A 288,358-nucleotide genomic window follows, 5' to 3' on the forward strand; every position below is an offset into this window, starting at 1 on the left:
CATCGGCGTTTGAAAGAACTTTAGAAAATGTTTTAAATATGAAACTAGTTTTAGCTCGTCGCTCCGCCTGGGTTCAAAAAATGTATGGCCTAAGATGTGGTCTAAATTATTCTAAGATCAGACATTCTAAGGAAAATACTTTGAAGCTCCATTGAGGCGCTTATGAAATTAGCTACGTACAAAAATAATATAGACATAATAATTTTAAATGACTCGTTTTGGAAACTTGCGATTCACAAAAATCATGAACTTAGGAAAAGTTTTGTTTAGAAATCGCAGACATGTAAAATATTTTATTGATAGCCAAAATGATTCTAAGTGATATTACAAATAACGTGTCGACTAGTGAGTTGTAAGTGTTAATTTTTGTTACCTATGTGTCAGCGTGTTTCACAAAATATTCAGTTGAGGTTTAGTAATAATTACATTAGTTTAACAAAAGTCCCTTATTGTCAGACCCAGTTGGTATAGTTTATTTTTCGGGGAAGTTACTTTACGGCTGGCGAAGGATTCATATAACACGATTCCTACCGACTTACCTCTCGTGATTTATGTAAAATTTAATTGTCATTAGAACGAGTTACGGACCACATTTATGCATAGTAGCACCTATACTAAATTGTGCGGGTTACTTTCGGAAAATTTCACTCTTCGCCACTGGCTTACAGCGTACCTCCGCGATTTTTTCCGACTTGCAATGACTCTAGGAAATCCACCACACAATCATTTCTGCTCCAAAAATATAAAGGTAGCGTAGCCAGGGCTAGTGCTATGCGTGACTGTAATTATTTATTAGATATAGATCATCCGGCACTCACAATGCTAGGAAGTGCGAGGTTGTGCAAGGTGATGGAGTCTCAAGGGCGAGAGCGCGCGCTGTCGACACCGACAGTAATCTCCCATTGTTCCGTTGGCCAATGTGGTCTCCAAGGATCTTACTAATAAACATTTGTCCTCTATTTATGGGAGTAAGGAAAATCATTATTTACATTTTCATTGCAGGTAGTGTCACTGGGCAATGAGATAGATGTTGAAAGTATAAAAATGCCAACGTAGTTTTGTTATTTAAGAGTTTTTTTTATTGCTTTCCGTTCGTCTGATGGTAAGCGACACGACCGCCCATAAACAGTAGGAACACCATCCAATGTTTGGGTATGTATCTGCTGATATGGATTGTCTTATCATTCAGCTTTATAAAGAGAGTTATTTTGATTTGTAAAGACTTTTCGTGTTTTAATTTATTTTTATAAATAGCGAACTCCCTCACCTAAGTAAATTAAATAACAGCAATTACATGTTTAGCCGTTTCTGAAATTAGCATTGAGATAGCATTTAGCATCAATATATTATAAAAAAGATATAACATAATCTTTCTCAAGTCGTATAGGGGAAAAACAAATGAGAGATTTCACAGACATAACATAATACCTTATGATCATTATCTTAAAGCTTTTAAAATAAGGAAAATGAAGTGGCGGTGTGTAGGGAAAGTCCCGAGTAAAATTTTGTAACTGTGGAGGTTTGGACAAATACAACAAATTTAGTTATAGATGTAAAGGTTATTTATTGTTTAGAGAAAATTCAACTTATAATAAATAATATTAATGTATGTTATTCGTAGATTTTTTTTCTGGCTAGCCTTCCCTAAATAGGCGAAAGTATGGATAAATAAGAATTCAAGCAAAAGAAGAACTGCATAATGACGTTTAACAATTTCACTCTGTTTCGAATACAAGAATCCAGCAACCAAACAACTTCGGCTCATTACTAAGTTTTGCGGAGGGACTATTCGATCTTCGTTCTTGCCGCATTAGATAATTAGATGTTTCCAAACTTATAACAAGATAAATAAACAATATTCGATTTCTGAAGGCCTTGTCTATTAAAGAGAGGCGTGGGCGCCGCGGTATTCGCCTAAATGTTACAGTTCACATGTTTTGACATTGTTTACCTTAGAGACGCTACATAACGATGCATGACTAAAACGATACATATTAGTACGTTCCAAAATATTTCAAATGCGTTTCATTGTATTATTTTCATTTTTACTGAGACGGAATTAGTTTCAACTGGACCTGTTACGTCGTGACTTATCTTTGCCTAAACTTGTGTAAATATCAGGCTGTACAAGAGACTTTTTATGAACCCCAAGTACTTATTTCTGTATCTCAAACCCGTATCTTCTTGCGCTCGATCTCCACACCGAGTACACGCCCATTCACGGGGGACATTTGTCGCGGCCCTAGGCACACAGCTAAGTGTGTATACCTCATGGTTGTTAATTCACATAGAGGCCTATGAGGGCTCGCGAACATTTCCTGGCATTCTTCCTTCCTTCCATCCTAAGAGGGTTCCTTCTCATTCCTCTACACTACCTTTCACAGATTTCCCCTCACAACTCTTCTGCAGGGTCATGCAGCCGCTAAGCCGGGGGATTCCAGTATCCCATTCGCGGGCTTCCCCCGGTGTATGCGGGGTCCGATACACAAAAAACCTGTATCTTCTTGTTTCTCTGTGGTATGACGATCATTGAAATCATAACAATTTCAAGAAGCATATCACGCAACAAACAACATTCTGTTGTGAGCGCAGTATAATTACACAACAATTACAACAGTGGCCGGTGGCGACCGATTAGCCGGTCGACCGACCCGGCGGGCGCGGTGGGCGCCGGCAATTACAGGCTTTTACGGAGACGGCCAAGTGCAATTCCAACTTTGATTATAAACGTTGAGTTGGAAATAGAAGCATCAAGAAATTAGATGTATCTTTATGGATTTGTATTTAATAGCTGTGTTAAAGAGCAGTAGCTCGGCTGATAAGTCATCAATATAGCTTATGGTAAGTATAAGTAGTATAAGTCATCTTTCTGGTGAGGAGGTATTTACTTTTACCTGACGGAGTACCTCCGAAAGATGAAAACCACGCCTTAGAGAAATTGATTCGTCTAGTCGAGACCCACTGCTATAGATCTACTTCATGATTTTGGCAACTTTCCATGTATTGAACTTCTTATCAGTCGACATCATAAATTAGATTATGTAGTAAGTTTATCAGATGCAGTATGGTAATTTTCTGAACCACGTTAAAAATACCACCGAAAATAACTCTCGTAAAATCACGTTTTCTGACACAATTTCACAGTCACGCAGGTTGTTTGCCATTGAAAAGTGAATCTTGAATTAATATTTATAGACGGTAAAATATCGCATTACACGCTTTCTATTAGTTTCTGAGACCTACATTGTGACAACTGGCGATCAATAGGCATAGTGACATCAGACATTTTTAAAACTAATAATATCTAAAATATTGCTAGAAATAATATCGTCAATGCTTGAGAAAAGTGGAAGCATTACTATTTAAGATTCTATTATTTCTATTAATAAACACAAAAACCAATTCAGACGATTATTTTTCAAACCTTAGACAGTTGATCTAGCTATACGAAATATTAATTAGCGGCAACTCGTTTTATACATAGTTTAAGCACAAGCTAATGAATCAGCACGTCAAGACTACGAATGTCTTTAAAACAATGGGATAACCTATAAAAACTAAAGAAAACACGACACACCATCAAATAAACCATTCGTAATTGACTAAAAAACCAAGGAAAAGTCTTACAACAGCTATCTGAGAAGATATCGATGAGTGTAAAATTTAGCGGCCTTTGCTACGGCCATTGACCCGCCTCTGAGGTCAACGCAAACCCGATTACGTTGGATTTGGCAACGCAGATGACCAGCGACGGTCACTTGTCACCCGTAATGCAACCCTGCATATTGAAATTGAATATTGTCAGATTTTTTTTATTTTTTAAATTTATTTAAGACACAAACAGTCATTTACTAATTAAATTATGATCTACGTGTACAAAAAGACCGATAGGCCTATTTATAGTTTTAAAAACTAGATACGAGCTAACAATAACGAGACAGAAAAATGAGCTAATATCGCTGATTTAACGTTAGCAATAATGTTTAAATTTGAAAATCGTTGGAGGTTTCTCTTTTCATTGATGCCACAATAACAATTTATTTTGTAGAAGGCTTTATTATTTACTAAGTTGTGCTGTTGGTAGGATATATTTTATAACCGCTCGGATAGCGACCACCGTGCACAAGGTGTTAAAACCCGTCATAGTGGCCCACGTAAGTGTGTCGCGTTCCGGGATCAGCCTATGTATATCTTGTTCCAACAGGCCGGCATAATTGTATCGGTTGTCACGGGGTAATCATCTCTTATCATACGACATTCTATTTGACTCCTTTCCACTTGCCATCAGGTGCAAGGGGGCACTTTGGCATGCCCGTACAAAAAAAGGAGATGTATAGTAGGTTCCAACTTTTATATTGTAAACTAAAATGTAATATAATGTTCATTTTCTTCAAACTCCATTACTGTAAATATAATTGTATTTTAAACTGGTTCCTTCTTGTAATAGACTTCCAGAATGTCGAATTCGCATTTCCTATTCAAATATGTTGCACAATAGTTCTATATTATTCAATCCTAAATTATCAATACCTAGATTAATGGAATTGTCTAGGCTAGTCATTGTCGGAGCTGTCGTGGGCCGAGCAGCTTTGCATTTAGGTCAGTACTTCCTTACAATAATCCTATTTGTGCAGCGGGCCGACATCCTACCGGCTGTCGACCTGTCCAGCGTCCTATATCTACCTGGAATGTGCAGTCGGAATAATTATACGAGTGCTAAAGGAACGTATCGGGTTTCCAACTTCCTTATTGTTTTAGAATGTATCAAGGACTTATTCTGAAAATGCTTTATTTGCTATAAATATTATAAATAAAAATGTATTTTAACAATAATAAATCTTTAACAACAAGATTTTTAACAAGAATATGCAATTTAAAGAAATAAGTAAATTGTCATAATGTACTTAACTCTGACAATTATTATAAAAAGTGCCGGTAGAACTAAAATGAACGACAATAACAATTAGTTCACTTAAACCACTATAACTGCGAATTGATAGACTTAGATATGTATAACATGTTTTATGATACAGTACTGATAGTGTATGTTATTACTATATTATATCTAGTATCCAAACTAGGCCTAAAATGTATGTTAGATTAATTTAGGTAAGACACATTAGACGAGGCTAAATCTGTTTTTTAGATTTTACCGCTGCGTTTTTTTGTAACGGATATTAAAGAAGGCATAACAGCAAGCAGAAGTATGAGCAGAAATATTTAAAGATTGTTTTGTAAATATATTCGCGTTTTCATTTGAGAAGAAAGCTCTTATCGACTATTATAAAATAAAATTTGTAGGTTCGCTTTAATTCCTGTAATTTTATCCCGATAAAAGATTTCAACGCAGACGGACCTGCGAAAAAAGACTACCCAAGATTACGATCCGCAAAAGATCCACAAAAATGAAAATATTAGAGTCGATGATTTAAAGAAAGAGAAAATTACAATCAAAAAAATATGTAACATTGGTTCAATACTCATCTTCAGCCTTTGGAAGTTCACAGCGGAACGTAGGCCTCTCCTAACGATTTCTTCACTTACCTGTTAGAGTTGGCCTGCATCCAACGAATTCCAGCGATCCATCACCATCATCATCATCATCAGCCCTGTATTATATATATTACTGTTAAGCACGGGCCTCCTCTACTACTGAGAGGGATTAGGCTTTAGTCCACCACGCTGGCCTAGTGCGGAATGGTAGACTTCACACGATTCATTTAGTTCCAGCGATCCATTTAGTTTAAGTCATCCGAAAACCGACTGTCACCCTTTCATGCGTATTGTTTCCCACAAGCTCGCGTTACGTGCGCGCTGACCGCACACGTTTTTTGCTTTTCGTAACTTACAAACCTTCAACTGGCTTCAAGTGCACTGTTACGAGTATTATGAACGTGTACAGGAATGTATTCGGGCTAATATAAATGTTAGGTTGGAATTGTATTGAATTGTTTTTTTTATTGACATTACATGTAACAGTTATAACGTCACTAGCTAAGTCTGTGGCTCCGTCCGCGTGAACAAAAAATACTGGGATAAATATTTTTCCGGGATAAATAGTAGCCTTTAGGACTCAGGGGTAATGTAATTTCCTCTTTGTAAAAAAACAAAATCGATTTAGCAGTCCATGAAATTAGCGCATAAAAACAAACAAACCCTTTAGCTGTACATTAGTATAAATTAGTGAACCAGGCTTTTGTGTTACACGTTCTATAAAAATAGTTTGACACTACAATAAAAACACTCAAATAAAAAAAAGAAATTAGGAGAAGATAAACGTAAATTTTTTATTCATTTGTGACTAATGAACTCACCACAGATACAAAACAGACTTTTAAAGGGGTACATTTATTACATTTAATTTACAAACTATCCCCATGCATTTCCTAAAACACTCTTTCATAGTTCTTTTTTCGCTCTCTAGAGTTGTGATATCATCAAACTATAATAGAAAGGTATGGTTGTTTTAGATTTACTAGTGGTAGGATTTCGTATGCAAGGGATCGTCTGGGTAGGTACCGCCGCAATGTCTCTTCCTATCCCCAAGCAGTAGTGTATATGCAGTGTTGTGTTCAGAATACAAGGATATTGCAGCAAAGATAATTCGATAAGTATTATGAAAGTTGACATCTTATTTTTCAGGATGATGAGCGCAGTGGATACCATGCAGTACTTTGTTATTTACATTCTGTATGGTGTTGTTGTTTATGAACGGTCGTATCGTTTACTGCGGCATGGCATGCTCGTCAACTCATTGTAAAGCAATAATACAAAAAAAGTGTACGTACCGTACCACACATGCGTACAGTATAATAATGTCGGCCTGTTGGAACCCTATATATACCGTTTAAATAGGCATAATTGTGTCGAATATCGAGAGGTAATCATCTCTTATCCGTCGACATTCTGTTGGACTCCTCTCCACGTGTCATCAGGTGCGGTGGGGTGAATTTTCTGTGTCCGTATAAAAAAACCTACATTGTTCCCTGGATGCGTGTCTGTCCGTGTGTAATATTTTCTAGTGAAGGTGAGCGGTGCGCGTGACGAGCCGGTGCGGCACGGTGCCATGCTGTATGTGCTAAGAATCGTAATATTACCCTTAATTACTACGCCTTACTCGCCTCGCCGAGATAACACCGCCCCACAACAATTATAACGCTCTTCCACTTAAACGATTACTATGTGTACACTGTAACACGCCATCTTGATCATGGCAGACATTTTGTAGTGTGGTCATTAAAATATAGTGGTTCTTATAAATATAACCTATATAAGCGTATAAAATGGAAAGATATATAGTGATTACAATACTTATATTAGCGGTCATCTGTAACTATGGCAGACTTTTCATTTCATCACGACCAAACCAGAAGAAATATTTGCTAATAATACAAATATTTGTTTCGGTATAGGGCTCGATACCTCAGTCTATCGTAGAGGGTTATCGTATCAACGTCCGCTTCTTCACCAAATTAACAAAAAAGTATTATTAAAATAAATTTAGTGTTTAGATAAGTGTTGATACCTTTTCATGTTAAAAGTTGTCAGCAAATAAAAAAAATGTACACATTACAAAATACCGCCAAATTGAAGTTCGGTAGTTTATAATGCCTTGAGCGGCATCGGATGCAGGAAGCTCCTTGGGCGAATTATCTGCTGCACATACAAGCTTTAAAATTCTTCCGGGCAGATTTAATGAACGTAAGTTTTTTGAAGTCAGATGATTTTGCTTAACAAAAGTTGTTCCCTACTTTATAGATAATTTTTTAAAATAATTCTATCACCAACCTTTTCCATACTTAATATCATAAATACGAAAGTAACTCTGTCTGTCTCTTACGCGTTCACGGCGGAACCACTGAATCAATTTCGATGTCATTTGATATGGAGATAGTTTGGGACCCTTGAAAACACATAGACTGCTTTTTATTCCTTGAAAATATATAACAAGACTTTTATCCCGGAAAAACTTTTTCACTCGCGTTGAGACGCGAGGTAGAGATTTATATGTCACATGTAAACTATTACTGAAACAACTCAATGTTATCTAAATAACTCAAGTATTAACTAGAAGTGTTAGAGAAAAACGAAAGGTACCTACAAATGCACGTCACACATGTGCACGATCTCATTCGGAATCTGTCAGTAATTTTGACAGTGAAAGTAGTGAATGAATCAGAGGATTTCTACCAAACAAGTGTTTCCGGCGCCGACTCATTCACACCGTGAGACAAAAAATATTACACACTTATTTACTTACAGTGAGTAGAAAATTGTAGACGTTATACTGTGAGTGGATACATGATAATGTTTTAGACGCAAGTAAAATGATAAACTAATATTATTATTATCTAACTTTACTAAGATTACAAATTATATAAATTTTTGTATTCATTAATAGTAAACGCAGAAACCGCTGAACTAATCTGAATATAATTTAGGTATAATCAGGTTTTTTTCTCAGAAACGAGCATAGCAGGCTTTTATTTTAAAATATCTTCACAGGGGCTGAACCGCCAGCAACTTAGTAAATAATAAACACTTTATTAACATTCAGACAAGTCCTAAGCAAATTGGAAATTACCCACGACTTGCCGATAATCTATGAGCTATAAATCCCGAATGCCCGCACGGATTCCCGCCGCGATTCCGTGAGAATACATCCATAATAATCGAGCCATCTCGGACCACAGGTCGGTATAAACAGTTCTGGTAACGCGCGCTCGTTGTGTATGCAGCAGGCGCCGTGCTTGCATCATACGCTGGTGTCATACATTACACATAATTAGGTGTCCTGTGTGATGCATTACAATTAACATTCGACTAATTATAATGTTTGTTATGTGTTGAGCTATAGCTTCTGTACATTGCGTACGTATTATACCAAATAGTAAAAATAAGCTAATCATATCTTAGTTCGAGTTAAGTATATTGGCAACGAAGATCGGCTGTGAACAGGGGTCCCAGGATCGATTTCCCAACTAGGCACAGTAGAGTGAAGTTAAAGTTCTGTCGCTGTTATCACCTAAGGGTTAGGTTAGGTTAGAAAGATAAGACACACTTTGAGGCTGTATGGGTCTCATAAAATGGCAATATTGCTATTCTATAGAAATATAAGAAACAAACCACAATCTGGATTAATGCTTTATATAATATGAAATCTTTTAAATTTGTTGCCCAACTTGATAATCGAACTCAACTCTTCCATAGCCCATGTACCTTGCCGCTAGACCAATATAGCGACAATAAACTAGAATCTGTTAATTCGTTCGCGCAACTCGTAAAAGCAATTACAAGAACTACAGAACGTTCTCGCAAACCGGAACTTTTGGTTATATTGCCACCTTTATTGTGAAGTCTGTGTACATTACACTTTAGAGCTAAAGCAAATGGCGATTACATACAACCCGACAATGCGCTTGAAACGAAACCTAAAGCATTGTAAACGCGATACAGTCAAGATCTATGTATATTTATATTTAACATGCGCATTGCACACAAAGATAACCTCATAAAACTCGCAGGAGGTCGTTGGATGCGGGCCGCTTACAATGTGGCGATCTGGAAATCTTCGGGGAAGGCCAATGTCCAGCAGTGGACATCCTGCGGCTAATGATGATTGCACATAAACAGAGAGTGCGTAAATCAAAAACGCGCGTCGTCGCATCATTATCAACCACAAGAGGTCAACTGGTGAACATAGGCCTCTCCTAAAGTTAGAAGCTGCCTACACCTAACAAATTCCTGGGACCCCTATCAGATCGTCTATCGGCGCATGCAAAAAACGCTGTCCGTATAAACACATAAAAATAAACTATGAGATGATGTGAGAACTTATTCCACTAATAGTCTTTTCAAACGAAAAGAAATTCGTGTTAGCATCATAACACTTTATGCGTTATTCGAACCTTAAAGGCTATTACATTTAATTATCAATTATTATTTACCTCGTGCCGCTTCAAATACTCTACGGCTTCATATGAATAATTCATTGGAGAATACATTAATATAATTAGGGTAAAATATGAACGTGATATTTAAAACCCATACAAATTATAAACCAAACCCAAATATCCATAACTAGCTGTGCCAGCGGCTACGCAGAGAATTTGATTTGTATTTATTTCTTCTGCTTCATAATTCTTGAATTCTGTACTATATACATCAAGAGGGCTTTCGTTTAATTAAAATATAAAAACGCCTATATTTCTACTAGTCAAATTAAACATTTTATTTTAATTAATTTGTAGCAATCGCCTCAGCGGCGTAGGCCTCCCCTAGTTTTCTCCACACCTCTCTTACGCGTGTCAGTTGCATTCAGTTAGTTACCTCCACATCTTTGTTCAAAGATATCGTTTCACGCTATCTTTGGTCTTTTTTTTCTTCTTCTCGTGGTATCCACTCTGTTTCGTTTGATATTACAGTAAAATTTGCATCAAGATTCGGTCAGCTGTGTTTATTTGACACACGGATAAATTAAGAGAATAATCTGTTAGTATTGTGTTTAAATTATGATCAGTGAAATTATTCACATTTATTTATTAGCACTTCATATACAAATGTATACACTCGGACTTGATGCCATAGGCATTCTCTACCAGACAACCTTAGGGAGGTAGAGAATTTAATTTAATTAATTTAGTAACTTATAAAATTTTATGGTAAAAATATCGATTAATTATTCAGAAATAACAGAAAGACTGGTTTGTCTCAAAGTAGTCACTTTTATTTGGACATCTGGACAAAGGGAAAATGTTGATACTCAAAATGGATATGTTTGAACTAAGGTCGGAACTGTAAGGTTGTCCTGTATGCTGAACAAAGGTACTCTAGAGAACACCGCGCCCAAGGCAAGCGGGACTGTTATTTTTAAAACTCATTGACTTATCTCACTATCGACAAAAGATCGATTCTATATTGAAGTGTCGCAAAACGAGTAAACTTGCATCACCTAAAATAAAGCCATTTGGAACATAGTGTAGTTATATTTTATTTACTAATGACATTGCCGATAATAAATGATACAGAGGCATATACAATTTTCACATTTAAATATACTTTTTAGGAAAACTGTGACCAGTTTTTTTATTCCTAATAAACTAGCAGTTATTTGAGTTTACGAGTCTTTTGCATCCCTCCATAAATTTAAAATAAAACCTCCATACGGTATTTGTATGGGAATTATCGCAGGGAAATGTCGACGTGTCCATAATACAGTGCTGCAGCGCTCTTGACATTCAGTGGGCCGCTCGTTAGCGAGAGCATTTCACGCCGCCTCCATTTTATATCTATCGTAAATATTTCGACCACACACCTCAAACTCGGCGGAACCGGCCCGACTCGTCTATACAATAATAGAATGCGACCTGTTTGCACAGCAAAACAAATATGGTGCTTGGGCGATGTATGGGGCCTTTGGATTGTAGAGCGAACAATTCCGAAAGTTTTCGCTGTACCGAGACTCTGTGGCGTATAAGACTCTAATAGTGGTAATTGCTGTGTTAGGATACAACAAAATATCACTGAGATTTTTACATAGATAGGTAATTATCTATAGCTAGCTATAGATGGATAGCTTGAATTTTCTGAAGCTGTGAAAAGAAAAGCGTGCAAAAATTGGTATAAAATAATATACTAAAATCTAACATACACCAGAATTACGAGCATTTTTTTCTTACTTACGATATCTGATATAATACTGTGTAATGTGTAGAGGTTAATTCACGTTTGTATATGAAACCATTCCCCAGGAACCCAAATTAACACAGAGCACAACTCACGCATCACAAACCACATGTTTAAAGACGTTCAAAACCCCTATCATTCGAGCATGTTTAATTTCTTCAATGTTTACTAATTCTACGAAGTTCCCAAACTATTTTTATGTTAATTTCTTTACAAGTTTGCAGCGAGAGCACTGACCTTGCCGAGGATTTGTTCCGTTCAGGTGAGACACGCTAACGATACTGTAAGTTATTTTGTTTTCTAATTTTTCTTAATAATTTAGCGATTTGTAACTTTGGATCTCGAATAAGTGGATTAAGATTAGGGATGTCGCACATTGCATATTTTTTATAGGCTGTATGTTTTTTTGGTAAAGTAAAATATCCATTTTCCACGTCCTGTGGATAGTAAGGAGGAAGGAAATCCAGAAACAAACCCGGAATAGACCACAATCGACCTCTGTTCGCAATCATTGTTCTATTGCCAACCGGGCACCTCACACACTAACATAAGGTTTTTATAGATCTAGGAGTTCTTTACACAGTCAGTTTTCCTGAAAAATATCATATCGCGCTACTAATCAGTTCTTGTAATGTAGATTACACATATCAGAACTAGATTTTGTACTATTTTTCTAAGTAAAAGTATGTTTTAATCTTAAATAAGTTTTTCAAAAAGGAAGAATATACCTAATTATAATTTTATAGACAATGAACACCAACATTCAAATAATAAATTATTCTGATAATTGAGGACGTGGCATGCCAGTAATCATTGTAATCGTCTGTAATTAAAAACATGACTTTTATTTGTAATTACTGAGAAAATAGTAATTGTCATGCAACTGTGTCGCGTATTGGTTAAAAATCAAATAAAAAAGATTATCAACGTATTAGTTTATAGTCCACTAAACGTGTAAAAAGGCGGACGAAACCGCGTGCAAAAGCTACTATATTTATAAGATTTATTGATTATTTTTTTTCTTTTGATACAATAAAAGTATAATGGATAATGAATGTACTCACGGCTAAGCACGTCTAAACACATAGCTATAAATAACAGCAATAAAACTATCGATTTAGCCAATGATATGACATCACCGCTTATTGTCCATTATCATTCTGTGAGCTCAACTTGATTGTTTATTCTTATTGTTCCCTAGACCTTTGTCGAAACGTTAATGTTTTAAGAATTTCATGTTTATAGGTACAGTATACGTATAATTGTGGCATTCACGATTAATGCAAGATCCACATTGCTCGCTGTATGGTGTCCAGACGGCAGGAGCGAGTCGTTTCGATATTTATAACACTCAAGCGAGTTATAAAAATGCGGTACATCAACACAATCGCTGATGAATGTGAACCTCAACTACCATTTATACTTCTGTTCGAGTTGTAGTTTATTTTTCGATCTTTTATTAAGCTACCTTCTTCTCTCGTCTATCTTTATGTAGGTATGTTTAAAATAACAATATTCTTTTTTTGAATTGTCAGAAATAAATGTACAATTGACATTCCATTTTACAAGTAATTCTTTATCAAACCACAAAGAATATTTTGTAATAAAATACGCAACACAACCTCACAACACGGTGTTGCCAATAATTACACAACGATTAACTAATTACGGTTTTTACTGTCATAATATTGGTGATAAAAAAAATTACAATTTGTGTTATTTTTCCTAAGATTTCTAATTAATTACCCCCAACTATATAGCCCCGACACTATCACAGATCTACCGATCTTTAATCGCAAAACTTATCGTATGTCTCAGACCCACGATATAAAGGGTTCATGTTCAACGAGCGAACACAACTTTTTGGTTCGTAGTATTATGCCTATTTATTAACACTGACGGTTGGTTCAGCAAACTCAACAGACAGTTTCATAACAGTATAGTGTTTTAGCAGCATGATATGCTAGTTTTTTGTCATTGTGCGCAACGTCTTACGTGTCGATATACAGTCATTTTGACATTGCGTTAGTAAATGAAACCACATACTCGTCTTTACCTCTACTGACAGTGCGCTTAAAATCATCCATGAATAAAGAATATTTTCACCGAAACCTCAGTAATACTTTTTCATATTGTGATCTTTTTGTAGTTTACTGTGAATATGACGCGCGTATGAGTGTATTTCTGACTGATAGTATAATAATTTCGCAAAGACGAATTTTCTTAGAATCGTAGTAGTGGCGCGTCTAAAGTTGAAATAACTTTTAATTTATTTATTTTGTTCGTCACTTTATTTTTTACTTTAACGGTTCGAGTAACTAAATGTAAAGTGATATTTTCAACTTGCACAAGGTTTCATTAAGTGACGCAATGTCAAAATGACCCTGTATAAAACAAGAATTTAATATTTTTGGCTATAGTTCTGCCGCGAAATAAATGACACTTACGATCAAGACATGCCCATAATATCCCACTAAAGGTCTTGCCAAAGTACTCATTTTATAAAACCAGTATTTAAATTAACAAAACTAAAACAAGGACGTGCAGATTTATGATTACGTAACGCATAAATCAAGTTTCCTCCGACGAAAATATACGTAATAAATAAGTTTACGCTTTATTCGCAAAGGCATAGACAGCGTAACGAAACACGATTCTCAGAGCTTCTTTCCATCTATGTTATAGGAAGCGAATGCCCATAAAGAGATTTCAATCATGGACAACTTACGTGTATTTTTTTAATGAAAATTTACACCCACTCCGTGACCTAGAGTAGAACTTGGGACAACAACGTATGTATCTAACCACTAAACTAATGAGGCTCAGTATTTTTTTCAGTATGTCTGTAATACTTTGTTTTTTTGTTGGTAACACTTATTGTGAAGTAACGTCTGGTTTTCATATAAAACAGTAGCGATGTATTTTGTAATACACGGACTGATTGGCTACATATCCAATGACATTGTGATGTTCATGTTCAGTTATTTCCGAGACTTTTTAACTGCTTATAATTTTTGCATACGTCACAATGCAATCTCTTTTCTTCTTCCTTCGTGGTATTCGGTTTAGAATATAATTTGGTCAGCTAGATTAAATTATTTTGTGATAAGATTAGTCAATTCTTGTGTAATACTTTTAGTGCATGTACAGTCATCTCTAAAAGTAACCGAACATGTTCAAAATCTCAAACCGTCTCTAAACTTTTGTATCCGTATCAACAATCGTTTTTTCTTCACCAAAATAATTTTTACATGGTTTTAGGCACTTTAGGCAGGGAATAAAGAATATTTTGATAAACGTTACGGTACAGAAACGTTTTGAAGTTTTTAATTTGTTCAGCTAATTTGTGGTTGAATAGACTCAGCGACTAGAAATATTTGGTCGTATCTGCATAGTACGCGAAAGTAACTAATATAATCACCGTTTTTTGTTAATTTAGTACATCTAGGCAGCTAGGACATTCACGTATAGAGTTGGGGATGAATACAAAGATTTGAAACAACTAAAATTTACGGATACAAAATTATGTTTTCTCCAACAATCACGTCGATGTGTTTATGTGCATGACGACGAGTCACAAAAACTGCGACCTTTAGAGAATGTCGCAGCTACGAAGGTGAAAACCGCCGAAATGTCAACACCAACGGATAACAATTGGGTTAACTGCTCCTGTGGTATTCCTGCTATAACATTATATCATTTTAGGCCTATAAGTATGAGTGCCGAAGTAGAATTATATAAAATAAAAATGAACGTTAATATATTACGTCTAGTGCGGGACAGTTTCAAATTAAACCTTTGTCTAACGGGATCCAATACTGAGTAAAGTGTTTATTGGAAGCTGGTGCCAATTTATTTATTTGTAAAATCTTTTACTTCTATTATTTCCTTATCTTTTGTCTTCTTTCCCTTCCACTGAACCCACCCAATGCGTAGATCAACACAAATTGAAAATAAATCGTTAAGTAAATATTATTCAATGTTCTTATGATCTTTTACACACACACACACACACACACACACGCACGCATACATGCCTTTTATCCCCGATCTTTTATCCAGATACAATCGTATAATCTCCTCATATCTCAATACTGTGTTGATTTTTTGTTACACTTGTGTTATCAATGTAGTAACTTATCAGAAACTACAAGAGTCTGAACATACAACACCCAGACCTATGCAAATATTTGCAAGTCCGCAAGCTTTGTTTGCGGTGGAACCACCCTTTCGTTTGTTATCTTCTTGAGTCATATACAGAGAACACAGAAAGACATTCTTGTAGGATTACTTAATCCATTATGACGTACTCCTTTTAAAATAAACTCCATTTACAGTGTATGTAGGTATTGTGTCATAAACTTGATGTATTATAAATGCATTTATATACAATTTATATTTACAACACAACTGGAGAAGTAAGAAACGCGGTATAAAGTAGAGTAGTTTAACAAAATGTAGAGCTAGCCTTTGCGTCATTGCCAATTTCTTAAGTATTAACGTTTAAAAATAAAACATATGTGTCGGCAAAAATGTATTTATTGCGAAAACCTTAATCAAACATAAATTAACATATCTAATATGCACGTTGTATGTATATGTAACGAGTAGACAGTATGCTGAACAAACAGTACAATACACCTTCACCTTCATCAGCCCTCAGCCTCAAAGGTCAAGGTTTCATAAATTTTAATGCTTATATCTTAAAAGGCAATTTCATATCACAATGTTGTAGTATAGAAGAAATCTCTTTAGAACTGGTTTCGTATATATCACCTCTAGGACATCAAAAGATGTTTTAGAATTTGAACTCCTGGCACTGCGTAACAGATAAAAACTTAAAAAAAGACTTAAAATATATTGCAACAATTAAATCTCATTTCTATATCTATTCACTATAAAATCAAATTGACTAATTTATTATTATGCTAGGGAACAGTTCGTACGTATAGATAATAAATAGTTGTCCATGTTACAGAGCTCTGGCGGCCGTGCGGGCGCGGTCGCGGGACATCTGTCGCGGTGAAAAATGCTGCTCCACTTTACATACTCCTTTTATAGAAACGACACAATTAACAACATGCTGCCCATAGATATATACCATAAAATATATTCTGTATAAAGTCTATATTTGTTCATACCCTGTTACTTATGTTAAATTTTCATTTGTAAATAATTTTATTATTAAATTCATAAATTCTCTATTATCAATTTGTACTTTTGATTCAAAGTATTATTGGAATAATATATATAACAATTAGTTGCAGTATTTTTCAACAGTGACAGGACAGTCCACGGAGCTGAATACCAGCCTCGAAAATACCTGTGGACCTGATGACGTCACGTTGTCTACAGTAATGATAAGCATGTGTGACGGACAACGTTCGGATTCCGGCATGGTCCACAATTATTTTTGAGGGTGGTAAAGTCAGGCACTCTGTGGCCACATTGCGTCCTCCGTTTTCTAACAGCTCCACACAATAGTGAATAATATTAGTTTCAGCTACAGTTCAATAAAGATGGCATCAATCCTCATGGCCTGGAAACACTGAGTTCATCCGCACCCTTCCATCTATTTCCTCTATGTTCTATTTGAAAACAATACGCGTATGACTAACTTCAGGCCGGCCATAAAGCTTGGTGTCAGCTGCAACTTGTACTAACTCTACTTATATAAGGCACAGACTATTTGACACATCTATTATGCTGTCGTCTTACAATATGGTTCAAATCACATTTGAACCCGCGAAGTACACGTTTAAGGCACTTCACTTTCCATAGTCTAAGATTGAGGCCGTTAAGTACAATAAATAGAAGCAAATATTTCGAAGTCCCGCTTCGACTATCAGACGAGTGCGCGGCTCGCCAGCTAACGCTACATCTAATAAAGGGATCATAGCAAACATCGTGTACAAATTAATAAAGTGACATTTCTAATACGCAAATAAATGTATTATTCCCTCGTGTAATGTTGTTTTGTTACCCGTCTGTTTTCCTACTTTTAACAAAAGTAATAAGAAAAGGACGAGGAGATTGATATGTGATTTGATCGAACTGACGTAACAGAAACAATGAACCAGAGTGTGCGCTAGGCAACCCTCGGCCAGTATAGAAACAGATGTGGGCGTCAGAACTAACCGGAGCGGCGGCCGCCGGTGAAGGCGCGGAACAATACTGGGACCTGATTCCAAGGTGTTATTAACTGGTTTCTTACAATCAATTTTCTCACAATTAAACAGGCTGAAGTGTATTGCGCGACAATACGACAATACGGCGCGGTGCGGTGGTGCGGTGGTGCACCGGGAAAGCGGCGCCGCAAAAACCCTGCGCTGTTTTTCAACAAGGTTGAACAATAGGAAGAAACTATTTACTCACAGTAGGGAGAGGCGCGCCGCGGTGCCACCCGCTTTCCAACGCGCGCACGCTCGTTTAATTGCCATTACGGATAAACATCATTTGCATTGTTCGCACTCTGGAGAAAATTAATTGCCTCACAACCGATCGGCCGACGAAAGAAATCGACGGACACACGCCTCACGCCTCGCATCCAACACTTGATTTATTTGCCTTGCTCCCGGTTTTAACTTACGGTAAATCGCGTCAGGGAAATTCCGCGGCACCGCGCAACGGGCACCGGGCGGGCACTCCACCAGTCCATTATCGCGCGGAACTCGTCCCGGACTGTGACACTGCGTGCCTCGTTTGCACTGTGCTGATGTTTGCGACGCGACCCTCGCGGCGTCACCCGCCTTACACTTTGAACCATAGCATTATTCACGTAACTAACTAAATTAAGCGGCGCCCGCCTCTTGCTTCTGTTGTATGATGGACTCCCACTGCGCGATCAGTCTGGTAGAGCTGGGCGCGAGGAATTGTTCACCGGGCGCGAGCTCGCACAGTTCGGCGAGGGACTTGGCCGGCTTTAGGCTACCGATGGACTCGTGTCCGGAGCTATTCCGGGGTGATGGCGACCTTAGTTCCTCGTTAAGCGCCTCGTATAACTCGCCTATCGATTTGGTCGGCTTTAATTTGCCGGGCGGGGGGATCTCCTCATCTTCAGACTCAGAGTTAGTCTCCTCATCGGTGAGCTCCAAATCGAAAGGTTTCTGTTTCTTCCTCATCCTCTTTAGCTCCTGTTCTCTATCTTTCATCTCCTGCAGTTCTTTCTGAATCTTTTCTTCGACGGGCACGTAACCTTTGCGCATCGGTTTGCCTTCCGGGGTGCGTTCAATCACCGGTGGACTGAGCACGGGCGCGATGATGGGTGGCGTGGGGAACACGAGCGGAGGAGCCACGGCAGTGGGTGTGATGGCGCCCCCGGGAGAAGCCGGCAACTTTCCTTTGTTGGCAATGAACCGCTGCATGATGCCTTTGGTTCCGGTCTGGGGGGCGAAACGTCGCGTGTACCCATTTGTATTTAGAAGTGTTGGCGGTGTGGGCGGCGAGGGCGCGATAGGGCCCAGCAGCTGGGAGGTGGACACCGCTCTGTTCAGCGTCTTCTGTGGTTTGGGCTCTGCGTCGCCGTTCACGTGACCATTTTGGTGGTTAACGTCAATCGTGGACTCTGACATGAGTCTGCTCATCCTGAAGTGTCCTTCCTTGAACTCTCTCTCCCTCTCCGTCACTTCTATGATTTCCCTCTGGATCCTGGAGAGGGGATCCTCCTTTAACAGTGACTGTAACAGAAGAGAAAAGTAGCATTAAGAACAGAATAATAATCGAGATGTGCTGGTAATTCTTTACCAGTATGATCTTAGGGAGGCAAAAAAAATAATTTTGTATTTAGTATCACGTAGTTAATTTAAACTAAGTTTATATGAATTTATTCCGGTGTTTGTTTAACAGATCTCAATTGCACACTAAATCGATAAAGCGACTATGTTATAATTGCGTCGTAATAAACCATAATTGGAGTGAAATAGTTTCATTGGCACATTCCGCACACGGAACTAAATTGATTCATATCTTTAAGTGTTGAATTTTAACACGTTGTTATGTCTATCTAGTTTTCATGTGTAGAAATTGGTTAATTGTTTTAGACACCATTTGGACCACGGGCGTTTATAAACGTCTAATCTTCTTTTATATAATTTAATAATATATTATTATGTTAATAAATTTGTTACTATTTTCTCTTCGTGGTCAATATAACTTTATTAGGATGAACATTTTTCATGTTACTAATTAATTAAGTTAATCTTTAAACGGAATGAAACGCATATTTTCATAAATCCTTTCGAATTAAATAGTGCGTGCACCACGGCTTGTAGGCAAAAATAGACAGGCTGTATAGTACCTTTATGATAAATACCATATTATTTCAACCATAAATAACAACTCACTACGAACCCATCAAAATGTTCTCAGAGCGTTACGCCTTAAGTTCCCCATTTCCTTTGAACATAATTACATCCGTAGCTACTGGTATATTGGAGCTTGTCTTTCGGACCTTCGCATGTGGCACGGAAGTACGCGGCAGTTGGTCATACGGTTTCGGCTCGCAATGTTAATGTAGTGACATATGCTTTAATATTAAAGGCCATAACATATTGAAAAGAGGAATAAGTTTGACCTTACATTGCATAAATTGTCCCTTTTAATGTGTTCTAATAATTACAAAACTAAACGATTTTGTTTAATTTTTAAGGTTTTAAAATTGTGAAGCATTAGCGGATAAAATTTCATAAATCTACAGAAGGTACTCGTAAATAGTTACCCCAAACTGTTCACAGTAGAGCTTCTTTCTAGAGATGCTCCACAGTCAGCATTGGCGATATTTTTTTTATTAAAATCATACTATTTATTAGATTAAAATCTGTATAAATAGTATGATTTACAAATTTTAATAAAATAAATATCTCCAAAGCGATTGAATGCCAAACAGTGCACAGTTTGACCTGGAGGCTCTCTAAATATATTTCCTTACATTTATATAACGTAGGCGAGAAGTAAAACAATTTTAAAAGATCCTTAAGGAGGTTAAGTATCATTCAGCAGCTTAAATAATGATAAATATTTACATATTGGAAAAAGGCATTTTTTCTATTAAAAGTAAAATCAGAACTTTGTTAATGACGCATAAACGTGAGAAAATTTCTAATGACTAACAAGGATGTTGATAAACATGACCTAACGAACTAGCAACTAAGATGACGCGTCAGTTTGTACTTTACAGATAAATGTACAAAACCTAATTACTTTATTTTCGGACTTTTAAATTGACGCTTTTAAAACAATTATATCTAAGCGACAAATATATTGAAAATAAGCTATAAGCATATTTGGAATTAGATTTTTCTGCGTCGTTTGCTTTCTACGTCAATTTTTGTTATTATAATTTTATTCCGAAAATAGATAGTTTCTTTGGTATGATCGGCGATGATGATGAAGATGATGATGAGCGGCGATAGCCTAGTTGGGTGTGGAACGGACTGCCGAGACGAATGTCCGCAAATCATGTGTGTATTCTTTGTGAATTTATCGTTCGCTTTAAAGGTGATCGAAAACATCGTGAGGAAACCTGCACATCTGAGAAGTTCTCTATAGGAATTTCGAAAGTGTGTGAAGTCTACCAACCCGCACTAGGCCAGCGTGGTGGACTAAGGCCTAATCCCTCTCAGTAGTAGAGGAGGCCCGTGCTCAGCAGTGGGCAAGTATATAATACAGGGCTGATATTATTATTATTATTATTAATATTATTGGTATGATCATTAAATTAAAATCAAAACTTTAAATCACTCTACTGAAAAGTTGACTCAATGTCACTTAGATATGATTCCCTTTCAAGCGTCGACATATTACCCCCATAAAGTTATAGTTACCATTGGTCTGGAAGCTTACTTGGCCGAGTACCGTGGGGTAACGACTTTTGGGTTCGATTTCTACCGCGATATAGATTTATGTGTAAACCATAATACCTGTGTTCCCCAGGATAGGATATTGTACCAAATAAGGCGGTAAGGTCAGCATATCACATCATTGATCGGATATTAATTCAAAATCGGTGCACTAGAACGCCTCTGCTTACCCTTTTAGGGATAAAGACATGACATGTCAGGTTTGTTTGCGTCTATTGGAAGTAAACATAATGTTTTTATTAGCGTATCTGCGGGTCGGTCGTTACCGACTATCTGTACGTGCTCAGTTGACCTTACTTACGTGATAGATTAGCAAACCCTACATAATATATAGTTACTAATATGCATATATGCGGTCTGCAAATAGTTCTAATGATAATTAGATTCTACATAAACTTTACATCAAAGGAAGCCGGCAGGAAAAGGGTTATATGGACGCTTCGCCACTGCTTCATTTAAATGTTTTTTAAATAAATTGTGAAACAGTCTTTTAAAGCATATGTTTGTATTCATTGAGCTAATTTCATCTTTATGTCTTAGGATTAGAAACAAAACATTTCATATTAACGACGAAAGTGATTAAGGCAAGGGCCTTCATAAACATTATTTAGTAAAGAATCGTTATTAGTTAGATAATTCTCAGCTGACTAAGACTGTGTAGATTGAGACTTTCTGGGTTCCATCCCAGAGGCGAGTAGTTTAAGTTTGTCGGTTTGTTTAAGACGCAAATGGAAGGAAGGGAAATTCTGTTACTAATTAGTGCGTTTACTTGTAGTCCTGCATACCCCTCTAAGTTACAGGCGTGCATATAATCATGCATATATTTTTTTACTCGAATATACCTCGCGCAGGTACCTGCCGCCGCTCGATTCCGGTGATACTTGACCTTAAGCTGCGACCTAAGGTGAGGTCACGATATATTTCCGATTTTATCAAGCCGTAGGTTCGTATGTTTCAACAATTAAGTATTTGTATGCTGTTCGACAACTTTATTGAAATTATTATTTTTATCACATTACTGAATGTCTAGATGAGTTCATAGGACATAGGTATTTAACCCAATGGCATATAAACAACAACACCACCGAATAAGGACTTATTACTTGATTTCTTATGTTTAGCTACGCGGATATTAGACATTGGAAAAAAATATTTTCCAGATCTTATCGCGGTTTTTTATATTATTAAGTATTATTTTCTCCCGACGTTTCGAAGACTGCAACCTTCATGGTCACAGGAGGGGTTGGTCGTCCAAAAACTCAAAGTTACAATCCCTAAATTTTACAATTATATAAAATTTCACAACGTAGGGAGTAAATATAAAAAACCTAATAAAATCTGGAAAATAGTTATATTTCAATACTTATTATTTACTTACATTGAATTGCCTACTTACAATTTATTAAGTACAAAATGGCATATAAGGCACACTCACGCCTCAAAGTAATAAGTAATATCCAGTTATTACACTGATTACAATGTTCTTCCACAAGGAACGCAACAGTGCCTGCACACCGAAAACAGGAGGTACTTACATAAAAAATCTTTGTTTAATATCATTATTAAATAATTACAAGTTATTGTTTTATATTAATAGTGGAGCTTCTTTTAAATGCATGTTGCGACTCTTTAGAATGTAGTGCATTTGAGTTTATTATTATTAGAGCTATTTATAATGTAACAATTAGGTACTGGTGCCCCAATAAATAAATTAAAAAAAAACGTGAATAAATAGGAAACTTATTATGGACGCTTGCATTGAGAAATTTATAAAGGCAACCCAAATATTAGAACTGCCCACAACTTAAAAAACCAAGAAACTTGTCTTTGTATTTATCTGTCTACATTTGGGTTCAAAGACCCGTAAAGTCAATATCAATCAGCTTAATATCATAAACGCCAGACAAGGCTTAGTTTTATTATAGTATAGATATGCTTATATATTTTCCTTATATTGAGCAGACATGGCATTATGGACAAGCGAAAATGTAATTTTGGCGCCGATAAAATATTTACCAAAGGACATTGGACGAAGAACGAATGGCGACGATAGTATATAATATTTAAGTTGTATTATTCGTATTATCTACACAAGAAACCTTAATGCAATCAAAAGAATTTTGAATGCACGAGTAGTGACAATTTGTTATATAATAGAAAAGTCAGAGGTGTTTGCCCTTGGGAATTGAACCTGCGGACATTCGTCTCGGCAGTCCGTTCCACACCCAACTAGGCTATCGCCGCTTTTTCTTATACTTATCTATATTTATATATATCCGTATTAAGCAATAAATTTTAATATAATGCTGATATACAAATCATTTACAATAATTAATTAATTATATCGCCCATAATGTAAAACGATCTTCACTCTCGTTGAGGTTTCTGATAGAACTTTTGTTTCATAAGATTTTAGAATATTTATTATTGCGTTAAAAAACAAATGTTTAATTATGCAGGAAAAGTTGTACGACCATCAAGGTGAGCGGCTCATCTGTATGTATTAAAAATTATAAAAATCTAGATAAATACATGCTGTAGTCAAAACAAACCAGCCAAAGAGCCTCGTGCACCAGTTTCAGCAGTAATGAAGAATTAGGTAGATACTCAAAATCTACTGTTCCTAAGGTTTGTACATAATATAATAATAACAGAAGGCCAGAATGGTAGTTTCCGATATAGCAGAGTGTAGTAATTATTATAGACTCAAACTATAACCATGTGTCGAAAGATCGATGAGTCCGGCAAAAGCATTTGGTGCGTCTCTTTCAAAGCTGGTAAGGTATTCATAAACCGGATTTATATAATCGCGGAAACAAACACGTGGATTGCAATTTTAGGAATAGTTTGTACATTTTATTGTGTAAACTGCTGTAGGTAGGTAAAGCTCTATTCTTGTCTTATAATAAAATTATTTATCTTCTTTTTTATTAACGTGTTTTCCCGTATAATGTGTCAATAAGTACATACTTATTACCTACGATGTAAGTATCTATATCAGCTGAAATTTTCCGAATATAAGTATTATTTTTTAAATTATTATGTTAATATTCTGTAGGTGTACTCTTAATGTTATAAAAACAAAATAAAATAATGTGTCGTAGGTATCTACGTTCGGGTAGTGCTCGAGAATTCAATGTCACCAGAACAATCTACGTTTTTATAAATTATAATGCAATTTAATATTATTTATTCAACGAAGAAATATCGCGAAAGCAAAAACTTTATCACTCCGTTGTCACGATTACAGATAATGAATTCTCAGGAAAACTCGATAATTATCATTTTAATTCCATTAAATGATTGATAATTGTGCGGATCGTAAAGTCGATAGCGCTTTATTTTCAAACCGACGAGTTTCGAATGTTGTTTGTCGAATTAATTAGACTCTACCTGCCACACACAAAAAAATCCTTTATTATAAGTGTTTATTTCAATATATTCAAGAACGAAAGTAATGAAGCGAGCGATTACTCACTGCGTATGTGATTTTAGGAAACAAATCCGGAATGAGTGTCAAACTCCAATCAGAAAGAAATTCAAATCACAAAGTTTCAACACCCGGCGAGCAACTGGCGCGAGTAAATGTCATCGCCTTATTTTTAATATAGAACCAAATTAATTATACGAAGATTAGCACACAAATATATGCAATACGCTTGTAGATTATTGGAAAATGTCAGCAGAAATGTAAATGTTTCATCATAGCGATATGCATACGCGGTGTAAGGAGGTCAGCGCGGCCGGCCATGTTTGTGCAAAATGCACGCAGACGGCTGCCGGCTGCCGGCTGACCTACGCACCGCCATATACAGTTTCACTGGTCTACTTTCGGAGATTTATCGCACGGCCCACCGGCTCGACCCGCCGCCACGGTACTTACATCAGCGCGCCACATATCGGCACACGCCAAGGACGCCGCCGCGCCTCCCTCGACAACACGCACACGATATGGACTACAAAGGGTAGTCTGGGAATTTCTCCAACTCAACACGCGCTACGTGTTCACCGCGAGCCACTACACTGGACACTATCAATACAAATCATTAGCGGACGTCGTTAATTCCCCAAGATAAGACAATAGCCACTCGTTTGTTATTGCACGAACGTTCGATAGTAATAAAAATATCGAAGATAATATATTGGCAGGTCGCGTTATCAGATGTGTAACAGTACATCGGAGATGTCGAACACTTTTACCGATGGGCGGCCGCGGTCGCCGCTCGTGACATGTATCACCTCCCAAAGAGCTTTCTATAGCGAAGTCGGCACACATTCCCGTACTTGCACGACGTCAACGCAATGCTGACCACTCCACATCGCTAATTAATCGGGAGGAGGTCACGTCCCTGGGGCGAGAAGCGCGGAGTTATCCGTGCCGGTGCCGCGACCGCTGCCGGCCGACGGCCGACCACGGGATGCCGTCGACCTACGAACCTACGACCGCGAGCAGGACTAGCTCGAACGATCTAAACTGGAGCGCGTTCGCATTCCGCAACAAAACAACACCATAAACAACAACGGTACTCACTTCTCCCATGCTGGAGCCGGTCGCCGATGCAATCCGATATCCGAACGGGAAGGAAGTAACAGTTCGCACTAGTGTTTCACTGTTTCGACATCACGGCACCGATGTCCGACACCTGCCACGGTTGGCCCGTCCGAGTGATCCGTGTGATCCGAGAGCTGCGCACGGCGGCCGCGGGCTAACGTCCTCTGCCGACAGTCGACACTGAGCCGCGAGTACGCGCCGGCCGCGAGCGGCGTGTATCACCTGGCTCGCGTAATTGGCGCGAGAGCGGGACGACCCGATAAGCGCCTTACCTACACACGTGGAAAAGAGAAAGGGCCACGGAGCGCAACACCTGGTGCTGCTTTAGCGACGCGGTGCTGCTTTGTCGACGCGAGGCCGCGAGCGGCAACCAGCGCCAGTTTGAAACTTGAGCGCGGATTTCCGCACTATTGGCTTCGGAGGGAGCACACACCGACGCACCGACGCGCAGCCCTCACTCCCCTCGTTACCAACAGGAAGACGGGCTTAATTAAATGCACCATTGTCAGGTTCTGTAACGATAAAATTTGAGCATTCATCTTCTCACGGACAGTTCCCGTGAGATCAATGCTCAAATTTTATCGTATGCAGTCATCATTATACCAAAATTTATAGCAAGCCCCATAAATATAATGGTACCTTACTTCTCACATTCATCCACTCATCTCAAAATCTTAGGATTCAGCCATTAGATTTAAAGGCTTAGAAACTTATTAGGTGGATAAATAACACTTGACTCCATTCAATCTTATTTTCATACAATAATTACTAAATATAAAATTTAGTTTCATCAATTTGAATCACTTAATATTTATAGTTTTTCTAATATTCAATTAATTAGGAATGTTACACTTAACAAACAAATAATTTATTTAATTACCTACGCTAATTAGATATCTACAACATCTATTAGAAGCGTATATACGGTGGACGCAAGGGAAGTCCGTGAAGAGAGGATTTTACGAATCCCACCTCGAAATATTTATACATGTACAAGGCTATAGCGTTTGAGTTTATTAGAAGATCATCAAAAATGCTTTTATGGAGCATACTACAATTATTTTTCTGATTATGGAGTTACCAGAAGTAGGTACTTACAAATAAATCATCAAGCAAATTTTAACGTAACTTGTAGGCTTGGCGCCAAGTGTATTTTTACATCAGAAAATAATTCTTAACATTTGCAGCATGCAAGTGTATTATTAAATTCTCACACTTGATTTACCCGACTTAGGCATCAAACCCGGTTTGGTCTCACAATAAGCAGTTACTACACCAATGAGGTGATTGCTTTACCAAGCTCTGCTCTTATTTCAAAACATTAGAGATAATTAATGTGGGTCATAGTAATGTAAGAATCGTTATTTTTCTCTTGGTCACGTACGGGAGGAGTATTTTGTAACGCTACAGATAGGACGCATTTTTAACCAACTTCAAAGAGGAAGGTTTATGTATTAGTCGAAAATATTGTTTTAATGTTTGTTCAGCAACAATTTTTACCCCATTTTTTACAGTCCAGAATTGTCCTATTTTAATAATTGATATAGGAACTTGAACTTCGAAGATGCGGGGGAAACTTCTCAAAATTCAAAAGGGGTTTGATGAATCTTTTTCTAAGTTCTGATAAAGCGTCAACATACATACATATTAGAGATACTGATCTTTGACCTTGAATCTCGAGGATTCAGCAGACAATTCCACAAAAGTAAATAGGATAAGAATGATTATTTTTGTATTGGTTTGTGTGTATACCTCTCGGTTGCACATTCACATTGAGATCTATAAGGACGCGAACATTTTCCCTTCTTTCTCCCCTCCGCCCATCCTAAAGAAGGCTTATGTCCTTCCCGCACCCTCTCCTTTCCAAATTCCCTCTCAACTCTCCTGCCTACGTCCCCAGTAGTGTCCCAGAACTTATGCGGGGGGGGGGGGGATAGCTGACTACTCGTCCCCCCCCCTTCCCCCCGTCACCCTCAATTAGTCACTTAAATCAGTCCTTTATCGCGTGACACAAAAATCGTTCAGTATTATTATTCAAAGTTTATGAAACTCAATAGTAAAGTTCTCGCCACTAACGCGATAATTTAGCAGTGCTAGTCACGTGGTATTCCAGATGACATCGGAAAAACGAATTTGTATTTTTGGTGTTGCATAGGGTAAGTGGGTAAGCAGGTAGGTAATAATAGGGTAAAACACACCCACAGAAATAATACGTGTACTGTCGAGTGTCCACCTTCAATGTGGAATAAGGAAGAGTCGATTTATTGACGTTCCGGCAGTGTATTGCCCTTTTTCGTCAGTATAGTTTAATAGTCAAAATCACCTTAAATTATTTCTTGTGCGATTGAAGGTGAACATGAACAGTGATCATTACATACCATCAGTGCTAGAAAAAATATTTGACGGCCTTCTGCAATAAAAAATACTCTCAAACTCATTCTTATCAAAACAAAACTATACTAAAAATACACAAAATTATACTATAAATAAATATATTACTATGTAACATTAACACATCCGAAGAACATAAATTAATAATTATGATAGAAACATAAAAAATGCTGTTAACTCGAATGTAGATACCAACCAAATACCAAAAAAAACTATGTCAGTGACCAAGAAACTAAGTTGTTTTCGAAAGTGAATGCATTCCACGCGTACGTATTTGCACAATAAATAACTGGAAATTCCAAAGTCCTTTTTTTGGTAATACACCACTCCACAGGTGACATGTGTTGTGCTAGCATATCTTTAGATTTACATAGTAAAAAGTTTACTTACTCTGTGGTAGTATGGTAAAAAAAAAGAATAGTCATTAAAAAATGTGCTAAAAATAACACGTCTTTTTCTTAATGCAGCGGTGGCGTAGTAACATTGCGTGCGAGTATAAACCGCTCTAAGAACCGAGGTTCAAATTCCGGGACGTCAGTGCGGTGAGCGGGTAAAGTGAAATTGGGTTTTATGGTTAGTACCCAAAGTCTGGAATTTGTGTTTGACATGGCAATACGCTCGCCGATTATGGGATACACCATGACAGACGTGATGGTGAAAAGTGGGTAACACTTTTGCCTAATGCCCACCCTGCCGAGGATAGGTGTGATGCACACATGAGAAAGACGTTTGCAGAATGAACGGTTTTTTTAAAGTTAGTAAATAAAACAAATGTTACTTGCACACAAAAGTATTTTAATAAACGTTACTTAAAAGCTAACAAACTTAAATAAAGACTAGTAAATGTAACATCAAACTACATTTTTCGGAAAATATGGTTCGAAGTCTAGTAGGTTTTTGTTTTGTTACATCAATTATTATCTTTCATACGCTATCCCAATTATTTAAACTTAATAATTCCACGAAAGGTTGACGATCACTGCTTATACAATTTTTGCATACTTTTTATCGTATCTTCTTGACCCTCGTAAACTACTATGCACAGAAAATATTCAAACTGATTAATTATATCTTTACACTTTGATGGGTATAAACGCGCCAATATGTTTATAATCTACCTTATGGCACGCTTGTTTAGCCACAATCGAAGCCGTGGGAACCAGTCTCGCTTGCGTGCTTGAAACCAAACCATAGCGCGATCTAACTTGACACTAGCGCCATCTAGTACACAAATAGAAAGAATATTTTACATAACATTAACCATGCCTGGATAAACAACATATTACAGGACTTGGTCTTCTATTTATAATATAAGTAGAATTATAACATACAAAGGATTCTTAAGTAGTCAGCCTTAAAATTTATAAACAGAAAAATATAAACCACTTTTAGGTATTATAAACTGCATAGATCACAGAATAATAAAGATAAGTAACAAAATAAAATAATAAACTATGTAAAGTAAATAAGTACACAATGAACTCAAATCAATAATTAAATTAAGTCTTGATACCTATTTGGAAGTGTCATGTAAATTTTCCAAAAGCAAAATTAAAAATATTTATCTCCAAAACATGAAGTATGAACAAGACATAAAGATTGTATAATCCTAGAAGAGACTCTTAATTTATGTACATATAAAAATACCAACTTCATTATAATAACAGATCAATTTATTTACAGTCAGCAAGTTCTATTGAAAGTATTATTTAATTCCTTCTATTATCACTTGGTCTTGTGTTTTGAACCTAATTTTGGTTGGATCCATGTGACTGCCCTTCAAGTGTCTGGTGAGGTCACTGGTACGGAAGAAGCCCCTGGAGCAATGAGGACAGACATATGGAGTGTGGTTAGTGTGGTGCTTCAACAGATGCATCTCTAACAACTTGCCAGTTGGAAATGTCTTTGTACACTCCCCTATTGAACATTTATACTTATCTGCATTTTCATGCTTAAACATTATGTGGTATGAGAGACTGCGTTTAGTTGCATATGCTTGGTCACAATTCTTGCATGCATATGGCCTTTCTCCTGTATGTTTACGCATATGCTCCTCCAAATCTGGGTAAGTTTTCATACAAACACTGCACTGTCCGGACTTCTCAGAGTGCTTCCTTCTCATATGTGTCTGTAAGTTGCCTTTTAAGGAGAATGTCATGCCACAAATGTTGCAAATCACTTGCTTTTCATTGGAATGTATCTTCAAATGTGTGTAGAGGGAGCTTTTACTTTTGACGGACTTGTTACAGAGATGGCAAGTGTATTTTTTCTCATTACTGTGTACAGACATGTGTTTCTGAATGGCTGATTTATCATAGAACGACTTTTGGCATATTGGACAAGAATGGCGTCGCTCCCCAGTGTGTGAATACTTGTGTCGTATTAATGATGATATTTGACGGAATCTCTTTGGACACAACTTGCAGGCGTACGGTCTCTCATCAGTGTGTCTCCGCACATGAGCTATTATTTCACATTTGCGGAAGAACCGGCTCCCACATGTCTCACAAATAAACTTCCTCTCTCTGTTGGTGTGATGCGTTTCTATGTGCTTTTTGAGTGATCCTTTAACATTAAACTTCATATTACATATGTCACAGGCAAATGGTTTCTCTCCAGTGTGAGTCCTTATATGGGCTTCCATGGCTGATCTACTCTGGACCATGAGGCCACAGACCACACATTGTATAGGCCCTGATCGAACTCTATGCTTTTTGTTTTTAACTTTGATTTTCCTGCTGCGCTCATGATGAGTTTCTTGATGTCTTTTCAAAACCTCTTTAAGGGCAAACATGGAACCACAAATATTACAAGTGTATTTTGTTTGTTGCTTCTCTTCGATCTCTAAATTATGTTCTTCAAATTCAGCTATTAAGTCAGTAGATAATTCTAACTTGCTTTCCCCTTTCTCTTCGGGATATTCGGTATTCCAGTCAAAAGGCTCATCTAAACTATTATCTCCTTCTAACTTCACATCTTCATTCTTGATCGCGAGGTCAGATTTTGATTGCGCACTGATTAGAGACTTTAGCACCTTATCTGATGATTCACATTTGATGACGAAGTTATATGATATTGCGAGCTCCTGGGCACAGCCCTCGCACATAGTGTCCGGCAAACCATCACCTTCGCAAATCAGTATATTCGTACATTTAAATATTTTATCAGAGTTTTGTACATTGTTTTGTTTATCAGATAATAGTATTGTACCGGCGTTATTGAGGCATATTCGGCATATTTTTGCATTCATTTTGAAAATTGAAGGATATAACAAACATTTATATCACAAAAGAGATTAGAGAAAATTATGTTGGAATATTTTATTGTTTACAAGTTTACAGCGACCATCATTGAAGGTAGGTATTTTGACAATTAATGACATTTGTTGTTTTTTAAATTTTCCCTTTATATTGAGAATTCAAAAGATTCTAGTCTATACAGCCTTGTCATTATTATAGTGCTGTTACGGTTTAAAAGTAGAATTGCAGGCTGAAACATACAGCAAAAAAAAGTAAGATAATATTATCTTATTATACCCATTGTATATAAACGGTTAGACGATAATCGGCTAGTTGGTACTTAATCGATAAAAACTGCAGCCCTGTGGACCAATTATGTTTTTTTTTTTTTTGGTTTGATAACCAAGGACCAATTATGTATTGACCATTGAATTGACAATTGACGGAAATTGTATTGATATGTGACAGCTTTTTTAAAAACAATGTTTACATTTATTTGTAATTTTAAATAGTAAATAATATTAAATAAATCTATTCATTTAAAGCTATAATATGGACTACAAAGTGTGTCGACTATGTTGTGAAAATGACGCTACATCTTACATCTACCAAATGGACACCGATAATGTAGATATTAGAGCCAAAATTATGTATTGTTGTTCGAAGCTTGTAATCAAGGAAGATGACGGGCTGCCGTCTTATATATGCATTCGTTGTGAGCAAGAGCTCCAAAATTATTACCGGTTTGTGTTAAAATGTGAGGCAGCTGAAAAGAAACTGCGCGACCAATGTTACGATGTCGCGCTAAATTCCGGCGCCCGGTACGGCGACTACGAACCAAAAGTGGAAATTAAAAGTGAATTAAATGACGATGACCATCAATACGATGAAGAACCGCCAGACAATAGTGAGGTGAACAATTTTATTGAGTCTAAAAGTCAAGTTAGGAAAAAAAGGGCTTACAAAAAAAGGACATCATACAAATCCTTAGAGTCGCTAAAATGCACTGTGTGCGGGCGCATATGCGCACACCCGTCCGCGCTAGCAGCACATATGCGAGTGCACACAAATGAAAAACCATACCTTTGTACATTATGTGATAAGAGGTACAAAGACAGCAGCAATTTAAAAAGGCATATAAACAGAAACCATCATTTGCAAAGGGAAAGGAATTTTGTGTGTGAACATTGCGGCAAAGGGTTTTATTCCAGAAGGGATATTAGGGTTCACATGAGGACACACACTGGTGAAACTCCATATGTCTGTAATATTTGCTCAAAGAGCTTTGCACAAACAAGTACTTTGCTACGACATAAACTGCGACATGCCGGCACAAAATCCCATTCATGCCCCACTTGTTCTAAAGCATTTTGTACCAAAGAAGAATTACGTAACCATGCAATGGTCCACACAACAGAGAAGAAATTTTCATGTCCAATATGCAAGATAGCTTTCAAATACTCAAACAATGTAAGGAAACATTTACGAATGCATATGGAGCCAAATAGATTTGTCTGTAATCACTGTGGACGGGCTTTCAATTTGAAAGGGAATTTGAAAATGCACATTGACAGACTTCATTCGGAAAAATCTGGCTTTTGTAATATTTGTTCTAAGAGTATGTCAAATATAGAGGTGCATATGTGGCGCCATACCGGACAACGTCCTTTAAAATGTGAACTGTGCTCAAGCAGTTTCTTTGAACAGAAAGCATTGGGACGTCACATGAACTACAAACACAAGCAAACTGAGAAATACAAATGTCATGTAGATGGTTGCTTGATGGGGTTCCCGTCAAAGCCTATGCTAGATGTGCACACAGCCAAGCTGCACACCACTAACATTCCTTTTCCATGTGACCGATGTTCCCGTGGATTTTACCGGAAGAATGATCTGGCCAGGCACAAGATTGGCACTCATAAAGAAAGACTGTTGTAGTTTTTCAGAAGCTATAAAAAATATGAGACTGTATTTTTGTTTATATATTTAAGATACTTTTATTTCATGATCTAGTCTTTTAACTCAATAAATAACATTGCCATACCATATTGTCAAAATCATTTTTTTTCGTCACCACTCAATCCCGCATCACAAACACCGCCACAAAATCCAAGCATAGGTTATAAAGTATAAATAAAATATCCAGATATGCTATACAATATTTATTCTTAGTGCTGATGAATATCATGATCAAAACAAACCGTATCACAGACCACTACAGACAACTGAAGCTTACGCAAAACTCGGAACGCGACCTTATTACAGCACATTGCGGTTTTGTGTAAAAATCTGTAGGCTGCGTATAAACTCTGTCAAGGGAAACATTTTAGAGTCTAGATACCCGATTATATCACATGTACATGGTGCGACCGGCCTAACTGGCTATAAAAACAACTATTATTGCACGTTTGAACTGGTATACATCTTGTGACCTTAAAACAATTTATAAAATATACCAAGGTCTGGACGCACCCGGTGATATAATGGACATCCAACAACTCAATAAATCAAAAATTATGGAGCTCATAACAGTATACATCATCAACACTCGTTTGTACAAAACAATAACCCTTACATTATAAATACATTAATAATTCATTATTTACATCAACATTTACGTCTATAACTTTGCGTTTGTAAATAAAAACAAATTGCACATGTTACAATCAGATTTTTGATCCAGTCAAAAGATTGTTGAATAAAATTATTCAAATATATATCATATAAAAAGAAAAATTAAAACCGCTCGCGTACTGCATAAATAACGCGTACATCAGTCAACAATTTACAACTAGATTTAAAGCTAGAGGCGTTTGTATGCGGTGTCGGGTCTGCCCGCACACACTACAGTGTTACCTGCAGTTACACTAAACAGCTCAACATAAGAATACGCCATGCATTAGTTTAGAAACCAGAGCGTATCATTGTTCGGTGTACGGAACTCGTTATGTAGGGTGAAATGCTACAGTATTTTTAATGGAATTTGCAAACAACGTAAACAAGAGTTATGTGTGAATTTAATAGCAATATGTTGGAACTTGAACAAAAGCAACTGCAATTCAAGATTAATATTGATGTAATATGAAAATTTATTCGAAAATGTCTAGTCAAATGTTTGTTTACAGTGTTTACAATATCTATTGAAACATGCAGGGGTGGAACCGACTATGTCCGACAATATCTATCGACACAATAACCGGTAATATAACAACACTCAATTAATCCTGATATTAAAAAATTGCAATGTAACTCTTAGCAAGAAAGATAGAACAAGCTACAAATTATAAAATAAGTAAAATTGTGAATAAACTATTTAAAGCGCAAGAAAGTCACGAGGATGATTAGATTTGTATATCGATAGACGTGAGTCATTATCTATTAGGCCGATTTCGGTACCGCTTCTAACTACCCAACGAGTAAAGCTAGGATGAACATGTCAGTAAAAGCTCTCCCTAGCCGGACAACTAATAAACTCCGAATGTTAGCACCAGAGAAACTTCATACATTACGCAATATCGAGTCGATGTCACCGATCTTACACTATCACATACACTCCATTATAATTGTGACTAATAAAATGCACATGCTTCAAATATAAAAAGCCTTTCAACTATAAAACCGTGCCCACGTCGAGTCGAGACAATATTTAAAACAATTTTCTAGTCCATTTATACATATAAATTGTATAACATAAAAATATATAAATAACAGGGCACTGCCCGACGCAAACCCAGTCAAATAAACACTAAATAAATTTCATTAAGAAATTATCTAACAGTCCTTAAATATACATATATCGATATTGTGGAACGACCCTCGTTCCATAGTAGAAAACAATTACTCAAGCGCGGGAAATCGATAAATTTATCGATACTCATTGACGCGTCAACTCCATTTCATGTCAGGGTTTGTCACAATGAATTAATGTAAAATCGGGAATTATACATTCCATTTATAAAGTCCAGATTCTTTTAACCTAAGAGCGTGTTCAATTTTCCGAACGCGTCTCAATTACGTATTGTACGTGTGCAAAGGCTATACTGTCACACATATACCTATATTCGTCAATCCTAACGCACCCAACCGAAGTCGATAAGCAGAAACAGGAGCCACTTCACTCAACACATAACGGAACAAGTGTTCGACGCGGCAGTCGGCGCCAGTGCGTGGGGTCAGGTGTTAGTTGATGGCCTGCTCAGTCATCTGCAGGCACAGCGCGTCGAGGCTGGAGTAGTCATCGGCGGGGGTAGCGGGGGCGGCGGGCGCGGGCGGCGCGGGGCGCGCCGCGGGCGGGAACGGCGGGTAGGAGTGCGACTTGCCGCGCGGCGGCGGCGCGCTCCACCCCGCGCTCCACACGCGCTTGTGCAGCGGCTTCGAGTAGCCGTTGTGGGGGGTCATGCGCCATCTGATAACACACGTCTCTTTCAAACAATTGGTTTCATGTATACAACAAAAACACATTGCTAAGAGTTTCATCCATAGGAAAAAATATCAAACTTAACTTAGTCCTAGACATGGATTAGGAGAATATTTTTTTACCATCAAAAAACTGGTCATAACTAACGAAATTTATCGAGTACCAGTCTTGTACCATTCAGCTGATGTAAGCTATGATGAGTCAAGCTAGTACCTAGGCTTGGGTCCGCGGCGGCTGAGCGGCATGTCGCTGACGTGGTGGAAGAACTGTCGCGGCGGCAGGCGGTGTCGCAGCCGCTTCAGCGCCTCCTGCATCTCCGGCGACGAGAACGCCTCGTGGTGCAGCGCCTGAAACACACATACACATTGAACCTGACACACAACAACACAACCTGACATACTCATTATGATGTGGAACGTACAAACGTAAATTGTCTCAAAGATGTTTCCTAAGATTTTTTAGAAATAATATGTAAGAGAATATTATAATGGAAAAATTTTAACCAACTCTAAAGGAGATATAGTTGTGCATTTGTTGCAATATTTTTAAGGTTGATGCAGTAGAAAGTTCTCAAAATATAATCAGATGGAATGTTTTTTTTTTGTATTGGGTTCAATTAGAGGGTTTTTATAATTAACAAAAAATAGAAACATTTTAACACAAAAATATATCTAAAAAGCACTACAATTTTAATAAGTTTTTAAAAAACTAATCTAAGTAAGAAATAAATATATAATGTGCATATAAGCATAATATTAGGAAGTGGAAAGAAGAGTACATTGTTTGTGTTTTAAAATTACTTATTATTTTGTTAAATTATAATATTTAAATGTAAAGAAGCCAGCGCTGATCACTACACACACCACAAGGAAATTATAAAATAAACAAATAAGGATATGGTTAAACAGGGACGTTGTTGTATTTAAAGTCCTCGTGTGAACCCTTTACCTTTTCCACAAGCCAGCAGTGCAGCGACATGGGGTCGACGGGCGAGTCGTGCTCGCACTCGTCGCTGCTCACGAGCGCCGCGCCCGCACCGCTCGCACGGCAACTGTTCAGGCTCTTCGACGCTGTCCAAGCAAAATGAACTATACATACAATAAACTAAATAGCACATTAACACTAACGTAGGTCGAGCTTTGTTTGGCAACTTATCGCACATATATTATAGTGTTTATTGTTTTTAAACAATTTTAGAAACTTACACACTACCTCAAGCCTTTTATCCCCGAAGGGGTATGCAGAGGCACAACTACTGCAGCACCCACCTACTACCACTTTCCCTTGTGTGTATTCCGTTCCATGATGTGATAGGAGGTAAACCTAACGCCTGTCACAAATTCCATATTCTATGCTGATACTGAGTAGAAAAATCCTCTATCAATGCCTGAGACCTCAATATTGCAATCATACAGTTATACAGCTGCCGCTTAGGCAGTCTATCAGACTGATATGCAATATTTTATATAATTAATTTAATAAGGCGAATCATCTTAATGTTATGTCAACCACCCTCCATATAGTCTGAGAAGTTACGGGTGAATTGTTGATTTTCAATCAGGGGAAATAGATATAGGGTAGATTAATTTTGCTTGATAATCTTTCTGATCATAACTTAATAAAGCTATCATTTCAAGTCATTTTCATTGCGACAGTGAATTTAACCATGTCCGGACGACATACTCTTCCAGTCTCGAGTATACTTGATTTTTAAATATGTTATAGTCACTAGTCAGCTTATGTGTGACAATAAATACCAGTTTGCCGGTGATAGGATATTAATTTTCTCCCGAATAATAACTACTATATATAAGGTGTAAGACTTACCATAGCTTAGGAAATGTGCGTCACATTCCCATATCAGCTATAATAATTGTGTAGTCACTCTATCTGGGCCCTACTCCATTACCACCCAGTGCCATGGGGTCTCATTTCCGTACCCATAAAAAATGTTATTGTGTAGTAGTTACCGAGCTGCAGCACGCGGACGATAGCGGCTGGAAGCTCGGAGGCGGGCGCCAGCGGGCTCAGCAGCACGCTGCGCAGGCGCTCCAGCGCGCGCCCCACCACCGCCGGCGCCGCACCGGCGCCCGCGCGCAGCTCCGCCTCCACGCCCGCCAACACCACGCCGCGCTCTGACAGCTTTTTGATCGACAGCAGCAGCTTGTGCCGCGCGCCTTTCGTCACTCCTGCAGCAAATTTAAATGCAGCACAAATCAAATTGACATTGATTCTTTATCAAACAAATTTAAATAAAAGTACTTATAGAAAAAAACAGTGTTACAACATATTTCTGATTTAAAATGTACCTTATTAACTTACCTAATTTCTCAAGATATTTCTCATCCATGGACATCATCTGTTCATAGGAGATATTGGTGAACAACCACACGTACTTATGCAGACGTAAGCTCTTCAGCCACTGAGCCACTGTGGACATTCCCGGGTGTTCTGTGAAGTTATTGGAGCGCAGATCATCCAGCCTGGTCTCACTGCCCGTCGTCCCATACATTATACTTAGCGGCCTGATTTGACTCAGACTGTGCTCACTAGACAGAGAGAAGCTTCTGGGTTTCTGTACAAACGGCTCGTCGCTTAAATTCTCAGCTGATGAGGACATTTGCATAAAGTTTGTTGATGGAGGTGTCAAGCTATTCGATCTTTGCGATTTAGGCTGCGCTATTGCTGCGTCAAAGTTTAATTTCTCTCCATCCAGGCTGATGTCCACATCTCTGCCATTCTTTGAAAATGATTCTTGCAGTAGATCTGTGCCAAAATGCTCCATGGGGTCTAGCATTGCCCTGAATTCGACGTTCTTACCGATTGTCCTTCGGAAAGCGTTGTTTGTACCCCAAATATTTGTTTCGGGCAGAAGGCATGGGTCTATCCTTTGCTGCCAAACACTCTCTGTATTTCTGTTTCCTGAGATATGATTCTCTAGGTAGCGCAGCCACTGTGTCAGCGTTCTGTTGAGAAAACAAGTGAGTGAAACAATGTAACATAATATATTAAACAAGTGCAACATTGTTATGTTTGTTTCAGTGACTGAATGTGCAAAGGTCAAACATATCTTTATAAATAATTGTTATCTGAACATATTAAGGAAATCTTATTCTACATTGATTAATTGCATAGTACTTTGCCAGGAATAAATATACTGTCTTAACAATTTACATAGTATTTCATAAAAGCATAATTAATAAACAGAATGTGGTGAAATGAAATATATTGACATTTTGCATTGTGAAGGTTTATTTTCAGTAAACACATAAATTAAATTTTTAAGCCTAAAGTATAATAATAAGTCTTGTTTTTCAAAACCACAAATATATCATAGATTGCTAATAGATATTAGATATTCTAACAAAAATACAAGCCATTAAATTATCCAAAAACATTTGTAACAACTATCTGAAAAGTTATGTTTTATTCTTTTGGAATAAAACTAAACATAAATAAAAATTCAAACATATACTTACCTCTGATCATGATGCGTCAAAGCTGGGTGTACCAGGAGGTATGACAGCAGTTGTCTACACAGCTCCGGGGCCACTGAAGCTCTCCTCGGAGCATCCACACACTGTTGCACCATGGTCGGCATTAAGGACACATATACATTTTTAGCTCTCTCATTGTCAGTGTCCAGTAGGGGAAGAAGGGTCAGGAGTTGGCGGAGACGTTCACCTCCTGTTAACAAACAATTTGCCATATTTAATATTTGTTTAAATCATAATATATTGGCTTACAATTGTTGATAGTTGTGGTTATATTTATTACTGATGATATTGTAAGGTAAAAATATATGTAAATTTACTCTTGTAATGGTATTAGCAGGTAAGTAATTAGTATTTACTTGAGTGTGTGTGTGTGTGATTAACATGTGGGAAAACAGATCAGGTATTAAATTTCAGAATAATTTTATAACATTGAGGAAAATCTAAGCTATTAATGTAACCATAAGTACATATGTGTTACATTTCAATTATTAATCTACTTCATTGTTATTACCTGTCCAATAGCTTTTAACCTCCTTAGGGAATGTATTTCCAGAAAGCCTTTTTTAGCTCTATGCTACATACCGAATTCACATTAAATATTTCATAATATAAGTTGTGTCTTCTGGCATTCAGTGTTTATAATTATATTAAGTAGATAGATTGAATCTCATTGCATGCATTCCTTGTGTAAATTTTATAAAGGGACTGTCTAAATAGCATAACTATATCATCCTGTTTGATGCATGTTTCAGAGCCTTAACAATTTGTTAATGATGACACCTTTATACTCAGCTTTGAGCCTTGTCACACAAAGAAATAAACTAAGTTATATGTGTGTCATGCAATATATTTTGAAAATTACTACACATAATAATATGTGATGTTTTTATGTTTTATGTCTAAATTACAGTGCACAGTATAAATCTTGTGTTTAATAACTGTTCTGTTATAATTTAACATTTAGCAGAGTCTGTATTACTATGTTAAAAAGTGTGTAAATTACAAAGTACAACAAACATTGTTCTATGAGCACATATTATACATTTATGTATGTATTGTTGTGTGCATTTGTTCTGATTGCATTCCTATAAGATTATCTTCAAGTATGTGACATTATCTATTAAGCGAGGTCTGTAAGAATAATTTGCTATGTTGGACGCTACACTTTAATATTTTACTATATAAAATTTCCAAGGCAATATTTTATGTTCAACATGATATACTATACGTTTTTAATGATTGAATCAATTCAGATTGATACACTTTAGTCTTTTGTACTTCGGAATAGATATTTTTACAAATTATGAATGTAAGTATTGCTTGTACCCACATTCGAGAAGTGAGTCTATGCATGTGAATGACCATTATGTTGGATATAAAAGACTTGGCGATGATACAAACTTAGATAGCGAAAAATAAATAGGATATATTTTTTTCACTTACCCTCGTCATCGTCATCGTCGCCTTTAGGGGCCAGCAGGCTCGCCAGCAGCGCCTCGTCATTGGCGTCCCTTTGTAGTCGCTCGTCCTCGACGTGGTGCCGGAGTGCGGCCTCCACGGCGCGTTGTACCAACCGAAGCCCTGGCCACGGCACCCGCCGCGCCAACACGCATGCAGACACCGTTCGCTCGCAAGCTCCCCATTGCTCGAAGACCCCGGCCACGCCACCCAGCTGCTCATAAAACGTGCCGTTCATTGCGACAACACCATAGCACACCGAGTCTCCACCGACAGATTTGTTTGTGTTCCACACGTCAATGACAGCTGATGTCCAAGACCACTTCAGCTAATTCTCCTCGCACTACGGCATCGGCGGTTGGTGTTCAAGGTTGAACGGTTGCGGAACCACGCTTCGTGGGCGTCAGTTTTATTGAAAAATACAGGTAGATTGAAAAACATGAAATTTGTTTCGATGGTCAAGCTGATTATCAAAATCCAAAATGGCCGACCACAGATAACAAATGTCACTATCTTATAAATATTTATATAATTTAAACGGATTACAGAATAACTATTTTTGAGTGACTTATCATAAAAACAATATTTAAAGTACAATCTGTTTTATAACTATAGGAAAACAACAATACTTCCTACATTAAACTCATGCCATCTAGTGCACAATATAGTCGAGAAATTTAAACAACGCAAGCTCTGCCGTTGCCAACTTCTTACCACTAGGTTGCGCCATCATCCGCAAGTGCTTTATTTTGAGCAAAAGAATTTATTTATATTAGGCTATGTTGTGATATTCCATGTAGAAGATCATATTTTTGTTGTTTCTGTCTCTTAATAAATATAAATCAAAATACAGTCATAATAATATGATAATAGAATAAATAATGTCACGTGTAATCTATTTAGCTCTTCGATATTCAGCTAATTATAATAATACAAATTATTATTGTCGAGGCTAGTTTTAATTTTTGTATTGCATTTATTCAAACAAACACTTTTTTTTATTAAATTAAGACGCAAAACAGATTACAATCAAACACTAAAATATACAAACTTGATGTATATTTGACTTTTTTAAATATTACTTATATTATATACTTACCCTCACATTGGGAAAATATAAAACAAATGTATACATAGGTGTGTACCTACAGTGAGTAAACGAATATTTTATGTGTTTTGGATTATAAGTAATTAGATGTTGAAGAAGTACTTAGTTCAATTTAAATTAAATTATTGCAAGGCTCACAATTGTGCAGGTATTTGTCGACTTCTTTATCGTCATACCATAAATCATTTGATTCAGCTTCTCGTTGCAGGAGGCTATTCATAGCGGATTAAAAATCCCAAAAATCAAAACAAAGCGCGCTTAAAGTAACGGAATTTTTAAAACATTCTTTCGTACTACTTAAATCTTGTCGGCAGAGTAAAAATAACTGTTCAAAGTAAAGAGTAGTAAGTAGTAAGAACCTAGAGTAATGTAATGAGGATGACAGCCTGTTCAATTTACAATATGTATGAGAAAGAGATATCGGAAAGCCTACATACACTATTCCTTTCTCTAATCCCAATTTACCTTGCTGACCCGCAACGCTTCTAGAATTGTAGGTATTTATTATACACCCACCCGCGCCTTTAATGCTCGAAGGGGTGGGCAGAGGCATAATTGGTGCACCCATTTTCCAACGTGCATATTCCGTCCCACGTGATGCGGAGCAAACCTGTCGTAATGTCGTGTACATATCCCAGACTGCGGATTGGTACTAAGTAAAAAAACTCAATATCACTGTCCGGCTCGGTGATCGAACCCTAAAACCGTAATTGTTATATCTTAGTAACGACCAAAGTTGCAAGTTGCTTCACAAACAATCTTCCTTCATTGTTTATAACCTCCAGAAAACGTTTCCTCGCTATAAGTCGATGCTGCGTCTATGAAAACCCTCGACTCATCGTGTCAGCACACGTAGCAGTGGCGGCGCGTTTAGTCGAGACTGGCCGAGGACGAAATCATCACTACGCTGATCCAGTGTGAGTTGGTGAACTTCACAAACCTTCGAACATCTTCAAATTCCTAGGTAAGTAAGTTAACTTACTATGTTATCGTTTGTTATAAAACGAGAAATTATTAGACAAAGCATATGGATACCCACATGTTTATAGTTTTCAAAAGGCCAAAATCCAATGTCTGTGGCTTTAATGCTGGGTTCGAACCCGCCGTCTTCATTTCGGCAGGCTGGTCCGCTTCCCACTAGGATATTACCGCTGTATCTAGTTATTAGGTAATACCAAGTGAATATTTTTGCCTGCCTTGGTAAAACTATTGGTACGCTAATCCGATGTGATAGTAACTATTTACTGACAAAGAAGTAACTACAGTGTGGTCAAATGTAGACCAAAAGAGACATATTATTAACAATAAACAACCAATTTCTTTTTCCTCTCTTTATTTATGTACTGTAGTCTACTTTGAACTGATTTTGATAAGAGTAACACCAGAGTTTCTTGCTCGTTCTTCTCTGGTGAGAACTGCTTTCCGAACTGGTGGTAGAGTTAATATTGACGGAATCTTAATAATGTATAACATTTTACGGATTTAAATAAATCATTTCATTTCAATTGATTAAAGTATCGTGTGTCCTAGTTTCCAGCTTCATACAGTTTTTCACGCTTATCTATATTCCCTGGAAATTACATATTATAAATTTCACCGATCCAACAAAATATAAAAGCATAAACTATTGTTTGCAAAAATAGATATCAAATAGTCCAGATTCAAAAACCGATACATCTACGTAACAAAACATCAATAGCACAATGGGATTGTGACCGCCATGATAAAGGGTTTGGCGGGAAATGACAGGCGCGTGACAACTACACCTTGCGGGGACATTCATCAATTTGCTGCCTTACAGGTATTTGTATAAAGTTTATTTCCGCATGGAGATTTGCCTTGTATGTTGCCAGATGTGACTTAATTTAGTTCCGCCTATCGATTTATATTGAACACAATATGTCCGTTATATGGACCGCTATTCAACTTGCATCGTCAGGAAATATCTTTATTCAGCATATTATTTGTAACGGTATTCTATATTTCATAAGAATGTAAGTTTTTCGGAAAAGTAATTGAGGATTTTGGCAATTTGCGTTTACTAAAAGTAAAATACACACACATATAAGTAAGTAAATATACATAATGTTTTTTGTTGTATATAAGTTTCCTCTTTATATTCATGAAAGAGTGACAAAAAGAGCAGTCATTGGACTGAATGTTTGTAAAGTATTCGTAATAAATATCACATAACAATATTTGCCTTGCATAATATACTGTCGCACTGTTCGGCACGGGCCCCCTCTAGTACTCAGAAGGATAAGGTCTTAGTCCATCACGCTGGCTTAGTGCGAACTGAGGGTGTGTGAAGTCTATCAAGTTACCAAAGTATCCATGTTAAATAAAAATAAATTAGACGAGTCTCTCAACACTTATGATAATTGTTAGATAGGGAAATTCTAATATCCGACAATTCAATTGACAAACCGAAATGTTCCAACTTCTGCCATATTTCTGTTGAATACGGCTTTACCCTTTACTAAAAACAAGTCCCAAAATCGACACGAGACAATACCCCAAAGTATTGTAATAAGGAAATGATTTTCAAAAATATTCAAAAACGTCTTCTAATCCTATTAGTCGGTGCGCAGGAGTTGTGTAACTCATTCTGCATGCAAAAAGTTTGTCATTTGAAATACAAAAGGATTGCGTTGGGACAATGCAAATATTTCCAGAGATCCGTGAACTGGCACTTTCTTTGCAACAATGATCTTATTCTCTTATAACGGGAAGAAAGCTGGTTGTGTGGCCTGTCTGGCAAAATTTGCAAATCATAACTTAACTGTTATTTGTCTCCTGCTTGAGATAAAAATATGACAACCACAAATTAAACAAAATATAGGCTGTCCGATTCATTTCATTGCCTATGAGCTCTTTTTGTTACGAAGTAGGTATATTTTAAAGTTTGAAAGGCAATTATATCTAAGCGACAAATATGCCGAAAATGAATTATATAAATATTTTGAATCGCCATTTTTTTCTGTGTCATTTGATCTAGGCTTTGCAGGTCTAGGACAGTTTTAATAACATTAGACTATATCTTTATAAAATAAAAAGTTGAATTGTTAAGAATTTTTATATTAAAATCAAAACTCTAAAGCATTCTACTCAAAAAATTTACTGATTGTCGCTTAGATATGATTGCTCTTAAAGCGTCGATTTAATTAACTACTTAGTAACTAGATTTTATAATAACTAGGTAAAAATGTATCTTAACGGTAATCGTCAGTGTGATAGCGTCAAAAGCTTTTTTTTTCTGTCTGCTAATCACAAACTTGTAAGTTTAATTTGAAAAACTTTTTTTGTCCGAGTCACCAGATGAGTTAGCGCCCCACAAGATGATACAGGTAGGCCGTAGTAAGCAGTTACCGCCATCATAGATTAAAGCGATAAGTACCTAAGGGTACACAGCCAAGCTATCGAGAGGAATATAAAAATAATTGGGAAAGTGTTTTTCCTTTTTTTTATTTACTCGGTCGCAGCTCCAGTGATAAACCCGTGCCACGGAAAGCACGCAAAGCCGTTGGTCCTGCGCCTGATCTCTCTCCGATCATGTCAGATCGCCGTCTCACCGGACTATGATAGTGAAGGAACAGAGGATGTAATACATAGGGTATTGCGCACACACTTGTGCACTATAATATCTCCTACGTATCTGGCTGAACTCTGTTGAAAATTTCAGTTGAAAATTTCCGAAATTCGAGTAGATGAGATTCATTCACTAATTAACTAGAATCTCTTCTGTTATTTTAAGTGACCCCATTGTGGATCTGTCACTTTGTCCACTTAACACGACGCGTGCGCCGTGTTTTTGTTTCTAGTTTCGCGTGGGAAATGTGGAACGTGTCGATTACCGTAACGGAATGAATAGAAAGATGAATTCATTTCACCAAACTAGATTATTTTGAAATGTGTACAATATAGAGTCAGTCAGGACTTTTCTTTTCGTTTATTGGCCTTCTCTGGTAACATACTTTCTAAATAATAAATAAGAAATGATATTCCAGGACTTCAGAAGGACTAATCCAATGTAAACATACAATACCTATTTTTCAGATAACGACTTAGTTCGGGTTCCTAAAATACCAAATACATCGTGTATAGTTAATAAATAATAGTTTATATGGATTGTTTTTCTCCCCTGATATAACTATTATAATCATGTAGGTACAAAAGTTCGCTGAAAAAAAATCACACAAACCATTGGTCCACCGACAGAGGTAGTTCAATACAAAAATATGTTATTATAATGTATGGGACCGCGACAATTCATTCCTGCGAAATAATTATGCCAATTATTTTTTGTTGTATTTCCTTCCTGGATCCGCTGTCGCTATTCATCCTAATGATCATCCATAAGGGTCAGCGCAGACCTGGCGCCATGCTACAAACACAAATACGTTAGCTTTCATGGTTTAAGAAGAGTTAGAAATTCCGGGATTGAAAGAGAGTTAAACACTATATTTTATTTTAAGATAGAGTTTAGAGACAAAAATATCGCAGGCTTATCCTGTAGATAATTTTCCCGCCAGAATACTGCATGATTAATCTCTTAAAAAAATGTAATCTTTAATTCTAATTTCAACTGCATCAACTTCATAAATCATTTATTATGTATACTGTTTTTAATGTATGGCATACGCCAGTAATTTTAAGATTAATTGAATCTCAGTAATTTGTAATATTATAGCGAGGCATCGCGTGTATAGCTTCCCGTCAGATCCGCGCCCACCTTAAAGCATGTCCAGTCATTAGCTATTCAAACAGTGCGATGATGCGGTAAAGCCAACTGTCGTGTATTCGCCGTATTGTGCGCAGTTTCCGTCCACGCAACTCTTTCTTTGACAAATGGTCATCTGTCAATACAGAATGACCATTTGTGTCTCGGCCGGATATGATATTTAGGATATAATTAAGAGATTCTATTCCATGACTTCATAAGTGAATAAAAGGTTGTCAAATGCTTTGGATATTTTATAATACTGTATTTTTTATGGTAATTATTTCTAATTGTGCCTTGTTGGCGTAGTATTATTGGGTGTACTGTACGACAACATACTGGGGTCCTGGGTTCAAATCCCGGGACGTGCAAAGTGATATTAGGTTTTTCTGTTCAGTATCAACGCGGAGTCTGGAATCCGTGCCCGATCTGGCGATGCGCTCGACAATTATTACATTATGGAAAGAAAGACACAGGGCTAAAGTGGGTACCTCCTCTGATTCCACACTTGCCTATCCGTATGAGGATAAAGTCGTGATGTGAGTGTATGTAGTTAAACTAAAGAACAAATATATATCTCTAAAACACATACTTACCTACGTATTACTTTCCGGAGTGTCTTCTGTCCTAGGCGAGTTAGTGTTTGTGGGAATATTTCCTGACACCGAGAATCATATTCTTGATGAATAAGCCTGTATGATTTCTCATGGTAACGTGAATGTTAGACGTTGAAATAAAAGTATTTTTGTATAATTGTAAATTGTAGGTATATATAGTAACTTTGACTTTGTGGACGACTAACACCTCAGTACACTCATGACCATGAAGGCTGCAAAGTTTTCAAAACGTCGGAAGAAAATTATTATATAGTTTATCGCAATAAAATCTGAAAAATATTTTATTTCAATATTACGAAATCTATTAGGTAGCTAATATTTTATATTAAACAAAATTAAATTATTAAATGAAATGGCTGCATTGTAGCTCCATAATGCAATGCGGAAGGGTTTCACCGAAACACCCACGTGTCACCCCATGCCTTTGATATCATCTCACGAATGGCACACGCTAAAACATACTTTATTACACTGCAATAGATTCTTTATTTTATTTTTTGTGTAATGCAGCTGCGGCTAATGTTTATCCGTAATTCGATATGCGGACAAAATCCGTTATGTGAGAATTTGGCACATTATGTGATGAGAGGTCCAGATACTTGAGTATGTTTGTACAAGCTGTTGTTAAGAAGATAATGTAAACACTGCTTTAAGTAAAATAATAATAATATCAGCTATGTATTATATTATACTGTATTACTGCTAGGCACAGGCCTTCTCTACTACTGACAGGAATTAGACCTTAGTCCACCACGCTGGCTTAGTGCTGAAAGGCAGACTTCGTATACCATGACAATTCTTATACAGAACTGCTCAGTTATACGGTGTCCTCACGATGTTTTCCTTCACCGTTAAAGCTAGCGATACTGAATTTAGGCAAAAATGCATAGCAAGACATTATGTGGAATTGTTCGCATTGTATTATTTATTAAGAATTTTGGCGGTAACCGCACTAAAGACATATTTGCTCATACATGCGTGCTTACCCTAATTTTATTCCGTAGGTAAATGTGATGATTATTTGTCACCTTATAAAAATCTTTATACAATAACTAAAAGAGTTATACCTCAGATAATAATATTATCATTTACTAGATCGCAAATCACAATAACTTTAAGAAGGATATCTTATTTTGTAAATTATCTCGTTAATCAAAACAAACATAATATTACACATTTAATTTTTGATTATAATTCCATGTTTCACATTAATTAAGATATTTGTTTTTCTCAACATTATTGCCTCAATTAGCTAATAGAGAGGGATTAGTAAAAATGCAAGGATCATTTGCAACGCTCGAAACGAAAAATAAACTCATTAGGAACCAACTTACAATCCATTTTTTACTATAAATTGATGTGAATCAACCCTATGATCATCAGTCGATGTACAGTTGAACGCGTTCCAGGAAGAAAATTTGCAAAACTGTAAATCAATGCAATGTCCACACTGCGTCCCGTTAGGGTTAACCGCAGGTAGTCCAACCCTTCCCTAAAGGGTACAACAGGCCCCGCCCCTTTTGCCACTAGCCATTAGAGAAGGGACGGCCGTCATTTGCAATTTTCTTTTCGTGTGAACAAGTTGTGACCAAGATGTCTCTCTGGACACCGTACGCGCAGGAAGCCGCTCTGGATTTGAGCAAGCCAGTGGTCAAGATCGAGAGAAGGTCTCCGGATTTGCCGGTGACTAATTCATCGCCTCCGGTCAGTGGATATGTGTACCCAACTACGCACGACAATCAGTATTATTCAGGCTACCCGTACCCTCAACATGTGGGATACACTGTTCCATCAGCGCAGATATCCCCGGAGCCAGTGTGGCCTCAATACCAGCAACAGAAGACGTTCGTATCACCCTCACCACCAAATTCGCCGGATTTCTTCGACACAGAATCGTTGTCAGATGATGTGGAGTACCAGGCCTTCGAGAGAGATGCTCTCCGGGCTATGGCTGAGAAGAATGGCGGCACTTTACTTGGCAATAACCCTAGGATGAGAAGAGCTGTTCAAACAAGCCAGGCGGCTGATGATTCGTATAGAAAACAAAGAGAGAGGAACAACTATGCGGCAAAACAGAGCAGAGATCGAAGGAAACTCAGGGAGGTCCGACTGGCATTCCAAGTGACGTATTTGAAAAAGAAAATGGCGGAACTAAGAGGAAGGTTGGCTGCAGGAGTATGTAACAGATGTCGACAGATCAGCGAGTGTTGAAAAGAAATTGGAAAGATCTGGAATAAGCTTTCACATCTGTGCTAGATGTTATGTTCGGCAATGAGTGAAGTGGCGCATAATCTAGAGAATTTAGAGCTAGGTTTAAGCTACGGGAGATAATAAGACTGTATAGATTGTAAATATAAATTATTGTAATGTAAATACATATTTGGAATTGTCTATGTCATCAGAGTTTATAGAATATATCGCAATAAATTTTGCTACGAATTTTTTGTTTACTTTATTACTTATTTGCACTAAAGTCGTATAATAGTTGGGTTAAAACCAAATGAATAATGATAATTTTATATAACAATAAAATTAAAAGTATTACCATTAAATATATTGGTGAGGTACAATACATAAAGAGCGTAGATATTTTCATGATATCGATGGACATTCGGCAGGAATCATGTGCACCAGTAATAGGCACTTGTGACGAACTGCCGCATAAATTTGGTACCTGAACAGCATCGATGTGAATCATAGTAATTTAGCAACAATAATAAATTAAAATATAAAATTAAATATCATTGTAAAGTGTAAATAATACCTCAATAATACTTACAGTTTGCTACGAGGATTTTAGGATCAGTACGAACTTCTATAATCCAGGATTACAGAACGATTTACCGTAAAACGTAATCCTTTTGGATCCATTCCGACTTCTAATTACCGACGAAATATTCCACAAATAAATCCCAATCATAAACAAATTTTAATCTGGTAATTGTTTTCGTAATTATTTATGGCGGCCGGGGTTAATCCAATGCAGATGCAAAAAAATAAAAATAATCCGCCCGTTAGTCGATTGTAAAAAGGTTGCAAAAATCCGGCATCAAAGAAAAATAGAGATGTTATTGCACTGCCGAATAATCCGATTAAGATGGCTTGTTTGTGTCAAGTCTGAATTTTGATGGAAGTTACTTTAGAGTTGCTTTAAAAAAATATCTAATACTGTCATATCTTTTTGGAAATATAAACATTTTTTTTAATTGACTTCAAAATGCCGGAAGGGTTTTTAATTCGGCGCGTATGTATTTTATTTTTATTTAATCGAATATACAAATTAAAACTCAGGTATATTATAAGTACTAATTAGTATCAACCACAATCCAAATGAATCGCAATCATAATACTTCGTATTTTGTGTAGGTACTTTAAAGTTAATCCAAATTAATAATATGTACATATTTCTCAATTACCAATATGTAAGTATTGCTTAGAGTTCGTTAATCAAAAATTTTGATCTCTATCAATTATCATCCTGAAAAATACCTAGCAGATCTATACATATTACGTAACATAATATACCAAGTGATTCGCTCTCATTGGTCGGTGAATTCGACGCGTGCGCAATGCCCGCCCATGTCTTTTATGTTTTTTACTTGCCTTGTGTCAGAAGCGACGCCTTTTGTACAGGAACATAAAAATAATAGTTATTTTTAGTTGCAGTAGCTTATAGTCGTCATAAACTGTTGAGCCATAGTAAAAACCATTTTTTTTTATGAGGAGCTAAAAGTGATTTATTAGTTAATAGTAGATTATCTTTAATGTAGAGGTTCTCTAGGTAATTTTAATTGAGTTTCTCTTAATAAACTCATGTGTTATTATTATGATTTAGGTACTTACGTTTTGTCTAAATTTGTAGATCGAGATGCAATTCATATTAAAGGAATTCAAATGCAGAGGATTGAAGCTGTTAATGTAGGCAGCGTGATATACCAAGTAATGATGTGTATATTTCAGACTAAAATAAAATAAAAGCCACAGCACAGTCTACACTTCTGCCTCAAAGTTGTCAAATTAAGAGCGGACGGACAATTTTTTTAAAGCTATTGAATGGTTTCGTTATATGGTAACGTGGAAAGGAATGCTATCCGTTATTTATTTTACGTCGAAGTTTATGGCTTCATATCTCACTCAAGTTGTGTAAACATGGGCGCGTGGCTAAGTCCTGTGGGTCGCTATTTTTTTTAAACGTGTACGGGTAAGTGACCTTTTTGCACCTGATGGTAAGTGGAGTGGGGTCCAATAGAATGTCGACTGACGAGAGAAGATTATCACTGGGTAGTCGATACAATTATGCCGGTCTGTTGGAAGCGGATATACAGGCTGATCCCGGAAAGGGACACATTTACGTGGGCCAATATGGCGGGTGTTAACAAGGGTATGGTGGTTGCTATATGGGCGGATATAAAATATATCCTACCACCAGCAAAGTTATACATTGTCAAGTAATTTTACTTACCTAAATGACGAGATTTAAGTCACATACCTGAAGCCGGGAAGTCGGCAGGAATCGGGTTATATGGACCTTTCCCCACTGTTGTGATCGGTTTATTAGTCTATTTTTTAAGGTATATTATTTACGACTCATAAAATGTTAGATAAATAGAAATACAAGCTTATATGGGGACTAGTCTAACACTCGGCGAATTTTATCGTCAAGTACGACTATGAAACCATAATTTTGTTCCAGTTTGCTGGACATACTTAGTAGCCAATATAGTTCTTGGATATTATTAAAACAACTTATGTCTCCATAAAACTTATTTACCATTGGTTTACCCATTAGACAATTTCTCAACCGAGGTTTGATAACCTCATCTCCAATAATATAAATAAGAAACCGACTGTGCCATTCTCTCCTACATTTAAATGGTATGGTTAAACGTATTAGTTCCCTTATATACTCGTCATTGAGTTAGGTTAGTTATTGCGCATAGGGGTGCGACCCTCGCTCAATTAGTAGACGCAACCCCTGCACGACACCATTGGAACTATTTCTATATACGTAGTTATATGTCTATGCTTTAATTATATTACTCAGGACATTCGCTGTTTTTTCTAATACTTAGTTGAACTAATTTTGTGTAAATGAGACAATAAATCAGATGTTTTTTTTTAGGAATTAACGTTCCACGGTGCGTTTTTTACAGGAACAAGTCTACACTTTATTCATAAAACACAGTGTGTACCAGAAAGGTGTAATTTTCCGAAAGGGACTCCGACACAACATAAAGATACTAATAAGCATGAATGCAGTTTGCAAATCATTCTAATGATAATTAGATTCTGCATAAAGGGAAGCTTTAGCACTTAATAGTTCAGGTCTACTACCAGGTGACAGGTGACTTAGACTAGACCCGTAGTAATACTACCGCAGTCGGCAGGTAAATAACATTTGATTCGTTTGTCGTTGCCATTTCGGTAGCTATTACGGTGTGTTTTTTGTATAAATTGTATAATACATATCCCATGATTTTGTTTTTCAATAAAAAAAAAACAATAATCACAAAACATAAAGAATAAATAAATGTCATAACTTTTGGTAACATGAATTTTTATATACAAAGTATTAGAAATTTATATTTATGAACGGGTTACGGGATCGTGTTCCTTAGTAGTATAGGTAATAGATAACTTTCCTATTCAGAATAAAAATACTAGGAAACGTATTTTAGAATCCTGGTATTCTTCGGGCGGACGCTAGGTGCAAAATCCAATTTTGGGCCTGTGAAAACAACTTCCCCTATTTAGTATTTTCATGGAATGATACGGTTGGTTCAGAGCCGTTAAGCCGACCAACTCCTCAAAAATACGCGGAAGAACCGCGAGCAAAACCTAGTATTAAAAGTTTGATTTGTTTGGATGTTTGTAAAGATGGTTACAACACCCCTAACACTATGTACTCGGCCGCTCAACCAAACCATAGCGCGATCTACTTTTCAACTACCGCCATCTAGTGCCCCTAATAGAACTAAAATCCAAATATGCAGTGTAACTATACATATATACTAACTTCATGGTATATAATTTTATGTAATTCAATTTATTTATTATCGACGGTTGACGCAACATTTATTTATTTATTCTAACATATGGTGTACCGCGCTGGTAGTACCATGTTTAACGTAACTGATGCTAAATTATAAAGTATATCACGTTGTCAGTAAATCGAAAAACCGTCTACGACTTCGGCGCTGCCCAATGCCGAGTTCTCATTGTTAAAGGTATCAGTTGCGCAACGTAGGGAGATACTCATCTTGCGAGCGCAAAGTACTGCGTAGCTGGTTGTTGCATCCCGGTGAAACAACGCATACTGAACGCGGGATCGTCTATTTCTTAGCGAGGATTTACGAATAATTATTCTTTCAATTTACAAATACCTATTGTAAGGATATGAAATTATTTTTCATACAATTGTAAATGGGTACTTATTAAGTATTCATTAAAAAATCAAAGTATTGCAAAGATGTTCGCATGTTACCAGCGGTCGCCGAAATCGCTCGATGGATATGTAAGAATAATTGAGTTCAGAGAAAAAACTCCGTCTTGGGCTAACATAATATAGATTACAAGTTACTTTTATCCCGGACAAATATGTAAAGCAATATTTATAACGCGAAAAATCGTTTACGATGTCTTTTATACGTAGAAAACTATCATGACAGCCAATAAACAATCAATGGAAATGTTATCTAACATTTTCTATGCGGTCAAACTTCGTACCTACCATTCAACACAATAGTGGTATTTTCGGTGCAACAAAATCTGTGGGGATTTTCTAGCCCTTTGATAGATTTGCTAAAAAATCGATAACGGAACTAATCCGTCGCAGATTTGTATTGTGAGCCATACAAATAAATATTCACTGTTTTACTTTGTGTTTCGGTTTGTTTTTGAATGCCGAGTGCCAGTTGCATACCCCACGTAATGCTTGCGACGTCCACCTCTAGGGTCGGTCATGTATCAAGTATATAACGGTTGGATATATAGGGTAACGTGGATTAAAATATTGCATTGCAAAAAACAGGCTTTAAGTGGCCATTATAAAGTCTAATTTTGAGTCAATAAAAATATCTGTTGTTTATTAGTGAAAAAACTACAGTCGTTGCTTAATTCCGTGTTTTATTAATCGGATTAAATATTAGTTAAGAAGCCGCTAAACATGCCACGAGATTAGTGAATTAATAAAACTCGAGGATTAATTTTATCCACGGCTTTAATTTAATATTGTGTTTTTACAGAAGTTTCTATTTAAATAACATTGAAAAATTGCTTAATGCCTGCATTTAATCCACAGCAGAAGCTTTAAAGTCTTGGTAACAAACTTTTCATGTTAGATATATCTTGTACGAAAAAACAATAATTTTTGGAGATATTAGGTACCAAGAGGGGCTTTCATACGAGAGACTAACATGTGTGTATCCCACGATGACCACGACGCGGTACCTTCGATGTGTGTCGGTGACATATTTAACGCGAATACTTATTGATGATCAAGGTGTGGGGTTTAATAAAATAACTACTGATATCTCCTTTTAATTATTCATTTACTTTTATTCACAAATGCTTATTGCTAGCCTTTTATGGAATTAAAGAAGTAGATTAGAAGTTTCAGAGCCTACATTTTACATAGTTTATAACACATCGGTCAATAAGTCCCGAGCCTAATATATAAATTGCGCTGTTACGGATAAATACTACCGATTTTCAAAAATTACTGACCTCAATGTAACGCATGTCAAAATTTTATAAACTTTTAACAATTTGTAAAAAAGTTACAGTGATTTTAGTGATGCTACTTTGAGTGTCTCTAAAACAATGGAAGAAAAAGAATTTCGAATGTTGTTTAAACATCGTTTTTCAATGAATAAAAATACCGTCGAAACAAAAGTTTGGCTCGATAAATGTTATGAGAACTTTGCTCCATCAAAAGCAACAGTTAAACGTTGGTTTGCTGAATTTAAACGTGGGCATACAGACACCAATGATGTTGAACGCTAAGGACGTCCAAATGAGGTTGTGATTCCAAATAACATAAAAAAGTACACAAAATCGTTTTGGAAGATCGTAAAGTGATGTTATAGGAGATAGCCGACATTCTAAAGATATCAACAGGCAATGCATTTGTCATTTTGCAAGAACATTTGTCCATGAGAAAGCTCTGTTCAAAGTGAGTACCGCGTTTGCTCACCGTTGACCAAAAGCATCAACGTGTTGAAGCCTCAGAGTGCTGTTTGGGGCTTTTAAGGCGAAATAAAACGGATTTTTTCTTGCAATATGTGATAACGGACGAAACCTGGATCCACCACTACATTCCAGAGTCAAAACGGCAGTAAATTGAATGGACGGCAATCGATGAAAGGCGTCCAAAGCGACCAGAATCACAAATGTCAGCTGGCAAGGTTATGGCTTCCGTGTTTTGGCATGCGCAAGTTATAATATTCATTGATTATCTTCAGAAGGGAGAAAGGATCAATAGCGAATATTATATGGCATAACTGGTGCGTCTGAAGCATAAAATCGCGAAAAAACGGCCTCAAATGCTTCTATTACCTGTTTGCTAAAGTGAAAAAAATGCTTTCCGGAAAAAAAATTGACCCAAATGGAGAAGTGATCGCTGAAACTGAAGCGTATTTCGAAGGGTTAGACAAATCGTTTTATAAGAAGGGTATAAAAATTTTAAAGATGGGCTGGATTGATTGTATCACTTTTGAAGGAGACTATCTTGATGAATAAAAACGAATTATGTCAAAAAAAATGTTTTTTCTTACCTAGGCTCGGGACTTATTGACCGATGTAATAAAGTTTTTCTTTTTATAATATTAGTAAGTATAAAATCTTAATAGAAATGTGAATGGTGATGTATCAGTTAATGATAATCAGACACAATGTACGATTTTGTTCTTATTAATATAAGTACATATATGCTGTTGGTTAGTACCGTAAGAAAATAAAACTATCTCACACATATAAAATAAATACATTAAACTAAATTCTAAAATAAACAGTGTAAAGTTCCATTTCCACGATTGTTACGCTACTTGCAGTCGCAACCGAAACAATTGTTTTACAACCGCGCCGCCATAAACAATCGGTTGCCAGTTGCTACAATGCGTCCAGATTGTCAATCGGCTTCTAGTCTACTTATTTTCGCTTTTACTAATCGGATTGAATTGATGATTAAATTACCGCGCAGTTTCTGGAAGTATTTGTGAGATTATAATGAAACTGAAAAAGATCCTTGTTTATACAATTATAATTTACCTGAATATGTTTTAGATGCTATTGAACGATAAACCGTGGTTTAAAATTGCTCGAATTGGCGAATTTTCTATAGCCAGCTAGTGGCAGTGGCATCAGCTACACTAGAACTGGTTGTGGCATTTGAGAAGTGAGTAAACGCCGAAATCGCTGAATGGATTTGGATAAATTTATTTAGCACACAGACTATATTTTGGACTAACTTAGGCTAATTTTTACACCGGAAAATATATAATGCTACATGAATTAAAAAGGAACAAATAGTTCACGTGGAACGATCCACAAACGACAACTAGTATTCAATCAAAATAAAACATCATTTAACTACTGCGTTATATAAAATTACGTTGAATAGAAGATATTTTCTCATTTCTAGTTATGATATGGTTGATTTCGGCAGCGACGTTGGTCCACCCTCAAAAATTCGCGGAAAGTGCCCGCGAAGAATACCTAGTACTAAGTTACGTCTGGATGTCTGAATGATTTTTTTTATAACTACTGCTGGTAGCCTGACGCGAGTCGGCTTATTCAGCTGCACCGGTCTTCCGAGTGAACGCTTTAGGCGCTCCAGCCTGTTCAATTTAAACGACCATGCTGAGGGCACCCCCGAGTGGGATACGGACCTCGGCTCAGGGCGGTCGTTTTGAGAGGATAAAGACATCATCGATTAGGGGTCTGTATGGATAAACACACAGGATACTTATACTTGGGCTTGTTACTATATTATAGCGCGATCTACTTTTCAACTAGCGTCATCTAGCGTCGATAATGGAACTTAACACGTAGTAGAGAGGATGTTTTATGCGTAATAGTGTTTTTAATGTTTATGCCTTCACAAAAAGTTCGATTGGAGGCGGGCTTGAAATGGAAGCTAATAGTGTAAGTAATATACTACGTAAGAGTTCTGATATAACTGGTCAGTATCAGGCCAGCAAAATGCTCGTCATTTAGTTAAAAATATGTCATAAACAATACACATTCGTAATCATAGATAACATTGTCTATGAGACAAACTTGGCACCGTTCCACACAATGCGCTAAACCCACCGATTTTCAAACCCTTTCGAAGATTTGATCAACAATCGATAACGGAACTAATCCGTCGCAGACTTGCATTTTGAGCCGTACAAATAAATACTTACTGTTCTCCTTTGTGTTTCGGCTTGTTTTTGAATGCCAAGGGGTAACTTGCATTCCCTATGTAATATTCGCGACGCCCTCCCGTAGGGTCGGTTATGTATCATGTATTTAGGGTAACGTGGATTGGAACATTGCATTATTAAATACAGACTATAAGTGGCCATTATTTTATTACAGAAGTGTAAGAGACTAAATTAGAGTAAATAAAAAGAACTCTTGGTTATTAGTGGAAAAACATAGTCATTGCTTAATTCCGTGTTTTATTAATCGGATTAAATATTAGTTAAGAAGCCGCTGAAAATACATCGGGATTAGTGAAGTAATAAAATTCAAGGATTCATTTTATCCACGGCTTTAATTTATTGTGTTTTTAAAGAAGTTTTTATTTAAATAACATTGAAAAATTGCTTAATGCCTGCATTTAATCCACAACAGAAGCTTTAAAGTTTTGCTAACCGATTTTTTTATACAACGCCGTTGAAGTTTTAGATACAATATATTTTGTATTTTATATTAAACTGATGGTGAAAGTCAAGGCTATGTATCGTATCGTATCAGCATATAATGACCCAATATTGGGCAAAGCCTCCCCAAAATCCTTCCATGAATCACAATCCTGCGCTATAGTCAACAAGACTGTCTATAAAGTACATTAATTATACTTCATACGCCCAAGAATAAAGGGCTGTACAGCACGCTTGGTGTCCTGAGAAATTTCAAGTTAGATATATCTTGTGCGAACAAACAAATTTTTGGAGATATACGGTGCCAAGTCGGGCTTTCATACGAGAGACTAGCATCTGTGTGGTCACACGGTAGTCCATCATGCACCTACACACGGACACACACACAGACAAGCACACAATGTCCACGAGGCGGTATATTGAATGTGTCGGTGACATATTTAACGCGAACATTTATTGATGACCAACGTGTGGGGTTTGAAAAAAATAACAGCTTAAATATTCCCCATAAAGAGTGATTAATTTTTTTTTGTCTAATGCCTATTTCTTTAATGAAATTAAAGGATCAGATCGGAAGTTCGGAAGCCGCCTCCTTACATACAAATTTATAAGGGTTTCTTGTTATAATAATTAATAGGTAATATTAGTATGAATTTTATAAAAATGCTAATGATTATATCTTTGACAGAACTATCTTCACGCTAAAATATCTACCACCGTAGTTATAATAAATAGCCATTGCAAGTAAACACATTAAACTAAAGTCCAAAATAAACAGTTTAAATTCCCATTTCTATGATTATGTCACGTGCGCTACCTGCAGGTGCCGTCGCAACCGAAACAATTGTTTTACAACCGCGCCGCCATAAACAAACAATCGGTTGCTAGTTGCTACAATGAGCCCGGATTGTCAATCGGCTCCTAAAGGCTACTTATTTTCGCTTTTATTAATTATGAATTGAAGATTATTACCGCGAAGTTTCTGGAAGTATTAGCGAGTTTAAATTAATCTGCAGTTAAGAAGTTCTATAATTTTTTGTTTAGGAGATTTTACAAATCCGATTGCAAACGCTGGGTCTGGTGACCGGCTGTTAGTTCTACAGGGATGGTATGAGTAAGCTAGTTTCTTGATAGCAAGAAACGTATAAACAGTAAAAAAAAAACACCCAGATATAATTATACAAACTAATATTGTTTATATGGCACACTATACAGAGCTCTTCTGAGACATTATTTTTTTCTAACATGACCCTACGTTTGTTAGCGTGGCAAGGGCCGGCTTATACAAACACACCGGACTTTTGAAAGAGCTTGCAATCCTTGAAAATTAAGCGACTTGAGGCCATCCACTAACGGGTTACGAACCTCGGCTCAGGATGGTCACTAGGAGAGGATGAGATTCTATTGATTATATATAATGTTCCATAATTACATTGGATATAATATATTACTTGTGCATTGGATGGCGTCAGGAACAAAGAGGGACAGAATTCTGAATTATAATAATGCCTTAACTTTGGCGGTCGTCTCCTTAAACCACTAAATGTCATCTAGGGACCTAGAGCGGTAACAATAAATCAATGTCAAATTTGAGTAGAATCTCTAGTAGGCTTTTATTATATTAAACTATTTAATCAAGCTCAAGCTGTCATTTAAGAGCTTGTTCTCAGCTGCGTGTGCGCTGTACATAAACAAAAGTCAGCTGTCAAAATCCGTCACACAGTATGACTTAAATACCTTTTGAGGTGATGTTAATATGGGTTTACTAGATAGCGACTATTTTTAAAATGTAGATCTTAGTTGACACCGTCTCATCTGATATCGCGCTTGAGAGCGAACTTGAGATTTACCTATTTCTTAATATGGCACTTAGTAATTAAATAATACGTTCATCTTAATATTAGTCTCAATGTCTAGTAAATTAATCTAAAGTATCACATATACAGTTAATCCAAATCTATTATTCAGTGGTTTTTGTAGGTATCCATTCGTTGCATTGTCGACGGACCACCGTGACATCAGAGCGGAAGTGTCCCACGATAATGCATCGATAGCTCTCAATGTGCTGGACATACGGACGGCTTCATCTGAGCCTTCATTGTCATGCGAATTATCGGGTAAAGTAGCGAGTAAAAGGCAAATGAAGCAAAATGTCCTGGTTGATTCAATTTGGGGTAATTCGCGAAATTTTTAGGTTTACTAATATTGGCAAAGGATCCATATAACCAGATTCCTGCCGGCTTCCCTTTCGTCACTTGTGTAAAATATAATTGAATATGCAATTTCGAAAAGGGCACATCTCGTAAATATATCTAGATCTACATCGAGAAACATAATAACACTTCAATTTCCTGAACTTTTTACATTTTCGGTCATGTGCCCTTTTCGAAATTGCATATTCAATTATCTGAGCGGTTTCCAAACCGCATTTATGCATATTAGTACCTACTTATATGTTGTGTTGAGTTCCTTTTGGGAAAACTTCACCCTTTGTCTGGTGGGGAATAAAGTTTAGTGTTTTGTCAATCAGTTTTGTGTGGGGGTTATAAAATGTATAATATATTTCTTCCAATGGTTGTCTGTAAGATATTACCTCGAGCGATAAGACCGCCAATTTTTTTAATCTTAAGCATAGTCATTCGTTTTTGGCGTACAATAAAGCTATGAAATAAATAAATTGCTTCAATCAATAAGTTTGTTTTTTACAAAATACGAAAAGTTTCTCAGAATTCTTCATATTAATCGCCTGTTTAATGAATGTATTTGTTGACAAAGTTACATAATTAGTGTGTTCACGAATTAATCCGTCATTTGCGTTCAACAACATGTTGTGCCAAAACAAAACTATTAACAAATTGACATTGAGTCATTGTTATCTCGCTTAGAATTTCAAAAATATTGTGATGTACACAAACACGCTGATTTCTAATGTATCTATGTTAAAATTGTGAATATATTTTGCGATATTCTTTGTAGAGACGTGGGTTTTGGGTTTTATAAAATATATGAAAGAAACTCTAAACTTATGTTCTTGTATAATGTATTTATATACTAAATAGTAACCGTTGTAATTATCTTTGAAGCGTTCTATAAAGGTTTGACTTATGAAAAATTATTTTCATTAATTAAATTTGGCACTAAAACAATTGTTTAAATTTTTGGAACTACCGGACCTAAAGATAATATTTATTCAATTTGCATCCAAAAATACTGTCAAACATATTTTCCCAAAAAATATACGTTGAATTATTGCAATCCTTTTACTCATCTTAATTACGCCAATTGCAAAATGCACTTTCAATTTCCAGAAAGAGACCCAATTGCATTATAATTTACAGTTGTAATAAACGCCATTGTCTCTGCATATCCCGTTATTGTGGCAGGTAGCAACCCCTTCCTTACCGGCGACATCCCCACCCTAAGCCCCGCCCTTCGCAACAAAAGGGGCGCGCGGGCAACCCTTGCCGTATTAGCCTTGCACCCTTCGTGCTAGCCACATATCGGTGAGATCGGAACTATTTAGTGAAAAATGTCGCTGTGGACACCGTACGCTGAGGACGTCGCTCTGGACTTGACGAAGAATGTCAAAGAGAAACAGCAGACTAGATTGGAATATGTGAATTATGAATACCCAGGGTATGCGTATCCCCCGATGTACGCGTCGGTGGGGCAGATATCCCCCTTATCTGGAGGCAGCTTATCTTCCTACGAATCGTATCCGCGCTACGAGCAAGTGTATCAGACTAGTGTGACGCGCCATGATTTGTCTCCGCCGGCGTCTCCGGTGCAAGACCAGCCGATGAAGCGAACCTTTGACATGGTGGACGTGGATTGCCTGTCAGATGACCCTGAGTTCCAAGCGTTTGAACGCGACGCGTTGAGGGCTATGGCGGAGAAGAATGGCGGCACTTTACTGGGTAAGCGTCACTAATTAAATTATTCTATTTAAAGTTGTATATTTATTAGTGTTTATTCTTATGATAAGTAAACTATATTACACTCGAATAAAGTTACAAATTAAATAACAAGATTTAATATTCTTTTTTAAAAAAAATAGGTAAAAACATATTTAATACACTTAAATAATTGCAACAATTAATAACCTCTCTCTCTTTACAGGTAACAATCCGAGAATGAGAAGGACGGTGCAATCCAAGAACGAGACAGCAGACGAGTCGTACAAGCGACAGAGGGAGAGGAACAACTTCGCGGCGAAACAGAGCCGAGACCGGAGGAAACTGAGGGAAGTACACCTCGCTTTGAAGGTCACCTATCTTCGACGGGAAGTTGCCGCACTGAAGGCAATGCTTGCGAACCAAGTCTGCGGTAGATGTAGGAATTAACCAAAACCTGGGACATCTATGTGTCCTTCATAATCAATATTATTCTGATAATTAAAAATCAGAATCTATCGTTGGTGATATGTAACTAACTGTTCTTATCGCTAGGTGATAATCTGTAGTTATTTGCCGGTAGTCAACGGGCCTTTGGTTATCAAATTCTGGTGATTATTGGTCGTACTTAATCTCGTTCTATAGAGAACGTAGATTTCTAAGTTGCTAATTATCGAGCTGATGTCATAAGTGAGGAATTGTATATTTTGAACTTATGTAAAGTAACTGTAGTTGCTGTGTTAAGACTGATAGGTTTAATGTGCAATGTGATGAAGTAGATAAGGGTATTATAATAAGGTATTTATTTAAATAGTTGTAAAATACATAAAATAATACTTTAATTATCTTTGTAATATCTCTTTGTATAGAAAATTTAGGCAGTTTCTCGCATGGCAGAAATTCTATAATAGAAAACTGATTTGAATGTTGAAATTAACAGCTAGTTTAAAGACAAGATAATGCTGTATTATTCTCGTCTCTGTTGTGCGAGAAACTATTCCCGAGTGAGATAATACTAGGATATTATATAATGTGCAATTTTTAGCCATTAAGTCAATTCACATGTCCAAATGTATATAGAATATATTATGTAATTTATAAAAATGATGGTATTAATAAATTTAATATAATAATATTTTTTGTTTATTATTTTTCCTGCATATTCTGAGAAGGCCCTGTTAATTACTATAATAATCGGTGATGAAACAATTGCAGAAAATTTTGTCCTGTAATAAAATCCATAACCCAATTTTTTTATTCTATTTGTCAAAGGATATTTATTTGTTCCTAAAGTTAAAGGGCAAAGCAAGGCCAGCAAATTATTGCAACCATCGAGAATCCTCCCCTGCTAGTCGACATAATACTTGTACTACAAAATATTATCTCAGGCAGAGTTAACTTTGCCGTACTTTAAAAAATACGACAACCGAACAGAAACCATAAAAATCTCGAATTAAGTTCCAATTTATTTATAAAGAGCAAAGCAATTTGTACTATGTAGTCCATACAAAAGGTTGGTATATAATGGCTCGTGCCATGAGGTGTGGCTTGCACAATACAACACCGCCCCAAATAGGAACAATTCGCGTCGGGGTTCATGCCATAAATACACGCAATAAAAGTAAAGGTTACTTTTGTACTTGTTTTTTTTTTCTATATTCAACATTTATATACTTATAATATAACTGATTATAACTTCTAACCATTTGAAACTTTTGACCTCAATTAATCATTTGTGTTTTTAGTAATAAATGATGGCAATTCTAAAAAAACGGGTAGAAGAGTGTTTTGTTTTTTTTATAAGTGACATACAACACTCAAGTCCTAAGACAACAAAAAGCCAAAGAATGTGAAGTGTAAACAGATGACGCAATCATAGTTTCAAGTGGGCTCGAGTAAACATTCGGTCACAGGTACCCGCGATGTGATGCTTTTGTGGAACACTCTTAACATATACATTTTTATTACTCGACATTTAGTATTGAAAATAGGTATCTAACATGTCATAATTATTCTAATACTGAAGTCATAATACCAACATTATATTAGGTACCCGTATTCACAATCTTATTATGAGAATAACACCGTTTACAGAATGTAAATCTATGATTAATTACATTGTTTATGGCGCATATCGTCTATGATGGTGTGAAGCGCGCGTTTTTATGCGCCGACGCATTCGTTCCGGTGGCTGTTACGTCACAGATGTCAAACTGACATTTATCACAAGAGTCAAATTATTATATTTAATATAATACATTAATCAATGCGCAGATGACTTCCGGCAGGTTTCGTTTACCTCCTCAGGTTAAATAAAACACGTAGATACTTAAACTAATATATTCACTAACCGTAGTTTAACAATGACGCTAGACTTTCTGCTTGATGACATGCGGCAGGTCGAACTTGCCGCGCACACACTTCAGCTTCACTCCGGGACAATCCTTCAACCTGGAACGGGAACACACCACGTGAGGTCACGTATTTACGCTTCTAAGGGTAGGCAGGAATTAACATTCCTGCCTTGGTTGGTGGAGCCTTTTTCACCCGTGTACATTTTATTATTAGACTAGCTTTTGCTCGCGGCTTCGCCCGCGTGAAGGTGTTTTCCAGGATAAAATTCCACTGTTTGATAAAAGTCTTGCTACATATTTTCCCGGTACTTATAGGTTCAAACTAATTTTATCCCCAATCTATAATTTCTGTTCAATCAGTCGAAAATCTAAGAACATTTATACAAACTTTCATCCCCTATTTTATCCCCTTAAGGGTAGAATTTATCAAAATCCTTTCTTACGGGATGCCTACGTCATAGTAGCTTTATGCATGTAAAGTCTTAGCCCGATCCGTCCAATGGTTTGGGCTGTTCCTTGATATATCACTGTCAGTCACCTTTGAGTTATATATTATATTAACAACTGAAGTTAGCTAAAATTGAGTTTCTCGAAGCCGACCACTATTTATGTACTATGTATTTTGAGACTATGCAATTTTGTCGCGTTCGCGATTCACTTTCACTTTTGTTGAGTTTCAGAACGCGATATTAGATCCTCCAACGCGCACGCGAATTTGAACTTTATGCAGCGGTAATAAATTACAAATTGACTCTACGTATTAGTTAGAAAACGTTTGTATGGGAAATAGAAAAATGCTGTTTTGAGGATTTTCCCGGCAATTATTCGAATTTTTCTCACCTTTTAAACCTTCCCTAGACCTCCACGAATAATTCAAGACCAAGATAAGATAAATCCGTTCAGCCGTTCTCGAGTTTTAGCGAGACTAACGAACAGCAATTCATTTTTATATATATAGAAGAAGAAGATATAAATTACGATTCTTGGCAATCGATCAGTGAAAAGCGGAGAAAACCTAGTTGGGTGTGGAACGGACTGCCGAGACGAATGTCCGCAGGTTCAAAACCCAAGGGCACACATCTCTGACTTTTCTAAAATTATATGTGTATTCTTTATGAATTATCGCTTGCTTTAATAGTGAAGGAAAACATCGCTGAGAAATTCTCTTTAGGAATTTTGGAGGTGTGTGAAGTCTACCAATCCGTGCTGGGCCAGCGTGGTGGACTAACCTAATCCCTCTCAGTAGTAGAGGAGGCCCGTGCTCAGCAGTGGGCAAGTATATAATACAGGGCTGATATTATTATATTATATATTAACCAGTGAAAAGGCAATGTCTATGAAATGTATTTACTACCTTAAGGATAAATGTCAATAGTCATGTTGGAAAATCGGCAACAGCTCGCTCTGACGAGTCGCGCTTCGGGTTTTGCTAGTATACGTACAGGAACACCAATTTACATTAGTCTAGCCACGCCTTCCGTCGATCGGAAGGATCATTGGGGCTGGGATTGCATTGCACTTCCCATCGTGTGGTGGTAGGATATACTTTATATCTGCCCGGATGGCGACCGCCAAGGGGTAATCATCTAAAAAAACTCGAAAATCCTCTGCAGTCATTGTCGTCAGAGACTAAAAATACTCTGAATCCAGTGAAGTCACTGTCGTCCGAGACTAAAAATACTTGGAAGTCCAGTGAAGTCTCTGTCGTCCGAGACTAAAAAAACTTGGAAATCTATTGAAGTCACTGTCGTCCGACACTAAAAATACTCGGAAATCCAGTGAAGTCTCTGTCGTCCGAGACTAAAAATACTTGGAAGTCCAGTGAAGTCTCTGTCGTCCGAGACTAAAAAAACTTGGAAATCTATTGAAGTCACTGTCGTCCGACACTAAAAATACTCGGAAATCCAGTGAAGTCTCTGTCGTCCGAGACTAAAAATACTTGGAAGTCCAGTGAAGTCTCTGTCGTCCGAGACTAAAAAACTTGAAATCTATTGAAGTCACTGTCGTCCGACACTAAAAATACTCGGAAATCCAGTGAAGTCTCTGTCGTCCGAGACTAAAAAAACTCGGAAAACCAGTGAAGTCACTGTCGTCAGAGACTAAAAAAACTCGGAAATTCATTGAAGTCACTGTCGTCCGACACTAAAAATACTCGGAAATCCAGTGAAGTCTCTGTCGTCCGAGACTAAAAAAACTCGGAAATCCAGTGAAGTCACTGTCGTCAGAGACTAAAAATACTCGGAAATCCAGTGAAGTCTCTGTCGTCCGAGACTAAAAAAACTCGGAAATCCAGTGAAGTCACTGTCGTCAGAGATTAAAAAAACTCGGAAATTCATTGAAGTCACTGTCGTCCGACACTAAAAATACTCGGAAATCCATTGAAGTCACTGTCGTCCGACACTAAAAATACTCGGACATCCAGTGAAGTCACTGTCGTCAGAGACTAAAAATACTCGGAAATCCAGTGAAGTCTCTGTCGTCCGAGACTAAAAAAACTCGGAAATTCAAAGAAGCTACCATGAAAAGCGCAAGCTCACCTCCCAACCCTGACGAGTACTATGTTGTGTTCCTGCAGGTTGTGTCCGATGCCCGGCACGTACGCCACCATCTCCTTACCGTTGGAGAGCCGCACCAGCACACACTTACGGTTCGCCGAGTTAGGCTTCTTTGGTTTTTTTATTAATGTTTTTAATACTACACCCTGGAATTGTATAACCAATTATTTTATTTAAGGTTGTAGAACAGAATACTTAAAATCAAAGGGTTGTTAATTTAATATTTAAACGTTTCAAGATATATTAAAGAAGTAACGAAAGTTTAAACAGAATACAAAAGTCATAGTTTTAAATCGTAAGTTTTTTGTATCAGAATTACACTGAGAATATAGTCCGGTGACACTAAACCCATTTATATTCTAGTTTATTTAAATATGTTATTGGTTTTATCATGCTATTTATGTTTTTTTTCTTACGTTGACTTTACTTTTATTTAACCTCGCACACTCTATTGCACCCACTCACAACTAGAGCACGTGTCATTTACTCTAAAATACCTTAGCGAAAGGGTTGCCGTTGAGCGGATTTCTAGACTTCCTCTTCTTGATGTGAGGTCCGCTGCGGTGCATCTGAGCTAGCGACGCCATCGCCCTCGCGACCAACCCCGTGGGAGAAGCTGGGAGGGATGGAAGTGGTGCGACTGGCGTACGAGCTGGCAACTGTGGTATCGCTGGAAATTAGTACAGTTTTGAATTATTGGAAGGCTAATATTATTTATGAAAGACACCCATGATGTAGCTGATAAAGTTTATAGCAGGGGTGGCCAACTTGGTAAGACCCAAGATCTACTTTTCACTGATGATACTCTGTGCGATCTACCAAGCTACATACATCTTGAAATCTTAAATGAAACAACATAGTTCAGTACACAATTTATTATTATTTTGATTAAAAAATGATATAAGACGATGCGTGCAGCAGTTAGTGATTAGGTATATTGCGCGGTCTGTTCTACGTGTTTATATTTTTGCCTTGCCACGATCGACTGGACTTGTTGTCGCGATCGACCGGTTGGCCACCCCTGGTTTATAGCATGTGTGAAATTCGACCAGGACTATAGTAGTTGATAAAAAAGTGGTGCAAAATTGTAGTAGTAATGTGCTATGGTCAGAGATTGTATTTATGAGCAGATTCTTTTTTATTGCTTTTAATGACGAGACAAGCTTGCCATCCGCCTGACGGCCGCCCATAAACAGTAGAAACACCATCCAACACCTTGAATTACAAAGTATTGTTTGGTATTCCACTGCGCTCGCCATCCTGAGACATGAGATGTTAAGTCTTATTATGTTCAGTAGTTACTGGCAAACCGGAACATATCAGTGACTTTCCACTGGTGCTTGGCGGCAGAAGTAGACGTTGTGGTGGTACCTACCCAGGCCATACATATAAGAGATCTACCACCAGTATACTGTTCAATATTCAGGCTAAAGCACCATTTTTTGCACCATTTAAAACCTCGATATGAAAGTCCAATCAAAATTCTCACATTACTGTTTGCAAAACCCTTCTATCTAACTGTCTCGTGCCCGTACCGTTAGTGGTCCTAAGCTCCCGGCAGGTGACAACCGACATTGTCAAGCGTGGATTATGGACAGATCTAAAAGAACAACTTTTTGTATGACACATTATGATACATATCTATTGGAAGGCGTGACGGGTCGAGAGGTATGGTACACAGTTACACTGTTATCTGATTGTGTGGTGGCGTCGCTATATGTTACAATATTTTAGTATGCTTGCTATACTATGCATATATTTGCTTATGACTGAGTTGTCGATGGTAGTGCGTGAAACCTATATCTGTGGCATATGGCGATAAGTGGTCATTAGTGTTTGTTTTTAAATAAAAAATATAAAAAATTTAAATGGTGAATTAAAACTATTTTGCGGATTTTATATTATAATTTCCTTAGGTCTTTTTCACGAGCCGCACCGTGACCGCGAAGGCTGCAGTCTTTGAAACTTCGGTAGAAGATTATAACTTTAAAATCACCATAAAATCCGCAAAATTATTTATTTCGTTGTCTAACATTTGCGTAAACATAAGAAATTATTAATTTAAATGTTTACGTATAATACAATATTCGCAAAATGAGGTCGTCTGTTTTTATTGAGAACGAAGTTATAAATGCTTATAAAATTGACGCGCAAATTGATAATACACATCTATTAAGTATTTAGTTGACTCAGTAATATAATAAATAATTTAAAAATATCAAGAATTTTGTCAAACATAACAGTGAATATACATTACATTATTTAAAACATATTACAGATGCATCAGAAGATAGATCACAAATATGATAGGAAAATATAATAAAGATGTACAAAAGCCCGGTACACAAAGGCGTGTCCCACACAATTGCCGCGATTGTGTCACTTGTATCGGCCGAAAGGGTGGCAAAATTTGTTTCACATACTACCATCTAACAAGAGCGCAGTATTGACACGTTACTTGATTTTTTGCAATAACTGTCAGGTATTAAGACGGGTTTGCAATTTTATTTAATGCATTATGTGGTAAGTATTGGGCCGTAACTGTGGCTCACTCGATTTTGATTTTTTTTAACAATAACGAGGTTGGATGTGAATACCGTGTGACCATTCTTATGAAAGGTTGCTTCTTAATTCTCAGGATTCTTGAACTAAGTTCGATTAAAAATAACTGTAATTATAATTTGTAGAATATATTTCGACAGTTATGTATCGAAATCAATGCATTTTTATACTTGTAGTCTTTTGAATACATACCAGGCGGAAGGTGGAAAGGTAAATATTAACTGAGCAATTCTTTTCTAGAAATAGCGTTTATTTGAAATGAACGGACGTATGTGAATAATTTTTGGGTCTAACATGGTATGTAAGACTGCTGGAAGTCCAGCTAATTTCTCAATCTTCACTGATCTCCTTTTGAATCGTAATTTAGAACACAGTTTTGCTAGCATTTTTTATGTTTATATTCGATAAAAATAACATTACCTTCTATAAAACATTTCATAACGGATAAGTAATGAATCAAAATCAAAAGTACTAGTTCAAATTGCACTTTATCTGTTATTTCATAAACACTATTATTAAATGTGGTAGTTAGAAATAGAAGCTAAGCAAACATTCCTTCCATCCCAATACAATTAATTTCTCCAAATATAACTTCCAAGAAGTGAAGTTATGAATATCTGCTGTGGAATAACAAGTACGCTGCACAGTGGACGTGGTCACGTAGAGTGGTGCGACCACTGCTCGGGATAATCGCCGGGTATGACGATTGTGACAGCCTTGCATCTGCTAATGCAACCGGTTGTGTGGTGTCCCGAGTAAGAGATAGCGTAGGAGATCATTATTTAAATTTCGTATTTCCTTTGGGTTCATTGACCAACCGTCAAATCATCAGGTATAATGGAGCTCAGTCTAACTTTTTCCCACATATGTTTAATTATATTATGTATTTCATTTCCGTACTATAATTTCTTTTCTAATTTTAATATATTGTTTGGAGCTTTACATAATACATCTTTGTTAGTTATCTTGCATGTGGCGCATCTAGCTGGACACAAGGCGAATTACTCTAAAATATAATTAACCCGCATAGGACCAGTAACTAAAGTAACTAAAGATGAAAATCTCTTTTAAAGTTAGTAGATAGAAAGATTTTTTACAAAAGTAGTACGTAATACCCTAGCAGAATAAATTACGAAGGATATAAATAATCCGGAAAATTAGTACTCTTATTTACACTACGTAATATAGACACACCGATACCAATTCTCATAATTACATACCCATGGATGCATTTTGCCGACGCTTAGACACTTTGGCTAGACAGCATTACCATAATCTTTGCAATATTTATGATAACACTACTTATAATATGATATCTCTTATGCGACTCGCCGTCGCTTATCCCTTGGCCGTCTAGCAAGACAGTGTTCACAGTACCTGCTCTTTTGCGGATTATAATCCGCTAATAGTGGGCATTGTCCGCAGATGACGGACACACGGACACAAAATATATTCTTTTGTGACAGTGACTTTTGCAAAAAACGCGAGGGCCCGCGGGACCAGCTCGCATTTGCACAGCGTTCTGCGAAACATAAATCATATTTGTGTAATACTTTTCAATGGTTTAACTCTATCAGTGGTGATAGGGATGTCCTGTTTCGGTATAGTTTCGATGATATGCAAAGAAAACCAGAGAGTCATAACAACGGTTAAATGTTGATCGCATAGTATTAAAAAGATACGCAGTAATAGTGCTATCTAGTGAATGTATCCAGAGCATGCGTGTGTTCCTATATATTAATACTTTTTTACTTAAACAATATTTTCTAATAAACTCTAGGATAAGGGTATCTAAATGGCTTCTAATAAAAATTTTATATAAGTGCAAGAGTTCGAGCAGTAATTTTAATTCAGTTTGACGAAAAGCCGAGCGCGTATTCGACGGCTTCGATCTCATTCACACCTTACACACCCATCACTACTGCATTGTATGACATAATAGTTATTCGCAATTGTCACAGCACTGTTCGTATCCTAGTCCAGTTACTGCAAATAGATTACACACGCTAATCCCAATGTTACGCAGTGAAAGACTTCATTGTTAATTGTGATGCGAAAATTCATAACTTTCTGGGAAGGATTATGATTTGTTCACATATTTCTGTATTGTAATTCCAATTCCAATATTTATTAAAGAATTTTAGTTTTTGATGCTTGTTGCTCAGTATATAAACCAATTGTAATATTAAAAATAAGAGTATGTACCAGGAATTGTTTCTGAAAATAAATCACTTCTAATAAAGAATTAAACATTGTTTATAGTTATAGTTACGGCTACAGTACACTAATTAAAGCTAAGATAGTTGACATATTGTTTTGTGCTCAAATTTCGTTTTATATGTATAGATGATTCTCCTCAACGAGATTAAACATTGCTCGGCACTGAACAGTAAAACTATATTCGAATTGCCAAACTGAATAGAATACTATACTACATAAATTATGACATGTTGAACAAACCTAACTGCATCTATCATCAATTGATCGACTCCATGAGAAAGTACAATTTCTTCACGTCCCACGTTTATCCCACTGACCATTTATTTGCACTGACAAGTGTGTGGTGACACAGTTTGTTGATCGGAAAAAAAGCCCCAAACTGTGTCTAAAGTGTTTAATCCTTATTCATAACGGGATTTCTTTGCTATTCTCTTAAGCTTAAAGACAAATATTCTTTGAATGATAGCGAAATGCGGACAATGTGCGTACAAATGTTGCGGTTAAGGGGCTGCCTAAATATTACACTATACAATGACGTGGGACTAAGTTTTCCTGAGTTAGGTCGGATTTTAAATGACTACTCAGTAGTGCCGGCTTTATATTTTTTTACTAGTTGACCCGACAGACGTTATCCCGTCTTAACTATGACTCTGAGCGCGCTTTCTGTCAATCGCTGACAGTCATTTCGAACAATTGACAGTTATATAAAGTTAATAGTTTTCTAAAATTTTCTAATTTTCCGCGCAATTTTTTTGATTTTTTCTTTCATAAGAACCTTCTCCTGATTATAACAAACACAACAAAAAAATATGAAATCAGTCCAGCCGTTCACGCGTGATGACGTGACCAAGGGAAATAGGGATTCATATTTATATATTTTAAAGAATGTAGGCCACTTTATATCCACCGTCCCATGTAGATAGGTTTATGTATGTATGTAGGTTTCTAAAATACTTAATAATTTTCCCTTTGTTTGTTTTATGGAAGGCATTAAAGTTGAATAAACGAATGATTAATTAAATCGCGTGAGCGTCCTCTGAAATCTGCCGCCCCTAAGAGGTTGCCGCCCATAGGCCGCGGCCTATATAGCCTATTTACAAATCCAGGTCTGCTACTTAGGTTACCAAAAATTGTGGTAAATATGTTCTTTACATTTCTGTCGTGAATCGAAATTTCAATTCCACGCAATCCACGTGCATACCATTTCTTTTTAATTCAATACAAATCCCAATTCTATTGCCTTTTCCAAACGAACCCAGAACCACTGTTCTCAATGAGTCCATTATTTTGCCTATTATATCTCGATATTAACCCATCAAAAGCACAATTTGTAAGAGCTAACATACCAAGAAATATACAAAAGCAGATATAGAATGCAATCTGCGATGGAAATCTCAAGTCATGGGCGACAATGCGAACGTGTGAATGAATGGTGGCATGTTGCGGATTACGATTGACCATTTCGCTGCGGTCAGTTTGGGGACGTGCTGACTCATTATAACCCCTTTATATCCATATATTTAGTACGGTTTGCAGAAAAATGTGTTGAAATTGGTATAGTTGCTATTAAGATAATTATTAGATAAGTAGAGCGTTTATATAGTATCAGTACTTAAAAATCCCGATTAAAAATAGAGATATTTTCAGCGGAAGCCGGGATAAAAAAGTAGCCTATATGCAAATCTAGGAAATAGTCTATCCGTGTGACAAATTTCATCCAAGTCCGTCGAACGGTTGTTGCATTTACTTTTAACAAATATTCAATTTATTTTTACAAACATTCGCATTTATAATATTTTGTACTTGAGTTATTGTTAGGATTCTATTTAAATAACTTAAAACTGAGTATATAAACAGAAAAAAACATTGAGTAGGTATAACACAAGTAAACCTCGGACCAAAACATATCCATCGTTTAACACAGTCACTGTCGCTATAGAGGCAAATTATATGAACCTATGTATTATTTTAGCACGCCACAAAAATAATAACCCAAAAATGTATGTAGGTAATTTTTTTTGCTAACTGTACCAAATCCCAGAGGATATAATCCCCGTCCACGCGGAAGGGTTCGTGCAAAATGACAGGCGCGCGACACAATAATCTCGCAAACAAATATTATTGTTGACCACTGTCGCCCACTGCCTCGATACACTAACATCACCTCTAAACTTACTCCAGTAAAGACTAGTATACTGTGAAATAATCTTCGCAGCTGTCTACTGCAGATGTCGATTTGTTTTTATACATTTGCAGTTATTGCATTTCCTATATAAATAATAAAGTTTCGCAAATTTTGTAATATCGATATTTGATTCTAATAATAATATTCGAATGAGATTATCATGAATTTATATGTTCAACTATATGACAGCTACAATATCTAGAGAAAATAAATTATAATCTAGATACCTTGTATTTGAAAATAAAGTTCTGAATTAGTTTACTTAAATGCAAATATCTATCTATATTTTAGAGAAAATGACGCAGACTGACAAAGTAAAGGTTGCAAGTTTAGTCTCAAAATTATCACACTAAAATTATCTTTAATAAATAGGATTCTTTAAAAAAGAGGAAATATGTTTAAAGAAATTAATAAAAAGAATGTTGGTGTGGCTTAAACAAAGTGATTGTAATTGTAATAGTTGATTTTAATTTTTAATGCTTAAGCAAATTATTTTTACATTTCTGCTTGGATTTTATATAGAAGAGTTTGAAATATCTATATTATACACCAAACACCATCCAATACCATGAATTACAAAGTATTGTTTGATATTTCACAGCGCTCACCATGCTGAGACATGAGATGTAAGTCTTATTATGTCCAGTAGTTACACTTGTTACATTTTCATTCAAACCAGAACACAACTGTGTCTTCACACTGTTGCTTGGTGGCAGAAATAGACATTGCAGTGGTACCTACCGACTTGGACTTTCACATATGAGAAACCTACCACCAGTAGTAGTAGGTACACAGAAGCGTCCAAAATACCAATTAACTATGCTGTCTTTCTAATTACTGAATCAATGTAAGGTTTAAAAGTTAGTTAGCTATCAATTAAGACTCCTAAGTCACATTTTTCTCACCTGAGTTAGAGCTACACCATTTCATGTATATAACAAGTCTTAAATTACATACCGCTCTTTAATTTGTATGAATTATGGTGGTAATGCCATTATTAGTTGAGTAAGTGATAACTACAACGATAAATTCTGTGATTTTGACATATTCATTATATCATGTAATAAATTTAACAAATTACTTATAGCTGCTATTGAAATCTGCCTCGATAGGTTAAATATTCTCTGGCATAAGGTAAATTTGTCTTAATTATATTAAGTAATAATACGGATGTTATTGTTAATTATTATATTTTAATATTGTTTTATAACTTTAATTGTTTTGTACCAGTGCTTGTTCACTTTCTAGCTTAACATGTGCTATCTTCTTGTGGAAGCTTTGCTGGAATGTGTGATATTTAGTCTTTGTTTATATTTAGTTAATATTGTTCTGTTTGTTTCCCGAATATATATAAATACTATAAAAGCAGATTTGAGCACATAGTGTGTTGATTTTTCAATTGCTGGGTGTTTCTATATTTTATGAAGATAAGTGGATTCTGAATACAAAATTTATTAGTGAAAAATTGCGAGTAGCAGTTTCTAAAAAATGTACCTACCGAGAAAGTTATTTTTACAATTTATGACTTTAAATGTACACAAACCTTAATATAATGGTCCCATAGTCTTTTGACAAGCAACAGCAGGAGCGATTGATAAACATTTCTACTTTGGGTAAAGGCCCTTTTTCTTGCTATTTTTTTTTCAAATTTGTTAACACAGATTTTATCATCTTCATAATGATGGAAAGTCTCCTAAGAAAATTTTCTTGTACATAAAGTGATAAAAGTAACTGTCTTTACTATATTTTTCCTTGATAAGATGAATTAGAAGGCTCAAATTCAAATGCAATTTCCTATTTATAAAACAAAATCGCTGCCTCTTATATCATGGCAATGAATCAATATAAATATATATGTTACCTGTAAACTGTGTACATTGCGCTCTAATTCCGATGGAAAGCAGAGAAAACCCTCTCCTTATAAGATTCATCTACAAATAAAACAAACATTTATTTCTATAAAAATGTTCATGAAATCATGAAGTTAATTTTAATATTAAAATCGTAACTCGTATTCTCACCTTAATAATTGTGTTTCCTAATTTAGGGACCTTCAAATGATCCTATTTATTATCTATTCTTTACTGAAATTTCATAACCAAAAAACTAAATAAAGATCAACATAACCTCACTTTTCTATCCGACATTTCAATAAACATGTTGCCACCGCAAATAAATACCCTTTTTATGAGATGCAGACATTTCTTACTATAGAATTACTATCGGTTCTTTTTATAAATATTATGATTTGTAAAAATAATTAAAGATCATACAATATATATTAAAATAATATATTTCAAACTATAATTAGTAGCAATCTTAAATAATATTTTAATGATAGTGCCATCTTTCGTTACATAAATGCAATGAATATAAAAAAGTTCACCTACAATTTTGAAAGTTTTACTATTCGTCGGTAGATATAGGTGTAACAAAATAAAATACTGTCACACCATACCTCGAAATGCGTGGACATAGAGAAAATCTGGGACGATATTGTCCTGGTGATTGTCGACTATAATCTTTTAATTTTACCTTAGGAGAGAAGTGAAGATTGTCATTATGAGCAAGCTTCCGTTAGCAAAACACGAATCTAAGCTTGTTTTAAATTCAAAGCCTCATTTTTATTAAATTTAAAATAAAGTAGGGCGTGGAGCATTAAATCCGGGAGCTTTCTCAAGATGCCGTTATAAGCGTTAATGCTTATAGGAAGCAAAATAATAATAATGGGGGAAACGAATAATATCATAGCGAAAGGTTAAGGCGTTAAGGATATATTATTTCTAGACTTAATTTATTCATGTTATTATTTATTTTATTTATTTAATTATTAAACCATTGTAGAACTGCATGTTATCTTAGGCCCAGGACGATTAAATAAAATTAACAGTTGCTTCTATTTCGCTGTCGTCTAAGGCTGATACTGACCTATGTTTAGTAGTGGGCGTAGCTTACCTAATGCCAGGCTCTATGGAGTAGATCTTTGCGAGGCCTTTTTACCCGATTGCCGCAGAAATTGGCAAATAACTAAAACATAAATGATTCCCCGTGCAGTGTGCGTTGTTACATCGGGTTTCAACAACCAGCTACATAGTACTTTGCATTCGCTAGATCAGTAACTCCCTATGTTGCGCAATTAATATCTCTAACAAGCGTATTCGGCATTGGGCAGCGCGGCAGTCGTAGACGGTTTTTCGATTTACAGCCGACGCGAGATACATTATAATTTTTCATCAGTTACCTCAGTTGTGTTTCTATCAACTCGGTACACCAGAATATTATGTTAAAAGAAATGAATAAATATTGTGTCAATCATCGATGATAAAGTAATTGAATTACAATATGATTATGCAATGCGTGCATACTGCATAGACGGCGCTAGATGGCGCTAGTTGAAAAGTAGATCGCGCTATGGTTTGGTTGAGCAGCCAAGTATATAGTGTTCGGAGTTCGGTCGAAATGCCAACGGGGAAACAAACAAATCAAACTTTAATACTATGCTTTTGCTCGCGGTTTTACCGCGTATTTTTGTGGAGTCGATCGGCTTAACCGCTCTGATCGGCCGTATTTAGTAATAAAAATTACGTTTAATGTGGGCGCCCGGCACACTTGACTCTTAGTATAATTCAGTGCCTGTAGACTTTAGTTACTTGTCTACTCGATATTACTCATTAATATTGGGAAAGGAGACGGGCGAAATTGGGCTTGACAGTACACTTATGAAACATATATCAATAATCTTCTTCTATTTTTATATCTGTTATTAAAAAATATTTGATTGTATTACAAGGGGAAAATAAAATATTTTTATTATGAATAAGTAACTGACTTCCTGTATCGGGAATATCTATAATTAATGTATATGTCTATTATTAATAATTAATGTATATTATTGTTATTCGCTTTCTGTATTTCTGCGCAAGTGAATGTTTTTGGTTTGATATTTTTTTTAACGACTACGGCTTTTCGAGAATATTTAGACGATTACAGTTTTAATAAACTACCCACGCTTATTCAACAACGGACTTTGACTTCTTGCTTGCTCGACTGATTTTGCTTGTTCTACCGGATTTCGGAAACTAACGATAAACCTTCAACACCATTGTGTTAATTGCAACCTATACGTAATTTCATCTTGCGATAAGTACCTTTATATCGGTCCTCGTCCATTCCATGCGATAATTTCAATTCTCTTTATTATTTAAGCCAGCTGCTCATTAGTCAATACGGCAATCCAATGGACAATGATTAGGTGCTGTGGACATCTTGTGCTATCGGGTAAATAGGAAGTTATTCACAGAAAAGTGTATTTTTTACGCTGTATTCTATAGCGATTATTTCTTTACTCCCATTGTAGAGACAGTTTTTTTTTCTAATTTAGAAATGGTTCTATTATTCCTATAAAATAATGCATAAATCATCTCTGTAACACCAAGCCCAAGGTTCTATGAAGTCTCGCCCGTCTCCTTTCCGAAGATATTCGGACTAAGTTCCACTGTTGTAATACTTATATTTTTTTACCTAAAATTAAAGGTGCGCCATCTATCATGTTATCATGGAACTGAATACATATTATCGCAAAAAGAGGGTCCCATAGTTGCACCGTTGGTTACCCTTTCGGGGATAAAACATTTTCAACTCAAGCCTGGGTAGCTAAGGACAGCCACAGTCTTTAACTACATAAATATCGTATATCCAGATATAGAAAAAAAAGTTACCCGCGAAATCTATCTATATATCTATCATCAATCTATGGACTCTAAGGATATTCTCCGGTTTTCTTGCTTTCGGAGAAAAACTCTACCAACGTAAAAATCAATATAATATTATCTAAAATAAAATTTCACGTAACTATTAATTATTTTTTAATCAACATACTTAATTAATATTATTTAAAATTATTAAATATTTAGGACAACTTTAGTATAGGTTTGGTGTTTGCAAACATTTAAAACTCTATCTGTTATATCCAGAATATATTCAACAAGTTCGTTTGCTATTTATTTCCACATTGATGTAATGTTGTACACATCTTAACATTACCATAGTAAACATGAATTTACAGCTTTCTTCCCAACCATTACACACTGTTAATATAGTCTTTTTCGTGTTTCAATTACAATAAGACAGAAAAACTTACTGCTAACTCTTCGTAAGTCGGTTAAACGTTATCAGCCTTTACAAATATCTATTTATATAATTACTTATGAACGTTTAAGCTGTACTAGGTATATGCAATTGAACAATGACGCTTTATATACACATTATGTTATAACACTTGCTGTGCAAAACCCGCCCTAGAGGCTTGTTACATAAAGTCGCATCCTATAAGCAATTAATGCACATTTAAAAAGGCCAAATTATGGCGTTCATGAAGTGATGCAACTTCCTTCCAGCATGCCTATAGAGTCTCAAGCTGAGGCAAAAACGAATGAACATTAAAATTTTTGCCTGGATCAGTTTGATAAGTAAATTCGTGGAAATCCTGAATCCATCAGAGGTAATTTAAGCTGCATCAAGCGACATAGGTGGCTTCCACACATCCTTAGCTTACTAGAGAATTGGAATGGTACCCTTTGGGTAGTGGCGAGGTAATACAGATATATAATAGATTCCTATTTTATTAAGTTGACGAAGTCTGAATCTCGCAGATGTATGGTTGTCTCCTGTGGCACCACCAGTCTCTGTAGCCAGGGTTGATGGCGTCCACGCCGGCGCAGTGGGGCTCCTGTGGGTTTTTGCTGTAACAAAACAGAAGATCAAAATAAGGTTTGTGGAGGGAATATCAAAATATAGATACATCCAAGTCATACATTATTCTTGCAAGTTTGGATCACCCCTGTATTATATACTGTCCCACTGTTGGGCACGGGCCTCCTCTACTACTGAGAAGTATTAGGCCTTAGTCCACCACGCCTCGCTCGTACCTTATATCACTCTCTATAGTTTTATAAAAATCTTTTTGCATTGCTTTGAGGCTTAGATACGTTATTGCAATATTTACCTGATGTATTTTTCCCTCGCCCATCTGTTGAATCCTGTGTCGTCTATATTCTCACCTGAAATGAAGCGAAAAACTTTTAACCGACTTATTGGACTAGTGATTGTATACTTGGTCTGATTCGGAATACGTCTCATCATAATCCGATCTAATAGATCGGATTATCAGTAGGATTACAGAAAAGTTCTATACGTCTTTGGAATTTGTGCTTGACGTTATATCTCATTTCGAGATAAATGAATGTCAGTTTAAAAGATGCAATCCTGTCTTCTGTAGTGAGGCTGAGCTAATTTCTCTTTTTTAAGTTTCTTGTCAACGGTAACATGGAGAGTATCTATAGCAGATAGTGACCATTTTTGACCAGAAACCTTTCTACGCTTTGTGATAGAATGCGAATGAATTCTTACCATCAACGTTCTCCCAGACGGTGTAGTCGTTGAGGCTGTGCACTCCCACCCAGGCGATGAGCTTGAACTCGGCGCCGATGATGGACGGGTAGTGCATCGCGCGCACTATCTTCTGAATGTACGCGAACTCTTGCTGCAAGAAAAACCCATTAGCATAATTTATTATAGCAAGTAATCGCATTTTTGTCACCGTCTTGGTTTAGTAGCCTCGTTTATGGGTGTGAACGACGAGGTAATGGATTCAAAGCGAGGTAGAGCGATGCAATATAGGTTTTTAAAATCATTTGCATCCTTAGAGTGGATGTAAAGTAGGTGGTCGTACAAGTAGTTCATTCTGTATTAAAAAAATGGCGTTCGTGTCAAATTGAAAACAATAAATAGAAGAAATATAGTCATTTTCTGGAATGAATTATTTCCCCGATTAGAAATCGAACCTCAGATCATTCTGAGCCTTAAGAACATACGTGTTGTAAGGAAAACCATTTGTAAAACATTTACCGTAATTAGGGCGTTTGGTTGTTTGTTTTCCTTGAGTTCTGGTTTTTTGTTTTAATTTGTAGGTAATAGTCTGTTTCAATGGTGATTGTTTTGTTTTCATATAATGAGTAAATAAATTGTTTATGGTTTATGTGAAATTGATAAAATAATGTCATAGAAATGTTATTTATTTTCCTTATTCAAAATCGACCCGTAATTTAAATTAAGTCTAAGATTTGCGTTTCAACTCTTTTTCAGGATAATATAGTCAATTTCCAGCGTTAAAAGTAGATAGATATATCTATCTAGAGATATCTCACTTTACATCACTTTTGTAGAAGAAACAACAATCAAACGCACAAACGCATTAACTAGATAAAGTGACTTTAACGATGTCTTCCACACAACCATAGCATGGATTTTTTTTCCGCAGAGAACTTAGAATGTGGGTGAACTTAAATGTACAAATAGAATATATAACAATAAATAAGTTTATATGGTAATCGAGGACTTGGGTGTGTTAGTGTTTCTTCTAACACCCTAACATGTCCACCAACTTTCATCTATATTATAGTAGCATTCCTCACCTCAGACTTGGGCACTGCTAACTTGGCACCCTCTTCGGCGCAGAGTTTCATCGCTCGCTGCCACGTCTGTGCCACGTAGACCAGCTTGTATCCATGGCCGTCTTCTTCGTTTATTAAATATCCTGGAATTATATTAAAATGAGGATACAATTGCTACGGCTGATATTGCAACTAGTATATGCAATCTATATATAAAAAAATATGCAATATGTTCCCTATGAACCGCAAAATGGTTGGAGTGATTGTAATGAAATTTTCAGGCAATAATCAGATTAGCCCGACGAATGATTCTGTGAAGGGGTCTGTGTAGTATTCGGACCACCAGAAGTTAGTTCTCTAGAGATAATTAGTGCAATCCATGTGAAACAGGGGCGGGTTGCCAGTAGGCATAAAATATCTCCAAATCTTTCATTTATTAAGTACATCAAATTACATAAGTTTAAATTCTGAAGAGTTGGGAAGAATAATTTCCATGACGTGATTACGATAAAGTCTCTCAAAATGTAACCTTTGCATATGTAAGTAATCTGTTTGTGAAATCTAACATGCAATTATATTATCTATTTGATTTATGAAATTATATTTTTACTCAGTCAGTGACGTTTATTATTTTCAGGTAAGGTAAATAATAAATTCTTGGTAAATTTGTTTGTGATATTTAAAATTAGGATCTCGTATTCTCAAACATTACTTAGGTAAGTACGGAGTAATGATTTCATAATAAGTCTGTTTCTCAGTGCTGCGGGCATGACAACCTTCGCAGTGCATAGGCATAGGGGCGCTGTGATTTGCTAATATTGAGATACAACTACGTCAGTTAAACAAAGCTGAAGGAAGTCAATAAACTATGAAATTACGGACACTATGCCTTCAGGCGTACTGTGTGTCTATGCACATAATAAAACATCTCATGTCTCAGGTTGGCGAGCGCAGCAGAATACCAAACAGTATTTATTTAAGGTGTTGGATTTCTACTGTTTATGGGCGGTCGTATCGCTTTCCATTAGGCGAACGGCAAGCTAGTCTCGTCATTTAAAGCAATAAAAATAAAATGCGGGCCTTAATTTAATCAGTGCTAATAATGGATTGAGTTCATACAACATATACTTTTATGTACATGGAAACCTTTATCTCTGAAGTGGTAGGTAAAGGTCAACGCAATATCAAACAATTCCAATCAAGGGCAATTCAATTGTTTTGAAGTCGAACTCATCCTTTTTAAATGATTTTTCAATTGCCAGTACCTCAATGATTTCACTGATTATGCTGAAGAAATAAATTATACTATTAATTCTTAGCATCACTGTGTTGCCTTTCGGGATATATCTGTATGTTCGGTTTCAAACAAGCCGGCATAATTGTGACCGTCGAGGGTTAATCATTTATTGTTAGTCGACACTATCTTGTGCCCTCTCTGCTTAACATCAGATGTGGGGGTAACTTTGCATTGTTCCTATCAAAACGTTGCCTAGACCAATAAAAAAAACATTAATTCTATAGACAAAGAGTACATACCTTGAGGAGCGTCTCCCTGGACCAATGCGGCGAGGAACAATGTGCAAACGACGGCCGCTCTGCAAATTTAATTAAATTATAACTTCAGTTTACTCTTTATTAAATGGAGATGAGATCCATATTTTATAAGGAGTTTTGATTATGATACCTTGCTAGTGGTAGGCTTGACTAGATACTTTATTGTTTATGTGCAAAATAGATAGCAGGTCAAAAGGATTAAAAAAATAACTACACATTTATTCCCCAAAGGGTAGCCAAAGAGGCAACCAGGTCATCTGCCTTTTGTCATGTGTGTTCTGTTCGATGGTGTGACGAGATCAATTAGCTCTGACCTTATGATTAAGCAATAGAATTGTTCTTACTGATAGGGCTCCCGGGCCTTCTTAATATAAACATGGTTTAGACAGAAAATTTGAAATATGGCAAGTTTTTAAACATTTTAATTCTTTGGCGGGTAGCTGATCTTCATTTTTTTTAAACGAAACGATATCAATTGCACTCATTACAAAACACTTTGCATTTTTAAATATAAGCAGTTATTAAATAAAAATCTAGTTGCCATTATTAACTTTTTTTTGAATTAAGTTTTAACTAATGGCATTTTTTTTAAATTACTTACTTAACCTACAAAATTAGTAAAGAGACATGAAAAAATGTTTTGTAACAATTTTTTTAAAGGCACGATTTCACTTTGCCGAATGTTCATTTGATATAATAATAATTAGAGCACTCACCTCATATTTGGTTTGTTGATACACTATCACTGAGTACTGTGAGAATTTGTCTCGTACTGCGCTTGTTACGTCCGTCCAATGATTTATATACGGGTAGAGAAAAAGCGCTGTCAACAAGATGATTCATTTAGTTTGAGGAAATGTGGATATTGGAATAGTAATAGGGATTGGTCTGATTTACTAGTTTTAGCTAGCGGCTTCACCTGCGTGTAAATTATGACAAAAAAAATCCTTTTTTTTCTTGTAGTTTAACATTTCTTAGTGTAAAATAATTGGTCATCAATAAATATTTAACAAAAAATAGTGTTTATAAAAACGGGCTCCTGTAAATTCATATTTTTTGATTTAGCTACGACCTATACCGTAGATTTGTTGGACCCATCGATTTGGTTTTTGACGAATGGAAAAATTCATATGATTTATCTTGCGCGCCAAAAAAATCGATTCCAAAAACCTCAGCTAAATTAGTATACCCCAAGCAAATACGTATTAGACCTATTACTCCTTCCGTTACCAACTAATGCATTAAGGATAAGAAAGCGAGTGACGCCACCGGCGAAAGTGAGTCTTAACCTCTAAACCACACTTTTAACGATCACACGTTTGTTTTTGTACTCTGAACTGTTTCGTGGGAGAAAAGACTTTGGGAATGAATACTCACGCAAATTAATGTTATGAGGAAATTTGTATGACGATCCTAATACGTATAATATGGTCCGATGCGCTTCATAGTCCAAAGAGCAGTCATAATTGTAAACATGGACTTTTCAAATTCATGACTGCCGCGGTGGCGTTACTGTATGCGTGAGTGATGTGATACCATGAGGTCTTGGTTTTTATCCAAAAATTAGCAAAGTTACATTGGATTTTCTGCTCCAAGCTGTTATTATGCACCCCCGCCATATTTGAAGAGTCCATTGTAATGGGAACACATAATCATCTAATAATACAATGTAAGTCCTACCTCAAACTGAAATCCGAATATTTGATTAAAATATTTTACGATGATTTAGAATGTACATGTCAGAATAAGAGCCCATGGCAGCGCCAATAGCTCACTCACATACACTGTATTTATCATAAACTGAGATGAATTTGCAATTTGTACGGTGAGTCAGCTTTCCAAAGCCTCAAAGTGTCTTGTTCTTCCTTCCTTTTCCTTTTCCATGCGAGTCGAACCCAAAACTTTACGGCTTATAGCCCAATTATGTTGCCACTCGACAATAAAGCATCACATTTTTTCGCAAAAGACGTGATATCGAAATTTCGACCTTGAATCAACGCATCCTAGACACGCGTGTGCAGACATTCGTCTGATACATGATCATCACGGTAGATAAAAATATATGTTAATGTTTATCTCCAGACATAGATATACCTACGCAGCCCTGAACTTGTCGAAAATAGCAGACGGTAACTGATGTAGATTTGACAAAGTGGATAGTAACTATTAAGTTAGGATATCTTCGATTGTACAATAAAGTGTGTATTTAAAGTTTATCATACGACGCGACGTCCCATGCTACAAAATTAATCTCTATTTCCCTTTGACACTCCATAACTTGAGTACGACTTTACAATTTCATTCATATTTTTTTTTAAGTTTTCTAATAATTTGTATTCTTGCTGAAAAATATTAAGAGAATTGGAAAACAAAAACTGAACAATATTTTAACTTCGTGCGTTTGATTTATGTGAATTTAACAGCTTATAAACAATATATATACAAATTCTTTTGGACGTATGTATCACCGAACTCCTAAACCTTTGGACTGATTTCATGGTAATGTCGCTGTGCTCTGTCGAGGCCGCTAGTGCTATATAAAATATCCAAATGTTTTCATAAGTTTGTGTAATTTTATATTACTTACACGTGAAATATTTGCATACTGCCGGCCTAGCATGCGCACGACGACAAAATTTTGTCGACACTTTTTCTCGTGATTTTGTCGTTTATCTCTATATGTCTACCGACACTAACATGCGCGCTCATTTTCTCGACTTGTCACGAGAAAAGTAGAGAAAAATTAATGTTTTATTAATCCGTGGTATTTTTGTCTACGAACGAACCTTTTATTCTTTTTAGGTAAGACTCGTGAATTTTACGTGCAAGGTATGTTAGGGCTCTTAGATTGTACCCATATAAAAATATTACCTCCTAATGAGCCACAAAGTGCACAATATCAAAAAATGAGGAAGGATGCCTGCGACACCAAGGTTCAACTGGTAATGTACTATTAATTAATTATTAGAGTTAATAGAAATAAAAAATGAATGTACTTTGAGAAATATCTTCACAATTAATACATAGTGTGTTACCTTTCATAAAAATGAAATTAGTGTGCCAACTAATGAGGTAATAAGAACTATTTAATGAGATTAATTGCAGTTTTAATTTTGTTTATTTTAATACTACAAATACAAATGAGTAACTTGTTTTACCATTATGTTTTGCAAAACTAGTACCTATATGTTACCAAAAAAATGTCACATTATGGATTCAAACAGCAAAACTCTTAATGTGAATGCCAGGTATCGGAGAAGGTACCATTATTATGCAACTTAACAATATAAACAAACAATATCTTGCTTTATTTCTTTATTAATAACTTCATATACACTGATTGTATACTGATGGACTTAACTATTGATATATGGTTATTCTCAGTTTCAAATTGTTGTATAACTATATTATTTTACCACTGGTACAACTTCACATATTACTATTGTTAAGTAACTGTAGGTAATGCAGTATTTTATGTTACAGTGTTTCAATGGAGAAAACTATTATAAATGACCATCATATGTGAGAAGAACCTGTGCACTTATCAATACCTGCAAGCGTCTCTCAAGCAGGATGACCTCAATTATAATAAACAGATATTTTCCTATGTAAAAATAATCTATATTTTATTATATTCACATTTTAAATATCAAGATAGTTTTCATTATCACAACAAAATCTTCTACACAAATTTAGGCAATAGAATATTTCATAATAACTTGTTATACAACAAATTTCCTACAATTACTGTAATTAAATACTATGAATAATTTCAAGAAACAGAAATTGCACTCTCAAGTAATTGCTGCAGTTTACTTATATTATTAATTTCCTAAACCTGTATGTTTAATCTAGGGTATAAATAAAGATACCTAACAAAATATATATATACTTACATGATATTAAGTATTAAAAAAGGTAGTCTTTTTAAAAAAACTGGTTATAAAAATACATATTTTCATTAAATTATTAAGTTCAAACCGAGCAATTAAAAAACTTTTTAGGATTAGTATTTGATAAGCTCTTCAACATGATGTTGACTGCTGGGCTAGGGACATTCCAATGAATGTAGAGGGACTTGATTCACGGAGCTAAAACAAAAAGAAAATATATACTTACTTCATATTTTAATAAACACTATTACTAAAAAACATCAATTACCATCGAATAAGAACAAACTTGAGCTTTGTAGCTGCAAAGTTCAACTTACAACATTGGTGTTTTGCTATTAGTTATTGTTTCAATATACTTACATCAATTGGGTATTTTATGAGGCCCAAAGCCACAGCCATCTCCTTCCCGATTGGACTACTGACTCCATTAGGCATTACATCGTTCATCATACGATATTACATCGTTCTCACGGCGGGGCGTAGGCACCCGAGTCCGGCTTGGGCACCATATACTCGTACAAATAATTGTCTTGTTAGATTTTATTTGATTTGTGTCTTGTTACTTCGTACTCCAAAATAGCGCGGAGCTGTTATTTTGTGTGAGAATCCTTATTAAGTATGTTGTACAATATATTATTAATTTTGAATTTGTTTCTTTATTTACGTTTTTTATTTATATTATGCTCTTTGTTATGACATAAACTGTCACATAAAACGTCACAAAAACCATAATTGGATCATAGATCTATAAAAATTGAATGAACTAAAAACATTGTAGCTATATTAGAAAATAAAATGTTTAGAATATATATTTCAACGGGCAACATCGGTTTGTCTTCACGAGTAAACTTATGTCTTCAACGAGGAACTTGTCGATCGTGGTGCGCATGTTAGAGAAAACGAGATATTAATCGACATCGACAATTTGTCTACTCTCGTTCTCGAGATATCTCGTGATGCGCATGCTAGGCCGGAGGTCTATCCGTGTACTAAATTTCATCCAAATCCAATTAGCGGTTGCTACGTTCACTTCTAATACACATAAAATTTCCAATCATTTTTATAAACGTTAGAATTTATAATTATAATAGTACTAGCGACCCGCTCTGGCTTGGCACGGGTATAACATAACAAAATAACAGTATTTCTCCACTATTTAATGGACCGCATCAAAATCCGTTGCCTAGTTTTAAAGATTTAAGAATACAAAGGGACATAGGGACAAAGAAAGCGACTTTGTTTTATATTATGTAGTGAAGTTCCCACACTATAAATTAGTGTCTCAGTGCGGAGTTTGAATGTACAGCCTTGATTCAGTTCATCACACGTTGCGCCATGTATGCTGTTAACTTCTCTAACGCAGTATAGATAAAGTCCACGAAGACGCGCCCCACTACTGTCCCTAAACTTCAACACAATATTATCAGCTATTCTTACAATAAGAGAGGTTAGAAATAATAATAATAATAGCAGGCAGATGTTCTTTTGTTCCCTAATTGTCCCTTGGGTATTTGGGTATTAATGAGTACAAAAAAGAGTATTATGAACCTTATAAACACACGTTCTGATGACGTTGCAATGGACATTGCTTAACATTGAATTTCTTAACATTTTCGCTTATAACTTTTTTATTTATAGTTCTACGACAAAAGTTACTAAACCAAAGTTGTAGAGAATTTAATTTGCAACAAAAAGTGCTTATACATTTTTTTTGTCAGATAAATAGTTTAAGAGATACATCGTAAAACCCATTTCAACCCCTATTTTCAAGATGGCGGCCGTGGGACAAGGGTGGCGACCCCACAAACTTGGTTTTAGCTTTAGACTGACCCCCCCTACACTTCAAAAAAATAAAATTGCGTCCTCTAAAAAACGCAAGGTAAGGCCTAAAAAATGTAACATTTCAATGGACTATCGCTCAAAAGGTAGCGGGGCGCGTCTTCGTGGATGAAACGATCTATAGAGTGGTATCATAGTCTGTAATCAGTCTGTAAGACGCTCGGCGACGTTAGAGTGTAGTAATAAGTACTATTAACCAAACACGCTTATCTTTGTTTATATTTTACTTATGTATTTAATAACTGTTTATGTTGTTGATATTTTCTTATCATATTTTTTTTCAATACGTTGAAGGACGGTCATTGTGGAATGTGAAAAAAGAACTCCAACGCAAACATTTTGCCAAGTTTAATAACAATGTATTATAGTATTACTTAGGTACTGCTGAATCGGATTACAATGACGTCAACAATCCTTTTATACATCGTACAAATTAATATCATGGTTTCTAATAACATCATAAGATATTGAATAAAATAAAACCCGCTACAGTGACCCATGTAAGTATGTTACGTTTCGGGATCAGCCTGTGTACCTATATGTGACTTCAAAAAATCTATCCATGTTAAGTGGTGAACGATGATCATCTCTCGTTTATTTTTTTTTTTATTTTTTTTTATGGCTACAAGCACTGTGTTGCTGTGCTACGCCAATGTCAATAAAGCTAGGGAAACATATTACAGGAAGGAAATTGGTTTCGGAATTAGGATTAAGTTCATCTCTCGTTATTGGACATCATATTTGAATTCCACAGTCCCTTTGCCTTACCCGTATTAAAAAATATAAACTGTTAATAATGAGATTATGTTATCGCCTGGTTTGTCTGGTGACAACGAATACAAGCTGTTGACTAGGAATTATGTAGTTTAATATGCAAATTGAGAACACTTTTGTGTCTTTTTTTAATTCACCTGTGTGTCCATCCACCGATAGACATTGGGCACGCAGTCACTTGAAAAAACGAAGCGAAATAGTGTCTTTAACAATATCTTTGAAGTTGTAAGTTATAACAAGCCTATGTTGCAGTGGCACAAGGTCGGATAGAGACACCTATAGGCTATAATATAGTATTACGTTAATTTCTAGTGACAAGCTGTGGTCTTTCCGCTTTGGGATTTGTTGAATGGCGCCAGTGTATGGCGGATGGGTGTATTTTCTCTTTGATGCCCCATGATACTATAATATAAAAATATGCAAATGTTTTCATAGGTTTGCATGACTGCACTTCAAAAAATATTTGCAGATTTAGCAATCCTGCAATACAAAGAAACGCATACCAAAACATTGCATTAAAAAAAACAAAGATAACATTCTAGGTATAAACATATCTTGCTTATAGTCTAAAAATAACTATATATTTTTAGTAAATCGTAATCTAATTACTCAATGTAGTCTTTTAGTGCCGACATTAACAAATAGGTGCGTAATGACAGAAAGAAATGAATCACCGCAAAATTTAATTAATCGAGTATTGGTGCTCGGAGAACGCCTAATTCGTCTTCGGTCTAGAATTCGATTAAGGCTGTCTTTACGCCTACAGTCACTTTGTCAGTTTTTACTGCCCCTTCAGCTGTTAATTGGATTTTTTCATGGTGATTTACGTAGGTAATGGAGTTGGATAGTTAAATATGGCTGGATATAACTCACAGTGGCTAACAGTTATAACAGAAAAAACAATATGTGGATATATAAATAAATATTTTAAAAAAATTGTCAAATTTGAATGAGCTAGATATCGATATAGATAGTAAATGTGCGGTTAGCGAGATTTCGGAATCTTTACCTTATAATTATGAGTCAGTGTATAGTACTTATCCAAAATTCCTCTGACGTTGTCATTATTCTCATGAGAACTTGCAAACAAGTGACTTGCCTGCTCATTTACGTAATTTACAAAAACATATTATCAAAATTAAATAATTAAAGGCATGAAATCGTTTCATACTTTCTGTACTGTCCATTAACATACCCGGCAAATATTGTATACAAATATTGATTTTACGTATATAAATTTACTTCTTAGATCATTTATTTTCACATTGATTCGGTTCAAAATTATATTGTTAATAATTCTTTCAATATTCGTAAACATAGTTATCGCCATCTCAATAAACATTTCACGCGACGAACCGATAATAGACACACAATATGGCGCTTACGACAATTTCTACATTCGTAAGTACTTATCGCTCCTTGTAGTAATTGTCGTTGAACTTGAGTATTTATTTTTATTTATCTAATTTTATTTTTATGTTTTTGCAGGAAACATATGTATAACTAACACGTTAGCAACTTATGAAATTAGAACATAGTCTAATAATGTTTCTACTGATACCTTGCACATAAAAGTAGGTGGACCAAAAAAAAATGATTAAAAGTATAAGAGAAAAAATATATATTTAGTGGTATTTATGAAACCCAATGACAAGACAAATCGAACACTGACACACGCCTTTCATCTCTGAAGAGGTAGACAGAGAGGCAACTAGTGTAGTATCATAGATCACTACAGTTTATTTGTGCTGAAGGCATAAAGTTAGGTTATTTGTTTAAAGATTCATGTTTTACCCATAAATTTACTACCATAGCTCAATAATTATAGCTCATGATTAATCAGAAAGAAATGCAAAATATATTAAAATAAACAGTTTTACTTACAAAATAAATATGCTTCACTGGCACTAAACAAGGAGTCTAAAATATAAAAATAACATCAAGCACTAACAAGCGAATCATTGACAAACTAAAAACTTGTGCGTTATTTGTTAGGCCGGGCTATTGACTTTATTGCGTGTTGGAGAAAGTTCATTCAATGAACTGTGTGAAAGTCAAGGAAAAAGGTTATGTTTTTGAGCGGGAAATTCCATTTTGAAACTGATAAAGGAGGGTTAAAATTGTTGCTGTTGTAAATAATCTTTTTGGTATTTATAAAGATGTATGCGTACAATTTCGTATGGTATATTTGTATGTAGTTTGATTTAAACATCAGTAGGTAAATAGTAAATAAATGGTACTTATTTGTATTAATAAATAGTTGTACCTTTGTGAAAAACCTCTTCGATTTCGTATGATTGAATTTGCTGGTTAAAAATATAATTGTGTTGTGTAGTTTCATAGACAATTATGCTAAAAATGACAATTATTATGGGTAAAGTAAACGTTTAGTAATAAAATTCGTCTTTGGATTTATAGCTAACAGCGCCATCTAGTTAGTAAAGCCTTAAGCTTGTGCATTTTACTTAATAATAGCATAGATGGCGCTATGTATAAATTCATAGAGGTTTATTTTTAATAAATAGTTGGCTGTTTTTTTTGCTGTAATCAAATAGTTTTTTATGCCTAGGCCATTATTTGTGTTTTAAATTAAGGTATATAGTTTCTTTTACTTGATCCTATACGACTTTCATGATCGAAGCGACACCTACACATAGTTGTGCTTGTTGTGGAAAGGACTTGGCTTAGGTTTTATGACCGGTCGTTTGCATGACGTCAATAACCTCAAGACCGTCTTATTGTGGCTAAATAATGCTATAAAAACCTAAACAAAGCTTTGCGTGACCTAAGAATCAAACCCAAAACCTCCCCATTTACAGTTCAAACGTCACTATACGAAGAAGACGCATGAAGGTATCTACCTACATTACTCACATATTACATATTATCAGATTTATTTATATAATAATATCTCTTATATCACATGGCATATTACTGCCACCCTGGACACTCCCTGGATCCGCGCTATTTGATACAAACATACATAGTTACATACGTAGCATCACCTTTTTATCTATAGGTAGTGGTGTTACAAATTCCTTTTTCGCCCACTATAACGTCTTGTAAATGTGTCGCGTTATGGGATCAGCCTGTGTATCCGATTGAATCAGGCCGGCATAATTGTGTCGCCTGTAGAGGATAATCATCACTCGTTAGGTGACACTCTATGTGGATCTCACTCCACTTACCATCAGTTCCAGTGGTGACAATTTGTCGTGCTGTATAAAAATATTATGATACGATATTCCATTTCCTATTTCTTGCCCAAGAACAAATCATATCTAGTTACCTTCTTTCATTGAATATTCTAATTTTAGTTTATTTAGGTCGTAATACTTGACCCACTTGTTGCTGCTCATTACCAGTTTGTTACAGTCGCCTGTTGGCATTGTGGTGACATTCTCTTTTTGTGTGGGTTCGAATTTCGGCAGATCATTTTTCTTTATTATTCGTTTAGATCATTATCTACACTTATATGTAAAGGTTGAGAGATTGTTTATGTGTTTAACTGAACTTAAGCCTGAGGGTAGTTGTTTCTGAAATTCTTTGGTTAGAGGAAGTTGCATTATCTCAAAGCGCGATTATGTGATTATAAACTCACTTTGAGATAATTTATATTATGTGATTAACTTTCTGCCGTATGTATTTTGTCTCATTTTATGATAGGGGGCGAGTCTAACGCTATATAGGGCACAAATTACAAACGCCAGGTTGATACTGAACAGAAAAACCCAATATCATTTCGCCCGACCCGGGGATCGAACTCAATAACCCGGCACTGCATTTTATTGTAATACAGGCTATGCCACCGAGGCAGTTAACCTCAAGTATTTCAATAAATTATCGGTTTTTATTTGATTAAATAATGACATTAGTGTTAAAATGCTTTTTGTGTATCCATTAATATCCTAGGTTGATTCCAAATGCCTTTCTAGTGGTCATAATATTTTACCAAACTTGTTTATTTCACAAATAAATGATTCCTGTCAGACTTTTTGTTATATAAAATATTTTATTTCATTTCGAAATCACAAAATCTTAATTCCTACGCATGAAATAATAAATATTTTTAGATATGGGAAGTCTTAAATTATTTATTAAATACGTTATAAATCAACTAGGTATGTAAAAACAAAACAAAATTAATTATGAAAATATTATCAGAAATTGTTTCTGCCTAACATGATCATCATGATTTATAAAAATTTTGCTGCGAACTGGATTAATTGAAGCCGGTTTAATAATAATTATAAATATTTTGCATACCAATATAAAAAAAAAATTGTCAAGAAAAAATATAAATATAATGTACACAATGTAATCATCCCTATCACACCATGGGATGGAACATACGGCGAAAGTGAGTGCCCTAGTACCTCTGCCTACCTCTCCGATGGTAAAGGTGTGATATGTATTTAAATAATGTCTGGGATAACAAAATAATTTGAAAAGTGTGGATGCATTATTTTTAGTTGGGTTCTGACACAACAGGTCGTGTTGTTCCATCGCACAGCCCCGGTGTGATTATAACTGCTTTGTGATTAACCTGCAATAACAGATAGCTTACTGTTTATATTGTTTTTCTATTTTAGAATATATGTGACTCTGTAGTGGACGTTACATATGTATAGCCCGCGTTTCACCTGAAAGGTGATTTGTGGACTGTCCAAAATGATAAAATCAAAATCTATTTGAGATATAAAATGGGTTAGGATTTATAATATTTATAATATCAGCCCTGTATTATATACTTTCCCACTGTTGAGCACGGGCCTCCTCTACTACTGAGAGGGATTAGGCCTTAGTCCACCACGCTGGCCTAGTGCGGATTGGTAGACTTCACACACCTTCGAAATTCCTATAGAGAACTTCTCAGATGTGCAGGTTTCCTCACGATGTTTTCCTTCACCGTTAAAGCGAACGATAAATTCACAAAGATCACACACATGATTTTTTAGAAAAGTCAGAGGTGTGTTGGGATTGGGATTTGAACCTGCGGACATTCGTCTTGGCAGTCCGTTCCACACCCAACTAGGCTATCGCCGCTTATATAATTATCGACTTGTAATTAAAGTTACGAAAGTTTTCATATACAGTGACAATTAAATACTTTTGAATTCATCATTATTGGAATCTTTAATAGACTTTTTTATAAGCCTATTTTTGTAAATCTGGTGCAACTAAGTAATCAGACTCTGTTTTTAGGCTCTTTTATTCGAAGTTCAAATGCTTTTTAAAGCTCTGGGTTAAGCTGGCGTATGTAAGCTCAGAATACAATCCAACTTATATAACCAGTGGAATAAACAGTAACTGACTGCCTCGGTGGCGTAGTTGTATTGCATGTCCGGTACAATAGCGCTCTGAGGTCCTGGGTTCGAATCCCGGGTCGGGCAAAGTGATATTTGGGTTTTTCTACTCAGTATCAGCCCGGAGTCTGGAATTTGTGCCCGATGTGGCGATAGGCTCGCCCCCTATCACATCATGGGACGGAACATACTTGGCGAAAAGTGGGTGCCCTAGTTGCGCCTCTGCATACCCCTTCGGGGATAAATGCGTGATGTTATGTATGTATGTATAAACAGTAATGCATTTAAATGTTGTCTGCTGGTCACCGATCTATATCCTAATTATTGCTTACTGGATTCAAGGTTTTGCGATATATTTTTAAAATAGCGACATAACATTGTTTTACAGTAGAAATGGACGCAGCGAGAAGCCCAATTCAACTAAGACACGAACAACTTATCAACCTGTAGAGCATCAAATGCATGAATGATGACTTGTTGAATTTTCACATTTTACAATAATTCCAAATTAATAATGCTTTTTACTGGGAAAATATTATTTTTTAAAAAAAATATATACCTATAGGCAAAAATAACTAAGTAAACTGGCTACACGATGACAGCCCATAGCGGCCAATGGACGGGTGTTCATTAAAAAGAAAGGAGTCTTTGCCATAAGTTGACGCAGACATCTTTGTATCTAGTTATTAAGAGTAAAGTTTTTGATTCAGAATAACTTTTTTCAATTATTGGCACATTAATCTAATTGTCTTTAAAACAAATACTTTATGTATTATAACTGCATTTTGTACCAATAATAAAACTCTTTCCTTTCTTTCTATGTTTATTTTAAGAGTGGTCAAGATCCGTTTAACAAACGAAAGTACACAAAGAAGCTTAATCCGTTAATGTAACAGGAAACAAAAACGTATAAATATATAAAACCTCGCTGACCCTATAATACATTATGATATTATTTCGGATGATTTCTGTATTTATTTTCGTCTTTATCCGCGTAAGCCGTATCAATCTTTTCCGGGTAATTAGTTATAGCCATTTGATCTCTGATCGGAGGGTATCTTTATTATCTTTCTTGGTCTTAGTGGATTATCTATTAGTTATATTTTCAAATAATAAATGTCATGTATAGATTTTGTTTTCAATAAGCTTTTGTCAGTAAACTATTCGTCACTGTTCATAAATGTTTTCATATTATTGGTGGTAGGATATTTGCATTCGCCCGGATAGCGACCACTATACACAAGGTATAAAATCCCTCATAGCGGCCCACGTAAGTGTGTCGCGTTCCGGGAACAGCCTTTGTAATCCGGTTTCAAACAGGGCCCTTATTCTCTATCTCACACGTTATTTTGACAGTGCGTAACAAGCACGCAACACAACGCGTCATGTTTAGGACTATAGAGATTTGGCTTACAGAATACCATTCCACGCACATTTCTCGAAGATAACATGACACGGCCGCGTTACGCGCTTACACTATCATACAGAATAAGGGCCCAGGACGACATAATTGTGTCGCCTGGCGAGGGGTAATCTCTTCTCAGTCGACACTATCTGACCCTACTCCATTTACCATGAGGTGCACTGGGTTATTTTATCATGAACGTATAAAGAAATCCAGGTCCAGGCCACGCCTTGTAATTTAAAGTTTCTACGTCGATTGTTTTGTATACGGGCTATCGTGTCGCTTACCATCAGGCGAGCGGTGTGCTTGTCTATTTAGTTCACTTGACATTACCGACTAGTCCCTAGTGTGTCACAGCTTGCCTCATTAAGATGGAGCAATTCTCTTAACTCGCACAATCTTGTAAGAACATTAAAAAGTTGCCCCGTTTGAACATGCGTAATGACGAAGCAATTTACTCTTGCGTTGACGAGAACACTCGCTTGGCCTAAACAGTAAATCTATACCTACAAGTCTGTCATATTAAAAAGCTTTTTATTTCTCGCCTCCGTTTGAATAGTATGATGCAATACTCGCCTGACGATTATTGTTAGCAAGAATTGCCCAGTGTAACAAAGCTTTATGGTATAAAATCTGGTCTTTATAATTTTAGGTAGTAAAATATTATTCAAAATCCCGATGTGATCACGGATGACATGTCAAATGCCCCTTAATTCCGGTAATAGTTCATACATCATTCCGGACCCACCGCCGGAACATTCTAGCTTATACAAGCTTTTTTTTGTGAGTACAACAGATTACTATTTTTTTTAAATAGATTTTTATATATTTGAGTCAGAGTTGTATTTCTGATGGGTTAGGAAATCAAAATAAAAAGCCAAGTATCATAAATTATATTTATTCAATAAATAAATCTTATATAACATTATCCTAACTAACACATTAGTTTTAAGGTTTATCACGATTTATTACATCTCGTCAATGCTTGCCTTTCAACACACACATCATTTCCCGCACGCTCGTACACTTAATTCTTCTAATATAAGTATCAACTACGACTGGTTTCCGTGACACATCAGAATGTACACACAATTATTCCGACACGGGAACTTGAATTTCCTCACGCGACCTGATCGCCTCCTGAAGCAATGGGTCAAACAAAAGCCTAAACATCGAGACTATAACTATAACTAGATGATAATTATTCAATTAATCTATACATTATCTAAATCACTTTCCGTAAGCATGATAGAATCCGTGACCCGCTCCATGTCCTCCGAAAAATAGTCCTGTCCCAAACCCGCCATAGTACGTCCTGTACCGATTCTGTTCCTCCAGTTCTTCTTCCTTCTTTTCCGTTCTGTACTGTCCCAGCTTCTCTTTATTCTGAAGCGGTATCACAGTCAGATCATGAACTTGTACTAGGTTATGATGGATTGGTATCAGAATGGGTATGAGACCAGGGTGGGTGACGTTGGTAGCACTGTGGGACACTGTTTGTGTTACCACTGGTATCTTAATGTTATCGTTGGTGATTAGATGGTTCACGTTGGTGTGTACTGAGCTGTGGCGGACATTCGACTGGGCCGGGATCACGTGTAGCTTTGAGGGTATCAGGAGGTGATGTGGGATTGGAATAACGGGAATGTTGTGGCTTTTCTTCTGTCGTATCGGCTTCAGGATGTGCTGGATGTGTGTGGGGTGGGTGATGAGGATTGGAATGTCGTTTGGTGTCTTGGTGTCGGAGGCTCGCTTGTACAGAGGGATGTTAAGGACTTCGTGGAGCTGCGAGATGACCAGCAGAAGAGTCAGTGGAATCAGCATCTGAAAAGGATTTAATCATTAGAATTAACGTAAAAGTTGGAAACAGGACTTACATGTATTGGTTGATTTGGTTTAATTATTCAAACATTATAAACCGTCCATATTGTCACTCCACTTTAAATAGGGCTAACGTAAAGCACAATTCGAGACATTTAGTCCCAAAAAGGCAGTGATTAACAACGGCGCCTTACTATGTGCTAATGTCAGAATGCTTAAATGTTTCGTGGGGTTCAGTGGGGTTGGTGGGGTTAGTGGGGTTGAAGCACAGTGAGTTATCGGACAGGTGTCGGTGATAATGTGGGGCGCACGTCAGTCACCGTAACGATTTAGGCACCTGTTCTGACGGAGACCACGCGATTGGGAAAATTCAGGATATTCGCAAAGATATTTAGATGTTAGAATTTGTTTCGAATCTTTTCGTTGGTTCCTGGATATGGTGTAAGCTTATTGTGAATTATATTTAAGATAATTTTATAATTGTATCTAAGATTCCAGTATGGAGTTAAATGTAAATTTCCAAACGATGTGTTTTGTATTGAAGTATAATAATGTGAGACGATGCTCTTTCTTGAAGTTGGGATTTGTAAGGTAGAGATTTACCTCCTCTTCATGTCTTGGATGGAAGTATAAATATAATTGAATATTATAATACATTAAAGTGTACATATTGATTTAAGATAAAGAATTAATCAATGAAATTTTTAAATTGAAAACGTTGACAATTCAACTTTTAAAACGGAAAGTATTTCTGCGCACATAATGCTTGGCTACCTTAGCACTTAATTCACCTCCGACGGGCAGAGCGTGTCTAGATGATCTACACAGATTTGTAACTGTATTATATACGAATTAATGTTATCCTTAATCGTGTTTAAAAAATTAAGGGTCTTAATCATCCTAAACAAGGTTTTATTGTATCAGGTTCAATTGTCTTTAGGTAATTTTATAAGCAAGTACGAAAATACTATGAGTAGTATCGTCGTCCAACAGAACGTATTAGGGGACCAGATGCTGGTTGTAGGATATTTATTTAGGCACGGCTATTGATCACTATATACGAGGTTTAAAACTTGCTTGAATGGCCCACGTAAGGCTGCCGCGTTTTTAGATCAGCAAATTTAACTCCACTGCACCTAATGGTAAGTGGAGTAGGGTCCAATAGAATGTCGACTGACCAGAGATGATTATCCCCCGACATTCGACACTACTATTCCGGCCTGTTGGAACCGGATATACACAGGCTGATCCCAAAATGCGACGTACACGTATGTCGCTTGTCAGGACCTCACTTCGCATACCATTAGTCGCAGTGGGTCACTTTGTCGTGTAAAAATAATAATTGCTGAGAATTCGTGCCATTAGACGCGAGAACCATTCAATATCTTATTTAGTATATTTTTAAATAAATTAATACATTACTCGTTAAAAGACTCAATACTTGAATGGATTACATACATTAACGATTGTAATTTGTCTCGATCAAAATCAACTTACGAGAATTATGTGGTCTCAACAATATTACTTATTTTCATTGGTTTATATTTAACATTGATCTAGAGATAGCAATCGGTTGTTTATATCGACCGTTTAAACAATGGGAACTCTATTGCTATGGGCACTACGTGTGATGCATACAAATACATCGTATTGTGGGTACCGTAAATACGCCATATACTTTGTGAATGCAAGGAAGTCATATAAGTATAAGTGTATAAATCTAGATACAGGAAAAGGTATATAGAACAATCGCTGGATAATGTAGTTAATAATTTAAAAATAATTGACTGCCTCGGTGGCGTAGTTGTACTGCATGCGCGGTATGACAGCGCTCTGAGGTCCTGGGTCGGAATCCCGTGTCGGGCAAAGTGATGTTTGGGTTTTTCTGCTCTGTATCAGTTCGGAGTCGACTTTGTGCCCGATATGGCGATAGGTTCACCCCCTATTACATAATGGGACGGAACACATTTGGCGAAAAGTGGGTGCCCTGGTTGCGCCTCTGTATACCCCTCGGGGATAAATGCGTGATGATGTGTGTAATTTAAAAATATGTAAATAAAGTCATTTAACTCTTATCATCAAATTGTATTTAAATTTTTAAATGTGCGTTAGTCGTTTGAAACTGTGACGTATTAAATACGAAAATAGTTTCCCATGAATTAAGATCAAGAGTTTCAAGAATATAAAAATAACTATAAACTAGTTTGGAATGCGCACAATTAATTCTATTTGAACACGTATCACACACTTTTATGCACGCTGCAGAGTAATTAAGTTATAACCACTAAACATCTGACGTCAGTCACGGTTAAACCATCTATACAGATTTACCGCTTCTGGAACCGAATCCAAGACTTCTTAGTTTATATTATGTTGACCAAGACAGTTGATAAACCTAACTATAATATAAAACAAAACAACATAATACGTCCTTATCCTCGAAGGACTATGTAGAAATACAACTAGGACATCAAATTTTCACCATGTATTCCGTCCCATGATGTGATAGGTGAGTATAACGCCGGACACGAATTCTAGACTCCAGGCTCATACTGAATACACCTAATATCATTTTGACCCGGGGATCAAACCTGAGAACTCAGCAATACCTTACCGTAATACAACTACGCTATTTACTATGTGGCAGTTGGTAAATATAATAATATAGATTAGTAACAATATCGCAGTAAACACAGTGCCGCTGTAACTGTTCTCATTAGTTGTGAAGTTTTTCAATATATAAGCAATAATCCAGCTTAGAACGAGCTGATCGCCCTGTGGACTGACCATAGGAAACTACTTTCAATATCGTATATGCGGATATGAGAAATGCTTTCATATCACTATAACACGATGCTGTTTTAAAAAAGGTTTTTTAACTTAATATCATACAGTACATATGGTACTGTAAAGGGATCCTACTTGGTAGTAATTGAAGTAGGTTCTTTATAGTTTGACTGACAAGAGATGATTACTCTTCGCCAGTCGACATAATTGTGCCGGCCTGTGTGAACTTGACGAGTATAATATTTATATATGTCTTTCTCAAAAATGTATCTTAAATTAAGGTATGGATGTAAGCTCCGCGGAATTTAATTGCACTGCTTGTGCCTGTATGTTTGGGATGAAGGTGTGAGCTATTGTATGTAACATTACCAGAACTTTGAATTACATTTTCTTGGGAATAGATATATTAATAATAGGTAATTTGCCTAACTACGTTCTCTAATTATAAGTTCGTATATAATTTTTTTGCATACCGTTGAAACGGTGAAACATGTTGCACATGTAAGATATTTAACATCATAATTTATACCATGTTTTATGTAAAATAAATTGATTTGATTTGAAATAAATTGATTTGATTTGGATGTTGCTCTCCGATCATCACACTAATATACATCGGCTGATGATAGGATATATTTTATATCCGCTCGGATAGCGACCAGCGTACACAAGGTGTTAAAACCCGCCATAGCGGCCCACGTAAGTGTGTCGCATTCTGGGATCAGCCTATGTATACCGGTTCCAACAGGCCCGAATATTTGTGTCGACTTCCAAGGGGTAATCATCTCTCATCAGTCGACATTCTGTTGGACCGCACTCCACTCACCATGAGGTGCGGCGCGGTCAATAAGCCGTGTACGTATAAAAAATAGTCAAGTTTTTGAATGCCCAATATCTATATCGACTAGGATGTTCTTTAATTCGTGCAGACTGCTGCTTGTTAAAGATGAACAACATAATATCTACGGACTCTATAATAGCCGGCAAACAACTTAAGCACAAAAACCCACCACGCGGTACTGCGTTCAAGTTGTTTGCGGCTGTTACATTAACTTTGATGGCGCTACGCCAAATTCTTTATAACACTTCACACCGAATAGCCTTACAATTTAAACACCGCGTCTAGGTCGCAGCCTAGATAATATTAATAACGGAGAGAATTAACAACTTTCATGATAATGTTTTGGGCCGTGTATTCATTAGCAACAACATGTGTTATATCTTAAACATTAGAGCAACAAATCGCGTGTCTGTTCTATATTGTTTTATCCATTGCTATATACATTGGCACATAGCAATGCATAAAAAATAAGCACTTGTTACCGTAGAGATAGTTTTAAAGTGGTTACTCCTGATTAGCAAAATAAGATTTTGGTGTTGAATCATATCTCGTGCAATAAATATTACAAGGCTCACTATTACAAGGTTCTATATTATATTGGATGTAAAAATTTATATTTTATATGATTCTATGTATTTTTAGTGAACATTTTCAATAAGCCCGAAAGATACATAAAGAGAAAATCATGAATAATTAATTAATCTTTCCTAATTTTTACCAACATGAAAATTTGAAATCTAATTTTTCCAACATAAATAAAAATTTACGTAGGACCTTGTTATAGTGAGCAAGCGGTATCACTTTCTACACAGCGTGGTAATGTTGCCAGCGTTAAAGGCACCTTTCTTTGTATTGTCAGGGGTCATCTCTTCGATGAATTTTATGGTCAACGTTTATTCAGAATTATATTCGATATTTTTCAAAATTCTAATGACTTAGTCTGACATCAATTGATTTTTTAAATAAATAAATAAGTGATGTCTAGAATATCTATATCTTCAAACTTATATTTTATCTTTATTGTATGATATTTTACGTAATTTGAAAACTACAAATACAATAAATATGTTACCTAGACAATGTGTTTGTCAATTGTTACTCGTGAATACCCAGCTTTACGATGAACCACGAGGTATCTAGGCTTACCAGAGCACATAAACCAGTCACTACCAATTGTTGGCAAATGGCTGCAATTAAATACTCTCTTTATGGCTTTGAAATTATATTTCAGGCAAACCTAGTACTAATGTTCGACATGATGGCTTTGTTTACAATGGGATAGAGAGATCATTGACTATAGACTATCCCAAGTATTTAAGTTCAAACGATCAATATGACCAAGAATTGTTTTACTACGCCTTACGTATTTTCAATAAACGTTTCCAATCGCTTTTTTCGATCTATTTCAAAAATGGACCAATCAGAGTTAAGCGTTTTGACATATTTACAAAAGAGCTCTTTTGATTGGTTCGTTCTCAGAATCGGATTAAATATTGAGATTGCGTTGAAAAAATTCTTGCTAGCCGAAATTAAATGTTATTATTTTAATAAAAAAGTACTGCTTTCCGAATACCCAGTTTCGAAGACATGCGCTCCGATTATTCGGTACATTAAAAATAGGTACAATTCTGTGGACACTGACAATAAAATCTCTACTCAATATTTTTAACTGCATAATTAACATGAAATGTACAGAAAAAAGTATTTAATTATAATATAACTCTAGGATAAATCGCTGTGCTCACTGGTCGAAGTGCTCGATTAAGGGATAAAAAGCCGTTTTCCCGGCAAAATACCTTTAACCGGGATCAGTTGTTCAATCAGTCCAGCTCAGCGACTGTCACGGACAGACAAATGCTCCTGATTTATCCAACAGTTCAAAACAAAATACCTGTTACAAGAATTTCGAAAGTGTCTTCTACTTACACGCGTAAGGGCGAATTTCCGCAAAACGTGTTTTTGTAGTACTGTATCTTGGGTATATAAAATTATTGGATATTTGAACGGTGAATGCAAATGACCTCATGCATATCTTTTTTTTATTGCCTTAGTAGACAAACGAGCGAGCGGTCCGCCTAATTGTAAGCTGCATCCGCCGTCCATGAACTAAAGCAATACCAAAGGCATTACCAAGCCGTGGCCTATTGGAACTAATTAAGCAAAAGCAGTTCTTACGCCAAAATAAAATACGAAATAATTTGATGTGTTTAGTCTTAAGACAATTAACATCGAAAAAATACCAATATTTCTTCTGATTAAAAATCTACATAAAATTGCTTAAATATTCTTCTGCCCCAACAACACATTAGCCCACATGAGTATTTAACACAGTCGATATACAAGCTTGATGCAAAGTAAACAGGTTCAATTAATTGTATTGGCATTACTCTACGTTGATAAATGTTTCCGACACTTTCCATATATTTAGATAATATAAATTGATATTGGAAAGTTGCCTAAGCAGGCCGCGCCCGCGGAGGTCGCCTAACTAATTGGACCCGTTTGTATGATTAACGACAATATTGTCTATTTGCAATGCATTATGTCCCCTGTGGTTCAAAGTTTACGTCTCTGGTTTACACTGAGTCTATTTTAGTGTAAATAATAAACAAGCTTTGTAACACATTGAAGCTACTAGTTACTGGGTATTAAGGTCCAAACAGCAAATATTTCAATAGAAATATCGTTTTAACCGACTTGAAAAAAAGGAGGAGGTTCTCGACTGACTGTTTTATACGTTAAACTATAAGTGTAAATATCGTGAGAAAAATTTAATATAAATTTTAGGTACATTATTAAAAACAATTTATAGGTACTTATTTGTGAGTTATTGTAATATGTCTTTTGATAAAAAAAAGAAATAACGGTACTTGGAAAATTTCGTTTCGGGAATATATTTTCAAAAACATTAACGGTTATTATTTAGGTCTCTGCTTTTTTGTACATAAGTGCAAGGTCGAAGAAAATCAATTACAATTTAAGTATTCATTTTGTATTACACTATTTTAAACCGACTTCAAAAAAAGGTGGAGGTTATCAATTCGACGTGTTCTTATTACTTATTATTTAAAATTAATAGCTTAGGCTAGAGAAATACATTAACAAATATACGAATAATGTTTAATTTTAATATAGGCACCGACTCCAAAATTCGTAATCAATATGTAGGTAATGCATTTTTTTTTTATATTTTTGTTACTTATATATTTATATACATGTAATTATGTAGACGTATAAAAACACTTATGTCAGGTGTAAAAAGTCACGTGCAGTATAATGCAGTGAGGCGTTTGCCCGTCGCATCAGTACGCAAAATGTAGTCATAAAATCAAAATTCTAACACCACAATATAATTAAATATAATAATTGGCTACCCGACCTCATTGTATAATGGACTAATAATCTAATTATAAAGTTTAATTAATAATAATATAGCGCGCTGTCCACCGCAGCATCGAAATATTGCGTTAAATACAAATCACAATGTTTAGTACAATAAGTGTTTAAAATTTTAGGATATGCTGCGACAAAAATGAATTCATATGTGCTTACGTACACACTTTATACTATACAGGGTAGGTAGAGCTGCAATTTGCACTCACGTTTCACTGAGCATATCGACAGTTTGCAGGCTAATTGATTTAAGCGACATTGAGTTTTATTCATATTTGGAATGAGCACATTTTTCTCAGTATCTCGAACCTAGCCTCAATTTAAAATAAATATCCTTTAAGTCAAGTAGCCTGCCAACCATCGATATGTATATCCCTTCTCCGGAATAACTGGTTCCATTTTGATTTGTTTTATTAATAAAAAGCTTTATTATCCCAGGTGCTAGTGCAACAATTTGAAACTTACACATCTATCATTACCCAAAGGGGATCGAATCTTGGACATCAATTGCACATAATAAAAAACTCAACGGTGATGTATAGTATTAGTATCGAAATTAATTGTCGCCGTGCGCCGCCAAAGCCTGTCTTATCTATCATAATAATTCACGTTACACGCTCATTGGCCGGCGTCGACCATCGGCGTCAACGTTACCATCGCGATAAGTCACATACCGTTAAATTATTAACATAATATTGCTGTGGAACTGGTTCTTTATACTTTGTTCCATTTTGGCAAGGTCGCGCATAGAACAAAGTGCAGACTGGACATTTTAAAAATGTGTTCCTGCTTATTTTCGCGTGTGAATTATGTGTTTTAGGGTTGGTGTAGCTAAAATCTTGACGTCATAGAGGTGCTATGGTACATACACTCTGATACATTTAAAATCCCTTGCACCATTCCAGAATGCTGGTATAATAATTTTAAGAATAACTTAAATAATTGACCACAGGAATAAATTACTCCTAATTTAGATATATACTAGGAAAAAAAATCTACATAAGAATTTAGTGGTAAGTGATTGACTGACATTAGTCCAGCGTAGTTAAGTATTATTACATAAATAGAAAGAATAGTTTCGTTCTACCTTTTTTTCAAATTGCAAATAAGTTCAAAGTTTTGTAATTTCGTGGATGGGATAGCAGTCAAATAACAGTAATAGCAAACTGTGACGTCAGCAAGTTTCACCGGCCGTAACACTGCATGCGTGAGAAAGAGATAGCGCAATAACTCCCGCCCGCGCTTTTGCTCACAACAATGTTTCGAATATGAATAACTTTTTTTTATTATGCCGGCCCATTTGGAAATCAAGAGTCGCTTCTACGGCATACATTATGCATGCACGTGCTCAGTACATTCACTATCGTTTACTACTAGCGGTGCAGGTGAATATTGGTCATTTGCGCTGCCATTGCCTCACACTCTCACTCAGCACGTGGCTCTTATGCAATGAAGTCAGCTTTTAATAATCTATATTAGTGTCTCACCTTATTGTAGTTTCAAAAAAATCCCACCAAGTTTTTTAAGGACTTAAGTCTCTTTGTTGTGGGATACGATGTTTTCCTTCCCCGTTTAAGCGAACGCTAATTCACAAAGAATACACACATAATTTTAGTAAAATTAGAGGTGAGTGCTCTTTGGGTTATGAACCTGCGGAAATTCGTCTCGACAGTCCGTTCCACACCCAAATAGGCTATTGCCACCGCTTATTTAGCTAAATTAGTGTTTAATACACAAGCATAAAACAGTGTTCTTTTAAATAACATCCATTTGAATACGAAACAGTATAATATTCTCAACACGAGGCATGGGACGAGCGTGCATACTAGTAAAATAGATTTTCCAAACGCGCAGTCAGTTTATGTGGATCCCAATCAAGCCCCACCGTAGCCTAAAGGAAGTGGGGTGACAAAGAGTCGTCTGTTAGGATTAACACGGGCTGTGATAAGCGAATTCAAAGGCTCATACGGCGACTGCGTCCGCACTACCCACATTTGTCAGGCTTTGCGTATGCACTGAGAATGTACTTGGAGTTAAGTAGATTTAACAGCTTGATATGGAAGTGTTGACATGTTGAGATGATGATTTCTTATGTTTACGAATGTCAGACATTGAAATTATTTAATTTACGGATTTTATGGCGGTTATGCGGCGGTACAGTCCGTCCCGTGACTCATGGCTGTAGTCTTTGAAACGTTGGAAGAAAATAATAATATAAATAACGGTGAAAAAATATGTAAATAGTTTTATTTTAATATTAAGATGTCTTTTTTAAATATTTATGTTAAATTTATTTTTCTATCGCCAAATATATTGTGGGTTAAACTTGTGAAGTTTTTTGACTGATGGCTAAACGAATCGTGTGAGATTCACCTATCCAGATAACTTGAAGGACACAACCGGATGTTCGAAATATCTTAGAAAAATATTTGGTAAACAATAAATATTGTTAACAGTTTTTCGCTATGATATCATTAGCTTCTTAAGTATTAGTAAATATATACAGTTGTAGCTCAATTAGTTTAAAAATATACGAAACAAAACACAAATAAATGTTTATCGTTAATCCGATTGATCAGTGTAACCCAGATTAAAAATTACTTTTCTTAACTAACGAACTTGCTGAATGGTTGAAAAACTCATTTAAACTCTACCTCGGTTTGAACTGGCAGTCGACAAACTACAGGAACAGGTAACTTCCGCTGGATTAGTTTACAAAAATATATTTGTGGTCTTATTGTTTCATTGGGCTTTGTTTCGCTGAGGAAGTAATCGTTAGCTTTGTTCATTAATAAATAAAACTGCTAACTTCAGCAAATATACAGGTACTTACAAACATGTTTAATGAATGAAATACATAAGAACGTTGTTATTTATGAATGGATATAACAGAGATTAGTTAACAAAACTTAATAATGAATTAATAAATTACGAGAGAAGTAAATTTATAAAAATAAAAAATTACAAACTCAAAAATACTTCTAAACGTAGGCAGTAGTTCTACGCCGGTCGAATCTTCTCATTTAGTTGACCATTCGCCGGTTTTGAGATGTAAATAAATATTGAGGAAGTACACAAGATAGCATCTGACCGGCTCTACAAACAATAAACCTCCAAACAAATTGGGGACGTCAAAGTTGTAACATAATTTGATAGATCACAGAACTTTTCCTTATGAGCAACTAGGAAATACGCCTGGGCTCGTTCACACGGATTTTAGATTTATAAATGATAGCACTAATGAAACTATTGCAGTTTATTGCATTCCACAATTATTGTTAACAAAAAAAAAGTAACAATATAGTTTGATAATAGTCGTCGACCTTATTTTTTATATAAATGAATGACAAGAAGATGCTAGTAATCGCCATGCCTTATCATAAAATATTACCATTCACTCAATCACGTCTATAATCTCCGAAGGCTTAGGCAGATGGGCAACCACGGAACGGAAGAACGGAACACTTGGTGAAAATTGGGTGCCCTGGTTAGGCGTCTGAATATAACCTTTCGGGAATAAATACGTGATGTGTTTGTGTGTGTGTGTGTGTTTATTACAAAGACAAAGTTAGATTCGTATAATCTGTGATACAAAATTATAATGACGAATTTGTTACAAAACTAGCTATTTAAAAAAAAAACTATTTTATTTCTATTACAACTTTAATTTACTACGAATTCCAAAACATGTTTCAAAGAATTATCACGAGTTACAAATAAATCTTAACTGTTTTTTAACAGTGTGTCAAAGTTAGCTTTACAGATATGACCCCCAATTTGGTGTCAGAACTGTTTGTGACTTTGGGTGACATCTTTTTACTGTAACTGCTCTAAAATACGAGTGTAACGCACAAACAAAACACATTTAATTTTTTGCACAATAGATATATTGCAGATCTATAAATAATTGTGCAAACTTTTGGTCGAGTTCATAAATTTTATAGCGGCGTATAATCACGCTATAACTCAAGGGGTGGGTGAAATTAAAATGAAGAAAACAACTCGGCTAACGAGAAACTCGCTCCAACTTGTATTTTTTGTGGAAAACTATTTTCATAAACACTAAAACGTGTTTAATGAAATTTGTTCGGATAAAATAGTGTTGTTTTTATTCTGGTGGAGTTATTAAATGTTTTTATTGTTATCTGCGAAGCGAGGATTCCACGCGGATTACGACGAAAGTTGTTGAAAGATTCTCCTTGCATTTGGTGAACCAATAAAGAATAAAAAAAGAACTAAATGTTGTGGGGTGAAAAAACTTATTCTTACGGTGTCCACATAATGACAGGACTTATCTATTACTATAGATACCATCGATATATATGTACTCCGTACTAGATTTGGTATTCCGAACATTCGCTGTGTTCAACTAAATTGAACTGCAATCCATACAACTGATTTAGTATGGTGTCAATATTGACAGCTTCTGGTAGTGTACGGAGTGGCGCTCATAAGATCTCGAGTCTAAGTGTAAATAATGGATGTGAATAAAAAATATTAGTCAAATGAGTAAAATTTGTTGTTTAAGTGAATAAATAGGTTATAACAGTGACGTTTTGGTTGCCATTTTAGTTCAGATTTTGAACAAATAGTTTATATGGACGTTCGTGTCTATAGATTATACGTCAATGATAGATATATAAATTAATTGTTCGATATGAGTGGAATGCATGACAGCCAGTTTCAAATTCTGTACAAATAACACCAAAAGAACGAGCCATTGGCGTTCGAAATTAAATTCTAATATTTTTTAATGTCGACGGTAAAACTACCTTGCCATTAAAACACGTAGCTCCAAATTTTAGCCTCGGTTCGCGCAGTTATTATCTATATTAATATAATATTCCAAGGAGCTATAATCGTAAACGTGTAATATCAAGCTTAATTCCTTGGCTGAAACAATTTAGATAACGCTCTGCCAAGAAGTAGTTTCTGAGCGTGCAAATTTGAAATTTGGATATAGTTAATTATAATTACTGGGTAGCCGGCTGGGCGTGATGTGTTTAGGGAAATTACTTTTGTTTAAATGAGCTCATTATTGAAACCTAGAGAGGGTAAGCAGAAGTGTACCAAGTTATTTCCTGATGAAATACAAAGTCACTTTGTCTCTACATCGAATACAAATTGTAATTCTTGAAAAGGTAATTTTATTTGAATCAAGCAACCACTGTTTTGGTAATCCGATTCAGGATTGCGACAGTTTTCCGTGTCAACCAAATTTTGTTCGACCAATATATATTTCAGTGGTGAAGGGTGAATTTTCCGTAAGGGAACGCTACATAACATTTAGGTACTTATATGTATAAATGCGGTCTGCAAAACGTTCTGAATTATCGCTTGCTCTAACGGTGAATGAAAACATCGTGAGGAAACCTGCATGCCTGAGAAATTCTCTATTAGGAATTTTCGAAGGTGTGTGAAGTCTACCAATCCGCACTAGGCCAGCGTGGTGGACTAAGGCCTAATCCCTCTCAGTAGTAGAGGAGGCCCGTGCTCAACAGTGGGACAGTCTATAATACAGGGCTGATATTATTATATTATTATAAATCGTTCTAATGATAATTAAATTCTACGTAACGGGAAGCCGATAGGAATCAGGTTGTAAGGACCCTTTGCCATTGATATATTTTTCAATTAATATTCAAAGCAGATTTTTTTTTATTTTGAAAATCCTAATAAATGTTAATGTTATTGTACGTGTAAGCATATTGCCATAGGCAAATATTTGTCTCTGATACGGGCTTCTACTCAGGGTCGGAAGCGAGCGGAAGTTAACCGAAAATATTTTAATTTATTACCTCGTTCATTATATAATGAATATTTATATTTTTTATTGACTCATTAACCTAATCAGTGTTACGTTTTATATTATTCTACTTATATATAAATATAATAATGATCCATAATAATATAAAAAGCCCTATTGACAAGTGGAATATATTTGAATATAAAATTACATCTTTCAGTCTGAAATTTTGTACTAGATGTTATTTATTTAAAAATTCTCTATGAAACGTTAAATAATATACAAATATAAGAAAATGCTTCAGCAAACTTATCTAACTTGTTTGGTTAACTTTATACGGGCTATAAAGGCAGTATAAACACTTGAGCAAACATTTGCACAGGATTCAGGTGGTAGCGACATGCTATTTGTATGTTTATACAAGAGTGGGTAGGTTGCTTTGTCTGATTTTGCTGCTAAGCTATGCCCAAGTATTGTTAATTTGAACGGTAGTGGAATTATTGGCTAGTATGTATGTAGTATACAGCTTTAAACAATATGTGCACTTCACTGGCATGGAAAGTTTTGTAATAAGTTCTGGATGGCGTTGCTTCTTTTCTGAATTATTTGTTGCATTTAGGGTCATTTACTATTGAAGTCAAGTGACATACTGGCTAGGATTCAGTATAATATGCTTAGAGAAAGAAGGCCTTATGTAGGTTGTGGTGTTTCTTGTTGCTTTAATGGAAGCGCTCTTCGGTTAAACTGATGAAGTTTAAGGTTCGATTTCTGGTTGATGAAATATATAGTAAAATGTCTATGGTATCATGATAAAATTTAACGGTTAAAAATGTTGGGTTTTAATATTTGTTAATAATAAAACTTATAAAATTCAAATAAGTTTTTTTATAGAGTAAAGTCGAACCTTGATTAATTACACTATTTCATGATTTGTGATAATTTTATGAATAAATAGAAAATGTTTTCAATTATCAAATTACCATTCCATTTAATATCTTTCAATCTGGTGTTATTCATTTAGAAAATTATAACAATAAATAATTATTCATATATTTAAAAAAAAGTAATAAACTAAATGCAACAGCCTTTAAAAAACGTATTAAACTAATTATCTGACCTGCACAAAAATCGTTTAACACCTAAACCTTACCTTCGCAAGTCCTCGATGTGACCAGGCGGCGCCAGCTCCAAGGTCTGCCTGCACATGTCCAGCTCTGACGCGCGATGTGGCCGCACTGCGCGTGGACTAGCCCACACGCCCATACATGGACTTTGGGCACGGGGCCATTACTACTGCGATTATGATTATGTAACGGGTAGTGCACACTTATCGGTTGGACAGTAGCTTAGATATGAAGCACATTATAAAAGTCATTTTAAAAACTATGTTTATCGACATTCCATGTCAGAGGAAGCTGGACAAAACTTATTAGAACACTCTACGCTTAACAGCAAATTAGTGTTTGGGCTCGTCCGGGATTTGAACCCGGGACCTCTCGCACCCTAAGCGAAAATCATACCCCTAGACCAACGAGCCGGTTATGAATGTTGACAAAGTCAACATTCATAACCGGCTCGTTGGTCTAGGTTGGTGGTTAAAACAATACGGAATTACAATAGTCTAATTATTACTTACTTATCGCCTTATAGCTAATGTAACTTTTGCTCGGTGCTGCGCCTCGGCGGCAAGCTTTTCCGGGATAAAAGTCCCGCTATATTTTCTTGAGGTAAGAAATTGACTTTATTGGTATTAGTCTCAAACTATTTCTATACCAAATATCATCGATCGGTTCGGTGGTTGAGACATGAATGCGTAACAGACAGACAGGATTTTTCGTATTTATGAGTATGGATGGCATCGTGTTGGGGCTGTGAACCCATTGATAATTACCGGGCTCATTTATAGACTTTGAGCTGATAGTGAGGAGAAAATATAATTATACCCGAATGAGAGCTCAGCATGGGTATCTTACTGCACATCCAATGCAATTCGCTATTGAGATAGTCAACATATTTCGGTAATAATCTCTAAAAATAATATAACTCCTGAATAACAATACAGACTACAGTATATTTTGCTATATATACGGGTGCAGCAGAGTGGCACCACCGCTGCGGATGATGACTGGAGTGAAGTCCAAGAGTGTCAACTGACGTGTGATGGTTAGGCTTCGCCAGTCGACATAATTATGCCGGCCTGTATGAAATATCGTTTGTTTTAAACTTGGCAATGTAAGTAGTAATAATTTTAAAACCCCAATTAGATAAATGGCGTCTTAAACGTAGCGTGTTTAATGGCCTCATGCAGCGACGTGCAGCGACATTCACACTGTGTCGCGGCAAAGGCCACTCACCGATCCTTGAATCGTAATGCTTTTTACGATCAAACACTATTACTAAGGGCCTGTGTACACGACATTTTTATCGTACTCAACGCCTGCACACGCAACGAAAACGCGCAGTAAACACGATGCACTTTACTGGGTGGATCTCCAGTATGTTAATACCTGTCTGGGAAGGTTATCGCATCGTCTATATTTGCTAATCAACACTGTTGTCTTCCAGTTAGAAATTGAATTCCAATTACTTGGCATTATACTTACTTATAATGATAAGTCTTTATCTAATGTCTCAAGTTGACGAGCGTAGAGAATCGTCACTCTTTTAAATTCTAAGTTTCTATGATCTTGTTCTTGTTAATGTGTAGTCTTGTCGCTTGTCATCAGCCGAGCTGCTTGCTCGTCTCATCTATTATTTGTAAAAAAAATCAAAACTTTTTTTTAACATCCCATTGAGTTTTTTTTTATACTTCGACCTGAGTCTATATAGAATATGGGCGGCGCGGCGTGCTGTTGGAATTAGAAATGTTCAACGCCATCAGCATTTATAACAAATCGGTTTTAAATGAATAAAATTTATTACATTTGTCTACGTAACTTTTACATTCGAAAAAACTATTGGACAATGATCGAGCGTGGAATATTAAAAATGTTCGATTCAAATTAATTTTGACTCTTTCGGGTCGAGTTGAAGTCGAAAGTAAATGACATTAAGTTAGTGTTGGTTATCTATAAAATTTGTTTAGTTTTGACAACATTGATTAGTTTTTTTTTATACGGAGCAATGAACTCGATAGAAAATTTAATTTACTTCTCACAAGAAAAAGTATTTTTATAATGCGTATCAAGAATAACAAACAAAAATAAAAACTTAAAAAATAAAGATATTCATAGCACATACAGTCTCGGTGGAGAATCGTACCCTCATCTCTTGTATCACAGTCAGTCACCCATTGTGCCAATGAATATGTGCCTAACGAAAATTTAATTATAAATTTTTCACCATTAAATTAATCCAGGTTTATGCAGAAATTATGTTACGGTACAAGATATAATTTGCCTGAATTTCATTTTAGGAGGATATATTAGTCTAATATTCTAGAAAAAGTGATATACGATAGAGAAATTAGACAGTTCATTCTCCCGGCACGCTGTTGTAATGTATTGTGGAGGCTTATTTCATGAAGATATTTCATGTATATTAGGCCCCGTTATTTAAATTTAGTAAAGTGACTTTATAGATGCATTAATTTACTAAATACCTATAGGTATAATATAATTGTTATATGGTCTATATAATTGTTAAATATATGTTTAAAATTGTAGTCACTGTAGACTTGCTAGTCAGATTGTTGCGTATCGCTTGGTAAATGAGATTTTTATTGACTCAAATATAGCCTTTTGCCCCTAATGTAATATAAGATGTAAATGTATAAATGTAAAACGCTGGTAGGATATATTTTTATCCGCCCGAATATCGGCCACCGTACACAAGGTGTTAAACCCGCCATACTGGCCCAAGTATGTCCCGTTCTGGGATCAGCCAGTGTATATCCGGTTCTAACAGGCCGGCATACTTGTGTCGACTGCTGAGGGGTAATCTTTCGTTAGTCGACATTCTATTTGACCCCATTTCACTTATTATCAAGGCAGTGGGGTCTCTTTGTCGTGGTCCTATAAAAAATATGTGCAAGACGATTCCCCAGGGTGCTATAGAGTTAGAGATAATGGAGATATTTTCACATCTCATCAGCTCATTTATTGACTCTTATGGATGGTTATTAATTGACCAAAAAAAATTTGAGCTGCCCAAGTCGGAGGCCGTATTAGTCATTTGAATAAAATGATTTTATTTTCCTTTGTTTGCGCATCATGCTTTGTTAGTATGATTGATAAGTTACCAAATGTGAGGTCATGTGTTTGATTCTGGGTGCATACAAATGTTTTCGGTGGCCTTAGAAGGAAAGCGACGCGACACACGGAATTTTATTGAAAAGTGCATTGATACCTGTCAACTATTAGGAAGTTTGGGGCCAATAAAACAAACTGGTTACACAAACATCACGCCTTGATCCTCGAGGGGGTATGCGGAGGTGCAAGTTGTAACCTGGCACCCACTTTTCACCTTGTCGTCCCATGATGTGATAGTAGCGAGCCTATCATCAAATCGGGCACAATTTCTAGACTCCGGAAGGATCCACCCATCCAGTCGTTCCCTCAATGCTGAGGATTGTGACGACAATAGGCTGAGTCTATTAGCGCCCTCCATTTGGTTCTATCATCGGCGGCGTGAATTGCATCGTGCAGCTTGAGTTGCAAAGGTTTAGTGGTTTGTTCACTCCATTTAGCCAGTGGTCTCTCACGAGGGTGCTGACTTTCCACTGTTCCCGTCAATATTAAACGTTCGAGGCTGTCGTTTTTACGAGGTATATGTCCAAAGAAAGAAAATCCGTTTCTGGAATGATAATGAACAGAAAACCCCAATTACATTTATCCGACTCGGGATTCGAAAGACAAAGAGACTAAACATATATTTATAGATCATAAAAACACATACATGTTTTTTATGGCAAAAACATCAATCCGGTGGCCGATTGTGGATTAACATTCTGGGATCGATTTGTATATATTCAATATGAGAAGCTGGGATTATTTTACAGTCGAGGGATGTAACGTCTCTTGTTGACTTTATATTTGGACTACATTACATTGGTAATAGAGTCAGGTGCAATACGCCTAGCAGTGGCGAAAAGTTCAGATAATCCGATTCCTGTCGGCTTTCCTTTATTTAGAATTTCTGTAGAATTTAATTATCATTACAACGATTTGTAGACCGTATTTATGCATATAAGTGCCTTATGTTGTATCGGTTTTCCTTTCGTAAAATTTCATCCTTCGCCACTGAGGTCTAGAGTAGTAATTTTAGCAAAGCAAAACAAACAAAAACTGCCTCATTATGGACCTCGAATCCAGCTCTTATTACTTAGGCTCAACGAAGCAATAAATCAAAGAATAAAGACCTCCATTATTATAATCTCCTAGTACAAATCGTATACAAAACTGCGACTAAAAATAATTCAATACGTTAAGGTCAAATGACGTGGAAAGGTCGCTGAGATTTGCATGGTTAATAAATCGTATACGTTGAGCTGAAATCTTTTTCCCCTGGCCCGTAATAAAACAAAGGCAGGGTATTCGATATTTTCCCTTGTTTTTACTCTGGTGATGACGGAGTCTCGGTTTAGGTTTGATTTGGCTGAGCTCAGGCAGTATTTTTTCAGCTTTTGGATTAGAACAGAAATTGCTGTGTAAAAATATCCGTTCTAGTGGTGGGTGTAACCTTCCAGCTTCGCGTTAATATTAAATATTCACTGCAACCCTGCCTTCATATGACTTCATACCTAACTAAAGCACTATGCAGACGTTTAATAATCTATACTAATATATAAAGCTGAACAGTATGTTTGAACGTCTCAGGAACTACCAAACCGATTTTGAAATATTGGTTCACAAATAAAAACCACTAAAACGATTTGGTACACAGATTAAATACCGGATTAAATTTAATTTCGATACAATGCACATTTGAATTTCTATTCTTTGAAAATAAATTACGCGATAAAAGCCACGAGAGGTGGTCATAAAATTACCAAACATAGTACTATCACAAACTTGATTGGAAAATAAATTTCCTCATTGAAAACAAAAGTAGAAATGTAGCGTCCACATGTAGGCGACCCCCGGAGGGCGCGTCCCGCATTTGGTATTCAAAGATGCATCAAGAGAGCGTCCCCGAACACAGCAACCAGGGAAATGCATTTGGTTCGTACATTTCGTTTATTGTTGAGATGAGGTCGCAGATTCAGTTTCCAGATCTAGACAATTATTGTGGTCTTTGTATTTGCTATAGGTTTAGTAGTGCGCGTAGTCTAGATCTTCTAGATTACTGAAAGCTAATATCTTGCCCGACATTTTGTGCTGAACTGGTACCTTTTCGGCATTGGTATGGGATGCACGTTGCCCGCATTCTTTATGTATTACTTACTTTTGTACCTTTCTTTCTTATTCATTAATACTAAAACATGTCACTGACTCCGGTTTTATTCGGCAGCGCTATCACGACTGCCATATATTGTAAAACCTTTACTTGATAAATAGAAGCCACAATCATAGTACTTTACCATTACACCATTGTTTATGACAATACATCCTTTGATCGCAATCTGGAACGGGCGCGTTTTAATTAAGTGAGGTCGACTCGGTCCGCACGGGGTGTGACACTGGAAGCAAATGTTATTTCTGTTTCTTCACTGTAAAATTAAAAGTAACTGCTAAGGCAAAAGTCACAAGAATCGCCACAACACAAAGGTCAGGATTTTTTAAATAATAATAGTAACTTTGATTGTTGTTGTTAATATAAAATTGGCTGTTTGTCAAATATATACTTTCTTCATAGTTAAAGCGAGCGATAATTGAGAAGTTGAAGGAAAAATTTGTGATGAAATATGCTAAGTATTTTACATAATACAGACCAGCATGGTGGAATATCCTCTTGATCGAGGAAGCTCGTTCCCAGCAATGAGATGATATATACAAATACAGGGCTAATATTATATTAAAGATAGCCTCTAAAGCTACTTTGACTTAAAAGAAATATCTCGCGATATGTGTTGTGTTTCCATCAGTTTTATTTTCACATAGGGTTTCGGCGCAGTTAATACCTTTTCTATTAAAATATCTACTAAATCATATTTAAATTTAAAATATTTGCACTTTGTGAACTATTGTGTATTACATGGATGGGATCAACAGCTATACACATTACGTTAAGTGTGTCGCTTCATATCATATACACTTTAAATGTAGGTACCGGTTGGTACTTTGCAATAAGTGGCCGAAAGCCTGGTACGTTTATACAAACCAAAACAACACCAAAACCCATGCAAAATCAGGTCAAAACTAAAGGTTGAGGGTCGACAATCAGGTGCGTTCCGTATTTAAAACAGGAGTGTTTGCGTATTCCATTAGAGACGCCATTCCTCGCCAGCTGGCAGTAACGGAGGGAACTTTGCGGCCCTCTCCGCGTCACGTCCGCCGCAATCATTGCCCTACATCTTGGATGTACAGGAGAAGAAATGTATACGTCGTTGTTTTATTATTTTTATATTTTTCCGTCTGATGTGTCAGATGTTTACAAACTTACTTGTATTTCACAAAGTTCTTGGACGTATAGAAGATTAGTAACACTATTTTTCTGATCAAGTTAATGTATTTAATGTTTCTGAATATGTTAGCAGGGGACTTTTCTCTTGCAGGAGGATATACAGGATTTTTTGTTGTTATTTCCCTGCTAGCATTTACGAACTATTTCATTTAATCCTTTGGATTGTATTTTATTTATAAATAAAGTTTCAATAAGTTATTCAGTGCTTTTGTTATTTTTATAAGGTGCTTACAAAAAAATAACGGAAAGTTACTTATGGATTTTCACAACTCGGTACTTAACTTTTCCGGCTATACAAAGCGTTGTCATCGGATGGAATTCTTAGCATGCCCTTCGCAGAGGAAGTTCAAAAATTTGCGGTCCTTTATTGCTATGGTTATGGTTCAAAGTTGACGTAGCTTACTCTAATAGAATATCTTTTTTGGGCCATACCAGGGTTTATCGTCACGTGGACTTGAAATTTAGGTCAATAAATATTAAATATACAAATTGGGACATCTCCAAATTTAGAAAAAAAAATTACACAACAATTTAAAGGTAGTATTCCATATTCAAATATTTGTCTTTACGACAGGCCACTAGTTATAGCAAACTTTATGCTTTGACATTTTGCTATTTAAAACGGTAAGGAACTATTAGCTGGTTTGTATTGAGTGTGGGAGTTTGCGGATTTTATTATTGCGTATCTATTACCTTAGATAAGTATGGAAGTAATGGGTTTGAAGGACATTGTAGAAGGAATAACTGTCAGGGATAATTACTGGATATCATAAAATACAACATCTTTTATCGCAAAATAGTAAGCACATTACAGTATGACGTATTTAATAATTCGGAATTCTGGGTTTTGTTTGTATTTATGAGACCGGACGCTCACCATCGCGGCTTCTTTATTGATGTGTAAAAAATCGCCGTAATTACTTTGGTATCTACCCATGCCGACCGGAAGGGTATCTGTTGTATAAAGCCAAACATGCTTTTAAAGGGATCGCCGCTATTAATTCTGCGTTCAAAGGTTTCATTTGAAATTATAAAAACCGTCTGGCCACAGGGTAAAACGGTAGGAATTTACGAATTTCCGATGTTTCAGGGATCGAATAATATAGATGTGAACTTTAAACAGGGCCGCACTAGGAATTGTTTGGTGGGGGTACATAATGTAGAGTATGAAAATATTATGGTATTAGCTTTTGCCCGCGGCTCCGCCCGCGTTATAAAAGTTTTTCAGGCTACAGTTTTCCGTTATAAAAGTAGAAGTTTCCCGGGAGCCTAGGTTCTTCCCAGGGTCTCAAACTGTCTCCATACTAAATTTCATCTTAATGCGTTGGGTAGTTTTTGAGTTTAGCACGTTCAGACAGACAGATGCAGCGGGGGACTTTGTTTTATAATATATTTTTTAGAACTTTTTAAGTGGAACAATCCCGTCATACATCATTGTTGCATAACTTTAACCGTTTACGCAGCGCAGTCAACGGAAGCTCTCAAAACTAATAATTTTCCCCGTTTTTGCAACATGTTTCATTACTGCTTCGCTCCTATTGGTCGTAGCGTGATGATATATATCCTATAGCATTCCAGGAACAAAGGGCTATCCAACACAAAAAGATTTTTTCAGTTCAAACCGGTAGTTCCTGAGATTAGCCATTACTGTTCCGCTCCTATTGGTCATAGCGTGATAATATATGACTTTGAGCACTCCACAAACAAAGGACTATTCAACACAAAAACAATTTTTCAGTTCGAATCGGTAGTTCCTGAGATTAGCCATTACTGCTCCGCTCCTATTGGTCATAGCGTGATGATATATAGCCTATAGCACTCCACGAACAAAGGGCTATCCAACGCAAAAAGAATTTTTCAGTTTGGACCGGTAGTTCCTGAGATTAGCCATTACTGCTCCGCTCCTATTGGGTATAGCGTGATGATATATAGCCTATAGCACTCCACGAACAAAGGGCTATCCAACGCAAAAAGAATTTTTCGATTTGGACCGGTAGTTCCTGAGATTAGCGCGTTCAAACAAACAAACAAACAAACAAACTCTTCAGCTTTATATAATAGTATAGATTAATATTAAGTATATGTAATATTTTTCGATACTTATATATTTTAATGTACAATTAGCTACTGGTGTTATATTTTTCCGGGATAAGAACTCTACAAGTTATGCTATGACTTGTTATATCTGTTATCTGTATTAATATAGTCTCAATCCATTCAGAACTTTCTGGATAATATAGTGATCATCTAAATCTCTTCGAATTGTATTACTGTATACCTATATAGCTTTGTTTTGCGGCTATGCCCGCGTGAAAAAAAACCGCTATATTATAGTTTTTCGGAGTAAAAAGTAGTCTAAATATAACTACATATTACATATTGCTACTAAGTAAAACTAGCTTATACACTTCCCAGTGTTTAAACTGTCTCTATACATCGGATTTCGTTAGGTAGTTTTTGAGGTTATTGCGTTCGAACAAACAGACGCAGCGGGGGCTTTGTTTCATAATAGGAATGATAGTTGAATAAAATTGGACCTGGTTTCCATCTTCCTTCATTACACTCCTGTAAGCGGATGATTCTCTTTATGCATAGAATATTAAACAGGGCCGCTTCCGTGCTTTTATGGTTCTAGAGATCAAGGGAGTAGGATGTATGAAATAATAGCGATTTTTCCGTGTAGAGGTTTCCGCATGCCTGTTGATACGGCTTAACTTACTTCACTGTAGTATGGTGTTGTAAATATTTAAGAGAAATTGATTTTAATTATTTCAAAAATAAATTTATGTCAGTTAATAATACATTACAAAATAAGTAATGAAAGCAGCGATAGCCTAGTTGGGTGTGGAACGGATTGTCAAGACAAATGTCCGCAGGTTCAAATCCCAAGGGCACACACCTCTGACTTTTGTTACTTATGTGTGTATTCTTTGTACATTATTGCTGGCTTTAATGGTGAAGAAAAACATCGTGAGGAAATCTGAATATCTGAGAAGTTCTCTTTAGGAATTTCGAGGGTGTGTGAAGTTTACCAATCCGCACTAGGTCAGCGTGGTGGACTAAGGCCTTATCCTTCTCAGTAGTAGAGGAGGGCCGTGCCCAGCAGTGGGACACTTGACCAGCAGTGGTATAGTATACATACAATACAGGGATGACATTATTAATTAAAATAAAATATTTCAAGACATTCAATTTTACAAGACGACGTGTTCACGCTGGAACACTTTCAGTGTTCATATTAAACAATTCATTTTTAATACCAAGTAAATAATTGAAAGCCTCAAATTTTTACAAACAATTTATTTAAACATATCAAATATTACAATACAGGGCCCTTATTCTGTATGATAGTGTAAACGCGTAACGCGGCCGTGTCATGTTATCTTCGAGAAATGTGTGTGGAATGGTATTCTGTAAGCCAAATTTCTATAGTCCTAAACATGATGTGTTGCGTTACGTGCTTGTTACACACTGTCAAAATAACGTGCGGGCGGGATAGAGAATAAGGCCCCAGATTATGGCGTCACTATAGACTTACCGACTAATAAGCCGTCACCATACATTGCTTGGATTTTTTACTGTCATTTTAATAATGACTTATATTAAGCGTTGTTAGTATGACTAAAAGGAGACTTACAAGTAATTTTCTTGATGTTTTTTTTAGAAAAATATCTCCAAAACGTCCTTGAATTCGTTAAAATAAACATATTTTTGGCATCTCGAATTACTTCTATGCACTATTTAATATCAGCTGTTTTAATTAATTATCACAATGTCAATCTTCGAGCTGCTGGCAAAAATAAAACATTCAAAATTATCATTTGTAAACAAGGCAAAAAATCTGATTCGTCAATTGGAAATAGATCGATAAATCGGATTGAAGTAAATGATTTGACTTGTATTATGTTCTCTCGCTGTGACGACGCAGTGTATGGTCGAGAGCTTATATATAATAATAAAATACTCTTACAATAATATTACTAACAGATTCTAATACAGTGCAACAGTTCACGCACGCTATACATTTCATATTTTTTTTTTGCAATTCAGTTTTTGTTTAATCTGAACTAAAGAGATAAGCGTAAATGATACCTCCAGGTTAAAGAAATTCAGGAATAAAATCGAGAACAGGATATAATTAATAATCCGAGCACTGAACTAAAAGATAAAATATTTCGGATAAAGGAATATAAGAATGTGGGGAAAGATCATTAAAAATGATAGGAATTAAGAATTATTGGTATTTCAGATTTCGACAAGGAATTGAAGGGGAGTCGAATGAGGACCTTTATTAAAAAATCTTTCAATAGATTATTAGCCAAAAAGTATCAAATTATGTACTAAAAGAAGGGTCAACATTTGTTTTCTACAGTAATTGTGATGGTAATTTAATGACTAATGCTTGGTGTTTGACAAAAATAAATAGCAAGATAATTTCCTAAGAAGATGAGAGCATACTTCTCAAATAATTAAAGTAAATCAACGGGTCAACGTCAAGGATAATTTCTGAACAGAGACTCGGCGAAGTTTCCGAAATACTGCACTGAAGGGGGAGCTGGAGTCACGCCTCCATTAACTAGTCCAGGCTGTTGGTACTGTACTCCTTGAGGATACGCATGCGGGCCCTGTTGGAGGTACGTCGGACCGTTCTCCGCTTGTTGCGGTCTAAAATCTTGTAACAGCCGCTGGTATGTACTGGGTACTAAATTGGGCAGTGTTGTTAGTACTGGGGGAGCCTGAGTTGGTTCTGGATGCGCTATTTCTTGAGGAGCTGGTTGCGTTGTAGACTCTACATTACTGGACGCTGTCTTTAAACTTTCTGTTTGGGTTTTGTGGTCGTTTGCTACCTTTTTTGCTGGAAGTATTGTGACAACTCGTTCTTCATCGGGTTGTGATGTAGGATGGCTTTCAGATATTTGTTGTGGTTGCGGCTGGCTGTCAGGAACAGGATACTGTTGCTGCACAGGTTGTTGTAAGTCTGGTCTGGCGGGCAGGAGGAGGGTTTGGCTCTGTGTGTATATAGGTTGAGGGGCTTGGACCTGTTGGACGTGGGGTTGGGGTTGTGGTTGTGGTTGGAGTTGGAGTTGGGGTTGGGGTTGGGGGTGGGGTTGGGGTTGGGGTTGGGGTTGAGCGTACGGTGGAAGGCTTTGAGAAAAGCTCGCGTAGCTCACTGCTCCTTGGACTTGTTGCGGTTGGAGGTGCTGAAATAGAAAAAGTCTTTATGATAATTCAGTAATTGTCGAGGCAGTCTTCGATGGCATAATTGTATTACGTGCGCAGAATATCTATTGCTTTAAGGTCTCGGGTTCGATTCCTATTTTGAGCATTGATATTAGCTTTTTCTTCTCATTATCATTCCGGAGTCAGGAATTTATGTCCGATAGTTAGATGGGCTCGACCCTTATCACATTATGATTTGGAGTACACATGGCAAAAGCTGGGTGCTTTAATTACACCTCTGCTTATCCCTTTTGGCATAAAAGGCGTAAGTTAGTGGGTGGATGTAATACGTAAATCATTATTTTAAGTAAGTGGAATTTTTGCTTTGGTATTGATAATTATTTTTCGACATTTTTGTGCGTGAAATCCTACAGTACCATATGAAAGTATGGAAAGGAGCTAGATTGTAAATTTGATTCTTTGAGATCCAGCAATAGTTATTGTTGAAGAGGCACTAAATTTCAATACAATAATTTTTATTCTCAAAGATACTGAGTCTTGTAATTGTGAACCATTATGATTATTGATTAATGTTAAAACTTTGAACTTTTACCTCTTGAGGAACTGGCTGTTGTTGCGCTACACTGATAGGTTGTTGTTGGACAATATTGGCTTCAGGCTGTTGAGCATAAATCACTCCGGGTTGTTGGGGCCCTTGGGTATATGCTAGGCTAGGTATTGCTTGCTGCGCTCCTTGAGCATATGGGACACCTGGTATAAATTGAGGGGGATTTTGATTATATGCTGGTATGGATTGTTGAGCTTCCTGCGTGTAAATCAATCCTGGAGCTTGCTGGGTGGGTTGGGCAAATGCTGGACTAGATACAACTTGTTGGGCCTGAGGGTAAGTAAATCCAGGTACCGTTTGCGGCGCTCCCTGAGAATACTGCAGTCCGGGAATCACTTGCTGGGCTCTTTGGGAGTATGCCACGTTAGGCAAAACCTGTTGTGCTGGCTGCTGGATATATTGAACTGGTTGGTATTCACGTTGGGATGGAATTCCTTGCTGAGAGAATAGTTGAGGCTGTTGGTATACTTGAGGATAGTACTGAGGGGCTACTGGTCGATTGGGACGGAAAATGGATGGTTCAGCAAATATCCTGGGAGAAAACAGTTCTCTGTCAAACGTAGGGCCTTGGTAGGGATTTTTGAACTGTGACAACCCTGGCTGGTAATTGGCGAAGCTCGATAGAGTGTCGAATTGCAAAGCTCTTGGTTCGTAGGAGGGGTAAGTGCGTTTGGGAGGGCTCTTCGGTTTCTTGTGCTTCTTGCTTGGCTTGTGTTTCGGTTCTAGGTCAGAAAGTCCGAGTTCGGAATTTAGGTCAAATGCTGGTGACGACAACTGAAATAATAATAGCATTTATTATTTTCCAAAAGTAAGAATTTTTAGAATATGATTTAATTATGCAAATTTAATCGTTTTTAATAATTGCATCTTTATTAATTAATAACATTGTAGAAATATGACTGGTGGTATATCTCTCAGTAATTTGACTGGTGTTAGGTCTCTTATATACGAGGGCTCGTCTGAGTGTGTACCACCGCAATGTTTATTACTATAGTCAAGTAGCAATGTGTATACATTTTTATGTATTGGGCATTATGAGACTAAACACCTAATGTCTCAGGGAGATGATCGCAGTGAAGCCACGCAGTACTTTACAATTCAAAGTCCTGGGGCCTTATTCTCCAAAACAGTGTAAATTCGTAACGTGGCCGTGTTTTCTTCGTGGAATTAGTATGAAACAGTATTCTGGAGGCCAACTTTTATTGTCTTAAACGTGACACGGCGCGTTATGTGTTTGTAACGCACTGTTAAAATAACATGTGTGATAAAGAATATGGCTGTGCTACTGTTTATAAGTTTTCGAATCGTTGACTATCAGGCAAGGGCATGCTCGTTTCGTTATTCAGTAGCAATAAAAAAAAATTGCTATGGTCATAGTAGGGCATCTACTCTGTTTTAATTCTAACCGTTATATTAAGTTATAAAGTAAAGTAGTTAGAGTACGTACCCTGGATTGGTAAGCAGACACTGGTGAGAACAGATGATCAGAGATGGCGGAGTAGTGCGGTCCCTCGCCGCTCAACAAGTCAGATATCTTCGCGATGCGAGGTTCTGACGAGACTACCTGTGATGATAGAAAGGAATTTATAAATTACTAGCTTTAGTATAAGTTTTGCTATATATTTTCCCGGGATAATGAAGCTGTATACCCTTTCCAGGGTCTCAAACTATATCCATAACAAATTTAATCGAAATTAGTTCAGTCCTTCGACGGTAAAAGATTTACTATAAATAATTATATGAATTTTGTCCATTATACTTGAAAGTTATAATAGGTAATAAAATCATTAGTGGATTAATACTTCATCAGGTTTGAGCAGAAAGAACCCTCGTATATGGTAATCTTCCGCTTAGCCATTGCATTATTTCTGCTGATATGCAACTGTATACTGTTATGTTCCATTTTAAGGGCACATTAAATGGCACACATTTTACTATGTTGTGTAAAAAACTCAAAATTCATATTCTAATGTAATAAGCACCTAAATTAAAATCATAACTTCGTGTGTAAACGGATTTGTCTTGTTACAAGGGACGTGATATTATTCATGATTCTTGCGGGTCATTACACCAAAAAGGAAAATAAACGGCAAGCTAGGTCCCCTCCAATTACGATCATGTCATTGTTATCCCGATTTATGTTCAAAACGGGAGACCTATCACAGTTGTGGGAAAAAAGGAACGTTCTGTTAAGCCTGTAAATAGCATATAGAAGTTTTTTTACTCGGCCCTAGCAAAGTGATCCTATTGCATGTTATAAATGGAGTAGGGCCCAGATAGCGTGTCGATGAAAGTTGATTATCCCTCGCTGGTTGACACAATTATGCCGGCCTGTTGGAACCAGAGCTACACAGGCTGATCCCGGATCGCGATACACTTCGTAGTTTACAATGGTTTTACATATTGGGAATGATGGTTGCCATCGGGGCGGATACAAATATCTTACTACAAGTCATAGCTAAACGTATATTTGTGGATTGTGGTAGGACGAATAATTGTCTTAAGAAATTTACTACTGTTTTAAAAAAAAACCGATGAGGTTTTTGTATGTGAGAGTATCAATTGAATAGCGGTGTGTAAGAACTGCGTACCATATATATTGTTTTTAAAAGATTTCGTGTTACTGGGAATCGTCTGTGCTCGTAACTCAGTTGTGAAATAAAAACATTTGAGTAAGTTTGAGGAAATTCAGTATATCCGGCTATAAAACATGTGCCGTGCCAAACTCAGCAACGATGTCTCATACAATATGTACTGCAAAGCTACTGCCAGTAACTTTGGCAGACTATTTGAAAATATTTTAGTCTCCCATCCGATAGTTCTCAATTGTCTCAATGGTATACTTGTATTGCAACAGTGAGGTATTAGGTTCGGTGTCCATCTTTCAGAGCTATAAATAGCTGTGTTTTTGTATTTGAAAGAGATACATGGATTTGTTTGATATTTGATTTTGGGCCCTATACTATGACGAAAGAGATCGATACTAAGTCATATTATTTTTAGATGAATTAGTTAGGTATTTAACTTATTTAATGCGGACCGTGCTGTATGAATGACTTGAGTTCAGGCAACCTTTATTTTAGAAACTGAACACGATGTTTTCTGTTCTCTAAAAACGGCGTAGGCATTTTCAAAACAAAACTAAGATTTTTTCCAACATTGCAATAGCTTTGTATTATCGTCTAAATTATGTTAAATCCATTACATTTGCTTGCTGAACAATAAATATATACAATTCGTAACGTAGTCTCTCGCGAGTGCTTCTCGAAATAATTTGAGTGCGCCGATTATGTTTGCCTACATGTATACTGAGGGAAGGGAAAGAATTTCGATGGAAATAAATTTGGTTTCATGAGAATGTATTATTACTATGTTGGGACAGAAAAAACTATTAAAATGGACTTGTTTTTGTGAATATAGAATAAAATTACTAACGTACTCTTTAAATACGAATATGACTCATATTCGTATTTAAAGAGTCTACTTTTAAGAACTAGTTTTTGTAATTTCGTGGTCTGAATGTAATTATAACCACTATTTGTTTTCTGGTTTTAAAGACATAGTAACCATTGTTGTTACTGGGCATAAGAAATAACACTAATGCAGTATGATATAATAATTACAGGTGGTAGGTCTTTCATATGTGAGAGTCCACCTGGGTAGCTACCACCGTAATGTCAATTTCTGCCGCCAAGCAGCAGTGTATAGACATTGTTGTGTTCTGGTTTGACAAACATTGTAGCCTGTGTGACTAGTGGACATAACAAGACTTAACATTTTATGTCTCAGGATGACGAGCGCAGTGGAATACAAAACACTACTATGGTATTTCCACTGTTTATGAATGGTCGTATCGCTTACCATTAGGCGAACGGCAAGCTATCCCCTCATTAAAAAAAATGAAAAATCACTGTTTGATGTAGATTTGCAACTAATTCTAAATAATTGTGGCGCACCCATAGAACTACATACGTAAAATCATAACAAAAGCTATGAATATTAATGCTAAATCCTTCGCACTGAGCGCATTAAAGGCCACAATCAGAGATAACATTTTGATTTCAATTGTGATCAAAATAAAAGCAGTCCATACCGTTTCGGCGCAACAATAAGATTTTTTTTCCTCCTACGCTTCTTGCCTAAGTGGAAAGTCACTTCTACGCAATTGGCACACAAATCACGAGCTCACAAAGTACAGAGTCCTATGTATAGCTGGAACTTTGTGTTGATTTTGGAATTAAATTGTAATTATAAATTGGGTAGCCTTAATCAAAACCAAACACTTTTGATGATAGAGGAGGTGCATGCTCAGCAATGGCCAGTATGTAACATAGAGTTTTATGATTATGTTAAAAGTTATTTTTTACATTTTCATATTTATATCATAGTCCAATGACAGCGTTTATGGGCTTTGGAACGGAAAGCCGTGGGTTCAATTCTATCAGGGCAATTTTCATTAGATTTTGTTGGGATCTGAATTCTGAATGTAAAATGAAAGCAAATCATTTCTGCGCTCTGTGATAAAACTGTGTGTTGCACTGACCCGACGCTGGATTGAAAAAGGGGTAGGTACTAGATAGATTACTTATAATTTGGATTTGCCATTTTTAGTTTCATGTAAAGCGTGTATGCTGTAGACATGAAGAATAATTAAGATTTTCCTTTTTTAACTTAATACAAACACGTATGCTGTAGAAACTATCTACAAATCTTTAATATACTGCTATAAATCATATTTCCAAACAAGCTATACCCGCAGCGTGGCTCGAATAAGTCATTTAAAGTCACGACTATGAATATCGTTGTAGACAAGGCTTCGAGGAAAGATTTCCCGCTGGAGAATATAACCGGAGTACTATAATTCGCGGCGTCTGAGCCCGACCATTTGCCTCCCACCTGATAACTCGATAGCCGGCCTAGAGCCTTCTTTTTGTATTAATTTTTCATTGAGGACTATTATGACAACCACGTTAACTTTAACATTAATCTTTCATTAACATCAAATAATCTATTGCTTATTTGTTCGCCTATACCTAGTGAAATCCGGTTACAGTAAAGAGATCACCAAATTTAGACTTTAATAGGGGTAGGGTTCAAATAGAGTGTCAAAGAGATCATTCCTCGCTATTCGACATAATTATGCTGGCTTTTTTGAAAGCGGATGTACATAAGATAATCTCAGAATGCGATACACTTATAGCGGATTTTAAACCTTGATAGCGGTGGTCCCTATCCGGCCGAATACAAATATGCTATCACCAATACTAAGTACAATAGGGTATTTTAAGTTACGCGATTACAACCATCACGAGGTCATCTATCGCAAACGTAATTTTTATGCCGGCTTGCACAATAAACAATCATGTTTTTGCCGGCATCGCAGACGTTTACTTTGTGCGTATGAAGTAATTGGTTCCAATTCCCACGTGTGACTGTCACTTTGTGTACACACAGATGTAAGAAATCCTAAATATTCTCACATTTTTATACAATTAATCTCTTGAAATTTATGCGTGAGGAAAAACAAATTTTATTTTTTAATGATCTATACATAATAATAGTATAGTAGCATATAACACTAAACATTTTGATTTCTTATAAGCAAAAGAATTTTTACAATATAATCAATCCACAATTATATTATAAATGTAAAAGTCACTCTGCCTGTCTGGTACATTCTCACTATTAACCTGCTGAGTAAGTATAAAGCGGGAATATATCGCTGATAACTTTATCACGCGGGCGGGGATGCCAGCAAAAGCTAGTTATTAATATATCCAAATATTTCTGATCTATCCAAAACGTTTGCTCATACCATCAATAATTAAGTATTATATTTTGCCGTCGAAAAAGTACAAACAAACCTCTGACTCCCATCGCCACGCAAGTCGCTTATTAGTAAACCCAAAAAATAACGTCTTCACAAAAAAATGCTTATAATAACAGTTGAAATTCACCACACCGGTCCTACGCGAATTTGTACGCGTATCTTTTTTTTAATATAACGTAACTTCACAAGTTATTTCGGCGAAGAAAATTGGTGCCATGGAATTGGTGTATAATTCAGAGGCAACAAGTCAACATGAAAGGGTGAAGTTGGAAATCGTACGAACCTTTTAGTTCCGTACATTATAATAAATAGATAGTGACGAAGGGTGACATTTTTTCGAAAGGTGGTCCCTTTATAAGGCACATTAGGTATACTCAGGTACTAATATGCATAGATACATAACATATACTGCATTCATCATTAGAAAATATTAATTAGATTTCACATAAATTACAAAAGGGAAGCCGACAGGTATGGGGCTATATAGTCCCTTGGCCACTGATAAATTGGACTATATTATAGTTCGAAAAGGAAAATGAAAAACCTCGTCATGTTTTGGTAAAATATGGAATTAATTTCTTGTACTGACAACATTAAACAAAATCGCATAAGTGGTGTCCTAAAAGCAGGTCTTTTATTTTCTTGATCAGGCTGTATATAACATTTATGTAGTCAGTCCAATGTCCGTATGTTAAAATATACTGGACAATAAATATTACACATTGAGGTGAAATACTAACAATGAAAATCACACATCGGGTTTAACGAGATAAAAAGTTAGCATCAGCTTCTTAAAGTTAAAAAATACTTTATTTATCACGTAGGCAAATAAAGTTGCACCTATGATACGTGAAAACAATTTATTAGAATAAATATTATTGTAATATTATTATTGTTTTTGACTAATTAAATATTATTATTTCTAAATATTACTTAAGATCATTTATATAACTGCAAACATTTTAAATTAGGGATAAAATGAATAAGGAATACAAGGCATAAGGTATTGTCTCTGACACTGTTTTTTCCCACTAGCCAATTCCGTTTTTGTAGGATGATGTGTAAACAGTTAGGCTATGCTTTAAAACAAATATCCCTAAAAAATATTTTCAACCTTCTCCAATGGAATCCTAACGGAGCAAAATGATTAGGCGGAATGTTCGTAAGATATTCAGGAGACCTTGAACCCGGGCGCGGCGTTACATGTCTAATCTTATTAAGGCCAAATGTCTGCGGAAACCAACGCGTCCATTTTCACAGGACGCGGCACAGGGCTTCTGCTTATTACGGATTTTATGTGATTATCTCTTGTATTGCCATGTTTCTTTTTTAGATACACGTAACTAATCATCGGGTGAGAGAAAAAAAAGTATTCAAGAATTAGGTGTCATGCGACTTCCCCCCTTATCTTCAGTCAGTAGTACATGTGATATACTATCCCACTGCTGGGTACAGTATATCGCACCTACTAGTGTTTGGACGTGGGGATAAAAGTAAAAAAAAATTTTTTTTTACATGTTTTGTCGCCCCTTAAAACCGAAATAACTATAGAGATAATACGCATACATTAGAAATTAATGCTATAAAGTCTAATGAGGAAAAAAAAACATTTTTACTGTCAGAATTATTTGTGTTGAATGTATTTACGTTGTGGTTGTCATGTTGATGTTAAAAGGTATACGGTGCCATTAAACAAGAAAAAAGTGTCAGTCTCCTACTCAACGAGTGTATAGCGAATTAGACCCGAAATTAATATTAGCAGAATTAAATCCACCATTTAATCCCATCCCGTTTCGTGTTACATATAAAGTTGTGGTAAATATAACCAGAGTAATTTGATTAGGTTAGTGTTTAGAAGTTTGGTAATAAAACAAAGTAATTTGCTCCAACGATGAACGCAGACGACTGTTTCAAACGTGGGCTAATAATAAATCAATGGCAACAAAAATACTTCCCATTGGTGAATCTATGAAACTGGAGTTAACTGATCATTTCTGATGTACTTGATTCCTCATTCAAAATAATTAAAACATTAAATATTTTTACTTACTAATTGGTATTAAATAAATAAGAATAAAGAATATAAGAGAGACCAGGTCAGTCAGTTAGGTTATTGAGTCAAGTTGCCGTTGTAGTTAGATCTGTAGTGTGCGCTCCACGTAATGCGGCATACAAATTTTATTGTTGTAACTATTCTGTGTTATATGACACCGTATACAAGTTTCAAAGATATTATATGAGAAACTTATAATTAATCTAATATATGTTTCAGACTGGGGTAGTTGGTAAGGAGTAGAGTTGGCAGATAGTTACGTATGAAGAATAAATTAAACAGGATTGATCAGGGTTTTTGTACGGGCAAGGCAAAGTGGAGAAGTCTTGATAGAGTATCGACTGACGAGAGATGATTACCCATCGCCAGTTGTCACGATTATGCCGGTCTCTTAGAAGCCGAATACACAGACTGATACCAAAACACGACACAGTTGCGCAGGTCAATATGTCGGATTTTACACTTCATGTGCGGTGGTCTCCCTCGGTTGTGTAGCTGTACTGCATGCGCGGTACGGCAGCGCTCTAAGGTCCTGGGATCGAATCCCGGGTTGGGCAAAGTGATATTTTGGTTTTTCTACTTAGTATTAGCTCGGGGTCTGAAATTTGTGCCCGACATGGCGCTATAGGGTGCGAGCCTATGCTCGTACCCTATCACATCATGGGACGGAACACTCTTGGCGAAAAGTGGATGCCCTGGTTTCGCCTCTGCATGCCCCTTCGGGGATAAATGCATGATATTGTATGTGTGTATGTGCGGTGGTCGCTAATCGCTATCTGGGTAACAAATGTCATACCACCAGCAAATCTGTCGAGCCTAGCTTCTGCATGAATACGTACACATCAGTATACATTTAGAATTGATGTGATGTGCTAGAGGGCGAGGTCCCTAAACCCTTATTCCATGAATGTCAAGTGCGCAGCCCTCAGCCGACGCTAAGCCGATTAGCGTCATAATGCGCCGCCGATGTGTCACCAGCCTCCCGCTGAACTAATTTGTGCCAGATAAAATGCAATAATGGCCCTTATTTTATACCCTATCGATTATATTGGAAATGAGATTTGCTTGGAGTAAATTTAGTTCGTTCTCGTTAAGGATTTTCGTCAGGGTACTTGGTCGTTAAATGAAGCCAATGACTTTTTTGAAAGGTAGATTTTAAAGGTCGTATTTTATTTATTGTTTCTTTTTGACAAGTTATGCGGAATTAAATCCATTGTGCCAAACGCAATGCGGGCGTCCGTGAACTAAGTCAAATTGTTTTTGCGAAATGCGTGAAAAGTATGTTGCGTCAACCCCATATTCGAGTGGTATAAGAAATGATCAGTATTTGCAAAACAAAAGCCAACGAATTAGCAGGTGGGTCATGAGATGGTGCGATATTACTGCCCCTTTCAATACTTGAGAAATCATGAAACCTTTGCCAACAATTAAGGTTAGGAACGGAAAAATACATAGAGACTTTCCCACCCTCACACCCACCACTACAACTCCTGTAAGCCAGGATCAGCAGTGGCACGCATTTGATGACACCAAGCGGTGAAGCTCGGCGTGTGTCAAGGAATGCTAATTTGTCTTTTTCCCGAAATTGATCAAATAGAAAGATAGGGATGAATTGGAAATATTAATTGTCCAATTCCCTCCATATCAAAGCGGGAGAGAAAATAATGAACTAGGGAGGCATTTCAACTTCAAGTCTAGGGACGTTTACAACTAGATAAGCCAATTGTAAAGCACCACGGATAAAATTTAAAAGAAAGGGCCCTGTCACATGAACTGTTTAGATTTGATTGCAATAGGCAAAAACGCCAGAAAGCACGGATATTCCATCTAGTCTCTACATGAACTACGGAAGATTAGGCATGAACCAACGGTAACTTAAACGCGAATATATTCCCTTAGAGGTGCCTCTGTATTGAGTTATATAAATAATTATTTAAAGATCCGGTGGTACAGCAACTGCTAATTGCTGTAATTACACCAATAAACTTAAAAGAATTCCTTTAGTTTTTAATGCAAAAAAAAAACAAATCTAACAAAACAAACGGAGAAATCCAAGTTCCATTAACATGCAAAACGCCGATGAAGCCCATAATTTAGCTCGCGTCGCCAACAGAGGCGGCGCGGCGGGCGCGGCGGCGCGGGCCAAAGTCTTTCCCTTTACTTGTAAAGTTCAGAGTGAGTCAAATGAGAGTTCCGCAGACAGGCCACAGACAAGCAGTAGAACAAGTGTGATCAAAACATTACAGTTGATATCGCTCTTATATGGGAATACTATCAATATTAATTTTATCTTGATCCGCTTTTGATGAGTTTGCCTGGAAATCTGGGAGGGCTATGTTCATTTATGAATGATGATGTATTAACACGAGAATTGTGTAAATTGTTTAAATTACTAGAAACGAGCCCATTTTATTGAGATTGTAGCCTATGCTCGTCAATTTGTGACACACCTAATGGCATGCGGTCATCTGAGTTATGTCTTAGTATTTATTGCTGTGATATGATTGCAATCATTTTCCATACTTTAATGTGTTTTTTTTACAGTTGCGTTTTAGATAAATAAAGACTCAAAATAAACACAAATTGCAACACGTCCCGCTGAACTACACGGGAGTTGTTAAGTCGGCGATTTGACGCGAACGCGCTGCGAAATGGCGGATTTCTTTCAAGGCGGGCAATAAGGTGTTTTATCGCGGGCTGACGCGTCGGCTAATGCGGCGGATGTCGGCGGATTATGACGCGCCATACCCTCGCGGACCTCGGCTAGTAGGGAAGAGGCAGGCGTGGAATCGATGTTTTGGTTTCTAAAATTTGTCATAATGACGCATGATTGGCTGTAAAGACGATATACTCGGTAAGAGAATGTAATGCTTTGCTGAGTGTCAGATTTTGATGATTGTTGAATGCGTATAACTTGTTATGCATCAAAAAGTTTAAAATAATGAAAACATTGCATGCATTTCAATTAACAAATTTAAAAATTAACAGTGAATTTAAAAATATAAAACATCAAAATAATTTAAATCGATTAAAATCGAGTACACCAACAGCGCATCCCTAAATGCAAGTTTATTAGGGTACAACATCTCCACTATCAGTGTAAGAATAATACCCAAACTCCTTTGTTTTAACGATTGTTCTAGTATATTCTGTAATGGCTGGCCCAAGTGCTGGTAGAATCGCGTGAGATATGAGTTACGGCTGTGAGAAACCAAACTTTTCATATTTGTATCCACATGTTATTTGGAGTTTCACTGCCTTTCTTGTTTGTGGTAATTAATGTTTCAAGTTCTTTGGGTTATTTTCGAGGTTTTGTGCTAAAGCTCGTGCGCTGCGGTTTATTACGCCTTGATGTTTCCGATTATATTCAAAACGGAGTATACGTAGAAATATAATATATTTTTATTATAAAAGGGACAGCATTGCTAAAAGTATATTGCTATGGTCAAAAAGGTAAATAAATTATAGTGTTATTTATTATACGAACAAGGCAAAGTGCTCCCTACGCACCTGATGGTGAGTGGAGTGGGGTCCAGTGGAATGTCGACTGATGAGAGATGATTACCCCTCGACAGTCGATACAATTTTGCCGGCCCTTTGGAACTGGATATATTATATTAGATGTATTAATCAGAATATCACTTTGTATCCTGTTAATTACTACATAACAATAACCCAAATTACGGAATCACAATAATGAATAGGTGTAATTGATAATATTATATTTAGTTTACATTTCTGGAACCGGCTGATGAACTATGGAGTCAGTGTAAGTAAACTAATTAACTTAGCTAAAAACCAGGTACACGTGAAAATTCTTCGCCGAGAATAAAATATGCAAATACAAGTACCTGAGCATTATAATATGAAAAGGTTTGGTCACACCCATCCGCTCCTTGTATTCTCTCGATTATTGACCACTGTCCATATGTTAGAACTCGCCATAGTGGCCCGCGTGAGTGTGTCGCGTTCCGGGATCAGCCTGTGTATATCCGGTTCCAATAGGCCGGCATAGTTGTGTCGAATGCCGAGGAGTAATCATCCCTCGTCAGTCGACATTCTCCTGGACCCCACTCCACTCACTATCAGGGGCAGTGGAATCACATTGTAGACCCGAATAAAAGACCTTGACGAGGTCAGACGCTGTCAGAAAAAATGCTAATTAGCACTTCCCAGACTTTTCATATAACCTTACTAACTTACACGTATATTATACATATAGTAATATCATAAGAATGTAGTAATTTGTTTGTTCGAGCGCCATGACCTAGACTTACTGAGTCGATTTTGAAAATTCTTTCAGCGAACTGCATCTAAGTGCTTTAAACTATTCTTTATATCAGACATGGAAATTTATTTCGGAGTACCAAAAACAGTAGCCACAACAAAATGATAAGGAAACAGATCCCGGACCTATACGACCCGGCCACGTCTCGGATGTGAAGGTCATTCGGTTAGCATTACCTCTGTAATACATCATTGGTATCTGCCGAGCGCGGCCGGTTGATCTGCTAATTTCCACTACATATTAACGTTAAATGCACTTTGAATTTCCTACGTGATTCAGTTTCCTCATGCCTGCATTTTCAATGGGTAAGCAGTGTAACTTACATTACACTTCGCTTGTTATGATACAAGGCGAGTATTTGCATATGTACTAATGATACTTAGTACTTAGAAAATAAAATATATTTAATATCACAAAAAATTGTCAGCGCAATATAGTGCAGTGAGTACTAATTAAAGAAACACACGATAGAAACAATAAGAATAGTGTTATTGGACATATTCTTAGTCATATTCTCATTAGGAGTTTTATTAGTCTTACGGCTAGATTTTTGTCAAATAGATGTAGTGCATACATTAAAATTAAATTACTTTTCGGATTCTATCGCGGTTTTTTATATTGTAGTGCATACAGTCGGCACATCCTAGAATTTATTCATTTTATTTTTATTTATCGTCTTGTATTTTTACTGTCAAGTAGCAGTGAGCAAGCACTCTTGTCGGGTTTAAAGATGTTTATAGCTAGTGTTATTACTGGCCATTAGGAGCTTTAACATCACGTAGCTAGTTGACGAGCACCTGTGACGTGCGCAGTGCAATGTAGTTACCTTTTGGCGGTGTTACTAGCGTTTTGGGTTGGCAGAATATGTTTTGTTTTATGGTACACCAGCAGCATACACATTAAACATACATAAAATAGAAGATAATAATACAATGGTACAAACATGCAATCCAATTATACACAGCATTCACGATATAAAAAAGACACTGTAAAATAATCCTATATTATTTATATGACTACAGTCAAGTGAAATAGACGGAAGCCGAAAATGCAAATTGGCCACCGTGTGTAGACACATTACAATAACAACCCTTTATTTTTTATTTAAGATATGTCCCAAACTTTTTGAAAGGATTTAAACGAATTATTTACAATAATATAAAAAAAAAACTTAATGCATCAAAGGGCATTTGTGGCAGTCATTACATTGGTAAGATTATTTAGAGAACCAGCACCGGCCAGCAGGTTCAATACCAACAGCAGAACAGTAAACAATGCAGTATTAATGGATGTGTATACACAATCGCGACATGGTGTCGGCAAAAACTTCCTTATTTATAACACGGGCTCACTGCAGATTTACTCGTTAACCGGTGCTCGAGATAAGGGAGACACGGTAACGTACATACCTATGTTTAATGCTAACAGTCAATGCCAATGTTAAAAGAAAATAGTTTTTTAAGAAAAGGGTTATCAGAATGATAAAACATTGGATGTCTCGTGACTTGTAGTGCCAAGAATCACTGAATAAAATCGCTCAAACCTGAACATAAATATGTATTAGATACAGACGAAGCCGTGGTACCTACGTAGACTGACGGGACAATTGGTTCAATAACAATCCTTAGAATTATAATAAATTGTGCTGGATGTTTTCCGACTGAACCCAGAATGCTACTCATTGCGTCTATACAGCGAGATTTCAGGAAATAACAATTAAATATCAGTTAAGTCGAAGGCATCATGACGAAAATTTTAAAAACTATGTTTTATATAATCGTAGACTCTAAAATACAATTTAAAAAATAAGCAAACTCACACACACACATTTATCTTCGAAGGGTTATAGAGAGACGCAATCAGGGCACCCATTTTTCGCCAAGGGGCGAGCCTATCGCCATATCAGGCACAAATTCGAAACTCCGGGCTGATACTGAGTACAAAAATCCAAATATCACTTTGCCCGACCCGGCATTCAAACCCAGAAGCTGACCGTTGCCGTACCGCGCATGCAGTATAACGCCATCGGGGCAGTACTAAAAAAAAACACTACTATATTATAATTATATTTATACTATTTTTCATGATCATAAACATTATAAAAGATAATTACTGTCTTTACAACTGAAGCGAGCTCTGTAAACGCACATTATAAATGTTTACAGCAGATACAATAAAACAAATTGTTAAAATAACGAGTGTAGTTATTTTCATAGCCGTGGGGTTATTTGCAATAAAATAGAATTACATTATTACAGCGTATAAGAAAGTTTATATTTTGATACATATTAACATAGAAATGAGCTTCCTTTTAGGGTTCTCTATATTCAATTGTTCGTATTCTAGTTCAGTGCCCGGGAGGAAGAAAGGAGGAGATAGAGGGAAGGAAGAAAAAAGGAAGGAGAAGGAGCCCTCTCAGGATGGTTGGAAGGGAGAGGGAGGGGAAATGTTCGCGAACCCTTATAGGCCTTAATGTGTATTTAGCAACCTTGAGGTATACACACGAGCTGTGTGTCTATGGTCGCGGCAAATGTGCCTCCATGCATGGGCGTGCATTTGGTGTGGAGACCAAGCGCACAAGAATTGCCTCAGGGGAGACCTAGTTCAGTGTTAGACTTGATTCTTGTTGTTCTGAAGCAACAAAATTGTACACACTATTTGGTTTATTTTTAGGTCCAACCGCCTGTCTGAAATAAACTCTCCAGTGAGTCCACTTCTGGCTCTTCGCATTAAATAATCTACGAGGTATTGTGTAACTAGGGAAAGGAAGTAAAGATATTTCAGTCATCCCTAAATTGCGACTAGATCGTGACTTGTAGTGATATTTAGCGTCTCGTATCTAAAAAAATAAAATTAAAAGAACTAGCACGGCTTGGTAGCAGAACCATGCGCGTTTCAGCGTCTTAAAATTTACTTTTATTGCGAATGAGGTCTAAAATTGGCCCGGTTGTATAACTAAGCCCTGGAGATATTTAAATATAAAAAGAGACAGAATACATTATATCCCTTATTCGTTATTAAGCTATTACTAAAAATATTAGCATTATAATATCTAAATTATGTGTAATATAATAAAATACTCACTTTAAAATTGCCCAATATACATTCCAAATAAATAATATTTTCTCTCAAACCTGGATTGTTTAAGAACTTCTCACTGGTTCGTAACCATCTTATTAACCTAATGTAGATAGTATTATGATATTTATTCTTGCTTTCCTGCCAACCTGAGCTGGCTTCATTGTTTACTTCGTAATCTTTCATTTATTTTATGTCTAATATAAAATGTCTGTAGTTATATAAGCGACTTAATTACAGTAATAATAGGGGACCGGACTCATTTTTGTTCTTTACTATTATCAAATATTTACGTTATATAAATTATAACACAGAAAGAATTATTTAAATCCGGTAAAAAATCAACAAGTTATAAGACTTTCAATTTCGGTAGAAGGGGTAAGTAACAAGAAACAGAAAAGAGGCGCAATACCCACAGGTGACGTCATCGGGCATAAAGACGCGTGCGGAAGAAAGAGATGAAGCGATATCCCCACCTCACGCCCACTTGAGCACATAGTGATATTTGAAATATCAATTACCGGCTCATTTTATAACCAATTTTAATGCAGTTTTCGCAGGAGGGTTTCTTTTTCGTATTATTTACCATCACATATAGAATAACGTACAAAATCAAACACAAGACGGTCCCCTATTAAATATTCTCATGTACACTTGACTTATCATAAGCGCAACTATGTTTCTACGTGATATGCCTACGTGATGAATAAAGCATTTTATTTTATTTATTCAGAGTTTATTTACCTATAATACAAGTTCACTTTCTTATTCCTTATCTATTAAATAAATGCATTGTCACGTTATAAATTTCTGCGAGGTTTTCCTGTCTATCGTATACATTGCGTACTGCGTACTTAGTTCCTCGCGGTGACGAGCCGGGCCGCAGATAATTACCGCAACAGAGCCGTATTTTAATTTAATTTTCATTTTGTTGCCGAGCTGCCAAATTACTTACGCGTTAAAATTAAGACTACAACGATATTAACTTTATGCATTCTAATTATGAAGGCATATCAGTTAGATACGAAACTTAAATTAATTTCATCTAGTTAAGAGTAGCAACTGATAAAATATGATGCAATAGCGACTAGTGATTATAAGCAGGTAACGACATGATTTGTATCTGACTGGATACCCACAACACATTGTCATCGTCAATTGTTGTATTTGTATACATCTCGCCATAGTGTAGAATTGTGTTCAGGGATCAGTTGATGTGTTGCTAGTAAGCTGTGTTTAAATACAGATCGCAAAGATATGCTAAGTTTATACTTGTTTAAATAACTTTTTGCGTTCAGAGATTAGTAATCGATGTGTTCCTAGTAAGCCGTGTACAATTTTCGATAATAATAATAATAATAATATCAGCCCTGTATTATATACTTGCCCACTGCTGAGCACGGGCCTCCTCTACTACTGAGAGGGATTAGGCCTTAGTCCACCACGCTGGCCCAGTGCGGATTGGTAGTTTTCACACACCTTCGAAATTCCTATAGAGAACTTCTCAGATGTGCAGGTTTCCTCACGATGTTTTCCTTCACCGTTAAAGCGAACGATAAATTCACAAAGAATACACACATGATTTTTTAGAAAAGTCAGAGGTGTGTGCCCTTGGGATTTGAACCTGCGGACATTCGTCTCGGCAGTCCGTTCCACACCCAACTAGGCTATCGCCGCTATTTTCGAACAATTTTCGAACGCTACGCTAAACTTGTAGTTTTTAAAAAACCTTTATGGAACAAAGATGACTTCTACGCTGACGCTGTCACGAGCAGTAGTGAATTGTATATATTAATGACGACAGTAAATTTTCTAATGGCTTGATATGAGTAATTACAGCTGTAATAAACTGCACGCGGCGTCAACGATCAGAGCGGAATGATTTACTCCACTAACTAGCCAATAATATAGATATGTAATTAGACAGATGTTTGTATTAATGTCTTACGTATTGATATTGTGATTGTTTAATTTGTATTCATTTTTTAAAAATGTTATTAATTTTCTTTTTGTTTATAATAATGGCAAAATATTCACTTTGTCATCCCGTATAAAATAGTTTAACAATTGATTAAATTTAATTTGATATTGTGATTATTTAACTATGTTTTAACAAGTTTTTAAAAATGTTGTTAGTTTTTTGTTTATATGGAATAGCAAAATAGTCACTGTAGATGATGGAAAGCGAAGTGGCGATCTGATAGAATCTGAATTGACTAGAGATGACTGCCAGTCGACGCAATTATGCCATCCTATTTGAGCCGAATATACACAGGCTGATTCCAGAAAGTGAAGCACCCATGTTTACAATTAGTATTTTGAGTAATTCTAAATACGCATCCTTCCACCTATCTTCTCACTCCAATGTATGTACAGTGAACGTCAAACACATTTTCACGTATGTTGTAGTGACGATATGTTATGTTATATGTTTTTGTGTTTACGACCGACCGCCTGCCTGTCCCTCTGCCTGAAAGTTTGTTCCCGAGCAAATTATGCAAAATGCACGTCATAAAATATAAATAAATAAAAAATATTCAAATACAAAAAGCCCAATTAGCGGTGTTTACGTAATACCAGTAAAGTATTATTCATTATTCAGTTTAACGTAGCGTATTCAGTCAACTAGTGGTAAGTTTATACATTTTTTGCCAGGTAGACTAATTATTAATTTCCGCAACTTTTGACTCATAAAGAAACCTAGATAATATAGCTTGTTCGCTGTTCATCCTATCAATAAGACAAGTTGACTTGGGTACACTAATGGCATCTGCCAACCCCTTCAAGAGTAGCGTGAACCTTGTTAGAAACTACGTAGGACAAGTCATTATCAGGATCCACTAGAAACTGCCCTTAACTATAACAACGGACATGTCCTCGTCAACTACGACTAAGCGATTGTTCTATAACCGCATATCAAAATATATTTTATTTATGTCACTTAGCTTATAATAATTATGTATGTACAATTCCTCCAATCTAAGAATCACACTTACTCACCGTACGAATGAAACCAAACAACGATACTTCACAAAAAATCCTATATGATAGTAGTAATATTTTAAATTATAATTTTAAAATTGTTAACGTAAATGGAATTCATGTATTTTGTTGCTAAGCAGCAAAGAAAGTATTATCACTATTAGTAGTATTAGAAGCCGATGTCTCAGGATGATGAGCTCCTCTGAGCTCATCATTCAGCATGTAACTTTGAATTATGCTGCATCATATTACTCTTAATATGATGCAGCATAATTCAAAGTTACATGGAGGTATTGTAGCATACTATGGCTCACTACGTACAGTGGCATACTAACTTATCCAGTACAGTGGAATAAAATGAACTGACATATAAAATATGAATCTAATTCAAGTTTTCATCCGGTTGCACGGTTACTTTTAACTGTTAGCAGCTGGTACATGTTAGTTTAGGCAGAGGTCATACCCTCGGGCGATCAAACACCATGCCCCTTACATTTGAAAATTAAAGTTATTTAACAATCCCTTTGCAGTATAATTTATTTGCTTCGACGGTAAATATTATTTTTATCTTATCCTTAGAGGGGGTATGGGGAGCGTGGTTACTGAATCTAGTTAACCGCGTTGTTCTTTTGTTTTTATTTCTTGCAATGACGAGACTAGCTTGTAGTTCGCCTGGTGGTAAGCGATACGACCGCCCTTAAACAGTAGAAACACCATCCAACACCCTGAATTACAAAGTAGTGTTTTGTATTCCACTGCGCTCGCCATCGTGAGACATGAGATGTTAAGTCTTATTATGTTACACTGACTACTATGTTGTTCAAACCGGAACACAACAGTGACTACATACTGCTGCTTGAAATGTACATTGCAGTGGTAACTAACAGGCGGACTCTCACATATGAGAGACCTACCACCAGTAACCATATCCAGGGATATATCATACCTCAGTTATACAAAAACAAATAATCAGTTTCGCTTTATATACTTGTGTAGTACAGTCAGTCCTTTAATTACTTACAGGGGCATCAAAACATTTCCTTCAATTTCGTTATTAGCACTGCAAATTGCAGACACGGCCCTGTATACACAATCAAATTAGGGAGGTCATCTTAAATTCCGGACGCAAACAAAAATAATCATAATTAAACAGTCCGCACGCAACAAAGGGCTCGCAATTCCACTCGCACCTCCGGCCTTACCGGTGACAAATTCCGGAACGCTTCTGTTTACCCGACGAAAAGCCGGCTCATTAGGTCTCTAACGATTGCGTAATTAATTACCGGAATTCGTGTTTTATTTTTTTATGGTTTGCAAATTATGAAATTAAATTGTTATTTTTTGACGTGTATGGAGCTTTAGGTACATGAGTTTGAGAATAGTTTATGTTTGATATAATAGATGGCGCTATTATAAATTAGATATTCGGCGTCTAATTGGTAATATCCTACATGTTAATCCACTTGACTTCATCAATACATAATTGTCTCCAAGATAATCAAATCTAGAATCTTATTGATCTTATATATGGTCACAAATATTGTGAAAACAATGAAATTTATATCCCATACAGTCTAAACATGATCAAAAAAATGGATCACGGAACGGAACAGAATCAAACCCACGGCATTTCCCTCCACGTCCTGGTATCCACTGCACTACGACGGTTAAGTGTAATTACAGCACATTCTTAATTCATGGCCCACGAGAGGACGTTAAACTATTGTGGGAAGGAATGTGTTATCTTGCCCCAGTTCTAGGGAATTGGTAGTAATTCTAGCTAATGTTAACTAATGAGACAAAGTAATAAATGAGACGTTAAAGAGTTGGAGATATGTTGAGTACACGGATCACTGCAAGGGTTCTTACATGAAACCAAAATTGAGTGACAGTTTGGTACTACATTATATAACCAGTAAGATTTATCGATGCTTAAACAACCCCTAATTGTTTATTGGTAATGTGTATCGAATGCTAAGAGCCAAGTTTTATTCTCGGGTCGGACAATTATAACAAATCGCTCTATAAAAAGTTGCTCTCTGATCACGGCGTAGATCAACTCCACAATTTCAAAAATGGTTAAATAAAAAGTATTAGTAACTTTTAACAAGTAATCCGCAATAAGTAGACCAGAGGCACTGAATGAAAACCAAAAATACCCAAATGCGATTCACTTTTGATTCACATATATGTGCTTTTAAATTGGTTTAAGTATTCATTTATTCAGACGTATCCGAAAATCAGTCCTTCATCGGATGCAAATGCATTCAAAAGGTACGACATAAACAGACAGAAGTCGAAACGGTTGTGAAATATAAAATTATGAAAAGTGCCAAACTCGTATCCTCTGAAGAGTCTATTATTAGTTAGATGTATGTACTTACATATATTTTTAAGAATTACCGTTTCATGATGCAAAGATTGTTGATTGTAATTGTTTTGAACAATTACTTTTTAAGAAAATTATTTGAATGCATTGAATCCGAACGGGTAGGCATTAGGCAGAGATAGCCGGAGCGTCCATTTCGCCATGTGTTAGATGATTAGTTAATAATACAACTACAGAATCATTATAAGTGCAGTGCTTTTATAATACAGGGTCATTTTGAAATTGCGATATTATATGTGAGCACATATTCTTCTTTTTCTGCTAAAATTGTGCCAAAAAGTTTTAAGACTTTGCAGCTTTCGTAGCAGTGGCAGTAGTCCGCTCCGTGACACGAAGGTTGCAAAGTATTCGAAACGTCGCGTCGGGAGAAAATTATATTATAAAAACGCGATAAAATCCAAAAAATAGTTTAATTTTAATACTTTAATTAATATTTACTTGTTCGAAACTTAACCTTTTTGAATTTACGTATAAAATAACTTATAGTAAGTGTTCTTTTCAGGAAGAAAAAAAAGTTTTCATTTATTAACGTAATGTCAATGACTCTAATTCGTGTCGAAACTTAATATAGCATGGTGCTACTTATAAAATTATCTAAACTGGATCTTGCTAACATTTATGTCGTATTGCAATATGCAGGACAACTAGAATTAGTACTTTCACACGCCCATATGTAAGTACAGGAATAACGAAGAAATCTAGGGCACATGCTACTTAATTACCTAATCAGTGTTTAGACGTTTACTATTCAACTTTCGAGTTACTTGCTACGTTGTCCACCTTTTGATATTATCTGAAGGGGTTTGACATGGTCGTCTCCCAAGTCTTTTGAGGGAGTATATGGAATAGGACCTACGAAGTATTCAATTGAATTATCAGATAGCAAAACAAAAAAATTAATTATTGTAGCAAGATTTTGACATAAAATGAGGGGGGGGGGGTCCCGTAAATTCTTATTTAAAGACAATAAACTATTACGTGGATATTAAGTCTTAGATTTCAGAGTATTCTGTACAAATGTTACGACTTTCAACCGGCTCGTTGGTCTAGGGGTATGATTTTCGCTTAGGGTGCGAGAGGTCCCGGGTTCAAATCCCGGACGAGCCCAACACTTTTTTAATATTTTGTAAAAGTTTATATTTTTATCCATATGTATTGTCAAATCAATAATTTAATTATTTAATTTCCTATTCAATTTATCGTTCCAACTTTGTTGCCGGGTACTATGGACACAGCCTTGATCTGTCATAGCATTTCATAGTCAAAATTGAAACAGGCGAAATGAAAAATCGATCCGTCATAAGCACAGAACAGCCCGAGGGGTTAGTGTTGCTGACAAGTTCCCGCTGGATTTAGTAAATAAATCCGGAAGTTTGGTTGTTGCCTTCTTGACTACAGTCATTCACAGCTTCGACCAGCATTTGTTTTTAAATTCAATATTACGAGAGACAGTAATTTCGATATATGTAACGATCGTAAAGTCTTACTGACTGACAGCGAATTAACGATAAAAACGCATCGGAAGGACTTAGCTATTGTTAACTTTTATCGACTCTACTGCCGCGGGGCAAATAATATAATAGCCAGTTGACAGTATTTGTAACTACTTAAATAGCTCTACAATATGCTCGTTATCCTGGGACGCTAAATATTATGTTACTAAATACCTTTTTTGATATTAAGTACCTAAAGAGATGCACATAAAGATTGACTCTCCCATGAGAGCTTCTCTGGGTACATGTAAGCATTCTAGGCACAAATCTTCATAAACAGACCTCAAGAGTTCATGCCAAGAATCCTGAAATATGAACATATTTTCAGTGGAAAGATAATTAACAGTGTATTACGGTTAGACGCGGCGCAAAAGGTGATCCTCTGGGACAGAACAATGTTCTTATCATCAATCATATAGTACAGGGATGTAATTAGATTTTATTTTGGGGGACTAAATCAACAATTTTTTGGAGTGAATTTTTGTACGCGGATATTGCCTAGGTGACTACCAATCTTCCCGATTTGTTGTTTACAGCGCATCCCAATTTATGGTGAGTGTAGATATTGGATTTTGTTTTTGATATAAAAATATTTTACGAATTTTAACTCGGTTTTTATATTATAATGTTCTTCTGACGTTTCAAAGACTTTGCAGCCATCGAGGTCATGGGAGAGAGTGAGGTGTTAGTCATGCGAAAAGTCAAAGTTACAATATCTACCTACATTTTACAATTATACTATTTTTATAATTTTTAGCTGTTGACGGTCCGATCTACGGAGAATGAGCTCAGTGTATGAAAACCGCGATACAATCCGTAAAATAATTTTATTTCAATGTCTAACATTCGTGTAAACATAAGGATTTGTTCATGTCAAAATAACAAGTTTAGTTAAATTTCATGTCGAACTTGCATACTGGCGGTAAGGGATGCATTATCTGAGAGAAAGTTGAGTGGCACAAGAGATCTTCACGACAGTCGCCATAATCAAACACCTTAAAAGGTATGTGTATAAATTTAATTTAGTCATATTAGAATTTAAAAATGTCAACAAAAGTTGTATTTAAAACTTTTATGAAATTTTAAAACGATTTTCTTTAAATCGATTTTTAAAATGTCATTTATTCAACGTTCTATGCTGGTAACAAACTTTTTAAATGAATTGAGAAACAAAATCGATTTCAAGTTGTATTAAAATTGAATAATATATGCAGATTGCTTGTAGTCGTATTACTCTGCTTTATATGGATAACTCAAGTATTTACATTGGGTGGTAGGGTTATAGTTATGTCGATTTTCTACTGTATATAACATGAAAATACGGCTCGTTATACAAATTATTTTCATATATTTAAACAATAGGTTTCAACTAAAATAACAGCTGAGTCATTTGCATGTAATAATTGCTTAAACGGATTTTAAATGTTACACATAAAATATTATATATAAAAAGGTTTTTTATATACAAAAAACCGCTATAAAATTAGTAAAATAATTTTATTTTAATGTCTTAAATCTACGTTAATATATGAAATCAATTGCTTTAGCATTAAAACTATCAATGTAAGTGGGTCAGAGACCCCCTTTTGCTATAGTCCGTCTCTTACCCCTTCTAAGGCTTCACAATCCTACAAAGGGCAGACGGTTCTGGCGATAATTAGACAGCCGTCTTAAATTAGGGATGACTGCGACTTTTGGCGACCGCTTCGGGATACACAACGGGTTTCGGCCTATTGTTTATGGTTTCACGTAATTGTTGATTGAGCTCGTTACTTTAGGAATTAATGGTTCAAGTGGGACATTTGAATTTAGAACTTAATCAAATTCAATTTAAATAATTGTATAGTTATGGATATTTACTGATTTCTACTACCAAATTACATTACGATTACTGCCTTTGTCATATAATGCAGTTAGCTATAAAACATATAGCAGATTTGATGTGTCCGAGCAGTTAAAATATTGACTGACAGACTTTTAAACTTATGCAACAATGTGTGCGCATGCGCATTCACAGGGTGATTTTGGGGCTGTGTCTATATAATATGAGGATAGTTATTTCGTCGTCGATTACAATCTAACCGCGCGCCGAGTTCATGCGTCCTATCTTATACTTATCTTTACATATAATTAAACTGTAACGGGCCAATGTATGTATATTATGGATGTTGAAGAAGAAAAGAATGATTGCAAAAATTGATGAAGGTGGAGGAAGCGTGGGAAGTATACCATAATCGTGTAAACTGGCAGTCCATAGTCTCTGCCTACTTCAATGAGATAGAGGCGTGATGCTACTTATGTAAGAAAAACGAATATGGAGGTCTTTACTAGTAAATAGAGAATTCTCTAGAGCAACCAGATTTAGCCAAAATAACAGATTTAAATGTTTTTACGTTTGTCTGTTTGTATGTTTGTACTCGCATCACGCAAAAACTATTGCATGGCATTGAATGCAGTTTTCATCGATAAAATATAGCCTGCATTATATCCCGGGAATATCTAAAGCGGGACTTTTATCTCGGAAAAGCTTATACATGCGACGGGTATTCACAAGAATGTAGACCATTTTATATTAAATTTAAATACAAAGAGATTTGCAGAAACACATGCCGTAATAATATCAGGGATTCTTAGTTTTCTAAGCACAAGGAATCCTAAAAACTTGAATTTGTAAGAATATTTTACTTTCGCAGGAAAACTCAAAACGGTTCTTCGTCGAAGAAATAATTTAAGCCGGTACCCTCTCGCGAACAGCTCCTAAACTAAAGGGTCTTATTAATTCCGTCGCCCTGAGCTAGAAGTGTTTCCCCGTTTAATTTCTTAGATGTTTTCGATTTTTTTCTGCTCAATTCATTAACTCGGCTCGGCTTTGACAAATTTTATTAATTGTCGAACTGTAGAGTAATTAACATTAAAGTATAACAGTATTTTTTATATTGTGTGTAAAAGACTTTGACTTTGACTGCCTCGGTGGCGTAGTTGTATTGCATGCCCGGTACAATAGCGCTCTGAGATCCTGGGTTCGAATCCCGGGTCGGGCAAAGTGATATTTGGGTTTTTCTACTCAGTATCGGCCCGGAGTCTGAAATTTGTGCCCGATATGGCGATAGGCTCGCCTCCTATCACATCATGGGACAGAACATACTTGGCGAAAATTGGGCTAGTTGCGCCTCTGCATACCCCTTCGGGGATAAATGCGTGATGTTATGTATGTATGTGTGTAAAAGATATTTCTTTTATAGCAAATATTATTTATCGAGTTCAATGTTTATAAGTAATGATCAGAGCCTTATCCGAGTTTATGAGTGAAAGTGGTACCAGCTCGGTCGAACCGGCCCCTCCATATTGTAGACAAAACTGTCTGCACCGCGACTATACCATTTGAGATATATTTATAACTATACGTAATGTGAAACGAAAATAGCTTGGCAAATTTCGATCCGAGCTCTGTTTAATATATACATTCCATATTCAAAAAACTACTAAAAAGTACATTGGGCTCGTCCGGGATTTGAACCCGGGACCTCTCGCACCCTAAGCGAAAATCATACCCCTAGACCAACGAGCCGGTTGATGTGAGTACCAAAATTACGCACAAAACTATAAATTGATTACTTTCTCTTTCGACATAAATAAATTTAAAGCAGTTGAAGGATTTCCAATATTTTTTGACAGCGTTTAGCTTTTTATTTAACCAAAACATATAGAAAAATGCTGATTTAAAGCTCGGTTAAGAAGACTAATACGAAAAACACCGCGCTAAGAGTAAAGTAGATCAACAAATTTCCATAAATAAAATTCATGAGTTTTATATATTGTATTTTTTGTGCTGTCGCCCTGTGCCTCGATCGGCGAATTTTGGACCGGCCACGGGCAGCAAGAACCCACGCTACGACTCTGGCTTTGCTTAATATTACGAATAAGCAAATAGCTCTGCTCGTCATAAGAGATGAACGCCTTGAACCAGTTGTCCATCTAGTTCTTTGACGTGGGAATACATTATGTGCAATAGAGTTCATCTCGTGAATATGTGCCAAATGACATCTATTATTCATTATTGCCAATTTCATTGCAATTTATGGAATATGTTTGCATATTGTTTTATTTATTTGCATTATGATGGTAAAATTATTCTTATTTCGTAATAATACGAATTGGAATAGAAGAAAAATTATGTAATAAATAATTCGTGGTTTTTCGTAGTTAATATTACTTGCACATGCGAAGATAGAATCGGTCAAAGTGGTAGTTTATAGTCTCTGCCGTCTCAGGTAAACGAGAGTGGGGTCCAGATAGAGAGTCCACTGATGGAAAATGATTACCTCTCGCCAGTCGACACAATTATGCCGGCCTGTTGATAACTTAACACCAGGTAAGCTACTTTATTGTTTGCAGTGCTATCATTCTTTGAAAGAACATTACATTCGTATGGCATTTAACATTCCGATTTCATAATAGTGAACAAGAAGAGTAGTACCTACATGTGTAAGAGCAAGAAACATTTTAAATTAATAATTATGCAAATATTTATAACATTAACATAGGAATATTAATATATCTTATATCCCTTCTACTTGCATTAGTGTTTAGTAGGAGGAATAGACAGTATACATATATAATGTATTGACAAGCTAAAGTTAGTTTGAATTGATTGCAGTTCAATTCAGTTGAACACAGTGAATATTCTAAACGCCAAATCTAGTACGTAGTAAATATTTATCGATGGGTACCATAGTATGTCATTAACTAATTATGATATTATATCGTAATATTGGTTTTGTAATCCAATTCGACTAACATGCACTTTAAAGATTACTGTAGGTTTCACATAACCGGATTGAAGTTGATTTAGAATGTAGAGCACACAAAGATCACATTTAGAGTTTGGAAACTTGCTTATTTCAAAATTGGTCATTAATTATTTCTAAATTATTTGAATAAATTATTATATATTCATAAATACAACAAATATTAAAATAATCAATACATATATTTACATCGACGAATAAAGTTGGAAGTGAATTTTACCATCATATTATTTTCTAATGTTTTCACAGGGGATGGTCGGGAATGGTAGAATGTAAATGACGTCCGCCATCCAAAAATACTGACAATAACTGGATAAATTACTCTTTGGATTGTAACCTGAAGATTCCTTAATGAGCTTTTTGGTCGTAAGTTTCACTCACCAAACAAAAGGGAACAGCACTTTATCACTTCATGTTGGTTTTATGTGAGGTAATGATACTATCCTATTACCCTAATTACTACTTTCTACCTTAATTGAGTCATGAATTCATACTGTATAATGTATATCGTGATTTCACCAATTTAAAGTTTTGTTAGATTTGTTGACGCGAAAGTTCGATATTTAAATAACGTGAACGGATTTTTACGTGATAAATTTGTTAAGTTTATATTCCTAATGTTTTAAAGACGGCAAGCTTTATGATCTCGCGCGGAATAAAAGTTAAACATATTTATTGCGAAAAATTGGTTTCGTTTTAATTTCTACCACTATAAATTGCTAATCTCTACTTTATTGAATTTTGATAGAAAAAACTTCAACGCGTCCAACCATAAATTCCTATTTTAGTTTCAGAATGACCGAGCGTTGCAAGAAAGACGACGAAACTGGAACTAAGTTTTATATTAAATTTGTTGGGAGTTCCCGTGGGCGCGGCGTCACGGAATGATGCATTGTCCCGGATGTCGACCTTGACCTTGGGTCTAGCTACTGTTCGATATTTTTTTGTACTTTACTATGACTTTTCTTTAGTTATTTGAATGTTGGTAAAAGTTAGTCTTTTAGAGATTAACTACACCCAGAACTTTAAATCTAAAACATTGTATTGCATTGCACTACAGTCTTCACCTTGAGACAATACATAGTAATTTTCAAAGTTTTCAGTAATCCGACGTATTACGCCTTCATTCATGAAGGGGTAAGCAGAGGTGCAAGTGTATTCCATCTCAAGATTTAATTAAATAGGCTACATTACCTTTCTATCAAATGAGATAATAGGCCATGTGGTGCTAAATGAGCTACACGAGCGACAGAATGCAATAGAAATTGTGACCTTTAAGAGGGAGGTTTACGGACAGGGATATTTATTAGACCTCCGGTATTTCGTTGCAAATAACCGACCCAACTTAAACAGTTACAGTGTAATTAAGTTACATAAAACATCTTAAGTATCACTTAATTACTGCATTGTGTTATGATTTGTGCATTATGAATGTTGCTGCAATCACTGGTAACTTGATTACTGTGAAGTTAGTTAATCTTTGATGTTACAGCACTTCGACTTGTTATATGTTTGAAATTGATTTCATTATTATTAATCTTACACACACACACACACACACACATACACACACACATCACGCAGTTATCTCCGAAGGGGTATGCAGTGCATAAGATGCGAGGCCTTACCAGGGCACCCACTTTTCGCCAACTATGTTGCCGATTGCCGGCTGTAAGTTGTTAAATTTGAAGAATCTTTTACACAGTTATTAAGCGACTTTATTTTCTACACCTAAAGTTCAGAATGGTAATGCATTTAATATGCATTTTGCAGAAAACTAAGAAATAAACTTTAAAATGAAACCCATCTATATAATTCTTAGTTAAATCTATAGATTTAAATCCACGTGTAACATTTTGTAATTTTTAATAACCTTGAAAATCTAGTGAATTCTGTGTTACAATAGATCACACACTTGACACGTCTTAATTAGTTTTTATCAACATTTTGACTTCCCTGAGAGATTGTTGCAATTAACGAAAGGAATATCATGTTGTGTTTATAAATATTGTTATAAACAAAAAGGTTTCTTTCATACGGGATCATACCTTACTTATAAACTGCCTCGGTGGCATACTTGTATTGTAGGAGTACGACTTCCGTGCTAAAAGTTCTGGGTTCAAAATCCGGGTTAGGCGAATAATTGAGATTGGGTTTTTTATCTTCAAAATTACAAGGTCGCAGCTTGGATTCGTGGTGTGATACCCCCTCGGAACGCCTAATCTTTGTTTTGCAAGTGCCTTATTAAAAATTCATTCTCATTAGTGATTTTAGAGCAAATGCACATTGACCAATTAAAGACAGAATAAAATAATTTTAAAAAAACTGAAGAATTTGTTTGTTCGAACGCTCTAACCTCAAGAATTACTAAACCGTTTTTTTACTAATAGGAAGCTACATTACTCTTGAGTGCTATATTATACGGTAAAATGTTTATCGCAGAAAATCGTTTTTATGTTGCCGCAGGTAAAAGCCAGTATTATATGAAAGGAGTTAATCACAAACGTATAAAACTAAATCTAGAAGTAAAAGAAACTCAAAATGTATTGAAATGTACTCACATGCGGAGATCTTGCTGCCAGCGCGTCCTCTTGGTGGGAGTAGTCGATACCTTGGATTGTACGAAGAACTGCAAATAATTCATTGGGTAAAGTTATATTTAAAAAACCGAGCAATAAACTGCAGTAGCATAGATAATGATTTTATCCTACAATCTCGGTTACATTTGAAAGTTGATGATCTGCTTGTTTGTTTGATGGAATTATGTGAACTACTGCATGGATTACATTTATTCTACGAATTGACCAAGTCATGAATTACCGCGAGAATAAACTGGTAAGAAAATACAATCTCTTGAACTATTAATGACTGAGAATTCAAAAGAAAAGAAAGAAACAGAAAGTTTCGCCTAGTAATATGAATAAAAGAATTATAAATAAATAAAATTGTTAAGAAAAGAAACTGCACTGTTTAACAATTTGGAACAGATTCAGAAGGTACCCTCGGATATCAATAAAACAATATAAATCAGAGATGTCGAACCTTTTGCGATTCACTTCCAAATATTACTATAAACACACAAATCATGTCATCATAGCGTGCCAAAAATTTTAAAGAATGAACTTCGCGGATATGTTTCTCAAAAGTTGTAAATTTATAAATATCCTGGTATAAAATACGGGTATTGACAATAAACATGTTCTAAATTAAAATTCTGGCATTACCTTTCGTAGAATATTTTAATGTTCCACTTTGTGTTACGCGTGCCAAAGGTTTGCTATACCTGATTTACTTTTTTTTAGTTTGCTTGTAGGAAGAAATCCGTGAAACTACTCAACCGATTCTTTAACATCATATTTTAGAATAAGATCATTAATTCTATTTCGATAAAATAATGAATTTATTCAATAAATTTTGTAATTCTGGGCCGTACTATAATAACTTTATACCAATACTTGTTCAAATAAATACTCACCATTCTTTAAATAAGTTCTATCTCCGTAGTTTCCTTCTAGAAGATCTCTCTTGTCAGTCTTGGACGCTGCATTCTTCTCTTTGCTTTTGGCATCGGCTGCGTAGCTGAGCGCTACCAGCATCGGTACAAACACCTGAAGATAGCATGATATGAATGACTTTGATGCTAAAAGTCACTGAAGATCCAGAAACGATAAGTCAACTAATGATAATTGATCACCACAGTTAGATATTGTCATAGGAATTGAAACTGCATTCGTTATCAAGGTAGAAATCAAAAATATAAATAAGTTGCTTCTTCACTTTAAGCAACGTGGCAAATAATTACTCTCTCTTCCCGATATTTGCGGAGGGGAAAATAGTGTTGCTTCTCTCCAATAACCTTCTGTTTGAATTGTTAAATGTGCCTAAATGTACCTATGTATTATTGTTGTTAAATTATTGAATATTCAGGCTGGATACTGGATGGCTAGTATTTTTCATTTATTATACCATTTCATAGTTTTTAGATAGATATATGATGAAATTCACAAAGACAACATCAACTACCACTAATAAATCTTGGCGCAAAACGACTAAACTAAAGTAATTTGAGCCGTAACTAATAGTTAATACCAAAATGATTTCATTCTAGATGGTACAGGCATCAGTTATATTAATATAATAACAAGTAAATAATTTATTTCGGACAACAGATCCACTATAACTTGGCTATTAAAGTCTAACCTAAATATTATGAACAGTAAATGTTAATTAAGAGGCAAATTTATAATTATTTATTAATATTGATTTATTAATTGCACCAAGAATACAACCGCGACGTCTTTGGTGTGACATCCAAAATGATTCGAAAGAGATGTCTAAGTAACACGAATAGTCTGCGAATGGTTTATAATATTATTGAAATAGGAAATATGACTAAATAAATTGCTAATTCCAATATAGACCTTAAATTCAATGCATGGTGTGTGAATATATTCTATAATACATACTTCTGCCTATACCTTCGTGAGATGCGTGAGCTAACGTAATATAGAACTTTACTATTAAATGAGATATAAGTTTTTATATACATTCCCATGTGTATGTTAGATTTCTCGCAATAATTTCCGGCCTGGTATTGCGTGCGATTTCCTTTACGTATATACTAAAGCACTTTTCTGAATAAAACATAAACATACAGACGTATTTCGGAAATATTATTATTTTATCTTTTATCGGTTTAATGATAATTATTTTAATAATAATGTACTGTTTTCTTACGTAACAATTTAATATGAGCCAACAAAAAAGATCTTAATATTGCACACATAAATATCTCATATTTAAAAACAAAAAGTAATTTTCTATTCCTAAATCTAACCCCGAATATAAAACCTTGTACCAAATCCTTAACTCTGAAGGTTATTATAAAATTTGGTTAATCGAATCCAAAACACAATCACATCACAGCACTGACCGTAATCTGCATGTCCACAGGTACGCGGTTCGACTCCCGGCGCAAGTGTGCGCATGCGCAGCCGCCGGCGCGTCTTATAAACTCGCCTCGCGCAGAGGTCACGTTGTGGTAGATCAGTATTATGCACATATTTTGAAAATAGAAGATGTGAGGTAAGGTCAGTTATTCGAAATTATCATAATAGCCCCTTTGGTGTGGTGTGGTTGGATTGGAGAGTCTTGTTCAGTATTCGATTATCGGTTGGGCTCTGTTTGGTAAATTTAATGATATGGCATATTTTGGTTTGTATGTATAAACGTACGTAATATTATGTTCTCTTAAATCTTTAGCTACATCTAAAATTTACCACAGTTATATAGTGGCTTAGCAAATATAAGCACGCCTTTGTCACCTGACGGTTAAGCAGAAGAGCAACTAATCTAGACGTTCTTTTTAATTTCTTGGGAACTACATTTAACAAATTAAGAACATACTAGAACGTAAACCACTTTTCCGCATATTAAAATATTTCATACGCATGCTTTGTTAATTAGCATAGCTGGGAGTTGAACCGCACGCCTGCCGTGAGGTCACAACGATTGCTTCATCACAGCGCCATCGAGTGAACGTTGACCCCATAGCAAAAAGTATTTGGCTATAGACGACAGCATTTATAAAATGGTAAACAGAGATACAACTATGTCAATATGATTAAACCAAGAAAAAAAATCTGAAAAGCGAATAATATCAGCCCTGTATTATATAGTGTCCCACTGTAGGGCACGGGCCTCCTCTACCACTGAGAGGGATTAGACCTTAGTCCACTATGCTGGCCTAGTGCGGATTGGTAGACTTCACACACCCTCAAAATTCCTATAGAGAACTTCTCAGGTATGCAAATTTCCTCACGATGTTGCCTTGCCTTCACCGTTAAAGCAAGCGATAATTCACAAAGAACACACTTCTTTTTTTTTAGAAAAGTCAGAGGTGTTTGCCCTTGGGATTTGAACCTGCGGACATTTGTGTCGGCAGTCCGTTCCACAACCAACTAGGCTATCGCCGCTTTTAAACGGCGAATATGTAATTTAGAAAAAAAGCTTTTTTACTATTATACACTTAACTTTTGCGGTTCGTGTCTTTTGATCGAACGGCAAGTCAGTCATGTTTAAACTTACCTATTATATACTTAGATACCTACAAGTTTGTACAGAACCCCTTTTGCGATTTCAACGGCCACTTATCCATTTTTTATACCACTGTATACTGAGATGACCCATTCATACTGTAAAAGAATTAGAACGATTTAATACTTTAGGTATCAGTTTGAATAACACAGTACAATACCTAGCAGCTTTGTATACCAAAGACTTGATCATTTGCTATTGTTAAAAGGAACCCCAAGTGCTAGTTATAATCACGTGGGTTGCTCATTAAGATAAATAGAAAAATGTTTAGCGTCCCTCTACCATATGTATATGCAGTGTATTCAGTGTGTTCTCAGTGTAATGGTGACTATTAAGAAAAATCTCTATATCATCTTAACGGCACCTAATGTGTGGAAAATTAGTGTTTTCTGGAAGGAAATTATGGCACTTAGTAATATGCTGACGTCTAGAATATGTCGCGTATGGCCTAGATTAGTCTAGTTTTACTTTAGTCATTCTAGAGATATTTATATTTCAGTTTATAATTTTCGCAATAATTATAAGTGGTCAGCTTAGTCATCAAGTGGCACCGTAGTCTGTTGACCCGGAGATCCTGAGTTCGAATCCTGTATCGACCCTTTTTTGTGTGGGTTCTAGCATAATATAACCAGGAATGAATCTCTTAGCATGACATCTATGTGACCAGTTTTGAAATCTAAATCAAACTCTATGTATAGTAAGACACAAAAGTAACTTAACAAATTCAAATTTCAAATCATCTTTAGTCTTTTGAATCGGTATCAACTATCGACTTTTCGCAGTAAAATAAACATGATAAGGTTTATTTCATGTGAGATACAAAAAAATATTTCGAACACAGTTAATGTGGTTTTGTGGTTAACTATACATTATTGAAAAAGTGTCAATACAATAGTTCCAAAGCTTATTCACTATATCTCTTTATGACAGTATCCATGCTAAGTAAGAGTATGACGTAATATGTTATATGGATGTACTATAATCTGATTTTGGAGATAAGTTAACTCTCACTTTTAAATATAGACGACCCGATTACCCGCTTTGGGTTAAAAATAAACAACGTTTGCAGTCGTAATATTAAAGACACACCCAATGTATTTTAATATTACATAAATCGATACCGTCAGATGTTGTTAATCATCGACTCGTTGGCGGACGAGAGAGTACTTGAGAGTCACGATTATAAGTTTGATTCTAGGATTACAGAACTATGCTCTTTTCTTGAGTGGTCATAATTTTATGATAGAGTATTTCAAAACTGATAATACTAGTGCAGATAATTTATCCCACGGAAGCTTAAATGACTGAGTCATGCGAGATGGATATTCAAGGGCCGGCGCATATATAGCGGAGCGCAGCGCAGACAATTTTTTACTGTCAAATTATTATCGACATTGTTTTCACTAAAATAATGTTCAAAATAAATAAATGCAACAATGTGATGCAATTTCTTATTGTGTTAATTTGAATAAGGGATATGGTGAAAATAAGCTCAGTGAACCGAAGAATTTCTCACGTCTCTATCTACCCTCTTGAGTACAGAGTGGGCGTGTATGTAGTAGGAAATTTGTATAAAGTTAAGCACAGTGCAGTATCGCGCAGTGTTTTGTGATTTAGTGTTCTAAAGCCAGCGGCAAATAATCTAGTTTAGTTTAACAAAAAAGTAAAACAACGGAGAGAGTAACGACGCATCAAAAAGCGTGTTGGGCTCGTCCGGGATTTGAACCCGGGACCTCTCGCACCCTAAGCGAAAATCATACCCCTAGACCAACGAGCCGGTTGGTCTACAAGACGAAAAAATCCTCGTGGATTGAAGCCAAGATAGTAATTAGAAATTAACAACTGATATCTTAGGGGGATAGTGAATTTTAACATATAGAAATTTTAGTTTAGAGTTTGCAACTTTATAATGCAGCCACTAATCTACAGCTGAGCAACGTGCCGGTCCCATCATATTAATAATAATATTAGCTCTGCATTATATACCATCTCAGTGTTGGGCACGGGCCTCCTCTACTACTCAAAGGGATTAGGCCTTAGTTCGCCACACTGGCCTAGTGCGGATTGGTTAACTTCACACACCTTCGAAATTCCTATAGAGAACTTCTCAGATCATATTTACCGAAGTTTAAAAAGAGTGTTCATCTCCCGGTAGGCAATGGCTTTGCCTCTGGCGTTGCTTTAATCCGTGGGTGACGGAATCTACTTACCAACAGGTAGACCGCTTGCTCGTTCTGCAATTCGCAATAAAAAAGTCACATCGCAATGATCTATGTTCACTATATCGCTTATAAGTTCAGTGACCTGGTGACCAAGTACAAAGTAGACGGTGCCTTCCACTTCCTACGTCATTTGTAGATCGCGTAACAACAATTATATTTTATTAGGGGTCTGTGTCTAAAAGTAAGAGGGTTTTAAAAATTATACTACGTTTTATTATTTGTTTGTTGTTATATAAATACTGGGTATTTCATTGTATATAATTTTTGTTTTAAATATAGCTTAGATATTAATATGAAAATAGGATTTGGTTTTAACAAAATACGTTAAAAAATTCATAAAAATTAATTATTGAAAACTTTTCGTTCGCCTGATGATAAGCCATACGACCATCTATAAATAGTAGAAATACCACCCAACACCTTGAATTACAAAGTATTGTTTGGTATTCCACTACGCTCTCCATCCTGAGACATGAAATGTTTAGTCTTATTATGTCCAGTAGTTACATTGGCAACAATGTCCTTCAAACCGAAACACTAAAGTAACTACACATTGCTGCTTGGTGGCAGAAAGAAACATTGTGGTGGTACCTACCCAGGTGGACTCTCACATATAAGATACCTTTAATCAGTATTTTTACTCGCCATTGACACAACTCCAGCTATCCTATATACGGAACTCTCATTAAACATTTCGTACCTCACTATTTCTGCAGTAGTTACAACGATGCAGTTGGTATCATTCGGAGCGCATGCGGACTCGATTGACGTGGTTCAGTTATGTCACATAATATTTGTAGACATAATGTTATCGATGTGTGTTTTTTTTTGCTTTTTAATGAAAGTAAACTGCTAAGACACAGTGGTCTTCCTAGCGCTAGAGCGGTGAGCTGGCGGTGTAACTGGAGGTTATGGGTTCGATTCCTTTTTTATTGTTTCAAATGACGAGACGAGCTTGCCGTTGGTCTGATCGTAAGCGATACGACCGCCTATAAACAGCAGAAACACCACCCAACGCTTTGAATTACAAAGTATTGTTTGGTATTCCAATGCGCTCGCCATCCTGAGATATGAGATGTCAAGACTAATTATATCCAGTAGAGAGAGACCTACCACCAGTAAACACTTACGCCCGTAATCATAGCCGTTTTTTTTCTAAGGACAGAGCTAAGCTGTGATAACAAGTCTGTATTTCAGTGCCGACGGCATGGCAGCCTTCGCAGGGCGTAGACATAGGGCCATTGTGATTGGCTAATATTGTTGTATCTCAATATTAGCTAATCACAACGGCCCTGTATTTGTTTCTCAGTGCCGTTGGGCACTGAGAAACAGACTTGTTATCGCAGCATTACTCCGTCCTTAGATAAGAAACGTCCATGAAAAAGGGGGTAAGTTTACACTAGCCACTTACTTTCAGTCACTTTTTATAGTGCCAGATGGCATATTCACTCCACTCAAGCTGATACTTTGTAAATAAGAACTGCATTGCGTTCGTAATTTTGAATTGGCTTCTCACATATGAGAGACCTACCACCAGTAAATTTATACTATCATTCCCATACCACGTGCTAGGAAATATGCTACAGAGGCTCCATTATTTTCATTTACCTACCCAATTGGGGATGCAGGGCTTAATTATATCATTGGATATTGGTAGAGTCTACATCAACAAAAGGTAAACTGGCCCTGGAGACTACTTTTCGAGCCACAATATAAATATAACGGAACACTCAATTCGTAATTACGCGAGTGTAATAATGAACAACCGGTCGTAAACAGTAGAGTTATGTCGCGCTGCAATATTTTTGTCTTCTAGAGTTACATTGTTACAACTTGCTGTTGCCATTTCTTCGTAGAACTAACAACAGATGGAGAAGAAAAGCTCTTGAAAGGAGACCACTGGCAAGTGCAGCGTTAGACGTCATAAAAAGGGGACAGACAACCTTGTAAAAGTCGCAGGAACCCGCCATATGTAGGCCGCATCTAACATATTAGACTACGTTCAGTAGTAGACTTTCAAAGGCCAAAGAAGAAGTTGCCCTTTGTAGTGTGAGAGATAATTTCTGAGGCGGAGTTCCATCTTTCCCAACGAATATTAAATTCGTTTGTCCTAAGATTCACAACGTACAAATGACACTCCTAGTATTTTAAATGTTTACTGGGGGTGATCACTTACCACCAGTAATTAAACACTTACCACTACTCATAAAAAAGTTATTGGCAGATTTTAATATATTAGAGCCCTAACTTTTGGCTCTTGTCAAATTTTGAGACAGCGATGTGCGAGCGTTTTGAAGCCGCCTCTACAGCACTAAACTAATTATAGTGAGTGGTGAAAAATTCCCGCCGCGTAGTGCAACTATTCGACAGTAATGTGAGGCGGTACGTGAACGAGCGGTACATTATCGCCTATAACTCGATACTATACCGTCAGAATAAGAATTTAACTAAAGAATTGTGTGGATATGAATATTTAGTGTTTTGTATCTAATATTTATTATTAAGTATAGGTCACGGCCTCGCCCGTTTGAAAAGCCTTTTCTACTACGAAAGTTCCTAAAACACTAATTATTCATAAGGCTTCCTGAACGTTGCCATTTATTTAAAAAAAATAATTGCCCTTGGGTGAAAATTACCGAGTTAAAAGTACAAAACATAGTCTGATCTTGTACAAATTTTCATTCAAATCCGTTAAGCTGTTTCTTGATTTTTATAAACATCGCCACATTTTTACAAATTTTCGCATTTATAATATAAGTAAGAAGGAAAATAAGATCCTATCTACTGAAAGAGTTTTTTTGTAATCAAGGTTATGGTGACATACTAGAAAAATGTATGTTTTTAAAAATTAAGAATATTTCATTACTTAGGTAACCATTATTTTTATTGTGTAAGCGATTACCTTGATAAAAAAACGATTTTGAGTGAAAAGCTTAGATGAATACTCGATTTACAATTTAGTATTTAAGATTATAGATTTAAGATATCTAGTTAATTGGGAGAGGCCCATGTTCAGCAGTGTACATCCTGCGGCTGATGATGATGATGATTTAAGATAAAATATAGTGAAGGTTAAGAAATAATTTTATTTCAGTGCTATTCACAGGCTCCAAGTATTTTTACTAAATTAGTAAATAGAATCTTTGATCTCTGTATCAATGTTTCATTCAAATTTAGTCTTTATGTACTTCATATAAATCTCACACGATAACAAACACAATCATACAGCCCTTTATTATCAGAGAGCTAAATGTTTCTCAACATCGCAGTTACCGCCCCAGTTTCCATCGCAGACATTGTTTTGTCTTAATTAACTTAAGCAACAGATGGCATTTTAGTTGTTACATAAAATGTCAAGTTTACATTTACGTAACAAAGGTAATGTCAAACAATAGGCTGTGATGTAAGTATCATTTTATTGAGTTTCTAAGAGCGTAATTGGCTTGACAGATATAGGGACTCTCAGTGCTTTAACATGGCAAAATATTATTAGTTATAGATATAGGATTATACATATGGGAGGAACGGATCCACACTCTTCTAACTTCTAAGCCTAATATTTCATGTAATCAAAGACTCGTTATTCAAAACAATAAAAAAATAAATATAAAATACCGGTCGTGAAAATAAAAAAGATGGCCTTTATTCATAGTGATACTAGATTACTTGCTTTTACTCCTAAATATAAAACTCAATTTAGAATAATATTGCGAATATTCAGCATGTCTGAGAGATACTAATCTAATTGTGTGGTTCTAGTAGTCATTAATTGTCTTTATTTAAAGAATACTAGGCTTGTGGAAAAGTAAATTATGTTTTGGGTTTATCGCGCTTTGTATATTTTAATTTTCTCCCGATGTTTTGAAGACTTTGCAGCCTTTCTGATCACGGAGTGGACTGAGGTGTTGGTCATCCGCAAAGTCAAAGTTAAAATGTCTACCTAGATTTTACAATTATAAAACTTTTAAATTTTTTAGAAATTTTTGGAAGATTTACCTACAATAAAATCATTCCCGTAAACCTATAAAATTATTGTGAAAAAGAGTCATGTCCACCACAATCTAGCGATGTAACCTGTCGTTTATTGTCGAATTTGTGCTAAATAGGGAGTAAACGATATTTATTTGCGGTGAGCTGATCCCTGGTACGTGAATTTAGAATCACGCTCTCTCCAGAGGGATAGACAGGTTGCTGAATTTTTCATTTGCAATACGACGCTGTGGATTTTTAAGTACCGCATTAAAATGTTGGGTGCAAAGAACGGGCAGACATGGAGTTAGCATTTTGCTGGTCGGCATCGTAAATAGGTTAGTTTTAAAAGGGAATAACTCAATAACCTGATCTAGAAATCGATTCTAGGGCCTTAAGGGTAAGGATAATGGATTTTTATATGATATTTGACTCATATAAGTGGATAGGCGATTGTGAAGAAGCAATATTATGTTCCAGTTAGTAAGATAATTGGTGTAAGCCCAAACTGTATTTATATAATAATTATTTTTGCTGTAAAATATTTTTTAAGACAAAGAAAAAGATCTAAGGGAAACTAGATACCTCAAAATTCTTCATAAGAATTTCAAAGGTATTTAGAGTCTGCACTAGGCCAGACTGGTGAACTAGTGCCTTAACCGTCTCACCAGTAGAGGCCTTTGCTCAGCAGTGGGCAGTATAATGAGCTGGTAGTATTATTAATTATATGTGGATATCAGTGGGACAATTTCGCAAAAATGAACGCCGACTCGATGACGCAACAAACGAAAATTAATGCATATTCATTAAAGTAATATTTTTTATATCGTTGTAATGCAAATATTGTTGCATAATACGGAATATCTAAAATAATTTATACGCATAAATAAAATATTGCGGACATTTTTTAAGAATTAAACAGTTTTTTACACAATATATTTAGTACAGTTAGTAACAAAAAATATGAACACAAATCCTACAAATACGGTAAATGTTTAAGAATAATGTATATGTCAGGACCATGTTTTTGGACATCATTAAACAATTCAAACGAATTGCTCATTGATCTGCCAGAAGCATTTGTTATTTTATGTATTTATTGAAGAATTCAAATGATCGTGTGACTTTAAAAAAATACAACAAATCAAATCAAATTCAATAATAATAAAAATGAAATATCGTGCACCTAGTAAGTAGTTATTTAATATTTTCTGGGTAAGTAAGCGGCGATAGCCTAGTTGGGTGTGGAACGGACTGCCGAGACGAATGTCCGCAGGTTCAAATCCCAAGGACACACACCTCTGACTTTTCCAAAAAAAATATGTGTGTATTCTTTGTGAATTTATCGTTCGCTGTAACGATGAAGGAAAACATCGTGAGGAAACCTGCACATCTGAGAAGTTCTCTTTAGGAATTTCGAAGGTGTGTGAAGTCTACCAATCCGCACTAGGCCAGCGTGGTGGACTAAGGCCTAATCCCTCTCAGTATTAGAGGAGGCCCGTGCTCAGCAGTGGGCAAGTATATAATACAGGGCTGATATTATTATTTGGGTAAGTTATGAAACCATTTTATAATGATTTTGGTCTATCTGACTTCTAATTACATTTTTTATTCCATTTATTTTTTTAGTAGTTAAAACAACAAAAATGCAGCATATTTCTCAGTGTTCGTTTCTGGTTCGAGCCTCTACGAGTAATGGGCATTCATCATCATCATGATCAAAGCAGGTTGTCTACTGCTGCATAATATGGGCCTCCCCCAAAGATTTCCAGATTGACTTATTGTAAGCGGCCTGCATCCAGCGACCACATGCGACTTCTATGAGGTCATGTGTATTTGTGATTAACGCATAATCCGCAGCATTTGGGTGCAATTAGCCACACACATGGAGCAAGTTCCTTTATGAACAAAATGCCACTTTTATACCAAATATACATTTTAATTCTGGAAAGATTATTCACTCAGAGTCGGAAGCAAATACTAGTCTTAAATAAAAACAGAACGCATAGCGTTCAAACACATTAATTTCTAATATCCTTAAACGGTTTACACATTAATGGAACAGATACGGGGACCTTATTTCCGGTTTGTGACGCGCTTCCTGTCTCGGAATCAGGCTAGCGCAAAAATAACCTTTTTTCACGTGAAAGATATATTTTATCAGATTTACTTCGTAATGGTATTATAAGAACATGTAATAATGTTAAACATGAGGGCTCACAATTCCATGTAAGGTAGCTAACTATAATATAATCAATTTCAAATGTTGGGGTTTATTAAGCTACATTTTGAAATATTAAAAAATAAATGATCGTGTTTTTTTTACACTTAAGGCGATAGATGCAATTCAATTTCTCTCTGAAATAAGACTTTAGTTGAAACATTATCAAATTAAATACAGTATCTTAAGATTGCTATTTAATTAGAATTTTCGTACAAATTTTATGGGACCAACTTCGGTGTATTTCCATTAAAAAAAAAATTATCAAAATTGGTCTGCTCTAAAAATGTATGTGATTCCCACCGGCTTCCAGTTACGTTGTTTAATTGTCATTAGAGCGCATTCATGCATATTAGTTTCTATATGTTGTGTTGGGTTCCCTTTCGAAAAATTTCACCTTTCGCCACTGCGTGATATAACATAGAAAAATACGTTTTGAAATGAGAACCTCGCTTTTTTCGTCGGTTATAAAAAATAAACAACATCTCAAATGCGATTTTAAGCACAGCATATGACGGATTTTGACAACTTTTGTTCATTAAATAACGAGCTAGTTCTTAAACGACAATGTAAGCTTTGTCTATTAAATTGTTCAATACCTCAAATAACTACTTAAGTTCCTATTCAAATGTGAGATCGATTTATTTATACGGTGCTCAGACAAGGAAAAATCTGGTCTGGTAGCGTCACGCCTGCTCAGAAAAAATAGCAACGCTATATAAAACTAAAACCTACTGGTATTATAAAGGCGATATTTTGTTAAAAATTGATTAGTCCTGGGTTTAAAAAATATATCGCTGATCACTCCTTTATTTCCAAGAATTAGGTAGGGTTGTAATCAGGGAACTATTTTTCTCCAACTGTCTTCCATGACACACTGACCCATGTGCCTTGGATTAAAATCGCTCTAAATCTAAATGTCTTGTAATACATGACCTTCAATGCCTTTATAATCACAAGAATTACCCATATAAAGAAATTACCCAGTTCATTTGTACAGTGACATGTATGTAAGCTCACAATACAGTCGCAGCTAATCGAAAAACAATTTTATTGTGAGAGCAAAAGCCGATATTTGGGGATTAATTGAATGGCTGTAAGCCGGAACTAGTGCTCGGCCGGCGTTCAGTCGAACGGAGCCGGGCCGGACGCACAACTTTTTAATTTTAATGTCACTCCAATGTTTATTTATTCAGGATATCTGTTTTATACTCCATCAGAGAGAGAAAGACACTTGCTGGTGGTAGGATATTTTTACATCTAACCGCATATCGACCATCGTACACAAGGCTTTAAAACTCACCATAGAGGCCCACGTGTGTCGCGTTCCGGGACCAGCCTGTGCATATCCGGTTCCAACAGGCCGGCATAATTATATCGACTGCCGAGGAGTAATCATCTCTTGTCAGTCGACATTCTGTTGGACTCCACTCCACTTACCATCAGGTGCAGTGGAGTCGCTTTGCCGTGCACGGATAAGAGAAAAAAACTTTGTATTTTACATAGGTAGGTACCGCAACCTATATTACTGACGGAAAGCAACAATGTGCTACCACTGTTATGTTCCTGTTTGAAGGACATTGTAGCCAGCGTAATTATTGGAGATGAGGCTTACCTTGTCTCAGGATGATGAGGGCAACTGTGCCACGTAACACTTTGTAATTCAAAATTCTCATTCGTGTTGCTTCTGAAAAGATATTGTGGAGACAAGGTATATACAATTAGGTATTGTTCAGAATTTTAATGTTTAATTTGGTTTTTAAACATCTCTTTGTTAATCGTAGTTATTTTGGTTAAACCGCGTAAACATTTTTGATTCCCTTGTCAATAGTTTTTTAGTAAAGTTACATATTCATGTGACTTTTACTTGAAGCTATTAACAAAATGAAGTTGGTTCGTCGCCTAATGAAATATTGGAGCAATTTCATCGTAAGCAAACTTAGCTCATACAAATATGCAATGGAAAGGGTCTAAACGTCATAAGAAGAGAATATAAATAAACAAAATAGTACAATTATTATAATAGATGTAGTAAGTCACCTTTATGCATGAAGCTGTATAATAGAGATACAGTAAAAAAAAACTGCATTTGAATGATGATAACAAAAACCATTGATTTTGGCCTTAATATGTATTATACTATACACTACCCTTCCATCAATGAACGGTAAATAAATAAGTGCACTCTCGGGCCTTCCCGACTCCGTCACGGTTCGGTCACTTTAGACCCTTTCAGATAATCCCCTGTTTATTTAACACCTCTTAAAATGTATTTCGTTTTACAACCCGTCGTGCGGTCTCGTGCCGGCGATGTGGCTCGCTTATTGAGTTTGTGCTACGACTTTGGCATTTTAGGTTTATAAGATATTTTGCATTTGGATCTTATGTTAACAAACAAGGGATTTTTTATATGGGAAAATATCCCATTACCCCTGAAAGTAAGTAGTATATGATCCACTGACGCAAAATGATTACTCTTGCCAGTCGATACAATTATGTCGGCCTGTTCGAAGCCGGATGTGCGCAGGCTGATCTTTGCGAATGCAAGGGCTCGGGAAGGAAGAAATCAAACGAGGAAGGTTTGCGGGATGGAAGGAATTGCCGGAAACAATTTCTGCAAGCTCTTCCAGGTCATTCTTCGCTTGATCTTCATCGTTTTGGGCCTTCTATGCTTCAGTCTTTATACTCTGAAGTCCTATAAACTTTTTTCATAAAAGCCTGTTTGCTACTTAAATATCCCCCCGCCTCCTACATCCGTCGTTTTTAATTGAAGATTTATGTCCGTAAATTAATCTCATGGTACAACTCAAATCTATACTTTCATTGTAGGGTTTTTAAATAAATCAGTCATAACTCATAAAAGAGTATTTAACATGTTTGTGTTGTTTATCCTTTTGATCCCTAAAATCCACGGATTTGCCAAAAACACCTTTCCCCCACGTCTTAATATTGACATGGTTGACTATATAAAATATTTCATATGCTATGTAAAATGACAGGTTAACGTTTATATTTGATCTTTAGTGGCTGTTAGCGAGATTTCCGTGAGAAAATTACTCAGCGGCAGCAAAGGAAGGTTGGCAAAACAAGTTTGAATAATAATCAGGTTATATTAGTGCTACGTGTTATGTGACCACGGATATATCTTGCACATCGTTGTAGTTATTGCAGGTTATAATTTTGGTCAGAAAATATATGTGTGTTTTTTTTATTTTAATTATATACCGAAAAACATTATGGCGGTAACTATATCGGGAAACGGCATCAATATGCTCGACCTTGAGTTTAATATAAACATTTACAAATAATTAACAGGTGAATTTTTGTAATTATCAAATATATATACGACTTTAATCGATTAATATGTTTATTGCTTACACAGAACAAATTTCAAAGTGGTATTTCGAAATATAATAATCCGTAATGCCATAAGGTCCAACTTATTCTGCTGTCGGTACGCAGGGCGCGGAATGAAAGCATTTCCTTAGGCGTGGTGTCCCGCTTTTGTATGACAAATGTATGGCGCAATTGGAACGGGGGCGGTTCATGGCACGAGAATGCATTATTGGTGTGTGCTCTGTGCGAATTACTGCGTTGGTCTTCTCTTCGGTTATAAGTGACACTGATTTCGAGTAAGTGATATCTGGTCAAAGTGTATTTAGAGTAACGCGACAATTTCATACTTAAGCAGTTTCGGGTAAAAATTAGTTATAAATTATTCGCTTTTGTTCGCGGCTTCGTCCGCGTGAAGGAGTTTTCCGGAATATTTTTTTTCCGACTTACTTGATATGTATCGTTATATTATACCCAAATTACACAAAACCATTATAAATTGTAACCTATGTGTTATTCTGATGCACAACCAATATAACTGTAAAGTTTCATCCAAATCCGTTCAGTAGTTTTTTCCTGAAAAAGGAACAAACATACATCCATCCTCAAAAACTGTCGCATTTATATTAATAGGAATTACTTATGTCGACGAAAATGACCAATCGTAAATAAGCTTTTAAATTAGTAGGTGACGTAAAGTTATTTGACGCGGCCTGCATCCGCGGAGGGTTACATTAAGATGGTGACATTTTTAGACGCGATTAAACTGAGCCCCACTTCCACAGTATTTACTTTACCATCTTTCAGTTCCAACTTATTACAAGCGATGGAGGGGTCAGTGGACCCCAGGATAAAACCTTTGGCCATTTTAAATTTTATTTCATAAAATAATGAGTTGCAAGGTGATATGTCAGTTCCGCCGTACGTCATAGTATCTAAGTAAAGATAATCGTGGGCAATATTTATTACGAAAACAATTTTATTATTGCCTTTTTTAAGAATAAACCTTTTAAAAAGTGTTAAGAGAATTCTTTCAAAATTACAGGTGATCTTGAAATTAGATTAAAAGGATCGATTTATATGTACTAAATACTAGATCTGGCGTTCCGAACACTCACTGTGTTCAACTGAATTGTATGTTTGTATCTAGTATGGGTTGCCATTTTACTTATACTCTATTTACAGCGCTTAAGCCCTGCATGTTTAAAAAGTTTGGTTAAACGATGATTGGAGTTTTAGCGCTGCAGCGAACTTTAGTTCTAACTTCAGTTTTGGAACAAATAGTTTATATGGACGTTGGTGTCTATAGAATATACGACAATAATTTAGGAATATTGGACTATGTTTTGTTTTGTATCGGACCCTGCAGTTAACATCAGGAGAAACCTGCGATGGGATACTAGAATCTTCCGGCTTATCGACTGCGGGAACCTGAAGGAACGTTGGGAGGATTTTAGTGGGGAAGTGAGTGTAGGGAAAGGAGAAGGAACCCTCTTTGGATGGGAGCACGAGGGATGGCCAATAATGTTCGCGAGCCCTCATAGGCCTCAATGTGACTCAAGGCGCACTTAACTGTGTGCCTAGGGCCCGACAAATATTCCTCCTTGCATGGGCGTGCATTTGGTGTGAAGACAGAGCGCACAAGAATTGCCTCGGAGAGATAGAGTTGGCCTATGGGTTTACAAGACATCATACTATTTGACCGTAGTATTCTTTATAGTTTTTCGTTATACGAGCGGCAGTTAGGTGGACGGTTAGGTCATATATACATAAGTATATACGAGTTTATTAATTTTTTTATAAGGTAATATATGTTATAACACATATTTGAGGCCTAGATGTGAACACGACATACATGAATTAGAAACGTAGGTAAAACAGATTATTATTAACTATCTAATAGGGATATATTACCGTCCAGAATATTACCGTCGACCTTCGGTATGCGTACATATCTGAGAAGGAAAACAGCACAAATGACACTATATCAAGAGCGACCAAAACAGAGAAAATTATACAGAACCCACAATGAAACCGCAACTCACGCTTACCCCATTTTATATTACATTAGCATGAATTAAGCGCGAGCCACGCCGTCGAAAGACGTTGAAGTGTCGCTCTAAAAAATATGCCAATTTAGCTCGCTGTTAATTGCTTTCGGAACGAATTAATTGTAACAGACGGTGCGTTTTTTCTTTTCTTAATCCCTGCCCTCTTTTTGTTTACATTGTTTGTATTTTTATTAAATAAAACGCATAATATTTTTTATATACTTACATTATTGTGAATTTTATACGAATTACTACTAAACACTTTTATTTTATTCATTCATCAACGCTGCTCGAGTTAAAGAAAATATTTGTGACTGGGTATTGCTCACAACTTCGCCCGCGTGGAAAGCCCTTCATTACAAAGGTTCCAACAACATTGTAACGATTTAATGAGTCCCCTGTACTACGCCATGATCATGTATTAAAAATAAATAAAAAACCCCATAATCTCCCATGGGAGCAAATTACCAGGATAAATAATCTAAGTGTTAATTCAAGCCACGGTCTACTCGTTTGGCAAGTTTCATTCAAATCTGTTCAGCTGTTTCTGCGTTTACTTCTTACAAACATCCAAACATTTAGAAACTTTCGCTATTATAATATAAGTAAGACTAAGAGGTTAAATATCGACACGGTTTTCTTATGTTTCTTTTTTGAGTAACTTAATGACGAGATTAGGAAGCTGCTCGTTTGATGGTAAACTACTCGACTACCTATAAACAGGAGACACACCATCAACCCATTCAATTACTGGGTAATACCATTGGGTTTGTGTCCTTCAACGAGAACACAACTATGTTAACACCTTACTAGTTGGCGGCAAAATTACACATTTCAGAGGCACCTACCTGACCGAACTTTTTTTTTGCTTTGTATGGCGAGACGAGCTTGCCTTTCGCCTGATGGTAAGCGATACGACCACCCATTAACAGTAATAAACACCATCCAACACCTTGAATTTCAAAGTATTGTTTGGTATTCCACTGCACTCGCCATCCCAAGACATGAGGTATTAAATCTTATCATGTCCAGTAGTTACACTGGCTACAATGTCCTTTAAATCGGAACACAATAGTGACTACACACTGCTAAAATAGACATTGCGGTGGTACCTACCCAGGCGGACTCTCACATATGAGATACCTACCACCGGTTGGTTATAATGTCCTTCAATACCAGAACACCACCGTGTGAATACCATTGTTTTCGTCAGCAAAAATAGACATTTCGGTGGCAATAAAAACCTATAACATAGTAAAATATATCGCCAAGCATCTCTCCATACATAATCGCGTGACACACCAAAACGCGTCTTCAAAACGTGCCCTTATTTTGCACCTGGCCGTAAAGTCAGCCATAAAGAGTGACGATACGAACCCTAAGATCCTTTAAGGGCAGTATGAACAAAATTAGCGTACTCGCAATAAAGGTGAAACAGCTTGTTCGCATATAAAATACATTGTTAATTAAGAGAATTGCCTCTTGTCGTGTTATGACAACGCATATTGCAATATCTGCTCTTCACGACTTCGGTGTTATACGGTACAAGTAAGAGACTTACTCCCTTATTCGTTTTTTATCTAAGAACGGAGTAAAGCTGTGATAACAAGTCTGTTTCTCAGTGCCGACGGCATGGCAGCCTTCGCATTACGTAGACATGGGGCCGTTGTGATTGGCTAATATTGAGTTACAACAAAATAAGCCAATCACAACAGCCCTATGTCTAATTTAAACCAAAGCAAATTGATTTGCTTCAGCCGGTGCAGTCGTGTTAACTGTCTATAGGAACGAAACTTGGCGAAACTATTCTTCTTCTTCTTCTTTTAAAATAAAAATGGCTCCGCCGTTTTATCGGTGTTGGCGAAACTATAAAAAAATCTAGAATAATTCCAGCTGTCACGACATTATAGATAGTATGTATTTTGTAGTCAGAATTTAAAGATCCGAGTCATTGGTTTGCTTGGGAAATTGTTTCAAATATAAACAATAAAATAATTTATTAGACACGTAGGCGAACATGGTGTCACTTATGGCAGGTTAATAATAATATAATTATAGTTAAGTTTTGTAACTACGGACATTTTCAGATATTTAACGCTAAGTATAATTTATGAAGCAAAGCATAATACAACTAAAATAGCCAATTTCCAAGAACATAATTATTATTTATTAACATCATATCAAAACGAAATGTTGCCTACAACTCATTTTGCGAGAATGACTTCTTCCGGTATATAACCCCCACTTTATAAGTAAAAAAAATAGCCTATATTTTAATGGTCAGTTAAAACCAAATTACATCAAGATCCTTTCAAAAGTCCTTTAATTTTATCATATTATAATTAAGATTATAAAAACTTATGACTTGTCCCATCTCCTGGCGAGTGCAATAGTGGACGTAATAAATAACAAGGGGGTTGCAAGTGGCCACCAAATTAGCTTTCTGTTGCGCGCTGGAGTGCGTCGGTTGAGAAGCAGTAAGACCCAAAGTGAACGCTCGGCATAGTAATGTCTCACCATGGATCTCATTTCGTTTCACTCATAAAAAGGGAATGATAAGGGCCAATTTATTCTCCTGTCTGTTTCAAACTTTAGTTTATTTTTATATTGTTATGAGTGTGAAAGTTTCTGATGATATTTCGCTAGCTTACCCTTACAAGGTCGCTTGTTAATTTTTACTTATGTTTGAAAAATAAGATAACAAAAAAATATGTTAGTTAAAATTAGAAAAGAGCCATGATTCCTGCTTTTTCATTTATCGGGATTAATGGAATATTAAAAAAAAAAACATTTTAATTTATAAAAAAATTGTCTCTTGTCAAAATTATCCTAGAGCTGAAAACCTACATCAAATAACGCAGAAAATTTTGGAAAATCCAAATATTTATATAATTCACATTGGACATATTTGTCGCTTAGATATAATTGCCTTTTTAACGTCGAATTATTCAATTTGCCTAAAAAATATAACATAGAGCCTTATCAGACAATTTTGTTTGAAGCTAGCGATTTTTTCAAACTCATAATCCGCTAAATGGATGTAAATGCCATTGGAACACAAATAGTCTTGGAGTAAAGTTCTTAGAACTATTTATCCTGGACAAATATGCAGAGGGATGTTAATTGTTAGAAAGGTTACCCTGATTCTTCATTAGCATGATTACTTTTTATCGGAGTACATCCGTTATTAACATATATATTAAACATTTGCCAAGCAATTGTGTGAATAATTAATGTTGTTTACATATATTTACTTTTCAAGGTGCTTTTCATAAGTATTGAAGAAAATGAAAATATATAGAAAAATGTATCACAGGTGTGACACGACAATGCGCTGACGCACCTGTGTTTTCACTTTAGTAGCTCGTGATAGAACAAACACGAAACAATATTAATTGAAAATTAGATATCATAGTATTAACAAACTATTATCTTAAGAATCAAATGTATTACATTATTCCTACATCTATGATACAACGTAATACTTTACTATTTAAATTAATAAAAAAAAGAAACATGCGATAGTAATATTTGCGTATGTATGTATGTTGGACGTTATGTAAACTTGGAACAAACTAAATAATGAATTATTCGTAATGTTTATTCTATAGAAAGTATGAATTTTTCATAAGAAGAAAAATAATTATGTTCCGCAGTGTGTTTGGTTAAGTGTGGTAATATCCTGTATATTATGTTATTTATAAATGTATAACCTGTACGCTACGGCAGCGCTTTGAGGTCTTGGGTTCGAATCCCGGGTCGGGCCAAGTGATATTTGGGTTTTTCTGCTCAGTATAAGCCTTGAGTCTGGAATTTATGCCTGATATGCCGATAAGCTCGCCCCGAAAAGTGGATGACCTGGTAGCGCCTCTGTATACCCCATCGGGCGATAATGCGTGATCTGTGTTTTCTTATAATACTTAATGATTTCTTATATTTACGCGAATGTTAGACATTGAAATTAAACTAATTTTTCGGATTCTATCGCGGTTTTTTGTTTTTTATTTTTCTCCCGACGTTTCGAAGACTTTGCAGCCTTCATGATCACGGGGGGACTGAGGTGTTGTTCATCCGTAAAGTCAAAGTTACAATATCTACCTACATTTTACAATTATACAACTTTTTAAATTTTTGCTGTTAGTGGTCCGATCTACGCAGAATGAGCTCACAGTGTCTTGAAGTCTGGCAGCCGGTCTTTTGGGTTCCGATTTAATTAAATGTAGAACTGGATCCCAGGCTTGTGCAAGCTTCCAACCATCTTCCCTATTGAAATTAGGATGTTTTTTAATTTCAATAGCCTCGCGAATCATCCTAGGCAGGAATCGGTGTTCTTTGGCGAGGATTTGTGGCTTGTCTAGTCGCAGATAATGATTGGCGCCTCCCTCAGAGTGTTCAGCGACTGCAGACTTCGTCGAGCGTCGGTGTTTCACGTCAGCTATATGTTCTTTACGCGGGTCCCTATATTTCTTTTTGTTTGCCCGATATAAGAGAGGCCACAGTTGCAATCTATTTTGTATACTCCCGGTTCTTGTAGAGGTATGTGACACTTGACAGGTGGTAAAAATTGACTAATCTTCTTATTATATTATCTTGACGTAAACTTGCTCGTTCCTTCGTGTGCAAAACCGCCTAAACTGTATGGGTTGCCGAAAATACACAAATTAAATGCTCCGCTACGTCCCATAGTGAGTCAAATCGACACACCAACCTACAGATTGGCTCAGCACGTAGCAAAAGTGCTTTCACCACTTAGAGGAAACACTAGAGCGTCTGTGAAGGATTCATACCAATTTGTCAGCGATATTAAAGACCTAAAATTAGCTGACAATGAAACTATGGTCAGTTTTGATGTCCAGTCTCTCTTTACGAGCTTACCAGTACAAGATTGCATCAGAATTGTATCTAAGAAGTTAGCAGAGAATAACATTCCTGTGGAATATGCAGAACTACTCCAACATTGCCTTACATCTGGCTATATGTTGTGGAATAATCAGTTCTATGTACAAGTTGAGGGGGTAGCGATGGGCTCCCCTGTATCTCCGGTAGTCGCCGATATATTTATGGAGGACTTCGAGGAGACAGCCCTGAGTACAGCCCCGGTCACTCCAAGGTTTTATAAACGGTACGTAGACGATACTTTCACAATTTTACCATCTGATAAAGTAACTGCATTTTTAAATCACCTTAACTCCATCAACAATAAAATCCAATTTACTATGGAGTTAGAACACAATAAATCTCTTGCTTTCTTGGATGTTTTAATCATCCGTAATCCTAATCAGACCTTAAGTCATACTGTATATCGGAAACAGACCCATACTGATAAATATCTGAACGGTGAATCTCATCACCACCCAAAACAGTTAGCTACCGTGGGCAAATCTTTGTTTCAGAGAGCACAAGGAATCTGTGACGAGAAACACCTGGCCGCTGAGCTGCAACATGTCAAGCAAGTACTGCGAGACAACAAGCTCCAAATTCCACGCCGCCGTCACAGAAACCGAGTGAAACCAGCCACAGTTGAACGTGTTCCGGTTGTATTACCATATGTAAGAGGAGTCACCGACAAGATTGGCTACATCCTGAAGCGTGCTTCCATAAAAACTTATTTTAAGCCGCCTAAGAAGATTAGTCAATTTTTACCACCCTGTCAAGTGTCACATACCTCTACAAGAACCGGGAGTATACAAAATAGATTGCAACTGTGGCCTCTCTTATATCGGGCAAACAAAAAGAAATATAGGGACCCGCGTAAAAGAACATATAGCTGACGTGAAACACCGACGCTCGACGAAGTCTGCAGTCGCTGAACACTCTGAGGGAGGCGCCAATCATTATCTGCGACTAGACAAGCCACAAATCCTCGCCAAAGAACACCGATTCCTGCCTAGGATGATTCGCGAGGCTATTGAAATTAAAAACATCCTAATTTCAATAGGGAAGATGGTTGGAAGCTTGCACAAGCCTGGGATCCAGTTCTACATTTAATTAAATCGGAACCCAAAAGACCGGCTGCCAGACTTCAAGACACTGTGAGCTCATTCTGCGTAGATCGGACCACCAACAGCTAAAATTTAAAAATTTAAAAAGTTGTATAATTGTAAAATGTAGGTAGATATTGTAACTTTGACTTTACGGATGAACAACACCTCAGTCCCCCCCGTGACCATGAAGGCTGCAAAGTCTTCGAAACGTCGGGAGAAAAATAAAAAACAAAAAACCGCGATAGAATCCGAAAAATTAGTTTAATTTCAATTATAATACTTAAATAAAATACTGTATGAATTAGATCAATATAAAAATAATTAAAATGCCCATCCGAAAATAATGCGGTTATTAAGTCTATCTACTTTTGATTCGAAAGCCTTAATAAAGCGCGGTGTGTCATATATTTTTTATAATATGGTACTGCACCTGAGAGGAAGTGGAGTGGGGTACCGACAGAATATTGACAGACGGGATATATTTACCCTTGCCAGTCGCTATAACTGTGCCTGCCTGTTAGTAACCGGCTACATACATACCTAAGTTGATCTCGGAATGCGACACATTTACGTGGGTCACTATGGCAGGTTTTTTGGTGGACGATGGTCGCTTTTTGGGCAAATACAAGTATCCTACTACCAGTATTTTTTTTAACGCAGCACATCTATGATTCTTCTATTATGAGTCCTTTTGAATTTTGGAGATTTAAAGGTAATACTTAAAGCATAAGAAGCGGCGATAGCCTAGTTGGCTGTGGAACGTACTGCCGAGACGAATGTCCGCAAGTTCAAATCTCAAGGGCACACAACTCTGACCTTTCAAAAAAATATATGTGTGTATTCTTTGTGAATTATCGCTTGCTTTAACGGTGAAGAAAAACATCGTGAGGAAACTTGCGTACCTGACAAGTTCTCTATAGGAATTTTGAGGGTGTGTGAAGTCTACCAATCCGCACTAGGCCAGCGTGATTAAGTCCTAATTTTTCTCGATAGCGGAGGAGGCCCGTGTCCTGCAGTGGGACAGTAAATAATACAAGGCTGATATTATTATTTAATTTTTAGCTCGTTTGCCGTTTATGCAAATAAAAATGAGACCTATGTTGCAAGTATTCGTAGTATTCGCTATCGAGGACAAGCCCATTTCTTCGTTAATATAAAAAACGAATTTGTGTTGTGTGTACATTTTCTCCAAATAAAGCGGTCGAGGGTAGTAATTTATCACCGAACCCTTCAGATGACGTATGAAATTTTAATTAAAAAATATTTTCCGTGAGAACTTATTCGGCCATTTTGAAGTCGTGGTTATGGCGTCTCCCTTTATTTAACCTCCATACCCCCATTTCGGCAATTTTTAGTAGCTAAGTGTTGAGCACCTTTATTTTACGACACGGTCTACCTTATGTCTACCAAGCTGGGGTGAATTTGTATTATATTACTGTCCCACTATACATGGCGTAAAATACTGCATAAAATCTAAGTTATATATCTTTATTTTTTTTGCAAAATATTGTACAGAATACAGTTGTCAAATGATTGTAATCTGTTGTGGCTTCACGTACAGATCATCATGATTATTATATAATTATGTTTATTGGATTTAAGTGTTAAGCATGAGGTTGTTTATAAACCATGAAGGCTGCAAAGTCTTCGAAACGCCGGGAGAAAAGTAAAATATTAAAACCGCGATAAAATTCGTAAAATAGTTTAATTTAAATGAGGTTACCAAATCATTTACCCTCGCAAACATTGTCAGGTTCTAACCAAAAATTGATATGAAACAGATCGATCATATCACTGCTGGTTAATTTTATTTTAAATATTATTAGTTAGATGCTATTATTTATTTACCCAAATATATTTTTAATCGATAATTTTTTACATGAATCGATTTTAATCATCCCGGACCCGGACAAGCTGTTACGGGGCTGATCACACATTTTACAAAGTATAAGTACTTAGATATATTTATATTTTTAACAAGACTGATATATATTTTTAAATATAGTTTTTATTAAAAGTTTTACGGTAAGATAAAAAATCGTTTAAAGCGAAATCTAAATTCGAAAATCTAAAGCGAAATGAAAATAAGAATGGAAATCTTTAATAAACTCTTGACCATATGTCGGAATACAAACTATGGATTTCCGTTTTCTTATGTTTGTCGTTCCTTATGGTCCTTTAAAAGGGCTGTAAAGACTATGCCTGACATCCAAATTTCAAAAGGGCCTGTTTTGAAAGTTTTAATGTAAAGCATAATTTTCAAAACTAACCGATTCAAGTAAACATATTTACTGTTATGGAACTATATTTTTCCTGAGCGCAAAAATAGCTTATGTTATTAAACCGAGAATAGACTTCATTGTTTAGTGAATTAATCTCCAGAAAATACTGGTTCAAAATTTAAAAAGTCATGAAACACAAAACTCTTGAGTTCGAGGAGAATATTCACATGGTAATGATGTTTACACAGATGCGTCTTATTTTCAAGAGATATAATCGTGCTCAGACGTCTTTCCATTTGTATTTTAAATAATACTTTTCTTTTTAAATTTAACTATGTGTTGCACGCGTTGTCCTCTATAGGATTTAGGAGTGACCCCACTGCACCTGATGGTAAGTGGATTGGGCTTCAATTGAAGGTCGACTGACGATAGATGATTATACCTCGACAGTCGACACAATTATGCCGGCCTGATGGAACTGTTTGTGTACAGTGGTAGCTATCTGGGTGGATTTAAAGTATATGCTAACACCAGCAAAGCTTGAGATAGTGTAACACCAGATGTAATGAAACCACTTTACCGTACTAGAATAACAGTCCAGAGAACTGATGGCATTGATGACCACCGGCAATACCCATAGGAGTTGTGTCGGCTCATGCCCTGTGGCTCGGGGGCATCTAAAGAATTCCGCCACGGTATCCCTTGCCTGTGTTATGGCAAGCAAGCCGCCATAACAGGGAGTTATGGCGGCTTTGGTAACCTGCAAAAAGGAGGTATGCGGATAATTGATAAGACGGTTTATAATTTCTAAAATTGCGTTAAAATGAATTCTTGGTAACTGGTAAATGTTTATAAAATCCCTTAGCATTGGTGGTGCAACATGCATGTGACAAATTGATGATATCCTTGCATTTTTTTTAATTTTTTTGGTTAGATTACTTTTTTAAATAAAATAAATTGAAAATAATTCTTTTCATATCGAGTTTTTATCAATTTCTGCAACGCTGTACTCAGTCACGTCGTGTGGCTGTTGCAATAAAAAAAATTACAAACATAACGGACAATCATATTTTTATATACATATTAAAATTCTTTTCTACTGTAACAGTTGTGCAAAAATTAAATAAAACATAAATTTCCTTATTTTATCAATATTATTTGCGAACTATAATTAATAGGAAATTTATGTATAGTGTATGTGTTCCAAAGATCAGTTAGTGCAATATCGTCACGGAAGAGAGACATGGATCGCATCAAGTTTAAAGTCAATGGAGAGGAGGTTTCAGGTGAATATGAATATTTTAATACGGGTAGTAAAATAACATGGTAATGTATGGTTCCCCATTACATCAATGGCGGAATATATGGCGAAAAGTGAATGCAGTAGCGCTCATGTACCTTTGAGGATAGTTGGAGTGGGATTTTAACACAAACATACACTCGTATGTTTGTGTTAAAATCCCACTATTTATATAATTATTTTTCTATTGAAATGTTATAAATCCCACTAATATGGTTCTGCGAAAGAATCATTAAAAGTAGTTTTCAAGAAGTAACTTAGGTCACTTACTATTTGAAAGCAATAACTTTAGAGCTGCATTCGGATATGTTATTCTAGCAGATTATTTTTATGAGAACATCACCATCATCGAAATAATCTATACGACACAACACCAAGTTAGGAATCGGTTCATAATAATTAAGAGTAATAAAATTTTGTTTAAGCGCTATTTATGTCCGCTATCTATAAAAAATATAATTTAACTAACAATACTGCTTACCGTTTAAGGCACTTTATAGTAAAAATTCAATAATTTCACCTTTTTTATAGTATGGAGAGTCGGAACTTAGTTATTCGGTTTTGAAGACCACTTCTGTGCTATATGTAATGGATATACAACACCCTTGAGGTCTCGTGTTCGTTCCCCGGCTATTCCATCAGTCTGGAGTTGTGACTGATATATTTAAATAGAGTCGCTTCCTTTATTGGACCTAACATAGCAGGCAAAATATTATACAATTTTACCTGACAAGAGAAAAAGGTGTCATGCTATGACTTATGTTTTGCAGTCGGCTGTGAAGTGCCGTCGAATTTGATGCTGGTAGACTACCTGCGGAACACGCTAGAGCTGCGCGGGACCAAGTACATGTGCAAGGAAGCCGGGTGCGGCGCATGCGTGGTCTCTGCAGTCAAGACTAGCGGGGGAACGCCGCAGTCTGTCAACTCGGTAAATATAGAAAGAAGAAGAAGGGAGAAGAAAAAATAGTTTTATTTCTACGCCAACATAGGGTAATAGGGTGTTCTAATTAAAGTTTGATGGTCACTGCAGGTAAGCGGCAAACTTACATGGAGTAATGTTTTTGGAGATTCACAATAAGTAATGTGGTATGGATATATAAGACCTTTGGATGGTCATACCTATTTTTTATCGTGGGATAATATATAGTAGAACCTTAATTCCGGAAAAAACTTTTTACACGTAGAGGAAGTCGCGAGCAACAGCTAGTAACCAATAAAATCAATTCTTCATTATGTGATATAATTGTTTTAAATTTTGGCAGTATTTTTGACATAATATTATTTTTAGTGTGTGGTTCCGGTACTTTCATGCAAAGGATGGGACATTACAACAATAGAAGGAGTGGGGAACAGGAGAATTGGCTACCACTCCCTGCAGAAGACCCTGGCCAGCAGCAATGGCACGCAGTGTGGATACTGCTCTCCTGGATGGATTATGTCTATGTACAGGTAACGGTACTTCTTTTTCGTCAGTAAACATTTAGTCATTATTAAGTCATTATTTACTTATCATAAAAATCGAAGAATGCTAATCAAAACTTTCACAGCTATATTACTCAGCATTCTATGATTTGCGTTATATAAAAAAAACGAAATAGAATTGAGAAATTTCATCATGATAGATTTATCCTTCATCAATACATCTTACAGTTTGCTCGAGAGTAAGTGCGAGCTCAGCATGTTGGAAGTGGAGAATTCCTTCGGCAGTAACATCTGCCGCTGCACTGGCTACAGGCCCATCATGGACGCTTTCAAGAAGTACGCCAATGATTCTTCTGCTTCAGTCACGGAGATCGCAAACTTGCACATCTGTGATAAGAACGGTAGTGGTTGCTGTAAGAACAGTTGTAATGATGATGATTGGTGTTTGGTGAAGCAAGAGGAAGCTTCTGGGACTATTGCGTTGACTCTCGTTGACGGCACCAAATGGTACTGCGTCAACACCGTTAGCGAAGTCTTTGAGATTTTAACTAAGGAGGGAACGAATTCGTACTTTCTGGCTGCGGGTAGTACTTCCAAAGGTAATGAAATTTTTAGTAACGTTTTTTAAGATTGATAAGACGAACACACCGCTCGCCTGATGGTACCCGTTGCGACAATATTCTATATAAGTAATGCTCTGTGAATTGCATGGTATATTTTCGAATAACTAATATATCGGACAACCTAAAGTGTAAAGGTTCGTTTCGCAACCTGTATGTATTGCCTAGAATCGCTTTTATACCCTATATGAAGTGCAACGTTAGCGGACCGTAGTTGTATTTAACACTCTACCCACTCTTTAGTAGACAACGAATTCAGATCTACATTATCCAAACTTGCCATCGAATAAAACTAAACCTTAAAAAATAAGCTCATAATGTTTTCTCTTGCAGTACCTTACCCGTTGACAGAAAATCCAAAGGTTGTTATCGATATAAACAATGTATCCGAACTGAAGGGGTATAAAGTAGATCAGAACCTGGTAATTGGAGCCGGTAACAGTCTCACTGAAATGATGGAGATATTTGACACCGTCTCTTCCTACGAAAACTTTTCATACTTGAAAAAGCTGCATAAACATATGGACTATGTTGCACACATCCCTGTGAGAAATGTAAGTATAAACAGATGGCACGGAACGTCTCACGACTTAGTAAACGTGACTTTATTCACACGAGTCACGTTTACTAAGTCTGAATATAGTCACTATGCTCTGAAATAAATGATTATAATTAGATGAATTCAATCTTCATTAGCAATTAATGCGTTAGCTAGTGATAACATTTACTTGAACTTTTGTGAAACAGGATTTAAATATTCTTTATGCAACTGAGTGATACTGGTGGTAGGTTGCTCATAATCGGTGTTGTCTTAAAAATGATTTGTCGAGAGGTAGAATTAGATATAACTAAATTTATCGGACCGCCGAGTTGATGAGAAAAGCAAGGTCGCAATGTTATTGTTACTTGGACTAAAATATACACCAGTAGGTCCAGAGAATTTCGTGGTGTATAAGATACCTTTTAAAAATTTAATTTCAGGTGGGATCAATTGCTGGAAATCTCTGCATCAAACACACTTACAATCAATTCTCTTCCGATGTGTATTTAATATTTGCAATGGCCGGCGCTCAGCTAACTATTCGTAAGTATGGTGAAATAATTATAATAATCATTACAGACAGAGAGAGTACTTGCAAGATGTCTAAACCCCAATAAGAGTAATGTATTTTGAAGGGTCCTCTACGTGTCGGATCCATTTCCCCACGCAAGTCTTTCAAAAGGACCGGCCTTTATGCCGTGATTTCCCGCAGGAAAGATACAACATAATAATAATGTAAAAATGTATTGCTCAAATTGAAGACATTTACTAATCCAAAATTATAATTAGCATATCACTGGTATACTAGATAATAAATAAAATATTTTGTTATAAGCTCATGGCTGTAAATAATATAATGCGCCCGAGAAGGATTGGTGCTGGCATCTTCTCGAGCGATTTGGGTCCAGCCTCTTCTGACCCTTAGAAAGACTCTGCCACTCGACAAACCACTATTTTACCATTACAGAGAGGTCTAAGGTATCATAAGAATTGTCGGAGACCTCTGTTCAGTAGATGTTCATGAACTATTTAGATGGAATTTTTAAAGAATAAGTACATCGATTTAAAAGGACAGGGTTTTCATAGGCAATGTGTTTTCAGAGAGCATGTACCTCGGCAAGGAAGTGGTTACAATGGAGAAGTTCTTGAAGACTTCCATGGAGGGGAAAGTCATATTGAACGTGATGCTGCCACCGCTCTCCGACGAGTACCTAATTGAGACTTACAAGGTGGATTTCATGACTAATTACACGCTATGTTTAGTTAAAATATAAATGTTATCTGTGCTGGCAGCCTCTGCGGTGTGTGATCTGTTCCTTGGAAAACTGAAGACGTCAGCATTAATTTTAGTCATTTAAGTTTTGAACATATTGATAATTTAGATCGACGTTCACAATAATACGACATTTCATACCTAATTTTCTGAATATAGATTACTAGCATTTGCCCGCGGCTCCGCCCGCGTTATACAGTTTTTCAGGCTAAAGTTATCCGTTATAAAAGTAGTAGTTTCCCGGGAGCCTCTCAAACTGTCTCCATACCAAATTTCATCTTAATACGTTGGGTAGTTTTTGAGTTTAACACGTTCAGGCAGACAGATGCAGCGGGGGAGTTTGTTTTATAATATATTTTTAGAACTTTTAAGAGGAATAATCCCGTCATACATCATTGTTGCATAACTTTAACCGTTTACGCAGCGCACGCAACGGAAGCTCTCAAAACTAATAATTTTTCCCCGTTTTTGCAACATGTTTCATTACTGCTCCGCTCCGATTGGTCATAGCGTGATGATATATAGCCTATAGCACTCCAGGAACAAAGGGCTATCCAACACAAAAAGATATTTCAGTTCAAACACGGTAGTTCCTGAGATTAGCCATTACTGCTCCGCTCCTATTAGTCATAGCGTGATGATATATAGCCTATAGCACTCCAGGAACAAAGTGCTATCCAACACAAAAATATTTTTTTCAGATCGATCTGATAGTTCCTGAGATTAGCCATTACTGCTCCGCTCCTATTGGTCATAGCGTGATGATATATACCCCATAGTACTCGACGAACAAAGAACTATCCAACACAAAAATATTGTTTCAGTTTGAACCGGTAGTTCCTGAGATTAGCCATTACTGCTCCGCTCCTATTGGTCATAGCGTGATGATATATAGCCTATAGCACTACACTAATAAAGAGCTATCCAACACAAAAAGAATTTTTCAGTTCGAACCGGTAGTTCCTGAGATTAGTCATTACTGCTCCGCTCCTATTGGTCATAGCGTGATGATATATAGCCTATAGCACTCCACGAATAAAGGGCTATCCAACACAAAAGAATTTTTCAGTTTGGACCGGTAGTTCCTGAGATTAGCCATTACTGCCCCGCTCCTATTGGGTATAGCGTGATGATATATAGCCTATAGCACTCCACGAACAAAGGGCTATCCAACGCAAAAAGAATTTTTCAATTTGGACTGGTAGTTCCTGAGATTAGCGCGTTCAAACAAACAAACAAACAAACAAACAAACAAACAAACAAACAAACAAACAAACAAACAAACAAACTCTTCAGCTTTATATAATAGTATAGATATGCATATCGTTCATTTATATTATTCATCTTGAATTTCGGGCTCGTTATATTTTCGTGTGAGAAAGTTATTTAAAGGCAAATTTAGTTTAAAAGAAATAAAAACGTATGTAATTTGCCAATTTGTAAATTGCCAAAAAGTTTTAAATTTAATCAAGAACTTGATCTGTTATTGCATTGATATTTATTGATGCCTAATTCCTATAATCTTGTTGATTCATAACAACAATGGACCAATCAGAATAATGTTTGTTTGTTGTTTTTGTTACCATTAAAGCATAGTTAATGGTTGAGATTATTTATTAGCATCTGCCTTTAGCCTTCCCTTCAAACAAACCCAGAAACTATTACATATTTGACTGCATTATAAGGATTATATTGCAAAGTTCTTCGATGACGTGTTACTATATTTTTTATCCAGGTAATGAGCCGTTTCCAAGCCGTCCACGCCATCGTCAACGCTGCCTTCCTTTACAAATTGACGAGCGACAACATCGTCTCCGAAACCAGGATCCTGTACGGAAGCATCACGACTGACTTTAATCGGGCTTATGAAACTGAGAAATACCTGATCGGAAAGTCATTATTTACCAACGAGACGCTGCAAGGAGCACTTGCGGTGCTCGATGGAGAGCTGAAGCCGACTGAGAGCCCGCCGGAACCCTCCGCGGACTTGAGGAAGAAATTGGCCATGAGATTATTCTACAAGGTAAGGTTTATTGGTAGAAATTCATTGACTTAAAGTCGATATTAGTTTCATATACTTTGCAATTGATAAAAATATTTTAATATATTAACACACAATTTTGAATTATTTAGTCTGTAGTATCTACGATAAAAACCACTACAATCCAAAAGTATAAAACTTTGCACACACAAGCAATAGATTCTTCTATCAATTCATGTTTTATGTTTATACGCATATTAAATATTTTTTTTAACTCGTGCTTAATTTAAATTGAATATCGTTCTTGTATACTTAGCATAGCTGGGAATTTAAATTAGGCACCGATTGTGTCGTAAATATATCACTATTTACATTACTGGTGGTAGGACTCTCATATGTGAGAGTCTGTCTGGTAGGTACAACCGCTATGACTATTTTTGCCGCCAAGCAGCAGTGTGTAGCCACGGTTGTGTTCCAGTTTGAAGGACATTGTAGCCAGTGTAATTACTGGACGTAATAAGACTTAACATTTCATGTCTTAGGATGGTGAACGCAGTAGAATACCAAACCAATACTTTGTAATTCAAGGTGTTGGATGGTGCTTCTACTGTTTATGGGCGATCGTATCGCTTACCATCAGGCGAACGGCAAGCTCGTCAAGTCATTCAAAGCATAAAAAACTATGACATCATTTTTTCAGAGTCTTCTCTCTCTGTGCCCTTCAACTACATTGCACCCGAGGTACTTGTCCGGCGCCACCAAACTGCGTGACAGCCGTCCTGTCTCACAGGCGATGCAGAAATACGACACTGACAAGTCTCTGTACCCTCTTAACGAGCCGATTATGAAGATCGAGGCGATGGTGAGTTAGACATCAATCAAGTAATGGATATAAGTATATAAATTAACTTCATTATTGCCAAGTGAAAGTATAATAAATTATCGATTGCATGTCGCGTAACTTCAAGTTTCCGTAGTTAGTGTTATCAATATTTTTAATATACTTGATTCAACACATACAAATTGCGCCTTCATTCCTGAAGGAGTAGGCAGAGGTGAAACCAGACAACTCACATTTCGCTTTGTGTGTTTATATCTATAATGTAATAGGGGGCGAGTTTACCGACACAAATTCTAGACTCCGGCTTGATACTGAGCAGGAAAACTCAATATAACTCTGGCTGACCCGGGTTTTGAATCTGGTACCTCAGTCATGTAATAGTATCGCGCACAAATACAGTTACGCCACCAAAGCAGTCATTGATATAACAATATTTTGTAATTAGGTTTTGGTTATAGAAGGTATTCAACTGTTCTATATTTATGTTACTTCACAATGTTAATATTTTTAATATAACTGTTGCACTATATTCTATCTTGTATACAGATCCAATGTTCCGGTGAAGCCCAGTACACTGACGACATCCCTCGGTTCCACAACGAGGTGTATGCCTCCTTGGTCCTGAGTACCGTCGCTGTGGGAGAGATTGTGTCTATTGACCCCACTGCTGCTCTGGTAAGTCACTGTTACTTTGCTGAATGCTACGAAAATCAACTTGGTGATATAATTTCTCATTATTATTAACTTTAGCTGGTTTTATTTACTACATTATATCTTGTCTTACAACAAGGTATAGATTTAATTTCAAGTTTTTCTTTTAGGAAATGGAAGGTGTAATAGCATTCTATTCCGCCAAAGATATCCCTGGAGAAAACACATTCACACCAGACAATGTGCCGCTTTACTCTTACAACGAGGAAGTTCTGTGCAGCGGCGCAGTCAAGTACTACCATCAGCCCATCGGCATCATAGTCGCCAAAACCCAAGCCATAGCTGACGAAGCAGCTGTGCTAGTCACGGCTAAATATAAAAACGTCAAGGCCGCAGTTGTAGATTTAGAAGTCGCAAAAAATGATTCTAATAGGTCTAAGTTGTATAAAGCAGCTGAGGCAACAGAAAAAGGCACTGATGTGGCAAAGGTGGTTAGTCACAGCACCACTTTGTACGGACAATACCAGTTCCCTATAGAGACCATAGCGTGTGTCACCAAGCCGACTGAAGAAGGACTAGAAGTCAATGTTTGTACGCAGTGGGTTAACGGAGTCCAGCTTGTAGTTTCTCGAGCCTTGAACATGGAAGAGAGCAGGTAAAGTATTTTCATACATACATACATTCTTTTTTAAAAGTCGTGCATCATACGATGTGCGTCATAATAGTTTTAATTAATAAATATTTTTTTAATAATATAAAAAATTATCAAATTTCTACTGCATCAAACCAATAACTTTAGATTCTACTTTGCAAAATAACTCTGCCCTGGAAATTCATTAGCAGTACATTTCACTTTTAGAATTGACGTGAATGTCCGTCGTGTGGGAGGTTCCTACGGTCTGAAGTTGTCTCGCAGTGGTCTCGCTGCTGTAGCCTGCAGTCTTGTCTCCGTCAAACTAAATCGACCATGCAGAATTGTCCAGCCTTTATCTATTAATATGAAGGCTTATGGAAAGAGATGTCCAAGTCTTACTCAATACGAGGTTAGTATGTAAAACGTATATACTTGTTTTTTTTTTAAAGACTACTAGGTTTTAGTAAATCTAGTAATAGGTTTTTACGAAATCTACATACCTGAGAATTCTTTATAAGAATTTCGAGGGGTAAAGTCTATCAACTTATACTAGGCCAGCGTGGTAGACTAAGGGTTAAACCCCTTTTATTAGTAGAGGAGGCCCGTACGCAACAAGGACAGTAAATAATATAGGGCTGGTACTATTATACTACTATTAAAATTATTGTATTGTTTTTTTTTTTCTAACGAATCTATTCCTTTTAAAGTTGTCAGTAAACAGCACGGGCGTCATCCAACACGCAGATATGAAAGTCTATGAAGACAACGGATACGCTGTTAACGAGGACTTCTATGCTCTTTGCTTGGACGCCATCAACAACTGCTACAACGAAAAGAGGATGACGTACAAATGCTACAATGTGTTAACTGACACCCCTAAGAATACATGGTGCAGGTCTCCAGGTAAAAAAAACTTCTTTCTGCACTAAAAGATTGCATGTATTTACCACTGTGAATCGTTTTTATTATAGATATACGTAATTAATTATTTTACATTCCTTGAACGACGTTTTCCAGGAACACTCGAGCTGATCAGCAATACAGAATTAATGATGGATCGGATTGCTTACGAACTTGATTTAGATCCCATTGAAGTGCGTCTTGCCAACATAGACACAACAAATCATAGCACTGTTAAGGAAGTCTATGAAACATTAAGGAACAGGCTGAGTACGACAAGAGGCGCGAAGAGGTTGACACCTTCAATGCTAACAACAGATGGAAGAAGCGCGGTTTGAGATTCAGTTTCATGAGATGGACTCCCATCACTGCCGGTATCATGGAGGTCTCCGTATCCATCTTCCACGGTGACGGTTCCGTATCTATTCAACACGGTGGTGTTGAAATGGGACAAGGCATCAACACTAAAGCCGCTCAAATTTGCGCTCACATCTTGGGCGTGCCATTAGATAAAATCCAGGTGAAAACATGCAACTCAAACGTATCCCCTAACTGTTTCCCAACCGGTGGGAGTGTTGCCTCCGAGAACGTGTGTATTGCAGTTGAAACGTGCTGCAAAGAACTCCTGCAGAGGATGGAACCGGTTAAGGGTACATTAACTGATCCGACGTGGGAGGAATGGGTGCAGGCTTCGTTCATGGCAAATGTTCAACTTCATGCCCTCGGAGTTTTCTCGGCAAACAACTTCCAACAGTATAATGTTTACGGAGCGTGTCTCGCTGAAGTTGAAATCGATGTGTTGACCGGCGAGCTGGAAGTAAGGAGAGTCGATCTGATTGAAGATGCTGGACGAAGTGTCAGCCCTGAAATTGATATTGGACAGGTAAATAATTCTAAAATATCTAAATAGTTTTTCGATTATTCTTAAATAGGAGGAATGTTTAATTTGAATCTTTGAATGATTCATAGTTATTGCTGGCGGTGGTAGCTGTTATCATAGATCATCTTAACACAATATTAACTTACAGTTATTTTATAAATAACGAGCTTTTAACCCCTCGTATAAAATTAATTGCTACATAAAATAAATAAAACCTACCACTTTATGTGTCTAAAAGAAGAATACATAATATTTTTCCTTTACTAGAACAATTTTGGTATTTGATCAGGTGGAAGGAGCATTTATCATGGCCCTCGGTTACTGGACATGCGAAGAGTTGATGTATGGATCTTCAGGAGACTTGATCACTAATAGGACATGGACCTACCACGTGCCTCAGGCCAGGGACATCCCACAAATCTTCAACGTTTCCTTCAGGACCAACTCTTACAGCAATGACGCTGCATTCGGATCTAAATGTGAGTGGGATTGTTATTGATGATTAATAATCGTGTTAATTGTGGTTACGAATACGATATAAGACTAAATACTGATTCTCTTTAATTGTTTTTATAAATAGATGTTTTCTTGCTCTCTTCGCCAAATTGTTAACGAACTTAGGTTTGATTTTATTCTAGAAAAAAGTTCTCGTGGTATTCGGTAAAGGACTTCATTTCGCATACAAGTCATAGTGTTATATTATATGCATACTGCTCAGGTGTTGGAGAACCGCCAGCTTGCATGGCAGTTGCAGTACCTCTCGCCATCAGGGAGGCGTTGGTGGCGGCCCGGAAAGAAAACGGCATCGACAGCAAAAAGTGGTTTGAAATTAGTAAGTTTCATGATCTTTCGTTTTTTGCGTCTAGTAGTGATTTTTTTGTATTCGTTATGTTCGACAGTCGACATACTGTTATTTTAGATCTATATTTATTAACAGCTGTGCTAGTATTGGTCCACGAATTTTATTAGTAATAATGTGGGTCTTCGTATATGTTTTATTTTTATGTCCATTCGCTGGAATTTTATGAAATAATAAGGATGCATTTTGTAACTAGCCCAATGTTGTATTGACTTCTATCTAGAGTACGATGAGAAGGATAATATTTAATGTCTGTTTCTGTATTACAGAGGGACCATACAGCGTCGCCCATATCGGCAGCATGACTGAAACCACCACCGAGAATCTCGTCTTCTATTGATCTATTCTCAACTTCAAACTTCACGCGCGACAAAACGGACTTTTATTGATTATATCTTTTGTTAGCCTGAAAGCGCACGGGCTGTTTCTGAGTTGCGGTGAAATAACCGCTTGATAGGTGCACGTGCTTCGTGGAAATTCCGTCCATGCGCGTTTACTTCCATCATCTTATACACAAGCGATTATTTGACCGCTAGCTAATTTACCGCCCGTGTGCGCTTAGGTTTAGGTATCTTTGGTGGTGCTTGTATAACCACGTTTGCACATTTGGTATACTGACCACCTATCCTACGTTATGGTCTTTTATATAAGAGTAAACTTATGGGAATGAGTCAAAGTGCAGCAGAAGCTGTTATATAACAAATACCGTATCCAGTAGATTACGATCTGGTTGTCTGGAAGAGATTGTCTCCAGAGATAAGACCACTTGTTTGCCCTTGTTTTTGAATTAAATACAGTATTTTATATGTAAAATCAAACTGAAAATAAATAAAAAGGGACTATTTTTATATTATTTCGAAGAGGTAACTAAAATAATTAATGTAATCGCAGTTTGCCGACCTCATGTGATAGATGAGCCTGATAGTATAGTATCCAATGTTCCTGAGCAACTCGCCACGTTTTTCAAATTGAAAAACTTACGCAAATAGTTGGCTGCCTTTGGAATTGTATCAGAATCTGATGGTTTACGGCTCTGTAATAGACCGATGAGACCAAACATCTGTCAGGTTATAATATGTACTTGAATATTGTGAAACAGGTTATCTAATAATCGTTACTAATTACACTGGCTATGTTGTTTTTAACTTCGAATGTGCAAATGGGGGTATTTTTTGTTATTACTGTTTAGTTTTCCAATAAATGGTGTTGACATATGTAATGAATTATTTAATTTCATATAAAAGAGAGGTTCTTGAACTGGTAATCTAACATCGAACCTACGCTATCCTTATACACTATTTGTAGACCTAAACTCAATGAAATTTCCAACCGGTGACAATGACAAAATTATTTAAACTGTATACTGGTGGTTAACAGCAATCATCTGTAATGCAAATCTGTGACATCCGATCACGAGGCGAGATCATTTCACGCGCGATACGCACGCGAAACAAATAATAATACCAACCCTGTAATATACCTAGTCTTGCCATAAATATTGTAATAAAGAAAAAAGAAAATTGTTAACTGCAAATAACATTTATTACTTTTACAGTGTGTCAGTTTAATACATAAATATAAAACAATTAAAAATATAAAAAGCTTATTCGAAGTGGTCTCCATTGGCTGCAATACAGTCCTTTAAACGATGAGGCCAGTTATCAATAGAAGCACGCACTCTTTCCATGGGAAAATTCTTCACTGCCAATCGTATAGATTGTTTTAGGGACTCCAAATTATCATGGCGTTTAGAGCAAGCTGTACTCTCTAAAACTGACCACAAATCATAATCCAGCGGATTAAGATCGGGACTAGACGACGGCCAGTCTTCAGCTCTGATGAAGTCCGAAACGTTCGATTCCAACCAAGACTGCGTGGACCGAGCTTTATGACCCGGCGCCGAGTCTTGCTGGAAGGACCATACTTGGTTATTGAACATGGTGATGTTAAGGGGCTTAACTACCTTCTCAAGAATGGTATCTTGATACACTTGTGCCGATGTTTTGATACCTTTTCACAAAAATATGTCTCAGTCACTCCTTCATAGCTAACACCCCACCAAACCATCACTGAAGTCGGATAATGTCCACGTTGCACTCTGTCGACTAATTGGGAAGCTTCCTTAGAGCTTTGAGCATAAATACGGTCATTTTGTTTGTTAAAATGTTGCTCAATTGTAAAAAATTTCTCATCCGTAAACAAAATTTTTCTGTGACCTCCCTTTGCGTACCGCTTCAGTAGTTGTTTCGATTTTACCACCCTATTCTTCTTTAAATTATCAGTTAAGAAATGGCCAGTGCGTCTCTTATAGGCTGCAAGTCCTAAGTCATCTTTTAAAATACGCGACATGGTTCTAGGTGCTATCTTCATTTCCCGAGATAAAATCTTTTGCTTTCGGACAGGATTTCTTCGAATTCTTTCCCTTACTGCTTTGACCACCTTTTTCGTACGAACACTACGTGGACGGCCAGATCTTTTCTGTCACAAACAGAGGAGGTCTCATTGTACCTATTAATAGCCCGGTACACAAACATTTTACTAATACCAAGTGTATGGAGAGTTTTAAAAATTGCATTTGGCTCCATACCTACTTTGTGTAATGCTATCACAGCGATTCGGTTCTCTTTATCACCCCACACCATTTTAATATCGCAAAATATTTTACAATGTATTGGCGCCAAAATGAGAAAACACAATGAACAATCGTATAAAAATGACAGATTCGAAATTCAAATGTAATATTTTTTTATAATTAAGTGTAACAGTATTTATGGCCAGACTAAGTATATGATCCACGGCTGGGCACGGTCCTCATTTACTGAAATAATTTATTTGAAACTATAAATGAAGACAATCATCCATCCAGTGAAGACAAGACGGAATTTCGACTTCTTATAAATATTAGTATAAGGGTATGATGGTGATCTGTATCGAGCGACGAGAACTGATTCATTATTTACTTTACGTATCAAGCAGCACTCATCAATATTTGTTCAAGCATCAGGCGGAATATTTTGTTGCACGTTCTACAAACCTCCTGGCTCATATTATCAAAATATTAATGGTTCATTATCTAAGGCTACTACCAGACGTACTAAGTTAAACGCGTTAACTACGATTGCTGTGTTTGTAAGTATTTTCCTGGTAGCACCAAAGTCGGCTTTTTACTCTGCATAGAAAAGTGACATCGCTCCACTAGATAGTACGTGGAATAGTCTAGATATTGGCGATTGACGAAAGATTATGCCGACCTATTTGAAACTGGATATACATAGGCTGATCCTGGAACACGACATACGTGGGACACTGATTTTCGCACCTTGTGTACGATGGTCGCTATCTGGGCGAATACCATTATCCTATCCTATATCCTATAACATGGTGTAAGACACAATTTCCCCCATTTTTTTAACTTACTGTAACAAATCATTCAAAGTAATTAATATTACTAGTAATTATACAAACTATTAGTACATTCAAAATTATAAATCCGAATATAGGCGAAGATACACTTAGTACTTAGTTCCATTGTCTGGTCGTATTTGTCTCACGACGTGATAACGAGATGATGTGATCAACACTGCGTGTGACAAAGCCTTATTGTATCTATTTGTTTATTTAAACATATTTGTATTTGCATTAAGGTGATATCAAGTTTGATTTTTGGTGTATAAAAATCCAGGCATGTGAATGTCAAGGTAACCTAAAGTATAAGCTGCCATGTTCATGAGGAGTGTGCATCGTTCGTTGCCTAATTTCAATATTATAACAAAATTTATTAGGTGATAGAGGAACTCTAGAAACCTGTGTTTATAGCATCAATGGCGTAGCTGACGAAGTTCTGGGTGCGATTCTGAGCGAGCTACGTTTGATTTTTTTATTTAAGTCTTCATTGTTCGAAAGTAACTCTGAAGTTCTGTCTGTAACGATTTCACGATTAAACTCTCAACTGATAAAGTTGAGATTCGGTATGGACATAGTTTAAAAAGCAGCGATAGCGTAGTTGGTTGTGGAACGTACTGCCGAGATGAATGTCCGCAGGTTTTAAATCCCACCTACACCTCTGACATTTCTAAAAAAATATGTATGTATTCTTTGTAAATTATCGCTTGCTTTAACGGTGAAGGAAAACATCGTGAGGTAACCACTGCATAGCTGAGAAGTTCTCTATAGGAATTTTGAGGGTGTGTGAAGTTTTCCAATCCGCACTAGGCCAGCGTGATGGTTTAAGGCCTAATCCCTCTTAGTAGTAGAGGAGGCCCGTGTTCAACAGTGGGGCAGTATTTACGTACTGTATTATATAAGTATTTATATATAATACAGGGCTGATATTATTATTATATTATTATAGTTTGAGAACCTAGAAAGAACATAGGCCACTTTATCTTGAAAAAATGTATAGCGGGACTTTTTTCTCGGCCGGACCCACGAGCAAAACATAATTAATTTAACACAGCCGATTTCCTGGTTTAGTTGTCAGCGTGTCTTTTGACATGAAATCTTCTACCAGCTGTTTTGATTCTTGCGTTTGGATTTTTTTTATAAAAAACAACAAACCTTAAGGAAAATTAATCTATTTGGCGTCCAGGATGTCTCACTCATCATACGAGATCTTAGATCTTGTCACTTCTCGTTAGTATTCAAGTAGATAGTGTCAGTAGTGTGATCGCAGCGACTCGATCAATTAAAGAATTGGAATAAAGAGAATATAAAAAGCAAAAATAAATTAGTACGAAATCATTTGTTTTCCTTAATGACTTATGATTTAATTATGACTTTGGCAAAATTAGCCAAATTTGTTTAGTACTTAACTATATTGCATCACACTATAATGAAAGAGTTATGAATTTGAATACAGAAGTCATCATTATTAAATATATTTACAATTATTAAATATATTTACAATCAAGCTTAAGATAAAAGATAATACCTGCTATTTTTACATTTTCACGAGTCATTGAAAAGTCGACAATGCACTATGCAGCGGTGTATTCTACTTCATATGCATGATTTTTGTAAAATTCTGTATATATAAATAGCAGGTGAGTTACTTGCCCGTTTGCTGATTTATCTAGTTTCTCTTTTAATTGCATGGTAATTAATTACTGTATAAAAATTACTGTACTAATACTAGTATTAGTAAACACATATCTATAATAACAATATATAATAAAGACTGACATACATATCACCTTCATCCACGAATGGGCAGACAAAAGTGCAAGTGTGATACGTGGTGAGCATATCGCTTTACAGGGCACATACATATTCCATTCGGGCTGATATTGAGTAAAAGAAACCTAGTACCACCGACCTGGGATTTGAACCCAGGACCTCAGGCGATTTCGTACGGCGCACGCAATACAACCACGTCACCGAGACAGTCACAAAATAATGACAGACTCGGGGAAAAGGGATATTTCGTAGACATTAAAATCATATTACTAAGGTACCCTGAACCAGTTGGAATGCATGAAAAGATTGATGAAGGTGGAGCAAGCGAGAGAAATATGCCAGAATCGTACAAAGTGGCAACCCATAGTCTCAGCCTACCCCTATGGGATAGAGATGCTATACTATGTATACATATGTATGTATTAAATTCAATACATATTCTGTTAATGAGCCACTTCCAACCGGATCTTGTCTACGTGTTTCAACGCACGTAACATTTGAACGATAATGTGTACTTTGTAATTAAATTTCGGCTGTATTTCGGCATTTTTACCATTTATAATAACTGCAGTTTCCGAATAAGAGTTTGTACAGACTGGGCGAATGGTCGCGTATTTATTTGTAGAATTAAATCGTTCTTTAGTTTGAATAAAGTTCATTTTAGTATGCAGTTGGAATTAGGCTCCAGGTCGCAAATTTATACTAATAAAGTAATATCGTGCTTATGATTTTATTTAAATACAGCGTCAATAACATCATAGAGGTAATATGTACAAGTCTGACGATAGTAATGTTACGTTCTTTTCTTGCCCGCGTTTTGATGTGAATTTATTTATAGAACTTTATTTTTATTTATTTAAAGCACAATAATACATTTGCGACGACGTATACACTGTACATTATTTCATATATTTAAAATACATAAAGAACAAATCTTGTTTTCAATACGCACAACCACTGTTTGCTCGTATATTATTCTAGCTAACTGCGCAACCATACGCCCAGATTGGGCTGAGAAAATAGTGTTCTACGTACAATTAGGTACTTTATTAAAAATGCATTAGGTAAAAAATGTTATGCTAGTAAAAAAACGCGCGTACGGCTGTAATTTTCTGCCCAGTTTCCGCAAACTCTAAATGAGTGTAATTGTGTCGGGCACTGGAAATCCCGCCTGCACAGCTTTATGTATGCGAGAATCATTGATTACAGATTATTATATTATTAAATGATAATGAGATATGAGACTATTGATCCCTTTCTAACAGAATTTCGGCCACGGCAGAAGAGAGACCAGCAATCCGACATGACCGGAGAGAGATCAGGTGCAAGACCTACGGCTTTACGACATTACATGCATTAATGAGACCATATTGAGCCTTTGCTGATAAACGATTTTTACACAACTACCTTCAAAAAGACGGTTCATAAGGTCACAACCCTCGCGTTACATCGTCCACACATGGACCGCTTTTTCAAATAGAAAATGTTTAATAACATATATTAAAGTGCACACGGCGGGAGTTAGGAGATAAATAAATCGCTCCGGGTGCAACTTAAACCTGACAGCGTTTAGAAATATATCCTCTTTACGCTCTGTGGAACTATATTATATATTTTAAACGATTTATTTGTATTTTTGGAAGCGGATTTTTTTTATAGCTCAGGTATGTAAGAAAGAAAAAAAGAAGTTTATTGTTGGAACAAAGATAAAAAATTAAAAACACAAAATCCTACATAAGATAATTAATCATTGCACCAACAATGGACCTCCCATTCAGCTATACACTGCAAGTGAGAGTGATGGTAAGTTGTCACCAGCGTACATAAATACCTAAAATGCCAGAGGAGTTGTGAATGCATTCTCGACATTTAAGGGGCAGTAGAGCATTACGAAGTAGTTTTGCCTTTAACCTATAAAATTTTATTAGCCGTATGGAACGCAATAGCAAAAGATAAGATACAAGTCATTAGAAACACACAAGTCATACTAATTCGATAATTCTGTAGAGATATAATTTGTCTACAGAATCTTAAGAACGATTTGCTTTTTATTTGGAGTGAGGTAAGTGACCAACGCTTGCCGCGTGTGCGTTACACCTTAGCCACATGTACGATGTTCAAACAACAATTTAATATTACAAGGGTGAGGGTAGAAGGCGTCTATTTCGTCGTGTTAGGGCAAGTTGCGAGTACGTTCACTAATCGCCTCGCTGCAACACGCTTCTGTATCGATTGTGGAAGGGTCCTTACCAATTTGAACCGAATGGGTCAGATTGTTTATTCTTTCGCAGATCTTGGTTAATAGGTTAACGCTCATATTCACAAATATTATTGTGTGACTGCCTCGGTGGCGTAGTTGTACTGCATGCGCGGTACGGCAGCGCTCTAAGATCCTGGGTTCGAATCCCGGGTCGGGTAAAATGATATTTGGGCCTTTCTGCTCAGTATCAGCCCGGAGTCTGCAACTTGTGCCCGAGATGGCGATAGACTCGCCCGTTATTACGTCATGGGACGGAACATACTTGAATATCCCTTCGGGAATAAATGCGCCATGTGTGCGTGGCGTGTGTGGACGTGTGTGTGTATTTAGTTAAGTACAGATCAATGCCGTAAGAAAAAGGTTTTTTCTCAGTTTTTGACATGAAAGCCTTCATGGTGCGTATGCATGGAATAGAACGGGACGCTGTGATTGGTCAATATGGAGATACGACTATAAGTTAGTTGGCTGTACGATCGACAAAAAAAAAACTGATATTGTCGACCCTACGCATTTAGGTGCAGTTTGAGGCTTTATGTATTGTTTATGAATACGAGTGTCAGTTACAATTGTAAGGTAGAAATAAATGAACTCGGTTCCATCATGGCCCGGGCCGACACGTATCCGACGACGATGATCACATAACAAGAATCGTGGATGTGCAAGTCTGTGTCGTATTACGTACGATCTTCGCACTCAAATATCATTGCGTTATTAGAGAGCGTGATTAATTACAACACCAAATATTATTAATTATGGATCTGTTTCAAGTTATTTTTATTCGACAGTTATCTTATTAAACAGCTAATGTAGATAGTATTAATTTTATTACAATTTATTTTAGGGCATAGATTGGAATGTGACATTTGTTTTCGGTCGGTTTATAAATTTCTGTTACGACTGACGTGTAGTATCTGCTCGGAAGTTGTGAAACTGGCCCTAAAAGTGTTATATTTTTTTAATTGACCGCAGTTTTGTTGTGACAATAATATCTTTCATTTGTCATTGATAATTATAATTAATTTGGTGCAGTTTCGCGACAATTAATTAAAATAATTTTGCTAATATTGAAAATACGCAAGTTTGTTTGGATGTTTTTAGGAGTAAAATCTATGGTTTGGATATTTAGCGTATAGTCAAGAAAAGCATATAGGCTACTTTTTATCCCTGAAAATTTACTGTGAGATTTTTATGTAGGGAAACATTTATACCCAGTCGAAGCCGCAAGCAATATTTGATAAAATAGATTAATTGGAATTTCATTAATTGGAGTTAGGTCACTTATGTGTGTCGAAATACCTAACTGTGCCTTGGTAATAACAGATCTTAGAAATATTGTGAATGAAGAAATCAGCATAGCTTTCGTGGCGTACTTTGCATACGCGATACTACAAATCTAAGGTTCAAATCAGGTCAAGAAAAGTGATATAGGACTTTTTCTGTATTAGCTCGGAGTATGGAATTTTTTGCCCGATATGTCGATAGGCTCATTGTCATCACATTATGGGGCAGAATTCGCCTAAAAGTGAGTGCAGTTTCGCATCTGCCTAACTTTTTGGGTATAAAAGGCGTGTGCATGTAAATATCTTACCTTTTAGTAACTATACAAGTAAATACACCATACTTAAACCTGTGGTAACTACAGACAGGTTATTGCATACGAGAACTCTTGTTAATTGAAATTTGCTCAATCCGTTTAAAATTAAAAACATTTTTCTATCTAAAAAACTCCCTTACCACGCGGTAGTGTGCACAGGTTGTTAGCCGGCTATCCGCATTTACTACGAGCTTGCCATATTTGATATTTATAATACATATAGAAAAAAAAAACATTATTTTTTTAGAATATGTTATCTTTACATTGATTGTTAATTTTTTTGAATAATGAGGATATTGTTTAATTTATTTTATAATGCTAATGCCTTATTTTTTTTTATTGATAATAAGGCATAATTTGGTGGCTTAAAATTTTCAAGATCACCTAATTCAATAACCTAATTTACTAAAGAAATTATTCATAAATCTTTGCATATTGCCAGCATAACCCGTGCGCCGAGAATGTGTCGAGCGAATGTTCAAGGCCGTTTCGTTGGGGGCAGAGACCTCTACGCTGGCAATGCATCAATGACTCATCTGCTGATGTGTGTAGAGCTTGGAGATCACGCGATACAATACTGCTACAAATACGAAAGACTCACCACCTGGAACTGCCTTGTCATCATGATAAGCCTTCGCTAAGCCAACGAGCCTAGTAGATTAGAGGAGCTCGCAGATAATGTACTATTTTTATATTATTATTTAATATTATGTAACGTAGCGTGACTGCCTTCGTTGCGTGGGTGTCTTGCGGTACGACTGCCGTGCTGTCTCGGGTTGGATTCCCGGGTAGCGAAAAGTGATATTTGGTTAATATGATTTCTTATGTTTACGCGAATGTTAGAAATTAAAACTATTGTGCCGATTTCATTGCGGTTTTATATTATAATTTTCTCCCGAGGTTTCGAAGACTTTGCAGTCTTCGTGATCCGCCCCGTGACCAATTTCAATGATATTGGGTTATTAGTATTAGCCTGGAGTCATGAATGTGTGCCTGGTATGCCAATAGGCTCGCCCTCTAATAAGAAATAGGAAGGCAAACAGTGGTTGCCTAGTTTCGCCTCTGTCTATCCCTTCAGATAAAAAGCGTAAGCGTGTTTTATAGAGTCTATAAATTGAGTAGTAATGCCCTATTTTGATAAACATAGATGTGTTTGGGTGGGTAGGAAATATACTACTTATATAGGTATTACGGGTCAGAATATAAAACGCTTAAACCAAAAGAAAGTATGTGGTCAACTGGCTTGGCAGTGGTTCTAAGAACAATTGTCCGATTATTTTTTTGTATGCGGAAAAGTTTCGGTTATAACTATAGTATTTCAAAGTCTTGTTTTCATTTTCAAGAAGTCAAGAGAAGTCTATTCCAGGATAAATGAATGTCCTGCGGCTAATTTCAATCAAATATAGACCTTATTGAACTTGATTTCACTTTATTTTATTGTAATCTAAATACATTATAACATAAACACGTTAACATTATAGCTGTACAAATACATTCAATTATTTCCCTTTTACATTTATTCAGGTCATTAACTTGGCGAATAATTTTTATCTTACAATTAAAGTTAGTCATGAGATAGATAAATAATCTGCAGAACCCACATTGAACTATAAGTGGACACGGATGCACATTCCGCACCTTACAACTAGTTTTCAACTTTTGTTATCGTTGCTTAATAAAAAAAGTGCAACTTGTAAGCAGTAGAGGGTTCAGTAGCATATTTTTGAAAGTGTATAATAATGCTGGAATTAATATATAATAATAGTGCGTTCCGGTGAAGGAAAACATCGTGAGGAAACCTGCACATCTGAGAAGTTCTCTATAGGAATTTCGAAGGTGTGTGAAGTCTACCAATCCGCACTAGGCCAGCGTGGTGGACTAAGGCTTAATCCCTCTCAGTAGTAGAGGAGGCCCGTGCTCAGCAGTGGGCAAGTATATAATACAGGGCTGATATTATTATTATATTTAATAGTGCGATGGAATTGCATTTTTTTTATATATGGACGGCAAAGTGAACACTGAACCTGTTGGTAAGTGGAGTGGAGTTAAATATAATGTCGAATACGCTAATGTATATATAAGCTGATCTCGGAACGCGACACACTAGCGTGGGCCACTGTGGAGGATTTAACACCTTGTGTACGGTGGTTACTATCCGGGCGGATATAAAATATATCAAAAAATGTGCATGACGTAAGCAGAGGTTTTTAAACTTAAATGTTTACAATAGGATTTAGGTATAACAGAGGATTCTGAACTTAAATTTAATTACCATATAGCTGCTATTATAAAGAAAGTCAACAAAAAACTCGACTTATTATAAAGAGAGTAAAAAAAATTAATTAAACACAAAAATAATATTCATCACCATAGTACGCTCTTAGAATATGCTTGCTCTGCATGGAATCCTGTCTATGTACAGCATTGCTATATACAGAGTATCCAACGCCTTTTATCAGACATCTTGCCTTATCATCTGCAAGAATCTCTTATTAAAACCCGTGCCCTGTTAGCTTCATATTACCTCATGTTATCCTTACATTCTCCCCAGAAACCCACTGACCATGATCCGCCAGGGTTCCCCATACAGATCCAATTTTGGACTTCATTCACCAAAGAAGATATGGAATAATTATAGTGTGATGTGTAAAATTACATAATCTTGACATATTCTCCGATTCCTTAAAATTATGCAAAATTTTGCTAAAATAATAGCCTATGTGGATTAATTACACTATTTGACTATAATAATATTTATAGGATATTAAAAATGATCTTATTAGTCTTATTAGTAACGTTTTAATGCAATTTAATAACTTAATGTAAATTGATTTTTTTTAAACTATATATTAAAGTTTAAATTTGTTAACCATACTAAGATAATGACACTAATATTTCTGAGTGACCTAACATTATTTTATTACTGTTTGTTCATAATGAGAGTATTTATAAATGATGGTATATCTTTATTTGGTAAGCACATAATAACTATTACCAAACTGAACCAATGATGGGTATGTGTACTGTTGATCTTCCTGAAAATAATAAATAAATAGATCCATAATGATTATTTAAATATTAAAGTTGTTCCTGTTCTAATGAATAAATTACTGTAAAGAGAACATACAATAACAAAATTTAAACACTCAATTCACGACTCCGAAATAAATACGTCCTCGCACAATCACACTCCATAATGATAACAAATAAGAAAACATAATTTAATTAGCAAAAACTACGCACAATACATTCAAATATGTACATTTTTTGTACGATTTTTAAGAGCACGCCTTCAAGTCTATAGTAAAACTGACTGAGTAGTCAATTAGGTTTTTGTTACAGATTATATTGTTATTAACTATTTGCTTAAAGGCATTAAGATCTAAGTTTTTTTACGTGTAGTGTTAGGCGTACGTCTTTTGCCGTTTTTCTAAGGTACCAATTCTTAGACTTCAAATTACAAAAGATTCAACTCCAAAAGCTGTGGTTGCATGCATGTCATACGCACCTCACATTTTCAAAAATGGAATCGTATCAATGGTCTAGGACAATGATTTCGGCTAGTGTGAAGATTATAACGGTTTAGGTACAGCATTTGTGTCACGGATCCCTGATAATGAGCAAGGTTCTCATACAAGTGGGGGATGCAGTTGGCGTGCAGTTGTCCGTGCGGCGCACACGCAGCGATGGCGGCCGATCGGATAACGTTCAAAATCAACGGCGTTGAGCATTCAGGTACATATTTTCCAAATTTTTTATAGTCTTTATATTTCTTCATAGTCTCCGCGAATTCCTAAGGGTAGAAACGTGATATTATATACGTATCTATTTCTACAGTAACGTATGGTTCTGGATTTAATTTTCTTTCGAGCAGTTAATTAGGGATTGGCAGGGAACTGGAACTTCCCGATATAGCAATAGATTCGCCCATTCTATTACTATATAATTGTGATAGCAGTGTCTGTGCAATATTAGTAACTGCACCTACCTTTTGATCAATGCAAAAGTTTATTGCTTATATTATATCCTTATTTCATACCATTTTACTATTCTTAACTGTCTCTGGGACTTTAAATTCGATTCTCAAGTTGGGTAAATCTAATTAGTGTTCGTTATTAATAGTGAATGAGATTGGAATTACTATCTGCATGGCGATAAACTCGGTTATCACATTATTGCAGGAGTGTTGTGGCAAAGCGTAGTGAATAGTTTCATTTCTGTCTACACTTTTGAGGATTGCTTTCCTGTATGAACTTTAACTATGTAAAATCTCACACTTCTCCGTGTGCACAATGTGCCGTGTTTTCTTCAGGTATTAATATTTGGTATGATATTTGCTTGATTTCTTAGTGTCGGTGTGTGTCGCATCTGGGATTAGCCTGTGTATAAGTATATCCGGTTCCAACAGGCCGGTATAATTGTGTCGACTCCCGATGGGTTATTGTTGTAGAACCTCTTGTTCTAATATAATTTAAAAATTAAAAACATAGATGTCTTATGTCAACTCATGTAAAACAAGTGCTCAATGATAAAAACACATTCTCTGAATTTATCCGTATTTTTCATTTCACGTATAGTATTATTTTTACTACAGTTATCATCTCTCGTCAGTCGCCACTCTATTAGACCCCACTCCACTTACCATCAGGTGCAGTAGGGTTCAGTTGCCTCGCACTAAAAAAAACTCATGACCATAAGAGGCCGGACTTTCTTTCTGCCTTTCTTCAGACTTGTCCTTTTAGGTAATTCGTGAAAGACGAATAGCTTAGCGGCTTTAAGAACCGTATTTACAATAACGAGTATTCCTCCTATTTTTAGTTTTGATCAATTTTTTCCTAACTTTCCATATTCCTGCCCAATTAGTGATGTCTTTCCTATTAACCTTGTAGTAGTTATTTTTAATGTCATCATTCTACTGTTATATTGAAGGAGACTAGAGTTTCAGGGACAGAATGAGAGGTTGTGTGAAAACTTAGCCACAATTCTGTAGCTGTAAATTATTATTTTGAAAATAAGAAAACCTATATCGCCACGCCTACCCGTAAACAGTAGCTACCCGATACATAGCATTGTAAACTGTAATATGCTGGAACTTCATGCACTTTCATACTAGAAATGTGATGATTACTTTATTTGCTACATATTTTTCAGTGACTGCCTCCATAGCATAGCGCTGGCTCAATATTACAAGGTCTTCTCTTAATTTTTAAGTATTTTGCAAAAATGAGATTAAATTTTTCATATTGGTACAAAATATAAAAGACAATAATTCATGATAGTCGTCTTCAGAAAAAGCGTCTAGAAAATGCCAATAGGCTAGCCTCTATCATATAGGATTATATCTAGCGAATTATGGGTATGATGACACCTCTGCCTATTCTTAAATAGGTATAAAATCATGATGTATGGATATTTCAGTGGGCAGCGAGGTTCGAGCAGACCTGACTCTAGTCGACTACATCAGGAATGGTGCTGAACTGCGCGGCACGAAGTACATGTGCCGGGAGGCTGGCTGCGGCGCCTGCATTGTCGCTGTCTCCAAATACCCTGGTGCCCCTGTACACTCTGTGAATGCGGTAAGTTGTTTATCTAAACTAGAGGTTTGGGACCTCTTTTTCTTATAGACCACGTTCAAAATGTAATTCGTTCCGGTGGAGCCCCTGTAGCTAAATTTCTACCATATATTCTCAGAATATGCAAGATTTTATTTGCCTACATTGATAGGTGAAGTCAGGCCTACTTTTTGATTCTTTACTATCAAAACCAGATAATTTTTTGTGAACGCCCCTTACGAATTGCGAACCCCTATATTTTAGTTACGGCAACGAACACCCCCGTCGTGTCACTCAAGGACCCCTGGGGGTCCACCTTGACCACTTTGGGCCTCAATAGTTTAAACATTTCGTTGTTGATGCAAGATATGGGAATAATACTGACCTACATAAACTTTTCGGTGCTTATTTCGTTGTTGCTTGCTTGTAACCAACTGTACATGATTTATTTAGTTTCAAATCTCGTTTAATATTAAAGCGTGTTGAAAATTTTATGGTGACTAGAACTTGTATTTTAACTGAATTGTTCGCTTTCAAACGTATCACCCTTGATACTTATGAATTAATTTAAGCTTGTCGGACGCGTTCTTTTTATTCATTGCTAAAATCTGGAAAATATTAAACCCCATAAAAACCAATAAACTTATAAATGTAATTATAGAAATTTGATTTCGCAAATCGTATTAAAATATTTTTTTTTAGCAAACAACATGTCGGTTAAGCTAGTTTGTTCGTTTTTTACTTTCGACCCACGTTCACGCAAAAAGTAATGTACAAAAATCAAAGTCATTCATTTTAATTTTCGATAAGTATCTATAAAAAAAACAGTCGTATGTTGGTGAATGTTTTAGATTAGGTTTCATCCACACATACCACGTCGACATTACATCGCAACGTCATTTTTTTATTGCTTTGAATGACCAGACGTATTTGCCTTTCACCTGATGGTAAGCGATAAGACCGCCCATAAAAAGTAGAAACACCATCCAACATTTTGAATTATCCTGAGACATGAGATGTTAAGTCTTACTATGTCCAGTAGTCACTGTCTACATGTACCTTATTAATCTTATCAATAATGATACATAATTATAATCCATGATTAATTGAAGAAAACAGTTTGTATATTCTTAACAACGCACGGCCCTGTCATTGTCCTGATCCTGCAGGTAATATTACCCAAAACCTATACTACTTAATCATGTCGAAGCACAACGTTGAAAATGTCAGGTGGATTTACTTTCTCTGGTGTTCGCACAATGTTCATTGTGACCTACGCTGAGAAACAAGTTCTCAATTCCTGTCCGTTATAAGCACTTTCAAAAATGTTATTGAATATTCCAAAATGTCATTCAATAGTTCATTTACAAATAATGGAAGCGGACGAAATGCCTAACCTTGACTTTGCTAGTGGGTAAAAGATTATTCTGCCTTACGCCAAATTGACCCCACTGCTTTTACTTGTAAGCAGAATGGGTTTCAGATAGGATGTCGACTGACGAGGATTGATTAACTTTGCTAGTCGATACAATTATGCCGGCCTGTTGGTATCGGGTTAGTACAGGATATACAGGAAAAATACTTCGCTGTATTGTTTGCTTGATAGACAGTATATTACGACTAACTTTACCAAGATCCAATGTTACACAAAAACTTTTTTCGACCACATGAGGACTAATCAAATTAATAATATGTTTCCAGTGCGTGATATCAGTATTATCATGCAATGGTTGGGACATCACAACGGTGGAAAAGCTGGGGAACAAGAAGACTGGCTACCACGTGCTGCAGAGGACCTTGGCGAAGATGAATGGCACGCAGTGCGGCCACTGCACTCCGGGATGGATCATGGCTATGTACAGGTGATACGCTGGGAGATTAATGCAAAAATTTACTGCCACGTTCGCGTAATTGTACTCGGTATGTTTGCGACTACCGCGGTGAGGTCCTAGGTTCGAATCCCGTTGCGAGCCTAAATAATTGTGACTGGGTTTTTCCATCTTAAAATTACTGTGATGGTGGATAAACAGTGGAAATACCATTATCATCATCATTGAATTATAAAGTATTATTTGGTACTTCACTGCGCTCGCCATCTTGAGACATGAAATGTTAAGTCTTATTATGTCCAGCAGTTACATTGGCTATAATATACTTTTAACCGGAATACAACAGTGACTGCACTTTGCTGCTAGCTGCTAGCTGCTAGTAATAGACATTGAGGTAGTACCTATCCAGGTGAACTCTGACATGTGAATTAATGACAAAACGAAAATAAAAAGCATCCAAAAACGATTTCTTGTAATCGAATATTAAAACTTTCGCTCGTTATCGCAAATATTCCTACTAACGTGGTGCAACATTTAAATTGTCACAGAACTAGCCTTTCCAATATTCTTATCAATTACTGATATTTTTTTTATATATATTTCCAAATTAAAATTTATAAATGAACTTTTTCTGGATTATAGTTGTAATCTTGTAATATCTATAATATTAGAATACATACAGACTATTCTTTTTGTGGTATAGACCACAATAATCCAGTTTGTGTGCACATAAGTAGCTCTAAACGAATAGCAGCTGTTTCGATTCCCATCGTCAATACAAGCTCCTGCCATTCTCAAATATTTATTTCGTTTTTCGATACTGTAGGAAAGATCGTTGTATTTTATATGGCACAATGCTTATAGTAGCTTGTACCTACATATATACCTACTGTATTTTTAAGTTTGGAGCAACAATTCGGTGTGTACTAGTAATTTTTCTTTGAAGCCTTATGTTCAATCGTGGTGATGTTAGTTTCGCTTCTGCCGACGATTTAGGCTTTACAAATGTACGATTAATAAATATTCATTTCTTAGTATTTTTCAATTATCATTAATTAGGCAATTTCGTATGACTGTCATATCTTTTTAAAATATTTCAGTGAGCGGTTTATTTAATATTAATGTAGTAATAATGCATTTTAATTAGACGATTCGTATTCAACATTTGTATCACGACCCTCTATAAAGACGGAGCTTTGAATAATTAAAATATTTGATATGTAATTGTATGCAGGGATGTTCTTATCACCCTTTTGACCTTATTTGCCCTATCAATACTATTTGTGCTGTTTCAATAGAGGTCAGATCTTTTGAAGTATGGAGCGATTTATTAATGTTTTCCACCAACCAGTTTATGCTGAGTTTCTGTTATGATTATGGGTATGATAAGCTTGGATATCTATCATAATGCGGGGATTAATGATTCTCGGTTATTCAATGTTATGGGCGTGTTATAATAGTTTATGAACACGAAGCTAACAGTGTGCTCGTTTTATTTATTGTAATAAAGTCAATGTCCATCAGTGGCGAAGGGTGAAGTTTTCCGAAAGGTAACCCGATACAACGTAAAGGTACTAATGTGCATAAATGTGGTCTGCAAATCATTCTAATGATAATTGGAATTTACATGAATGGGAAACCAGCAGGAATCGGGTTTTACGGACTCTTTGCTACTTATGTCCACTTAGTATTTAACTACCGCTATTACATGAGATTTCGTTAAAGTTTGCCATCCCAAATAATTAGAAAGCAAACACGGAATGCAATTTCTATATTATTTAATACGATATTATTTGAAATCATTTCTAAAGCTCGAAAAGAAATAAAATAAATAAAGCTATCGTAAGATGACTATCTGAAACAAATATACTCACAACTACTTTCACCAAACTGTTAATTCCAGCTTGCTGCAAGGAAAAAAGAAGCTTACCATGAAAGAAATAGAGCAGTCATTCGGCAGCAACATTTGCCGATGCACCGGGTACAGACCTATTTTGGAAACGTTCAAGAAATTCGCCGCAGATTCCCCGAACCCCATAACAGATATTGAGGATCTTCGAATTTGTGATAGAACTGGAAGAGCCTGTTCGCCAGATTCATGTCTGGATAGTGATTGGTGTGTTATATCGAACGTAAAATTTAATACTACAATGACGAGAATCAAACTCAAAGATGGCAGAATCTGGTACATCGCGTTCACAATTAAGGACATTTTCCTGGCTTTGGCCAGGGATGGAGTCAATTCCTACATGCTGGTCGGTGGGAATACTGCTAAAGGTAAGATCTGTGACTAATCAAAATGTGACTAAATAAAACAGATTAGAGATTGATTATAATTAAAGTTAAGGGACGTAACTTCGCCTGTAGACATTGTAATATTTCTATTACGGTATGTATATCTTCATGTCTCTATATTACTAGGTAAAACCAACAAAAATAATTTGTAAAAGGTATTCAGATGAATATACAGGGTCATTTTGACATCGCGTTACTAAATGAAACCACATATTCATCTACTTGGAAATAACATTTTACAGTAAGTTACTGGAGCCGTAGATGTAAAATAAAAAAGTGTAAGTTTCGAACAAAATAAATATTAATAAACAGTAATTTTAATTTTTCGCGCCCTAAAGCCACTACTACTACTCTAAGAAAATTCGTTGCAGCGGCAACATCATACTTTTAGTCAGAAATACTCTCACGCACCCGCGATATTCATATTAAACTAGAAAATGATAAAAAAATCAGAAACTAAAACCAGGGTTTTTCGTGAAAACATTCGTTATTAATGGATGATTTTGGCACAACGACAGCAAAGGTGAAGACGAGTATGTGGTTTAATTTAGTAACTGCAATGTCAACATCACCCTATATAGTTGGTCACGCTATTTTTCAGTGCCATATCCAATAACCGAGTACCCCAAAGTCTTGATAGACGTAGACGACGTACAGGAGCTGAAGGGCTACAGGATGGACCAGAACCTAGTGGTCGGCGCTGGTTCGACCCTCACGGAACTCCTGGACATCTTCCAAACTGTGTCCTCCACCGACGGCTTCGGTTATTTGCGAACTCTACATGAGCATCTGCAACTCGTGGCTCACATACCCGTTAGAAATGTTAGTATGTTTATCAATACATAAATAGCTTATAATTTGGTTCCTTAATTTGGATTGAAATCCGCGAAGTTCATATAGATAGCCTAAATCCGAATAAAATAAACACTGGTCAATACGGCATTTATTTATCGAAATCGATATTAGTTTAGTATTATTTAATAATAATTTTATATTAATTGTTTATAAAAAAATTAAGAAGCCTTTCTAGAATGCCTAATAATGGACACATTAATATAATTACAATGAGTATAAAAATAATTAGTCACTGGTGGATCATTAGCAGAATTCCAATTTCTCTTATCGTCTTGAAAATTTACCGTAAAAATAGTTAACCAGTATAAAAAACATATTGTTAGGAACTGAAGCGATTTTTAATAAAATAAAAGAAATACCACTGAGTACAGATATACCTTCACAATATTACACAACCGAACAACCCGTACGACTGGTAATGAACAACTGCTCGCTGCTGACTGACGACTGCCTCGGTCTGTCAAACGCTGTGTTTTTATAGCAAAAGGTATCACAAATACCTTCACAAAAACATTTACATCCTAACAATATATTTTGAAAATGAATTTCCAGATTGGCACCATCGCCGGCAACCTGATGATCAAACATAAACATAATGAGTTCCCATCAGACTTATATCTTATTTTTGCTACAGTTGGCGCCCAAATAACAGTGTGTAAGTATTAATAACAATAGGTTTGATAACCACAGACCACTATGTTTTATAGGACCTTTCACTCAGATCACGCTTTTATCACCAAAGAGGTAGGTTAAGTTTCGTGTATGTATTTTTCGTTCCATGATGGTACGAGGGGGTCAATCGCCGTATTATAGGTAATCGGCATAATTTATGTCTCAAGGTGATGACGTTGTCGATGTTCTGAATTCGTCAGTGGTTACAGTGGGTTTCCATTACAACATTGAGGGAACTAGCTAGCCTTATCATTTCGATTTATACAGGATGGATGTTTGAGATAGGGCAGCAAAGACAGATTTCGAATTTGTGACTTTAAAGTACTCAAACCTTTTTAGGTCCCACAGTCAAAAGCAAAGGGATCCATTGGTCATTTTTTTTGCTTAAATCGCCCATTTCTAGCTGATTATACAATTTTAAAGTCTGTGAATGCAGATCTTAATGTCTTCAAAAATGAAGACGACTCCTAAGAACGCTTTCTTGGAGATATAGCGGATAAGGTAGCTGCCCTTACTGCTCCATTTTAAATATCCCATCTGTATAATTAATGCGAAAATTCCTTGTAATTGATGTTAGCCCAGCTTGACTATATTAACTTAACTTCTGAGGCCATGATTTACTTGACCGTGACTATTATTTTAGTAAACATCATAGGACGAGAAATCTTAACAATGAGGGCGTTTCTAAATACCAGCATGCATGGGAAAGTGATAATGAACATTCTTCTACCGCCTCTGAGTGACGCACATAAGGTGGTCACTTTTAAGGTACGTTGAATTTTCAGACTTTGAACTTTACATCTTTATACGCAACGCTTAATATACGTTATACATACATTATTTTAATAGAGTCTGGTAAATTTGTCTAATATGACTGAATCAAACCTAAATCCGATGTTTGAAAAATTTTAAATGTTTAAAATTTCAGACGATAATAAATTCACTGCTGAAATTATTTGAATAAAAATTTACTATATATAGAGAGTGACCAAATCCTGCATAATATAAAATACATTTCACCCTGGAAATGTCTACAGGCTTTTATTCCAGGGAGCAAATATACAAAACTACATCTAATGATATACTTTTAGATAATGGCAAGAAGCCAAAGCGTCCACGCCGTGGTAAACGCGGGGTTCTTCTACCAACTGTACCGTGCCAACAAAGTCCAGAAAGCCAGGATTGTCTACGGCAACCTTTCTCCAAACTTTAACCGAGCCTCAAAAACAGAGAAGTTTCTAGTAGACAAGAGTTTGTTCACGAACGATACCTTACAAGCGTCTCTGAAGATATTGGCGAGTGAGCTGGTGGTTGCAGAGAATCCCCCGGAGGCATCCGCAGCGTTTAGAAAGTCTTTGGCTTGTAGACTTTATTATAAAGTAAGTATTTTGTACCTAACTTTACCAAATAGACAATATGAGAATCAGTTCAAAAGTATATGACCAACATTTTAGTTATCTTACCACTTTGATAAAACTAAATTTAATCTCTATGATATTGTTTTAGGGTTTGTTATCATTGTGTCCGAAAGCAGCTTTGCACCCTCGTTGCACATCAGGAGCCATCAAACTCCGTGAATCAAGGCCGGTTTCATCATCTCAGCAGGTGTTTGAGACTGATACATCCATGTGGCCACTCACCCAGCCGCTGCAGAAGGTTGAGGCTCTGGTAAGATTCATTATAATTAGTTGCAGCATGAGGTACTTAATGTGTCCTATTGTCAGTATATTTTTAATCAGGTTCTAAGACTCAGTTCGGTTGCATTAATACAAGGAAATGAAAGATATATGAAATTAAAGAAACATCAAAGCAAATGAAAAAGATCTACGAGTATGTATATCCACAAATACTAAATAAGCTATAGTCAACCTATAAAGTATTCATCTGAGTACTTCTCTCTGCTATATGCATAATTAAGATTCAAAGATGTTATTAGTTCTATGGAAAATTTTATTCAGATATATGGATACATATCATGCTATAATATACATCTTTACATTATAGCTGCCATGTGTACGTTTTATTTTATGTCTAGAGGTTGTGTTGTCGCTGAAACGGCCTCGAGCATGCGTTCAATACATTTATGGCGTATGAGTCATGGCGGGAATACGTAGAGCTACGAATAATTAAGAAAAAAAATAATATTAGGTCTTTTTGATTTTTTTTACTAGTCTTACATCTTACAGTATTGGTTGCAAATTAAAATTGAGTTTTTTGAACGGGAGGAAAGGAAACTATACATTTATTGGAATTTGCACTATCAAATTAACGAAACAATATTCTCATAAAATAATAATTAAACAACTGAAGCAAAGATTAGATATTTTAGAAATATTACGTTTTTTTCTTTTTGTATTATGTTTTATAAATTACGAATAAATAACTTTTAAAAATACGGCTATTATGCCGTTTAGCTGGGAGTCGCACCTTTGTAATTCATAGATTTTTATTTCCAGATTCAATGTTCCGGAGAGGCTAAGTATACAGAAGACTTGCCAGCATACCCCAACGAGGTATTTGGGGCTTTTGTCCTCAGCACTATTGGTAGTGGTAATATCGTGTCTATTGATGCCAGCGCTGCATTGGTGAGTGAAATGTTATTAATGCCAGTACATTTAAGGAGCTGACCAAAGCCTACGCAAACACTGTTATTTCTTGCTGCAGAATGAAAATAGGCTGTCATAATATTTTAATACTAATAATAATAAGTCACTATCAACCAATTTCCAGAACTATCCAGGAGTCATAGCATTCTACAGTGCAAAAGATATCCCTGGCTTGAATGCCTTCACGCCGAATAACGTCGTTCTTTACACGAATTATGAAGAAGTATTGAGTAGTGGAACTATCATGTTCTACAATCAGCCTATAGGCATCATAGTAGCAGAGGTCCAGCAGGTCGCTAACATAGCTGCTAAGCTTGTGAAAGTGACTTACGGAAACGTAAAAAGACCAATTGTTCACATAGACGAAGCGAGGAAAGATCCAAGCAGGAATAATCTGTTCATGACAGTAACTGCGCAAGATCGGGGAACAAATATAGACAGAGTGATAAAGAACCACGCAGGGGTATATGGTCAGTGCCACTTCCCTATGGAAACGTTGGCTTGCGTCGCGATTCCAACGGAGGAGGGATTGGAAGTGCACTCGACAGCGCAATGGATATCAGGAACTCAGCAGGTGATAGCTGCTGCTTTGAATGTGGATGCGAATAAGTACGATATAAATATTTGTATGGCGTTAGTGTTCTTAAGCTGTTTTTAATGCAAACAAATTAAAATAAAGCAATATTAATTTTACCTAGGATCGACGTGCATATCCGTCGCATAGGAGGCGGTTTTGGTTACAAGCTATCCCGTAATATGCAATCGGCAGTGGCGTGTAGTGTAGTGGCATTTTTACTAAACCGGCCTTGCCGATTTATTCAACCACTAACGACGAACTTGAAGGCTATGGGGAAGAGGTTACCCACTGTCGCTGATTTTGAGGTAGGCAGCGTATATTTTTTTGTTTCTTTATTTACCATATAATGGCATCGTTGTACCCCTTCATATTGTCTAGATTCAAGCTGACTCGAATTACTGCATATACACAGAGAGATTTTCCCGGCCATACACCCGTCACTACATCTCCTATACGCCAGCATCAGCAGTGGCACGTATTTCATGATACCGAGCGGTGAAGCTCGGCGAGTCTCAGGGAATACTAATTTATCTTTATCTCGCAACGAAATTAATCAAATAGAAAGATAGGGAGGAGTTGAAAATATTATTTGGGAGAAGTCTCTCTCTTACTGCATATACAGCATCTGTTGTTGGACTGAGACTTGTTAGAACAAGCCATTATGATTTGTTTTTACGGTGTGGTGGAAACAATATAAAAGTATACTAATATGATGATACACCAATACCTAAACGTTATAAGTATTACGTAATTTTAATATTTGATTTTATATCTCCTAAAATTAAAGGTGGGCGTCAACAGCGCTGGTGCTATTCAATATTTGAACTTGGAAACTTATCAAGATAACGGCTACATGTATAATGAAGACTTCTACAGATTAAGTATAGACTCCATATACAACTGTTATGACAATAGGAGGTGGACGTATAGTACTTATAACACTCTGACAAATACACCGAAAAATACTTGGTGCAGAGCTCCAGGTAATGAAACGATGAAAAAACTAAATTTCTTTAACTATGTACCTAATCTGAAAATAAATGAATATGTATATTTTTCATATATCCGAACACCAGCAAGGAAGCAATTGTAGAATTCTAGAATATTCAAATAAAAAATTGTATCTCAATATTTGAAAAGTTTTATTTTACAATTAATTAACGTACAATAATCAAAATCAATTCTATATTATTCTCTTGTAGGTACGCTGGAAAACATCGCAATTACAGAACTAATGATGGAACAAATAGCATACGAATTGTCTCAAGATCCTGTTGAAGTACGCCTTGCTAATCTAGACAATTCTAGATACAATGATTTGAGAGAAATCATCGAGACTTTAAAAACAACTTCACAATATAATGAGAGGCGAGTACAGGTCGATAACTTTAACTCTGCGAATAGATGGAAAAAACGAGGTCTCCGCTTCAGTTTCATGAGATGGTCTCCTATATCTGCTGGAACCTACAAAGTTGTTATGTCAGCATTCTATAGCGATGGTTCTATTTCTATTACCCACGATGGAATTGAAATGGGTCAGGGTATCAATACTAAAGCAATACAGATAGCAGCTTTCATGCTGAAGATACCTGTCGATAAGATCCAGGTGAAAGCAACGAACACCAATGTAACACCAAATAGTTTTTTGTCAGGGGGAAGTGTTACCACCCAGAATATTGGAGTTGGCGTGAGAAATTGTTGCACCGAGCTGTTGAGGAGACTCCAGCCTATAAGAGACAGTATGAACAATCCACCCTGGGAACAACTGATAAAGGGCGCCTTCGATGCTAATGTAGATCTTCAGACTACAGGGCTGTTCAATGCAAATGAGTTCGAAAATTATAACACGTTCGGATCTGCCCTGGCCGAGGTGGAAGTGGACATCCTGACCGGTGAAGCGATGGTGTTGAGAGTGGATTTACTGGAAGATGTGGGACGAAGCGTTAACCCTGAACTGGATATTGGCCAAGTCAGTTACCTGCTCATATATTATATGCCAATTTATTTATTTTAATATGCATGCCTTTTTAATCCGTTTTTTAGACGCAAACTATAAACAATATATTTTATTCGATATATAGGTTGAGGGAGCATTTATTATGGGTCAAGGAGTTTGGACCTGCGAGCAAGTGGTAACCGACAGGAACACCGGCGAGGTGCTCACGGATCGAGCGTGGAATTACCACGTCTCGCTGGCACAGGACATCCCGCTAGACTTCAGGGTGGAGTTCAGGAAAAACTCCATAGGAACCCCGAGTGCATTTGGAGCAAAATGTAATTATGACTAGCATTATTCTGAATTGCCTCAGTGGTGAGGCTGTATTGCGTGTGCAGTACGACTGCAGTTCTGAAGTCCCGGGTTCAATCCAGGGTTGGGCAAAGTGATCTTGGGTTTTTCTGCTTAATATCGTCTATCTGTCTGGTAAGTATCGGTCTAGAATTTGAAATTCAGTGTAGACCATTTTACTCAGGAACGCGTAGATGTATTAAGCTAGCCTCGGTGGCGTAGTTGTAATTGTACACGGTACAAGTACGACTGCCGCGCTGAGGTCCTGGGTTCGAATCCCGGGTCGGGCCAAAATAATTGTGACTGGGTTTTTCCATCTTAAGAAATACTCAGTCGCAGCTCGGAGTCAGGAAGTTGGCGGTGTGATACCCCCGTGCCTCGGAAAGCACGTAAAGCCGTTGGTCCTGCGCCTAATCTCTCTCCCGTAATATCGGCTTGTCGTCTCACTGAACTATGAGAGTGAAGGAACAGAGAGTGCACCTGTGTATTGCGCACATACTTGTGCACTGTAATATATCCTGCGTACCTGGCTGATCTTCGTTGAGATTGGCCGCCGTGGTCGAAATTCAGCTAGGAGGGAGGTTAATTGTGACATTTATATCAAATTTTCGGCTCGATGAAACTTGTAAGTCAATGGGATAAAAAAATGTGACCGTTTATAGCGCATATTTCGTGATTACACAAGGGAATATAATATGACTACTGTTCATAATAAGACTTAACATCTCACGTCTATGAATGGCGAGCGCAGTGGAATACCAAAAAATACTTTGTAATTTAAGGTGTTGGATGGTGTTTCTACTATTTATGGGCGGTCGTATCACTTACCATCACGCGAACGGCAAGCTCGTCTCGTTATTCAAAGCGATAACAAAATATCTGAATAATAATAAAAAAAGTTAGTTTGTACAGATACCTCGGCGTGCGAGCCCAACTCGCACATCTCATGTTTTTTTTATACCTACATTGTCTTTACTTCCGGCCCCAAAACAGGAATAATATAATTATGGAGAGGTATTTTTTTGTATTCACCTAATAATAAGTCGAGAGAGCCTTTTTATGGTAAGTGCTAAAACTGCCAAAAAACGAAGTAAATATTTAAATTACAAAGCAATTTATTACAAGCGATGGTAACCAAAAATATTTTTATATGAAAGACCTATCGCTTAGAAAAGAAAGGCAATGCCTCTGTGGCTACGATAGCTGAAAGTAGTTACATTACGTCTCTTGTCTAGGTGTTGGTGAACCTCCTATCTGCATGTCGGTGGTGGTGCCCATTGCCATCAGAGAAGCACTGTCCGCAGCACGATTCGAAAGCGGGATACCCACCACACAATGGTTCCAGATTGGTAAGATCCTTATTTTCATTATACATGTTTATGTTTTGCTATTTGAAGATGGCGTAAGATGGTAGTGATGGAATTGTCAGGAATTGTGATAGCACGTCATTTGAGGGATGGAAACAAATATGAGAACAGAAGCTGTTGTAGTTTTATTTTGGGTAATATTACTGTAGTGTATGTCTGTATGGTAGTCTGCTTGTCTGTCCAGGTAAATTGTCAAAAGATGTTCCGTACTTTGGTAGCCACCAGACTTATGTATACCAGTATACTACCTTATTTCTTAAGAGTTTTAACTATTAGGTAATGGCTGCTTCATCCTTAAGGACGTAAGCTATTGATGCTTGTCTTATTCCGTTTTATTAGAATTATTAAATCACCTTACAAAATCATTGTAAAACTATTGATCTATCTATTTATTTTCCTGCCACTTTTATATAAAAAACAAAACCCTTTGCCTTTCTGTTTCAGATGGACCTTACAACGTTGAAAGTATTGGACTGGCGGCCGCAGTCAAATTGGAGGATTTAAAATTCTTTTGATTGCCCTAAAATGCATGTGTATAATAAAATATTATGCAAAAATTTGCTGGTTGCCGGCCACTTTCAATATACAGGCCTGGAAATCTTTGATGGAGTTCCAAGCTCATTAGTGGATGTTCTGTATCCGTTGGTTATGATTAAAAATGTATTTTATCGTAATCAAGATTCGGTTTACATCCGTGCAGTGGCCGGATAGTAACCAAACCTTATCATAATATGTCGCCGAAATAGGTGCAGGCAGCAGGCGCGCTCGCAAGCCTTTTGCCATATTTAGAAGAACCCAGTAATACTTGCCGAAGTTTATACGGCGGATTTTGTGGTCCATGGTCTTACACGGACTTCCTGTTTGGACTGATATTGTGCAGGTCTACTGCGCAAACCGCAGACTATGGTGCTGTGAACCATCAGAGGCACACACATTGCACCGTTCCTACTTTGGGAGTTGGATACCAATACATCTTGTCAGCAATGTTCTGGCGAAAGTATGTGTCCTTTGGCACTTCTCGCTGGTGTGTTGGTCCATAAGTATAACACACCCTCGAGTGCCCAGCCTGGGACCTACAACGTAGCGCTCTTAGAGTAGTTCGTCGGGAAAGACTTCTCTTTCTTTTTTCTTCTATCTTGCCGACCAGGTTCAAAATATTCGTACCATTCGGCCTCCCAGTGGTTGTGCATGGCGATAACGCGGTTTTTCCTCGCGAGAAAAATAGGACCGTATCATACAAAATGCATTGTAACTAGTTACACTGTGTACCAGATTGAGTAACATTTTCATGTTTCGGCTTTCTTTGCCATTTGCTACCAAATACAAAGAATTGTGGATTTCCATTACTGCAGAGTTCTGGTATCTACAAGGTCCAGATGTAACTGGTTAACATATTGCTCTAGCTATATGTATAACTTTGTAAGAAACCTTATTATTCATTGTGTTATTATAATAAAAATATTCACATTTAAAAGGAATTATTCATTGGAATATTACTATTGTACTGTAATAAAACCTATGTATGTGGTTGTTGATAGCTTTAGATATTTCTATGGAATTTATAAATCTGAAATCACAGATTCCTATCACTGGAATATTATTTAGAACCGTTGCAACAATAGTTCTAAGAATTTCAAACCGGAATCCTTATACTGTTCCAGATAAAAAAGCACACATCATATTGTGTAATGAACATAATATATATCAAACGAAAATTATTTTACAAAGTAAAACGTAAAAAAACTTTTTTGTTTGTATTTTTTATGACACTGAAATGTGCCTAATGAATAAAGGACTAAAATAGATTTTGTGTGTGTGTGTGTTGTTGTGTGTGTCTTTCGCTGAGGTTTCCTTACGACGTCTTCCTTTACCGTTAAAGCAAGCTATTATTCACAAAGAATACACACATAACTTTAAAAAAAGTCCGAAGTGCGTACGCTTAAGTAGATGCCGAAGGCTTTTTGTTTAAATGAAATAATCTTTAATAAAATGCTGTGAGCATATGACACTATATACTGATGGTAACCAGTTATATCGTCTTATTAGAACAATCCGTACAGTTTTTATATCAGAGATTTTGGGATATCAAAAATCATTAATTGTTTCAAAGTAACTTAAATAATATAAATAGATTGCAAAAAAAAACTTTACTAATTTTTAATATTGTCGATGACACCATCAGTTAATGGTAAATTAACTGATGTATTTAGAATGGTGACGACTACCTTCAATTCAATTCAATTTTTAGATTGTGGCCCCATTGTTGGCAAACGATGATTTTGCCAATTGCAAAGTTGAAAGTAGGAAAGTTACGGTATTTTTTTATGGATCTAACATTTATAATAGAAATTAGTTAGACAAATGTCTATAATGTCAAAATGGCCTCATATATAATTTATAGAATACATTATTTTTGTAATAACTCATACTTGGTACTTTTTGTGGAATTCGTGACACGAACATACATATTATGTTTGTAAAAAGATACTAGAACATAAAGTATATCAAATCCAAAGAGACGCAACGTCGGACATCCTATATTATTACTACATATAATTCGATAGACAATAATATAAATTTTTTTTCTCACTTGTTTATTGTATGCTGCCATCTATATACATTTGTTTCTGTCCATCCAAAGGTTGTGTGAAAGAAATCACTTTTAGCAATAAGACCGCCCATTGTGTAACCATGTCTTCTATTTGTTTTTTCCATTGACGTATATTCTATAGACACCATAAACTATTTTTTAAAAATCTGAACTAAAATGGCATCCAAAACATCATTATTATAACCTATTTATTCACTTGAACAACTAATAATTTTACTTATTTGAGTAATATTTTTTTTTCAAATCCAGGTTTACACTTAGACTCGAGTTCTTATATCATGAGCGCCACTCCGTACACAACCACAAGCTGTCAATATTGACTATACCAAAATCAGTTTGAATGGATTGCAGTTCAATTCAGTTGAACACAGTGAATGTTTGGAACGACAAATCTAGTACGTAGTACATACACAATGTACATTATATCGATGTTTTTTCTATGTTTTATTGATTATGCAATAAAGAGTTCTGTTATTGTTATTATTATCCTAGACCTTATAAGAAACATACTGCATCAAGAGCAGAGCCGAAGGAAATACCTGATATTTGTTGTATATATAAGTTAACTTATTACAGACATTCAAGCTAAATGTATCAGTCGTTTTGAACGCGCTTGGCGCGACGGTTCATAGAGTATTAGTAACAGTAACATTTTAAGCCTTTCTTATTTTTTTAACCAATAATTAAAAAACCAGTTAAACTCAATAGAAAATATTAGAGTATTCATTTTAGGAATAGGTTAGCACCATGACGATGGCAAATAAAGTTAAATTTAAAATCAACGGGAAGGAATATGAAGGTGAGAAATTATTATTATTATTCTACTTGTTCTATGCTCTGATGTCGGGTAGGCTCAACTTATCAAGCGTATTCATCAGTTTATTTGTTTGATAAGCTGATAGTTGGATATATTTTATATCCGCCCGGACAGCAATCATCATTCACAAGGTGTTAAAATCCGTCATAGTGGCCCATGTAAATGTGTCGCGTTCCGGGATTAGCTTATATATATCTGGTTTTAACAGGCCGGCATAATTGTGTCGACTACCGAGGGGTAATCATTCCTCATCGTATAAGAAAAAAACATCGATAATGCACCGATTCCTCTGCTATTCTGGATGTTTGGGCGGCGATAAGTCACCATCTATAGCCTGATAACGAATACTTATGTGTATTCATGGAGTCATAGATCCATTCAAGTAAATTTTTGTATGGGAATTTGCACAGCGTCAGTGTATTTGAAATAAAAATTTGACTACATGGATATTCTCCTTTAGAATTTAAAAATATAAAAACCGCGATATAATACGAAAAATAGTTTAATGTTTTATTAAATTGTTCCACAAATTAATAGTGAAAAAAAATCTTTCAGCCATTTAAACTGAAGGTTAATTGTGTTTCTACTTATATTGCTTTTATGGTAATGGCATTTTACATATTAAGATAATCTTTCTTAATAACAAATAAAAAACCTCTTGTCAATTATCAACATCCTTTTGTGGTAAAAGACTATCCCGGTGGCCTAGTTGTATTGCGCAAACGGTACGGCTATCGTATTGTTGTGTCAGGTTCAAATCATGGTTAAGAAAGTCAGTAGTCAGAAAAACAATCTATGGGTCCCAATCTAAAAGTATATTCTTTCAAATAAAATAAATCGGTTAATAAATTAATGAGTTCTGAGGAAAGGAATATAATATAAAAAAAAAACCTCAAATTGAGGACCTCCTTTCTTGGAAGCCGGTTAAAAAACCAAACCACTGAACTAATTTTAATCTATCAAACAATGTGAATGTCCTATAAAATAATAACAGATAATTTGAAATCAGTTAGTAAACTACGAAGTTCTGACGTAACAAACGGTAAATAAAAACACTACGATCGGGAACCTCCTCCTTATTTACTATCAAAGCACAGCAAACTACCTGATGTTAAGGAAAATCAAGCCCAAAGAAAGTGCCAACCAGGTAGAGATAAAAATATCTCCAGACAAACAGCACAGTCATGCTGACGTGCGTTATAGCTTCTTCACTCTCCCCTCAAGGAATGCCAGGTTGTCGAAAGGAGGAAACACATGTGCTGGCATACTATTCTACAGCTTAACGGTACGGCAAATAATGAGTTTCCGAACCTTGTAGTGATAGAAAGCAGCACGAATTTGTGACTCCGTAACCACGAGTAGTTCTGTTAAGGAAAGGTAAGTATGGTATAAGGCTAAACAATTCTCCAGAACATTCCCCATGATACAGATGATAGAGCACACTGAGCGAGACATTGTCACGTCGCAGCTGCAGAAGTTCTAAATATCTTGTGATGTTTGCATCATTTACAATGTGGATAGCCCGGCGCTGCAAATGTCCAAAGCATCGAGCAGTCATTTGCAGGAACCGTTCCATGCAAATTGTATTCCATGCCTAGTTTGCTTTTTATATAAGCTGATTAGGCCTGAAATATATATATAAAATGACATGGTAACTACGCAATTAAAAACTGGGTTGTATCTAGGTAATAAATTCATTAGGGAAATAAAAATAGTTTTTAATTAAACGTAAGTAGGTATACAGTAGGTTATCATCCAATACCAAGTATAACGATATATTTTTTACAACTTAATAATTAAAACTAACTCCAAAATAATTATTATCTATTCTAGCGAATTCTGTGGGAAACAATTGTTAACATAACTCACGTCGGTTATAGTTTTAAAGATGACCCCGCAAAAGACACAGCTCTAATAAATAGATAATAATATCTTTTTAATTTCAAACGTGTTGAAATTTTGTTGACTTCAATAATCTAATTATTGCTATTATCTAGGTCATTATTTGAATATCCTAGCTGAATATTTATGTGCATATATTTGTATAACAGCTTGTCATTTATTTATTTGTGCCACATAAAAATTTAATTGAAAGCGGTTTGTGTTCAAATACAATACACAATATCCGACAAAAATTGTAATAAAAACGATGGATGAATTTGAAATAATAGTATACTAACATTAATATTAATTGTTGCATATAAAAGTTCAATTTATCCTTTACTAGCTTTTGCGCACGGCTTTGCCTGCATATTTTTCCGGATTAGTCGAAAACAACACGGTTTTACTCACGTACTAAAGTAATCGGAATCGCCGACCAGTCTCGACTACATCACTTAGTAAGTCTTCCACTCTTAGTGAGAGTGATCGAGAGGCCTCCGCGACGCGACGTCCTCTTAGTAATCGCCCCTGAGTATGACCTACTGAATAGGTCGAAATTGGTCGGCGATTCCGACTACTTTTGTACGTGAGTAAAACCGTGTTGTTTTCGACTAATTTAATATGTATCGAGTAAATTTTAATATTATTTTTCCGAAATAATAGTTCCGGGATAAAAAGTAGCCAGGTTCTCAAACTACCTCTGTACCAAATTCCACGGAGATCTATTCGGTAGTGTTTGGTTTATCGTGGTCAGAGAGACAGACGCAGCTGGGAATTTCCTTTTTAAATATGTAGGGTTTATTCCATTCTTTTGCAGTTGGCAATGAAGTAACTTCTAAATTAACACTGGTCGACTACATAAGGAAAACTTTAAACCTCCCTGGCACCAAATACATGTGCCGTGAAGCGGGCTGCGGTGCTTGCATTGTCTCAGTATCTAAATGTCCCGGGAAACCTGATCAAGCTGTTAATTCTGTAAGTAGATATAATGCTGATACCACTGTACGGTCTATTTATTCGGCCAAGCATTTTGCTGGTGGTAGGGAAGTTTTGATATCCGCCCACATAGCTACCGTACAGAAGGTGGTAAAACCTGCCCTAGACGCCATAGTTCCTTTATCTGGTTCCAACAAGCCGGCATAATTGTATCAACTTCTGAGGGGTAACCATTCATTCTATGGGATCCCACTCGACTTACAATCAGGTGCAGTACAGTAACTTTGTCGAACTTTTATAAACAAAATATACACCGTGTAAGCTATATTGGGTCTAGTTTGTAAGGCATTCGCGTAATTATTGAACATTATCCGACTTACAATATATCAAAAAGAAGCGCAGTTCTACGTTTACAAATTAGCTTTACTTCCAGTGTTTGGTGTCAATAACATCATGCCAAGATTGGGATATTACAACTATTGAAGGATTGGGAAATAGAAGGATAGGTTATCATGTACTCCAAAAAACTCTAGCCGAAAACAACGGCTCGCAGTGTGGACACTGCTCTCCTGGATGGATTATGACCATGCATAGGTAATATTACAGATATGGTTCTTAATTTTTAATCATTTTAGGTTTATCTGCATAAATGGTTCGGTTTTGGTTTGTTATTACAAAAAATATCAAAATGTATTTATATATAATATTTTACTAATTTGTTGCATTGTATTGAACAGCCTTCTTCAAAGAAAAAAGCGTCTCACAATGCGCGAAATAGAACAGTCTTTGGCAAGTAACGTCTGCAGATGCACCGGCTACAGACCAATACTGAAAGCATTTAAGAAATTTGCCTCAGACGCACCAAGAAACGATCTCCCAGATATTGAAGAGCTATATAAATGTAAAGAAAGTAGTGTTTGTAAAAAGAATTGTGATGATGATTGGTGTTTCATTACAAAGGAGGCATTACAGAAGAAAATATTAAAATTAAGATTAAAAGACAAAAGATTATGGTATAAAGTTTGTGAAATTGAAGATGTATTTGACATTTTAGATAAAGAAGGTGATGATTCTTATATGTTGGTGGCAGGGAACACGGCCAAAGGTAAGTTAGCTCAGGAAATTCATATTATCTTATTAAAAATTGGTAATATTGTTGTGAACAGTACATACGTTAAGACTGTGGACTGTAAAACGACTTTCAAAGGGGAGGCGCTGTACCGCAAAGGATTGATTATTACTACATAGAGTGGTGTTAATATCTTTTTTATAGTTCCTTATCCGATAGAAGAGTATCCCAGAGTGATGATAGATATAAGTGGTGTCGAGGAGCTGAAGCGCTGTCAGCTCGATCAAAACCTGGTCATCGGAGCAGGGACCACGTTAACTGATCTCTTAGAGCTGTTCAAGGACATGTCAAAAGAAGACGATTTCTCGTACCTGGGTAAATTGTGGGAACACTTGCAAAAAGTTGCTCACGTCGCTGTAAGAAATGTAAATACAATTTATTATTTAGATAATATTTTTAGATTAAATATAATATATATTTTTTATTAGATACAGTTTCATAAGTTCTGAGGAAATGCAAATTTTTAATTTTTTTTATTGCTTTGTATGACGAGACGAGCTTGCCCTTCGTCTGATGGTAAGCGATACGACCGCCCATAAAAAGTAGAAACACCATCCAAGACCTTGAATTACAAAATATTGATTGGTTTTCTACTGCGCTCGCCATCCTGAGACATGAGGTATTAAGTCTTATTATGTCTAGTAGTTATACTGGCTACAAAGGCAAATATATGTATAAGCCGAGCAAATACAACAATCATACTCTAATCTATGCTCCCAAATAAATGGTAATAAATTAAGTACTGTATGGAGATAATAATGTTAATGCATGAGCCGTTTCATATGATAAGTGTGAAATTTACTTGAAACTTGTGAAACGGGATCTTATTATCTCGTTAATTACTAATGTACTGAATAAGATAATATGAACATTATTTAAAGTTTTAATTATTACACACACACAATATCACACATTTATCCTCGAAAGGGTATGCGGAGGCGCAACCAAGGCATCCACTTTTCGCCAAGTGTGTTTCCTCCCATGATGTGATAGCGAGCCTATCGTCATATCGAGCACACATTCCACCATTTGATGTGCACCACTCGTCTTGTTACATGTGTGGCTGCTTTGTTCTCATAATCATTTGTTTGATTTGCAATCCTAAAATACCAAATATTAAGTGTAATATATTAATACACGATGTATACCTATGCGTAATATTTACCAACTAGCGAACATTTTTTTTACAGTTGGCATCCATAGCTGGTAATCTTATGATAAAGCATCAGCACAGAGATTTTTCTTCGGATTTATTTCTTCTGTTTGAATGTATTGGAGCTCAGCTAACTCTATGTGGGTATTATTCACATTAATTACAACACAGTTCATTGATTACTTACTTTGAATATAATTTCATTGTATTTGGAACACAATTGTTCTATTCTTCTGCTTCACAGCTAAAATATACGTGCAAATACACACACACACACACACACACACACACACACACACACACACACACACACACACTCACACACACACACACACTCACACACACACACACACACGCACGCACGCACAAACACACGCCCACACACACACACACAAACAATTGAAGCCTTTTATCCCCAAATGGGTAGGCAGAAGCGAAACTGGTGCAAACAATTTCCGCCGTGTGTATTTTGTGCCATGATGTAATAGGAGGCGATCCTTTCGCCATATCAGGCACAAATTCCAGTCTTCGAGTTGTTATTGAGTAGAAAAATTTGGCCCGACCTAGGGATCGAACCCGAGACTTTAGCACTGCAGTTGTACCGTAATAACTATCTACCCCGATTTTCGTATAAATGAGAACTAGTTTAGTATTTATGCCATCGCTGCATAATATTAAATTATTTTATGATATTACTTTATAAAATATCATAACAGCCTCGACCTTTTCATCTATTATTTAGTGGTTTTAAGGTTCAAGATCGTCCAGATCATCCAGAGAAGTGAAAACAATCACAATGCAAGAGTTTCTCGATATAAACATGAAAGGAAAAATAATTCTTAATATTTTACTGCCACCGTTAAGTCACGAGTTTAAAATCGTGACATTTAAGGTATAAGCATATTTTAATTGTTTATGTTTAATATTATTCGAATCTTAATACATTAACTTATCACGGGGCAAATCACAGAATTTATCTGGTTTATTAGGCTTGATGTTAGAATTCTATTCTCTATATCTGGAAGGTTTACTTTCCCAAATTTCGTGATTTGGAATTTTGCTTTCACATTTAAACATCTTTACGAGGTGTACAGATGTTCGACAACAAAAAATACATTTTATTTGCGAATACTATTATAAGTTAATTACTTGGTCTAGTGAAAGCCTTCGGTCTCCTAACTGTCGTCAACTCTATGGAATCCAACTTCAGGATTAGTATCTTGGAAAACCTACAAATTTTGCTTGGAAGTCAAAGCCCAAATTTTCCCATTCGACAGATCACAATACTCTGCCACTTAAGTTGTTATATTGTGACTATTCTAGATCATGCACCGTGGGCAAGGGACGCCTGCCATTGTTAACGCAGGGTTCTTGTACCAAATAACCGAAGACTACATAGTCAGGGCATGCAGGATTGTATACGGAGGTCTGTCAGACCAGTTCAACAGAGCGAGGAATACTGAGAACTTCCTGGTCGGGAAGCACCTGTTCACAAACAACACGCTACAGAACGCGCTGAAGGTCCTGGACAATGAGCTGGTGATCACTAGCGATCTACTGAGTCCTTCGGTGGAGTACAGGAGGAAGTTGTCTTTAGCTTTGTTTTATAAGGTTTATATTTTTGAGTATAACTAATTTAATTATAATTCATTAACCTTTTTATATATCGTATTAGTTATATCTACTGTTGTATTTGCTTACCGCAACAGATTTTTTTGATGCACCTACCTTGTTCGTCTCTGTTCCACCCTAAGGTTGACTGGGAGAGAACGCCTACGGCATTAAGTCCGCCTATGAACAAATTTTATTGTATATGAAGTGCAAATAAATAAATATAACGAAGATTTTTTGTTGGTATCAGTAGTTTGGTAGATGAGTAAAGCATCCAGAATATAGTCTCTTCACGAATTAGAGAATAAGGAAGTTTTGCCATTTGAAAGACGCTTATCAGAATGATATTTTTTTATTCGTCTGAACGATGTAGCAAGCCGCGTACTTGAGGGTACACAAAAACTCATAAACCTTAACAGTTCTGCACCCGAACTTTATATTATAATAAAACTGCATAGTTCTTCGGTTTTGGGAAAATATTCAGAAATTACAGCTGTATTATTATAACAAACCGGGTTAGATTATACAATCTATTATTATAACAAACCGGGTTGGATTATACAATCTAACCCGGTTTGTTATAATAATACATACATACATAACATCACGCATTTTATCCCCGAAGGGGTATGCAGAGGCGCAACTAGGGCACCCACTTTTCGCCAAGTATGTTCCGTCCCATGATGTGATAGGGGGCGAGCCTATCGCCATATCGGGCACAAATTCCAGACTCCGGGCTGATACTGAGCAGAAAAACCCAAATATCACTTTGCCCGACCCGGGATTCGAACCCAGAACCTCAGAGCGCTATTGTACCGGACATGCAATACAACTACGCCACCGAGGCAGTCAATAATAATACAATAATAATAATATAGCTGTAAATAATATACGGCTTCATGAAAATGGATTTATGTGAGTAAAACACAAGAACCGTAATTTTTTAAAGCTGATAACGTTGTAGATTTTTATGATTATGATACACTTAAGTCCACACTAGGTGTTCGTCGCGATTTCGCCCGCGTGGAAAGCCTTTCCCCTTACAAAAAACCTTAATCACTCCATCAATTTATTGAGTCATCAGTACGACGCCTGCGCCATGTGAAAACATCTTTTTAAATACAAATATGCACGCAGAAGCAAATTATTCCAATAAAAAGTAGCCTATAAGATAATAAAGGAGGAGGTCTATTTGTGTGCTAAATTCTATCCAAATCCATTTAGCGCTTACTTTTAACAACAAATTTTACAAAGCTTCGCATTTACAATATTAACAAGATAAAACTATTGAAGATCTATCACAGTTTCGCGTGTTAGGATGATATAAATCTTCAAAGGTTTTTAATGGATGTTGATTGTATATTGATATATCTTATGCTAGATTCTGGCATATTTAATATATCGCTGCTGGCCTCGGAAATAAATATTTTAACGTCTACTAATATAATTTATATAATTTATCGTGGTAGTTTTGAATTATATAATTATATTGTATTTTTTATAGAACAGTAAACAAGTAAACTATTTTTGTTTACAATATATTGCGTAGCAATCTCTTTAGAATCTATGTGAATATTATTCAAATTCGGTAAACTGTTTGTAGTTTCAGAAAATTTCATACACATTTATATTGATTTGTGTTATGTATGAAGGAATAGTATTTATTTTTAATTTGAGTTTAATTAAGACCGTGCAAAACGTTGCTTACTGCTTTATCAGCGTGAGAGATGGATAAAATATAGTGACTAGTAATTATAATATTGCTTATTACAACAGACACATGTAATAATAATTCTTCCATTTTTTTAGGGTTTGTTGACACTCTGCCCTGAAGACAAGAGCCAGCAAAAATATCGTTCTGGATCTATCCAAATATATAACATGAGATCAGTGTCAAAGGGTAGTCAAGTTTACACGACTAATTCGGCGCTCTGGCCTCTCAACCAACCGATAAACAAAGTTGAAGCTTTGGTAAGTGCTGTTCAAAATTAAAAACTAACAAACTCCTGTGTTTTATCCCTGAAGAGGAAGATAGAGATGCAACTAATGCATCTACATTTCGCTAAACTTATAATCTTTGTCTTTTTTTATACGTGGACGGCAATATGTCCCCACTGCGTCTGATGGTAAGTGGAATGGCATCCAACAGAATGTCGAGTGACGAGAGATGATTACCCATCGACAGTCGACACAATTATGCCGGCCTGTTAGTACCGGAAATACACAGTCTGATCCCAGAACGCGATATACTGATGTGCGCACTATGGCGGTTTTTAACACCTTGTGTACGGTGTTCGCTATCCGGGCGGAATAAAATATATCCTACCACCAACAAAATCTCAATAAACTATAGATTGAGTATCGTATTTGCTTAGTTCTTCAGAGATAAGCTTTAAATGGCGTGTTATTATGCAATAGTAATAATATATCAACAGACTCAATGCTCTGGCGAAGTGGTATACAGTGATGATCTGCCATATCAGCCCCATGAAATGTCTGCCGCATTTGTTCTTACTACAGTGAGCACAGGAAAAATCGTCCATATTGATGCAAGTAAGGCGTTGGTAAGAATTTTAATTTTCCATTAATAATGATATAAAATGTAGTTAGTCTTATAATTAAAACCAAGCCTTTAAAAATACGAATAAAATTAAATATAAGATGAAGTTTCTTTTTAACTACAATTTACTATACATATAGGTATGCAATTATTTGCACCTTATTTCAGAAATGTAAAGGAGTACTAGCATTCTATACAGCAAAAGATATACCAGGCCTGAATTCCTTCACACCAGCGGATGACATATTTGGAATAAATAATGAAGAATTATTTTGCAATGGAATAGTAAAGTACCACAGCCAACCAATAGGAGTGATAGTAGCTGAAACATACGAAATAGCTAACGCAGCTACAAAACTGGTAGCGGTTACGTACAGTGGTGTTAAAACACCAGTAATTAGGGTTGAGGAAGCGAAAAAGGATCCGTCAAGGACCACATTATACAGAACTATTTATGCTACAAGAAAAGGTACAGACATTGTAAAAGTGATTAAAAATAGCAACACAATATACGGACAATACCATTTTGTAATGGAAAACATTATGTGTCTCGCTCAACCGTCGCAAGAAGGACTTAAAATACACGCGACAGCGCAATCGTTGGATGCAATGCAATTGATGATATCGCGGGCACTAAATATTGATCAGAACAGGTAATTTATTTATTTATTTATTTATTTATTTATTTCTTTCAATTAGAACGGATAAACCAATTACACTAATTAGGTTAATAATAACAATATATAACTATAGTAAAAAATGAAACAGATCAATAATCGACTTAATAACTACATGAAGTATGCGGTATCATGAGTTACTTTCACAATAATGCAAACATTCATACTGGATCACGTTCCAATCAGCCGAAAAAACGTCAAAATCGGGTGCGCTATTAAGAAGAGCATTAAGAGCGTTGAGAGTTCGCGGAATCGGTGATCTAGAACGTGCTACAGTACGGCACCGCGGGACAGCAAACAGATTGTGCGTCCTACTACGACAATACTTGTATGGTACAAAGAGCCTACAGAGCTCGTTATTCAGATCGGGAGCGTCTATTAACCCTCTCAGTATTTTGCACATGGTTGTTATTTGGTCATACCATCTCCTGACTTCAAGGGAGTTGTATCCTAGACATCCCAGTAGGAATTTCGTTGGGTACATGTAAGGATAGTAGGCATAAATACGTTTGTATAAATATCTTAAAAAGGCTTTTGGACCTTCTCAAGCATGAGTGCATAAGTGCTCTCATAGGGATGCCAGACACATGCACTTGCCTCAATTTTGCTGCGAACCAATGCAGAAAAGATGATTTTGATCACACTAATGTTGTGGAAATCACGCGAATTACGAAGCACGAAACCCAAGCGCCGATAACATTCTTGTGTCAATGTTATGATATGGTCGTGAAATGTCAGTTTTCGATCAAATGTGACTCCAAGATCTTTAATTGTTTGTGTTTTTGCGATTATTTCCGTGCCAAGTGTATAGTCGTAGTTAATTGGTCGTCGCATTCGACTGAAAGTCATCCCAGAACATTTTGATAGGTTGAACTCCATTTTATTTTCAACGCTCCATTGAAATACAGCTTCAATGTCGTTCTGAAGTAATGCACAATCCTGCACCGTTTGAATTTATCTTTGCAACGAATAGTAACTAAAATCATATGAGGTCTAATAAAATATTGATGTTTTGTTGAAAATTCCATATAGAGTTACCTTTTGCAATAGCTAATATATTTTTTATTGCTGTTAATGATGAGCCGAGCTTGCCGTTCGCCTGATGGTGAGCGATACGACCGCCCATAAATAGTAGAAACGCCATCCAACATCTTGAAATACAAAATATAGTTTGGTATTCCCTTGCGCTCGTCATCCTGAGACGTGAGATGTTAAATCTCATTATGTCCATTAGTTACACTGGCTACAATGTCCTTCAAACCGGAACACAACAATGACTACAAACTATTGCTTGGCGGCAGAAATAGATATTGCGGTGGTACCTTCCCAGGCGGAATCTCACATATGAGGGGCCTACCACCAGTGAATTTCGTATATTAATTGGTCATGGTAAGCAGTATAAACTGTAGTAATGGCACATGGAGTTATTTTTTTTTGCAATATTGAAACAAATAACGCATCTACATACTTATTGGCGGAAGGAATATACAAAACCGTGGGTTTCGACAGATGTTTGCCCAAGGCCCGTACCAAACATTTTACTCAAATTTTATTATATTAAAGTCTGTTTTGTCACGTAATGGAGGGATGCCCAAATTCTCTCATACATTTCATAAACTATTTTTATTATAGAATCGATGTCCACATGCGTCAATTAGGAGGTTCCTATGGTCTGAAGATATCCCGTTCAATCCAGAGTGCAGTAGCGTGCAGTCTTGCTGCCTACCTATTAAATAGGCCCTGTCGGTTCATAGTTCCAATGCAAGTCGCTACAAAGGCTGTAGGGAAAAGACTCCCTTGTCACACAGATTACGAGGTTTTTATCTGTTTATTAATGATATTATTGTAATTGTAGGTACATCCTGAGTCTAGTAGTCTCGTATATGATGTAAGGACTGAGGTCTTAAGTCTAACATATCCAATTAAACGTTATAATTAATGAATAAGGTTGTGAAAATGGTGTATATCTATCGAATTATTATCGGTCTATAAACGGATAATATTTTTAGGTCGGTGTCGACGCTTCTGGAAAGATCCAATACATGAATTATGATTTATATGAAGACAATGGCTACACAATTAACGAACAGTTCATTCAAGTGATAGTTGGAAGCTACAGTAATTGCTATGACAGTTCTTCGTGGAACTTTAGATGTTTCGACGTTACCACTGATACTCCTAAAAACTCTTGGTGTAGATCGCCTGGTGAGTGGTATTTGTAACATGATAAGTTTGGATAGCAAAAATCTATATCTAATAATTTCTTATGTTTACGCGAATGTTAGACATTGAAATAAAACTATTTTTGGGATTTTATCGCGGTTTTTACATTATAAATTTCTCCCGACGTTTCGAAGACTTCGCAGCCTCACGGGGAGCATGCAGGCTACAAAGCCTTCGAAACGCCGGGACAAAATTATATCATTGTTATAATTTGAAGCAATTTTAATCAAAATAAAAAGAATTACCACTGACTACAGAAATACTTTCACAGTGATATCACCAAACAACGGACCAGTACGATTGTCAATGACTAGCTGCCTCGATCTGTCAAACGCTTAGTGTTTTATAGCAAAAAGTGTCACAAATAAGTACCCTCACAAAAATATTTGTATCCTAACAATACAAAAACCGCGATAAAGCTAGAAAAATAGTTTAAAATCTAAGTAACTATGTGTTTTACAATCTGTTGTAATTTATATCACAGTACAATAAATTTAAAGGTTTTTTTAGGTAACCTAGAGGCTATTGCGATGGTAGAATATGTAATGGAACAAATCGCATGTGAACTAGGATTGGATCCTTTAGACGTACGCCTAGCAAATATTGCAGAAGAGTACGCTGATATAAAAAAAATGATCAAAACCATTAAAAAGAACTCAAACTACGAAAAAAGACGTAAAGCAGTGGATAAATTTAATCGCGAAAATCGATGGCTTAAGCGAGGCTTGCGTTTCTCCATCATGAGATGGACTCCAATACCCGTTGGTATCATAGCAGTAAACATGTCTGTCTACCATGGAGATGGTACAATCGCACTAACTCACAGCGGTATTGAAATGGGTCAAGGTTTGAATACTAAAGCAATTCAAGTATGTGCCTTTTTGCTTAATATCCCTATAGAGAAAATTCAAGTTAAAGAAAATAATACCATAATAGGGCCCAATGTGTACGCAACTGCAGGTAGTTTGGGATCACAAAATGTGTCGCTAGGAGTGACAGAATGCTGCGAAGAGTTATTAAGAAGATTAGAGCCTATACGACAACAACTAACGAATCCGACGTGGGAAGAATTGATAAGTACGGCCTATCAGAGTAACGTAAACTTGCAAACTCAAGGGTTTGTGGGCATTCCAGATATTGAGAAGTACGTGTATAACATATTTGGCGTAGCACTGGCAGAAGTAGAGGTAGATGTATTAACTGGAGAATTTCAGGTGCTCAGAGTCGATCTGGAGGAAGATGTTGGGTTGAGTACAAACCCTTTCCTGTTATTATTCCTGTGTCCTCTAAGATAATTTAAATGGTTTAAAAAAAAAACAGAATAAGCGATAACCTATTTAAGTATTATATCATTGGAAGATTTAAAACCAATTTTTTATCATAGATTGAAGGCGCATTTATTATGGGACAAGGTTATTGGACCTGTGAAGACCTAATATATGATAAAAATACAGGAGAAATGCTAACAACCCGCCCGTGGAATTACTACGTCCCACTCGGAACTGACATTCCACAGGATTTTAGAGTTTATTTTAGAGAAAATTCTTATAGTTTCAAGCAAATATATGGTGCTAAAGGTTTGAATTTCATTTTATACCTTCCTTATTCAAGTACTAATTACTCCCTTAAACACTGTAAGGTTCAACTACCTTTGCCTTAGGAATATATATTTTTTTAATATTTCAGCGATTGGTGAACCATCGACATGTCTCTCTGTCGTCATAGCCTACGCTATCAGAGAAGCCATCTCATCGGCCAGGGTCGACTCCGGGATACCTACCACAGAATGGTTTCCTATCAGTAAGTATATTGATATAGGTCATTTTTATTATATTTTAAGTTATCCGCCTATTTTTGTCATGGGCAGAGACCTCGTAATAAAAGTAATATTCTCTATTGGGCGAGTAAAGTGCATGCATTTATCATCTTATCAAGTATTTACTGAATTATGGACTTTAAAATGATTTTGAATTTTCATCACTCAGTTTTATATCTTTACAAGGCTGCTAATGGCTATAACGTCAATGAAGTATTACCTAATTATTATTATTTAGTACGCTATAAATAGGTTTACCTATATTTTTCAGAGGGACCTTATACTGTTGAAAAGATTGCTCTCGCGATGAAAACCGAGCCAGCTGATTTTAAATTTAATTGTTGAGCAATCGGATGACACTGACGAAGACAATCTAATAGTTGATTTTTCAAGAATAATTTATTGTTTATTTATTATCATCATCTGTGACAAATAAATTGATGTACTTATAAAAATAAATAGTTTTATTTTTATATTCTATTTATCGTCTATTTCAGCCGCCAAGAAGCAGTGTGTAATCACTGTTATGTTCCGGTTAGAAGGACATTGTAGCCAGTGTAACTACTGGATAAAATAAGACTTAACATCTCATAGCTCAGGATGGCTAGCGCAGTAGAATACCAAACAATACATTGTAATTCAAGGTATTAGATGGTGTTTCTACTGTTTATGGGCGGTCGTATCGCTTACCATCAGGCGAACGGCAAACTCGTCTCGTCATTCAAAGCAATAAAAAAAACACTTGATATGCTGTGTTTTTTTAGAAGCCATTTTTTAAAAATCACTGTTTGATTTAAAACACAGAATGACAAAAGTTTCATCTGACTAAGGAATTTAAACCTTCTATTTATTTGATTAGGTACTAAAACAATTATTATTATTTTAAATTATGTACTTCATTTAAATGAACAGACTTGTTATCACAGCAATGCTCCGTCCTTAGATAAATAACGTCTATGAATAAGGGGGTGAGTTTATATTGTCTCTCTTCTACTATCTATATGTGGCTTTAACTGCTTACGCCCGACAATTTAAAATGAAGAGAAATGGAAACTGGGAAAGGAGAGGAGAAGAGAGGCTAGGGAGTATTGAGTTTCCAGTGATTATAGAGAGTATGAAATTAATAAATATAATTAAATTAAAAGTGGAAGAATTTCGACCCGTAGCGATAGTCTTTATTCGTAAACTCAACCCAGCTAATAAATCAAATATTTTTTTAGACTTGAAATTAATTATATTATATTCCCAATACCACATGATGGTTGTTAATTATATCTAAAACTTGAAATCTTCTTGTTTGTTCGCCATCGCGAGACCAATTTTTTCCACGGTGTAGGGCCCATCTGAAAAATGAATATAGTTAAAAAAATCGCTTGCATATATCTTATCGATTCATCTGAAAAATAGTATTAATGAAGCATTAAAAATATATCAAATGGATACTCACTGACAGGGAACCATTCGGTTGCAGGAATTCCAGAGTTAACCCTCGCAGATGTGATGGCTTCTCTGATGGCAAAGGGGATCACACCAGCCATACACAGCGGTGGTTCACCAGTCACTGGAATTAAATATTAGTCACGCATTATATTATCATTTTTTTACTAATTATTAATTCATAGTGACATACTATGGGTTTGCGAATTTCAGACGACAAGCTAGTGGCCACAGCAAAGTGGATCGTAGTCTACGAAACGCGTTCTCCAATTATCTTATAGAGATCAAAAAAATATAGGTTAAAATAATCATACCTTTAGCTCCGAAAAGTTCTTTAAAGCTGTAGGAATTTTCTCTGAAATAAACTCTAAAATCTTGTGGAATATCAGTTCCTAGCGGAACGTAGTAATTCCACGGGCGGTTGGTTAGCATTTCGCCTGTAGTTTTGTCTCGTATTATCTCTTCACAAGTCCAGTATCCTTGTGCTATAAGAAATCCACCTTCAATCTAAAAACAGTTATGTCATTTTGAAAATCCACAATACATTTTTTTTACTCAATCTGCTCTAGAAACTTATGACAAATGACCTTGACTATATATTTTTTAAATGATCAGAAATAAAAGTACTTACTTGTCCAATATCAATAAAGGGGCTTGTACTTAACCCAACATCTTCCTCCAAATCGACTCTGATAACCTCAAACTCTCCGGTCAGGACATCTACTTCTACTTCAGCCACCACCACTCCATATATATCATAAGCAAATTTCTTTATATCAGGAATGCCTAAAAATCCTGTAGTTTGTAAGTTTACATTATTTTCATGAGCCGTCTTTATCAATTCTTCCCACGTCGGATTTGTCAGCTTCTGCCGTATAGGCTCTAGTCTTTTTAATAACTCTTCGCAGCATTGTGTCACTCCTATATTAACGTTTTGTGATCCCAAACTAGCGCCAGTGGCGTAAACGTTTGGGCCTATTGTAGTATTGTTCTCTTTCACTTGTATTTTATCCATCGGAATATTAAGTAGGTAAGCACATATTTGAATTGCTTTTGTATTCAAACCTTGCCCCACTTCGATACCACCATGTGTGAGAGAAATTGATCCATCGCCGTGATAGACTGACATGTTTACTGCTGTATTACCGACAGGTATTGGTGACCATCTTATGGTAGAGAATCGCAAACCCCGTTTAAGCCACCGATTTTCGGAATTGAATTTGTCCACCGCCTTACGTCTTTCGTCGTAGTTCGAGTTCTTTCTGACGTGTTCAATCATTTCCTTGATCTCCGCGTATTTGTCTGCGATATTAACTAGCCTTACGTCTAGAGGATCTAAACCAAGTTCACATGCGATTTGTTCCATGATTAATTCTGCATTATAAGTAGCCTCTAGGTTACCTAAAAATCGATAATATTAATGTATGAAAAATAATAATAACGTAGAAAAAAGTAATAAAAGGTGTTGTTCTACATGGCGGCGAACAGCAAACTATATATTTTATAAAAACCAATCAATAAAAAAAAGAAACATACATTCATTCCGAATGATTACCAGTGAACCAAAATTGAATGAATTATGCACTTCGATTTGATTACTACTTAACATTGTTTTCAACAGATGGCATTACATGTTCCATTTGATGTTACAAAAATCAATTTCAACAATAAGTTCAGGCGGCCATTAGTTACATATTATCTTACTCTTTTATGGATATTATGTTATTCATCTTTTAAACTTTTGATTAGGAAATTATAATGGGTACTTTAAAACACAGGTTCATTTAACTCTAAATTGAAAAATAAGTCAGATTGCTAAACAAAATAATTTAGTTATTTATAACATTATTTACTGTAGATAAATTTCATTAACTCATATCGCACTCACCAGGGCTCCTAAACCAAGAGTTCTTGTGTGTATCAGTAGTAACATTAAAAGATCTAAAGTTCCATGTAGACTTGTCGTAGCAGTTGTTATAGGCACCCGATACAAGTTCGATGATGAGCTCATTAATCAAATAGCCATTATCATCGTACAAATCATAATTCATGTACTGGATCTTTCCACTATCGTCAACCCCGACCTAAAATATATAGTAAGTAATAAAATATCATCGGCTTTGCGACTATTGCTGATTGTTAAATATGGGACAGGTACAGTATTATTTCTTCGATCAGGTCAACATATACTTATTTAAATAACATAATAGTTATTGCACATATTTCTACTTGAAAGGGCCTGTAAGCTGTTTAGTAATGGCACTATGTATAATATTGTGTCTTCCTTCTATTGATGTCAGTGAATATAACATTTGTTATATCTTTCTTTGCCTATCCTCTCACGTTCAAGTGCGCGGTTATCTCCTGCTATATACTTGCTTATAATATAGGAACAAACTGCAAATGTAATATAGTGAATAAACTTTAAAAACCTCATATTGTTTTAAATTTTTAAGAAATTATTATGCAAACCTCATATTCTGTTTGACAAGGGAATCTTTTCCCCGCCGCTTTAGTTGTAACTTGCATAGGCATTATCAATCGACACGGCCTGTTCAATAAAAATGCAGCGAGACTGCACGCAACTGCACTCTGGATGGTACGAGTTATCTTCTGACCATAGGATCCTCCTAGACGTCGTAGGTGCACATCGACTCTGAAATAGATTTGGATGAATTTTAAGAATTATAACAGACTTTTACGTTTGCGGAATTCGACTCAACTAATCCGATTAGAGATTATGCCGAGACGAATGTCCGCAGGTTCAAATCCCAAGGGCACACACCTCTGACTTTTCTAAAATCATGTGTGTATTCTTTGTGAATTTATCGTTCGCTTTAACGGTGAAGGAAAACATCGTGAGGAAACCTGCATATCTGAGAAGTTCCTCTGTAGGAATTTCGATGGTGTGTGAAGTCTACCAATCCGCACTAGGCCAGCGTGGTGGACTAAGGCCTAATCCCTCTCAGTAGTAGAGGAGGCCCGTGCTCAGCAGTGGGCAAGTATATAATACAGGGCTGATATTACTATAATCCGATTAGGCAATAATCATTAAGCCTCAGTTAGTTGGCTAATTCTGCCGCCAAGAAGCTATGTGTAAGTGCTATTACGTTTGGTGGATAGCGACCATCGTACACAAGGTCACAACCCGCTATACTGACCCCACTTCACTTACCACCAGGTGCAGTGAGATCACATTGCCATGCCCGTATGAAAATACTTAGAAGTAAAGTGTTAGAAGTAAATTTGCGTTCGTATAGTTTTATAGTATTGCATTAATTAGTAGTTCAAACTTTTGTCTGTTTTCCTATAGTAAAGCTCTTTACATATAATAATTTAGCAAACTTATTTTTTCATCATAAACCTACATTGCACTGGTGTGCTAAATTATGTTCTAAAATCATATAATCAGACAAATTTGAAGATTCTAGAACACTTAGGGGTAGTCTTTTGTTCTACAATTTTTTTATTACTAGTTGTGGCCGCAGCTTTGGCCGCGTGAAAAGCCGCTTACGCTATAAAACTCCCTAAAACATTGTAGTCGTCGTCGTCACAGCACACCCATACAAGACAAGAGGTATTAATTAAAAATCTGATTTTAATAATTCCATTATTTTCCATCATAGTAAGGAAAATAATTACCGGGAAAAAGCTTATTTGTTAATACAAGGTCATGGTCTATCAGTATGCCAAATTTTTATCGAATGCCGTTTAGCTGTTTCTATATTCATTTATAACAAATATCAAAAAAGAATATCAAACTTTCGCATTTATAAAATTAGTTACATTATAATATATTTGAAATAAATATTTACTTGTTTTGTTGTATGTTGAGTGCCCGGGATATCATCAACTGCGTTGCATCCAACCATTGCGCTGTTGCGTGGACCTTGAGTCCTTCCTCTGAGGGCTGAGCGAGGCAACTCATATTTTCCATTGGAAAATGGTACTGGGTGAATATTGAGGTACCACTTTTAATTACCTTTACAACGTTATCACCTTTACTTGTCGCAGCCGCCGAGAAGTGCAATGTAACCCTCGAGGAATCTTTTCTGGCTTCTTCAATCGTTAGTACTGGTGTTTTAACATTTTTGTACGTAACGTCAACCAGCCCTGCAGCTGCGCTGGCTGCTCCGTATGATTCAGCTACTACGATTCCTAGTGGTTGACCATGGTACTTAACTGTTCCATCGCAAAATACTTCTTCATTACTATGACCGAAATTATCGTCCGCTGGTGTAAAGGAATTTAGACCTGGTATATGTTTCGCTGAATAGAACGCTATTACTCCTTCATATGCCTGGAATTATATTATATTCACAATGGTGACATTCGAAGCATTTGTATCTAACTAAATAACGATTACTGCATACATTAAAAAGTAGCGTAGCAATGCTTCAGACATAATATTTACAGCTTCATAGAGAAATTATAATTGCAATTTTTTCCTGATAAACCAATCGTCATTCTCATCAAGCGCAGGATGTCTACTGCTGAACATGGGCCTTCCAAAGATTTCCAGAGTGACCTATATTTAAATTAGTAACGCTATAACTTTATTTAGTTCTCTGGAATTAGAAATGTTCATGATAATCAGCCAAAGTTTCATATACATTTTTAGTTGAGTATGAGAAATTATTTTTACCAATGCCTTGCTCGCATCAATGGACACGATTTCTCCAGTAGGCACATCAGTGAGAACGAAGAAAGCTGACATCTCATTGGGCAGGCGCGGCAGATCTTCCGTATATACTGCTTCTCCAGCACATTGCAACTGTAGATTATTTGGAAATTAATAAATAATTAAATAATAATCATTTCTTATCTATCCGCGTATGTTATACATTGAAATAAACTATTTTTTATATTATAATTTTCTCCCGACGTTTCGAAGACTTTGCAGCCTTCGTGGTCACGGGGTGCACTGTGATGTTGGTTGTCGGTTTCTTGCATAATTGTAAAATGGAAATAGATATTCTAACTTTGATTTTTCGGACTTTTCGATAATAATAATAATATCAGCCCTGTATTATATACTTGCCTACTGCTGAGCACGGGCCTCCTCTACTACTGAGAGGGATTAGGCCTTAGTCCACCACGCTGGCTTAATGCGGATTGATAGACTTCACACACCTTCGAAATTCCTATAGAGAACTTCTCAGATGTGCAGGTTTCCTCACGATGTTTTCCTTCACCGTTAAAGCGAACGATAAATTCACAAAGAATACACACATGATTTTTTAGAAAAGTCAGAAGTGTGTGCGCTTGGGATTTGAACCTGCGGACATTCGTCTTGGCAGTCCGTTCCACACCCAACTAGGCTATCGCCGCTTTCAATATAATTCGGAACAATAGTTTTATTTCAATAATTAAATAATTTCAACTTTCGTGCCAGAGTATGTCGAGCCGTTAATAATCTTCTTGTTCTCTTATAATTAATAGTGATTAAAGCAATCACTTAGTTACTTCTGCAATTAAAGTCTTTAAGAATACATACCAAAGCCTCGACTTTGTTTACTGGTTGGTTAAGTGGCCAAAGAGAGGCATCTGTCTTGAAAACTTGAGTGGTTGATGACACAGGCCTTGTGCTGTGGACTTTTATGGCTCCAGACCGATATTGTTGCTGAATCTTGTCTTCAGGACAAATTGTTAACAAACCCTGGAGACATTTATATTATTTAATAGAACGAATAATAAAATTAACTTAGGTATAATATAAAAAATGATTTGTATAATTCCTCCGAAAAAATCGTTCATATTTCATGTTTATTCTATCCAATAGTAAAACGATTGATTATTTAGGGATGAAGACCAATGTTAAAACGAGAAATAATATCAAGAAAATTAACCTCTTTTTAATTAAGTTGTAGGAATCACAAACTATAATGCTGTAGATTGTTGTTAAATATTTTTATAATTTATATGCCGATATCGTCCACGCTAATATCATTTTATACTTTAAATTTGAAAACAATAGAGCCATGAATACTGGTAAACAATACGGGAAAGAGAAACTATCGTTCACATAAAGATTCTTTAGGGAAGAGTTTTGTGTATCTAAATATATTATGTTCTTATAACAGTCTGAATTTACCTTATAATACAAAGCCAAAGTCAACTTTCTCCTGAACTCCACCGAAGCGCTCAGTGGATCGCTAGTGATCACCAGCTCATTATCCAGGACTTTCAGCGCGTTCTGCAGCGTGTCGTTTGTGAACAGGTGCTTCCCTACCAGGAAGTTCTCAGTGTTCCTTGCTCTTATGAACTGGTTCGACAGACCTCCGTATACGATCCTGCATCTCGTCACTATGTAGTCGTCAGTTAACTGATACAGAAACCCTGCATTGACAATAGCATGGGTGCCCTGCGCACGCGGCATAATCTAAAATAAATTAAAAAATAATTAACGATACGATTAAATTTATAATAATGAAGGTACTAAAGTGACTCTCATGTTATATTATTGTTATAAAAACACCTAGATGCGGACCGTCTTCTATATAAATTGATAGCTTTTGCTTGTGGCTCCGCACGCCTGAAAAGTTTTTTAAGGGTATAAATTTAACTGTTTCATTTTACCTTAAAAGTCGCGATCTTGTACTCATTACTCAACGGTGGCAGTAAAGCATTTACAATTATTTTTCCCGTCATGTCTATATCGAGAAACTCTTGCATCGTTACTGTGTCCACTTTTCGTGAACCATCGTCTGATCGGGAATCTAAAATAAATTAAAAAGGTAACCTTTAAAGTACGTAGGTTTGAATTAAATAATCAATTGAGAATTCAGAACGAAGCAGACACCCTCAATCTAAGAAATAAGATATGAGACAAAGTCTTGTAATGTCCAAAAATTCAGTCTACAACATACTTTATACCAGAACATAATGTTTGCAGAATACTACTTAGCGGCTAGTTATAATAAAAATATACCCACATATAGAAAGCTGAGCTCCAATGCACTCCAATAGAAGAAATAAGTCTGAAGGAAAATCTCTATGTTGATATTTAATCATGAGGTTACCAGCTAATGTTGCCAACTGTAAAAGTTATCAATGTACGCATTACATATCGACGGGTGCAAAGCAAATAACGGCATCCGTAAATTCATGATTTTCCGTTTATTATAGTATAAATTTAGACTTATAGAAGTTTACTGACAAACATGTGTTCTCCTGTAGACTAGCCATTTTGGAGATAATTCTTTTTACTTTTCACGCGTTAATATTTTTACTTTCATTGTTGTTTACTCATCTGCCTGATAGTAAGTACCGTGAATGCTCGTAATCGGTCGCAACACAACCAAGTCCATTACGTTACTAAACACTGAATGGCATTGTATACAATGTTTATGCAAATGCCCCTTCGTCTGCAACTCCGAAGCGCAGTAAATTGGAAACTGTTTAATTTTAGATACAAAAATGCGCGCCGAAAAAACACAGCGCGCATAACAAAAACACATTGCGTTGTCAGCACATCCAAAATAGTCAATTTGCTTATGCTCTTAGTAAATTTAAACAGTCATTGAATATGTACTTACGTTTCTTACAGAGATATGAGCTACTTTCTGTACGTGTTCCCGTAGTGTATGTAGATACCAGAAATCGCCTTCTTTAGATATCTCTTCGAACACGTCCAAGAGATTAGTTAGCGTGGTTCCTGCTCCAATGATCAGGTTTTGATCAATCTCACAGTTCTTCAGTTCGTCAATACCAGTTACATCTATCAGCACTCTGGGATATTGTTGTATTGGGTATGGTACTGGAATCATAGCATTCTAAAGGCGGGTCTTATCGAATATTGTAGACAGACATTATTATGTTTTACCATACAGCTGCATGTTTATATACGGTTGTGACAGCGTAATTGAACTTTTTTATTGCTTTAAATGACGAGACGAGCACGCCGTTCGACTGATGGTAAGCGATACAACCGCCCATAAACAGCAGAAACATCATCTAACACCTTGAATTACAAAGTATTGTTTGGTATTCCACTGTGCTCGCCATCCTGAGACGTGAGATGTTAAATCTCATTATGTCCAGTAGTTGCACTGGCTACAATGTCCTTCAAACCGGAACATAACAGCGACTTCACACTGCTGCTTAGCCGCAGAAATAAACATTGCGGTGGTACCTACCCAGGCGGACTCTGACATATGAGAGACCTACCACCAGTATTTGAACTGTGGAATCAATGAGTTCTTGGAATTATATAAATAATAGCATTAAATTGCAAAAGCATCTTTCATCTTTGAATTACTTTAGTAGACAACATACCTCTGGCAGAGTTCCCCGCCACGAACATATATGAATCATCGCCTTCTACATCCAATATATCAAAAACATCATCAATTTCAGAAACTTTATACCAAGTTCTGTTGTCTTGTAAGTTTATTTTCACAATCGTCTTCTCTAATGCGTCTTTGGAAAGGAGACACCAATCATCGGAACATTTTTTATTACATGCAACACCACTTTGTTGGCATCCATACAACTCTTTAATGTTTGGGAGGTCATTTTGTGGACTATCAGAGGCAAATTTTTTTAATGCCTTAAATATTGGTCGATAGCCGGTGCATCTGCAGACGTTGCTTGCAAAAGACTGTTCTATTTCCCGCATTGTAGGTAGAGTTTTTCTTTGAAGGAGGCTGTGGAGAATATTAATTTTAAAATATTATTTTTAAAATTTTGATATCTCAAAAATGGTTTATATTACACCTGTACATAGACATGATCCATCCAGGTGTACAATGACCACACTGTGTGGCGTTGTTTTCAGCCAAAGTTTCTTGGAGGACATGATATCCCGTCTTTCTATTTCCCAGACCTTCGATAGTTGTGATCTCCCAGTCTTGGCAAGATGTAACAGAGACAAGACACTGAAAAAGTTTATAATATTATTTTAAAATTATCCTAACTCCGTTCCCTTATTTAGTGTCGCAGATACAAGCCAGAAAGGCTAAAATCAAAGATACAACGAAGAAAAGCAAAGGTTCTTTATTGTTGACTTGAAATTGAATACTATTTGTGCATATAGAACAAAGTAACTTGGGCAGTCCAAGCAAAACCTTGACTATTGATATCCGTTATATTATCATTATACTATTTTATATATTGAATAGTGAAAGTGGAATGAGTGAAGCATGAGTTATAAGGAAGACATTTGTATCTTAGGAGACCATGGTACCGGGCTACTCGTTTTTTAAAATATTCCTTCCGAAGGCAAACGAGCTAACAGCCCATCTGATGGTAAGTGGTTTCCGTCACCCATAGACGTTAGCAATGCCAGCGGCACTTCGCGTTAATAGACAGCTGAGGAAACACCAGAGGAAGCTATCAGAGTGAACATACGTGTTCGTTTCCATTTACTTACAGAATTCACAGCTTGTCCAGGCTCGCCAGGGCCTTTCGATGCTGAGACAATACAAGCGCCGCAGCCCGCTTCACGGCACATGTACTTAGTACCAGACAGGTTCAAAGTTTTTCTAATGTAATCTATTAATTTTGTTTGCGAACTGATTTCACTTCCCACTGCAGAACATATAGTCATATGAGGATAAATTATATTTTTTTACAAGAGAAATGATAAATAGGTTTAAAAAAAATTAAACAAAGATATTATGTTTCACTTTTTTTTTAAGATAAAGCTGTGTAAATACTGAATATGAATAATAATTATATTGGATTAAAAGTAAGTCTGACGAGAAATGGTCACCCTTCGCCAATCGACCCAAAATGCCGCCCTGTTTGCAATCAAATATATATAGACTGATCCCGGAACGCGAACCATGTGGGCCAAAAGAACGAGTTTTACACTTTGTGAAAGGTGGCCATTATCTGAGCGGATAAAAATATCCTACCAACAGTGCTTTGTAATTCGAAATCCTGCATGCTCTTGTTATTATTCATAGGCGAAGGTTTAACATCAGGCGCTCGACGCGATAAAATAGAAATTGGAATAATTACCTTCGCATTCAATGCCGTTTACTTTGAACTTCACTGTATCTTTAGTAGTGGTCGTCATGTTCTTCTTGATTTGTAGTAAATTAAATTTGATATTTAAAAATCTAGATAATAAAATCTTAAAAGTATATGGAACTTGCTCAATTTGAAAAGGAGATTTTTATTTTAATAATATATTACGCAGTTATTTTTTTATGTATGACACCATACATCTATCTCCCAACACGCAGTAATAACGACTGCAAAACTACCTTGCATATTAATTTATATACATAACGATATTTTTAACTTTACATGACAAAAGAGTCTGGAAGTATCAAGCTTCCATCTGTACGTCTGTCCGTTAAATACATTTAACACGTCTTTAAATTCGCTCAAATATATAACCTTAGTAGGAAGCGTGGGGTAACATCGAATCACAGGGAAATGCCGTTGTTTCACAGCCTGAAGTGCTATTTTTCATATCATTATCATTATCATCAGGCGCAGGATGTCCACTGCTGAACAAGGGGCCTCTCCCTAAGATTTCCATGTCGACTTATTGGAAGCGGGCTGCATCCAGCGACCTCTTGCGACTTTTATTAGATCATTGTTCCTCGTCGGACGTCAGTTCCACAAGCTCTGTGCCCACTGCCACTTTAGCTTGCTAATCCAATGGCTGTGTCGGCTACTTACGTTATGTTACTTTTTAATGCACCAAAATGTTTTGCTCCTGTAATACAGGTTTTTGTAAATTTTAATACAATTATTGAGCAATATAGAATATTATTAACCATCGCGCCATTAGGTACCACAGTTATACATAATATGTAAGGTCAAAACAATCAGCGATGAATATGAAAGTGTTTAATGCTCGCAACTCCGCACGTGTGATATAAATCGTTTTTGGGATCAACAATACACTAAAAATCTCGAGGGTAATTTAGCATATTATTTGTGAAAGAATTTAAACAGTATGTAAGGTTAGTCGAGGGGCCTATTTAAGGAGGGTATTCGATTCTAGTGTCAAATATGTATAAATATATGACCTTATTTTTACGGTAATTTTAGTACCTTCTCATCCTAGGTATTTTTATTCTGAAGTTAGGTTTGAAGTATGGAATATAAACGGTTCATATTTAAAGATCATATTCATACGTAATGATGTTTGATAAGATAGGTTCAACAAGTAGCCAAAGCCTAGCATACGCAGAAATTTGGAGCCTAGAAAGATGAAATAACAAAAGAAAAGTATGTTGGTTGCGCACTTTGCCAGAAATTTATATATATTTATTTGGATTGCCCACAGCTGTAAATAACAAACAAATATATGATGAAATGAATAAAAGTCAAGCCAATAACGAGCCACGGCCAATAGAGAAAGAGAAAAATAGATGCTGCAGTGGAGACGGCGGTTTTTTGTTTTTTTGAGTAACGGGCCCCGCAGTCAGCGCAGGGGGAAACCTGCAAATAGGATACTGGAATCTCCCAGCTTAGCAATTGCAGTACCCTAGAGAGAAAGTTGAGTCGGGACATCTGGGGAAGGACCTGGAAGAGAGATATCCTCTTCGGATGGGCGGAGGGGAGGCCAGGAAATGTTCGCGAGCCCTCATAGGCCTCAATGTGAATTTGGCAACCATGAGGTATACGCACTTAACTGTGTGCCTAGGGTCGCGACAAATGTCCATCCGTACATGGGCGTGGATTCACCATGGAGGCCGACCACTCCAGAATTCCCTCGGGGGAGAAGAGGGCAGTTGAATAGATTTAGTGTGAGATGCTTCCATGCACGACGGACCGACAACTTGAAAAAGGCGGGAGGTAGCGTATAGATGCTGGATTCTCAAGACTGGGATGGTTGGTACTAACTTAAGAAGACCTATATTTGGCAGTAGACAGCGATAAGTTGATTGAACTAACAACTGCAGCGCCTGAGTGAATTCGTAGTTTAAAGATATAAGTGGCGTTGCAATTGTTTATGGGTAGGCATGATTTTTATCATCAATACCATCATGCGAAACTGCATGGTTATTACGCGTATATTCATTACATAAATATTTTTACAAATTCCCTTGGATTTAGAGTCAAATACTATAAAAGGAAGTCTTATAGGATCACTTTGTTTACCTGTTTATCAAGGCTCTTATTCTTAGGAACGCGTAAAGATATGAAGTTGAAATTTATATCAAATACTTGGCTCTACGGCAGATAAATCAAAGTTGTTAGTTAATGCGATGAAAAGATACTACCGTTTATGTTGCTTATTTTACGATTTATCAAAGTCTCAAAACCGTATAATGTACTTACTTACCGTTGACCTAGAATCATGAAATGTGGCAAAGAGCAATGACTTACATCACTTGTAAAGGAAAAATCTGAAAAACGTGGGTGTGTCCAATGAAAAAAAAATCTTCTATCACAGTCAATATTTGCAGTTGGTGCTATAACCGTGTCTTGGGATCGAACAGCACAGTTAAGTTAGTCATGTTTGAACTTACCTATTATATACTTAGATACTTACAAATTTGTACGGAACCATCGTTGCGCGAGTCGAACTCGCACTTGTACAGTATTTTTGTAAATGGATTGCAGTAATTATTTCTTTGAGCAGAGAAGTCAAAGAGATCTTAGCTGAAACAGCTATGATAGTTATAAAATTATTTCAATTAATTTAGTTAAATGCTTTCTGCAAATAGGTAATGGGTATTTACCAAAGAGTTCTAAAATAAAGCAGACATTGGGAAGAGTGCCATTAAACAATTTTGCGTTCATGCGACGTTTACTAAATCTACTGTCAAATAGCAATACATCTATGTAAAATATTTAATATTTTTTCCATATCGTGAATTGCATGTCTTTAATGCGCATATTAGCATATTTTTTGGAAATTTATTTTTGTATTAATATCTAAGAACGATGCGACTCTTTGTCACACGTACATTATTAAAAAAAATGATTTATTACCAATTGGTAATAAGCTTTTGGAGCACTTTGTTTCTAAAGCTCGGTCTATAACTGTTTAATGTACTTTATTTTACCTTAATTATTTTATTACAAACTTAAATACATATTCATGAAAATATTTCTGCTGTGTAAACATAATACGCTCAATATTTTATGCAAAGTAAATACCTGCATCAAATTTCCTTTAAAAAAGTCAGCAATCGAGAGCGAAATATGGAAGAAAAAGACTAAATAAGGTTGCTTAAGTTTTATAGCAAGCAAGACTGTGGGCTGAGGTGTGGTGTGGATATACATAATTTTTTATTTTATAATTTTATACGAGCAGGGTTAATTGACGCCACTGCATCTCATGGTAAATGGAGGGAGGCCTAATATAATGTCGATTGACGACAGATGATTACCCCTCGGCAGCCGACATAATTATGCCGGCCTGTTCGAACCGGGTACACACAGGCTGATCCCGGAATGCAACACACTTAAATTGTATGACTGCCATTTACTTGGATTAGGTATAATTTAATTTCTACAGTATATTCAGATATAAACTGATCGTTAGATATAATTAAAAGGAGCGTGGGCATACAAAAATATTTAAAAATTCAACAATTTTTGTATTCCTTTGAATGACGAGAATAGCTTGACGACCGCCTGATGGTAAGCGATACAGCCACCCATAAACAGTAGAAACACCATCCAACGCCTTGAATTACAAAGTATTGTTTGGTATGCCACTGCGCTCGCCATCCTGAGACGTGAGATGTTAAGTCTTATTATGACTTCACACTGCTACTTGGCGGCAGAAATAGACATTGCGGTGGTACCTACCCAGGCGGACTCTCGCATATGAGAGACCTACCAGCAGTAAAACACCAACCAAAAATATTTCATAACTTTACGAATCGATTTAAAAACATATAATATTATAGAAATTTAAATTGAACCTCAACATTATATTATCGACTTGATGGTACCCGTGACCAGACCCCCGTGCAGCTAAGTTCACAACCGCCAAGAAGTTTTAATCCGCCTGTACCAATATTTGGCATCCGTTCTTTTCATTTGTATAAATATGCTAACCGAGACGTCTTTGTGGCGGGCGTGGTGTATAAAAAATTGATGGTTTGAGTGACAGGTGAGGTGACCATACGTTTCAAACTAAGGTTATATTTTTGTTTCATGAATATTTATACAGAGAAAAGAGGAATCAGTATTGTTTTTTGACGTATAGAGCCGATGAGCCGAGATGTAGACATACTTGTTTAATCAACAAATATGAATAATTAATGAAAGTATGAATAAGAGCGCTTTGAAAAATATGAAACATTTTCTTAATTTTGAGACAAAACTCACCTGATCGGTCTCTCATATGTGAGAGTCCGCCTGGGTAGGTATTACCGCAAAATCTATATCTGCAGCCAAGAAGCAGTGTGTAATCACTGTTGTATTCCGGTTTGAAGGACAATGTAGCCAGTGTAACAACTGGACATAATAAGACTTATTATCTCATATCTCAGGATGACGAGTGCAGTAGAATACCAAATAATACTTTGTAATTCAAGGTGTCGGATGGTGTTTCTACTGTTTATGGGCATTCGCATCACTTACCATCAGGTGAACCGCAAGCTCGTCTCGTTAGTCAAATCAATAAAAAACCAGGCATTCGAACCGGGACCCACCCACAACCCATCTACCAAATATACAACGCAGAATTAAACCTGGTCAAGTATAAAATATGTAAAAGGGTCCTTACCTCCCAGACGTTGACTTTGCCAATCAATAGAAATATCTATCAACTATCCATATAACATTCAATTAATTAAAGTTTTATTTTTACACGAAGACTAACAAAACGGTTTCTGTCGACTTAATGAAAACTTTGTTAATTGAAAATTAATCAAAACTATATTCAAAGGTAAACAGTTTACCGACAATTTGTCTGCTAAGTTTGCTGTGCGAGTAATTAAACGGCTTTCAAATAGATTAAAAACCTAATTATTTTTTATTAAACGTGGAATAAGAATTCTTTTTGTTTCGCTGAAGAAAGACTAAGTGCTTGTTTCACAAGTTTCAAGTTTTTTTACAGTTCTCGTATATAGTAGATAGTACTTCTTTTATAACCATTAATTTACTTACTTCTTTTATATACTAATCATTAATTAGTCCATTATGCATTTTCTCACAAATTATTGAATTAATACCAAAATAAGAGCAAGATGTGATTAAGTTGTATTGTGAATAGATATTACACTGAAAACGGATTTTTCTGTACAAATATTATGGGGAGAATAATTTATATAAAAAAATATCTATAGAGTGATAAAGAAAAAATTAAGAGATCCTGGATTTAGCTATTCTGCCCGAAACTTCCTGGAAACACACACTTGTTATGGTTTGTGTTTCAAAATGTACTACATCAAACATTTTAAGAGAACACTACAATTTTATCTCACCAGTGATGATAATATTATGTAATGTCATTGCGGATACATTTTAACAGCATGTCACAATATAAGACCGTATTTCTAATTAAATTATCGTGAATTTTTTATAGCATTGACTTAAAACCATATTCCTTATTAAATTATCGTGAAATATTTCAAGTAAGCTGTAGTTTAATGATTTCTTATGTATTCGCGAATGTTAGACATTGAAATAAAATAATTTTTGGATTTTATCGCGTTTACTTATCTTATTATTTTCTCCCGACGTTTCAAAGACTTTGCAGCCTTCATGGTTACGGGGCGGACCGCTGTCCCTAAATAGTTTTATTTCAAAAATTTTAGTTTGGTGGGGTAAAACTAGAAACGATGTTACCTATATTATGTGTTGAAATATTACGATTTTAGTATAGTCGCGAGATAAATATATTTTTTAGCGCCCAGGTTGGGGGGCCAATGTGGTATCTTTTGTAAAAATGCCACATCATCGCCTAGGGTCCATAGTCGCCATACTAAAGGCATACTGTCTACCCCAAAAAGTCTGTCCTTAAAATTGGAAGGGAAAGAATAAACCGGGAGGAAGGTAATGTTCATCTGTTTACCGAGGCTCAACTTATGGTAAATGTTCTTCCACGAGTATGCATTCGGTTTAGACAATGAATGCACAGAATTCGCTTCAAACAGCTTCGGTATTTATATCATAGTGGTGAAAGTAACATTATTACGTTTTCACCTTTGAACTATTTATCATTTGGAACCGTTGCTCTTACAGTGCGTTCGGCTAATTTCGGACGGTTTTTCAGTGTGTTGCGAGGAGTCTCGAAAATATTTTTTTTCTTATGAAATATTTAAGCGATAACAACGTTTTATACATGAAACTGGTTATTATCAATGCTACTTTATGTGATAATTTAATCATCTTCCAATTCTCTCTGTGTAAGCTTAAAAATAGATGATAATATCAGTATAGAAATTTAAAACCCTTAGAAAAGATCTGACCTTCGCGGGGTAAGTTCGGACTCCGTTCTAATAACGCTTATAATGCTAGTATGATAAGGTCCACAAAATCAAACAGAAGTCTCAAAAATGTTAAGAAGAGCGAAATCGATCTTTTTTTTTCAATGCACATAGCGCACCCGTTCTTGGTCGTAGCATCAACTGTGGTATATAGGGTAGGGACAAAAAGAGACAGCGTAGCCGCCTACATAGCTTAAACTAAATGACAACCATAGATTCGTGGTATTTTTTCGTTATACGATCTTACCCCGTAGCCGATCTTACCCGAACGCACCTTATCACACATTACCTGTTGAAATAAACAATGGTATATTATCAGTTATATAAACAATGGTATATAATACGATGGTAAAAATATAGCGTCTGCAATAAGTACATAATATTATGTCTACACAATACTGCATATACGGAAAACATAGTGAGGAAAACGCATACCTGAGAAGTTCTCTATAAGAATTTTGAAGGTTTGTGAAGTCTGCTAATCCGCACTGTAAGGTGTCTGATATTTATATTATTTTTAAAGCATGTATTTATGGCCAATACTATTATTTTCTACATACTTGAGAAATTCACTATAAGAATTTCGAGGGTGTGTGAAGTCTACCAATCCACACTAAGCCAGCGTGGTGGACTTAAGCCCAATCCCTCTCGGTAATAGTGGAGGCTCGTGCCCAGTAATGGGACAATATATAATACAGGGCTGATATCATCATCATATCATCAATATTGCATTTCACTGTAAATTGCATTATGTTAAAACATATAAAATGATGTATTCATGAAATTATTAAATACAAAAGATGTATGGACTGGCATGACCAGATCATATGGGAGACCAACTAATGAAACAGTTAGGAATATTTAGTTTCTTTGTTATTTACAGCCTTTAATTGGCTTGTATATTACATCAACAATCTATCTCAATCAACCTCTAGGGCAGTTTGGATAGACGACGCGTACTTCCAGTGGATTTTGAAAAGAAAACAGTTGTCTCAACACGGAAAAACAACTTTTACTGTGTCAACCTGTGTATTGGGTTTCAACATTAATTAAAATATTAATAGTGGTTGCATGAATAATAACAGACGTTTACACAGTCTGAATATGTTTTGTCTACTAGGTGTAAGTATTTTTATCTTATCGAAGGTTATTGGTTAAAATAAAATACCTAATTTAGGGAAATACTTGCGTTTATGTATCTCTATGTAATGTTATTAAAATGGACCACGAATTGGTCCCGCTCGCCGTCGAATGGCAAGGAGGCCTTGGACTTATAACTGACTGGGGTCTCCCGGTGAACATATATACCGATATTTATTTATTTATTTATTTATTTAGCACTTTATATACAAAAGTATACAGGCGGACTTAATGCCATAGGCATTCTCTACCAGTCAACCTTAAGGTGGTGCAGAGATAATCAAGGTAGGTGCATAAGAGGAAAATAAGAACAAAAACAAAATAATCTGGAATCAAATAATAATTAATAAATGTACGTATATACACATCAATAAATAAATACATAAGATAAATATTATATTACATGTATATGTTAGTTCTTTATATATTACATGTATATATATATATATATATATATATATATATATATATATATATATATATATACATGTAATATATAAAGAACTAAGGTGGTGACTCTTCCGCTTTACTCGAGAGTAATTGCCGGACCCTCATTTTGAACGCTAGTCGCGTAGTGGACGCCCTGATTTCGAGGGGGAGTGAATTCCACATAAGAATAGACTGAATAGTGAAAGAAGAATGAGTGAAGTCAGAACTCTGAGGGGACATTTGAGAAGAAGATTATTAGCAGAGCGAAGGTTTCTGTTATGACTGTCACAAAGATATTGAAAGTTTGAAGATAAAGAAGTAGGAGGGTAGGGGACATAGGAAGAGAGAATAGGGTAGTAAGTGCACGCAATGAGCGGCGCTGGCGAATAGGTAGCCATTTTAATTGCAAACGATGCGAGGAAATGTGGTCATATTTACGAAGGTTAAATACGAGTCGAATGCAGTTATTAAGAAGTCGGTCCAGTTTGTTAAGTAGATCTGCATTCAGGTCAAAATAGCACACATCACCATAATCGATTATGGGAAGGATTAAGGTTTGCACCAGCATAGTCTTAGTCTTTGGCGTGAGGAAGTTTTAAGGCGATATAGAGTGCGAAGAGTACCGATGACTCTTTGACAGACAGAGGTTACCTGGGGCCTCCAGCTCAGGGTGGAGTCGATGTGTAAGCCTAGGTCTCGAACAGTAGACGACCAAGGTATGATAGTGTCATTAAATATGACAGATGGAATACTTATTGAAGCCAACCTACTGATCATTCTCGGGCTACCTACAATAATGGCCTGACATTTCGTTGGATTAACCGGTAAACCGAAACTATCAGACCAGCCTTTAATATATGCAAGGTCCCTGTTTACCCTATTTACAGCTGCAGATACACAATCAACTCCAGCCTGAAAATATATCTGCAAGTCATCGGCGTATAGATGGTACGCACGCTGAAGGTTTTGAGTGATGAGATTAATAAACATGGAGAACAATAATGGGGAAAGTATGCCGCCTCGAGGGACTCCAGAGTCAATATCGCACCAACTTGACGAGGAATCGCCAATACGTACTGACTGCTGACGCCCCTGGAGGTAAGGTGAGAACCAGTCCAGTGCCGAGGGAGAGATCAAAAAGTGGGAGAGGACTGCAAGAAGGATGTCATGACTGACGGTATTGAAGGCATTTGAAAAGTCAATCAAAACCAGAACAGTGACTTTGGCATCCTCCATGCCCGCTCTGATATCGTCAGTCACTTTCAGGAGCGCGGTAACAGTGCTGTGGCCTGGCCTAAAGCCAGACTGCAATGGGCATAATAGGTTGTTCAAGTGTACATACCGAGACAGTTGCTTATGAGCACAGGCCTCCAGCACTTTGGAAAGGAAAGGGAGAATGGATATGGGACGGAAATCCTTAGCGAGTGAGGGATTAGGAATTTTGGGGAGGGAATAACAATGGCTTTTCGCCATAGAGACGGAAAGAAGCCAGTGTTGAGGGAGTCATTAATAATGTTTGAAATGACTGGGAGAAGGTGGTCAAGAATAGGAACTAACATACGGCGACTGATATTGTCACAGCCAGTCGCGTTAGATTTAATCGAAAGGATAATCTTTTTGACCTCTGCAGGCGGCACTGAAGAAAATTGGAAGGGGTCTATTTTAGGCCTGGGGAGCCCAGCTAAGAAATCTATGGTGCGACGCTTGGTTTGGTGATCAATCAAGGCGATAGTTGAAAAATGACAATTAATATCATCCAAACCAATAGTCGCCCCACAAAGTTCTTGATTTTTATCTTTACCAATACCTAAAGTTCTAAGGAACCTCCAGATACTGGCAGGAGAAGACGAAGATATATTGCTGAGAATGTGACGGCGTTTAGCGTTACGCACCATCTGGTTACACCGATTCCTTGCAGTTTTGAAGAGGCACCAGTTCGCTTCTGAACGGTCTCTTCTGTACTGACGGAAAGTTCGATCCCTTCGCCTCATCGCCATACGGACCCCTTGTGTCATCCATGGCGCAGGAGGACGCTTTACTTTAATTTTCTTAACGGGAGCATGCCTGTCATAAAGTGAAGTGATTTTGGCATTAAAGATGCCAACTTTTTCCTCTAGTGAAGTAGCAGTTGACAGTTCAGCCCAATTTAGGATTGCAGCGTCCCTATCAAGCTTATTCATGTCTATCCGACTAAAACAACGCAAGTTCAATACCTTAGGTGGGAACTTAGGAGGTTTAAGGGTGTAACAGATAAAAATGAGGTCATGATGAGAGAAGCCAGGGGCAGGATATTGACCATGAGAGGAAATGAGGGAAGGAGTACAGGTAAGGATAATATCAAGCCAAGTGTCATGGCCGTCAGCGTTGTGATGAGTAGCTTGCAAGGGTAAGACATGTAGGCTGACAGATTCAAGGATGGTTAGGAGTTTACGGGACCGGGAAGATTGGGAGGCGAGGAGATCCGTATTTAAATCGCCCATGATGATGTGATGTGCGTACTCTGACCCTAAAGATTCCAGAACTGATTCCAGACTGGAGAAGTAGTCAAGAGATGGAGGACAGTAGATAACACCAAGTAAGGATTTAAATTCTAAATAATTTCACCGCTCCAACCCCAGTCTTTAGATATAACTAGGATGGTGGATATTGTTAAGATGGCTGGCATAAAAAAAAAACATGGTGCTGACGTGGACACCAAGGGTTGATATTTTTGAATTTCGTAAAAAATAGTCGGCAGATCACTATTACGCAGTGTAACAAATTTACTAGGTTTTTTCGTATTAAATTTATTTAATTTAAATAGGTTTTCTAGAAGACTTAATTATAAAAATGAAAACAAGCTAAACTGCTTAAATATCTAAATGTAAGTGCGATGTATAAAACTGAATAAAACGAGGGGCTCCGTCATCTAATGAACGCCTGTTTATGACAATGGCAATTACACGCGGATATAAAATATTGCTCTCTATTGCTTTAAGGCGCTCCGCTCGTTAAGGCATCTATTGAATAAAATTAATACAATGTTCAGAACAGCTCCCATAATACAAGATCAAGTGACATTACCCGTAGCTCATCAGGTAACCGCTGTAAACAGGCTGTTTGCATCGGTTCATTAGGTAATGCGGAGGAGCGCGTTCATTATCATAATTAGCTTGTTACTCTACCTCACGGGTCATCTTCAAACAAATGGGTAAGGTTAGCACTTGTTATGCTTTCCTGGTATTAATAAGTGATTGTAGTTTCTTATTAATATCATATTTCAGGAAATTGTTACGTACATTTTTTCAATTTACTGTTTAAAATGAATATCCGGTTGGCTTGGAAGAACATTGTAGGCAGTGTTATTACATTGGCCATATTAAGATTTAATATCACACTCCTATCTCAGGATAGTGAGCGTCGTGGAATACCAAACAATGTTTTGTAATTCTAGGTATATTATAGTATTTTTACTGTTAACGGGCGTTTGTATCGCTTACTATCAGGCGAACGTCAAGCTCGTCTAGTTATTCAAAGCAAAAAAAAAAAAGAATTATTAATGTGTGCAATTGGAAGACTAAAATAAGTAAAGAAATAAGCAACCAAATTAAAAAAGACAGAGCCAGAAGAAGGATGGCATGTATAAAAAATTATATCACTAAAACAGGAGGAATAAAAAAAGCCCTTAAGGTACTTCGCGACGCAAAAGTGTGGATCCCAAAACGCAAAAACAAAAAGGAAAAACCTGAATACAAAAGGAAGAATATACTTGATACTGCAACTAAGTTCTATAGGGAACTATATTCAACTCTATCTACAGGAAGAAAAAATACAATTTTAGATGAAGAAAATGAGGAGACCATTCCTCCTATTTTAGAAAATGAAGTAGCTCATGCTGTTAAAACACAGAAGAACGACAAATCACCCGGTCCAGACTACATTACAAATGAGATGATGAAAGCTACACTGCCAGATAACTTAAAGAGACTAACCAATCTTTATAACACCATTCTGGAATCCGAATACATCCCTGTTCAGTGGACTAGCAGTACAATTATCCTAATATATAAAAAAGGTGACAAATATGACATAGGCAACTATCGGCCTATTAGCCTCATGTCCAATATTTACAAGGTGTTTTCAAAAATAATCTCAAATCGCATCTCTAAAACTTTGGACTTCCACCAGCCAAGAGAACAAGCAGGATTCAGATCTGGATGCTCAACGACAGACCACATGCACAGCCTGAAACAAATAATAGAAAAATGCCAAGAATACGGATGCCCTCTATACTTGGCATTTATAGACTATAATAAGGCTTTTGATTGCTTAGAACACCACTGCATTTGAAAAGCTCTAAAACCAAGGTGTAGAACCCAAATATATACGACTGATAAGGAATGTATACCTAAATAGTTCATCACAGGTCAAACTGGAAAGACATGGTGAAAGTTTCCCAATCCAAAGAGGGGTAAGGCAAGGTGATCCTCTCTCACCGAAGCTTTTCTCTGCTGTACTGGAAGAAATTATGAGAACTCTGAAATTGGACAGCTATGGAATTAACATCGATGGCCGCAAACTCAATCACCTCAGATTCGCAGATGACCTGGTACTGATAACAGATAATCCTGAAACACTACAGACAATGATACAAGATCTTGCCACAAAAAGCAAAGAGGTAGGGCTCACAATAAACAAATCCAAAACCAAAGCTATGACTAACAAAACAGAAATCAGCATACACATAGATAAGGAACAAATAGACTATGTGAAGACTTACATATATCTTGGACAACTAATCTCATTTCAGGACCAAATGGCACAAGAATTGGATAGAAGAATAACAAATGCATGGAAGAGATTTTGGTCACTCAAAGACATAATGAAAAACAAAAAATACACCATAAAAATAAAAAGAAAACTGTTCAATTCATGCATATTGCCAACTCTTATTTATGGCTGCCAAACATGGGCTATGACACAAAAACTTCACCACAAATTAAGAACTTGCCAGAGGAGCATCCTGGGCTACAAAATAAAAGACAAAAAGCGAGCGACAGACATGAGAAGGATAACAAAAATCGAAGATGTAACCAAGAAAACTCAGCAACTTAAATGGCGTTGGTCAGGTCACATGCTAAGAGAGGCAACAACAAAATGGACTAAAGACCTCACCGAATGGATCCCACGATATAACACCAAAAGAAAAAGAGGCAGACAATTAAACAGATGGTCTGATGACATAAAAAAGGTTGCAGGACCGCTATGGCTGAGAGTTGCAAGAGATAGACTAGAATGGAAGAGGTTACAGGAGGCCTATGTGTCTACAGGACACGCTGATTTAGATTTGGAACCGGACTGATGTGCACAATTATATTTTATGTAAACTCATTGTAAAATCAGTAATAAAATAAAGGCTTTTGAATTTGAATTTTGAATTTTGCAATTGAAAGAAAGCAAAAGGGCTGAGGGAAAAAAAGGCGGTATTTGGGCGTCAAACATAGTTTAGAATATCGATGTAGATAAATGAAAATAATTTGTATAATTTATATGTAGTTATAATTCATATTTACAAAAATCACAGTATACAATCGTTGTAAATTCAAAATGAGGCAAGGATAAAAAATGTGAAACACTTCAAGGCAGTACTCAAACACAGGACAAACCGTTTCAGTTGTTAATTTTAAAATTTTGTGAACAGTTTGCCCTCAAGTATTAAATTGTACATTTTTTCAAAGATTAATGATGTCCGTAGTATCCGACGCCGCCGTATCCGCCAAGTCCGTGTCCGTATCCGCCGTATCCGCCATATCCGGCATACGCAGCCTGGTTAGAGTAGCTCACAGCGGGGGCGCTGTAGTAGCCGTGACCTTAAAAATAATGATATTATTTGTATTTTGTCAACCTTGATTGAGACCAGGCACCCGAAATGACTTAACAATTTTGTAGCAAAAAACCAGGCTCAGTATTTTAAATATAAAAGTTTTTAGAACAGTGACAACGTACTTTTGAGTAATTGAATAACAACCCAATCATAAATGAATAAAACGTTATGGTTGATCGACTTTATGAATCATTACAGTATTAGTTTTTGTAATGCGCAGGTTTTCGTAATTACACTCACACTAGCAGGCAAACCTATACTAAATGAGTCAGTAAAGCCTTTTAAAATATAAGTACTAATTAAGTTTATAATTTAGTCATGAATTCGATGCAAGTATTTAAAGTGTAAGTCAACTCAAATTTCTAAGCAAAAAATAATTTTGTAAAGTTTTCAAATAGTTCTCAAATGACAGTTCTATAACTCACCGAGTCCATATCCGCCGAGGCCGGAGTATCCGCCCAGGCCGTTGTATCCGCCATATCCGCCGTATCCGAGACCGCCGTGCGCCGTCGTGTACGCGACCTTGCTCACGGCCACCGGCGAGTCTAAACAACAAAATATATTTGGAGGTTTATTCTTTTACGTTTTATTCAACAAATTATTGATTGATCGAATTTTACACGTTTTTTATACATCTATTTAAAACAAATAAAGCTTGATACTTAAAAAGCGATTACAGTAAACTTACATAAGATCTAGATATCTGTATAAGTAAGATAAACCGGCCTGGTCATCTTACAACAAATATTAGTTTAATATTAAGCTGTCAATAGCTTTTTAGCGCCGATCTCCATTGACAGATTGCTTCTACCTTTCAAAATGTGTCATTTGCAATAATCTGCCGCCACTGCAAGATTATCTTCACAGAATCGCATCAAACATGATTATCATCAAATGAAGCGATCTCCAAGTGGCCTTTACATTAGATTAGCGATTAGCCACGGCTCACTGACTCAATGGGACCGTGCAAATCCTTCCAGGAGACATTCTCTTTAGCTCATTCATTAAGTATTGCCAGAATGTTATTCGTTAGATTTCGTTGATGTCTAATACTGGGTGGTTTATGGGTGTAGAAGTATAGATAAAGTGTGAACTAAAAGTTAATATAATTGTAACATCGTGATGGGTTAAGCAAATTCTGCCGACCCGCATTACGCCAGCGTGGTGGAATAAGTCCTGAAGTAGCAGAGGAGGCTCGCGTTTAGCTGTATATAGTAACGTAGCGAAAGGTGTAATTTCCCAAAAGGAAACCCGACCCAATGCACGCACGCTGCCTTTATGAACTAATATGCATAAATGCAGTCTGCAGATAATCCTATGATAATTAGATTCTACATAACGGGAACCTGTCAGGAATCGACACTTCGCCACTGCAATACAAGCCTAGGTATTATAATTTATGAGTTATATTGGCACACATACAAACGCTGGTTATTTAGTAACTTAAATACCAAGTTAATTAAACAAAATATTAATATATTTAATTATTGATACACTACGAGAAACAATAAAAGCTATTATCCCAAGGATATTGTTCCCACGGTAATCTTAGTGAACTTTGCTATTGTCTTGTATTTGAAGAAGGACTCCCACGGTGCGTAATATCGAGGACCATAGTCTTGGTAACATAGCACTTAACGAACCGAAGGCCCATGGTTTCCAAACGTTATATTAGTTATTGCAAATTTATCTGTTTTTAAACCTTGTGATTTTCTCAAACTTGTTATTTTATGATTAGAATATATCTGATTCTCTTTAAATCTTATATTATGATTTTCAAATATCTGTATTTAGGTGTGATACGACTATGATATAAGCCTTGTATCGGAGTATACGTACGATCTATATGTTCAAAGTAATGTGGGATTTCGTTGTGTAATATTTTGCACGATATTACCTTAAATTGTGCTGTTTTTAAAATTCCTTGTTAGTACTTACTACTAATGATCCATTAATTAAAATTGTTATTTTTCCGAAAGAAATAAATATATTCAACATGCATACGTGGTCCTAGCTTCAAACAACATACAACTCTTGTGTCGTTGATATAGGAAAGATTTTCAATTATCACCCACCAATTAAAAATCAGTGTTAGAAAACTACGAAACAATAAATGCAAGGCAGAAAATTATTCAGCCACAGTTTTATTGAGCTTTAGACCAAATGAACAACAATTTAGCTCCAATTCCAGGCGCGATAGCTTCGTCCGCAACGACTTAAATGCGTCCATTGAACACCGACAAAGGAAAATTTGGTTTTATTTTGGTCCTTATCTCAATGGATTTAGGTGGAAAATGGAACGAGTAATCTTCAATATAGGTTACTGCACAAAGGTGGAAGATAATGAGTGTTATAGGCGGTGTGATGGTAAGTTCAACAGTATGTTAACTCAGGTCGGTTTAATCAAGTTTAATGGACAAAAAGTTGAATTTGTTTATAATTATATATACAGTAGAGTAACTGTACTTAGAACACAAATTGATTTATTTATGATAACCTGATGATTGTGAATAAAAAAAAAATTATAGACATATTTAACGGTCATAGATAAGAATAACATGACTATGTTAATAGTGGAGAATTTTAGGCATTATTAAGCCTGGATACATTATGATTCGAGCTGCAATTCTTACATAATCTTATACAGCAGAAATAGACCTTCAAACAGACTCTCCTATACAAGAGCACCACCCAACCCTGACGAATAAGATATTCTGCAGTACCACTCCATCAATCTGGAGCTACGTATAGCATCCTCTATCCCCCACTTGACCTACTACTTCCTCCCAGCATTAGAGGTGAAGAGACCAATCTATTTCACTCCGGTATTAATCTCTTAGAACGATTCGCTCTGCTCCCGGTGCATTTAACTGCTATTTTATTACAGCTCTAACAGTAGTTTATAGCAACTTTTATTTGTTCATAGAAGGACCTTTGAAATTTATAAGTTGTTCCTGAGAATTGTACGAACAGATTTTATTGGTTTCGATTTGCATCGTCTTAGATACGTGTTTTGTGTTCAGTTTTATTGAATTGCTTTTCAAGTTATTTATGTTTGTCTTTATTTTTGTACGTTTAATTGATGGGACGAGGAATTCGGGTCCTAGATGCCTTGTAGTGGCGAATGGTGATTTTTTCCGATAGGGAATCCTCAACATATAGGTAATAATATGTATAAATGTGGCCTGCAAATCGTTCTAATGATTAGAGTTTACATAAATCACGAAAGAGAAGTTGACAGAAATCGAGTTACATAAAGCCTTCACTACTGGTGCCATGTCATGTAAAGACTAGCAATGACATCAGTATTGCGAACTGCTGCTGTAATGCATTAGTTGCCCTAAGGCGTAATGGAGAATTGCTGGTAGGAATAATTATTACCGAAGATAATACGGTTTGTTTTGCCTTTTAAGAATTTGGTTTTTAAACATACTGGGTGAAATTTTATATTTTTTCACTTAAAACATATGTACTCTGTCAATTACTTACAATCCACGATTCAAAATGCGAAAAAAGACAAAAAAATGGCGATGTTCAGTGAATTTCACATCATAGAAATAATTCGACTTTGCTGATTGTTGTAACTTTTTTTTTGCTTTCAAAATATATACAAAATTTAAAATATAATACTATGGATGTTTAAGAAAAATGGTCATTAAATTCCAACATGTATATAAATAATATTATAAACATTTATGTCTGTCCAAAAAATAAAAATAAAAGATTACCGTTAAAGCCCATTATTGAACATTAAGTTACCATAACATTTCCACCTTTAAAGCCTTTATCTTCAGTTAAATTCACCTTTTCCTTTCCAAAAGCAACGATCCATCTTCCTAACTGCCAGAGTTCTAAGGAGGGGAGGACGATTTAAAAAAAACGCCCTACCTCCTGATAATGCTCCGGATTTTATTTCCGTGAATTTTTTTAGCATAAATGCAAATTTAAATTCATCCATCAAGTAACGTTTTTTATACTAATATATAAAGTTGCATAGATTCGTTTGTCGTTCGTTTTTGTTTAACTTTTGTACTAATATCATATTATCACTGCGTAGGTATGATACATAACTTTATCCAAAAGACTTTTAATTGAGCAAAAGCTAGTCGTAAAAAGTCTAGTTTGTTTATATTGGAAGCTTTATTGTAAAAAAACAGTACAACTAAAGCTCAATCAAGAGTCTCATCACGATGTCGAAATTCTGAAAGCTCTCGCTTAATTTAAACTTAGAGTGAAGTGGAAAAGTTGAGTGTTGCGGCGAAGTGTTCGTACGGTTAATTGGTTGAAAAATATCACAAATTAGGTCTTATTGAGAGCTTTTCTTGTTTATATTTTATTATCTTACTATTAAGATTTCTTTAAAAGATAAAATATTTTTACAAAACAATATTTAAAATTGAATGCTTTTAGTATTCCTGTTTAAAAATAGTATTTATTAGCGTTTACATTCTTCGTCATAAACTAATGAATTAGTGTGTTATTTTTATCTTTTTTAAATTCTATATAATTAACATGACTTGACTTATACTCTTTGAGGAAAGAAAGTCTCAAAGTACTAAATGTTCATCACTGAAAGAAGTCTTGAATACTCACAACCGCTGTAACCCAAGCCGCCGTAGCCGCCGTAGCCCAAGCCGTCGTAGCCTACACCATGGCCGGCGTAGCCCAACCCGCCGTAGCCCAAGCCGGAGAGTCCTCGCTTCTCTGTCTTCTTCTCCTCATCAGCATAGACGGCGCTGATGGCCAGAACGGCTACGATCTGCCAAAATAACCAGATTAATTAATCATTAACATTGGAAAATGTAGGGACATTTTGCAGTGTAATTTTAATAAGAATTTTAATTAATCATCGAGTTTCATATTTTGGCCTTTAGTTACGTTTTCATGAGCTTTATTGCACCAATTATAAATTAAATAGCTTTACTGTGTTAATTAATGGGTATTTAAAATTTTGTACGAGGTCATGGGCCTCTTGAATACTAAATTCCCTCTGGCCATTATGTACAAATGTCTGAAATGTATTTGCAAAGATATTATAGCAGAAGTTACTGAATTTGTAACAGTTGTATGTTTCGTAAAATTGATTTACATTTTCTGTGACAGAGACACTTCATATCAGTCACAACTCATATCATAATAGACTTTTCCGTTAGTTGTATAAAAAATATGATAATAAATGAATCAAGTTGAATTACATTACACTTTCTATAACAGAGACACTTATCAGTCACAACTCATATCATATTGGACTTTCCTTTAGTTGCATAAAAATATATTAAATAAAATTGTACTCAGGGCGGGTTCTAATATAAAGACCAATATCATCTCCTGTATTTTGTTATTACGCTTTGTATCGTTCCCGGGACAATTCAAGGATAACCTGCCAGTTATTACAACACGTTTTTTCTTCAAATTAGGGACAATTATTACGTTTGTTGGTCCATAAAAAGCATTATGAGCTTTATTAGCAAGCACACAGGAAACTCGCGAGTTTTTTAAATTCGAATCCCAAACTGGAACTTTCATTGATAAAAGGTTTAAAATTGACAATGATGGGAATCCTTACTTAATATAATATCATATTATGGGACGGAAATATGGTCAGCAAATATTAGGATTACAGGTTGTGGAATTATTTTAATAATTAAGGTAATGGGAATCATAGGTATACTGGTGACTTGAATGAATAACATTTTATTTTACACAGCGTAATACAAATACGAACTATTGGAAATACGTGGGAAAATAGGCGGCCTGGCCGCTAAAAGCAATCTCTTCCAGACAACCAGCACTAATTGTAAGACACTTTTTAATTAACTAAAGGGGAAACGTGAAGAAATAAGGATCAAAAGAAGGGGTTTCTCAGCTTTTGTCAATCTTTGACTGCAACAGACCCGAATTCTCATTTAAGACCGTGGTAAAACCACAGTTTACCCATACTTTTACCTATACTATAGTTTCGAAATTGACCATTGCTTAAATCACATAAACAAGAGCTATCGTTCATAGCCGATGATTGGCACACAATCATTAGGGCGTGTCCACACGGATGGTAATTGTGTCGCTAATAGGGGGCATTTAAGTGTTGCTAATAGCTTGTTTCCTCTTTAGACAATGCGTTGGACATTGGACAATGGTACGATTTCCTATTACGCCGATTGATTTACGCTGCAATGATTTTTGCTTTAAATCATTTTGTAATTTAAATAAACATCTACAATTAATGTAATATGTAAGTTTTGATGATAAATGTAATAATATTTTATACGTGTAATAATGTTATGTTTTTATAAAAGCAAGTTATTTTTAAAAATATGTAGAAATAGAATAATAGTAAATTTGACAGGGAAGATTGAAAAAAACAAATCTTTACATTGTTTTGTTATTATTGTCATTTATATAGTCTAACGTAAAAAAAGCATGACAAATATGTTTTCCATCCATAAGAATGCTTATAAAATATTTTTGACCTTGTGAAGAAACCACGGTGCGGAACTAAGAGCTCGTAACATTTTGTTACATTAAAATTACGTGTTCATATGAATTTTAATAGATTTTTAACTAGTAAATGAAATAATTGCTGTTAATTATACGTTCAATTACGTTTCTTTTGTATTTTTGTTTATTGCTGTTTATTTGTGTGAATGAAGTAGTGATGATTGTAACATACATATTAATTGGATTTTGTATGTGTTTTACCAAGTAAGAAATGTAGAGCCGTGGTACAGCTCGACCGGGGTAAAACCACGGTATTAAGAAAGGCTACGTAACATTTCGCTATATTATTGATTTTAATACAGTATTCTTTACAATAGTTTCCGACTCTTTTTCTAAGTTAATAGTGTGGCATCGAACACGCGATCTTGGATATGTGAAAGAAGGTAGATCAGATTATTGAACAATTTACAAATTACACTTATCAATTTTAAACAATCTACACATAGACTCATGCGCTTTATCTCCGAAGGGATAGGCAGAGTTACTAGTGCATCTATATTTCGCTGTGCGTATTCCGTCAACAAAAACTATGCCTCTGAGGCAGAAAAAAACAACTCATTACAATTTAAACTTTCCTAATAATATATAGCATATTAGATAATAGTAACACTTACAGAATTTTTGTCGGCTTTTAACAATTTCAAATATCCACGCAATTTAATTGTAACAAAATATATTTAAATGTGGATTGTTCTTATACTATAATAAAATTAATACTTAGCATAATTCTATTGTAAAGTGTGTGCGCTTCATGTAATCCAGATCGTGGGAGCATGAATGAATGCATATGATATAAGACATTTCCCTTTTTACTAAAATTAAACATTATAAAAACAGAAGTAGGTTTACGAAATATAATTTCGAGTCGCCAGCAGAATTGTTAATTTTGTATTCAATAAAAATCTTTACACTCATTTTTTATGCATTAAATAAAATATTTTTGTGTTTGATAGACTTAATTCAGACCAGTAATTATACGATAAGTTTCGTTCCTATTCACCCTTTTGTCCAATAATAATAATAATTCTTTTTTTAAATAACCCTTTTCAACAATATTATTATTATTATTTTGTTTTTAAATTATATAAGAAACTGGCTGGAATAATTGGAAATCATTAATTATAATCATGAGCAACATTAAACCTAAACACAAATTTCCGTAAATAAATACAAAACCGACTTTACTAAGCGACATGGTTAGACCGTGCTCTATATAGAGCCTATCATTTTCTGTGATTCAGACCGTTGCAATATCCTGCATAGATAATTATGGACAAGGTTGAGCCCTAAAGCCACTGCCCTACCAGATAATGGTTTAATAATTGCGAATGTGTACTATTTCATATCAAATACATGCAATATGCATATTTGAGAGCACAAGTTGCTTAATTCGAGTAAAAATAGTTTTCATATCAAGTATAAATTTGATAACTTCACAACTAAAATGGGAATGTAATGAAGGTGTGGAACGAATTATTTATAAATATCTTTATACTAAAGTACTATGCAATGTTAAATTTGCTGATCTTGTACTAATAAGGTGTTAGGCTTTCTCGCCTTTGATAGTCTCATGAAGACTTCTCGAGTAAATTTAACGCAATATTTTCCTTTGTCGTAAAAGATACACAAGGCCAAAATCTTTAATGCATAAAATATATCTTAGGCCTCTTTAGTTGTAGAGATGATTTACAATAGTCATTAAATATAAGCACGGTTTAATTACAGACCACGAATTTTCATTATTGTATATTGCCTGCGTAAGAATAACAAAGAAATTATAGAAGTAGTAATGACACACGTATTGCTTTTAACTTAGTATAGTCAAATTGTTGTAACATCAAATTTTAAGTATGCCAATTATAATTAGAAAAAAGTTAGTCAAATCTCATAAATAACACTATTTGTGAAATAAACAGCGACATTTTTAGATTAAACTTAAATAATTTGTTCAAGTTAGCAAACATTTAGGTAATAAAAATGAGCAGACATTTCTCAGACGTACTATTTTACTAAATTTTACTTTACATAAAACGATTTTTGGTGTTAAGAGCTTAGAAATTCGGTGGCAGCTAGCCAAAGAACTGAAACTGAACTACGAAAACTGTTTGCTAATCTAGAAATGTTTATTTGTCTAGCAAACACACAAATACAAACAAATAAGAACATTTTGGCGCAAGCCTTGGAATCTGTTGCGATCTAATATGTTTTTCTTTTTGTTAAATAAACTATTATTTTTCTTTCTGACAGCATTAAAAAATAACTTTTAAATATAAAATAATTTTAATGTAAATGTTTATTACATCTTCTATTTTAAAATTGTTCTACGAATTAAAATACATTTCTAAATTCTAAATTTGAAAATCAGAATTGGTACGTAATAAAAAAAGATACATTTTGAAAAGTAAAAGGTAATTTAAATATCCGAAAGCAAAATAATGGAACAAGTTTTTTTGAAAAAGTTTCTCATAATAACAAAAAGATGTCGGAAACGGCGGGAATGGGCAAATTAGCTGAACTTATAATAGTTAACGGCTTATGAATAGTGAAACTAACAATCATAACTTGAGAATTAGGTATATAAGATTATATAAGTGATAAAACAGACATATTTCACATTATACTGAGCAAATACTGTCGAAATAATGATTTATATTTTGTGTTTATTTTACAATTTTACTATTATCTTGATTACAGCTTTTAAAAAGTATCTAATAACTTCACTAGATTTATTCTAGAAATTTAATTTTTGAACTTTAAGTCCTTACTTTTTGGTTCTTTTGTAGGGTATTGCATTATCTAAAGCCTATAGGAGAATGTTATAGGCGTAAGTTTTGTCACTCGATAGCCGAGGCATGTGTTCCGAAACCTCGTATTAAGTTGTTCAAGTCAAATGACAAAATGAAGATTGATTGACATCAGTAAAATAATGTGGGTTATTATGTCGAAATGAAGTCTTGGTTTTTGCGTTAATTTTTAAATAAAAATACAAGATAATTTAATTTAGATTTAGTCTCGACGTATTTTTTGTATACTTCATTGAATTATTTTATAAAAATTGTTAGAAAATAATATTAAATGTATTTGTGTTATTTTAGCGATAGGTACATATTGATTGAATTTTTAATAATTTATAATAAAAATTGAGTACGAATACGTGGCTTGCAATTAATATTGGCGTGAAAAAAATAATTATTATTTAAGTTCTACACACAATACTATATTTTTTTATTATTTTGGTAGTTTTAAAATATCACACGAAATAATATTAAATATATATATAAATCAGCTGATAGCGAAGATATTTAAATTATTTTAAATTCTCCAATGCTTTCGGTATAACACAAAAATCAATAATCCCGAGGGATATAAAAACTCACCAAGAATTTCATGATGGCAAGTGTCAGTGGTAACTCAACGTTGACTGATGCAGTGGTGGCGGCGCGTGCGCTTATATAGTAGTCGCGAGTGGTCGACGCTCGCACGCTTGCACCGTCAAGGATACCACCTGGGGATGATGCGGTGGTAATGTGGTTTACTTGTTATACATCATTATAAATGTGATATGTAGTTTAAATTATGTTATTATTTGATTTTAATTTGTAACGGATGATAAGGTAATATATGAGAGGCCGTGGTTTGATGTTCGTAGTGAGAAATATTTTAAAATCAATGTTTGAAACATGGTGTGGCATTGAAGTGCTAACTGATAACTACAATACATTTTACTATAGAGTTTTGAATGTATAAAGGATTCAATTTTTAAACAAAAAGGTAATTCTTTACTCCACTCTCATTCTCAGTAGAGGACGCAACGACCATTAAGACCTATGGATTTGTAACAAAGAAGTGGAAATTACAAGATATGTATTCATTGCTGAGCCCCTAAATATACGTAACTATCAGTGGCAAAGAGTACATATAATTCGATTCCTGTCAGCTTCCCTTTCGTAATTGATGTAAAATCTAACTATAATTAGAGCGATTTGCAAACCGCATTTATGCATATTAGTATGTATATATTATGTTGTGTCGGGTTCTCTTTTGGAAATTAGTTAATATTCATTAATTATTAAGTTCAAATATTGAAATCACAACTTTTTGGAATTTCTTGTCCAGTTTAGAAAATTCGTTCACTAATAGCTACTTATACTTGAATACTTTAGAATAGGCTTTTAGGCGGATTCGCAAGTTAAATTTTGCAAATTTAACCGATTTTAAAATACAGCTCTTAGTTCGTAGTCTATTTTTATATCTCTCGGCCTTTATACAATAGATATTATTTGAGTACTTACGCAAAAAGGAAATAAGAATCTTAGATCTAGTTTTGGGCGACAGAAAATCTGTTATAGTATGTTGACTTAGTACTATGGACATTAGGGCTACGTTTTATATAGCTCAGTTTTGATTTTATACAAAAAAATTGTTTTATTTATGTTGTCACTTATGCTGTGAACACTGTTCGATCCATTCCTCACAAAGTTATTGCAATTGAATCGTTAATATTTTTTGCAATTATTTAAAATGTTATTATTAAGTTTTTGTTATGTAGAGCGTAAATAAATTTTATTGCCTGGTGAGTATTTTTTATTTTACTAATTTAAATGTAGAAGGCCGTTATTATCTCTATATCTATGTATATAATAAATTCGTCTGTCTGTTATTTTGAATTTCTATTGACAGTATCTATAGCGCAGCGGACGATGCCAGAATCCAGAAGCCGCAGGTTCGATTCTTCGAGTAAACATATATTTTTTACAAATGACTAACGAGTGATTAGTAAAAATAGTCATAAGATATATAATACAATGTAATATATACGTATAATATTGATAAACGGTAAACGTTTTTAAAGGTTTTAGTAAATTTGCTTCGTGATGTACTCTTTTGATCTAATATCATGGCAGGGTATATGTCCATTGGACCGTAAGGTCTTAATTTCGAGTCTCTGATCAGACAACACTGTGGATATTTTTAACACTGCCGAAAGTGGACTCCTCAAGGTGGTTATCGTCAGACCCCCAGCAGTCATGCAATTGATAAATCGTTGGTTCACTATTACAAAGTTCTATGTTATTTTTATTTATGAATAAAGGATATTTAAAAATTTCATACTGTTAAATATTAGATAAGATTATAAAGTTACCAACTGTGGCCCCTAACCGCCGCAAGATCTAAAAGTACCTAGTAACTGAAAGTACCCAGTAAGTAAGTAAGTAAGTATTAGGCGGACTCTCACATATGAGAAACCTACCACCAGTAAAAGTAATTTTATAGTGGCCGCATAAATATAAGTCAATAAAGAAAATGCTTGTTAGTGACGCTTCCTTCACTACCCTAGATGTTTTGTGTCATTAAAATATATTTCAATGATAAATAAAATGAAATTGAAATCCACTTACAATACGTACAGGCTACAAATAAATCTTGTGACAGTTCGAAGCAGCAATTTCCCCAACCGTTGGAGCTTTGATAAAATGCCAGAAATATAAGTTTCTAGTGCAGTAAAATTCGTGCACTAGGCAAAATCTTTGCCAGATAAATACAGTTTGGCAAACTGATCACTGTTGAGGAATCTATGAAGAGAGTAAATGATGTTAGGTTTCATTTTGGATGAACTTTTATGTTAGTGTTTTTGATTGAGACCTCGTATACGGCAGAAACTAGCCAAGATGAAAATTCCAGTGTTCATATTAGTCGAGGTAGCAAGTAGCCTATAATATTATAATATTTAGATCTTATTCAAATTAATATTTAAAAAAAATATATAGCCATGAACTACAATATTTCTACATATTAATTTCGTATTTTGAGGATCAAACAAGGGATGATAATTAAGGCGCCCCGCAGACGCCGTCTACTTGTTGCACCAGTCATATGAGATTTTAATATTATAAAAAAATATTGTGATTATGACATATGAGATGTTAGGAATAGCATAATTTCTGAATTATTATTTTATGTGTTAATATTTGGAACGAAATATAGATTAATTCGTCTCCAAATATTTACATTTCAAATAATAATAACTGCCTCTTTTCGACGTGTGTCTGGTGAGACGTGAACCCTCTGCGCGGTGCTGTAGATTATACAAAGATTTTTTATAATATCCAAACGTACTGTAATAAATGATTTATTATAAGGAAGTGAGATAGATAGTCATATAAAATAAGCTTCCAGGTGGTAATTCTCATAAACTCGACATTTGTGTTTAAGAGAAATTATGTCGAAATGGTGAGTGTAGGATAAACATCTTTTCTTTACACCAACCAAGTCGTATGGGACATTTGTCTATTCTCTATGTACGAGATGGAACTTATCGTCAGCGTCTAATTATCATATAAATATACAAAAAATTTAGAAGCCGGCAACAAATGATTCCTTTTGTATTGTGGTTGTTTTAGGCAGCAGTGACCGTTTGATACCATTTGATCTACTTGGGCGCTACGTCTTTTACTGTCGCTCTCTAGTGTGTACAAATTCAAGCTTCTACTGCCTGCGGATTTGGCTATGCCCTAAGTTCATTAGTTTTAAAGTTTTTATTAAGGCTCCGAGCTAACGGCTTTTAGCAATTCGTGATTCATCACTAGTGCAGTTTTTTTGGGGGTACTTCTGTTAATGAGCAGCATTACTTACCATAAGACTTACCATAAGCTTGCTCGTTCGTCATTAATTTATACAAGCTGGATGATCATTACATATTAAGTTACTTTATGTCGAGACTTGCAAATCCATTGGAATTTGAAACTTAATATATTCCAGAACCAGACTTTGTATTGTAGTAACCAAGAGTGAATGTTAGATAATATAAAGCTTGACATAAAGATGGTTAAAGGTTCTTCCCCCAAACATTCGGCCTTGAGCATTCGTTCTATACATTTCCGATGCACAAAAATTACAGGCGAAAATATGTAAATATTTACAAAACATTTCTTTAAAAAATTGTTGGTCAATGAAAATTTAGAACAACCAAAATATTCCTTATTGAATTGTATATCTAATAGTGATGGTGATTTTGAGATGATTTTTTTTCATTAAAACTAATGGAACAATATTTACATTACAAAAAACAGACACAACCAAAGAGAAGATAACATATTGCAGAAATATCAGATTAATTTTGTTTTCTATATTTATTTTTAATTTCGAATAAATACCTTCTAAAATAGTGTTAGCGTGACTTTTTACTAGAGAATCCGCTTTGATGCCTAGTTAATAGGTGTTAGGCAAATTCACAATGTCAGTCACAGTGGCGAAGGGTAAAGTATTTCAAAAGGTAACCTGAAGCAAAAAAAATAGCCTTTGTTAACATATCGCGGCCAATTCAACACAAAACAAAACTAAGACAAACGTTACTAAACCTAAAAGGGAAGCCGGTAGTAATCGGGTTGAATAACGCTTCGCAATTGGTCTGTCAAACATTAATCTCTTCTGCTGGAGAATCCGCCTTTTTAATAAGAGTTAGGCAAATTCATAATGGCTGTCAGAACATTACTCACGATTAGTTTTTCCAACACAACGTATGATGCGACTTTACCTATATCAGATTACAACATCAAAACAATATGAATCTCAAACAACGAAATTACATTACAAATTTAGAATCGAAACAAAGCATCATTTTCGGTATTAATAACTTAGCAGATGCTATTAACAGATACTCTAGACCTATATTTAGTGCCTACGAGTCTAGACTTGCACAACTGTTACGTGTTTCGTCATTCGTACTGTAATTTCAACTTTCTAGATAAGAACGGTATTGGTAAAGTTTCAGAACGATTTTTCTATTTAGGTTTTGATGTTAAGCCCCTTCTGAAAGATGTAAAAGTATTTGATTAATGTATCAAATATGTTGTAATTTTTAGTTTGACAGTTTTCATTGTACTGTGGGAGGTTAGGCGGCTGAGGATGATATCTATATGACGTGTGAATTATTATTATTAGTTGTATTCCATACAAAAATAAAACAATGTCCCCCCGCTGCTCCTATCTGTCTGAACAAGATAAACTGACAATTACTAATAAACAAAGTGGTTAAATAATTTATGTGTATAATTCACTAGGTTCGCGGCTTCGTCCGCGTGAAAGAGTTTCCCGGAATAAAGTCCCGTTATATATTTTCCCGGGATATAATGTATCCCATATCCTTCCCAGGGTCTCAAACTATCTACACACCAAATTTCATTGGGTAATTTTTGAGTTTATTGAGTTCACACAGGCTGACAGATGCGGAGGGGACTTTGTTTTATGATTTTTTTTTTTTTTTTTTTGAAAGATGAACAATTCCGTCATACTTGATTGTTGCGTAACTTTAACCATTTGCACAGCGCACGCAACAAAAGCACTCAAAAGAAATATTTTTTTCTCGTTTTTGCGTCATTTTTCATTGATGCTCCGCTCCTTTTGGCCATAGTGACACGTTGCATACACTATAGCTTTCCTCGATAAATACGCTATCCAACACAAAAAAAAACAATTTGAATTTCTTATTCAGGTTCAAATTTGAAGACTGCATAGTTTGATTAATTTTTACATCCTTATTCATCCTCCAATCATTCCTTTCCATTCCTGGTAATACACTCTATACTTATTTTCATAAACCTTCCCTTATTCCATACAGCACAAAGCTCATATTAGAATATTAAAAATAAAGCGCCATTTTGTGGTGCAGCGTAGGTGGTAAGAATGGCCGATTTTGGGTCAAAGCCAATCTAATCTGCGCGTTGCTAATTTTGCTAATTACTGGCCGAGGTTTGGCGAAAAAGCAGTATTTGGTAAACTCCAAATTGTATACTCATTTTGGGCCGGATTCGGGTCTGGGACAAATTCTATGTTAGTGTAACGCAGGCGTCATATATTGAATTGGGTAGTAAAGTATTTGGGCCGTGAAATGGGAGAAAACTTCGATTTTCAGGTACTAAATAAATATCGTCCATAGCTTTTAGGGATAATAATGTTGAATAAGTTAAAGTTAATATATAACCATTACATAATTATAATTTGGTGTATGTTTTCATAATCGCAAGTACCGCGTGGTTGAAATATGTGATAACAATCCCGTTACAATTAAACATTTATCTCTTAGTAACCAACTCCAATGTGTTTTCACGCAGAACTTTAATTGTTGTTTAATTTGGCTTAGTTTTAGAAATCTCTTTTAAAAAAATCCAGTCAGAACTTGTTAGGAAAATCCAATATTTTTTCGGAAGCTAGATTCGAAACCTGCATCTCTCAGTTCATTAATATATACTGCCACTAGATCAAGGCGGCAATTTATTATAATTGTTTACTTTATTTACGACTAATAATTTCCGGTGTTTTAATTGTTTTATTGTGTTTCTGCGGCACAAAACAAAGAAACCAGGAACAAATGTTTGTAACACAAACACGAGAGATGATATACTTCACGCTTGACTTTGAATGGGTAGGCAGAGACGTAAATGGCAACCCGAACTTTATTAATGGAATTTTAAATAATATTCGAAGGTCATATTAGATAAAGTAGGCGATTACATTAATCAGTTGTGTTTATTCTAATCTTGGGTACGGGTCTTAGTCCACCACGCTAACCAAACTTCATATACCTTCAAAATTCTTATTGAGAATTCTCAGGTATGTAGTTTCATTCACAATGATTTATTTCGTCGTTAAAGTAAGCGATAATTGTCAAAGTAGGCGATAATTCTCGCGTGATCATCGCCCCCTTTTAATCTGCCCCGTGGTGAGGTAGCGCTATATTAAATCTAGACTCTCAATACCAGCCTGGGCATCGAACTAGAAACTTTAATACGGCAGTTATACCACTACTATGCCATGGAGACAGTCAACGTTTATTAGCAAAAGGATTTATAACGGCAAAGTGACCTGAAGGCGCCTGATAATAAGTGAAGTAGCATCCAGATAGTCTCTGACTGATGAGACTTGGTTACCAAACGACAGTCGACACCGGCCTGTTAGAACCGGATATACTCAGGCCTAAGCCGGCCCGCAACAACTTACTAGCGCCTATATGATGGGTTACAACTTACCACCAGCGTATGATGGTAAATGAAAGCAGGAAAGAAACATTTTTTCACACAATATATTGGAACGCACCCATACAGTTACGAGGTATAAAAAAAAACAAAAATACATAGAGACAACGAGTATACCACGATACTGCCGAAAAAGTTCCAGTTCAGCACTAAATGCAAGGCAAGGTGTGCCTGCCATTCTGGAATCTAAAGTCTCTCTTCTTTTCTAGAATCCCTTTTAGTCTGGTTATAACCTTGCATGACGACGTTGCATACTTTCTATTATATTCATTATCATTATCATGTAGAACACATCTTTATTTAAATAACGAATTAACAATGCATCGTGTAATGAAACATAATTTTGTATAACTAGTAGTATTTAATTTCTCAAGAATAATGAAAGTATTCAATATTACGTAATCGTAATTCACAAATAGCTGAAGAGATCTGACATATTTTTTTTTGTACGCGAAAGAACAATCTAAAAATATAATTTACTGATTATTATCAGAAAGTTAATTAATATCTAGTATCGTTTATGCGAGCACGACAAAGTGATCCTACTGCCTATGGTAGTAAGTAGAGTGAAGTCCGAAAGGAGTGTTGAGTGACGAGAGATGATTACCGCTCGAGTTGAGACAATTTGCTGGTGGCAGGATATATTTTATGTCCGGATAACAGCGTATACAAGGTGTTAAAACCCGCCATAGTGGCCCATGTAGGCATGATGCGTTCCGGGATTAGCTTGTGTATATCCGGTTCGAACAGGCCGCCATTATTGTGTCGATTGCCGGAGTAATCATCTTTCGTCAGTCGATATTCTATTATAGCGCACTCAATTTACCACCAGGTGTAATGGAGGCTCTTTGTTGTGCACGTATAAAAAAAAATGCCGAAATACTTGGCGTAACATATTGATTTCACTATATCTGATATTAAGCCTAGTAAAGTTAAAGAAAAAAGGGGCGTTGTACACAAATTTGGTATACGGATGTATGTACTTAACCTTATTATATCGCGCCTTTATTACCAAGAGTAACTTTACATCATGGCCTCATTTATTAAACTTTGTTAAATTTCATATAATGTCCATTTATTATATTGCCATTAACCTGGCTAGTTTCCACTGAGCATACGGAACAGAAAATTAAAAACCCAATATAATTTTACCCAACCCAGGAATCGAACCTCAGCGCGGCAATTGCAATACAAATACGCCAAAGACGCTAAGAAATGTTTAAACTATGTCGATGATGCAAGGTAAAATGCAAAGAATTATAGCAGTGTCGAATTTTTCGCAGACACATTATATTTTAATGACCTACCATTACTTGTATTCATGTTGAAATTGTTTTTTCATGTTTGCCTATTGAGCGTAACTGCCACGCATTCTTTAACGTATGATACTTAAAAAATTAGGAAACGGTTTGTATTTTAGTGATACATTCATACATAATGTATGGACTAAAAATATAAATCACTTTTAAAAAACTTGAAACCGACTGCGCTATAAAAATATATCTTAACGTCATTACTTAAAAAACACACCACAGCTTTACCCCTATGGGGTAGGCAGATATGCAACATCAATAATATAAGGATAAATTAATTGCTTTACACAGAGAGACTTCGTTACGCCTGCAGATAAGTGCTGCGTCATTCCAGAGATCTATACTTACAAAAGTATATATATTTCATAAGGCGAATTTACATAAGTATACTGAATAGGTCACTCGTCATAAGTACCTCAAGGTCTTGTTCCAGAAGCCGACAATGCACTACGTGCTACAATTTTCTCATGGCACGTGATTAGTCGAGTGTTTTCCGCGGGTCGCTAGACAGTTTTTTTACAGCATGAATGGCTCGAATTGCAGAATTTTAAAAGCATTTTCGATGTTATAATTTAAATTGTTACAGACAGCAACTCCGCTCAGTCAAACCCTATTCCTCCACTTTAAAGGACATCACAGCCCTAACTCCTCTTGCAGGGAAGTGTTCAAGGACCCTGCTGGTAATCCTGGTGATGCTCGATGGCCCGCCTACATGAATACAAAGTATTGACTTCATAAATGATGACGATTTGGTCAGGATGCAAATTGTTATTCAATATTATGATAGCTTCTCCTTACCGCTTAGGAAATAACCTTAACAATTATGTATAAGGCTAACCTTATCAAAGACATGACTTTACGCACTTAAAGAAGACAATGTTATACTCATATTTTAGTATGGATTCAATGCAACACACTCTCGGTGATCCTGGAGAAAGCATTAAAATACTCAAGTAATTGAGCAAGTATTTGTAAATACATTTTAGTATCAATTTCGTTCCAACTAGCGAGTAAGTACATGTTTAAATAGAGGAAGTTTGTAACTAACAACGGTTAACAATTTAATTGCGGTCGCGAGTTTCGGCGCTTTTAGTTTTTGCGAAATATTTGTGTTTCGGATGTCGTGTGCAAACTGCAGCCTTCGTTAGGTGAAATTTATTGCGTTAACGTGTTGTCTTTTCACAGTCGTTGGAATTATGCCGGCCTGTCTTAGAGATTGCTTGTTTTCGGAACGAGCCACTAAGACCTTGCTTTATTAATTCATACTATTAGTTAAAATATTATGAATATAATGAACCCAAATTGCCTTATTATCTTATTTATTACTTCAATTTATATTCAGGGAGTTAGATTCTTCTTTAGTTCACGCAATGTTAGGTTTAACCCTGTAAATAACATTCCCACTGGAATCCAAGACTGTGTCAGATATATGTTTTTAAAACTTCACAAAAAGATCTAAGAATCGAACCTAAATTCTGTACAGTCTCACGCCACTAGACCTAGGAAGCAAGGCCAGAATTAGTCATACAATAACGAATACTTACAGCGTTAGTCAGTGAGTACACGAGGACTGCGCTGTTAGGTATCTGTTTGTCACCTCGCCTCAAGGTCGGCTCATTATCTGCTTACCATTTCATGAAAAATATATTACGTATTAATTATCTACTGTTTATAAAATAATATAATATATGATGATATTAGTCCTGTATTATATACTTTCTCACTGCTGGGCACGAGCCTCCTCTACTTCCGAGAGGGATTAGACCTTAATCCACCACGCCAGCCTAGTGCGGTTTGGCAAACATCGTATACATATTTTACTATTTTAGAAAATATTTTTCGGTGTGTGTAGGTTTTATTCTGAAATGGAAATCTGCGAATAAACCTGCGCATAATAGCTAATATAATGCGATTTGATGAGGAATGTATAATTTTCCTGATAATAGCTCAAGTAATAAATGGATGCATGCTACATTTACTTTATGTAAATCAGGGTAACAATGTACTTATCTAAAACAAATTTAACTTAATCTAAATAGAATCAAAACCAATCCTTAACGTAACTCCGACCATCCATCTTGCTAAATAAATATCACCAGGATACAAGTAATGGCGCCTGGGACGGATAAACGCGCGATTATCACAAGATGAGAGCTCGCAGGTTAATGGACGACGTCTTTCAAGTGCATGCGCCCTTACTAGCTGTTCTCGATACTTTCCGGTTTACTAATTGTTTTTGAGAACAATAGGGGAGGTTTTTAGTATTTTTTTTAGCAAGTAATGCAACACATCGTTCTGTGAAAACAGCATTGAATTTTGTGGAGAAATGAGGCTGTTATTTATATTTTGATATGAGTTGGCGGGTTATTTCGCTATCCTCGTTCGCTATCTCTTTCTCGTAAGCATTATAATCTCCGGTTACGTCACGCTTTGTTACATACATCTTTTTCTTTTTAAATTTGTTAATTAAATATACGATTTACAAAATACATTCCATCGCTTTTTTTATATAACGGAATATTAAAAGAATCGAAGTATTAAACATTAACTACCTAAGATATTTTTATTTAACTACACTACTGATATTTAAACTTTTTGATTGAATAAAGAATTTAATATGAATATTAAATATTGATCTATTACCATACCCATAAACAGATGTAAACTAAAGTACAATGTAGCTTTAAACTTAGGTTTACTAGCTCTTAAACCAAACTTAACTGAACCCACAATCTGGAGCACTTAATACCTCTATTACAGCTCATAACAATAAACGTAACCCTGCCTTGTGATCGACTGCGGTGCAATAATCAGCAAGTTTAATGTATCGCATTACGAGACATAGTATACAAGAGTAAATGTTGTTTTCGGTGACATATTTGACATGCGTTTTGTGTTACAATTGTAATGTAATTTATACTTTATTTTGAAAGTAGGTACTTTTTTTTTGTATTTTTATAAAATAAGTACAGTAAATTTTTAAATTTTAACGTACATTTAGTACTGTTTATATAAATGAACTGCTACTAATAATAATAAAATTCTTTCATAAATTAAATCATGTCAAAATCTACACGCACCTTCGTCCCTAAAAATATTATGCACGTGGAACCACGCATAAGTTGGTTCCATATAATTTTCACTCATGGTGAGCTTAGACTGTCAAGTTTCTGTCGCAATAAATTGCACAAGAACTTTTAGATGCGTATACTCTAGCAATATTTCAATAACAGCCCGCCGCAAGTCTTCAACATTTGCAAAAGTCAGCTATCTAGTTGACACAATAAAATCGCTGACGGAAGCCAAATTCTGGAAGTTGTCTTGCTAATGTGACCCTTAATTCATATCTTAATTTGACATAAGGAAATGTTGCTAATATGCTCTTATTTCCGGTAACCGACGGTAGGGGGCGGGCGTGGTGTCCAATAGTATCGTTGCGGCCCGCGGCATCGCCTAATCGAGCAATAAATCTCCAGCGGGATGCATTCCCTGCCGCGCCTTCCATAGATGCCTTACGATTCCGTTTTTATCTTCTAATGCAGTGCACGGGATATGCACTCTTAGATAAGTTGAGTTTTTCGTGCTATAATTATACCGATCCATCTGGTGTATATAGGTCGATCTGCGAAGGCACATTAATTTTTCACTCCTTGTGTTATGACCTTAAATCATAGAAGAATAAGGTTATGTTCAAAATTGTCATTGATAAAGTCTCTATCTTTTTAGTTTTGATTTTTGTATTTTTTTTAATTTATAGCACTTATTTTGGCAAGCTCGTGTCGTCATACAAATCAATAAAAAAAACACTGACATCCTAATTCAATCGATCTTACACTTCGTAAATAATATCTAAAATAAACTAATACCAAGCCTGTTTTCAATCATTCACTCATTAATACCATAAATCTCTATGATATACAAATTATCACAGAATTAAAGCCGGACCTCTTTTAAAATGGCAATTAGGACTTGTCACACTAGTTTTTGTTATACATGCAATTATATGTGGTAATTAGACATAACGTGCTAATGGATAATAATGCCTCCTTACTCGTTTGAAAAAACAAGCGACCGTGTGAGATATCAGACCTTTAAAAATATTATGTTATCATAATACTAACTTTTTGTCACAGTTTCTCTTGCGTGAATGTCCTCTGCTACCATTGGAGCTCTCAATATGTACTTTTACAGGGTATAAAGTAACCAGACAACATCCATGACATCTGGGTACCTAACACGTTTTTTTCAATGTTTGTTAAACATTTTGTTAGAATTTAAATGAATGCGTCCATTGCGGTTTATAACTGTCAAATCTTGTTACTTACCCTTTGTCCCTTTGTCTTGCAACTATTTGTTATGCCTTTGGTAATACTTGATATAATATAACGCATTCACAAACTCTATTTAATTTCTACACATTTTAAAATCTTAATATACTTTCGCATTAATTGTAACGTAATTTTTTATCTTGCTAATATTATGAATGCAAAAGTTAGTGACAATGTTTGTATGTTTGTTAAAATATACGCAGATACAGTTGAACGGATTTGGATGAAATTTGGCGCACAGGCAGACCGTGTCCTGGATTAACATTTGGCTACTTTTTCACTTGACTGCCTCGATGGCGTAGTTGGCATGCGCGGCACGGCAGCGCTCTAAGATTCCTTCGGGCATATATGCGTGATGTTGTGTGTGTATTTCACTTGATAATTTCCTATGATGATTTCTTATGTTTACGCGAATGTTAGACATTGAAATAAAAAATATTTTATGGATTTTATTGTGGGTTTATTCTGGTAATTTTCTTCCATAGGAACTAATGGATTTGCGTCGTACCTGTAATGCTATGTATCACTACAATGTTTTCGGTACATTTGTAGCGTGAAAGAGTTTTCACGCGGACGATGTCGCGAACACCTAGTTTATAATACTGATACTTATTTTGATGTTACATTAAAACAATACTGTATCTTATACAGTATATATCATATTCGATAACTTTGCAAAAGAATAAGATAACACTTCACCACAGCTCATTTGCTGACATTAAAACCTCATGTGCCACAAACAGACAACTGAACCGTTTTTCACCTCAGTTTTCTGTAGTACTATAGTCAAGCTGGTTTATTAAGCGTGATAGCCTAGTTGGTTGTGGAACGGACTGCTGAGACGAATGTCCGTAGGTTCAAATCCGAAGGACACACACCTCTGACTTTTCTAAAAAAATATGTGTGTATTCTTTGTGAATTATCGCTTGTTTTAATGGTGAAGGAAAACATCGTGAGGAAACGTGCATACCTGAGAAGTTCTCTATAGGAATTTCGAAGGTGTGTGAAGTCTACTAATCCGCACTAGACCAGCGTGGTGGACTAAGGCCTAATCCCCCTCAGTAGTAGAGGAGGCCCGTGCTCAGCAGTCTGCAAGTATATAATACAGAGCTGATGATGATGATAATGGTTTATTCCGCAGCGAAGTTTATCGTAGTCTGAACTTAGTAATTATTCCGTTCAGTCAACCAGCTCTTCCATATTTCATCATCACATAATTAATTTTTAAGTCGATTACCGCCTACTAGTTCAATTAATTACCATAATATAGTCGGTAGTGCCTTCACTGAATCGTAATATAATATATGTTGTAGTGAAACTAAGATATGAGGAGATTAGTATAGTGCTTAGGAATTAGATATACAATTTGTCTACTAGTATGAATGATAAAGTTGGTGAAATGTTTGTTAGAATTAAATGTATGAATTGATGAATAGATTTAGATGAGATCTGACATGCAGACAGACCAAATCTTCTATAAATGTATAAAGACTATTTTTTTTACTCTGAAAGTGGACGTTTATTCTCGAAGAGGATTTTAATACGGATAAAGTCAAATTAACGAAATCTAGTTAATTTTAAGTTTGTATCTTTTACAGAAATTTAATATTGGAGATCTTCGGTAAATTCTAAATTTAATTTCTAGATACTTTATAAATTTATCTCCTCTTAAAAAACTATTATATAAACTAATATACAACTTTAAGGTTTTTAGACATTTTCCAAAACGACTCTCCTTCAAAGTTTCCCTCAACGTAATTAGTTAATTTGAACCTGCTATTACAATTGCTACAGACAATGAGCCAGTTTATATGTTCATACGAACCTTGAGTTTAATTGAATAGAACCTCACACTGGCTTGTTTATGGACACAATAAAGCGGAGACCTCTAGTTATACTGATATCCATATCGTACAATATTTTTTAGTTCTATGTACTTTAGGATTAGGTAAATGTAACGCACATATACTTTATACGTAATTCTTAAAATAATATTACTGAATGACAGTCATATACATTTTTTATAAATTGATTGAAATAAGTGAGTTAAAGCACTGAATTTTCTCTAGTAGGTTATTTTATAATGAAACCTTGGACTTCTTACACTAATACGCGAAAATCTTTTTACGACCAGAGGAATTTTAAAAGGAAGGGAAGAGAATGTATTGGTCTCCAACAACCTTAATCAAAACAGGACAAAAATATATTTTAAATAAATAAATAAAATGAAAGCAAAAACTAAATTGCCGCTCACAGTTAATATCAATTTATTTAAGTCGACACATTCATCATAAAAACTGTACGGGTCACCGCACATTAGTATTGATTCACTTTAGAATCGTAAGCAAATGCCACTTAGCATTGTACAAAATATATTTTGTGAGATCAGTTGCAATTAAAGCGGTCACAACGGTTGTTTTATCAGTAGTAAATCGTTTCTGTATCATCATTCGATATCATTCCCTTGTTATATGTGCACGCATAGCACACTACGCATCATAAACCAAATTACCAGTATTATGGTTTAACTACATAGCGTCCACCTGTTTAAGCTCTTAAGAACAATCCTAAGAATCGAATCCAATACGAAATACCTTAATCCTCTAAGAAAGACCTATTGATAATATGCCGAGGCTTAGTAAACAATAGCTTACGGCCTCCGATGACCTTTGCCACTGATAATGCAAGGATACAGGGTAATAGCATGACGAATTGCTTTCTATTTTTATGCCTTTTTAGGTAATGGCGTAATGTGGGTTTTTGCCTCTAGATGATACAAAATTTGCCGAGAAGCATCGACAGCTTCGAGCACCAAGCATCAATAGGTGATGACTCAAAATCTGCCGCTCCTATGCACTGAGAGCTTCAAGCACCAAGCATCAATTTTTATTTTGGCTATTTTACCCAACACAACCCCCCAGCTCCAATCCCAATTCCCTAAAAGTATTGCCCGGGCGGACTTCTACTGTCGCCTGTACTAAGCTACGTAATTTGTAGCTATTTTCAGGTTTTGCAAACTGGTGACTGCCAGGATAGGTTGGCTGGCATAGATTGGCCATCTGTTTATTTTTCGGAGTTATGTTTGTATAGTTAAATTATTGCTCCCTTTGATGGTAAAGAAAGCTTTTACAAGGTAATTTGCATAACAATTCTACTTAAGAATTTCGAGTACTAGACCAGCGTGGACTAAGGCCAAACTCTCTTAATATTAAGAGCCAATTCCCAGTAATTAGAAAATATGTTATATTTCAAAATTCTCAGTACGCTGTTAAATTTTGGTTGCATTATATTCTCTTAATGCTGTAATATAAATCTAATCCCATAATTTCGCAAATGACCCTACGGTGTTGGACCCGCCCTCACCTTGGCCTAGTGCTATCGTGGGAAGGTTGCGCTATACAGCCATCACGCTGTTTCCTGAATGAGGCCGGCAGGATATCTTCTATTGCCGTAACACTTAATTTAGCACTTAGTGTTGTAGAGAATTGAGTACTAAATTATTTAATTAGTCTATTTCATTTGAGGAGGACGTTATGAAATAATTACCTTATTTCGTATTTTGTAATATACTAGTTTGTCGCAGATCTGGCTGTATTAAATTGCGTTTCTAATATAAAAAGCCTTGAATGTTCAGATATAATGCAATTACATATTATTTTTAAAGAATTTATAGGTTTTATAGAATTGAATCAGTATTTTCACAGGTAGCCGGATTCAAATAAAAAGAGAAACAGCAGTTTCGCAAAGTGCATTTAAACAATATTTCAAACACAAAACAACACACATCAACCTTTACCTCGAAAGGGACAGGTAGAGGTGCACCTAGGACGCCCACTTTTCTCTGAGTGTGCCCCGTCCCATGATGTGATACGCGACAAGCCTATCGCCACATGAACCACAAAATCCAAACTTGGGATTGATATTGGGAAGACAAACCTAATACAACTTTGTACAACACGGGAATCAACCCCGAGACTACAGAGCGGAAGTCGTAACGCGCACGCAATATAGCTTCGCCGCCGAGGCAGTCAGTTAAAACCTCTTCCATGTTTTCAGTTGAAAAACAGAATTAAGTGCACTACAGCGAAATCTTATTCTTTAGTCTATATCTATAATGATTTCTTATGTTTACGCGAATGTTAGACATTGAAATTAAACTACTTTTAGGGTTCTATCGCGGTTTTTTATATTTTAGTTTTCTCCCGACGTTTCGAAGACTGCAGCCTTCATCCTCCTTCAGTCCCCTCCGTGACCATGAAGGCTGCAAAGTCTTCGAAACGTCAGGGGAAAACTAGAATATAAAAAACCGTAATAGAATCCGAAAAGTAGTTTAATTTCAAGTCTATTTCTATGTTTAAACGTTATTGGCCTCCTAAAATACGGGCCATTTTACCCTGTCTTCGGCATCGCTCACAAAAGTCAAATTTATTTACGAAATGTGTTGAATTTATTTATCATTTGATTAAATTGTCACAAAATTGATTATTCAGAACTTTATATTTAACTCGGTAGAGTTTGGCCATAAATCAAAACTATGACAGGTAATCAAATTAATATCTATTAAGAAAGCCTCTAAATAATATGTAAATATCTTTACTGTATACTAGGTTTTGCCCGTGACTATGCCCGTGTCAATTGACGTTTCAATACCTTTATTTTCATGTTCTGTAAAAGTAATAATAATATCTAAAGTAAAAGATTTAAATGTTGCCGCGACACAAACGTTATTAAGATAAAAACAACAATAATTTTACTGTTACTATTAATAACGAAACTGACAGAATCTATTCTCTAATTTATTTATTTATTTGTTACAAAGTACACCAACAGCACTACATATTATATCATTCAAAACAATAAGGTACAACATCTGATATGTTTGCTACTAAAAGGTAAACACAGCATTCAGCAACTTTGCAATCTAACCCGATAAGACTTCAATTTGGACCCTTGGCCACTTATTTCAAAGTTTAAATTACAACATATAAACTATTTCTTTAATATTTGGGCATCAACTCGGAAAAACAATTACCAAGGTGCTAACTTAGTTCCGTTCTATATATTTTTAGTATAAATCAGGAATTCCATTACAAATTATGACAATGACTGCGAAGGCGAGGTAACGTTACGAAACGAATGAATCAGCCTCCCACCATGGGAATATTCTTTGTTGAACTAACGCTTTGTTGTTGTAACTAATGTGTGTTTTAATTAA

At 36.0% G+C, this 288,358-nt stretch overlaps 15 protein-coding genes and 4 non-coding genes across 24 annotated transcripts; 7 read left to right on the forward strand and 12 right to left on the reverse strand.

Moving 5' to 3' along the window:
* Positions 1-16,208: 16,208 nt before the first annotated feature.
* On the reverse strand, positions 16,209-26,335 carry LOC115449586 (proline-, glutamic acid- and leucine-rich protein 1). Of its 3 annotated transcripts, none has more exons than XM_037437645.1 (2): positions 26,074-26,335; positions 16,209-19,361 (listed from the first exon to the last, which is right to left on the reverse strand). In XM_037437645.1, exons 1-2 carry the CDS (start codon positions 26,080-26,082, stop codon positions 18,477-18,479), a joined length of 894 nt encoding a protein of 297 aa, XP_037293542.1. In that variant the 5' UTR covers positions 26,083-26,335; the 3' UTR covers positions 16,209-18,476. The 3 variants fall into 3 exon arrangements, with proteins under 3 accessions (XP_037293542.1, XP_037293541.1, XP_037293543.1); XM_037437644.1 differs by lacking the exon at positions 26,074-26,335 and adding an exon at positions 25,426-25,583; XM_037437646.1 differs by lacking the exon at positions 26,074-26,335 and adding an exon at positions 25,021-25,195.
* Positions 26,336-29,259: 2,924 nt separating this feature from the next.
* On the reverse strand, positions 29,260-31,869 carry LOC115449600 (zinc finger protein OZF-like). The gene has a single exon (XM_030177463.2). The coding sequence runs from the start codon at positions 31,733-31,735 to the stop codon at positions 30,191-30,193; it is 1,545 nt and encodes a 514-aa protein (XP_030033323.2). The 5' UTR covers positions 31,736-31,869; the 3' UTR covers positions 29,260-30,190.
* A 229-nt stretch (positions 31,870-32,098) lies between these two features.
* LOC115449601 (zinc finger protein 501) lies at positions 32,099-33,770 on the forward strand. The gene has a single exon (XM_030177464.2). It carries the CDS (start codon positions 32,277-32,279, stop codon positions 33,660-33,662), a length of 1,386 nt encoding a protein of 461 aa, XP_030033324.2. The 5' UTR covers positions 32,099-32,276; the 3' UTR covers positions 33,663-33,770.
* Positions 33,771-33,871: 101 nt separating this feature from the next.
* Positions 33,872-41,590, reverse strand: LOC115449597 (protein Smaug). The gene is made up of 7 exons (XM_030177460.2): positions 41,082-41,590; positions 39,621-39,828; positions 38,464-39,107; positions 38,112-38,330; positions 37,090-37,211; positions 36,355-36,488; positions 33,872-36,129 (listed from the first exon to the last, which is right to left on the reverse strand). Exons 1-7 carry the CDS (start codon positions 41,332-41,334, stop codon positions 35,904-35,906), a joined length of 1,806 nt encoding a protein of 601 aa, XP_030033320.2. The 5' UTR covers positions 41,335-41,590; the 3' UTR covers positions 33,872-35,903.
* Positions 41,591-42,221: 631 nt separating this feature from the next.
* Positions 42,222-63,403, forward strand: LOC115455307 (transcription factor VBP). Of its 2 annotated transcripts, XM_037437648.1 has the most exons (5): positions 42,222-42,352; positions 42,990-43,168; positions 43,848-44,005; positions 61,793-62,326; positions 62,529-63,403. In XM_037437648.1, exons 4-5 carry the CDS (start codon positions 61,939-61,941, stop codon positions 62,750-62,752), a joined length of 612 nt encoding a protein of 203 aa, XP_037293545.1. In that variant the 5' UTR covers positions 42,222-42,352; positions 42,990-43,168; positions 43,848-44,005; positions 61,793-61,938; the 3' UTR covers positions 62,753-63,403. The 2 variants fall into 2 exon arrangements, with proteins under 2 accessions (XP_037293545.1, XP_037293546.1); XM_037437649.1 differs by lacking the exon at positions 43,848-44,005.
* Positions 48,521-49,956, forward strand: LOC115449587 (hepatic leukemia factor-like). The gene has a single exon (XM_030177450.2). It carries the CDS (start codon positions 49,135-49,137, stop codon positions 49,750-49,752), a length of 618 nt encoding a protein of 205 aa, XP_030033310.1. The 5' UTR covers positions 48,521-49,134; the 3' UTR covers positions 49,753-49,956.
* Positions 63,404-64,628: 1,225 nt separating the features above from the next.
* On the reverse strand, positions 64,629-76,355 carry LOC115449592 (40S ribosomal protein S12, mitochondrial). The gene is made up of 5 exons (XM_030177453.2): positions 76,200-76,355; positions 76,040-76,109; positions 67,709-67,881; positions 67,194-67,357; positions 64,629-64,753 (listed from the first exon to the last, which is right to left on the reverse strand). The coding sequence occupies exons 2-5, from the start codon at positions 76,107-76,109 to the stop codon at positions 64,672-64,674; spliced, it is 489 nt and encodes a 162-aa protein (XP_030033313.2). The 5' UTR covers positions 76,200-76,355; the 3' UTR covers positions 64,629-64,671.
* A 2,784-nt stretch (positions 76,356-79,139) lies between these two features.
* Positions 79,140-91,761, reverse strand: LOC115449593 (CD209 antigen). Of its 3 annotated transcripts, none has more exons than XM_030177454.2 (7): positions 91,574-91,761; positions 83,900-84,006; positions 83,166-83,224; positions 81,651-81,772; positions 80,587-80,719; positions 80,183-80,237; positions 79,140-79,919 (listed from the first exon to the last, which is right to left on the reverse strand). In XM_030177454.2, exons 2-7 carry the CDS (start codon positions 83,902-83,904, stop codon positions 79,802-79,804), a joined length of 492 nt encoding a protein of 163 aa, XP_030033314.2. In that variant the 5' UTR covers positions 83,905-84,006; positions 91,574-91,761; the 3' UTR covers positions 79,140-79,801. The 3 variants fall into 3 exon arrangements, with proteins under 3 accessions (XP_030033314.2, XP_037293460.1, XP_037293461.1); XM_037437563.1 differs by lacking the exon at positions 91,574-91,761 and adding an exon at positions 84,864-85,096; XM_037437564.1 differs by lacking the exon at positions 91,574-91,761 and adding an exon at positions 84,561-84,579.
* Positions 91,762-97,282: 5,521 nt separating this feature from the next.
* Positions 97,283-112,234, reverse strand: LOC115449598. The gene is made up of 2 exons (XM_037437704.1): positions 112,139-112,234; positions 97,283-98,224 (listed from the first exon to the last, which is right to left on the reverse strand). The coding sequence occupies exon 2, from the start codon at positions 98,222-98,224 to the stop codon at positions 97,631-97,633; it is 594 nt and encodes a 197-aa protein (XP_037293601.1). The 5' UTR covers positions 112,139-112,234; the 3' UTR covers positions 97,283-97,630.
* A 219-nt stretch (positions 112,235-112,453) lies between these two features.
* On the reverse strand, positions 112,454-112,525 carry Trnap-agg. Its single transcript has one exon. It is a non-coding gene; the product is annotated as a tRNA-Pro (tRNA).
* Positions 112,526-121,994: 9,469 nt separating this feature from the next.
* On the reverse strand, positions 121,995-156,228 carry LOC115453565 (putative cyclin-dependent serine/threonine-protein kinase DDB_G0272797/DDB_G0274007). Its single transcript, XM_037437681.1, has 6 exons — positions 156,194-156,228; positions 154,736-154,868; positions 153,822-153,889; positions 125,787-125,903; positions 124,325-125,113; positions 121,995-123,752 (listed from the first exon to the last, which is right to left on the reverse strand). The coding sequence occupies exons 1-6, from the start codon at positions 156,203-156,205 to the stop codon at positions 123,045-123,047; spliced, it is 1,827 nt and encodes a 608-aa protein (XP_037293578.1). The 5' UTR covers positions 156,206-156,228; the 3' UTR covers positions 121,995-123,044.
* Positions 145,995-146,066, forward strand: Trnap-agg. The gene has a single exon. It is a non-coding gene; the product is annotated as a tRNA-Pro (tRNA).
* Positions 149,949-150,020, reverse strand: Trnap-agg. The gene has a single exon. It is a non-coding gene; the product is annotated as a tRNA-Pro (tRNA).
* Positions 156,229-159,061: 2,833 nt separating the features above from the next.
* Positions 159,062-159,133, reverse strand: Trnap-agg. The gene has a single exon. It is a non-coding gene; the product is annotated as a tRNA-Pro (tRNA).
* Positions 159,134-180,531: 21,398 nt separating this feature from the next.
* LOC115451584 (xanthine dehydrogenase 1) lies at positions 180,532-192,479 on the forward strand. Its single transcript, XM_030179942.2, is given in 18 exon segments — positions 180,532-180,644; positions 181,429-181,586; positions 181,947-182,107; positions 182,309-182,679; positions 183,034-183,254; positions 183,682-183,784; positions 184,343-184,470; positions 186,250-186,537; positions 187,196-187,357; positions 187,883-188,011; positions 188,158-188,642; positions 188,847-189,030; positions 189,329-189,524; positions 189,639-189,773; positions 189,776-190,404; positions 190,691-190,880; positions 191,120-191,233; positions 191,530-192,479. Coding segments are annotated over 18 exon segments (3,768 nt in total). The 5' UTR covers positions 180,532-180,601; the 3' UTR covers positions 191,601-192,479.
* An 11,470-nt stretch (positions 192,480-203,949) lies between these two features.
* On the forward strand, positions 203,950-219,879 carry LOC115451585 (xanthine dehydrogenase/oxidase). Its single transcript, XM_037437491.1, has 17 exons — positions 203,950-204,024; positions 205,708-205,865; positions 207,543-207,703; positions 209,574-209,947; positions 210,567-210,787; positions 211,373-211,475; positions 212,136-212,260; positions 212,584-212,871; positions 212,999-213,160; positions 213,949-214,077; positions 214,223-214,707; positions 214,797-214,980; positions 215,463-215,658; positions 215,878-216,644; positions 216,757-216,949; positions 218,198-218,311; positions 218,774-219,879. Exons 1-17 carry the CDS (start codon positions 203,976-203,978, stop codon positions 218,842-218,844), a joined length of 3,780 nt encoding a protein of 1,259 aa, XP_037293388.1. The 5' UTR covers positions 203,950-203,975; the 3' UTR covers positions 218,845-219,879.
* A 1,591-nt stretch (positions 219,880-221,470) lies between these two features.
* On the forward strand, positions 221,471-235,222 carry LOC119189033 (xanthine dehydrogenase-like). The gene is made up of 14 exons (XM_037437670.1): positions 221,471-221,739; positions 224,456-224,613; positions 225,008-225,168; positions 225,312-225,679; positions 225,848-226,068; positions 226,894-226,996; positions 227,639-227,748; positions 228,180-228,467; positions 230,277-230,438; positions 230,903-231,031; positions 231,196-231,680; positions 233,337-233,520; positions 233,714-233,909; positions 234,438-235,222. The coding sequence occupies exons 1-14, from the start codon at positions 221,688-221,690 to the stop codon at positions 235,220-235,222; spliced, it is 3,402 nt and encodes a 1,133-aa protein (XP_037293567.1). The 5' UTR covers positions 221,471-221,687.
* Positions 235,223-236,896: 1,674 nt separating this feature from the next.
* On the reverse strand, positions 236,897-247,714 carry LOC115454300 (xanthine dehydrogenase 1). Its single transcript, XM_037437490.1, has 17 exons — positions 247,147-247,714; positions 246,554-246,711; positions 245,899-246,059; positions 245,458-245,828; positions 244,719-244,939; positions 244,116-244,218; positions 243,760-243,899; positions 243,275-243,562; positions 242,678-242,839; positions 241,826-241,954; positions 240,996-241,480; positions 239,653-239,836; positions 239,069-239,264; positions 237,812-238,581; positions 237,495-237,687; positions 237,191-237,304; positions 236,897-237,086 (listed from the first exon to the last, which is right to left on the reverse strand). Exons 1-17 carry the CDS (start codon positions 247,202-247,204, stop codon positions 237,019-237,021), a joined length of 3,801 nt encoding a protein of 1,266 aa, XP_037293387.1. The 5' UTR covers positions 247,205-247,714; the 3' UTR covers positions 236,897-237,018.
* Positions 247,715-260,629: 12,915 nt separating this feature from the next.
* Positions 260,630-270,954, reverse strand: LOC115454622 (keratin-associated protein 19-2). Its single transcript, XM_037437493.1, has 4 exons — positions 270,849-270,954; positions 265,567-265,732; positions 261,399-261,518; positions 260,630-260,959 (listed from the first exon to the last, which is right to left on the reverse strand). The coding sequence occupies exons 1-4, from the start codon at positions 270,858-270,860 to the stop codon at positions 260,829-260,831; spliced, it is 429 nt and encodes a 142-aa protein (XP_037293390.1). The 5' UTR covers positions 270,861-270,954; the 3' UTR covers positions 260,630-260,828.
* Between the last annotated feature and the right edge of the window lie 17,404 nt (positions 270,955-288,358).

Source organism: Manduca sexta, chromosome 11 (assembly GCF_014839805.1).
Source record: "Manduca sexta isolate Smith_Timp_Sample1 chromosome 11, JHU_Msex_v1.0, whole genome shotgun sequence".
NCBI lineage: Eukaryota > Metazoa > Arthropoda > Insecta > Lepidoptera > Sphingidae > Manduca > Manduca sexta.

Bases quoted from the DNA above. Each gene is read 5' to 3' on its own strand.
- LOC115449600 (XM_030177463.2), bottom strand. From the start codon at position 31,735: ATGAATGCAAAAATATGCCGAATATGCCTCAATAACGCCGGTACAATA.
- LOC115449601 (XM_030177464.2), top strand. From the start codon at position 32,277: ATGGACTACAAAGTGTGTCGACTATGTTGTGAAAATGACGCTACATCT.
- LOC115449597 (XM_030177460.2), bottom strand. From the start codon at position 41,334: ATGAACGGCACGTTTTATGAGCAGCTGGGTGGCGTGGCCGGGGTCTTC. The intron at 38,331-38,463 runs GTAAGTTAATAA...AATTTGCTGCAG, and splicing joins GAAATATCTTGAGAAATTAG to GAGTGACGAAAGGCGCGCGG. The intron at 36,130-36,354 runs GTACTAGCTTGA...GTGTGTTATCAG, and splicing joins CGCCGCGGACCCAAGCCTAG to ATGGCGCATGACCCCCCACA.
- LOC115449587 (XM_030177450.2), top strand. From the start codon at position 49,135: ATGTCTCTCTGGACACCGTACGCGCAGGAAGCCGCTCTGGATTTGAGC.
- LOC115455307 (XM_037437648.1), top strand. From the start codon at position 61,939: ATGTCGCTGTGGACACCGTACGCTGAGGACGTCGCTCTGGACTTGACG. The intron at 62,327-62,528 runs GTAAGCGTCACT...CTCTCTTTACAG, and splicing joins GAATGGCGGCACTTTACTGG to GTAACAATCCGAGAATGAGA.
- LOC115449592 (XM_030177453.2), bottom strand. From the start codon at position 76,109: ATGAATCTTATAAGGAGAGGGTTTTCTCTGCTTTCCATCGGAATTAGA. The intron at 67,358-67,708 runs GTATTTTAGAGT...ATACAATTCCAG, and splicing joins ACGGCAACCCTTTCGCTAAG to GGTGTAGTATTAAAAACATT. The intron at 64,754-67,193 runs GTGAGCTTGCGC...TTCCCGTTCCAG, and splicing joins GTACTCGTCAGGGTTGGGAG to GTTGAAGGATTGTCCCGGAG.
- LOC115449593 (XM_030177454.2), bottom strand. The intron at 80,238-80,586 runs GTAAGAATTCAT...GCTTCATTTCAG, and splicing joins CGTCTGGGAGAACGTTGATG to GTGAGAATATAGACGACACA. The intron at 79,920-80,182 runs GTAAATATTGCA...GTTTTGTTACAG, and splicing joins GCGAGGGAAAAATACATCAG to CAAAAACCCACAGGAGCCCC.
- LOC115449598 (XM_037437704.1), bottom strand. From the start codon at position 98,224: ATGCTGATTCCACTGACTCTTCTGCTGGTCATCTCGCAGCTCCACGAA.
- LOC115453565 (XM_037437681.1), bottom strand. The intron at 153,890-154,735 runs GTGAGTATTTAT...AATTATTTGCAG, and splicing joins TAGAACTTATTTAAAGAATG to TTCTTCGTACAATCCAAGGT. The intron at 125,114-125,786 runs GTACGTACTCTA...TTATTATTTCAG, and splicing joins TGTCTGCTTACCAATCCAGG to TTGTCGTCACCAGCATTTGA.
- LOC115451585 (XM_037437491.1), top strand. From the start codon at position 203,976: ATGGCGGCCGATCGGATAACGTTCAAAATCAACGGCGTTGAGCATTCA. The intron at 211,476-212,135 runs GTAAGTATTAAT...CTATTATTTTAG, and splicing joins TGGCGCCCAAATAACAGTGT to TAAACATCATAGGACGAGAA. The intron at 214,981-215,462 runs GTAGGCAGCGTA...CTAAAATTAAAG, and splicing joins CCACTGTCGCTGATTTTGAG to GTGGGCGTCAACAGCGCTGG.
- LOC119189033 (XM_037437670.1), top strand. From the start codon at position 221,688: ATGACGATGGCAAATAAAGTTAAATTTAAAATCAACGGGAAGGAATAT. The intron at 225,680-225,847 runs GTAAGTTAGCTC...TCTTTTTTATAG, and splicing joins GGCAGGGAACACGGCCAAAG to TTCCTTATCCGATAGAAGAG. The intron at 231,032-231,195 runs GTAAGAATTTTA...ACCTTATTTCAG, and splicing joins TTGATGCAAGTAAGGCGTTG to AAATGTAAAGGAGTACTAGC.
- LOC115454300 (XM_037437490.1), bottom strand. From the start codon at position 247,204: ATGACGACCACTACTAAAGATACAGTGAAGTTCAAAGTAAACGGCATT. The intron at 246,712-247,146 runs GTAATTATTCCA...TATGTTCTGCAG, and splicing joins AAACGGCATTGAATGCGAAG to TGGGAAGTGAAATCAGTTCG. The intron at 241,481-241,825 runs GTAAAAATAATT...ATATAATTCCAG, and splicing joins TTGATGCGAGCAAGGCATTG to GCATATGAAGGAGTAATAGC.
- LOC115454622 (XM_037437493.1), bottom strand. The intron at 261,519-265,566 runs GTGAGTATTCAA...TTTGTTGTTTAG, and splicing joins CGGCTTGGGTTACAGCGGTT to ACTCGCCGGTGGCCGTGAGC. The intron at 260,960-261,398 runs GTGAGTTATAGA...ATTATTTTTAAG, and splicing joins CCTCGGCGGATATGGACTCG to GTCACGGCTACTACAGCGCC.